The sequence below is a fragment of the Castor canadensis genome, chromosome 13 (assembly GCF_047511655.1).
Source record: "Castor canadensis chromosome 13, mCasCan1.hap1v2, whole genome shotgun sequence".
In the NCBI taxonomy this organism is placed as follows: Eukaryota; Metazoa; Chordata; class Mammalia; order Rodentia; family Castoridae; genus Castor; species Castor canadensis.
The window spans coordinates 85,923,104-86,211,461 of record NC_133398.1 but is presented as its reverse complement, the minus strand read 5'-3'; the positions used below and the strand labels follow the sequence as shown (position 1 = coordinate 86,211,461).

At 37.7% G+C, this 288,358-nt stretch overlaps 3 protein-coding genes and 1 non-coding gene across 12 annotated transcripts; 2 read left to right on the top strand and 2 right to left on the bottom strand.

Annotated features, from left to right (window-relative positions):
* Nucleotides 1-56,838: 56,838 nt before the first annotated feature.
* LOC109677642 (E3 ubiquitin-protein ligase UHRF2-like) lies at nucleotides 56,839-155,088 on the top strand. Its single transcript, XM_074052186.1, is given in 10 exon segments — nucleotides 56,839-56,851; nucleotides 56,894-57,065; nucleotides 94,244-94,462; nucleotides 101,007-101,116; nucleotides 101,922-102,108; nucleotides 104,997-105,120; nucleotides 105,345-105,452; nucleotides 137,461-137,542; nucleotides 152,433-152,504; nucleotides 154,840-155,088. Coding segments are annotated over 10 exon segments (1,119 nt in total). The 3' UTR covers nucleotides 154,872-155,088.
* A 30,989-nt stretch (nucleotides 155,089-186,077) lies between these two features.
* LOC141415465 (queuosine 5'-phosphate N-glycosylase/hydrolase-like) lies at nucleotides 186,078-198,471 on the bottom strand. Its single transcript, XM_074052180.1, is given in 4 exon segments — nucleotides 186,078-187,463; nucleotides 190,007-190,202; nucleotides 196,990-197,249; nucleotides 197,865-198,471. Coding segments are annotated over 4 exon segments (1,026 nt in total). The 5' UTR covers nucleotides 198,202-198,471; the 3' UTR covers nucleotides 186,078-187,230.
* A 4,189-nt stretch (nucleotides 198,472-202,660) lies between these two features.
* LOC109703260 (kinesin-like protein KIF27) lies at nucleotides 202,661-288,000 on the bottom strand. 9 transcript variants are annotated; one of them, XM_074052172.1, is made up of 14 exons: nucleotides 287,877-288,000; nucleotides 283,731-284,115; nucleotides 280,230-280,430; nucleotides 274,407-275,365; nucleotides 266,946-267,089; nucleotides 249,419-249,588; nucleotides 248,862-248,965; nucleotides 246,482-246,637; nucleotides 242,680-242,885; nucleotides 237,879-238,076; nucleotides 229,775-229,888; nucleotides 227,739-227,915; nucleotides 219,480-219,695; nucleotides 202,661-203,677 (listed from the first exon to the last, which is right to left on the bottom strand). In XM_074052172.1, the coding sequence occupies exons 2-14, from the start codon at nucleotides 284,026-284,028 to the stop codon at nucleotides 203,399-203,401; spliced, it is 3,222 nt and encodes a 1,073-aa protein (XP_073908273.1). In that variant the 5' UTR covers nucleotides 284,029-284,115; nucleotides 287,877-288,000; the 3' UTR covers nucleotides 202,661-203,398. The 9 variants fall into 9 exon arrangements, with proteins under 9 accessions (XP_073908273.1, XP_073908274.1, XP_073908275.1 ...); XM_074052173.1 differs by lacking the exon at nucleotides 287,877-288,000 and adding an exon at nucleotides 287,590-287,867; XM_074052174.1 differs by lacking the exon at nucleotides 287,877-288,000 and having other exon boundaries at nucleotides 202,661-203,300; nucleotides 203,480-203,677; nucleotides 283,731-287,866.
* On the top strand, nucleotides 254,862-254,966 carry LOC141415892 (U6 spliceosomal RNA). The gene has a single exon (XR_012440844.1). It is a non-coding gene; the product is annotated as a U6 spliceosomal RNA (small nuclear RNA).
* Nucleotides 288,001-288,358: the final 358 nt, after the last annotated feature.

Sequence of the window (288,358 nt, the reverse complement as noted above, 5' to 3'; positions counted from 1 at the left end):
CAATTTTATACAGTTCACCTGAAATTTAATAGAAAGTTAGTTTTCTTTTCAATGAAAGCTAAAGAAACCCAGTCTTTTGGGTACCTTCTCTCACCACCTTTCCCTCTAGTCTGATTTGTGTGCCTTCCTAGGGTACATTATCCATACTGAGATGGACACTTGTGCTGATCTGATGATCTCACAGCCTTGCAGGCATTGTGGCCCTGTCTTCTTTGTCCTGGCAATGGCTAGACTATTTTGAGGGGAGGATTCCATTTATTATCCCAGCCTGCCCACCATGGCAGTAAGTACAGAGTAGACTCTCAGTGTTTGCAGAATGAATGGATGGCATGGCATAGTTTCTAACCCTGACTGTGTGCTTTCCCAGATTCCTTTCGGTTTTCAGATTATTGCTTTGTTATCTTAGGATTTTACTCAGAATCTTCATCAAGCTCACTGTTTTGAAGTATGCAGAATCTATTTTATTCTCTTCCTTTTTAAGAAAACAATTTTCAGAAGGGAAACCTAGTTTCCCATCCTCAGATCTCCAGTCCGTCACCAGGGTCCACTTTACCATCAGCAAGTTCTTCAAGGGCTGAAGGCTGAGTAGTTGAGTACCTCAGCTATCGGGTTGCAAAGCCTACATCCCAAGTATAAATTGCACCCTTATTACCCACCCCCCTCTTTACATGAAATTTAAACAAATAACGTCACCTGCTTTTCTCAGAACTCTAGAGCCCAGGATCTATGCCTCCCCAGTCTCAGCTCTCCACCACGAATATCCCTGCCCCCCTGACACCACAGCCATTTCTCACTCCTCATCTCTCCTTTTGGTTAAAATTAGACACAAAGCAGCAATTCTACAGGGACATAACAGCTACTCAGAAAAACCCCACATGAAAATGTCTGTGGAGACTCACAGTACAAACCAAAAAGCACTAGTTTCCAAACAAAGGAGCAACTTGTGACAAGACTGTCCAGTTGTCTCTGGCCAACAGGAGATTTGAGTCTGGCCTGGGAGGAACTTCTCCACATCCAGCATCCCTTACTTCATGTGTAGACAAATGGCCACTTGATCTAAGTGAGGACCATCTTAGTGATGAGAGAACCTCAGTCTCTGCCATTTTCCAGCTGGAGAACATGGATGAGTCCCTTCTCCTCTCAGAACACCACTTCTCATCCATAATATCAGGGTGTTGATCTTAAAGGTCTTAGCCACTTGAAAGTTGTAAGATTTTAAGTACGGACTGAAGATTTCTCCAGTGTCTTGACTTAATGTCAAAACAACCCATCAAGGGAACAGAATTAAAATAAAAATTTCTCAGTACGAAGCAAAATGTAAACCTCCTCTTTTTTTTCATGTTTTCTTTTACTTCACATTCATCAAGTTCTCTATACTTCTTTACAATGAGAATCTCTATATTCTGTTTTAAATCTGTTGTTCTATTTCCCCAGTAGGTGGAACCCCATTATAACTTTCAACTGCTTTCTGCCTGCAAACTTATTTCAGAAAGTAGAAAATAATTAGCCAGAAAATAAATACACAGTTAGAGACTGTGGAGGGCATTTGTTTCCCAAAAACATACGAATGAGAGAAGTGTCATATTAAACCTGCACCTAAGATATCCATTTATCTTTTCAAAAATCTGAATAATTAATAAGGTTCTACATACAAACTAGCATTTAAATTACTTTAGAAGTTAAATGTTTCTATATGAGCATGTCAAACTGTTGTATATTAGAATTGAGTTCTAGCCTTCTGAGTGATGGATCTTTGAGATTACAAATGATGCAACTGATGCTGTCATAGCAATATTTTTAAATCATTTAGGTGGCCATGGGCATGGCTCAAATGGTGAGCACCTGCCGACCAAGAGCCATCTGAGTCCAAGCCAAAAACACTACTGCTGCTAAAAAAAGAAAATAAAAAAAATTAAATATTTTCTGGAAAATACTCCCAGAATCATTGTCCAGCCACTATGAGAAAAGCAATCCCAATGTCTCACTTTTCACAATCCCTTCCCAGCAGATCAGCTTCCTTCATTAGTAATTTTCACATTCAAGAGAGATTTCCTACCTTGGGAAACCTAATTTTCAAATATTCCATAGTCAATGAAATTCAGACATCCACTTTTAAGTATTCTGCAAAGAATAAGACTTAGTGACGTCAGCCTCTGTGCTCTGTCTCTCTGCTGACCAATTTTAGTTCAGTGGGTAGAATATGATCTGTACTGTAGGAAGATTTATTCTTCTATGTGGACAAGCAAAGAAGCCAGTGACTAAATGAGATGGGAAAGATGGAAACATGGGCCCTAACAAATTTGAATTCACCTTCTTAGGAATGTAAGAAGATGAGCAAATATCTCACTAGTATTAGGTCATGAAGAAACAGCCTAGCTGTGAGTTAGGAACCACAGTTCTACCCAGAGATGGTGCAGGATTGGTATTGCTGCCCTTAGCTCAGATGTAGAGCTTCTAGGACAAACTACTGATAACCCAGAGCAAGAAAGAATCACTCCAATCCTTACCTGGATGCATTCATATTCCCCTACTAGAGGGAAGCCCTGCCCTGAACCATTTCTGTAATAAATCTATCCCTGGTTCTCTTCCAAAAGAATGAGCAACTATGCCAGTTTGCCTGGGACTGAGGGGCATGTGGAACTTTCAGTGCCAGCTCCAGGAAGGAAATAGGAAAATTGGGATAAGTTAATCATCTTCCAGAGCAACTGTTTCATTTTTAACTACCAGAGATTTTAGGGCTCTACTGTCTCATCTCAAAGCTCACTAGTTGGGTTCGGTGCAAAGGAAAGAAATCCCTACTTCACACAATAGTGATAAAGTTACAGAATTTACTACAATCAAAAATAGAACTGTAAGAAATTAAGTAGTCCCTTATCTGTGGGGGATATATTCCAAGACTCTCCAGTTGATCCCTGCATGACAGATAATGTGAAATTCTAAATATACTGTGTTTTATATATATATATATCTCATAAAGTTTGATTTATAAATCAGGTACAATAAGATATTAGCAACAATAACAATGATTTACAACAATTATGATCATATAGTGTAATTAAATTTCCAACATCTGTACTTTTGCACTTTGGGGCTATTACTAAGAGTTACTTGAAAAAAATTCTTCGTTCTCTTGAAATAAACAGAGAAAGATGGTAAAAAAAAAATTCTTTGTTCTCTTGAAATAAAGAGAGAAAAATGGCAAAAAAAAAAAAAAGTTACTTGAACACAAGTGCTGTGATATGTCAGCACTCAATCTAATGACCAAGGCAAGTACTAAGTGACTAATGGCAAGTGGCATATACAGCACGGATAAACTTGATAAAGGAATGACCCACATCTCATAAAGGACAGAGCAGGATGACTCCATTTCCAGTTTCTCATACTTGAATCCATCTTCTTTCAACTCTTGTCTATTGCTTCTAAATGCTGTGTTTAATCCCTGCCTTTAGCCAAAACAGACATGGGTCTTAAATATGTTCTTCCGTCACCAATATTTCAGCTATAAACTCTGTCTTGGATTGTCCTTTGGGTTCCTGGAGTCCCCTGTGGGCACTGAAAGAAACTCACAGTCCTAGTCTTGACCCCACAAAGCCTAAGCCTCTCCCCAGGTACTTAACTGGAAAATACTGGTCTCCGCTCCAGGGACCAGGCCTGAGATTTAGGAGGTCTAGGATCCAGTACTAACTTTTCAACTCCTTGGGCCTCAGGTTTTCTAGATTAAAATGGGAATAATCTTTGCCCTTGCCCATCTCTTATGGTCTTTGTTCTCCTTGTAACTTCAGAAGCTCATGATGAAAGCTGTTGAGATTGTGAGAACCCCTTTTTACACGCCATTGTCCTGGGCCAATAGTTTCAAACTTAACAACAAGAAAAACAGTCACTACTGATGACTATACATTTGCCTGATTGCTTCATCACAGAGACATTTCAATCAATTAGCCAGATCTGAACCACTAGCATGGATCACAATGCAGAGACTTCTGGCTTTTTGTGACATTGCTTTCTTGGACCTTCTGTTTTTCCTGGGAGCTGCCTCATAGATCCAGGAATAGTGATGTCACTTTTGCAATTACAAACTCCTCAAAGCCCCATCACTCTCCTGCCCTCAGTCCAGCCCAGGTGTCACTGCAGAGCACACTAGCCAGTCCACTCTCCAGCTTCTCAGATAAGCCCTAAAACATAGCTCTCTCCTCTTCCCATCCTAGATGCAGTTCACAGCTCAGAACCGTGACTCCTACAAAGATTTTCTGATAACATGTTAGAGTCTTCGGTGATGATCTTGGAAATAAAGGAAGACTACTTCTGAGGGTTCAGATCCACAGGAATAAGGAGTCAAAAGGACAAGTATTAGCAACTCAGGGAAATAGTTTTCATTTTACTTCCTTTCTCTTTCATGTTCTTTTCTTACTTCTCCCACCTTGTGTCCAATGTCTTCAAACTGCCTCCACAGTCCTGCAGCCCCATGCAATATAATTTGCATCCCTATGAAAAGTCTCTTTCTGTTCTCTTTCCCAAACAACCCTGTCCAGAACATCCAGCAGCAAGAATCATGCATAGAACAGGATATGACCCTCAGCTATAAGAGACAGAAACATAGCCAGACACCAGTAGTTCAAGGTTGCAATCCTAGCTGCCTGGGAGGCTAAGGAGGATCATGATTCCAAGCCAGCCTTGGAAAAAATTTTGTGACACAGCATCTCAACAGAAAAAAAGCTGAGCATGGTGTGCACACCTGTCATCCCAATGACTGCCAGAAGCGCAAAATGGGAAGATCATGGTCCAGGCAGGGCTGGGAAAACAGCAAGACCTTATCTCAAAAATGACCAGAGCAAAAAAGCCTGGAGGTATGCCTCAAGCAAGTTTGAAGTTCTGAATTCAAACCCCAGTACCAGACACACACACACACACACACACACACACACACACACACACACACAAAGCAAATAAATAAATAAATAAAACTCCATAAATAGATGGATCTATGGGTTTTAACAACTGCATAAATCTGCCTTCATTTCTCAGCAATGCAGGGTGGCACAAGCCTGTAATTCCAGCAATCAGGAAGCTGAGGCAGGAAGATCCCAAGTTTAAGACCAACTTGGGCTATATATTGAGACTGTGTCTGAAAAGAAAAAAAATTCTATGAATGCAGAAACCATGAGATATGCCCCTGGGCAGAAAGTTTTGAAAATACAGAAAAGAACATAATTTGTTCTTGATCAGGTTAGCCAGTACACCTGAGTAGTTATAGAAGGAAAAAGTCTGAACCACAAGTATTAATACAAGTTGGAGGGCATAGTGTGTTTTATACAGATTCTGCACAGACCTTTGGTGGTCAGATTTTTTTAATGCTGTTAAAGAAGGAGATACTATAATATTTGCCAGTGATGATGAACAGGACAGAACACTATGGGTTCAAACCATTGTAGGGCCACACCTCAAATCTTGAAAACCAATTCTTACGATCCAAATCCAGAAGCTGAATCCTAAAGGATGAACTCTGCATGCAGAAGCTCAGTTTATGCAAATGTTTCAGAAGCACAGTATGAGTGAGTTTTTCTGCTAATCCTTACAAGCTTGACCATGACTTCCTCTTTAGACTACTCTGGAGACATACTTTGGATGGCAGACTGAATGATTTCTATTGTTGCTTGGATTGGTTTAGCCCTGGCCAGGTCTTGGTGTTAGATGAGTACTGTCACTGCTGCCTTTCAGAACTGAGGGAACATTCAGAAAATGGTGCCTTCACTGGCCCATTGCTGCTCCATGATAACTTTGCATTCTACACCTTCATATGTGCAGCAACAGGAGTGATGGAATTGCACCATTTCAATGGAAGAAAAATATTTGAAGAGAAAAAAGACTCTCCTTCCTTTTTAGAAAATCAGATAAGCCAATTCAGGTGTATGTTTTATTCATCAGCATGCATATTTACTTTTGTACCTTACTCAATTTTTCACTAACCTATAATTGTTTATTATATCTTCTTGCCACTGCTCAAGAATTGTCAGTAGTTCCCCACTGCCTGCAGTGTATGATTGGCATTCTTCAACCCGTGATCTGCTTCTCAGCTGGCATTCAATTTCCACTACTCTTAAGTCAGCAAGTCCTCCTACCATATCCATTCCTCTATAGCTCTTGCTTACCTTTCACATTTTTCATCTGTGCATAGCCTTTTCCCTGGAGCTCTGGAGACTATTTCTTCTTCTCTCTGTATTACAAGGCAAGAAGATTCTCACATCCTACCTCCCCCTCAAACAATGCAGCCTTTCTGTTATTTCAGCAAAGAGTGTTTTTGAAGTCTTAACAGTTGGTATCTGTACTCTTCACTTGTCATTTATAGTTTGATACACAGTCCCTAACTCATTCAAGGAAGTCTCCCTCTGTGATGCTAAGGAGGGTCACTAACAGTTCTGGGTTTACCTCATCCTTACAGCTACCTGTCCCAGTAAGAATGGAACATTCATTTTCCAAATTCCAATAAAAATCAGCATGGTCTCTGATTGGCATAGCTTAATCATGTATCGTCCTGGACCATTTACAATGTCCAGGTGAACTGTGTATTCCAATCAACCTGAATCGTATATCCACCTTAAAGCACTTGTGATGTGCTGCCCAACAGAGATAGGGATTTATTTTCAGAATCAGGTAGGTGAAAAGACGTGCTGAGCAAACACACCATAGTTATGATAACATACACCATCCTGACTTAAATGCCTTGCCCTAGGCAACTATGTCCATAGTGGAGAAATTTCCAGTATTAATAACAAGATAATAGGAACCAGGACCTTTTGGAGACATCTTAATCATATTTTTGTATCTGGCTATTTTTGCTATCATATTTCACTCCCTCAAAATATAAATCTAATTATAATGCATGGAGTATTTGTATTGGAATGGTCCCTTTCCAAGCATCATTCTCTAAAGCAATGGTATTCAAATTTGTTTTTAAGTACCAAGACTTCAAACAAAATCACATTAAAATTCCAAACTATAAAATAGATAAAAGTGGATAGTTTTATTGACTGCTAAGGCTTGAATGTTAATGAAGAATAGGGAGAAAACACAGCTGTAGAGGCTCAGCAACTCTCCCACTTGGCAGTCCCATGGCAGTATATCCATAGAACCCCTGGGGATCTTAGGAAAACAGTTTGACACCAATATATCCTACTATTCTGGGTACCAGGCTCTTGACTATAAACCTCCCTAATTTAGTTTTCTTACTGCAACCAAATGTGAAGGAGCTCATTTAAAGCAATAATAAATGTAGTAAGGCACTGTGTTGAAAGAGCAGTAACCAAAGAAGAAAACCACTCATTTCTCAATCTATCCAAACCAACCATTTATCACCATTGTCTATATGCATATTTAATTTTTAAATACTTACAATTTAGTTATAATTTTATATTCTAAACTTCACTGGCATTACACTATGCGCATTTTGTCATTATCTTCTCTCCTTCCAGCTTCTACTATTAAGTAACCACTATCAACAGCCTGTTTTCTATCATTCTATACCTTGATGCCCATAGAAAATTCTAGAGTCATATATAATATATGTATATATATACATATATAGGGAATGAGGCATTGTTGTTTATAAATATGAAATTATTAAACAGCAGATACTTCTCTACTTCTTACCTTTCTCACTGAAGAGTTATTTGTGGAAATTCTTCCTGCTGAACTAGCTTAGAACTAATAAATAAAGCTAATTTGTTCTTTACTATAGCTATATAATAGTCCATGATATAGATTTGCCAAAATTTATTCAATTATTTCATATCAATATGTATCCAGGTTGCTTCCACTTTTTTGGTGGTGTTGTTTTTAATTTGTCTGTCCATTTTTTGTTTTACTATTACGAACAATACAGCAACAAATATATTTGTGGTTATTTTATTCCCAGATATGAGCTGGCTAAGTCCAAAGATATGCATATTTAAAATTTTGAGGTTGCTAGATTGCTTTTTCAAAACTATTATAACTTGTATTCTTACAAGCAATGATTAAGAGTACCATTTCACCATATGCCCACTACTGCTGAGTATTGTCACTGTTTGTAAGTTTTTACATTGCATTTATTCTTTATAGTGGGTCACAAATTGTCACTATAATTGTCATTTCCTTCACTGTCAGTAAGATTGAATGTTCTTTCATTGGGATAGCAATTTTGATTTCCTCTTCTGTGAACTTCCAATTCATAATCTTTGTCCATTCTTCTTTTGGGTTGTCTTTTTGGTGAGAATTTTATTAAGACCACTATTATAGTATAGATACTTTATTTTATAGGGGATTATTTGACTAAAAATTAGTTTAACATCAAAAGGGATAGCATAGAATAGGCAAAATATAAAGTAAAGTATGGTGGGGGAGAGGGAGGGATCGGGGACAGGGTAGGGGGCTGGGGGGAGAAATGGCCCAAACAATGTATGCACATATGAATAAAGAAAAAAATAAAGTATAAGTATATAGAATTTATATTGCTTATTAAATAATTTCAAAGTCATACATAAATGTAGGGTTAATAATATAAACTAAATGTTTGCATCCTTCTAGAATTCATATGCTAAAACTTAACCCTCAATGGTAGTCAGGACATTTATGATTAGGTTATGAGGTTGTGTCTCTCAAAGTGAGATTAGTGCACTTATAAAAGAGATCCTAGAGAGTTCCCTTAAGCTTCGTCTGCCATGTGATGACACAGAAAGAAGGTGGCTGTCATCTAGTGAAAGGTTCTCCCCAAAATCTGACCATAATGGCACCCTGATCTCAGACTTCCGTGCTCCAGAACTTGGAGAAATAAATCTCTGTTGTCTATAAGTCACCATTTTGTTGCTCTTTGTTTTAACACCCTGAATAAAGACAACAGGTAAACTATTTAGATGTCACTACAGCATGGCTTAGGAGTTAACTATCAGATTGCCCCAGGAAAGATGCTGACTAGTCCTTAGCTGGAAGTACCACTGGGCCATGGGAGGTCACCATCTCAGCACCAGCTCCTGGAGAGTTGGAGTCACATCATGGCTCTGCTCAGGCCTTTCATCCTCTCAGAAATCAGAGAAAACATGAGTGCAAGGCTAAGAGAACTTTTCTGACCCAGAGGTCTATATATTTTTTCAGAGTCAGCTTGAGTGCGGTCTGGGGCACAAGGAAAGGGAAAATGAAAAAAATTCATCCATCATAACATGAAATCAATCTTTCCATGAAAACTTTAAGACATTTTTCTAGTAAGTAGAGAAATGTAGGAGAAACCTATTCTCTAGAAGCTCAGGGAAATTTCTGTAATTTTTCCATAGCTATGACAAGTAAATAAGTAATTGTTCCAACAATACTTACTATTTTCCAGGCCTTGGCTTAAATTTTTAACCATTTATTTCATTAATTCTCCTTACAACCTTATAAGGTAGCAATTATCACATCAACTTAGTCAAGAAACAGGCTCAGAAGGTCAAGTAGCTTTCACACAGTCATAGAACTGAGTATATCAATGGCAAAGCTAGATTATAACCCGGGTCTTCTTATCTCTAGGCCAATCTTTTTACTTCTATCTTATTAGAAACGCAGCACCTAGGATAGAGTATTAATTAAAAACAGCAAGACACAGATTGTGCATATCTAATGATTCAACCTGTTTTAAAATACAAATACATAATTAGAAGATTGAAAGGGATATGCTAAAACATTCATGGATCATCTAGGTTGATGAGATTATAACAGCAATGATAATAATAGCTAAAATTTCCTTATACAAGGTCCCTTAAAGAAATTTCTTTGGAAAGAGAAGAGGGTGGAAACAGAGCAAAACAGGGGAAGAAGAGTGTGAGGATGCAGATTTTTCTCTTGTTTCTCATAGCTGTGCCTGTGTGAATGTTGCTTTGGCACTTTTCATCCCTTCTTCTCAGCAGTCCAGAAGTTGGACGTGGGATGTGACATTGTCTAAAACCCCAATACCACCATTCACCCGGTATTTCATGAAGGGAGGCTTAAGGACTACCCAGGTGCTTTTTAAAATGCAGGCCCATAGGCTTCACCTCAGATCTATTCAATCAGAGCTGGAGTGAGTGAGATGTGAGATTCTGCTTTTTAACAAAGGCCCCAAGCAATTCTTAGTTTCTCTGAGGATTGAGATCCAATGCCTAGATCTCTAGAGCCAGAAAATTTCTACCTGACTGAGAATTTGACTCCTTCTCTTCTCTGGCAAGGGTTATTCCCCTACCTCAATGGTAGAAGTCAACTACATATCCTACTACAGATATGGTGCGTGGACTCCAAGCAAATCTCATCAACACATACAATTAAGATGAGGCCTAAAGATGGGTGGTCGGTTGTTAGAAAAAGCAAGACAGTAATAAATTTAGCTACTTTATTCATAATAAAGTTTCCTCCAAGATATCCTTTTAAGGTGCTGCAGTAAAGGGGGTTGGAGTTGGAGAAATGAAAATCTATGGAGGGGCCAAATAACCAAACTTGGGAAATTCTGACTGAATGAGTCAAGATTTAGGTCAATACTTGGCTGGGTTTTCTCTTGCCCTTTTGTAACTTATTCTGGCTGGCTATTAATATATTACTAGCTTACATTTGCAGAGCAGAACAAATCTGTTAAAGAGATGGAAGTAAGTGGCAGACACAGGTAACTCACTGAGTTTTATGTTAGAAAGAATTGCTTTCCTTCTTTACTCCTCTCCAAAATGCAAGTTACAGCCTAGGTCACTTGGAAAATGCAAGCAGTCTTAAGGATGGTTCCCCCTCATACCCAAAGTACATGTCAGGCTCATGAGGTAGAGAGCTCCTGGCGGAACCTGTACGGACACTGGGATTTGTCATTTGCACTCTGTCTCCAGAGTGCTAAATCTCTTCTCTCACAACATTTGAAACAGCTATCATCTTAAAAAGAAATGGAAATTTTCTGTCATTTGGAAAGTTGAATCTGGTGGAATCCAGCTAACAACAGCTTCAGGATTCTTTCTAGCTCCCCATTCTGTGACAGACCTGAGGATGAAATCGCCAAACAGACTCTGCATCCCAGTTTTCATTACTTTTCAGAAATCCCAGCAGCAGGTCTGGCTTCTCAACCTTAGTGATATCAGTGACCTCAGATTTCCCACCCCTTTCCCCCTCTGTCACATAAAGCATGTGATTAAGAGAGCACACTGTGAAATCAGACAGACCTGGGGTTAGATCCTGCCCTACAGCTCATACCCTGGGCAGATTAGATCACTTTAAAGGAGAGGGTTGACAAACTTGGTAAAACTTGGAGTGCGTCCCCATTTGCATTGGTCATAATATCAGTGGGAGGAGGGGCATGAGTTGAGTACAAAGATTCAAGAAAGTGATGACAAAGTGATTCAACAAAGCTCTGGGCTTTGTACACATTTGGACACTTACCATTGTTTTATTACATGCTACAGACCTCTAAGAATGCACTTCCAAATTCACCTTGAGTTTAAAACCTTTCTGGATAGACAGAACTTGCTGAGTTGAAGAACTAAGAGAGTTTAAGGAATCTACAAAAGGGAAAATGTATGCATTGTACTCACATTTGTGATATAAATTAAGGTAAGACTGGAGTTGAAAGGAGACTGGAGTGCCTTTTACCCTAATTTGTACACAGTTCATGGAAACAAGGGAATTCTAATTTATTCAACTAGAATATGTAACTCAAAGTAAAAGAACAGTACAATCAACCAATTATTATTTGCAGGGAAAAGTGCATTCAGAATTCCAGGATGAAGTGGAAGGAAACACAGGAAAGAACCAGAGAAAGATTCTGGAAAGGTACTCACAATTTCACAGCCGATCATGTTTTTCCTAATTTCTTGGAATCCCCTCCCAACTTTGTCACAGTCTCACTCCCTGCACATTTCCTTCTCCTGCCAAGCTACATTGCCCTGGATTTTGGTTCTGAAAGTTTACAGAGCCTCAGAATCACCTGAAACAGCTGTTAAAACACAGATTTCTGATCCCTAACCACAGTGTTTCCTGTCCAGGAGGTGGAGCAGACCCTGAGAGTTTTTGTTACCCTAAATTCTCAGTGCTACAGCTGCTGCTGCTGCTGCTGCTGCTGGTGGTGGTGGTGCTCTAGGACATCATTTCGAGCATCTCTATTCTAATTCCATCCTCACAAGTTATTTAACTTCTTTGTGCCTCAGAAGTCTCATCTATCATTTGGGGAATAAGAATCCTCTTTTGAGGCTTAAATGGACTAATCCTCATTAAGTGTTTAGAGCAGTTTCTTGAATTTATTAACTCCTTCAGGAATGTGGGCTATAAACACCATAATCCCAGAGAAAGGACTGCAACAAGGATGCACTATGCTATGATACCCTCCATGCTTACTTTATATAACTCATATGGTCTCTCAGTGTTGATTTTCTCCTTTCCACAAACACGTCCTTGTGCTCATCATCACATTCTGTCAAGCATTAAAAATAACAAGTACAATTTTTGAATACCCTCTATGAGGTAGAAGTACTAAACAATTGGCAAGCAGTCTTTCTGTCATCCTCACCACAATCCTATAAGACAGGACAATTAACCCCACCTCCCTTTGCAGAGGAGAAGAAAGAGCCTTCAAGAGTGCCTAAACATCTTAACTCTCTTGTAGCTTGTAGTCCCACAACTTGTAAGTGGCAAATCTTGGATTTGAACCTCCTAAGCCATCTGACTGCAAAGCCTATGCTCTTCACAATCCTAGACATAGCAAATAGATTTCCTCTCTCAATTCTCTCACCTGGTAACAGCTGCCTGGAGCACAGGATTCTGAGGCATATATATTCTAGGTCAGAGGAAAGATTGCTGGCATTGATTGGAAATATCTGGTTGTTATTCATGCTAATTTTAAAACATGGAATGGATATTTGCTACCCCTACAATTTTGTTATAGCAACACAGATGGTGATAAAAGTCTCCTAATTAAATCAAAGACTATATTTAGATACACACAAATCAGGTGTATGCTCCCAGGAGTTACTAATGATTTCAGGTCTATTGTCCTACTTCTTCTCCCATAGTAATTTAATTCACATAGAATTTAGTGCACACAAGTGAAGGTGAAAAGTTATGTGACTAAGCCATTATAGGTGACCCAAAACATTTCTCTTTAATTTTAGAGTTTCAAGAGGACTACAGTGCCTTGAAGTTGTCTCTAGACTATCTGTCATGATTGATAGACATCCTAACAAATTCCTGGACATTATGCATGGATCTAAAAGGGAAAGAGATATTCCTCCTTCAGGTAAAAGTTGAATAAACAAAGCTTCAACTTCCTAGAGCTGACTTCTGATTGTATGAAGGTATTTTCCAATTGCTTTATGCCAATATTTCCAAAATTCAATGCACAGAAAAATTGACAGTAAGAGATTCATTTGAAAAGCAGATCCCAGGTCTCCACCTGAAAGATTCTATTCCAAAAACTCAGAGATCAGTCTGGGCAATCTGCCTTTTAAAAGGATCCACAAGTCTTTAAGACAGCTCCTTGGAAGCCAAGCCTTAAGCAATGCTCCTAGGCTTTTCAATATGAGGAAACATTTTTGCTATAGTTTGGATCCCAGAGTGTGTTGAAGGCCTGTGGTGCTATTGGGAGGTGGTGGGAGGTGAAGTCTGCTGGAAAAAAGTTCAGTCAGTGGAGCTGTGCACTTGAAGTAGATATGGGGAGCCTGATCTCTTTTTGTTTCTCTCTTTACTTCCTAGCCACCATGAGGTGAACACCTCCTCTGTCACATGCTTCCACCATGATGTTCTGTGCTACCACAGGCCCACACAACAAAGCCAAGGGTCAATGGACTGAAAATGAGAATCAAAATAAACCTTTTCTCATTTTAAGTTGATTAGCATAAGTACTTGTCATAGTGACAAAAGCAGGCAAATAGCAGACAAAAAAATCCTCAACTATCACTCTGTCAACCAGGACAAACAAATCGTAGGCATTCTCAAAAAGCAAGATTTATTTAGGAACAACAGAGCTTTGCAGTGGAAATACACATACTGGAGTAAACTAGGGGCAGTTTCAAGGAGGTAGAAGCAAGAGCAAGTTTTTAAAGACAAAAAAGGAGAAGGCTAACATCAGATGCTTTGAAACAATGATCTGTGGCTACAATGATTAATAACAAGTGGTCTTGGCCCAAATTGTTGGGCAGATATCTTGTAGAATACATTTTATATAAGGTTGTGGTTGCCTCTGAGTAAACTGATTCTGGCAGTCTTTTGTGACAGGCAATATACATAAGAATCCTTCATAACCTCTTAGCATTCTTTATTTTTTTTGGTTAAGGTTAACATGACAACTCCATTTAAATTCTAACAACTTCCACATTTCTTCTATAACTTGATAGTAATTCAAGAGATGACGATGCCAAAATAGCAAAAAGCTACAACTAATTCTATAATGATTTAGATAAATTTATATTTTATTTATCACAATAGTGGATATAAAGATATTTGTGAAAGGGTAAGAACTCTGTATAAGAGATAGTGCTTAATTGTCTGTAAGCAATGCCCAGTGTACAAATGAGTTCAAAATGTTTCATAGACAATTCCACAAACTTTTCCTTTATACCTTCTTTCACCTGACAGGGAGAAGCAAAGGAAAGTCACATCCATGAGGCACACACTATGTGACAGAAGTGAACTTGTATCACTGCTTTGTAAACATATTTTCACATAAAATCAAGAATTTAATTCTCTTTTCCATCTTCTGCACCAACAAAATAGAAATTCATATTTGATTAAATTCTCATTTTACTGGGAATTGAGTAATGAGATGAGTAATGTGAATAATGAGATGTCTTATATCTTCATTACAGCTTTTATATTTTATATGGCTGAAGCTCACATAATAATAATATTAATTCAACAATATTGAACCAAAGAAGGTGTTGAGTATCTGCTGTGAGCAAAGTGTTATGCTAAACAGTGTAAAACCCTCACCTCATAAAAATTGGTCAGGTTAAATACAGGGATTCTCACCACTAAAGAGCTCACACTAGGACACTGTTGGCTGGTGTCTATTCTATTTTCTAAGTTCAAAACTTCTCAACCTTAGAAACTAAGAAAGAGGAAGGCAGGATGCCTTCTTTCACACACAACACACACACATACTTTTTGAGTCAGAGTGTCACTATTTTGCTCTGGCTGGCCTCCAAATCTCAATATTTCTGCCTCAACCTCCCTAGTAGTTGGGGTTACCAAAAAGTGCCACCACACCCAGCCTGGGATCACTGTTCTTTAATAAAAAAAAGTTACTGGGTTCTAACAGATGTGGTTAAATATTATTGCTTTTTCTTAAACTCACATTCAAATAAGCTTAAGGTTCCCTCAGAAATTTCTGAGTAGGTGGTAGGAGATAGCCTGGAATTCAAAATTCATAGAGAAAAATCTACAAAGGAAATATAGAAACTTTTTAATGAGTGTGTGTAAAGGATGAAGTAAAAAGACACCAGCCACAATTATGAATAAACAAAGTATTTGCCCAGTGTCTCAGTTCTGTCACTGAAGGACTGGCTTGGCATTACCACAGATTTAAAAGTTTCATAAATAGTAACAAAATACAAACTTGGACTGTAAGAAAAAAACACAACTATCCTGTGTTAACCAGGACAAAAGCACTCAGAAACTGGGTTCATAGACTCGGTTCTGACCATTTCTAGCTACGCTATGCTTGGATTCTAAGCCATCAGGCTTGTAGATGATAGAGTTGTAGTTCATTCAGACATGTTTGGAAGGGAGATGAGAAAGGAAAAGACAAGCTGCTACATTGGAGAAGTTTTTAATGCCATTTATCTTAGTGACATCAAGCTACATTTACTTTGTAATGACCTTTCACCTCTGCTGACCTCTGGCCTGGCTGTTTCAATTACACAGACACAGAAGCTGGACAAGGCAACATTTTAGGAGGCAGCTTTCCTTTGTAGTGCAGTAGGGAGGGAAAGAGATTGAAAATACAATCTCTCCAAGAAGATAAATTTCTCCTGTGCTTTAGCTGACAAAGGGTTAACAGAACTTCAGGTCCAGTTTCCTGCTTGGCTATTTAATTGCTGCTGGCCAGGAAAGCATTTAAGGGAGAGAAAGCTGCTGCCAGGGGCCTCATTTGTAATAGACCTATCAGAAAGCTATTCTACTGAATGGGTTTATACAAAATCAGCAATTGGCTATTTCCCAAATTCAAATGACTAGGGCCCTATTGAGTTGTCTTTCAGCAGAAATTCTTTAGTCTCCATTTCCCTCTTGTCTGTTAATAGATTTTTCCCAATATAATCACTTCACAGGCAAGGAGTACATGGTGTGTGGACTGCGTAAGTGATTTTCAAATGGGTCCCCAGTCTTGAACATGTATCAGATTTACCTGGAAAGATTTTTAAAAGAGAATGCTAACTGCACTGAGTCTGTCTTGGTGGATTGGGGTGGGGCCCAGGAATTTGCATTTCTAACTATTGCCAAGTGATGCTAAGGCTGCTGATCTGAGGCCCAGTTTGTGAGAACCATTTTCCTGATGTTTACTCCATACTGTCTTCTTTGTGCCTTAAAAATACACTCATGCACGTGCACACAGACACACACACACCCCAGCATAATAAATGTTGCATATTAATGCTGTGAAAACACCAAATATGATTAAGTTACTTTGATTACTCACTGTGCACCAGTACTATTAATCTTCTGAGGCAGGCATTATTGCCCCAATTAAGACCTGGACCATCCCAAATCTAACTCCTAAACCCATGCTCTCAAATAATTAACTACTTTCTTGAGTTAAAATTGACCAACCTGCAAGCATCTTTAATCAATGTCTGCTCTCTCTTCTACTTAAATATATATTTGTACTAAGTCTAAGTGGAATAGTCTAAATGTTATTTTTCCTTATGTCACTTGCAGCCAAAAAAAAAATAGTCAAGGAATATTGCAAAATCAGTCAGCCACCAGCAGTATCCTGAGTTCTTGCTGGATGCCTGGGGACCACAGGACAAGCCAGCTCCTTAACATAGTAAACCTGAGACAATCAGGGAAAAGTCTAAGGTTCTAGTGAATGTCAGTATGAGTGCCACAGATTTTTTTTTTGCCTTCACCAATAGGAATAGACACAAAAGGTAACAAGGCACACAAATGACTTAGTGTAGTGGTTCTCAAGCCTGAGAGAGTATCAGAATCACCTAGGGGGCTTGTCAAAATAGACATGGATGCCTCCCAGTTCCTCACTTAGCAGGTGTCCTATGAAGCCCAAGAGTCCATTTCTAACAGTTTCTCAAGTGATGCTAAAGATAAGAGTCCAAGAACCACACTTTAAGCATCATTGTTTTAGAATAGGCCTCCCTGAATTAACTTAGCTTCTTTGATACATCTTTTTCACTAATTCAGCAGACACTTCTTGAATGCCTACTATGTGAAAAGCATCTTTCTAGCTCTGAAGATAAAGCCATAACCCAATCAGACATCATGTTTGCCCTCACAGATCTCAGTATCTAGGAGGGTCAGTAGTAAGAAAGTTTTAAGTACATAATGTAACAAGTGATCCAAAAAAAAAAAAAAAGCGAATCTATTTTAGATGATGTGTTTCCCTCTCTGAGGAGATAATATCCATCAGAGCAGAGACTTATATAAGGAAATGAAGCAAGCCGGTGTATGTATCTGAGTGAAGAGAGTTGCAGAAAGGAATAAGCAAGTGCAAAGTCCTTATGGCAGGAAAAAAAATCACTATTTTCAGGAACAGCAAGAGAAGTGGTGCAGGAGAGGACAGAAGAAGATTGCTAGGAAGTGCAATTCAGATTTAAGAGCAACCTGCATGCATCTCCCTTACCCACCTCGCACTGTGAGTTGAACTTCAGCAGTGCCTCCAGTCCCAATCTACATTTTTAAAAAGCTCCCTGAGAGATTCCAATATACATCCAAGGATGGGAATGAATACTTAGATGTACTTCTTTCTGAAGCTCATGGACTTCTCTCAGTTCTTATTAACACTGTTTGGATGTGGACCTGTGATTAGACACATGCCTGGAGCATCAAACAAAGAATGCATACTAGAGCACAATTTATTAGAAAAGCCCAGGGACTGAGCTTTTTATCCATTCACTAATTTTTTAGATTTTTCAGACAGGATCTTACTGCGTAGCTCAGGCTGGCCTTGAACTTTCAATCCATCTGCCTCAGCCTCCTGAGATTAGAGGGTTGTACTACCACATCAGGTTTACATAGATTTTATTCAAAGAAATTGTTTCTCTCTCTTAAACAAGTCTAAGCCAAGTATTTTCATTGAATGTGGAAATGGAAGAGAATGACTGACTCCAAAAAGAGTTGATAGCTCATATTGACATACAGGACACAGGGCAAAACAAAGGAAAGAAAGACATATGTGACCATAAAAGGGAATTTAAAGACGGAACAGAATTTATGTAACAATGATTTCAGTTTTATACATAAGTCTATGTTGATCAAATGGAATTATGTATTGTGCTCAAGTGTGTGGGTGTGTGTTTGTGTATGCATATGTTAGGGATGGGATGCATGGCCAGACTGGGGTAAAGGTCATGGCTAGAGGCAAACAAGTGACAAATGTAGGTCCCAAATTAAATATGTTCCCTGAAAAAGATGGCGTAGAGGGTAAGAATGGAAGACCAGGACATCCCCGGTGGAGACAGATGAGGAGGGGCAGAAGGACAGAAAAACACCAGTCTGTTACCCCACATGACTGTTTGTGACCCAGCTGTAGCAAACACAAAATGGGCAAAGGTCAGGTCCCCTGTCCTTCAAACATAAGGGTATGTAATCAGCTGGCCTTTGAAAAGGGAACTCCCATTATGGAGAACACTTTATCCCACAAATAAGTCAGACTCAATTATTTTGTATCAAAATAGTATCTTAGCTTTTAACAGCACAACTGCCAATACCCAGACTCACACATTATGAATCACTATTTGCTCCCTCCTACACTTTCTAATTTCCTGCCAAGGAGACAGAGCTAAATGGGGTCATTAACTGAATTAGAAACATTGTAACCTGCTCTATACTTCCCTTGCTAACACTGCCTGGCAGAACTTGGATTGTGGGGTTGGGGGAAAGCTTTGCTTTTCCTGCTGTTCTGAGAAAGAATGGGGTGGGGAAGATGCTAAGCTAGTTTTATTTCTAAACCTTGTTTGATTCCAGTTGCCATTTGGGCATCTCCCACTGGGCTTTGAAATCATTGCTATCATTTCAATGCTTTTACTGGAGCTGCTGTCAAATGACAAGCTTTGCTTAGCCTTTTTGCAGAGCTCTAAAAGACTTACCTATGAAGCCTAAAATAATGTGCCCCCTCCTATTAGAAAAAAAAGGTGTGTTAGGTACCATTAATATAATGAAATACCTGTGATAATTAACTTAGAAAGAGAAAAGGTTTATTTTAGCTCTTAGTTTTGGAGGATCAAGTCCAAGATCAGGTAGACACATTGCTTTTGGCTTCTGATGACAGGGTTGGATGGCAATGGTGGGAGTGTGTGGTGGAACAAACTGCTCACCTCATGGCCAGGAAGCAAAAAAGAGGAAGAACTGAGGTTCCATAAGCTCCTTCAAGAGCACTCTCCAATGACCTAAGGGCCTCCTACTAGACCCCTTCCTAAAGCTTCCACCACTTCCCAAAAGCATTACCCTAGAGACCAAACCTTTAACACATGGGCCTTTGGGGGACATATATCCAAACCACAACAGTGGGACATGTATTTTTCTGGCTGAATTGACATAACTCAATGGATGTTTCACTGGTAACACCATGACTGATGAGAAGACTCTGAATGGAGTCTCTCTTTTACCATAATGGACTGAGAACACAGGAAATAAAATGAGTGGCCCTTGGAAAAAACATAACTGCAAAGCCATCACTTCATATGTGTCGTATATGTATTTAACTTACATTAAGTACTCACTGTGGGCCAGAAAAATTCCAATTTTTGAAATTACCCTCTTGTTTAAGAGGTAAAATTTTGGTGGAATTGTTAGGGCTAATTAGAGTTGGGGATTACCTCTAGAGGTACCCTAGCCTTGCCTCCTGTTCCCTTGAACAGTCATAGATGACAGCAGGCACACAGCTACGTTTGCCAAGGGAGGCCTCTACTGACCTACTTTCCTATGCTTTTGCCCCTGGTGGATCACTACTCTCCCTGTCAACAATGCTCTTAGTAGAAACTGACTAGAGATAACAGTGGATTCTAAAGGGCTGGACACATTCCCAGCAGGCCATTCTGTTAGGGGCTGATGCAGTGCAGCCCCAGCCTTCCAAGGCTGCCATCAAGGAGCACAGCTGTGTTTCCTCAGGTCAGTTCTGAATGTTTCTCCCTGCCTTCAAACACAGAGCTGAAAGGACTACAGGTCTGTGTGGAGGGTCATTCATTTGTCCTATCCACAGGGCTCTGCCACTCCTCTGGGACCTTAAAAAGCTAGGAAGTTGGGAAGCCCCTAGGATAGTCAAATTTTCATTATGACTTGTGCGTGAAAGTGTTTCTCTTTCTTACTGATTTCCTACCTCCCCTCACTCACTCCTGGTCCTGCTTGGTGTGGTACCTTCCACTGCTCCATTTGCAGTTTTGCCCAGAAACTTCCAAGCTGGCCAGGATCTCGGGCCACCCCACATGCCCCACCTCCTCCTACATGACCAGACATGATGTACCCAACATACTTTGGGAGTTCTTTTGCTGCTCTAGGGTTATGGAGAATTCAAATAATTTTCTGCAGCTACAGGCCCCAAGATCCCCAGGCAGTGTAATTATAGGTAAATCACTTCCTTCTGACTCTGATTCCCCTTCCTTTGGGGCTGGTAAAATCATTACCATGGCTTCTTTCTCTCCTCAGTCAGACCTTTGTGGTCATTTTCCTTGTTTTGCACGAATCTTCTCAAGTGCATATCATTTGGGTGAGATTTTGCTTATTTAACTCATAACTGCAGAAGGTCTGTCATCATTTTCCTGCCTTCTGCAGTCTACAGCTACCTTCTGTTTTTCTACACGAGTGTGGGGGCAGACAATCCCCAGAGAAACCTCCCCAAGGCACAGTCAGAGGCTGCTCAACGTGCAGCCATCCACTGCTGGACACCTGTGGTCAGCAATGCCAGAGGAAGCAGCCCTCTCTCTTCTAGAGATGCATTGGGACAGGACCAGGAGAGAGGGTGCTTTCTATGCATGGGGAAATGGAAAGAGCCCTTTCCAAACCTGTCCACGCCTCCCTTGCTATACTAACTAGAAAAAAAGGAAAAATGAAAGATGCCTTCCAGAGTCAGGAAAAGCAGTTCTGCTTACAGGAACTGATTATTTGTGACAGTTAGTTGTTTTGAGACAGAATCAAGAGAGCAATGAACCTCTCCCCAGAATACCCTGTAACTTCCCACCTCTCCCTGCTGCCTCAGTAGCCCCATCCCACAGCCCAGCAGGAAGAGTTCCTATGAAGGCTCTTCATGAGATGGAAGGGGATCCCTCTCATTTGAAACTCTAACCCCACAGCTAAGTTGAGATATAAGCTCCATGTCAGGAGAGCCTGTCTGTGTCTGAGAATTTAAGTCACCCTATGTGACATGCACATGAGGTTCCAAGATACCAGGTTTTATTATCTGAGGGTGCAGCTTTCACATCTGACTTGGAGCCTGATGCAGGGTCCATTTCTGCCCTGTGGCACACACTTTCAAAGCCCTCTGTATTTTTAATTATGTCATTTAGCTTTGGCAGCAACCATTTCTCATGCTCTTTTCTTCAGCATTTTACAATGTAGTAGCAAGTCGCTGAAAAGGATGTCAATAGAGCAGTATAATGTCAGGGGAGAATGTGGTCAGGGTCATTGGGGCCTTCAGTTCAAATCCCAAGTCAGCAATTTACTAGCTGTGAAGCCTGGGGAAGCCATCTAACCTCCCTCAATTTCAGTATCTTCATGAAGAAAATGGAGTCAATAATAGTACCTATCTCCTGTCGTAGTTGTGAGGATTAAAGATCAAAGTGAACAGAAATACCTACCCTGGAACTATCATGTATGAAAATGGAAAATGAGACATGTTGAAACTATTCCAGGAATGGGGGGAGAGGTAAGATAAAGAAGAATGATAGAGAGGGTAGATTTAAATATGGTATATTCTAAGAACTTTTAAATGTCACAATGTACCCCCTGTACAATATGATAATAAAAAATACTTATCCTAGGTCTAAAGTAGCACTGTACAATAGATACATAACATGGGCCATGTTTGTGATTTTAAATTCTCTAGTTGCTACATTTTAAATAAAGGGAAAGAAACAGGTGAAATTAATCTTGATTCCTTTATGTAACCCAATAAATCAAAAGTATCATGTCAACATGACATCAAGGAGAATGGTGGAGGTTGTGAATTCAAGAATGATATTTTTGTAGAAGAAAAAACATAAAAGATAAAAAGGGAAACATGGAGTTTTTACTAGTTCAAGATAAAAATAGCTGCACAGGGAGTTTTGTTGTGTTGCTTCCATGTATGTATGTATTACAACCCCAATCAGTTCATCTCTTCCAGTCCTTTTCACTCCTCACTGGCTACTTGTTTCCTTTTCCAGAAGTAAAAACACTTAACAAATATACTCATGTATTATAGGTATAATTCACTATAATGCAAATAGCTGCTCAAGTTAAAAACTCTTAAGGAAGTCCCTAGAATAGGAAAGTCTGAGAAACATTGCTCATCAGATAACCGTGGTTCTAGCTGTCACTTTTGCTTTATTTAATTATTTATTTTTAGAAATTAAAAACACATTACAGAGAAGAACAAAGATGAAATGATAATAATCTTGATTTTCGTTAGTGAAAAATGAACTATTGTTAATATCCTGACACATTTGCATTTAATCTTCCTATGGTGGCCCCAGCCAGTTTAAGATCTCTAAAGGGGGGCGGAGGCTAGACCACTGAGGGTTGAGTAGAAGGTTCTGAAAAATCAGGATGGTTGCTTGTTTTGCTCAGCAAAGGACCAAAGAGCATCCTCAGAACTTCCTGTGCACAGGCAGATGGGCACCAATCCTTTGGTCATGTTCCTGTAGAAGTGACCATCATAGAAACTTTCAAAACCTTTTGGCACTGGGGCTAAAAGTGATTTTAAAATTTCATTTTCAAATATCTCTAAACTCCAAGGCATGGAAAGATGGTCTGTTAGTGAACAGGGCTTGTCTTTATTTAACACCTGCCATATTAGCTACCCATGGCTACTGAACACTTGCATGCCTAGTCTGTGTTGACATGATTTAAAAAAAAAGACTGATAGAGAACAATCAGTTCACTTAAATATTGACCATTAAACATAAGGAAATTGTAGCTACAGAATAAAACACAATGTTGTAAACTCAAACAACATAAACACAACAATAAATCTTACAAATGTTGGAAGTAAATAAGAAAGAGAAGATACAAAAATATGCAAAATTGCTGTGGTTATTTCATAGCAGTAAGAAATTTAAAATGTTGATAATTAAAGTATACAACTTTAATTTTTTTATTCCAACATCAACGTTTTCTATGTTTCTTAACTTTAAGAAGTCCTTTTATAAAACATCTCTTGAGATGAGAAAATACATATTTGAAATTTCATAGGTCCTTTAATCTTGTGTCTATAAATTGAGCTAAAATCAGATTTAACATTTTATTTAAAAATAATATTTATATTTTAGGAACATAATGGTAATAAGTTAAATTTTGTTTTTTAAAAAAGATTAAATGCAAATGTGTCAGGATATTAACAATGGTTCATTTTCACTAATGAAAATCAAGATTATTATCATTTCATCTTTGTTCTTCTCTGTAATGTGTTTTTAATTTCTAAAAATAAATAATTAAATAAAGCAAAAGTGACAGCTAGAACCAGGGTTATCTGATGAGCAATGTTTCTCAGCCTTTCCTATTCTAGGGACTTCCTTAAGAGTTTTTAACTTGAGCAGCTATTTGCATTATAGTGCATTATACCTATAATACATGAGTATATTTGTGTAAGTGTTTTTACTTCTATGAAAGGAAACAAGTAGCCAGTTCCATTTTTCATCTTCCATCTGCTACTCCAATTCTCTTGAGCATTTCTGTCCCTGGCTCCCTCAGTGCATCCCTTGTCCAGTGGAGGAAGCACAGTGCAGTGTAGATGGAAAGGTCCACTCTCCACCCTTGGGTAGGAGTTTCAGGCTAGTAGGTTTTGCTGTCTCCTATGTAACACATTATCACCTGTTTGATGATAGGACTTCAGTCATACTCTCAAAGAAGCCCCTGGGGCTGGGATGGGGGAGCATGGACAAGAACAGCACTGCAGTGTGGGTGGAGAAGGGTCCATGCCTGAACCAAGAGCAGCCTTATAACAAAGGAGGGCTTTGTTGATTGTTTTTTTCAAATTTTCAGCTTTCTTATCTTTTTCACAGATTTAGGTGAGGTGTTTCTAAGGAAATAGTACAAGAAGCAAGGGAAGAGATTCCACAAGTTCATTAGGATGCAAAGTGAGAGGACAGTAAGCAGCTCTTTCCATAAAGCACCTTCATGGCTCAGTGCTTCCTGTCATTGCCTTCCTTGACCATCAGGAGAGCCCTCAGTTAAGGGAAAAAAGTATCAGTATGATCCCTGTTTTACAGGGGCTCAGATGGTCAGGGACTTCTCCACCGTCACTAGGTTAGTGAGTGGCAGAGTAAGGATTCTAAGCTAGTCTCCTCACCCTAAAAATGATGCTGTTTCTGGTACCCCAGTTATTCATTTAGCAAATAAGCAAAAGAAGCAGAGAACCTGAATACATACATTAAAAGGTTAAATAAAATTAAACCTTCAAATGTCCCAGTGTCAAAAGAGGTAGTGAAATCTTTTATTCCTGTATAAGTTTGTACTTCCTACTCCTCCATGGACAGCATTCAGTCCAAGAGTCTGTGTGCATCTCACAAGGCTCAGCTAAAGTCCTGCACAGGTGAAGTAAAAAAAGGCATGGGGAGAGGGTGTGTGTGTCTCCTGTACACCTGCTCCTGAGTTCCTCATTCCCAAATCCTTGTGTGTCCATATGTGCACATCTTTATTGATCTGCTTTCAGTCTTGTAGGGCTAACAGGTAGGTGTCATATTGTTACCTGCGTATCTCATGAAGGGAATGCAGTAGGTAGGAAACATTGATGTGCTCTGTGCTTCTCAGCCCTGAGAAGACTGCAGTTCTGTCAGTCTCTCCAAGTTTCCCTTATATGCGGGATGCCAATGGCTGACTTCACAATTCACCTTCTGCTAAGCAGAATCATCATTGTAATAATAATAGTTCACATTTCTTATGTACTTACAGGTGCTAAGTGTCTTATTGGCATTATCACACTTTTTGAGGGGTACTAAAGTTTGAACTCAGATCTTTGAGCATGCTAGGCAAGTGCTATAAAAGCTTGAACCATGCCTTCAGCTCTTTTTGCTCTGGTTATTTTGGTGATAGAGTCTCACTTTTTGCCCAGTACAGTTAGGCTTCTCACAGTCTCTGGGATGACATGCGCAAACTATCACACCCAAATGTTCTCCATTGAGATGGAGTCTCACAAATATTTTTGCCAGGGCTGGCGTGGGACCATGATTCTCCCAATCTCAGCCTCCCTGGTAGCTTGGATGACAAGCACATGCCATCACATGGAAAAGTTTTATGGTGACCTGACTAAGCTGGATCTTGGAGACAAGAAACCTGAAGTTTAAATTCCAGTTCTCTTACGTACAGCTTTCAAAATATTGGAGCCTCGCTTCTCTGATGGAACAGGGTAGTGACAGTACCAGCATCATAGTTTTGTAAGATTAAATGAATTTATATTTAAAACATAATTAGTTTGATAGCTGTTGTGTTACAGAAGCTTAGGAATTAAACTATTATTCATATTAATCCTAAATAGGATTAACATTTATTGAGAATATGGCAAACAAGAGTTTAAAATGTTAGAACTATTGGCTGAAATAAACTCAAGACTTTTTTTAGAAAATGCTCACCATCTCTAGCCATAAAGGAAATGCAAATCAAAACCACACTAAGATTCTACTTCAGCCCTGTTAGAATAGCCATTATCAAAAATACCACCAACAATATGTGTTGGCAAGGATGTGGGGAAAAAGGGACCCTCATACACTGCTGGTGGGAATGCAAGCTGGTGAACCACTCTGGAAAAAAATATGGAAGCTTCTTAAAAATCTAAACATAGATCTCCCATATGATGCACCAGTCCCACTCCTGGGGATATACCCAAAGGAATGGGCCACAAGTAACTCCAGAGGCACCTTCACACCCATGTTTATTGCAGCACTATTCACAATAGTCAAGTTATGGAAACACCCAAGATGCCCCACTATTGATGAATGGATCGAGAAAATGTGGTACTTGTACACAATGGAATTTTACTCAGCCATGAAGAAGAATGAAATCTTATCATTTGCAGGTAAATGGATGGAACTGGAGAACATCATTCTGAGCGAGGTTAGCCAGACTCAGAAGACCAAAAATTGTATGTTCTCCCTTATATGCGAACTTTTGATCCAGGGCAAATACAGCAATGTTGTTGGACTTGGATCACATGACAAGGGAGAGCACATATGGGAGGTATCGGGATAAGTAACATGAAAAGTGTTTGATGTCCCTACTGCAGAGGAACTAATACAGAAACCATAAAGCGACAGAGGTCAATATGATATGGGGATCAAGAACTAGTGAAAAGGTCAGTTAGAGATGAATCAACTTGGAATGTAACACATTTGTGCATGGAAACAATGCTAGGAATCTCTCTGTATAGCTATCCTTTTCTCAACTAGCAAAAATGTTTTGTCATTCTTATTATTGCTTATGTCTTCTCTTCAACAAAATTAGTGATAAGGGCAGAATTGGTTCTGCCTGGAAGTGGAGGGAGGGGGTGAGAGAGAGAGGGAGGGGTCAGGGGCAGGGGGAAAAATGGCCCAAACAATGTATGCACATGTGAATAAATGGATAAAAACTTTAAAAAATAAACTTCTAATCAATCTGAAAAAAAGAAAAAGACTTTTTTAGAGTTCCCATCTTTCTAATAAGATATCTTAATGTCTACTCTAAAATGATACTGCAAACAAGGTTGGCTGGCAGATGGAATATGTTCAATCTATGTCCAGTAAGTAAATCAACCAATTTATATGTACAAAGCACATAACATTTTCAAAGCATTTTGAGACACAACAAGAATGAATGTAGGCCCCTACCTTCAAAGAGCTTTTAGGCCTTTTATAAAACAACAGAATGTTATATGACAACAGTAACGGCAAAAAGATAGGAGAATTACCAAAACAATACTTGATAAATCCCATTTGTAGGAGCATAAATATCACTCTTCACTTGACATAAAGTGTTGTGATCCAGAAAACATCTAAAGGTTCAGAGGAAAAATGGAATTTAAGAAAAGGGCAAAGACAATGAAAAAGAAAACAAGGGTAGCAGATGTAAAGGGAGAAGAGAAAAGTGAAAAGGCAATTTGTGTGTAAACAGCTTAATGGGGCATGCATGAGGATGTCTGGGAATAGGATTAGACAATGGGATTCCCATACCCCTTTTTCTGTTTACTCAAGGAGTCAGCAAAAGAGTAGGAATAACCTAAGCTTTACTATTAGGAGAAATTCTTAAAATAATTTTCTTTGGGGAATCTCAGTTGCACTGTCGCTTGGAAGAGTTTTAAGTGATGACTGCTCACTACCCTAAATCCATTCTGAATTTAGAAACCTTTAAGAGATAATATGAGTCAAATAGTCAAAATATAGAATCAACTTATACGGTTGACTAGAAAGTGGGATGAGGGCTATTGCCAAATTATGTAATTAATCTCCCTACATACAAAAACTACATTTATTGGCCCAATTAGGGGTAAAATACTACAATTATAAGCTCTGCCTACCTACTACCTACTACTCCCAACCCTACCATTTAGGGCAGGTCACTGCCCTTTGCAGTGAAGGAAATGGTTCTGAAAATAAGACAGATCAAGGTCTGGTCCTCCTCCCAACACACCAGTCAGATGTGAAGTCAAGAGATGTTTCTTCCCAATATTGGTCTCTCTTGCAGAGTGGAGAGTGTGTTTTATGAGACTGGTAGAAATGTAATGAGGTATAAAAATGAGTCTGTCTCTTTTACACTATCTTTGTCTCAATAAAAGTTTTAGATTATAATAAATAACAACTAAAAGGAAACTTTACCTTCTATATTCCTTTAGGAATTGATTATTTTTTGTTTATATCTACCTCTTAATTACTACATTCTGAAATGTCCCCCTTATAGCTTTAAGGCTGCTATGTCCATTTCTGCTACTTTGAGTAAACATCACAATTCACTTTCTGGCAAAACCAAAGTAAGTAGAATTTCAGGCACCATTTTTATGCTTAATGTTTTGCATGTTTTAATGTGGTAGAATTGGGGATAAAATATAATTCCTATACTTTATAAAGATACAGAAAAAGAACTTATGATATATGTCAATACTAATAGCATTTGAGGATCAGTGCCTAAACTTGAATCGAATTTAAATATCCCTCCCAAGGGCTAAAAGAAATGAAATCTATCCAAGGGAACCAGCATGATAATTGTTTTTGCTTAGATTTTTGCAATGGAGGACCTAAAAATGTGACTGTTTTAAAAGTACATTCATTCTCTCTGCTTTTTCATTCATTCTCCCAACCAGCTTAAAGCTTGTCTTTCATCACCCCAGCTAAGCTCTTATCTAATTAAAGTGAAAAGTTTTACGAGATGCAGTGGCTCGTGCCTGCAATCCTAGCTACTTAGGAGGCTGAGATTGGAAGGATCACAGTTTTAGGCAAGCCTGGGCTAAAGGTTCTGAAGACCCCATTTCACCCAATGAAAGCCAGCCATGGTGGTGTGCACCTGTCCTCCTTTCTATGCCTGCAGCATAGATAAGAGAATCATGGTTCAAGCCAGCCCAGGCATAAAATAAGACTCTATCTCAAAAACAACCAAAGCAAAAAGGCATAAGGAAGTGACTCAAGTGGTAGAGTGGCCTAGCAAGTTCAAGGCCTTGAATTCAACCCTCAATACTGAAAAAAAAATCAAGATGACTGACCATTTGGCCCAAGTAGTCCTAGTCCAATGTGCATTTATGTCACAAACCCTGGCTGAGAGTCCTTTTGCTCTACTCACATGGAAACCATGAATAAGCAGGGAACAGTCTCCTTAGTGTTTTCAGCCCTGAGCTCTTGAACACCAGAGACTTACAGTCACTGCTTTACAAACTCCAAGGTTTAGTGATCAAGACTCCGAGAACTGGAGGCTTATGGCTTCAGGCTTTAAAACCCAGAGGCTTACGATGTTCACCCTGGGAGCTGCAGAGTTCTCTGGGCTTTGAGTGTCAGCAGCCCAGCACCTAGCAGCTAGCATTCTACCTCCTGAGCTTTGGGTGTCATGACCCTCAGTCCTTAACCCTTGGTGACTCCCAGGAACTCTTCAGTCCTTGCAGCTGAAGTATAGTTTCCCCAGAGTGATGTGTTGCCAAGAAGGAGCTGTTTGGCTGACAGCTCCCCACTAAACACAGCCAGGAAGTGTCTGTCAGCTGTAATTCAATGGGCAATACAGGATGCTAGAGTTTTGCTTATTCATAGGGGAAAAAAGTGAAAGGATGTTTACAATAAAGACTCAAGAAATTAACATTCTTAACAGCGTGTAACAAGGCTTAACCCTTAGCCAAATATCTTTAGAGAGAGTTGGATACCTCTGATCTATCTCATCTACATTCCAAAGATGCACTTGTTCACTCAAGTGGTTGGGATGGAATATGGCCTTGGCAAAGTGCCCTCCCACTTGGAACCACAGCGACCCTTTTTGATCCAAATCTTCTAAGAACATTAATTACTGTTTAGTGTTCCAATTGTTCAAGTTGGTGCCAGGGACAACCAAGGAAGAGGTCATGATAGTGTCACTTCAGACACAGAGATAGGAAGATGAGACCCATGTGATCCCATAACTTGGAATGGGGGACAGTAGCAAGAAATTTATGGTCTGGTGTAAGTGAGTTTCAACCCTCTGAATACAATGCCCTTTTGTTTCCAGGAATATAGACATGGGACTAAATTTGTACTTTCATATGTATTAATTGAATTTACTAAGCACTGCTTGTAGGTGTTAGAAGAATACTACAAGATGATGTAACACCCAAGCCCCAAGCTAAAATAACTTGAACATACATCATTCCACACCAATAATCAGGAAGATAAGGCACTTTCTTTTTTTTCTCTTTTTCATTGTACAACTATGCTACATTCCCTCAATTTACCTTAATGCATTTTGTGAAATCTCTGCATTGGTGAGCTGAGTTTGATTGTATGAGAGTACTTGAGCTTCTCAGTACTTCTAGTTTCTTGAAATTCTATTAGCAAATCCTGTTATGATATAAATTTGTAAACTCTTTCCAGCCCCACCAAAAAGCACTATTATTCCCTTATATTAAATGAACTCCATCTTATAATAGATCTTGTATTTTTCTTACCATTAAAATTGAATTGAATAGAAACCCTAAAATATTTCATTTAGACATAAATTTTGAACACTATTAATAGCTAGCATTTGCTCAAAACTTTAAATAATTTACTTGGCCTTCATGTTAACCCAAGTACTTTCATTGTCAATTTGCACATTACAAAACTACAGCATAGAAGGGTTTCTCCAAGAGAGCACGTATAAATTATGATATAGAACAGTGCTTCCTGTGTTATGTCCAGTGGATCTCAGTCATGTAAGAATGTATGCTCTTATCAACTCTAAAAGAACATTATCATATTTAAAGAGTCTGAAAGTCTGTACTTATAAAACCTGTTTAATGTTTTTGACCCAATAGTTCCCAAACTTATTTAGCATTTGAAGGATTATTAACAGTCAGGATTTTTGTTTTTCTGTCTTTTCTATCCTTCCTTCTGTCTTTCCTTCCTTCCTTCCTTCCTTCCTTCCTTCCATCCTTCCCTCCTTCCTTTCTTTTTTTTTTTGGACAGTCTCACTATGTAGCCCCATCTGGTCCTCCTGAGTGTTGAGATTACAGATATGTACCACCACATCCAGCCCAGACTTTATATTTTATAAAGTATTTTAATTAAGCTTATACTTTTCAAAATATCATTTATTGTTCTGTTGAATATACATTGAAAAAATAGCGAGCTAAGAAAATGCCCTCAAAATAGCAATGATGATAAAAAAAAATTAAGTGACTAAAACTTCTCAACTTCCCCATATTTGAAGTAGAAATCCGTATGTAATCTTACTCTATTCTCCAGTTTAAATAGCCTCTTCTCTAAATATCCTGTTATGATACTTGTGTTTTACCTGTGAAAGGTGAATAAAACTAAAACTTTAGTTCCATTAGTGTTTAGTCAAAAAACATTATAAGCATAGATTTGTTTCTAAACATGAAGACAAGCTAAAATTTAGTTACAATTAAGTAAATGGTAGCTACCATCTTGAATATTGGTCTGACAGAACCTGCCCATAAAACCTCACTTCTGAAGCTCCAAGTGTTCTTGGTATTCCTAGAAGGGTCTCTCACATGCAAAGCCTTTGCTTCAAACAGAACCAATGGACAGCTTCTTTTTTCCCTCAGGCACTCAGGCCTGGCACTTTCCCTGCCCGGACAAATGTCCTAAATTACTGCAGCTAATGTTGCTTGAAACAAACAAACAAAAGCAAACAGACTGATAATGTCTTTGGATGATCTCAAGTTGTGCCACTTTCTAAATCAGCAAACTGAAGGGAAAAATGGTAGAGGTACAACAAATGGTACATCCTTTCAAGAGAGTCTCTTGAGGCAAAGTAAGGCAAATAAAGGACAGCAAAGACAGCTGGGAAGCTAGCACAGAATGCTCACACTTAACCCCAGTCCCACCAAAAAAAAAAGACGGCTCATGCTAACAAATAAGAGAAACTAAAAGGGAGTTAACATAGCCACCAAAAAGAGAAGAAGTTTGGTCCTTATCTACTTCATCCCAATTTCAGGCTTTTTTTCACTCATGAGTAGAACTGTATCATGGTAGAAATAAGACTTTAGAATTTACCAGAAATAGTTCATCAGGCCTGTCCTCTAAATCTTGCTTTCAGTTTATGACCATGGCACCTTAGCTTGATTGAGCTTTCCTAACTGAACCATCCTATGCTGGTGTTGAATTTCATGATTTTTAGAAACTTGGGTATGGGGAGGATAAAGGAGAATTATGGAGGAGGTGATTTCAAGTATGATACATTTGATATATTGTAATAACTTTGGCAACTGTCACAATGTACCCCTAACACAACAATAAAAAAGGAAATTTATTCTTTGAGGCCTGATTCAATCCCCAGTTAAAAATCAGTCTTTCACTCATCTTTCTCCCTCCCCTTTCTCCACAAGCTCCATTCTCCCTTAGAGAGCAGAAATTCAGGGCTGGGCCCAGTTCATGATCTGGGCCAGATCATTGCATACAACAATGATATATAAGGATGCCTTTCTCTGGAATAAAATAGCACCATAGTATCCATCCATTACTGAAAAGCATACATATAAATCAATCTTGCTCATCAGAGCTAATGGCGACTTGCACAGAAAAGGAAAAATCCAGGTCAGGTGTGGTATCATGCACCTATAATCCTAGAACTCAGAAAGTCAAGGCAGGAGGATCACAAATTCAAAGTAAGCCTGACTACATAGACAGAATTTGTCCAAAAGGAGGGAAGGAAGAAAAGAAGAGAGGAAGGGAAGGAAGAAGAAAAATAGGAGGAGAGGAGAGAAGACTTGGGGGGAGAGGAGAACTGTGAGGAAGAGAGGAGAGCCTGTTTTTTGAGACCCAACTGTAGGTCATAATTAACAGAAATTAGAAAAGAAAACCAGAAATTTCCTCAATTACACCAAGCTTTTCAACTATTTTAACTCCTTCAGGAAATTTGAAAAAGTCAACAAGCAAATTGAGAGAGACAAACCAGTTGTCTTTGAAAGCATAACTTGTACCTGCGTAAGAGACACGGTTATGTGGGATAAGGAAGTAGAGAGGTGTTATTTAGCAGAGTTGATGAAATGCAGTTTTCTATTCCTCTCAAGTTGATTATTGACTAAATGGTCTCTTTATTTGCTTTACAAGTTTCTAAATCATTACACACACTCACACTCAATGTCAAATACAAATAACTCTATCTACTTTTGAGATTTTGCCACCAAACTCTTTACCTCCATTAATGCAGAGAAATTGAAGACGAATGACCAACACAGTAAATTGGCCTAGAAATAAACTCACCTAGTTCTTTTTTCCTACTCTACTATCTGCTGATACCTCATACCACCACAAGCATATATACACACAAACACAACACACACACACACACACACACACACACATACAAATCACAAGTGAAACAATGCTATGAATAAATCACTTCCACTACCCAGAAAAATTTTTCCCATTGTTAGGAAACCTAAGCAATGAGACATTTTCATTAGACTAAACCAGACTGCCACAACTAAATTCTATCCCAGTTCCATCACTTAATAACCATATGGCCTTTGGCAAGTCACATAACCTCTTTGATATTCTGTTTTTCTTCTAGAAAGATGGAGCTAAGGATGTTCATCTTTCAGCCTTCTTGCAAAGGTTAAGGTGAATGATACAGATAGAATTCCCAGTTTCTCCTGAGAAGTTGAGCCACACCTGATGGATTTCTAAGATCTGCAGTTGTTTATGTGAGCTCAATCCCACCTTAATAGCATCCCCAAGGTCCTTTTGTGAGAAAAAGAACTCCTAGCCCTCAGCCATCTACCCTCACCAAGGACCTCCACTGCATGTAGCCCTACAGGCCCAAACTTGTGAAACGGAGCAGGGCCTCAGCCCTTGGCCAAGCACCTTTGTGCAATCCACAAGCTACATGATTAAACAAAGGAAGCCTGAGTGTTTTGGTACTCTCACTGGGAGCCTTTCCAAACTTTAATCTTCACCTCATCTCTACTAAATTTGGAAGGGTGGTTATTCAAATGCTAGTTGGATGAGAAATTGTTTGGGTATCTGTTATCTTTAACAGGGATGGAGTAACTACTTCCTCAGCTTTTGGCACAAAAGTGGGAGAAAGCTGGACCACAAGGTAACACTTTGACAAGTGGCACAGAGATTATGCTTTTTAGACTTAGTAGCAATTTCCCAGGAAATCTGCAGCAAATTCTCTGGGAGACTGTAAAACTTAGAATTGGGTCTGCAGCCTACACTGAGTGAGTCATGATGCCATGCTAAATCAGGGCTCAAAGTGTAAACAGCAACATCTGTAAATGAAAAGCACTTGCATTCTGTCTCTTCTGCCTCTGCATGTAGTACCAGGGGACCTGGCCACACAGTTAGCTTTCCTGAGTCACAATAGGCTCACCTACAAAATAGAGTTAACACTTGCCCTATTCCTTACATCCTCCCAACTTTCTGTAGTTTAAGTAAGTTGGTATGTATGAACCTTAAATCAAAATCTAGTGGACAGAGGAGATAAAGGAGAATGATGGTGGAAGTGAATTAATAAGGATATATTGTAACCACTTCTGTAAATGCCATAATGTATCCCTATTACAACAATAATATAAAAGGTATTTTTAAAACATGGCAAAAAAGCTAGTAGATAACCTGTTAACAATTTTTACCCCCAAAATTCACCAAAGTCACAGTAATAAAAGAGTGACTTGATTGAAGTAAAAGAAGTAGACAAACGTGTAAAATGACAATTATTAAAACATTTCAGTGCCAGTCCCAAGCTCAGGCATTTCCTTTTCTGTAGGCCTATCCCTGATCCTTCACCCCAATGCCTCTCGTCTTACACAAAGTGCACTTGTCCCTCAGTGTTGCCTCTGCATTTATAGCTACTTCTGTAGTGCACATGCCTCAAGGAATTATAGTTATTTGTCTGTTTGCTTGTCACCTCTGTCAGAAGGGCAGTAACCATGTCTGAAGCCCAACCCTGACAAAGCTCAGTGCCTGGCACATAAATCCTACTCTAGATGTCTCCAGAAGTGAAAGGACTGAAGAACACACTGACCGCATTCTTTTCTACTTCTGCACTACACTGATGCCTTGAACTTGGACAAAGCCCTTTTCTTCTATAAAACAAAGACATCAGATGAAGTAAAGTTTGCAAACTGCTGCCTTACAGGTCCAACATAGCCTCTGGATGTGGTTTTTGGCCTGCAAAGTGTTGACATTCACACTGTTAAAAAAGAGACTTCAGCTGGGTGCAGTGGCTCACACTGGTAACACCATCTACTCTGGAAGGAGATACCCAGAGAATTGCCATTGGCGGCCAACCTGGGCAAAAAGTTAGGGGGGAACCCCATCTCAACAAAAAAGATGGAATTGTTGGAGAAAGCATATAATCCCAGCTATATAGGAGATGCAAGTAGGAGAATCATAGCCCAGGCCTGCCCAGGCAAAAAAATGTGAGACCCTATCTGAAAAAGAAAAATTAAAAAAGAAAGAAACTTTAAAAAGAAAAGAAAAGGAAGGGAGTGAGGGAGGAAGAGGGAGAGAAGAGGAGAGGGAGAAAAGGGAGGGGGAAGAAGGGAGGAAGGAAGGAAGGGCTGGGAGCATGGTGCAAGTGGTAGAGCACCTGCCTAGTAAGCAGAAGGCCCTGAGTTCTAATCCCAGTACCACACAAAAAAAAAAACTTCAAAGAATTATAAACATTTAGGTATTAGAAAACTTCACATGAAGGTAGAATTTTCAGCTTCTCTAAAAATCAGGTATCAGGGCAATGGCTGCCATTTCCTATGCAACAACAGATGGAGCTGACTGGTGCTTCCTCTACACAAAAGGCTGGGAGCTATCCAGTCCACCACAATCCACTTGATCAATTCACTCATTTATGCTACATGCCTAAGTCCTTATGTGCATTTGATTAAAGTTTTCTAAATGCCTTCTAGGTCTAATAACAGCACTCTAGGAATTCTCTCCCAGACACACACACACATACACACACTTCTGACCATGGGAAAGAAGACTCTGAGACCCACTACTACTGTCACATTACACACTATCCTCAGTTTGGTATGAAGTCCCCTGGAAATTAATGAAGGAAGGGAGGGACATCAAACACAGAAAAAATAGGAAGAAAGGGGAAGAGTGGGAGGTTTTAGCTACAAATCATTCTACCAGGCGCTTTACAGTGCCAGATTTTCCATAGAGCAAAGCATTCATTTTGTCTATGATCCTGGAAACACACATAATAGCTGATGTGATAAACCAGAGCTTAATCGTCAGGAATTATTGTGGCTTTGGGTGTCACTCCCACTAGGTTTCTCTCCCTTCTGCTCCTCATGACCCTCTTTCAGAGAGATGCAACTAGCAATTTGAAATTTACACACCTTCGCAGATGGGCTGTCCCCATCTGTGGCACATCCATAACCTCCCAAGGCAAAGCTGCCATTACTTACAGTATAATCAGCAGCACAGCAGGTGCAGAGAGGAGGAAAGACCTAGGTACACATTACTAAGAAGCCTGATGAGTTCAACACACTGCTTGTCTCTAACAAGTACTGCCCTAGGAAATTTAAAGTAGCACATCTCAGTGTGTGTGGCACACATCTGCTACACCCATGTAGAGTTTGATTGGACAAATCAACAGCAGCTCGCCTACATTCTCTCTCCATCTTATATGGCTAGATCAGTGACTCCACACAATCCAGCACAAGTTCTATCTTTGCAACTTTCAGATGACCTCTTATACAGTACCCACATCCCCAAATTTCCAGGTTTAATCTTCCAAAAAAACTTCAAGTTAGCAAATGAAAAAAAAAGTGTATTAAATGTGACACATATTAGCATTTTTGTTCTATGCCAATGTCTTTTGGGACTAGTCCATGAGATAATAAAGAGCAAAAAAACCCTCTTATTATATAAATACTTTTATTAGAATTTATGTTTGGGGGTAAGGGATTTTAGTAAGGAAATTCTACAGCCCCATAAGTTGAATGCTATCCCAGTTTCTTCAAAATAGTCAAAGTAATGTAAGTAAATCTTTCAGTCCCTTATGAATTCCATCTCATGAAAATTGCTCTCAACAGTGATGAGTCTAAAGAGAAAAGATGATTCACTGGCCACATCTGAGAAAGTCTCAGAATATACTAAAAGTGCATACACTATTGGTAATTTATCTACACCTTTTTTCTATATGCAAAATAACAATACATACATTCAGAGTATGGGAAGAGCACAGATTTGGAATTTAAGAAACCTGAATTCTAGTACTGACCTAACTAGGTAGAACTGTGACCATCAATAAATATTCCCATAATATCTCTAAATTTCCTTGACTGCAAAATGAAGCAGATGAAAAAACCTCTAAACAGTGTTTCTCAAATTGTAAGAGGGAACTGAATCACCTGAAGATCTTGTTAAACGCAGATTTTAAGGAAGTAGGTTGAGAATGGGCCTGGCGGTCTGTATTCATAATGAGCATTCAGAGCAATGCTTATTATAACTGAGGGCAAGATGCTGAACACTGGTTTTCAAACTTGGGTGCACATTAGAATCAATTTTTTAAAATACCAACACCTGAGATTATTGCAAGTTAGCTAAACAGAATTACCTGTTACTCATCCCCCTGACACAAAGAGGGACCACAATGAAGAATATAAATGATATTCTGATGGGAGTAACTAAGGAAATACACTGGAGACTAAGAGAGAGGTGGTAAAATTCCTGTGAATTGCAAAAACCCAAGATGACTCCATAAAGAAAAGACCAGAGAATCCTGCCTCTCCCACACTGTCACACTTGTCCAAATTGGATCAGAACAAAGATAGTCTTCTCCTTCTGGGGAAAAGGTAAGCCACAGACCCCCAATGGTACCTATTGTTTCTGCAATCTTTACTATAAATGAAAAGCCTGCCAGCATTCTTAGGCACCAAACAGAGCTTGGAAATTGGCCAAGAGTAAGAGCCAACATTGTATATCCTACTCCCACAACCTAAACTGCTACCCTCGGGCACCATCTTGAAACTAGACCCACTACTAAAGTGTGTGCTGCCCTGAGGACTAGCAGCCAGGGCATATTTCCAGATCTGAGACACCAACATGATTCCACCATGCTCAGTCAGGTGGCAACAGCACCGTGAGTATGATTTTTCAGAGCACAGGCTCAGCAGAAAAGCTTGAGAGTTTAGTGTCCAAATCCATGTGGTACTCCTTCTCCAGGCGAACAGGAAGACTTGCACAGATAGGAATCTGACACACACCCAGTGACCTAACATAGCCTCATGTGCTTATACCAAGTCCAACAGCCAACCAGGCAGCAAACCCCACTCCAGAGCCAATCTCATAGCTGGCAGATCTATAATGCCTGTGTTCCCTAAACCCAGTCTAACAGCCATCCAGGCAACTATCTCTTCCATCCCCCAGTGAGCCCAGTGCACAGCTAGCTAGACTGCAACATCCATGCCTACCTAACCCTGACCCAAAAGTGAGACAGGTGACAGCCCAGCCCCACCAGAGAGACTATGCCTGTGTGCACACAAGCCTAATCTGACAGCCATCCAGGCAGAGTATCACCTCTCCTTTTGTTGATCCTATCACACAGACAGTCTGCCCACAGCATCCACACACACCTGAACCTGGCCCAGTAGCTACCTATGCAGTGGACCCACGTCATCAGAGAGCCAGTCCATAAATCCCAAATAGACCTGAGACTGGACCAACAGTCTATTGAGCAGTGTACCATACTACCATAATCACAAATACTCACAACCTGTACCACAGATGAGGGTTAGAACTGAAGAAACTGCACAGAGAACACACTATTGAGCCCACCCAGTCAACTATTGAGCCAACACACCATAGTCAACTGATATTCTAATACGCATCAATGGAAAAAAGCTCTAAAACATTAGAAAAGGTGACCATGACAATGGATGTGCAGATATCACCATAGTGACACAGGAAACAAAAACAAGAAGTAGTACCATACCCCAAGTGGGCATATTAATTCCCCAGTAACAGACCCCAAGGAAAAGAAACTATATAATGCTTGAAAAGGGATTTCAAATAAGGAAGCCTAGCAAGATTCAAAAGAATACAAAAAAATTCAATGGTATCAGGAAAGTTTAAGAGATAGGTGTTATGATCAAACAGATAACTTACAACTGAAGACTTTAATGAGTGAAATTTTAAAACATAACTAAGAGACACAACAGACCAGATTTACTTGTAAACAGTGTTTTGAATTAACCCTGTGAGAGGAAAAGAAAAAGAAAAAACAATGAAAAAGAGCACAGAAAATTTTATAGGACCTATGGGAGACCATGAAGCAAACATATAATCATTCATGGGAGTTCCAGAAGGAAAAGAAATAGAGAAAGGCACAGAAAGCACATTTAATAAAATAGCTAAAAACTTCTCAGCCTTAGAAAAGATATCAGGGTAACCAAAACTGAGGGAAATCATAACCTTTGGCTGGACTTGTAAGAAAGGATAAATGTAGTCATACATCAAGAATCAAAAACACCATAATTATCATCATGACAATAAAAAATAAAAAACTAGTAAACACACAATGAGAAAAGAAATGAAATCTTAACACTACAGAAAACCACCATACCAGAAAGATGGATTAACAATAAGGGAAAGGAATAAAGAATACACAAAATTACAAGAAAACAATTAACAAAATGACAGTAGGCTATTGTTACCTATCCATAATAATTTTGAATATAAATGGATTAAATTCCAAAGTTAAAAGATATAAGCTGGCTAAATGGATAAAATACAAGAAACTCACTTCATCAATAAAAAACTAAAAATAAACTAAAAGTGAAAGGATCAAAAAAGATATAACCCATAAACAAAAAACAAAATTGAGCAGATGTAGCTGTACTCGTATCAGGTAAAACACATTTTATGTCAAAAGCTATACAAAGAACCAGAGAAGGTGACTATACATTGATAAAAGGATCTACTTGGCAAGAGGATATAACAGTTATAAGTAGATATGCACCCAACACTGGACCAACCAAATATAGTGACTCAATACAATATTAAGAATTTCAACATTTTAACAATGGGCAGATAATCGAAACAGAAAATCAACAAAGAAACACTGCAGTTGAACTAAACTACAAACCAAAATGACCTAACAGATGGTTACAGAACATCATCCTGAAGAAATCAGGATCAACACAAGAATACATTATCTAACAGAGAACACATTTTATGTCTAAAATAAATCTCAATAAATTTTTAAAAATCAAAATCATATCCTGTTTCTTCTCTTGACTATATTGAATAAAATTAAAAATCGATTAACAAGAGAACCTATGGGAACTTGTACAAATGCATGGAAATTAAACATGTTCCTCAATGACCAAGGAGTCCATGAAGAAATTAACAGTGAAATTAAAAAATTTCTTGGGGGGTTGAATTCAAGTATGTCATAGTTGATACATTGTAAGAATTTTTTTGTAAATGCGACAAGGTACCCACACAAAGCACAACAACAAAAAAATTTCTTGAAACCGGGCCAGGCATAGGAGCTCATGCCTATAATCTCCAGTTCTGAGAGAGATGGAGATGGAAGAATTGTGGTAGTGAGATTCTATAACAAACAATCCTGGCATGGTAGCACACCCATGTAATCTTAACTAGGTGGGAAGTAGGAATATTGCAGTTCAAGGCCAACCTCAAGCAGTAGGCCCTATGTAGAAAATAAACTACAGCAAAAAGGGCTGGAGGCATATCTCAAGTGGTACAGTACTTGCCTAGTAAGTGCAAGACTCTGAGTTCAAACTCTAGTACCACTGAAACAAAAAAAATTCTTGAAACAACATAAGTAACTTTGCTACATACCAACAGTAGTACTAAGAAGGTTATTTATAGCAATAAATGCCTAGATCAAAAAAGTAGAAATATTTCAAATAAACAATCTAACAATGCAACTCAATGTACAAGAAAAGCAAGAACCAAATCTAAAATTAGTAGAAGGTATCAAAATAAATATCAAAGCAAACATAACTGAAATTGAGACTAAAAATCAATTTAAAAGATCAACAAAACAAAGTTGATTTTAGAAAAAAATCAAAACCAACAAAACTTTAGCTAAACTAAGTAAGAAAGAAAACCCAAATTAATAAAACCAAAGATAAAAAGGAGACATTACAATGGATATCACAGACATATAAAGGATCATTAAGGACTATTACAAAAAACTATATACAAACAAATAAGTAAACCTAGAACACAGAGATAAATTTCTGGACACAGACAACCTACCTACATTGAAACAGTAAAAATAGGAACCTAAACTGACCAATTACAAGCAGTGAAACTGAATCAATAATAAAGTCTCCTGACAAAGATGAACCCAGTACCAAATGGCTTCACTACCAAACTAACACCAATTCTCTCAATCTATTCAATAAATGGAGAGAGAGTCCCTCCAAATTCATTCTATAAGGCCAGCATTACCCTGATTTAAAAACCAGACAAGGATATAACAAATAAACAAGCAAATTACAAATCAATATGGCCAATAAATGTGGATGCAAAAATTCCCAACAAACTATCTGAATCCAAGAGCACATCAAAAGATTGCATATCATGATCAAATAAGGTTCATCCTAGGCAGTCAAGGATGGTTAAACCCACATAAATCAACAGATATGTTGCAACACAAACAGAATGAAGGACAAAGCCATACAATGATCACAACAAGTACAGAAAAACCATTAGATAAAATTCATCATGGCTTCATAATTAAAACACTCAAAAAATAGATACAGAACATCAGTAAAATCAAAGCCATATATAAGAAATCCACCGCTACCATCACACTCAACAGAAACAGTTGAAACTTTTCTTTTCAGATCTGAAACAAGACAAGGATGCCCACTTTCTGTACTCTTATTCACCATAGTATGAGAAGTCCTAGATAGAGCCAAGAGAAAAAAATTAAAAGGTATATACTAATTATAAAAGTTAAATTAAATTATTTCTACTTGCAGATCACATGATCTCATATAGAAAAACCTAAAGGCTCGACAAAAAACTGTTAAGATTCTGTCTCAAAAGCAAAAGAAAAAATGTTATAACTGATAACAAAATTCAAGAGATTTGCAGGACACAATATTAACGTAGAAAAAAACAATAGTGTTTCTATACAACAATAATGAACTAATTGAAAAGATATCAAGAAAGCAATGACATTAACAACTTTTAAAAATTTAAGAATAAATTTAACCAAGGAGGTAGAAGAACTCTACAATGAAAACTATAAAACACTGACAAGAGAAATTAAAAGCCACACACCCCAAAATGGAAAAACATCTATGTTCATGGATTGAAGAATTTATATTAAAGTGTCCATAATAACCCAAAGCAGTCTTCATGTTCAATGAAATGCTTATAGAAAAAAGCACCCCTAAAATGCATATGGAAGCACAAAAGACCCTGAGTAGCCAAAGGAATCCTGAGCAAAAAGAACAAAGCCAGAAACATCAGATTAGATGTCAAAACATACTACAAAGCTATCATGATCAAAACAGCTTGTTACTGGCATGAAAACAGACATAGAGACCAACAGTACAGAACGGACAACCCAGAAATAATCAGGAAAATACACGGGCAAATAATTGGTGAGTACCCATCTCAACAAATGCATCATAAATAGAGCTGTTGTAAGTATAATAGCTCATTTTAAACCCAGAGTTCCATCTCCAGTCCCACAAACATAAACACACAAACAAGCAGAGAAATAAATGCATAGATACATAAGTGAAAAAAATACATAAATCAATAAGTTAATATATAAATACTTAAACACAAATACATAAATGAAAAGAATGAATACTCCCATAAGTGAATAAATGACTAAAAATAAAAAAAGAACACAAGAACAAAGTAATAAATATATAGATGCATAAATACATAATGAATAATTACATAAAGAAGCACATCAATAAATGAATATATGAATACATTGATACATAAGAGAATAAAAATGAAAATGAATAAATCAATACATAAATTATGTATGTCTATCAACACAATTTACATACATAGAAATGTCAATAAACATACCAATGACAAAATGGTTAAATACATAAACACAAATACATAAATGAACGCTTAAATGAATAATTAAATAAATACGTAAATCCACAAGTTCTTAGATATATAAATAAATGCAAACCGGAATATAAAAATGAATAAACACACCAACAAATACATACATAAATTATTAAATGTAGTACAAATATGAAACAATGAATAAAACTAAATAGCTAACAACACATACATAAAGTCATCGTTGGCTCTTCGGCCCACAAGTGACCATCAGTGGTTTCCTGGTTGACAGCGCAGTGGTGCTTGGCTGGAGGCTCGCATTGCCTCCTGGATGACATCTCCCCAGAGCCACAGAGGCTGCAGAAGCAGATGCTGCGGGACCTGATCTGAGGAGTGCAGCCCCGCCACAGAGACTTCAGAAACAGGTGCGGGACCTGATCTGAGGAGTGCAGCCCTGCGTGTGCCCCATGTGCGTGCCTTAGACGCTCGGTGGCAAGGTCGGCCCAAGCCAGACGCCACTGCAGGGTCTGTGCAGTGCAGTGGGGCTTCACTGAGCTCATCCAGGCACTCCAGGGCTCTCCCCTGCTTTCCCAGAACATCAGGACAGCAAATAGGGGGACTGAGCTGACAGTCAGACACGGGCAAATAATTGGGGAATCCCCGTAACAAAAACAAGGACAGTGGCTCATTTTGAAGCCAAGAGTTCCAACTCCAGTCCCACAAAAACAAAGAGAAATACATACTTAAATGCATAAATATGTAAACATGTACATGAATACATAAATACATACACACGTAAATGAATAAAGGAATACGTAAGTGAACAAATTAGTAAAAAATACACGAACCAAAGAGTAAATACATGGATGCATGAATAAATATGTAAATGAATAAATCAATGAAAGAATTCATGAATAAGCAACTGAATACATGAATGAATAAAAGAGAAAAATGAATGAAAATAAATATATCAAATACATAGATCAACAAACACATAAATACATTAGTGAATCAATAAATGAGTGCATGGATACTTAGCTACATAAATAAATACATAAATACACAAATGAACAAATGAATACATAAATGAATAAATATGTATATCCATAAATACACAGATATATCAATAAATGCATAAAAGAATATATAAATAAATAAATGACAGAATAAATACATCAATAAACCCATAAATGATTAAATGAATGAATGAAGAAACACAAATATGAATCAATAATCAATCTACCTAACTAACCAACCACATGCATACATAAGAAAGTGCATCTTTGGCTCTTTGGCCCAGAAGTGATCCATGGGCAGCTTCCTGACTGCCAGCACAAGGTGGTCGGCTGGAGGCTCCCCGCAAGGCCTCCTGTCTCCTGTCTCTGTGTCTGTGTGACCTTCCTCCACAGACACAGAGACTACAGAAGCAAGCGCTGAGAGTGAGTAGGTAAAATGCAAGAGAAGAGACTCATGGAACTTCACCAGGGGGACTATGAAGAAGATGAGGAACAACAGAGAATGAAAGTTGAAATTAAAATTGCAGGATGTCACTTTATCAGGTTACAGGTGCTCAAATCTCAGAGAACCAGACTATTCACTGAGAACTTGCATCTGTGGTAAAGAGGTTAAACTCCAATGCCCTTGGGCCAGAGCAGGGAATAAAGCCCCTGATGGGGTCAGAAAAGGACCAATAGGAGGAGTGAATAGACTGCCAAACTGGAGAAGGCAGGATTCTTCCAAAGAAATTTAAAAAATACTTCCACAATTTTGTGAGCAAAAGAAACTCTGTCTGTGGTCCAGATATGGCTTCTGGGCTTTAAGTTTGTGACATCTGCTGTCAAAGAACTCTTCAAAAGATAAACTATTCCTATGCTTTCAGGAAGGTAAAGGAACCCTATGGCCATGTGACTATTAAGTGGCAGATTCTGGGACAGGAGTTCAAGTCTGCTGACTGCAGAGCCAGTGTTCTTTTTACTACAACGAATTGCTGTTCTGGGATTTCTGAAACTAACTCTAATGCTGAATCTAAGCATCAAGTTGTCTCTGTTATATGAGTTTTGAGGTGAACAGACGTAGAGAAAATTGTTTTGTGTGTTCCAGAATGTTCTCATTAGTACTTTTATATTACCTTCCCATCCCATCCAATTCTAAAGGGAATGAGAAGCTTTGTGTATTTCTTTATTAGATGTCCCGTATACTGTAATCTGAGGGAAACATCTGCATCCAAAACACAGATGAAGAAGGGTCACAGAGCATCTGAGAGTCTTCGGGCCTTAAGTTGTAACATGGTCTAGGTTAATTCTAGTCCCAGAATGCTGAGCATTATTCTTCTTTTTCCTTTCTGGTTTACCTCTGGATTCAGGCTGCCTGTGTAATAGGTGGTGTTGAGTATTGTCTCCTCGCTGTGCCTCTTGTTTTCCTTTCAGAACCCACAAGGGACAGTGGGGAGCGTGTTGACTCTGAGTCAGCAGGCTGGTGTGTAAAGCCAGGCTCTGCCACTATTGTCTAGGTGATCCTGGGGTAAGCTACACAGCCTTTCTGGACCTTGCTTCTTATTTTAAAATCATTTTTATTATTTTGAGACAGTGTCTTGCTATATAGCCCAGGCTGGCTTGAAATTCTCTAGGTAGCCTCCAACTCATGATCCTCTTGCCTCAGCCTCCCCAGTGCTGGGATTGCAAATGTGTGCCACCATGGCTGACTTAGTTTTTAAATTCTTAAGTAAGAATGAAAATATCATCCTCTATTACTTCTTTAGATGGTTGTGAACCTACAAGAAAGCATTTGCAATTTCTCTTATAAGAGAACGCTTTATTAACTCTGTGAGTGTTAGGGCTTTTATTTTAAGAGTAACCAGAGGGAAAAATGAATGCAGGTGTGGCGAGAAGAAAGGGAAGGCTTTAAAACACTTGGACTGTGAACATGGGAAACACCATTGGATAGTGCTCTTTTAAAAAACTTGAGTCTGATCCTTGCTTAATACTACTGGGTGCAAATTCTCATTGTGGCCTGCCAGCCCATGCAGTTTGACCTCTGCCTATCTTTGTTCTGCCTACCTTTCTTTCTATACCCCAGCCTGTGCTCATTTCCCCTGCACAGAACACCTTCTCACCTCACTACTTCTCACACACCATTTCCTTTGCCTGGAAGAGTCTCTTTGGGACCCACTCTTACTTTTGCCATGTGAATTCCCAGTCTCCTTCGTGTCACAATATAAATGTCTTTTCCTGGGGTAACCTCTAATTCTGATAGAGCCCCCACATAATCTCCCAGAATACTGTATTTCTTTAACATTCATGCTGGGTCACTAATCACATTATATATGTCACACTTGATTAGCATGGCCTTCTACAGATAGATTGTAAGTTGCCTGAGAGCACAATGGTTACCTTTCCATGGTGACTTCAATTGGTGCTTAGTAATATTTTTGCCCCTTGAGAGAATATCCATAACAGGTACTTTCCTAAAGGTATCAGGTATCCTTAAAGTGAGTTCCTTAAGGTCTTCCCTTTTAAAAAATTCAACCTACTGGGAAACAGATCCAGATTGCAGACTGCCATGTTCTGGAAGATGACCGGCTGATTGCTCTGGCTTACAGGCAGCCCTCCTTTCTCACTCTGTACTGCTGCTGCCATGCGATCCAGGCTGTGACTGAAGGTACTTTTTGCAGAAATGCAGGGATGTTCTTTAGGTACTCATGCTTCTTCTCCTCCCCCACCCAGACAAATGGTATCTATTGGATTCTCATGACTCTCTTCCCACATTCTTCTTCTTTCCATAAGGCAATACCTCCCTTGTATGGGATTACATGAAAAATGTAATATATTGAATGGGCACTACATTCACTTGGCTTAAAAGATTATAACACGAGAAGATATCCATTGAGGAGTCTCACTCTAACTCATGTTGTATTAGTTTTTGAGGGTTGTTACAACAAAACCATAGTCTGGGTAGCTTAACAATCAGAAATGTATTGTTTCACTATTCAGGGGGCAAGAATCTGAGATCCAGGTGTTGGCAGAGTTGGTTTCTTCTAAGGGCTGTCTGAATCTCTTCCATGCTTTTCTTCCAGCTTTGGTGGTTTTCTGGGGCTCTTTTGTATTCTTTGGCTTGTGAAGCATCATCCAGATGTCTTCCTTCATCCTCATATCATTATCTCCCTCTGTGTCTATATCTGTATCTAAACATTCCTTCTTTTAAAGGACACTGGTCATCTTGAATTTGGGACCTACAGTACTCCAGCATGACCTCATCTTAAGTAATTACAACTGCAATGACCCTATTTCCAAATAAAGTCACAGGCTGAGGTTAGGACTTAAAAATATGAATTTTGAAGGATCACACTTGCACATGTAGCATATATCTCACATGATATTTACTGTTTAGACTTTCATAAAGGTGAAAAAACAACTCATAAGTGAGCAATGAATTTAAGACTATGTTACACATTTGAAGTATTTTCTGCAGAGTTTTAATATGTTCTGATTTTTTCACAAATGCAACTACAGAATAATTGAAGAAACAGTGTACTTTGACTTTTTTGGAAATTTGCCAAGAATTGTTCATGTCTTTAGAAAGGCATGCCATTTTCAACAAAACTGCATTGTATTCAAATCTCCAAGACAACACACCCAAAGCACTTTTCATTGTAGAAAAAATGTCAGGTCCCTGCTAACTTTAAAAGAATCTGAAAATGAGTTTTTATTTGGTTGCATAATTATTCTTTCTGAGTTTGAAAGAAAGGTATTTCAAAATGTTCTAAGCCAGGTTTATAGATATCATTTCCAAAATTATGGGCTACTTATGTGATATACATATGTAAGATATATGCATAAAGATACAGCATAGGTACAATGATATTGTAAAAGTGAAGATTATACTATTGCCTTTTCAGGTTTCTACTAAGATTGATAATTTTGTTAACCTCACTTCTGTCATTCTCATCCAGTTGCTGGGGACTGTGTCTTCTTTTCCTAATTTTATTCCCAAGTTTTCAGAAGCCCCACATTTTAGTCATGTCTTCTCCTGAGGATTTTTTATGGTGGGGAAAATTCCTTATGGGTTAAATGCAATCAGAATTTAAGTCAGTATGAAGTGAAACTCCTTCTTTGGCCTATGAGCCTATATGCATATTAGTTTGGAAATTTCTGTCTGACAGAATCTGTTGAAAGGAGTTTTGAATATTTGATGAGAGTTTCCTACTTCCATCTGAGTTGACAGATGAACAATTTAAAAGACAGAGGCTGTCTGTTCTTTGTTGACTTTCATGGATCAGTTGGTGTATAAATATTGAATTTTTCTACTATACTAACAAGAAAGTAGCAGTAAACTTATTGTTCAGAATAGCAAAAATATGAAATAATCACTCAAAGATATGTGTGTGTCTGTCTGTGTGTGTGTGTAGAAATCTTTTTTTATCCAGAGAAATACAGCACATAGCAGGGGTTTGTAAGAAATTGAATCAAGAATCACAAATCATTTTTCAGAGCTAGAAGTACCCTTAGCTGTCACCTACCATATTATTGGAACCAAATATCATAGATAATAAGTTTTAAGGCAGATTATTCTTTATAACTATATTATAAGTTGTCTACATTATGAACACTTATGAAATAAATTTCTCAAAAACTCAGATCTGAGGTATGTGCTAGTTGCTCACACCTGTGATCCTAGCTACTTGGGAGGCTGAGATCAGAAGGATTACATTAAAGGCTAGTCCATGCAAGGAGTTCTCAAGACCCTCTCTCAACCATAGCTGGGAATAGTGGCATGTGCCTGTTATCATAGCAATGTGGTGGGGGGTGGGAGGGTGGAATATAAAATAACAGGATCATGGTCAATGTCACCTGGGCAAAACATGAGACCCTATCTACAAAATAACCAGAAAACAAAAGTTCTGGAGGCATGGTTCAAGTGGTAGAGCCCTTGGCTCACAAGTCTGTAGCCCTGAATTCAAATCCCAGTACCACCCAAACAAAGGGAAAAAAAAGATCCCAAACTCGGATGTAGGGATACTTGCCATTTTTTTTTAATTACTCAATTAATTTTATTTTATGGAAAGTATGATTATGCATTCTTCTTCCCCTTGGCTGCTAGGAAATGCCAGAATTAAATTGTTGAAATGAATGGTCATAGCAGGACATAGAATGTTATGACATATTTTGTAAAGCAACCTAACTTTGTCCTGATTTTATTTTTCTACCTTGTTTCTGCCTTTTCTCATGTTGAACAAAAGGTACTTTTTAGTCATATGAGATCCATTTTAATATTATGCCTAATAATCTTCTTTGGATTCCTTATTTATTGAACATCATAGTATACTAGGTTCTAGATAGAACCAACCTCAGAAGTGGTGGTGAGACCAATTGAAATAATAAATAATCCAATTAACAGTATTTTTTCTTCTTTTTAACTGTATTATTGTTATACTGGGGGCACATTGTAATATTTACCAAAGTTCTTACAATGTATAACAGTTGATTTCACCCCCTCCATCATTCTCCTTTATCCTACCTCCCCTGATTCCTGGAATAGCTTCAACAGGTCTTGTTTTTCCATTTCATACATGACTACATAATATTTCCACTACATTCACCCTCCTTCACCCTTTCCTTATATCCTCTCCCTCCCACTGGTACAGCCCCCAAAACCAATTAACTGTATTTTTATTTAGTACTGAAATGAATTCGAGGGCCCTGACCAGGTAAGAAGAATATGAAAAGGATGAGCTTTTTCCTGAATTCTAAGGTCCCTCAAGACAAATGGGAAAATACCTTATCATATTTATGCATTTAAAAAAATAGAGTATAAACTTAAAATATAATATTAAGAATAAAATTAATCTGGAAATTTCTCAAGTGATATAGTAACCCTGAATGAGAGTGACAGGCTCAAATATGACTTAGACATTATGATCATGGCCTGACTCAAGCCCAGAGATGTGTCATGTTTGGTTACCTCCTTCTCTAAGTTTTAAAGTCCTTGTTAAATATATAAATAGGTTTCTGCTTCACTTGTATTTTGAACAGGAGTTCAGTCTGTGTTCCAGCCAATCAGTTGTTAAGGATTTCTTTTTGTTTTGAAAACTGAGAGAAGGCCCCAAAGATTGTGTGGAAAGATAGCTTCAAAATTGGAATAATTTAAATTTCTTTTTATTAGCTAACAGATTTTAACCTTTGGAAGACTCAGAATCGAGACTAGAAATGTTTGTGAGCATCAAATCCATGATATTAATAGTTTGCTTAAAAATCTGTAGATGTTTGTGTTTTCTGTATATCTAATTTTTAAGAGCATTGGCTTATTAGAATAATAGATAATTCTTTTGTTTCTAATTTAAAATGTATAATTAAATTATTTATACCATAAGCCTACATTTGTGTTTGGGCCACTCTGAGTCCTGGTTATCTCCTCTTTCATGCCAGATACTCTAAACAAGTTTACCTGAGGTAAACTGATTACATACTTCATTCCTGGCAGCTTTTTCTTTTTGTGCACCAGCTGTCTCATTCTCCCTTTCTGTGCTGTGTCCTTTCACACCTGTGTGTGTTTCTTCAGCTACTCATCTCTTTCAGGTATTCACAACCAGTCCTATCTCTGCTTGGAAAAACTGAACCCACCCTTTCAGGCACTGTGGACATGTCACCTTAGCCGACATCTCCCCATTCCTCCACAGACAGGCTTTCTTCAATCCCTACAGTTCTCTGCACTCTCTGCCCTGAAATAAGCATGTCTGACTACCATCTGTGGGGTCCCAGGTCTATAAGGGTAGAGATTGTGAATTGCACACAATTGTCTGGTCTGTAACAATTACTTACTGCATGTTAAATGCAGCTAACCTAAGAGGTAAATTGTCATACATTAAATGCACCTATGGACTGGATAACAGACACTCATTACTTCACCAACTCATATGCAGTCTCATAAATCCACAGCAAATATTGAGGAATTTAAAAGAGAATCTAGTTTTGTTTGTTTCATATTTTGATCTATGAAAAATTTAATATGAATAAAAGACTTCTAGAGCATAAAACAGCAGGAAAGGCATTATTCTTGATAAAACCTTTTTTCAGTTGGACACATTGAAAAAATTTTAAAATATAAAAATCTATGTATCTGGTTTCTCTTGAAAAATTAAAGGATTCCACCACACAGATTCCTATTCTTAAAACGTATCAATCTGCTGGAAACATCCATTTTTTTGCCACAACTCTCACAACTCCCTATAGTTTCTCTGATGCAGAAGACAAATATCAAGAGCAGCATTAAAATTCAGAAATGATGACTCTGGCATACATGAAAATTCACCTGACTTTCCCACTTCATTGATGCTATTTACCTGTCACTGAGACAAGTGAACTTGAGGAACCCGCTTTTGTAATCGGTGCATTTCTAAATGTATCATGAGAAAGTATTGTCTACAAATCCATCTGAAAGGAAGCATTAAGTGCAAGTGCAAATTACTGTTTTTTACGTAAAATTAGCACAGTTGCTCATATTTCTATTGCCTTGACAAGAGCGCTATCTTAACCTGGCGTATAATTCTGAGAGCTCAACTTGTTCTATTACAATTCTGCAAAAATGTCTTCCTTTTAAAATTATGATGTTTATTTTTCAGAGGAAGGTTGAACTCAGTGTATTGTTCTTCCTTCACATGTAATCTGTTTATTTGGCTTGCTTTTTCTGCATGAGTAAGATCATATTGGTTGTAATATTTTTATCATGAAAATAACATTATTGCCAGGACAAGCTTAAGACAAGGCAGCATTAAATTAATTTTGCCCAAGGACATGGCAAGCTCATTAGAGCTATAGACTCCAACTTTCTTTCATCCTAGAAAGTTTTCCCTTTTGTTTACAGTTAAAACAGGTTTATTTGTCATATAAATTTCATATAAAATTTACCCTGGATAAATGTATATCTCAATGATTTGGGGTTTCAGAACATTTCCATCGTCCCAAAAAGATCATCTGTGCTCATTGCATTTTTTTCTGGGCTCTCACCTTCAGACCTATGCAAGCTTGAGCCAGGAATCAGTAACCTTGCCCCAGTCATGACCTTAACCTTGAGTTTGTAAATCTCTTGGCCTTCTCTATTCCACTCATCACCAAGATCGCTGCCTCCACAGACAAACCACTGGGTGTGGGTGTCCTGTAGCAACCCATCTTCACAGATGTCCCCTACCCTGGCAGAACCTCTGTGACTACAAACTGCAGGGGAGGAAAGGGCAAAATTAGAGAATTGGAACAGCTGCAGGCAAGAATGTCCCAAGCTCCTACTGTTAGTTCAGCTGTTTTAAAAGCATACATGATTCTCAGATTATTGTTTACAGTTGTTTTAGAAAAGAAGATTTGCTGACTTCCTTACTCAACCATATGTCATACTCTCCCCCCCCTTAATTTGTCTGGTTTCTTTTTCAAGGATGGTGATGGCCAATGATCAGGTGTTTGTGCTGTGTAATCTGTTGCCTTTTCTGTTTACCTTATTGTCTTCACCTCTGTTTTCTCACAAAGCTTTTCTGGTTGGTCTCTGACTTCCCTGATTCTGCAATGAGTCTACTGTTCTACATTGCTTTTGAGATGGACTTTATTTGTTATAGCATTTTTAGTTTCTTTTAACTTCTTTTGTGACCTTGCTACTTAATTTTTTATATTTTCCTTGCACATCATCTATTTACATTGTATTTTTTTCTTAATTTCGTAAAGTTCCTCTGTTTTTTTGAAAATAAAAGTGCTCTCCAAAATTTTCTGCATTTTGAGGAGTAACTTAATTCTTTGATTTTCTAATGCTGCATTTTGATAAATTTAGTTTCCCCAGTTGATCACTCCATGCTGAATAAGGAAGATTGACATTCACCAGCTGATAGGTCCCACATACTCTAGTTGGATTCCCTCACTGTCCAGCAAGGTGCTAGCAGAATTCCTTTCAGGATATAAGCTGGAAGACACCTAGGTAAGACCAGTCCTTGCCGCTAAGATTTTTAACTTTTTAAATTTTGTTTTTAAAAATAGGCTTTCAAAAAATGTTTTTATTATCATATATTAGTTGAACAAAGCAGTTTTATTGTGATATTCCCATATATGCATATAATCTACTTCAATCACATTCACCCCTCTATTACTCTTTCTCATCCTCTTCTTCCAGTTTGAAAATAATTTTAACAGGTTTCATTACTCTGTTTTCATACATGTGTATAAAGTACTTCAAGCATATTCACCTCTCTCCCTTTTGCCTTCTCCTTTTGCTCTTCCACTGGTACCCACCCTCAAACAGTCCCTGTTTTATAATTCTGTTTATTTTTAAGGACTAAATTCCACATATGAGAAAGACTTGTGATACTTGTCTTTCTCAGTCTGGCTTGTTTCACTTAACATGATGATCTCTAGTTCCATCCATTTTCCTATAAGCAAAATAATTTCATTCTTTATGGCTGAATAATTTAAAAATTAATCAAAATGGATCAAAGCTCTTAATGTCAGACTGGAAACTTTGAAACTGCTAGAGGAAAACAGTGGAAACCCTTGAAGATATAGGCATAGGTAACACTTCTATCTCCAGTTGCTCAGGGAAAAAGAACAAGAACTGACAACTGGGATTGCATCAAATTAAAAGCTCTACACAGCAAAGGAAACAATTACCAGAATCAAAAGAAAACCTACAGAATAGGGAAACTTCTTTGCCAGTAATTCATCGGATAAGGATTAATATTCAGAATATATAAATGACTCCTACCTCTAAGTTCTTAATGCTTGAAAGACATTTATTGGGTTCAGCACTACATTAGTGAGACAGGACTACTTTTCTAACTATGGTTTGCTGCATTTGTGACTGCAGACTTTCAATTAGCAAGTAATTCTCAAAGTGCCAGAAGTAGAGCCTGAGTCAGGGCTGGGTCTATAGTTCAGTAGAAGAGGGCTTGCCTAGCATACCTGAGGCCCTGGGTTCAATCCCAAAACAAAACTAAACACTAATTCCCTCTGAATGATTAAAATCATTGTTGATGTCACTGATTCTTAGTTTCTAGTACTCTTGCTTTTTCTACCATGTTGGTATTTTAAAGTGGGAGGGGGAAATTAGCAACCAATAATAATTTTTAACATTTTAGTAAGCACTAAAATATCAAATAATGACTGAACTAATGAAATGTTTTCTTGTTTAGAGGAAAATTTTTTCTATGACTCGAGATTATTCTAGAAAAAATAAATTTCGAAAGATTCATTTCCTGTAGTTTACGTATAAAGAAATATCTTATATCTTAGAAAAGTGTTGCTAGAGCTGTGAATCTCAATTTTTAATGTCCAGAGCATCTCAAACTTGAATGAATCCCTGGTGATCCTCTTAAGATGCACATCTTGCATTTCTAACACACTCCAGGTGATGTGATACTGCTTTTATGAGCAGCAGGGTGCAAGAAGTGCTGGTGCACTGTGCCTATAATTTGAAGTTCAAATCACTCATATTTTGATTACCTTCCAGGTAATTGGAGACAATTCTGCAATGTTTCCAGTTCCAGACCCATTGTGAGTCTTATGTTTTGTGACCCCTGCCTGCAAGGCAGAAACTGTCACCCAGTGATTTCTCTGACAATAATCATGTGTCATTTCATGTTCAAATACCCATGGGTTTTTTTTTAATCTGGGAGGAGACGGTTAGAGTAAGGCTGTGACAGTCATAGATAAGTCTCTTATTTTCATGACACCAATTGTAAATTTTAATAAAAGCTCCCAAAGTTTAGAGTGGGGTCTGTGGTATAGCAGGTGATGTCTTTAAAATTCATAGGCCATCCTTGAGAACTTGGATGGAGCAAGAGGTCAGAATGCTCCTCAAGGGGATTTCTGAAAGGAATGTCTTCTTTCAAATGGAAAAAGAGTCAGTGAGTGTTTGGACCTATGGCAAAATAGAGGGAGTGATCTGCTTGTAAGAAGGTTGGCTCTACTCTGGAAGAGCTGAGTTGTTTACGTTTTAGTACTCAGTAAAACATTTTGGTTTGGAAGATGTGTAAAAGACCTCTCAAAATAGATTCCAGTTATTTGTTTGGTGATTTGGACACATAAAGCCAGTTTGGGCTTTCCTGAGGCATGACTTTGGGTTGATGGTGGCCTTGGCAGACTGCTTATTTTCTGATGAACTGGCTGTGTGTGTGTGTGTGTGTGAGAGAGAGAGAGAGAGAGAGAGAGAGAGAGAGAGAGAGAGAGAGGAGAGAAAAGAAAAAAAAAGTCTGATTAAAACTTTTGTTGAAGAAACTTGTGTAACTGAAAATGCACTGTGTGCTGGGCACCAGTGGCTCATGCCTAACCATAGATACTTGAGGGGCTGAGATCAGGAGGATCTTGCTTCGAGGCCAGCCCAGGCAAATAGTTTCTGGGACTCCCATCTGCAAAATAACTGAAGGAAAATGGACTGGAGGTGTGGCTCAAGCAGTAGAGCTCCTGCTTTGAAAGCGTGGAGCCCTGAGTTCAAACCTGGATCCTACCATAAAACAAAATAAAGAACACAAACAAACAAACAAAAAGAAAACAGGCTGTCTTATAAAGTGAGTTAGTATTGGGCTAAAACTACAGTTGTGCGCACATTTGGGTTCTACTCCCAGTACACCCCAGCATAATTACTTCTTTATCCTAAAATTTTCTTTAAAAACTGTCATTACTAATAATTTCAGTTTATGAGTTATGTTACAGCTAAGGGTTGTAAGGCATTTAGCTGGAAATACCTACAAAGTAAACTTGGGACCTCACATAAAAGAAAGATGAAGGTGGTGATGCACAGATGACATGCGCAGGAATTTCAGATGCTCAGGGTTCTTGAGCCTGCTCTGAGAATGAAAGCACAGGCAGACTCCAAAAGCAGAGTTCAGAAAGATTTTATTTGCAGAGAATTTAGTTGGAGAAAAGAGAAGAGAAAGACTGCATGTTGGAGAATGCCAGGGGACCCGGAAACCCAGTGATCCTGTGGGTCAGGGTGGGGAGTGGGTTTTATAGCCTAGTTTGCATTGCCTGAGGGTGGAGATGCCTTTCAGATGCAAACAGGCATTTCCTAGGGAGGAGAAGTGTCTCCTTGACCATTTATTGCTTTTTGGGACCTCCCTCAGTCTGTCCTTCAGTCCTTCAGTGTCATTTTTAGCAATGGAGCCATCTCAAACTAGCCTACTAGAATTACTTGAATGAATACAGGTAAGAAAAGAACATGCTTAGGAAACTTACAGAAAAAAAACAAATTAATGTAAGTATGATTGACCACTGCTGCCAATTCTGCAGCCTTGGACAAGTCATTGCGGTTGTTATTTAATTCCTTTTACTATATGACATTTGTAAATGAACTAAAAATTTAATTGTGTCTATAATTTAAAATAGATTGGCTCAATATTTTAGGTATTATTTACTAATGTATCTACTATAAGTGTAAGTTTGTTGCCAGCTTACCCTTTAGTCTTCTTTCTTCCTTCCTTTTGCCTTCTCTCCCTCCTGTCTCTTAGCAATTACTATTTTCTATCCATTCCTTTTCAATCACTTTATGTATAAATATCCCTCCTGGCTACTCCCCTGTGCCATACTGAATTTCCAGCCTTATAACTCTGCCTGCCTGGGTAACCTTTTTACATCTTTCCATGTCATCCAGATAAAACAACTTCCAGTGGCTCTGCACCAGCCAATCCAGCTTCTGACTTCAGTCAGCAAGCTTTCCAACAGTTACCTGTATTGCTGTGATTTTCTTATTTCCAGCATGATCCCATGTGTTACTGTCTAGCTGCCTCTGGCTTTTTACCATCTTTCTCAACATTCACCATTTTCCTGTTTTCTGTCTACCAAATGATGTTTCACTATTACAGGAAATCTCACTTTAAGAATGACTTGAGCAGAATTCCAAGATGGCGGCTAGAGGTAGGAAGCAGAAAGCGACCCTCCTAGAGTGAAATCTTGGAGAGACGCTGGAGACACACTTTGCAGGCATAATCACCGAGAAAAGGCATAACTTTGACTCCTCCACATCTCCAGCCGGCGCAGAGAATCTCCACTTCACGTTAAACGGAGAACCGAGGAGGCCCCCGGGCCGCCAGTGGCCGGCGCCCATACGGCTTGGGAAGACGCGGACCAGGTGAGCTTCACGGTACCGCGGTAGCCCCACAGACAAGCCTGGGCCAGAGCAGCATAGCCCCCTGGACAGACTGACGTCCACCCGGGAAAAAAAGAGAAACTGAGTACTAAGCAATAAGAACAGTTAAGACACGCTGGAAAGAGGGTGGGGCGCCCTGAGCGCTGAAGATTGGGGGAAGGGAATCCTTCCCGGGACTGTAAATAAACGAGCCGGGCGGGCCGGAGAGCCTCTGGCGGGAGCGGGGCGCGCCAGCAACCAGGAGCGGGGACGTTGTGAGAGGAGGGAAGACCCACTTCCCACGTGAACTGTAAATAAACACGCAGGCCTGACAACGCGGGGCAGTGTCGCCTTTCCCAGTGCTTGGAAAGGGAAAAGCCTGTAGCAGAGGCCCCCCTCCCCCGCACAGGAGAACTCTGAGCAAACAAAGCCTGTGGGACCAGGTGAGTGCTAAGCTCACCCCAGAGATCTGCATAAATAACGCTGCCAGCTACAGGCTGAGAGCAGCAGGCAGGCAAGCCACAGTTGCAGGTACCACTCTCAGAACTGCCTCCAGACGCTTTTTTTTTTTCTTTTTCTCCCTACCTTTGATGAGAGAACAACCGAATTACACCTGCAAGCCGAAAAACTTACTGAAACTGTATTGCATTTGAACTGGGGACACTTGGTGGGGCTTTTTTTTTTTCTTCTGTGTGTGTGTGAGTGTAGTTTTGTTCTACTTTATGCATCCCCTTTGATGAGACAACTACAGAACAACATCTGAGGCACCAACTCCAGGACTGGAGATTGAGACGGACATCCAAATTATTAAGACTGAAATTGCATTGCATATAAACTTGGAAGTTTTTTGGTTTTTTGTTTTTTTTTTTAATTTTCTATTTGCCATTTTATTTTAATTCATTTTTATAAATAGATATTACTTTCATATACTTATTTTTTATTTTTTTTATCTTTGATTTTCAATCCTCTCTCTGTCACTCTATTGTCTGTTCAGCTTACTGACGATTAGTACACTAACACTCCCTGTTTATACCTTTGAAACTCTCTTGTCTGATACCTTGTTCTGCTTTCTCCCTCTTGTCTGTATATTTGTTTTCCCCTTTTCTTTAACTTCTTGCTTTCCATCTCAGCTCACTCTTCCATTCTCAATATTACCATTGTTATTATTACAAGCTAGAAAATACTTAATTACACACAGTACAGGGACAGTAACAACACCAAGGACAATGACAGGAAGACAGAAAAAACAAGGAAACCAGTTTCCCCACAGCAAAAAATTAGTACAGGAACCAGAGGGGAATGAAGAGAACAGAAACTCAGATCCAGACTCCAACAAAATGAAGATAAACTATGCCAAAGGACCCAATGAAGCCCACAAGAATAATTTAAAAGAAGACATACTACAAGTACTCAATGAGAATTTTATAGAGATGATACTGGATAGGGTCAACCAAAATGTACAGGAGACACTCAAGAAATTCCAAGACAATAAAAATAGAGAATTTGAAAAAGCAAAAGAAGAAATAAAGGAAACCATAGAAGCACTGTATAAACACCAATGTGAAAGAGAGAACACAATGAATAAATGGATAAATGAACTCAGGACAAAAATAGACAACAATAAAGAAGAAAACAGCCAGGATATGGAAAACCTCAGAAAAAAGAACGAAACAGAACTGCAAAACAAAACGGAAGGCCAATCCAGCAGAATAGAACAAACAGAAGACAGAATCTCAGAACTTGAAGATGAAATGGTAATTAAAGGAAAAACCGAAGAACTATTAATTAAACAACTCAAGACCTGTGAAAAGAAAATGCAAGAACTCACCGACTCCATCAAAAGACCAAACTTGAGAATCATGGGCATCGAAGAAGGAGAAGAGGTGCAAGCGAAGGGAATGCGTAATATATTCAACAAAATAATAATGGAAAATTTCCCAAATCTAGAGAAAGATATTCCCATACAAATGCAAGAGGCCTCCAGGACACCAAACAGACCAGATCAAAATAGAACTACTCCACGACATATCATCATTAAAACAACAAGTTCAGAAACTAAGGAAAGAATATTGAAGGCTGCAAGAGAGAAAAAACAAGTAACATACAAAGGTAAACCCATCAAAATCACAGCAGACTTCTCAACAGAAACATTAAAAGCAAGAAGAGCGTGGGGTGAGATCTTCCGGGCACTGAATGAAAATAACTTCAACCCCAGGATACTCTACCCAGCAAAGCTATCATTCAAAATAGATGGAGCAATAAAAGTCTTCCATGATAAGCAGAAACTAAAACAATATGTGACCACAAAGCCACCATTACAAAAGATTCTGCAAGGGATCCTGCACACAGAAAGTGACACCCAACTTAACCATGAAAAGGCAGGCAGCACCAAACCACAGGATAAGAAAAAGCAAGACAGTAGAGAGTAACATCAAGTTAGGTACACACAATCAAAGCTTCAAACAACTAAGATAACTAAATGGCAGGAATCACCACATACCTATCAGTACTAACACTTAATGTTAATGGACTTAATTCACCCATCAAAAGACACCGTTTGACAAAATGGATTAAAAAAGAAGATCCAACAATTTGTTGCTTACAGGAGACTCATCTCACTGACAGAAATAAGCATATGCTTAGGATGAAAGGCTGGAAGAAGATTTACCAAGCCAATGGCCCCCGAAAACAAGCAGGAGTAGCAATACTTATCTCTGACAAAGTAGACTTCAAACCTACATTGATCAAACGAGATAAAGAAGGACATTCCATACTAATAAAAGGGGAAATAGACCAAAAGGAAATAATAATCATCAATCTGTACGCACCCAATGTCAACGCACCCAATTTCATCAAACATACCCTGAAAGACCTAAAAGCATATATAAACGCCAACACAGTGGTTGTGGGAGACTTTAACACTCCATTATCATCAATAGATAGGTCATCCAAACAAAAACTCAATAAAGAAATCCAAGATCTAAAATATGCAATAGATCAAGTGGACCTAGTAGATGTCTACAGAACATTTCATCCAACCTCTACACAATATACATTCTTCTCAGCAGCCCATGGAACCTTCTCCAAAATAGATCATATCCTAGGGCACAAAGCAAGCCTCAGCAAATATAAGAAAATAGAAATAATACCATGCATACTATCTGACCACAATGCAGTAAAAGTAGAACTCAACAACAAAAGTAAAGACAAAAAACATGCAAACAGCTGGAAACTAAATAACTCATTACTTAATGAAGAATGGATCATCGATGCAATAAAAGAGGAAATTAAAAACTTCCTAGAAGTCAATGAAAATGAAAACACAACCTACCGGAACCTATGGGACACAGCTAAGGCAGTCTTGAGAGGAAAGTTTATAGCCATGAGTGCATATATTAAAAAGATTGAAAGATCCCAAATCAATGACCTAATGATACATCTCAAACTCCTAGAAAAACAAGAACAAGCAAATCCCAAAACAAATAGAAGGAGAGAAATAATAAAAATAAGAGCTGAAATCAACGAAATAGAAACCAAAAAAACCATACAAAGAATTAATGAAACAAAAAGTTGGTTCTTTGAAAAAATAAACAAGATTGATAGACCCCTGGCAAACCTGACTAAAATGAGGAGAGAAAAAACCCAAATTAGTAGAATCAGGAATGCAAAAGGGGAGATAACAACAAACACCATGGAAGTCCAGGAAATCATCAGAGACTACTTTGAGAACCTATATTCAAATAAATTTGAAAATCTAAAAGAAATGGACAGATTTCTAGATACATATGATCATCCAAAACTGAACCAAGAGGAAATTAATCACCTGAATAGACCTATAACACAAAATGAAATTGAAGCAGCAATCAAGAGTCTCCCCAAAAAGAAAAGTCCAGGACCTGATGGATTCTCTGCTGAATTCTATCAAACCTTTAAAGAAGAACTGATACCAACCCTCCTTAAACTGTTCCATGAAATAGAAAGGGAAGGAAAACTGCCAAACACATTTTATGAAGCCACTATTACACTTATCCCAAAACCAGGCAAAGACACCTCCAAAAAGGAGAACTATAGGCCAATCTCCTTAATGAACATTGATGCAAAAATCCTCAACAAAATAATGGCAAATCGAATTCAGCAACACATCAAAAAGATTATTCACCACGACCAGGTAGGCTTCATCCCAGGGATGCAGGGGTGGTTCAACATACGAAAATCAATAAACATAATAAACCACATTAACAGAAGCAAAGACAAAAACCACTTGATCATCTCAATAGATGCAGAAAAAGCCTTTGATAAGATCCAACATCATTTCATGATAAAAGCTCTAAGAAAACTAGGAATAGAAGGAAAGTTCCTCAACATTATAAAAGCTATATATGACAAACCTACAGCCAGCATTATACTTAACGGAGAAAAATTAAAACCATTCCCTCTAAAATCAGGAACCAGACAAGGATGCCCACTATCTCCACTCCTATTCAACATAGTACTGGAATTCCTAGCCACAGCAATTAGGCAAGAAGAAGGAATAAAAGGAATACAAATAGGTAAAGAAACTGTCAAAATATCCCTATTTGCAGACGACATGATCCTATACCTTAAAGACCCAAAAAACTCTACTCAGAAGCTTCTAGACATCATCAATAGCTATAGCAAGGTAGCAGGATATAAAATCAACATAGAAAAATCATTAGCATTTCTATACACTAACAAGGAGCAAACGGAAAAAGAATGTATGAAAACAATTCCATTTACAATAGCCTCAAAAAAAATCAAATACCTAGGTGTAAACCTAACAAAAGATGTGAAAGACCTCTACAAGGAAAACTATACACTTCTGAAGAAAGAGATTGAGGAAGACTATAGAAAGTGGAGAGATCTCCCATGCTCATGGATTGGTAGAATCAACATAGTAAAAATGTTTATACTCCCAAAAGTAATCTACATGTTTAATGCAATTCCCATCAAAATTCCAATGACATTCATCAAAGAGATTGAAAAATCTACTGTTAAATTTATATGGAAACACAAGAGGCCACGAATAGCCAAGGCAATACTCAGTCAAAAGAACAATGCAGGAGGTATCACAATACCTGACTTCAAACTATATTACAAAGCAATAATAATACAAACAGCATGGTACTGGCACAAAAACAGACATGAAGACCAGTGGAACAGAATAGAGGATCCAGATATGAAGCCACACAACTATAAGCAACTTATCTTTGACAAAGGAGCTAAAAATATACGATGGAGAAATAGCAGCCTCTTCAACAAAAACTGCTGGGAAAACTGGTTAGCAGTCTGCAAAAAACTGAAACTAGATCCATGTATATCACCCTATACCAAGATTAACTCAAAATGGATCACGGATCTTAATATCAGACCCCAAACTCTTAAGTTGATACAAGAAAGAGTAGGAAATACTCTGGAGTTAGTAGGTATAGGTAAGAACTTTCTCAATGAAACCCCAGCAGCACAGCAACTAAGAGATAGCATAGATAAATGGGACCTCATAAAACTAAAAAGCTTCTGTTCATCAAAAGAAATGGTCTCTAAACTGAAGAGAACACCCACAGAGTGGGAGAAAATATTTGCCAATTATACATCAGACAAAGGACTGATAACCAGAATATACAGGGAACTTAAAAAACTAAATTCTCCCAAAACTAATGAACCAATAAAGAAATGGGCATGTGAACTAAACAGAACTTTCTCAAAAGAAGAAATTCAAATGGCCAGAAAACACATGAAAAAATGCTCACCATCTCTAGCAATAAAGGAAATGCAAATTAAAACCACACTAAGATTCCACCTCACCCCTGTTAGAATAGCCATCATCAGCAACACCACCAACAACAGGTGTTGGCGAGGATGCGGGGAAAAAGGAACCCTCTTACACTGTTGGTGGGAATGTAGACTAGTACAACCACTCTGGAAAAAAATTTGGAGGCTACTTAAAAAGCTGGACATCGATCTACCATTTGATCCAGCAATACCACTCTTGGGGATATACCCAAAAGACTGTTACTCCAGAGGCACCTGCACATCCATGTTTATTGCGGCACTATTCACAATAGCCAAGTTATGGAAACAGCCAAGATGCCCCAGCACTGACGAATGGATTAAGAAAATGTGGTATCTATACACAATGGAATTTTATGCAGCCATGAAGAAGAACGAAATGTTATCATTCGCTGGTAAATGGATGGAATTGGAGAACATCATTCTGAGTGAGGTTAGCCTGGCTCAAAAGACCAAAAATCGTATGTTCTCCCTCATATGTGGACATTAGATCAAGGGCAAACACAACAATGGGATTGGACTATGAGCACATGATAAAAGCAAGAGCACACAAGGGAGGGGTGAGGATAGGTAAGACACCTAAAAAACTAGCTAGCATTTGTTGCCCTTAATGCAGAGAAACTAAAGCAGATACCTTAAAGCAACTGAGGCCAATAGGAAAAGGGGACCAGGAACTAGAGAAAAGGTTAGATTAAAAAGAATTAACCTAGAAGGTAACACCCATGCACAGGAAATCAATGTGAGTCAATGCCCTGTATAGCTATCCTTATCTCAACCAGCAAAACCCCTTGTTCCTTCCTATTATTGCTTATACTCTCTCTACAACAAAATTAGAGATAAGGGCAAAATAGTTTCTGCTGGGTATTGAGGGGGGGAGCGGGAGGGGGTGGAGTGGGTGGTAAGGGAGGGGGTGGGGGCAGGGGGGAGAAATAAACCAAGCCTTGTATGCACATATGAATAATAAAAGAAAAATGAAAAAAAAAAAAAGAAAAAAAAAAAGAAAACTAAGCCTTCTAAACAACAAGAGACGCAACAAAAAAACTCTCAAATGCAGAAATAACAAGTGTCAGGGCACCCTAGTGCCCGTGGCCAACAGGAAGAGGTGACTCGCCCGGTGTTTCACCCACCTGCAGGCTAGGCTCCTGACACGCTGAACCTGAACCTCTAACAATTCCAGGTGACTCCCTATGCCCAGAATGGCCCCAGACGGATAAATCTGGGACCAAGCTAGTGGACAATTAGTGGCTAGCGGAGCCACTCTTTCTCCTGCCCAGCCTAAGGTTCCTCTCCTTACCTAGAGATGACAAGGAGGTCAGGCAGTTCCTTAAAGAGGGCACCCGGCACCACCAGCACCCCATTCCAGGAACACATCCACACACCCATAGGAAAAAGCAGCTCATTCATTCTTCCTTCCCCACTCCACCCTCCAGTAAGGGAGTGTCTAGGGCCCGTGGTCACAACCTCCCAAGCAAACTTTAATAACGACAAGACTCACCCGGGATGACATGCTGGAGAATGAAGAGGCACTGGACGCTTTCCGGGAGGCAGCAGATCTGGTTCTGCATCTCCGGTTCCGCGTGGCGTCCACCTGAGCGGCTTCCTTCCACGCTGGAGGCCGGGACGCAGAGAGATACGCGCACCCCAGCCGAAAGACAGGAGAAAATGGCGGAGTCGGCCCAAGCGGCCCTTTTATAGACTCCGTATTCAAATGAGGCCTACCAGGGGGCTTGTTCTGATTGGACGAGAAGGAACCCTTAGGCCAACTTTGATTGGGCCATTTTCTTCATGGGTACCAACCAATCAGAGTGCAAAAGTTGGGTGGCCCCCTACCAAAAGTTCCTCCACCTGCAAACTGTGTTTTTGTCTAGAGTATTTTGCATGGGTTTGTTGTGTTTTTTTCCCCATCTGAGCTTTCACTCTTTGATCTCTTTGATCTTTGATCTCTTCTTATACAGTGTAAGTGAAATATGAAATTGAAAACATAAAGACAAAATTAAATACTCTAATAAAAGTGTAAAAACTGCCTTTAGGCTGTATACAGCTATGAATCTTTTGGGTTTTTTTAGCAAGCAATTGAGACTATAGCACCTTTTAAGATTTACAACTTTTAAGATCTACAACAATTGTGAACATTCAAGGGTATGCACACTGTCTGAATTTTTTAATATCAGAAATAAATACTGGAACTATTTCTGTTTCTTCTTCATTGTTTCTACTACAAAGTAAGGTAAAGTCCATCTCTATGGAATTATAAATAATTATGAGATTGAGACAATCAGTTAAAAACTAACTTGGATGGTTAACAAAATGCAGTGTCTTTTATCTGGTGGCTTATAAAATGATAAATAACCTAAAAGGTGATATTCATTAAAATAACAAGTAAATTTCTATATCTTACTGAAGTGTGTTGATAACCAAGAGATAAATTCTGATGTCTTTACCTTTGTATGTGTTTTTATTAGTATATGATAGTTAGACAGTTTTGTTGTGATATTTCCACATATATGTATAGTACCCCATTTCGGTTCATGTCCTGGAGTATTCTCTCTTTTCTACCACTCCCCTTCTTAAAATGACTGACAGGTTTCAGTGTTCCATATTCATACACGTATACAAAGTATCTCTGAAATATTCACCCTCCTTTAACCTCTTCATTGACCCTCCCGCTCACACTGTTAGCCTCTCCTTAACATGACCTGTTTTACATTCCTGTTCTTCATTGGTTGTCTGTTCATGGTTCATGGTGATTTTGCCTCGGTATTTTACCTGCAAATGTATGGTACTTTAATCAGTTTAACATCACACTTTCCCCCCTACCCTGTATTGTTCATCTCCCTTTCTCATATGCATATATACAGACATTATTTTATATATATCATATATAATATTTATATGTATATGTATATGATATAAAACATATGACATATATATATATATGCACAATAATGTTTTTATTTATATTGGGGTCTATCTTCCATAAATAAGAAAAAGCATGCAAACTTTGTCTTTCTGAACCCGGTTTGCTTCACTTAACTTCTTGTTCTCTAGGTCCATCCATTTACCCGTGAATAGCCAAATTTCATTCTTCTTTATGGATGAATAAATATTCCATTATATATACATATCACGTTTTTTAATTCAGTTATCAGTTATGTGACAGCTGGGCTTTTTCCTTAAGTTAGCTATTGTGAATAATGCTGCAGAAAACATAAGTGTACAAAAATCTTCACTGTATCCTGACTTACATTCCTTCAGATAGATGCTTAGGAGTGGTAACGTTGGATCATATGGTAGTTCTATTTTTAGTTTTTTGAGGATCTTCCAAACTGCTTTCCATAGTGGTTATACTAGTTTACATTACCACCAATAATGGTTAAGGGTTCCTTTTCCCTCACATCTTTGCCAACATTTATTCTTGTTTGTGTTCTTGATGATAGCTATTCTAATAGAATTAAGGTGGAATCTTAATGTGGTTTTTATGAGCACTTCTTCTAAGACCAGGGATGTTGAATATTTCTTCATGATTTTGGGCCATTTTTACTTCTTCCTTTGAGATATTTCTGTTCAATTCATTTATGCATTTCTTCAGTGGCGCATTAATTGTTTGGGAGATTTTTTTTTAGCTCTCTTTAAATTGTGGCTATTAATCTCTTGTCAGATATATAGCTGTCAAAGATTTCCCCCATTCTGTGAGCTGCTGCCTCTTCAGTCTGATAACTGTTTTCTTTATGGTGAAGAACTCTTTTAGTTTCATTCAATACCATTTGTCAATTTTTTTTTAGTTGCTGTGCCATTGAGGTACTATTTAGGAAGTCCCTTCCTATTCCTGTATGCTCCAGTATTTTTTCTATTCTTTCCTGGAATAGTTTCAAAGTTTCTTTCATTACATTAATGTCTTGAACTACTTTTAATTGATATTAGTACAGGGTGAAAGACGGAGATCTTGTATCAGTCCTCTATAGGCAGATATCTAGTTTTCCCAGCACCATTTGTTAAAGAGGCTATCTTTTCTCCATCCTTCATACTGGGCTCCTTTGTCATAACTCAGGTGACTATAGCTGCATGGAGTTATGTCTAGGTCTTCTGGACAGCCTATGGATGATGGCTTTGTCACTACCTTGTCCCCATTGGCTTCTACAGCTCCTCTGACTGGGTGTCTACTGCCTCTGGCCTCTACCTTGTAAACAGTCTCAATGACAACCCCAGTTTCTTTTGGATCACACTCATTCCAGAGTGCCACTAGGTCACCAGAGCCTTTGATTCCTCTAGGAAGACTTTCACCCCAGCCACGTGCACATCCTCCACACCCATAAATGACTAAAAATAAAAAATGAACACAAGAACAAAGTAATAAATATATAGATGCATAAATGCATAATGGATGATTACATAAAGAAGCATATCAATAAATGAATGTATGAATACATTGATATATAAGAGAATAAAAATATAAATGAATACATAAATTATGTATGTAATTATCATAAGTATTTGAAATTTTATTAGTGATTTTTTTTAAAAATCATTTTGAAGTGATGAGTGATCTCTTAAATATATTTCTAAAATGATTTTCATTAGTGTTTAAAGGAAAATAAATATAATTGTCATCTATCTTGTCCTTATAATTTTAAAATTATATTTAACTTTTTCCCTCTCCATCTCTCTACTTCTGTCTCCCTCTCTCTTCACATGCTTCTTTACATGTGTACATATACATACACATATCTAACAAGTAGATAAAATCTAGAAATTATAATATCATTTTAGCTGTGGAGAGCTTTCCATTTCCTTTGTCACAAATACCTGAAGTTAGATTATTATTTCCATCCTAAAGTACCCATTAAACTCTAGCGGATTCCTTATAAATACTATTGTAAAATGTGCTCATGCTGAGGCTTATTAAATTTGACTTCCCTGTTTTTAAACATAGTGTATTTCAAGGTCATAGTCATTTGCCCTGGGTCAGTACCTATAGTGTTTTAGAAGTGGGTTTGGTAATGTTTAATTTTAAATTGGCTACAACTCAACTCATAATTTCTGTGGAATAATAAGCCATTATCTAATAATTTAACAAATCAAAGTTCAAACTCAAACTTTTCCTTCATGACTTAGGCAAAATATTGTGTAAACTTCTTTCCACAGGAAAGCTCAATAATGGACCTTTGAGGAAAATTTTAGTGTCTCTAGTTTACATACTAAGATGATAAGTTGCTGTTTATCTGTAGAGAAGGGCATTACATGGGATCCAAGAGTCTGGTAGGTTGTTTCTCAGATCACTCTTTCTCTCTTTAGTGTCTAAAATACATTTTGACCCTGTTGAACCATGGAGATGAGAACTAAGCTAGACGGATTTAACAGTGGTAATTTAATGTAATATAAAAAACAGAAATGTATGAAGTGTTTCAATAACTCAAGATAATTATAAAGCAGTCTTTCTTATTATATTTTGTTATATAAGTTAGATGTTTTTTAAATCAATTGATTTTGATGTGATGGCTGCATCCATTTTTTAAATTTTCTCCATGATATATCAAATTTCCCCACATTTTTCATACTCTGTTTCTTGACACTTTATACATATAATCCTTGGCATTTTCTTCTTACAAGCAATCACTGCTACTACCTGGTTTTTAGTGTTTGGTTTTCAGTTTTTTTAAAACCAGGGTCTCACTATACAGCCCAGGCTGGCCTCAAACTCACTATGTAGCCCAGGCTGGCCTTGAAAACATAATCCTCCTGTCTCAGCCTCCCCAGTGTTGGGATTATAGAAGTGTACCACCACACCCAGACTAACACTGTTACTTGTTTAAGCAATATTTGTATTTACTAGCACTTAAGTTTGTATTTCTATTCTGCATGTTTAGCACTGTGATCTACATTGGGGCCCCATGGCTATTGTGACAGAGTTCTCCTAAGGAGTATATTTATTATACTCCTAACTTTAATAAACTTCATCAGCAAACTGGGAATATCTGCTTTACCTGGTTTAATGGGTTTGTTAAATCTATAACATGAAGTGCATGTTGGAAAACTACCATACAAATTAAGGCAATAACATAAACAGGGCAGAGGGGAAAGGAACAGGAAGAACTATGTAGAATGCAGAAGCCTCGGCTTCTCTCACATGGTCAGTCATGGAAGTGCTGTTGACCTTTCTTTCCTTCGTTTTCCTTAGCAAGCTCTTCTAAATGATTTGGGCATTTAGATTATGCCCAAATTCTTAGACTTGGCCTTCAGTTTCTCTCTGCTGTGGACACCAGAAACTCTTACCTGTACTTCATAGACACTGAACTTCACATGTGCCATCCCCTAAATAAGTTTCATACATGTATTCTTTGCACTTCCTTTCTTTCTATTCTTCCTTTGAGATGCCCTTCTTGTCCACACCTGGCCAAGGCTTGCATATATTTGGAGGTTCATTTCATGTACAACATCCTCCTTGCAGCTTCCTCTAATCCACTCAAGTGGATACAATGCAACCTGTTCTGCTTTAAAGCAAATTATTTTGTTTTTCATTTTGGAGGGGAGCAGTCACCATTTTACATGTTTGCAAAACATGTTTACTTTGCAGTAGGTAATACAATTGTTGGAGCAAAACATGAAGAATAAAGCAGATATTAACTACAATTCTGTCCATAGGAGTAAATACTATTAAGGTTGGTTATATTGATCCTGTTATTTTTATGGCCGTAAACATATGTTTTAAAAATTAGGATTATTTACTATATTCTACACTTCATTACTAGTTTTTCTGAGTTAATACATTACAAACATTCACCCATATTTAAGTATTCTTTAATAATATAACTTTAGTACTGGTATTTAATTTCTTGTTTATTATAATGATGATCATTAGTTAATTAATTAGCTCTTACCATATAGCTGATGCAGTGCTTCATGGTGTGCCTAAGTTGTACAATTTTATTCCTTCTGTAAGGAAGATATTATCAAATGAAGAGATAGAAATATTTAATATCTTGCTCAGGATTGCAAAACTAGTCATTAGTTGAGTGGCTTCTGATCCTACCATATTTTCCTCCAAAGTCTTGCACTTAATTCTTAACATTGACTCCATTTTTTAAAATTTTATTTTATTATTCATATGTGCATACAAGACTTGGGTCATTTCTCCCCCCTGCCCCCACCCCCTCCCTTACCACCCACTCTGCCCCCTCCCTCTCCCCCCCACCCCCTCAATACCCAGCAGAAACTATTTTGGCCTTATCTCAGAGTATAAGCAATAATAGGAAGAAACAAGTGTTTTTGCTGGTTGTGATAAGGATAACTATACAGGGAGTTGACTCACATTGATTTCCTGTGCATGTGTGTTACCTTCTAGGTTAATTCTTTTTTATCTACCCTTTTCTCTAGTTCCTGGTCTCCTTTTCCTATTGGCCAATGTTGCTTTTAAGGTATCTGCTTTAGTTTCTTGCATTAAGGGCAACAAATGCTAGCTAATATTTTAAGTGTCTTACCTATCCTCACCTCTCCCTTGTGTGCTCTCACTTTTATCATGTGCTCATAGTCCAATCCCATTGTTGTGTTTGTCCTTCATCTAATGTCCACATATGAGGGAGAACATACAATTTTTGGTCTTTTGGGCCAGGCTAACCTCACTCAGAATGATGTTCTCCAATTCCATCCATTTACCAGCAAATGATAACATTTCGTTCTTCTTCATGGCTGCATAAAATTCCATTGTGTATAGATACCACATTTTCTTAATCCATTCATCAGTGGTGGGGCATCTTGGCTGTTTCCATAACTTGGCTATTGTGAATAGTGCTGCAATAAACATGGGTGTGCAGGTGCCTCTGGTGACTCTATTTATTTTATGTAGTAATTAACTTAGGCAATTTCCTCTTCTTGGACATTTAGATTATAATCAACTTTTTCACTGTTGTTATTAAAAAGAAAACAAAACTGTGATTAATATTCTGATAGAAAAATCTTTGCATACATTTATGATTATTTCATTTGAATAAGTTCCTAGCAGTGAAATTGTGTAGTTATGAATGATGAATATTTTATGACTATTGATAGCTAATTAAAATTTGATTCTCAAGGGTTTTTTCTTCAGAAATCCATTTATCAACTAAGGGCTCACTCCACAACAATAGGAGCTGATGCAACATTTGTGAACTTCACCTATGGTGAGAATTTTAGGGAAAAGGAAATCAGTGGGCTGATGTATCTGACACTTTTCTGATGTCACAGTTAGTCATTCTGGTTATGCAAAGAACATTTCTGCCTGCTTTGTCTCATTGATCAAGCAGATTGAAGCCAGAACCTTAATTCAGTGTAGTTGGTCTTAAAGGAAGTCATTAAATTGGAACAGCGATCACGTTTCTTAACAAATCAATCTTTGAATCGGCAGTGAAATTTTTAGAAAGAACCCACCTGAATCCTTCTACCATTAAATTTTCTGTGTGCTCATGCACACAGGAAACCTACTGGAAAACACAGCAAGTTTACTGAAGTGCAAATTATCAGAATTCAGAAACCTAACTGATGCTCGGATCTCCAGTGGTTGCCTTCTTGGGTCCTCCTAGATTTGGGGCCATTTGTGGCAGCCAATGGCAGTCTCTGCCCAGGGTTGTCATGGAAGGCTGCCAGGACTGCAAGGAAACTTTGGGGTCATCTACTTACATTTAAACTCCCTTTCTCAGTGGTCCTCAATCTGGTGGGTCCTCTGAAATTTAAGAATTCACTTATAATTTTAACTAAAAGTATTTTTTGATTAGTATATTTTAACTAATTCATTTAAGGTTTATTTAATACATTTTTAATAAGAGCAATTTAATAGATCTAAACTTAGCTTGTTCAACAAGTAAGAGATACAACTAAATATACATGAACTAATAATGTTTGGAAAATGTGAGCTTTTGAACAATTAAGATTTTTGGATTGGAAATCATTTCTTTTAGGTTGGGATATGCAATAAACCTTTTGCACATCTCCACCAACCCAGCAGAACTATCCTCATTAGTTAGGTCGGTGACTGAAACAAGCCAGCAGAAAGCCTTGAAAATCTTAAACTCTTAGAAGTCGTAGTTTTTCCAGGTTTAGAAAAGTAATACAATATGAATTACCTACTACCTCCAGGGAAATCTGGAGAGGCCCCTATTATCAACTATGTTGCTATTTCTGCATTGGAAGACAGGAAGAGTTGTAAGAAATAATAAATAATAAGGAAAAGAGCTTGTGGCAGGGAAATTAGAATAAAAATGTAACTCTGCAGGTGAAGTGGGTTGATTCTGAAGCAACTCATTAAAGAAAAAAAGTGAACTGAGAATGAAATTGTCTGAATAGATTAAATAAAGGTGTAAGGGAAGCTCTTGTTCACACTTTATAGGGGCTAATTTACAGCAGTTTAATCATTGAAGGCCCAGGGACTTCATTCCATAATTTTCAGCATCCACTGTCCCTGTCACCTAAAAGGAAAGTTTGCTTTTACTAGAGAGGACACAGTGGTTCTTACTGACCATCAAGTCCAACCAAGAAAATTACCGTCCTGAGTCAGTAAGTCCCTTCACCCACGCAATGTTATTTTTGTGAAAATGTCATTCTTTCTGTCCCACTGGTCTCTTTGTGGCCCTCTCTGTGGAAATTGAGAGACCTACCCTGCAGCATCTGCTCATTAGAAGCAGCCCAAAGAGACAAATGCCTCTTCTGAGCTTTGGTCTCCAAGAGCTTTGAGACATCTGAGAAATCCTTCTGCTTTCACCCAAAGCTGTAACTGAAAGCCAGTGTCATGTCAATCTAAAGCTATAAGCTATGCAGACCCTCGAGAAAAGACTTAACATTCTGTAAAGGATGAAAAGGACACTGTTGTTATCTATTTCCATTAATTGCTACCAGATAGAGTCACAGTTTGAGACCAGTTTCTTGTGAATGTACATATAAGCAGAGGCCATTTAGAAAGAAAATAGGACCATACACCAGAGGAGGTTAAAGTGAAGTACTCTACAAACACTTCTTTTTGAAGCTGTAGATAAAATCAATTAACTCTTTTTCTTACTAGGAAAACATGAGAGTTAAAGAGACAATATCCTGCAGCAGTGTTGGAAGACTACTTTATTGTTTTGAAGAATGAAGTTTTGAGATTATGTGTAAATCAGGTATGTTGATATCAAGACATTGGGGTCATTTTGGAAAACAAGTAGGTGTGGCTGTCTTGAGAAAAGGAAAGAAATAATCTTATTCATTTCACTATGCTTTCATTAGGATCATTATTTTCAGATTCCAGTGGTTTATTGAATATCAGGCTTACAGTTGTGCAGAAATTGAATTTCGTCTCACTGAATTGAAACTGATATAATTGTCATGTATATTATCAATGTGCATAAACCCTAGCTTTACTAAGAATAAAGACTCTACAATGAAAAGAGTGATATTAAAATGGTAAGGTAAAATATGATTGTCATAATCTTAATACATATTTTCATTTGATCTCCTATGTTACTTCACATCTAAAATGCTATAAATAATGTAGCCCCCAACATATTCTAAACGATAGTTACTGATATAGATTGAAGTAACTACACAAAAAAATTTATTTAAATTGTTCTAAAAATGTTGTTAGATGCTCATAGTATAAAAGAAGTGAAATGAGTGAGTTTGACATAGGGAATAGTAAAAAATATTTACAAGTACTTATTTGGGCATGGCTCAAGTGGTAGAGTGCTAGGCCATGAGTTCAAGCCCCAATACCACCAAAAAAAAAAAAAGTTCATTCATGCCATGGATACTTCATTCATTTAATGAATATTTGCATATCTAGCATATATTTGTACTAGGTATAATGAATAGAACAGTACACAAATGATACTGTCTCTGGCTTTGTTGGAATTTTATAAAATGCTAACTTTTTTTAAGCTAAACTGAAAACAGCTTAGAACTTGCTACTTTTGGATTGTTTTGAATTTACTTTAAATTTTGTTTATTGTTGTGCAAGTTTGATTAATATATCAAAATTATGCTTATGTTTTGTCTTTGGTGGTAGTGGTTCTGGGAATTGAACCCCAGGCCTTGCACATGCTAAGCACTTGCTCTATTACTGAGCTATACCCCTATACCACTAGCTCCAGACTTGCATTTTATAAATATAGAGCTTTCTATAATTCTCTAATTGTTGCGAGATTAGTCAGAAGCATTTGGAACACACTGGTGGTGGAAGAGTTTGCTGTAGAATTTGCAACAGCTGCTATGGCTGCAATTCTTGATACTTAACCTTTTTTTGATTGTGAAATCTATAGACAATACAAAAAGAATAGTTTAATGAAATAGTAGGAAGTCAGTGTTTATAAACACCATCCAAATTACAAAACAGAATAGCAGTGTCATAGGAACTTCCTGTGTACCCCTTCCTGATTATAACTTCCTCTTCTCTACCTGTAACTACTACCCAAACTGCTGTGATAATAATGTCTTTTATCCTACTGTTAATCTTTCAGAACCTATTTCTGATATTTAACCTATTTATGCAACCCTGATTTGCCTGTTTCTGAACTCTGTATAAACAGAAATGTACTGTATTTTTTTGATTTGTAACTAAAGAAACAGTATAAGTGAATAAGTCACATTATGTTAGATAAACTGATGTTCTCAGTTCACATATTTTCTAGCTATGTATCTTTTGAAGGTGAGTGTATTTCATGTCTGAACCTTACTGGAAAATAGAAATGGTTTTGTATTATAATTATTAAAGGAGATAATGTATTTAAAGTGTAAACTGTTAATGTTTACCAAGCAATGGGAAAATAAGACTGTGCTGAGTTTTAATGAGATGTTGATATTTGGTGTAAGAAGACAGTTGATGTAGGGCTGGCAAAGTAGCTCAAGTGGTAAGAGTGCCTGCCTAGCAAGTGTGAGGCCCTAAATTTAAACCCCAGTGCCACCAAAAAAAAAAAAAAAGACAGTTGTTTCATTTGTACATATTGTATGCTTCCTAACTAGGTTGGCACATTATATGGATTTTTTTTACCTTACCTCAAATACACTTCAAGGTATGTTCTAACATTGCAAAGTATGAAGCTGGGACAAGTTAGCTTCTTCAAGGTTATGCCTTGTAGGTAATACGTAAAAAAGGACTTGCCCTCAGGTTTATCTGCAGAGCTGTGGAGTGTTTTCCATAGAACAAATGAAGTGTTTAGAAGTATACTCAATCATCTCAGCTACTTGGGAAGCTGAGACAGGTGGACTATGAGTTCAAGGTCATTCTGGACAAACTAGTGAGACTGTGTTTCAAACAAAACTAAACAAACCCAAGAGGAACAAAGAAACATTCTCAAGAAATCCCTCCAGTATTTGGTATTTAGCATTATTTTTAAAATTGTTCTTCCTTGCTTCCTATATTTCAGAGGGTTTTTTGTTTTGTTTTGTTTTGTTTTGTTGTATTTGTGTGTTTTCAAATTGTTGGTTTTTCTTGAATTTCAAATATTTGGACATGGAAGATTTTTCTCAATATATGGCTGTATTTTTTAGTATGGATAAATTCAGCTCATGTGGTTGACTTACTCCCCACATGACTTTTGAGCTCCATATTTATTTTTAACATTCCATGTTTTATGAGGTTTTGATATCTTTGAGGGGCCTTGCTGGCTGGGGAGAGACTGTCCTCCCTAGGACTAGCTAATTCCTTTATATTTTGTTAGTTTGGCATTGGGAATTGAAAGGTCTAGCTAGTTCTTAGAGATAGTTAACAACTTGTCAGTGAGCCTTCCTTTCACATACAAAGCAAACAGTCCTGATTCTGTATCCTGGAACACGTTCCTCATCTAACTTTCACACATCAGTCCAATATTCTTCTACCCTGATCATCCATGGCCAGGTACCAGCCAACTGGAGACTACTGCCCACTGACATTATTCAAGCTAGCTAGTCTTACCCTGTTTGCCCTATCCTGCCTTTCCCATGGAAAATACAGTAAAGGCTCTGGGCTGTGATTTCCCTTAGTGTCTTTTGTCTCTTGACCAAGTCTGCTGTTTCCCTCTGTGTCCTTGTGTGCCTTCCTTGGGAAATGTTAAATAATTCTTCTTCCAGTGACATTAGCTGTTTGCCCTTTACTTATTTTCATAAATTAAAATCCTGTAATACAATCGAAATACTCCCACATTCAATTTTCTTCTTTTGTCTCTATATCTTTCTCTATGTGTCTTTTTCTCTGTCTCTCTGTGTCTGTCTCTCTTTCCCTCTCTCCCTGTTACCTCCCTTCTCCCTTTCTCTCTTCTTTAGATAGGGTCCTGGGGTCTGGCTATGTAGCCCAGGCTGGCCTTGAATTCACTATGTATTCCAGTCTGGCCTTAAACTCAAAATGATCTTTTTTCCTTCCAAGTGCTGGGATTATAGATCTGTACTATGATGCCCAGCTGTCATTTCATTTTTGTTATTTTCTAGCTAATTACTTCAGTTCTTAATTTCTTCTAGATTACTTAGAAAGTCACCATGGCAGTATCCTGTTTTCATGTTAATTATATGGGTTTAAGTAGTTTTCTTCTGAATTGCCATTAAAACTCATGCTCTTTAAAAGAGCTCATCTCTTATGTGCAGTTTGACCCATTTAAATTTGGCTTTAGTATGTCTGTGTGATGTGCAGAAACTTTTGAATGTAAGAGCACCCCCACCTGTTTGTATTCATTATTGTGAATGGTTCACTATGGTTTCTAGGATAATAAAGCTTGTAGTTCATTTTTCCAGTTATATATGTAGGTAGATCTGCCTTCCGGTTCAATATTACATTTTTACTGCTCCATATTAAGCTTTATATTGCTTAATTTTTTTTTTTTTTTGGTTCTGGGATTTGAACTTTAGGGCCTCATGTTTGCTAGGCAGGTGCTGTACCACTTAATCCATTCCACCAGTCTGCCTAATGGGTTTTTGTTTGTTTTTTTTTTTTTGAGATAGGACCTCATTCTATAGCCCAGGCTGGCCTTGAATTTGTGATCCTCCTGCCTCTGCCTTCCTAGTGTTGGGATAACAGTTGTATACCACCATGCCAGATGTTTTCACTGTCATCAGTGTTTTAGCATTGACTATATGCTACATTTGATTCTACAGCAGTATTTGTGTAGTGCTATATGAAATCTTACATTTCAATTTGCAGTGAAAGAGTAGTAACCTCAGTTGATTTTTCCAAGTATCATAAACCTTAACACAGATTATTTTTTTTTTGGTTTTAGCTGTGTTGTCTATAAGAGGCTAAATGCCTTTACATTGTCAGTGACTATTATGGAAGAAATGTGCCTATGTCCATTTAATACATGAATTTATGCAATATGTAACATGTCTCATCTCTGACTCTTAGTCATACCTAACCTGACTGGCTCTTAGATCTTTCTCTTTTCTCCTAAACTTTTCATTCTTATGTTATATTGAACTTTCTTTCAAGTGATTTCATTGCTATTGTGTTCATTATTGCCTTCCATTAACTGTTGTACCTCTCCTGATAGTGAAAGTTAATACTTTTTTGGCTTCTCAGTACCCTCTTCACCTTCTGTGTCAGTGTGGTGATTTGGAATCTTTTTTCATTTTTAATAACTCATTTCTTTATATTTTGCAGTTCTAGAGACTGATCTCAAGGCTTTACACCTGCTAAGCAAGTGCTCTACCATTTGAGCCACACACCCAGTCCTTAACACCTCATTTCTGAGTTCATCACTTACTTTCGAAATTTCTGTTTATCTGTCTTATCAAGCTTCTTGGTGTAATGGCAAAAACACAAGTTTCAAGGTTAAGATGTCTTCAAATACCTAGCTTTCCATTTTTATTATCTTTCACCTATAGCGAGTTAACTTCTGAGAGTCTTTAAATTATTAAGTTTGTTAGGGTTAAACAAACCTAAGTAAAGAAACTTGTATTAAAAAAAAGAAATTGTATAATATATGGCATGAGTATTTAATTTTTAGTATATACATTCTTCTCTAAGGCATACCATCTGTCAGAATTATATTAATATAACATTAAGTGGTCATCTTGATGAGATGATGATCGTGTGTCGGTGATTTCAGTTTTTCTTTTTAAGGACTTAAAGATAGAAAAGGTTTCTCTTTGTTGTTGGCCTGAAAGGGCTTCTTCCTTTTACAATGATGTCCTCAGATGTTTTTGGAGGTGATTTCTTAAAATGTGCTTTCATTTCTTAACTCTTAATTCTCTATTTTATCTTATGTTTTAATATTGAGTTTTCTTTTTGTCAAATTACATGGTTTAATTCTGGATCATCTACTCAACTGTCTGTCCATTTTTGTATATTGTATCCCTGCTCTTACATTTTATCTTTATTCTTCGAGGATTTGCCTTGTGAGTTAATAACTAAATGTTCCCATTTGTAAAGATGAGTTTACTAGACTCTTCCCTTTGTTCTTCTACCTAACTCTTTTATTTTCAAGTTTAATTTTCTATTTAATACTGTTCTCTGGATGAACTGACTATGTAGTTATCTTTAGAATTATGAAGATGTTAATGGAGCAAAGTCTGAAAATCATAGTTTAAAGTGTTTTTTTATTAGCATTCTTATTGGATGACTTTTGCAAGAATGATCCTTAGTTACATAAGAATTATACTTTCAAAGTGTAGTATAGACATGGATACACAGTAGTTAAAATACCTGTTTCAATGAAGGAAATTGGAGGAAGATTAAGTTTCATATTAGTAAATAGCAACTTTAAGATAGTACAATCCAGAAAGAATAGTTTTGATATATCTCTAATCACTTGAAACATGAGTAGCTGCAAATACTGTTTACCATAATAGTTCTTAAATAATGTGAGTTACAGTAAGGTTTTTGAAGCAATAGATGAAATTAAGCTTCATTAACTAATTTTAAACCTTTTTTAGGTAAATGAATTGGTGGATGCCACAGATGTTGGCCTTGGTGCTTGGTTTGAAGCACACATACATAGTGTTACTAGAGCTTCTGCTGGACATTCACGTGGCAAAACTCCACTGAAGAATGGCAATTCTTATAAAAGGACTAATGGAAATGTAAATCATAATTCCAAAGAGAACACAAATAAATTGGACAATGTACCCTCTACGTCTAATTCATACTCAGTTGCTGCTGCTGAAGACGTTATTTATCATATCGAGTATGATGAATAAGTGCTCATGCTGTTGAGGACTTCATTGATATTTTTGTGTATAGAAACAAAACCTTGCATTTCAAGATTATTTTAAATAGTCTTTCTGAAGAAATCATATGCAATCTATTTCTTTGTTTGGTGATTGTTATCTGATAATAAGGACTCTTAACTTTCAGTCATTTCTGACCCATAGGTGGTTGTGGTTTGTTTTCAATATTCTGATACCCGACTTAATTTAGGATGTTCAGGTTTCTGTTTATGTCTTTATTGTATTAGGTTTTTCTTTAATATGTACTTTAACAATGTTTTAGAAAGTATTTTAAAACATGTAATACAATAGCAATTAGAATGAGATAAAATATTTTAAACATCTTTTTATCAAGATAATTTATATATCATTTACCCATTTGAAGGGTATAACTTAATTTTTAAACATGTTCACAGGACTGTACATGACCATAAACTTAAGGTTAGACCTTTTTTTCCACTCCAAAAAACAAATTCCATACCCATTAGCATAGTCACCCCCCAATCTCCTTCCCACAAACAAAAGATTTTCTGAAACATTATGATGGAAATGATGGTAAGAACTTGTCTTCAAGAGCCTAGATTCTAACACTAAATTTTAGTATCCATTTAAAGAAATCGTAGTATAAAAATCATTGCCAGGCACTGACAGCTCATGTCTGTAATCCTAACTGTCTAGGAGGCAAAGATCAGGAGGATTGTGGTTCGAAGCCAGCCCAGGCAAATCGTTCACAAGACTCTATTGTGAAAAACGCTTCACACAAAAGGGCATGGAGTGGCTCGAGATGTAGGTACTGAATTCAAACCCCAGTATTGCCAAAAAAAAAAAAAGACAAAGTTATTGTTGGGACAGATTTAAATATTGCACACTAATGAACCTTAAACACACTAAATGAACTTAAGTCACTGCTCAAATGATACCTTAATATTTATGGAAGTTACTGTGTTATCATATTCTTTTGACATGTAAGAATTCAAAATCTTAAGAATGTTTATGAATTTTTCTAGCCCAACATGGCATAAGACAACTTTGGTAGAAACTTGTATTTCCAGAATAGCTGGGAAGGTGTCAAAAGTAGACCCCTTTAACCTTTCCTTTTCTGATATTTCTTGTGGTTGTGGCTAAACTACCAATACTCTGATAAAAAGCCAGTATATGGCTTTTTATCACAATATGTGATAATAGAATCAACAATGAGAATGAGGATAAAGATACTCATTGACCAGGGATTGACCAGGCTGGCAATATTGGTGAGTTGGGGCTGGTGTAGAAAGGGGTTGGAGTCAATGTGTTGATAATAAGCTGTACCTCAGTTTATAAATGCCATGGCACAGAGGCAAGTTACTGTAATGATAGGAGATTTCAGCCATCTGTATTATCTGCTGCCAACAAATAGTGTTTAATTTCTTCATTGAGTTTTGTATCTTGGTGAGCTGGAGAAATAAGTAAGAAATTTGCTACTTGGGGGACCTCATTCTGGCTAATCAAAGAGCTATTATTTGGCCAAAAATAAACACTGAGTGAACCAAAGCTAATTAAATTTTATACTTTTAGAGACTCTTAAAGATGGTTTGGGAGTAAGACTTTTTAAGGAATAGGTCCAATGCTTGAGTTTGGTGTAATGTTAGACCACAAAACACAGCATTAACATTTATTTGGCTAAAGATGCCCCAGCACTGACGAATGGATTAAGAAAATGTGGTATCTATACACAATGGAATTTTATGCAGCCATGAAGAAGAACGAAATGTTATCATTCGCTGGTAAATGGATGGAATTGGAGAACATCATTCTGAGTGAGGTTAGCCTGGCTCAAAAGACCAAAAATCGTATGTTCTCCCTCATATGTGGACATTAGATCAAGGGCAAACACAACAAGGGGATTGGACTATGAGCACATGATAAAAGCGAGAGCACACAAGGGAGGGGTGAGGATAGGTAAGACACCTAAAAAACTAGCTAGCATTTGTTGCCCTTAATGCAGAGAAACTAAAGCAGATACCTTAAAGCAAGGGAGGCCAATAGGAAAAGGGGACAAGGAACTAGAGAAAAGGTTAGATTAAAAAGAATTAACCTAGAAGGTAACACCCACGCACAGGAAATCAATGTGAGTCAATGCCCTGTATAGCTATCCTTATCTCAACCAGCAAAACCCCTTGTTCCTTCCTATTATTGCTTATACTCTCTCTACAACAAAATTAGAGATAAGGGCAAAATAGTTTCTGCTGGGTATTGAGGGAGGGAGCGGGAGGGGGTGGAGTGGGTGGTAAGGGAGGGGGTGGGGTCAGGGGGGAGAAATAAACCAAGCCTTGTATGCACATATGAATAATAAAAGAAAAATGAAAAAAAAAAACATTTATTTGGCTATTTTTTATTGGAGAAAATTTTCTTTTTTGGGGGAGTTGGAAGGGGTAGTACTGGGGTTTGAACTCAGGGCCTTGAGCTTAGAGAAACTTTTCTTGATTAGAATGAGTGTTAATAAAATGGAGCCTAAATCCAACATGCATATGAAGTCTAAAATACTCTTATATGACAAATGTTTCAGTGCTGGCAACCTAAAGATATAATAGCAGAACTTTCTTTGCAAAATAAAAGATAACAGAAGCTTACTGGTAAGTAAATGTTATTCACATGTCAAAAGATAAAAGAATTGGGCTGGAGATGTTGCTCAAGTGGTAGAGTGCCAGCCTAGCAAGCACAAGGCTCTGAGTTCAAACTCCAGTACCTCCAAAAAAGAAAAAAGAAACTTAAAAAAACAAGATAAAAGAACTGCATAAAATACTGTATATAAACTAATTGAGCTCCTGAATAACAAAAGGCTAGCATAACATAAGCACCTAGAAAGAATCTTTATGACCTGATATGGATGTGATAATAAGTTTGTTTCATTCTCCATGGTCATTAGAAAAATGAATTTAAAAGTATGATAAACTACCTATTGATTTTAATCATTAAACATGTCTTTGAATGAAAGATGCATTGAAGAGAGAGAGGGGAGCTATCTCTTTTTTATTTTTTTTTGCAGTACTGGGGGGTTGAACTCAAGTTCTTGCGCTCGCTAGGCAGCCACTCTACCACTTGAGCCACTCTGCCAGCCCTTTTCATGTTGGTTATTTTTGAGATAGGGTCTCACTTTATGCCCACAGTAACCTGGACTGCCATCCTCCTATTTGTGCATCCCCACATAGCTGGGATAACAGGCATTCCACCACACCCAGCTGTTGGTTGACATGGGGTCTGTCATACTTTTTGCCCAACCTGGCCTTAAACTTGACCCTCCTTCTAAGTAAGTTGTAAGCAATTTGCCTGTTTGTCACATCTGTGTATAATCAGATCTACAGATCTCTTTGAGTGTAGCAATGTCGCCTGAACAAGCTGTAATTTAGCAAAGATGAGGCAAGTATCATGGGCAGGATCAAGAACCTGCCTCTGGAACACTTGGAGGACATGCGGTGCTTGTCAATTTAAAATGGAGCTGTTCGTTGTTAATTATTTGAGATGCTCTCTTGCTGTGTGGCCTAGGCTGGTCTTAAACTTCTATGCTCAAGTGACCCTCCTGCCTCACCTTCCCAAATGCTGGGATTATAGGAGCAATTATAGGGATTTTAAGAGCAATTTTTACAGTATACAATAGATAATTATTACCAAGCCATATGACTTCTTAGGCTTTGAAACGAGCCTCCATTAAAACAAAATTGCTTTCAGAATCAGATCAAGATAAATAAGTATTCTTTTTCATCTTCAATTCCCACTCTATTCAGATCAGAGTTAAAAACAATTTTTAGTCTGTGGGGAATGATAGGCATTTCAGGCTTAGTGATGTTTATTAGGTAGAGGAGTTTCAAAAAACAAACTAAGAAATTTTAAGATACAGTAGTGGACATTGTTCTAAAATATAAATGAAATAATTTCCTTAGTCTATCTTCGTTTTCCTCTCAAAATTATAGATACTGCACTGACTTTAGGAAAAGGAGGCTATTATAAAAGGTTTGAGATGTTTTTAATTTTTGCTGTTAGTAAATTCTCTTTTCTATCAGTTCCTTCATGAACATTAGCTGAATTGTTGAAGGCTTCTTGTGAAAAAATATAGTTTGTTTATCTTATGAATATATATTTTCTCTATCTAGGTTGTCAACTCTATGATTTGCATCTTACTGCCGAAAATATCAAGCAAATATGAAGTTAACATCAAATATCTGGTCCAGTGTAGATTTGGGGGGGATTTTTTTTATTGCTATTATATCACTCATCTATTATTGCCCTTGTTTTATTAGAACTCAGCCAACATGGTTAGTATTTGAAGAGAAATTACTGCTCCAGAGATCTAGATTCCAAGAGATTTTTTTTTTGGTGGTACTGGGGTTTGAACTAAGGGCCTCATGCTTGCAAGGCAGGTGCTTTAACACTGGAGCCACTCTACCAGCCCTGTTTTGTGCCTGGGGCTGGCTTTGAGCTGCTGTCTTCCTGATCTCTGCCTTCTGAGTAGCTAGAATTACAGGCATGAGCCACTGGTACCTGGGTTCAAAGAAATATTTAAATAGGTTTTAAAAGCACACTCAAGTGGGCATACATAATTTTTGGCTGTGAGGAGTGCTACTTCTCTTCCCAACTCTACAAAGCCCTGATTACTAGGAACAGACTAAACCTGAATGAAAACTTTTAATGGTATTTTGTGATTTAAAAAAGGAGTATGATTAAATAAGCAAATGACAGGACAGGGGCATGGCTCAAGTGGTAGAATACCTGCCTAGCAAGCATGAGGCTCTGAGTTCAAGCTCTAGTACCGCCAAAAAAATGTAAGCAAATGTTAAAGTACTATAAGCTATTATAAATCATTAAGTATAAGGGAGAAAACACAAAATTTTCCCTTATTTCATTTTGGTAAGCTTATACTTGTTTACTTTTATAGCTTCCTTGAATGTTCCTGTTTTTCTTTTTTTGGTAATGGTACTGGGGTTTGAACTATGGACTTTACACTTACTAGGCAGACACTCTACCACTTGAGCCATACCTCCTGTCCTTAATTAATTTTTATTTCTATTTTGTTTCCATATAGACAAAATTATTAGAACTCAAAGGCTTTTCTAAAGGAGATATTTTGTTCAAGCTAAATGGTGGAGATGAATGGTAGAGATGACTTTATATGAGGGACGATTTCTCTGTTATGCAGTATTTACCCATATTAAGTTTGCATAGAAAGTAATGTTCATAATGTGCTTATGGGAAATTTATTAAATTCTTGAGTAGGGAAAATGGTAGTTGAATATTCTGAGGTCTAGTTATGGTTTTCCTTTTTAAGTTGGGCTCTTAAATATAGCAGTCAGTCCTTTTAACTTTCTGAAGTTAAACTAGGGTTGAACTATGTCTCAAATTCTCCTGATTGTAAAATGCTTCTCTTTGAAATGGTGTCATTAGCTGAAGCAGCTCAGTCTCTGTTCAAGCCTGGAACTCTCCAATCTTCCTACCTCAGCCTCCCAAGTGCTAAAATTAAAGATGTGTACCACTGTGCCCTGCCCTCTAGAGAAATATTGACAGAAGGTTCTCAGTCATATGGTCCATGTTTAATTCTTAGGGCACAGTTACCATATTACTCACTACACATTGTGTTTAACTTCTTCTACCAAGGATTTAACGTGTGTACCTTTAGTCAGTCCTGTAGGCCAATTAAAGAGGTAAATTTAAGAAAACTATTTTATTATTGGCCTGCTTTTTTTTATTGCTTTAAATTTAGTGTCTAATATAGAGGTCTTAATTTATAAATTTTATCTGATTTCTAAGAGGAAAACTAGAAAACATCTGATAATTTGAACAAGGTAGTATGTATGTAAAAGAGGAAAATTCTCATGAGAGTTAATATATTTCTGTATTATATCTGAAGAATGCATAATTGTAAGTAGGCAAAGTTGCCTTTTTTAAATGTGGGAAAATGACTGCTAAGTCTTTTCATAGTGATGCCCAAATTATAGTAGCTTAATCTAGTAATTCTGTTAAAATAACCCATGTGTCTAATAGTGCACAAATGCTTTACTGGATTTTCTCATGTAATTCTTACTTTAAAACTCAGTGAAGTACTGTTTTATGTGTGAAGTGGGAATAACTGAGGTTTAGAGAGGTTAAGCATCCTGCCCAGTATTAGTAGGTGGTAGATTTGGATTCAGAAAAAGCACGTTTGCAACCAGAACTGCCTCTCGTTTTGGGAGAAGCATGCTTATAAAGAGGTATTATCTATACCTGTTTATAATACCTTATATTAACAGTGTCTGTTGTATATAGGGTTGTTCACATAACTTTAAATTTTTTTCTGTGTTAATCTCTAGTTAGGATGTTTTTGCAGAACAAATACCATAAACCAGAGGTTCTTTACTTATGCATTTTTCTGTAGGGAAGACCAACAATTTATTAGTATTTGAAAAGTTTTTTTTTAACTAAATGTGTTAAACTGTTGCTTTTATTACAGTGTCAAAGTTTTACTGTAGGATTGAGATAAAATGGAAATGTCAAAGTAATGGTTACTTTGGGGATAACTTACACTGGGATGTAATTAAGAGCTCATACAGCAAATGTTATAGAGAAGCTTGGGCTTCTCCTGTTTTGTTTTCCTTGATGGTGGGATGGCTTGAGTGAAGCCAGTTGATTAGGATATTTACCTGTTAACTAAATTTTCATAGAATAAAACCCCATCAGTTTGTAAGGATTTAGCTTAATTGAGGTGTTTTATAATAATAGCTATCATTAGATTTGTACTCAGTAGATGTAACATAGTTTTGCAGTCCTTAGTTCAGAAATTAAATATAAGCACTTGCTTAGTTGAAGACCCTTGGTCTTCCTAACCTAAATTCCAAGTCCATTGTTCATATTATGGAGTCTAGGGGAGCAAAAAGGTCAATAATACTATTAGTGATGATATGCAGAATATTTGTTTTATGCTTTCAAGTGGTCACTTTTTATGTTGTTAGTAGATGAGAATACTGTTAGTGGATGTAGAGTAAATGTTATTTTCTGTTGTTTCTTAAATAATAATCATTTAGGTAGATAGCCTGTGATTGATTGGTGGTAGGCCTCCTAGGGATAAGAGTGATAAGAATTATGGAGATTATTATTAGTTTTTTATATCATGTATGAAGCAGTCATAATGTTGTGTTAGAATTTAAGTTAAATATTGTAACTATAATATGGATTAATAGATTCAGAGTTATTACTGATGGATTGTACATGATGATAGCTATTCATCCTGTATGGGCAATTGATGAATAGGCTAAACTCCATCATAAGTGAGTCTAGTTAAGTCCTCTTATACCACTTTCTAGGATAGATTACACTTAGGTTGATTGGTGTTGAGATTTAAAATAGAATTGATGTGCATTAAATTCTATCATGTAATGGGATTATTCCTGATGTAAGTGGGATTCCTTGTATTCTGGTATTCAAAAGTGGAATGGGGCTTGTTGTAACTTTATAAGCACTGCTAGGGTTATTATAAGTGATACTTAAGAGTAATGGTTATTAATAGTCCATTATCCTGAATGAAGCATATTTGTGATAATAGCAATTATTAGAATTACTGATGCTGTTGTTTGTATTGAAAAATATTTAATGACAACTTCTGTAGAGTGGGGGTTTTCTTTGTAATTAGGATGGGAGTAGTATGCTTATTTCTAAATCTCCTCAAATTAATAATCATTGTGAACTAAGTATTATGAATATAGTACCTGAGAGGAGATTCGCTAGGTTAATGGTGGTTAGTTAGTAAGGAAAGGATATCAAACAGTATTTTCAGGGTATGGGCCCTCCACCCTATTTAGCTGACCTTGTGGAATATGGCATCTTAAGTAGCATGAATTTTTTTTTTCTTTTTGTGGTACTGGGGTTTGAACTCAGGGCCTCACACTTGCTAGGCAGGTGCTCTACCACTTGAGCCACTCCGCTAGTCCTTTATTATGATGGTTTTTTTGAGATAGGAACTCATGAACTATTTGCCTGGGCTGACTTTTGACCTTGATCCTCCTGATCTTTGCCTCCCAAGAGCTAGGATTGTAGGGGTGAGCCACTGTCACTCTATAGCATGAAGATTCCTATAATTCTAGAAATAAGAGGGGTTGTGTATGTCATACCTCGATTACATTAAAACTATGAAAGTAACTTTTTATCAGACATAATTATTATGTTTGAGGAGGGATACTTGATATAATAATGGGTATAGAGATGTGTCATATGCATAGGACTTGTGTTTAGGATATAGTTTTTATAATAAATGTATAAATTGGCCATACTGAAATCAGGGGTAGGAAACTTGGAGTTCATAGGAATGAAGCAGTCAAACAGAGGGTTTTGATAGTAAAATTAGTTGTATGGCATGTGGGGATTATGAAATGCTCTTAAAAGGATTATTGTTAAAGCATTTATCATATGAATTATGAAGAACAGAATGAATGGGCCTGAGGTATATTTGACACTAAAGTCTGAGACACATCTGATTCTTCTTCTATAAAGTATTAGTCAGTTTCTGCTAGTATTGAAATAAGTCATATCATTCATTGCTAGTGATTATGATGGTCTTACATAATCATATGTGTGCTGAAGTGGAAATAAGTGCTGATGGAGTAAAAGATCCATTTGTTAATAAAAGTAGAATAATAGCTAGGATTACTTTATATGTTATTGTTTGTATTGTGGCCCAAAGTATTCTTATCAATGCCTATTTTGAATTTGATGCTTATCTTTTTTTTCTCTCTCTCTTTTCTTTTTTTTGGTGGGACTGAGGTTCAAACTCAGGACTCCACACTTGCAAAGCAGGTGCTCTACCACTTGAGCCACACCTCTAGTCCTGATGCTTATCTTTAGCAGGGAATAAGCAGCAAGTTTAGATTTAACCAGGATGAATAGAATTCTCATGTTTATATTGATTAGGGGTTGAGGTACTGGTAGTGGAATCATATAGCAAGTGTGGGGGATAATGCAGGTGCAACAGTTAACTAAAAGAATGAAGGGGTCCTGGGATGCTGCTTAAGGGGTAGAATGCCTGCCTAGAAAGCAGCAGGCCCTGAATTCAAGCCCCAGTGCCACCAAAAAAAAAAAAGTTTAAAAAAAGCAGTGGATGATGGTGGTGGTCATAGCAATTCTTTGATGAATAATTTTATTGCATTAGGATTGGGTTATAACAGGCAAAGTATAAAAATATTGTTAAGGAGGAATTGAATGAGGGTTTACCCATTGCTCCCAGTGTTCTGTAGATTTTGTTTTTGTTGTTTGTTTGGTTTGGTTTGGTGGTGGTTTGTTTTGTTTTTGGAGTGTGGGGATTGAACCCAGGGTCTCTCCCTTGCTAATCAGGTGCTCTCAAGTGGAGCTCAGGCTCCACTTGAGCTATGCCTCCAGCCCTTTTGTCTCTTTTTTTTTTCTCTTTTCTATTTTGTGTTTATTTGTTTTGTGGTATTAGGGTTTGAACTTAAGGCCTTCAGCTGGCTAGGCAAGTGCTTTGCCACTTAGGCCATGACTCAGCTCTTTTGTTTTGTTTTGCTTTTTTGATAAGGTCTCACTAACATTGCTGGGGTTGGCCTCCAAGTCCCAATCCTTTTGCTTCTGCCTCCTGAGTAGCTGGGATTACAGGCATGTACCACCACTTTTTAAAGATTTTTGAGTCTATTCTCCTGTAGTATAGGCTGAGTAGTCTTAATTATGGCTATTACAAATAGAAGTCAGTGAGCCAATTGTGAATAAAATCAAGTGGTATTTTTAGATGGAAGTAACTTTTCTATAAAGTAATAAAACTGATTGTCTTGAGTGTATTGATGTCGTGATCTATTTCCAAAGAAATCCCAAAAGTGTTCTGAGTGATATTAAATGAAATGATTTCTGGATTTTGATGGGAGAGTAGAATTTTCTTGATGTTGATGTCATGTTGATTTTGAGTGTTGGGAGCTAGAACGAAGAGTTTAATCTCAGAAACCTGGTGCAGTGACCAGTGTACCATGTTGCTTTTTGTTTGTTACCGATGTGCTTACTAAAGACTTCAAATATTTCCTTTAACCTTCTATGACTTGCAGGGTTCCAAATAGATGATAATCAAAAGGAGAATGGAAGAAGTTAGACATACACGTGACCTTACCATTGCTCTTACGTGTGTTATAAGATCACTTAGTACTTAGAAGAATGACTTTGCAGATATCAATTGATTTTGACTTTTCAAATTGATGCATCATCCTTTTACATTAGTGTTTCTCAGTGATGGTCAGAAACACTGCAGATTTACCCAGGTAAGGTGTTTAGGATGCAGATTCCTGAGGGGATCCCTCCCTGCCACTACCTTAGGTGGGCCTTGGGTAGGGCCCAGGAATCTGTTTTTCAAATAGGTATACCAGGGGCCTAATAAGTATATAGAGCAGTGATTCGCTTACAGGCTATATAGTTTAGGTACTAGATTGAGAATTTGGTTTGAATTTTAGGTCTTCATTGCTAAGGTTTTCGTTATTAAAGAATCTTTCAACCTTAATTTCCTCCTGTAAATATCTACTTGGTATTTGTTTTTTATAACTTTGAAAAATACCTAGCAATAAAATCAAACTGCTGATTTTACTTAATAATTAATGTTATTTTGATAAGTATTCTTAGGTAATACTTGGGAGTATCCTATTTTTTGACATTGGTGTTTTTAACCTAATTTTATTGTATCCATTATTATCAAAACAGATATTCACCATTTTTCTATGTTCAAAAATGAGATTTATTTCCATGTAATATGTAACACCTCAGAGCAAGCAGTTTTAAGTAAGTTATTCACAATTGTATGTAAGATCTAAATTCAAGGTGTGAAACTTCATAATGTTATCTTTTTGAGTAAGAAATGCTTTCTTTTTTGCATATGGTATGACATTAAATATTTTGTGAACTGGAACTTGCCTGCAGATGAATGGTGTCCTTATTTACCTTAAGCCCTGTTTTAGAAGTTGTTCAAGTTTCCACTCTCCCAAAATGTTTCATACAGTCAGTACAGTCAGTTCTCCTCAGTGCAAATGCTGGAAAACATCAGCTACTTGGACTAATTTGAGGTAGCTTCACCTTTACATTAAATTGCATGGGAAAGAGAATGTTTTGTTAGTAGCTGTCTATACTTGAATAATCTTTCTCTTGAGTACAGCTGCTTACAGGTTTTCGTTCTTGATTTTAAGAACACCAGAAACTTAATAAAACATTTTTCTTACTAGCTTTGCATGGAATTCTGTGTTCCCACCTTCTGTGGTTTAAATATGGTTTGTGTGTATCATGGAAAGGTTTCATGTGTTGGAACCCTTGTCTTCAATGTACATGGAATACAAAACTCTGAAGGAAATTAATTAAAGTGTTCTCACTACTTAGCTATGAATATTGTCTAGTCACTATGTTTTAAAAACATTACATGATATAGTTTATATAATATGCTAAAGAGCAAGAAAGTTTGTAAACCCTTTTTAAAATTATGGAGCCTAGAGTCAGATGGTCAGTTTGAAATATGTCTAAGTTTTTTAACTTCAGTGCTTTATCTGCAATATTAGGATAAAATGGCTCCTACTTCTGTTATAAGGGTTGTTGTAATTTTCTTTTAAGTGTTAGTAATCATAAGGAAGAAGATTTGGAGGCAAGTGAACTGGATATGGGATACGGGTAGAGTAGCAGTTAAAAAATACAGTATAAGCATGTTATTTAAAAATACAGATTTAATTAAGAAATAGCAAGGAATTGAAAGTGGTTGTCTCTGGGGAGCAGAAGTAAGGGGCACAGTGGACTTGGAGCAGGAGGCTGCTCATCTTTATTATGAGCCTTGGGTACTAACCTTTCGAATTTTGTATTGATAATGGGACAAAAAGAATTTGGAGCAATCCTTTGGTGTTTAGCTAGTTTTTGGATTTTAACTTGCAGCATTTTTATTTTGTTTTTATTATAGAAAGTTTTAGACACATGCAGAAGTTGAGAAAACAATATAATGAATCCATCACTTAACTTCAACCATTATCAACTCATGGCCAATTTTGTATTATTTGTACCAGCATCTCTGACCATCACTGGATTATGCTGAAGAGAATCTCAGACCTTACATCATTTGTCATAAATGGCCTTATATATATATATATATAAAAAATGTGACTATAGTGACCTTGGTGGGTATGCTGCTTGACTCTCCCTTCAAAAAATTATTTGACCAGCTGTAAGGAGTTGACTTAGCTAATAACATTAAAAAATAGCACTTTTGAGATCTGAAGTATTTGAGCCATGGTTTATATTCTTTCCTGGTGTCTCTCATACAGACTAAGTGTGACAAGACTTATAGGGCCTGGCAATTTCTGCCCCATTGTGGGACTCTGTGGTTAATCTCCACAACTGAGCTCAATATTGGGTTGGCCAAAACTTGTACCACAGAGGTGTACCACATTCTGGGACACTTTTTGCCAGACACTCCTTCCTTTCTGTTCAACACAACTGACCAGAATCATGGTCTAAGGGCCCTATTGCGTAGTTCTGGTTCTTCTCCTATCTTTCATAGGTGTTACCTTCATCTTAACTTCTGCTTCCCCATCCAACTGACAAAATAGGTAAAAGGATTCTTTTTAAAGAATTTGCAGAAAAGAGTTGACATTAGATCTGAGGATATTATTCTTCAAAAGGTCTGCTTAGTTAGTTGGCCTTTGATTGATGTTTGGGAACTTAGATTTTAGGACTGTTTTCATGATGGTTTATGTGAACATCTGCTTTTGGGAGCTGGACTTTTGGTATATGCTAGGCATATGTGAGTACCTATGTGACTAGCCCCTAATAACTGAGAATTTTGCTGAGCTATCCTGGTAACCATATTTTGTATGTTATCACAAGTTGTGATTGGAGGAAATGTCTTAGTGGGACAGGACTTTAGAGCTTGTGTTTAGTTTCCTCTAGTCACTTTTGATTTTGGTCCTTTGCCTTTGATTTTTGATTTTCCCTTTGGCTATAGTAAACGGTAGCAATAGTTATAGCTATCTGCCATGGTGTAAGAAGTCCTGTGAGTTCTAATGAATCATTTTACCTGGGGATGGTTTTAGGAACCCGGATACATAAAGCATAATAACAAATCCTATAAAGTCCCATGATTCTTATTATCAAGTAAGTAGTCAATGTTCAGAGTTCCTTGATTGTCTCTTTAAAAATACACCTAGAGGAGCTGGTGCATGCCTGTAATTCCAGCACTTGAGAGGCAGAGGCAGAAGGTCAGTCTGGGCTACATAGCGAGTTCACCCGCAGGGAATCCCTGTCTTAAACAAAAACACATACACCCAATATAAATAAAGGAACCATAAAACTTTGTTCATGTTCTCTATTTCCATTCTGAGTATCTAATTTTTGACAAATTTTGGAAAATGGAGACATTTTTGCTATTGAAGCATGCTTTTTAACTATGTCATTTTAAAACTGTACAGAATAATTACAATGTCACGATGTCAAAACGTAACTTTCACATTACAGCTGAAAAAGAATTACATCTAAAATAGTTTTCTGTCTCACATGGCCTTAAGAATATTGAGGCTGAAGTTGAATTCACAACTTTATCATTAGAAAAGGTTTAAAATCTGTTTTAACCTCTTCATTTTGTAGGTTGAGAAAAATGTTGGCTGCTTTTTTGACCAAGTCATGAAACAATAATTGTCTATAAATTGGTTTTTAAACACCAAATGTTGGCCTGGAGACTTCTAGGTTTGACCATTAAAGTAGGATTGAAATAGAGGAAGAAGAGTAGAACCATGAACACGACTTTATATTTGTCAACTAGAATTATTTCTATTTAATAGTGACAAAATACTAATAACTGATACTTACTTTACCCGGTACTGTTTTAAGCACTTCAAAACTCTTCCAGTTTTAGCTCTTAATACCACTATATGAGGGCTAGTTACCATTAGGTAAGAATTACAGATGAGAAATAGTCGCAGAGGTTTAATAACTTTTCCAAGGATACACAGTAAATCAGGAATCTAAACCTAGGCAGGCTGAAAACAGGATGTATTTTGTGTGAAGACACAAGGATAATAAAGAGGTTCAAAATCTGGTCGTGTGAGATGAAGGAACTTCACTAAAAACAATGTTTTGATTAGAGAAGATGTTTGAAGGTGTCAGGGACATTTAGATTGCCAAATATTAGGTCTGTCGTAGAGCACATATATAGATACCTTCATGGATGGAACTCAATAAATTCTTAAAGTTTATCTTTGATCCACTATTGGGTATCTTCTCTTCCCTATATCAGAACTGTATGAAGACAGAATGGCTTTCCTTAAGGTTAAAAATGTCCCCAGTGCTTACTGTTTGAGCAGAGGCTGATTGTTTGGAAGCTTTGTTAAAGGAAATTAAGACACTGATGGGTTAAGTGGATCAAATAGTCTCTGAGGCCCTCTGCCTGTCTTGAAATTTCCCCCTTCCCAAATTAACAAAAACTTAGCTACTTGATTAAATTGGGTAATTTAAAATCCCATACAGGATTCATATCTATTTATTCTAAATGAGTTAAGTGTATTGTGAGAGTTCTAGGGTTGCATAGTCCTCATTTGATTTGGAAGAACCAAAACTAGCTACTGGTGCGGCTTTCCAGCTTCAAGCCCATTTTCATTTTGAGCAGTGCACTCTCGTTGATCAAGAGTTTTCTCCCCTTGGTTCTTGTCTTGTTAAATGCTATCATACTAGGGTATAATATTTAACTATTCTCATGTTCCTGTTGAACGGGAGGTTTTCAAACTTGAACATACGTTTGAATCACTGACAGCATTTGTAAAAGTAGATTACTGGACTTCATTTCTAGAGTTTCTGACTCAGGCCCAAAGTGGAGCCTTCGAATGTACATTTCTAGTACATCTCCAGATGGTGCTGGTATGTGCCCTGGCTTCAAACTCACAGTCCTCCTCCTGCCTCCACCTCCTGAGTAGCTAGGATTACAGGTATGTGTCATCATAGCCAGCCGGTGGTTGGTCTTTGAACACAGAATGTACACTTTTCCTGCCATTCTGTAAACCACAAAGAGAGTCACATCTCCAAGGTCTAGTGGGGGTGGGGAGAGGGTTCATGTTCACACTTACAGTAACCAACCCGTTACTATCATGGTACAGGTAAGAATCCAACATGATCCACATCTCTATTTAAGGACCTTGAAATCTCTTTTACTTTTTCTCCCAAATTACCAGCTCTGAAAATTAGATTTTTCTATATGTTGCATATAATTTTAGTCATCTTTGGCATTGATTATAAGCTGTGTTGTGTCATCCTTTCTCTTTCCTCAGATACCCAGAAAGTGGTACACTAGAAATGAATGTGAAGGATCTTCGACCACGAGCTAGAACTATTTTGAAATGGAATGAACTAAATGTCAGTGATACACTAATGGTTAATTTCAATGAAGAAAATCCAGGAAAAAGAGGATTTTCGTATGATGCAGAAATTACCACATTGAAGACAATCTCAAGGACCAAAAAAGAACTTCGTGTGAAAATTTTCCTGGGGTAGGATTCTCTTCACTGACTTTAGTTATTGAATTCAGGAATAAAATTTTTAGATATAAAACACATGTTTCTGATTTAAAAAGATGGAGTTTATGAAAGAAGGAAAGTTTCATATTCTGGAAGAATATTTTTACAAATTTTATTAAGAATGGCTTAAATCTTTGTTTTCTGTAGGGTTAGAAATGTTTGGGAGAATCTTGGTAATATCTGAGTATCTTAGAGAAATCCTTACATTTATCACAGGAATGTTAAAGATGAAACAAAGTAATACACAAATCTTCATTCTCCTTCTCACTCTAGAGATGATCTGCTCTCACTCTTTTGAAAGAATGTTCCTTTCCTAATAAACTTCACTAGCATTTTCACTAATATGTATACATAATAATATAAATAATGGTATATATTGCATATAATATATATGATAACATATATATACACACACAGAAAATCATTTTAGTAGCTATGTTGATATAAGAGCAGCAGCAATAGCAATAGCTATCTGTAACTTAATGAAGAGAATTCAAAATGCAAAAAGTCATCTGAAATACCAAATCACTCACATGTTTATCTTGCTAGTTCTTTAAGAAATTCTCTTAGGTGATAAAAGCACTAGACATTGTTTCACAGTTAGCTCTTATACCTGGCAAATTATTACCACCTGTCTGCTTCTTCTGAATAGTTTATTGGCTGAATAATCACTAATTTACAATTTTTAAAAGATAATCTCTTAAACTTTCTCTTTATTATAAATAATGTTTAAATGATCTTCTATATGCATTTCATGCATTTCTGTAGCTCAATTACAGACTTCAAACAACTTAAAATTCTGATATGGATACAAACCATGAAGTAAAAGAGAAAGCAACTAAATAAATTGACTGTAGAGAGCCTTGTAATGTGCTTGAGTGCAGGAAACATAAAACAGCACGTGCATGCAATAGGACCTAACAATACTCACTGTGCTAGAAAGTTTTCCCAAGTGATCATGAGGTAGAGTGGAGTACTGTGACTTTGGAGATTAGAACTAAGACTGGGTGGATATAATGGATAGGCAAATACTGGCTCATTATGTGGTAGCTATCCTAATAGTAAAACACTATCCTGCAAATTTTTGTGTTCCCCATCATTTGAGTTTTTACTAGAAGTATTAGGAACACAAGAGCCAAAAAAGAAGCTAGTGTGGTTTGAGGATGGAAAGTTTTTTCATGATTAACAATTTTTCCCTAAAACAAAAGCACTGAAAGCTGTAGAATAGTAAGGAGTAGCAGGAGAAAGGGTAAGGAAGAGTAATAGAGGGGTTAGACTGATTAAGGTACAATATATTTACTGGTGAAATACCATAGTGAAACTCATCCTTTGAACAATGAATATACACCCAAATAATGAAGGACAGGAATGTAAAACAGGTCCTGTTAGAGGGTAGGTAATGGTGGTAGTGAGAAATGGAAAGGATAAAGGAAGGTGAATATAGTCGATATATTTTATATACTTCTATGAAGAGCAAACATTGAAACCTGTTGAAGTCATTTTAAGTAGGGTGGAGTGGGGTGAAGGAGAATAATGGTGGGGTTGAACTTAACCTAGGTACAATGTAAGCATATATGAAAATGTCACAATGAAACCCCCTGTACAAATAATACATGCTAAATAAAAAGTGTTTAAAAATAATCCCTTTTCAAGGGGACCAGGTACTAGAGAAAAGGTTAGATCAAAAAGAATTAACCTAGAAGGTAACACCCATGCACAGGAAATCAATGTGAGTCAATGCCCTGTATAGCTATCTTTATCTCAACCAGCAAAACCCCTTGTTCCTTCCTATTATTGCTTATACTCTCTCTACAACAAAATTAGAAATAAGGGCAAAATAGTTTCTGCTGGGTATTGAGGGGGGGAGCAGGAGGGGGTGGAGTGGGTGGTAAGATAGGGGGTGGGGGCAGGGGGGAGAAATAAACCAAGCCTTGTATGCACATATGAATAATAAAAGAAAAATGAAAAAATAAAAATAATCCCTTTTCAATGGCTAAAGTTAAAATTAAAAAAAAGTCCTGTCACAATAAAGAATGGATATATAATTAGGGCTAAGGTGTAAGCGCATTCTGTTGCTGGTAGTTTAGGGTTGTTATGAAAAGTGCTGCCATGACATTCTTGTAGCTGTGCCCTGTCACATTTGTGCATTAGTTATTCCAGGATTCATCATGTCTAGAGTGAAATTTCTAGTTACAAAACCTGTGCATCTATAGCTTTAGTCAATAGGACCAAACATTTAAGTGATTGTACCAGGTTAAACTTCTGCAACAGTGCAAGAGTTCCCATTGTGCTGCACTCACATTCACACTTAATTTGTCAGATGTGGGTTTCTGCTAATCAAGTGAGTCTGTAATAAAATCGTATCTGTTTTTGTCCTTGATTTGCATTTCCCTAACTAGAGGAGTTGAGAAAATTTTTGTGTTTAATTGACAAGTTGTGAGAACCAAGTTCCAAACTTTGGTGCCTTTTTGTTGCTGTTATTTTTTGTTGTTATTTGGGTAGTCTATCTTGGTTTTTAGGAATTCTAATTATGGAGACTAGCATTTCAGTCATCTGTGGCAAAAGTATCTTTTCTATCTCTGGCCTATCTTTTCTCTGTAGGATGTTTGTATAGTAGTTTTCTTTATATTAATGTAGATAAGGTTTGGAAAGTTGAAGTAACTTTTTGTCCTTTCATGTGTACTTTCTCTGTCTGGCTTAAGAAATTTCCAGAGATCATAAACATACTCTTACTATCTAGGCCATTCTATTTTATTCTGTAGGTGGGTCTTACATGTTCTTAGTGTCTTGTGTGTACTGACATATAGGAATATAAGTAATCTTTAATCTTAGATGGGGTAGCTTTAGAAGGTTTATTTTAATTTACATGTAGATTGTTTTGAAATATGTACTATTATATCATCCTTCAATTAATTTTGTTTTGTCTGTTTTGATTTCTTCCTCTTCTCCCTATTTACCAGCTGAGTTCTTTAGTGCATTGTTGAAAAGAGGTAGTGATAGGTATATTATTTCTTTTCCTGCTGTAAGAGAATTTTCAAAATTTCATTAGTAACTGCAGTGTTTGATACAGACGTTTTGTATATTTGCTTTCCTAGATTTGGTTTGTCAGTATTTTCTATAGCATTGTGTTAGTAAAACTTGAGTATAACTTTTCCTATCTACTTGTCCTGAATGACATATTCTTTTCCTATTTTATGGTAGTGTTTTATGTTTGGTAAACTCCTTGGCAAAGTCCTATAGGGCTGTTTTCTTTATGGGATAGTTTTGTGATGATTGATTCAGTTTCTATAATGATCATATGACTTCATTTTTTCCCCCCATTTCTTGACCTAGAGTTAAATTTTCTGGTAATTTGTCTGCTATATCTATATTTTAAGGTATTTGTTAGCCACATCTTTTTTAATGCATACAATGTCTATTGTGCTATTTCTTTTTCTTTCTGAATTTAGTTTGTGACTTTTTGGTCATTCTCACCAGAGGTTTATTAGTTTTGTTAGACTTTTGGAAAGAATTAATCTTCAGCTAAATTTAATCTTTTCCTGTATTGAAGGTGCAGAGGAAGAAACAAATAGAGGACATGAGATTTAATCTGTCCTGGAGCGTTAATAAGGGAACTTGAAATTTCTTCCTGCTTGTTTCTAATTCTTTTTTCTTTTTGAGCGGGATGGTAGTATTGGGGTTTGAACTTGGAGCCTTGTACTTGGTAGGCAAGCACTCTGCCACTCCATCCACACCCCCAGCCCTTTGGCTTTAGATTATTTATTACCATCTGCCATGGAGTTAAAAATTGAGAAGAAACTAATAAGTAGAATCCAAATTGAGTAGGACAAAGAAAATAGAGACAAGGAAAACAGGGTTCACTTACAGCAGGGTAAGAGAGTAGACTTCAGAAAATAAATTTCCATAGCTTCTTTTTTTTTAAGAGACAGGGTCTTACTTTGTATCCCAGGCCATCCTGGAACTCATGATCCTTCTGCCTCAATCTCGAGAGTGCTGGGATTTCAGGCACGTACTGCCATGCCCAGCTTAAAAATCACTTTTGAGGTATAGCTTGCATACAGTAACATACTCCACCCTTTGTGTGCAGGGATTACCACACCCACAGATTTAGCCAACCTCAGATCAAAAATATTAAAAAATAGTTCATCTGTACTGATAAGTAGACCATTTTTCTTGTCATTGTTCCCTAATCAGTGCAGATAACAACTATTCACTTAACATGTAAATGATATTAAACATTGTAAGTCATCTAAAGAAGATATATAGGAGAATGTTTCATAGGTTGTATGCAAATAAAAACTTCAAAGTTTTTTATTTTATATAGGATATCTGCGCATCTGTGGATTCTGCTATTAGAGGGGATATCCTAGGACCAATCCTCTGTAGATACTAAACTATGACTATATTTATTTTAAGTGTATATTTCTGTGAACATGAAGAAATAGATGTATCAGTGCCACCATTGTGTTCAAGAACATTTTCATCATCCCAGAGTTCCCATGGGCTCCATTATAGTCATTACCACAATCCTCATTGGCTCCACTGACCCTACTTTCTATCTCTTATAAGCCAGAGTTTTGAATTCTTCACCAAAAAAAAAAAAAAGAAGAAGAAGAAATAGGGTTAGGTACTCCAGATCAGGAACAGAAAATTTACAAGATGAACCTGAGACATCTTGTCATATAAATAACAAGGAAATCTGCAAATACTGCTAAATTTTTTCAGAAGGATTTGGGAGTAAACTAGAAGCTCCCATTAGCCACAAATGAGACAGTTTGAATATTGAGAAGGAAAATAGCTATAGTAGATTGAAACAAAAGAAGTTCTTTAAATCTACAAGTTCATAGCAATACAAAAATGTACTAGTCACTTATAGAAGATGTTGGAAAACTATTCTTTTAAAAAATGCCAAAGAAGCATTTTACCTACCTGTGATAAAAGCTATACCACTGGGTCACCAAGTAATTGAAAGATGTTTTACTTTAAAGCATCTCATAGTTTTTTCCCCAGCAAATGCTAGAACTAGAATTACCAGTGTTTTCTAGGATCCAGTGCATTAAGAAATCCAAGCATTGAGCATTAGTGGCTACTGTCATGACAGGAAAATAAATAATTAAATAGATGCTCCCTGATGGAAATAGACCTATGAAATAGTCTTGGAAGAAATTGAACCTAAATGTAATTAAGTGCCTTCAATGCAAGGGTTACAGTCCTCTCACCTTCCCTGTGAAGAGCCAGAGAGTAAATAGTTTGGCTTTTGGGGGCCATAATAGCATTAAACCAGCCACAGATAATATACAATCAAGTTGCCCACAGCTAGATTCCAGTAAAAGTTTATTTACAAAAACAGGCAGTGAACCAAGATTTCTCTGCTTTTACTTCAGCTCCAATTGTCAATTTATAGGAAGTACAAAAACAGTTTAAATTATACTTTGGGAATGCAAGTAGCAAAATCCAGACTGTGAGAAAATCTATTGGACAAATGGTTATGGCACTTTAAGAAACTGCAAGGAAGTAAAGATGGTGTGAGAATTTATAGATTGTAGGCTTTTAAAAATACAGACATAATTATACCATATGTTTAGGGAGGTAGACAGGTGATGAGGCTCAAGAAAATTAAGATAACTAATAACTCTTGAGAGGTTATAAAGAAATTGTCAGTTGGGAAGGAGGCATGGTCAAGGACTTCTAGGTAATTGACAGTTCTATCTTCTGTCACGGCTAGTGATTTACAGGGAGATATACACCTTCAAACTGGTTAAGATATACATTTGTCTATGTACAAATGTCCATTCTACGTTTGTTACATTTGACATTAAAAATTTTAAAAGAAAGGGTAAAGGGTAGAAAATGTCTTCCAAGCAAAGAATGCTAACCAAAAAGAAGTAGCCTTGATGTTGATGTAGAATGCATTATTAAGATAAAAAGCAGTACTTCATAAAATGATTTAGGATTCTTAAATTTGTTTATACCTAATAATATATCTTCAGAAATACAAAACAAAAGTTAACAAATTAAAAAGAAAAATGTACAACCCCACCATCATAATAGGAAACTTTGAAGAAACATGCAAATAAGCATAAATTAAAATCCTGACAAATATGGCTTCCTATTTGGAAGACTTTTTAAAAAAAGAGGCCATCTTTTTGCTCAGAAATTCACTGTGTTTATTGTAAATAAGTCTTTCATTTTAATGGACAGGATAGCATAGTTTTTAAATTTGCAAGACAGATTCTCTAAGAGAATTAGAGATTCCAGTTTCTCTAAGTAATGAAGTCCTGAATTTCTTTTTCCTTGATACTACCCTAAAGTTACACCTAACTTTAAGTGCTAACTAATCATAATTGTACTTTTCCTACTATTAGAAACAATAGTTCAGAATAATTGGCATTGCTATAATCTCAATTTGTAAATGGGCAAAATACAATGAGTTTCCAAACTGACTTCTAATCATTATTATTTGTACAAGGTTTAGATTTTCTTGGTAGAAGTTAACCTTTCTTCCTATTTTAAACAGGGGTTCTGAAGGAACATTAAATGACTGCAGGGTAATATTTGTAGATGAAATCTTCAAGGTCGAGAAGCCTGGAGCCCATCCTATTTCATTTGCAGATGGAAAGTTTTTAAGTATGGATTTTTCTTTTGAGCATAGACTGCATGTGTTGTATGTGAGGGAAATTGTTTTTACTGATATCTGAATAACTTGGGAGGAGTATAAAATTGTACACCATACAAATTTGTTTTAAAGGTACCAGAGTAGGAAGAGGGAATACCTTCTAATAGGTTTTTCTGAGTATTGTCAAGTGGCCTTTCAAATGTTTATTAATTGGCATCTTCACCAACAATGGCTAGTTTCTCTATATCTTTATCAATACGGAACATATATCTAATCTAAGAATTAATGCCCAGAGTATTAGCTTGAATCTCTTTAGATAGAATTAAGGATCTATCTAAGTTCTTGTTCTGAGTTTCTCATACTTTTTATGGTTCGTCAAGCCATTGATATTTCAGTAATTTTTTTCAAAGGCACATATAAGCTACAAGAAATACTGAACTAGCCCACTTATTAACTGTTCAAGAAATTATGTTTCCCTTGAAATTCTAAGGTATTCTATGATGCTCCAGTGAGTTCTCTACACTGCCCTTGAGTATGCACCATTTAGGAAATTATGTGAGATAATGTTTGCTGGTTATTCCATTTTTCACTGGCATATGCCTTGGCCCTATTCCTAAAACTCTGATTTAGTAAGTCTAGGGTGGGACTCAGCAATTATTCTTTAAGTCTCATACTTAATTATTCCTTTTAGTTCCTTTTTGTTGTTGTTTAAAAAAAAAAGCTATATGGTGTTTCCAAAAATTTTTTTTGTAAGAAAAGATTTAAGATGCAAGATTTATTTTAACATAAGACTTGCTGTAATTTTGTTCTTAATAGGAAAAAATGACCCTGAATGTGACCTGTGTGGTGGAGATCCAGATAAGAAATGCCATACATGCTCTTGTCATAAATACGGTGAGAAACAGGAACCCAACATGCAGCTTCTGTGTGATGAGTGTAATATGGCTTATCATATTTACTGCCTGAATCCACCTTTGGATGAAGTTCCAGAAGAAGAATACTGGTAGGGTCACCCAAATTTTGTTGTAGTTGTTGTTATTTTATAAAGAATCAAATGTGACATATGTATTTGAACTACCAAAAGTAGATTTCTAAAGATACATAGTGTACGGTTGCATGCTTAAATGTTATAGCCAATGGTTTCTTGGCATTAATATCTTTATTCAATTACATAAAAAATTCTTAGTGACTTCTGGATTCTAGCTTCATCTTTTAAGGCCTATAGTCCCTTCTCCAATATAGAGCCTGAATTCTGAATGTTACTCCTTTGCTTCACAGGCTTTATGTTGCCTTAAAGAACCCTGCATAATACTATTTAATTGCTTCTCTAGCTATTGCTCTCTTTTTTTGGTGGTGGTGGGGAATGGTACTGGGATTTGAACTCATGGCCTCACTTGCCAGTCAGGTACTCGACCACTTGAACCACACCTCTAGCCCTTTTTGCTTTTTTGAATAAGGTCTCATGCTTTTTGTGCAGGGTCAGCCTGGACCGCCATCCTCCTATTTATACATCTCACGGAGCTGGGGGAGCTGGGGGAGCTGGGGGAGCTGGGGTCACAGACACGTACCACGTGCTCAGCTTGTTGGTTGAGATGGCAGTATTCCTAACTTTTTGCCTTAAATAACTCTTACTCTTTCTTTTCTGGATTTTCACACCTGACTCATTTTCTTCTTAGAAGCATTTTCCTCTTATGCATAGGTTGAAAATGACATTCACCCTTCAGCTTTTCACTTAAATATCATTTCTTCCGATAAGCCTTTATGATGGCCCTTCTCTCCCAACCAACTATGTGTTAGATGCTCCTCTTATGTTCTAAAATAGTGCTTAATAATTACTAAGTATTTAATACATACTAGACTCTGACAAAATGCTTTATATGGAATATTGTATCTAGTTCTATGAAGTTGATAAGTAGAACAAAGCTCCAAGGTCAAGTGTACTTGCCAAGATCTAAACTTCCACATGTAGTGATTGCTACAGAGGACAAAAAAAAAGTGGTTACAAAAGAAACTGGGCAAATGTGCCCGAAGTTATAGTGAACTTTTAATACCATATTAAGGGTTTTTAAAACTATGGGCACATTATACTACCATTAAAGGTTTTTAATTACAAGGTATGATAGTCAAAAATACTGATGGCACAAATGGGTAGCTGGTACCAATGTGAAACACCTCTGTCTTACAAAGATAGAAGAGGAAGGAGGAAGGGATATAGTTTCTTCCTGTCACTTCCTACCACTAACTTGCATGAATTTTGCCACCACTGGGTAACTACCTTTCCTCTGAAGTCTCATAGTTTTCTTCTCGCTTGTTTTAGGGGAGGTTATATTCCTGTTTCTCTAAAAGGCAATGTTGTCCACTTAATGGAAGGGATTTTAATTTATTGTATTTAGTGCTTTCTCAAACATAATTTTCTCAGCCTCACGAAGTGATTTATGTGTGTGTTTTCTCTTCTATATTGCCAAATAAGATATCTCATAATTAGTCAAGATTGACTGACAGATACGTGTCTTCTTTGCTCTAAAGCCCATCTGGAATAGATAATTATGAAATGGAAAATATAGACAAATATAAGACTAATTGAGCAGTGGCCTTTAGATCTTTGTTAGAATACTCTCTTAAGTTCCCAGTTCTCTGTGACACAAGTAGCCGCATCTCATTCTATAGACATATACCTTGGTTTCTGAAAAAGATTTAAGGAACTAGTCAGAGTGGCTTGTGCCTGTAATTCCAGCTGTTCGGGAGGCAGAGTCCAGGAGAATAGCTGTTTGAGGCCAGCCTGGGCACAAAGTTAGCCACACCACATTTCAACAAATAAGCTGGATGTGGTGATGCACTCCTGTGATCCAAACTACGTAGGAGGCTGTAGGTAGGAGGATGACCCGTAGCAGGCAAAAAAACTCCATGAGGCCTATCTGAAAAGTAAAGCATAAAAGAGCTGGTTTTATGGCTCAAGTGGCAGAGCACCAGCCTAGCAAGCTTGAAATCCTGAGCTCAAAATCCAGTAGTGCACCCTCATCCTCCAGAAAAAATTAAGACAACTTACGAGAAAGAACAGACAAGTACAGGAAATGAGCTACAGGTAAGGTTCCTATAAACAAACATCCTTGGTATTCTATATACTTGTTATAATAGTCTTTATTTTTGTTTGTTTATTATTAATTACTGTACTGGGGGTACACTGTGACATTTATAGAATTTCTTACATCATAGTTAAATTCATTCCCTCCATCACTCTCTTTTATATCCCCTCCCCTCATTCCTGGAATAGTTTTAATAGGTCTTATTTTTCCATTTTCATACATGAGTACATAATATTTTTACCATATCCACTCTTCTGCACTCTTTCCTTAAAACCTCCTCCCTCCCACTGGTATTCCCCCACCACAGGACCTGTTTTGCCTTCCTGTTCTCTATTTTTTTGGGGGAAAAAAAAGACAATTTTGTTTGTGTAAGATATCTATACGTAGTTTCATTGTGACATGTGTATTTCTTGAGAATTCTAAAAACCAACATCAGATGTGAAGATGTATCTATTGTACAGTTAAATATTTGATCTGGAAGCATCAATTCTTTCTGCTTTAGTTTTAATGATAAGAATTTCAAGTGAATAATTTCTATTCTCTTATCTCAGATAAGATAAGAGTTTGTGGTTCCATTTGAATCTCATAGTTTTGTCTGGCTTTTGAACTGAACATGAGGATTTATACTAAAATCTTTAAATTCTCTAAAGGAATGACAATTTTTTTTACAGCTGGCCTAATCATGCAAATGTTTTGAAAAGTTTAATCCTTCAGTGTCAACTTAAGATCTGTAAATAACCTAATCTAGACAGGCCATTATTCTATTACTGTTACAGGCTTTAATGTATTGTCAAATTTGCTTTTAAAGGTATTTTCTTTGCTGTAAAACTGATTCCAGTGAGGTTGTAAAGGCTGGTGAAAAACTCAAGATGAGCAAAAAGAAAGCAAAGATGCCATCATCTAGTACTGAAAGCCCAAGAGACTGGGGCAGGGTAAAGAAGCAGCTTCTGTTTTTTCCTTAGTAGAATTTATAGTATAGAATATTTCCATACTGTAGTAATGGTGTAAAAGATTAAACAATGTTTGTTGATAACAGTGATGCTTAAATTATATCATTAGCTGGGTTTCTACTTCATTTACATCTTATAGGAATTAAAGTTTTTCATTAAGATTTAACATAAATGATTTCTCAAACACCTTATTTTATGATTTACAGGGAATGGCTTGTGTTGGTTGAACGAAAGAATGTACTATTGTTCCTTCTAAGCATTATGGACCTATTCCTGGTATTCCTGTTGGATCGACTTGGAGATTTAGAGTTCAAGTAAGTTTTTATTTACTTATTTAAGAACTTTTGTTTGTTGGATTTTTCAGACACGGTCTCATTACAGAGCCCAAAATGGCCTTGAACTCAATCCTCCTGCCTCAGCCTGTTGAGTGCTTAGATTATAGGTGTGTACTTCCACACCTAGCTCTCAGGCATGTTTTTAAATTGGCTTAGTTGAAAGGGTAAAATTTGGTATAATTAAAATTGAAGCAATGTTAACATCTATTGGTTATAAATCAACTTTCCTAATAGCACGTGGCTTTCAGTTATTAGAATGAAAGTGTTTCTTTGGGGTAAGTATATTTTTCCCCAGAGGTAAACACACAGGAAACATACATCACAAAATTAGGCATCAGCTGTCCTTATTATCACTCTGTTTAACTGTTCTGTTACAGTTACAGTGTTAACATTATTGTTGAGCTTTGTAAACAATTTTTCTTTAGAAAAATTAATATTTAAATATTAAATTTTTTTCTTTAATTCATGTGGTAAATTCTCATTTAATGTCATTGGGTTCTAGACTTCGTCATGTGCTTTCTTTGAGGCTGATTCTGAATGCTGATGTACTGGGCAGAAGGAAGTGCCAGCTAATTGAGGAATAAAATATTTTACTTTTTCCCCTTGAAGACTGCTTTGTTGTATATATTCCTAATTTCTTCTTTAGAAAGTTAATTTTATCATGGAAAACTTAATACAAAAGGAAAATAATCTCTTGAGTAGAGCATTTTCTAATTAGAGATATCTAGGATTATGGACTTTAAGAGAGGCTTTAATTTTTATACTGATGGCCCTGGTACATACACTTGATAGAATATTAAAATAATGTAGCACATGTATATAACTTCAAAAATTAAGTAGTATTTGATTTGTATTTTTAAAACCCACCCTACTTTTCATCCCCTTTTTCTGTTTTGCAGAGATAAAATTTTAATTATTTCATCTAGATTTACTTTCTTAATTCTAAATAACATGTTTATATGGCCTCCTTTCCTTTGTATTTCACTTTTTTTTTTTTTTTTTTTTTTGCAGTACCATGGCTTGAATTCAGGGCCTACATCTTGAGCCACTCCACCAGCCCTTTTTGTTTTAGGTATTTTCGAGATAGGGTCTTTTGAACTTTTTTGCCCGGGCTGGCTTCAAACCGTGATCCTCCTGATCTCTACGTCCTTAGTAGCCAGGATTGCAGGCGTGACCCACTGGCATCCTGGCTAATACTTTACTTTTTTTAACTTCCTTCTATGGAATATGAACATTTAGTACTTTATGTCCTCTCATCTTTGCAATAGTTGTGTCATATTTTGGCTAAATTGGTATTCAATGTTTACATTTCTATGACTTTGGATCTAAATGTATAATAAAACACTGCAAATATTTTCATTTACTAAATACTTTTGCATGCTTATTGCCTCGTTCCGAGACTTTAAAAACCCCTTCAATGTGGACTAAAATGACTGTGAGGTTGTTAACCTGAGCAGCTTATAGGATGAGTTTACCACTTAAGAAATGGAAAAGAGATGAAAGATAAGATTTATTTTTACTAGGGTTGGTGAGGTGAGGAAATCAGGTGATCACGTCTGTTGCTCGTATTTTCAAGGCCTAGTCTTTTCTGGGTTCTGTTTTCCTTCCGGTTTCTTGTTGACTTCTAAAGTGCCTTCTACTCCCAACGTCACTGTATAAGTTTGAATTTCACCTTCTTTTACTGTAACAATTATGTGGCAAACTGAATTATAATATCTTTCTGAGGGAGTTTGAAGTACACAAAGAAGGAACATTTGTTTCAGTGAGGCACAATTGAAGACGAGGAAAAGCATTAGGCCCCTGAAGGTGGACTAGCAGTTTAGAAATGGATAACATGTTCGTGTGACATTGAGTTGTTTTGGCTCAAGCACAGAGGCTCCATGAAAGAGGAGCTGGAGACAAAGCTTGGAAAATAGATAGGACCCAAATTGAGACAGGTAATTTGGCCTTGTTACTATGGTACCATTTAGCATATTTTTTAAAGCAGTTGAAAGTCAAACACGATTATTCCTTTCTTTTTATTTTTCCTTTCAATACTTTGGCTTGAACTCAGGGCTTGTGCTTACTAGGCAGGCACTCTACCAGCCATCTCCCCATCCCAGTTTTGCTTTACTTATTTTGGAACTAGGGTCTCATGTTTTTATGCTAGGGTCAATCTGGACCACAATCCTCCTGTTTACACTTTCCTTGTAGCTGGGCTAACAGGCATTTGCCACCACACCAGCTTTTTTTTTTTTTTTTTTTAATTGGTTGAGATTGGAGTCTCACCAACTTTTTCTCCCAGCTGACTTCGAACTTCAATTCTCCCAAGTCACTAGGATTATAGGCCTGAACCACCACACCTGGCAAACACAGAATTACTCTTGAAATGTTGGAGATTGATCCCAAAGTCTCATGGGTGATAGGTAAGTGCTCTATCACTGACCTGTATCTTCAGATCCTGGACTAGTGCCTCCACATAGTTTTAGCTATTTCAAGAGAAATAAGCTAGTCTTACTGTGTTTAATTTACAAGTTAATCTTTACCATATTTATGTATGGATAGGAAAAACAATATAAATAGAATTCAGTATTATCCATATGTTGCAGGTCAGTGTCGAGATTTCTTGCCTTCAGAGACTACACAGTCACTAGGTGATGTCACCCTGACCTCTAAGAGAGAACATATACACATAGTCCTTAGGGGTTATCACAATGACTATGTATGTGTTTCCATATGTGTCACAGATAATCAGTAGGGGATGTCACAGTAACTTACACAGTCACAAATACAGTCACTAAATGATGTCATAATGACCTCTCACAAAGAAGACACACAGTCACTGGGTGATGTCATATGACCTCACAGAGAATCCAAATATTCACTAGTGGATATCAGAGTGATATCTCACAGAGACCACACACACTGTCACAATGGATGTCACAGTGATCTCCCGCAGAGACCAAACAGGCACTTGGAGATAGCACATTTGTCTTCCACAGGGACCACACAGAGTCACTAGAGGATATCACAGTGACCTCCCAGAGACACCACACACACACTCATTAGAGGATGTCAAGGTTAATCTCCTCACAGACTACCACCAGTCATTAAAGGGTGTAAAATGATCATCTACAAAGACTATACATACTGTCACTAGGGATAGTCACACAGAGAGCAAACAGTCACAAAGGGATGGCACAGTGACCATCCACAAAGACCAGACACACAGCCACTGCTTGATTACACAGTGACCTCACACAGAGACCATACACCCAGTAACTACTGAAAGACACATTGACCTTCCACAGAGACCACAAACCCAGTGACTAGAGGATGTCACAGTGACCTCTCACAAAGACCACAGTAGTTCCTAGGGGAAGTCACAGTGACCTGCCACAAAGACCACCCAGTCATTAGGGGATGTCATGTGACTGCTCAGAGACACCGCACACCTAGTCACAAGAGGATGGGAGAGGGATTTCCTACAGAGAAATCACCTAGTCACCTGGCTATACCACAGTTTCCTCCAACAGAGACCATACACACACAGTCACTAGGGGATATCACAAGGACATCCAACAGAGGGACCACACACAGTGCATAGGGGATTTCACAATGACCTCCCACACAATCACTAGGTGATATCACAGGGACCTCTCACATACTCCACACAAAAGTATCTAAGGGATGTTACAGTGACCTTGAACAGAGACCACACACAGTCATTAGGGAATGTTATAACAAACTCCCACAGGGACCACACCACCACTAGTGGATGTCACAGTGATATCCAAAGAGATCATACAAAGTCACTAGGAGATGCCACAATCACCTCCCACAGAGAACACACACATAATCACTCTGGGATGGCAAAGTGATTTCCCACAAGGAACACAGATACTACTGACCTCACACAGATACCACAGCCACTAAGAGTAGTCACTAAGAGTAGACACCACAGTCACTAAGGGATGTCACATTGACCTCTCACAGAGACCACACACAGTTACTAGAAGAAGATACAGTGACTTCGCACAGGGACCTTACCAAGTTACTAGGGGGTATCACAGTGTCTGTGTGTATGTGTGTTTGTGTGAATCACAGACATTCACTAAGGGATGTCAGAAGACCACACACACAGTCACTAAAGTATGCAGGAGTGACCTCCCACAGATACCACACATAGTCAATGGGTGGTTTCATAATGTCCTTTTACACAAACTACAGATAGCAACTAAGGGATGTCACAGTAACCTCCCACAGACCCACACAGATTATAGTAGGAGATGTAAGAGTGACCTCTTACATGACTACACATAGTCACTAAGGGATGCACAGTCATCTACCACAGAGAAGACACATGCAGTCTCTGGAAGATATCACAGTTATCCCCATAGAAACCACACAGTCCCTAGGTATGTCACAATTTTGTCCCACGGAAGACACACACAGTTACTAGGAGATGTCACTGTGATGTCTCAGAGAGAACAAACTCAGTCACTAGGGGATATTACAGTGACTATGTGTATGCGTTTCTGTGCGTATCACAGACATTCACTAGTGGATGTCACACTAACCTCTCACAAAGACCACTAAGGGATGTCACAGTAACTTCCCACACCCACAGAGACCACACAAAGTCATGGGATGGCACAGTGACCCACCACAGAGAGTACACACACAGTCACTTGAGGATGTCACAGTGACCTCCCACAGAGACCAAAGACAGTCACTAGAGGATGTCACTGTGACTTCCCATAGAGACCATACAAATAGTTACTAGTGGATATCACAATCACTTCCCACAGAGAACACACAGTTACTAGAGGATGTACAATGATCTCCAGAGTCCACATATGACACTAGGGATGTTATAGTGACCAGCCACAGGGACTGCACACAGTCAGCTGGGGTTGGTACAGTGACCTCTCACAGGGACTACAGCCAGTCACTAAGAAATGGCAATGTGACCTTCCACAGAGACCACATTCAGGTACTGAGTGATGGCACAATGTCCTCCAATGGAGAACACAGAGTAAAAAGAAGATGTCATTGTGTCCTCTGATAGAGACCACAAACACAGTCACTAAGGGATATCATAATGAACTTCCACAAGGACCAAACACAGTCAGTAGTGGATGTCACAGTGACCTCCCACAGAGACGATAAACAAAGTCACTAGAGGGTACCACACTGGTTTTCCATAAGACCACACACAGACAGTAGGGGAAGTCACATTTAATTCCCACAGAGAGCAAACACGGTCACTAGAGGATGTCACAGTGACCTTGACAGAGACCATTTGCATAGTAATTAAGGGATATTAAGGTGACCTCACAAAGAGATCCCACACAGTCACCTGAGGATGTCTCAGTGACCTCTGATAGAGACCACAGACAATCACTTAGGGATTAACATCGACCTCTGACAGATACCTAACTCTGTCATTAGGGGATGTCACAGTGACCTCACACAGTCCCTGTGGGATATCACAATGACCTCCCACAGAGCCAACACACATAGTCACTAGAAGATGTCACAGTGGCCTCCCATAGATGCCACACACAGTAACTAAGGGATGATACAGTGACCTCCCACAGACACCATAAGGAGTCACTAGGGTTTGCCACTGAGCCCTTCTACAGAGACCACACACTTAGGCAGTAGGGAATGGCAGACTGACCTTCACACTGACCACAGTTACTATGTGATGGCAATTACCTCCCACAATGACCACACACAGTCCCTAGAGAATGTCACAGTGCTCTCCCACAGAGACTACATAGACTGTCACTATGGATGCCATAATGACCTCCTACAGAGACAACACAGGAGATGTCCTTCCACAGGTATTACACACAGATGCTAGCATATGTCACAGTGACCTCCCAAAGAGGTCATGCACAGTCACTAGGGGATATCAAAGTAACTTCCCAAAGAGATCACACACAGTCTCTAGGGTATGTAACAGTGAACTTTTACAGAGACCACACACAGAATCACTATAGGATGTCACAGTTAATTCCCTCAGAGACCACACATACTGTCACTAGGGGATGTCAGAGTGACCTCCCAAGGGACCACACATAGTCACTAAGTGATAAAACATTGACATGTCACAGAGGCAACACACATACTTATTGCACAGAGACCACAATCACTAGGGGATGTCACTGTGACCTGCCACAGAGACCACAACCAGTCACTAGGGCATTGCAGAGTGATCTACCACAGAGACCACACATAGTAACTATGGCATTTCACAGTGACTTTGCAGAGAGACAACTTACACAGTGATTAGAGGATGGCACAGTGACCTCCCACAGACACCATAAAAACAGTCACTAGGGGATGTCATTGTGATCTCACACAGAAGCCACACTCATAGTTACTAGGGGGTAGCACAGTGGCTGGCCACAGAAACTGCACACAGTCACTAGGGGATGTAAATGACTTCCCACAGAGACCACAGACAGTCACTAGGGTTTGTCATAGTGCCCTCTCATAGAAATCACCGGCATTCATTAAGGGATGTCACAGTAACCTACCACAGAGACCACACACAGTCATTAAGTGATGCCAGAATGACCTTCCATGGGAACCACACACAAGACTAGGAGATGACACAGTGACCTCCCACTGAGATCACAAAGTCACTGGGGTTTTTCAAGGTGACCTCCCAAAGAGAACACACAGAGTCACTAGATGATGTGACAGTGACCTCCCAGAGAGACTACACACACAGTCAGTAGATGATAGCACAGTGACCTTATGGACCAATAAACACAGTCACTAGGGTATGTCATAATGACCTCTCACATAGACTACACACAGTCACTAAGGGATGGCACATTGACCTAACACAGGGACCACACATAGTTACTGGAGGATGTCAGAGTGACCTCATGCAAAGACCACACACAGTCATTAGGAGATGGCACAGGGGCTTCCCACAAAGAACACACACAGTCACAAGGGGATGGCAGAGTGTACTCCCTCAGAGACAATGCACAGTCACTATGAGATGTCACAGTGCCCTCTCACTGAGAATGCACACAGTTACTAGGGGTGTCACAATGACCTCGCATAGAGAATGGACAGTCACTAGAGGATGGCACAGTGGTCTCCCAAGAGAACACACACATACACTTCGGATGTCACAATTACCTTCCACAGAATCTACACAGGCCCTATGTGATGACACAGTGTCCTCCCACAGAGACCTCACAGTCACTAGAGGATGTCTAAGTGCCCTCCCAAAGAGACTACACGTACTGACATTACCGATGTGTCACAATGATCCCCCACAGAGACCATTCACTAGGGGATGTCAAGTTGACTTCGCACAGAGAGCACACACAGTTACAAGGAGATGTCACTGTGACCTCTCACAGTGACTACACACATACAGTTATTAGAGCTGTCACAATGACCTACAGAGACCACCATAAAGTCACTAGGGTTGGCACAGGGATCCCCAACATAGCCCACACACGCACTCACTATGTGTGATACAGTGACCTCCCACAGACACCATATACACAGTCACGAGAGTATGTCATAGTGACTCCCCACAGAGACCACACAGTCACTAGGGGATGACAGAGTGAATTCCCACAGAGACCATATGCACAGTCACTTGGGAATGTCATAATGACCTTCCATAGAGACTACACATAGTTCACAGTGATCTTATACTGAGACTTTACACACAAAACTGCCATGTGAGTTCACATTTCCCCACAGTAGCTTCCCAAAGATGTAGAAGTTTTCCATAGAGTTCATACACAATTCACCCCAAGACAATATACAGAGACTTGCCCTTGCCCTTGCCTTGCCATTTCCTGACAGGAGATCTCCTACAGAGACCTCCCACAGCACCACCTAGACTTACACAATCTCACAGTCTTCACAGAGACCTCCTCTTACAGAGACCATAGAGTCATTCAAAAGCCCACGCTGACATCAAACTCATAATCCTCCTGGCTCAGCCTTCTGAGTGCCAGGATTCCAGCCAGCTTCAATTTGATTTTTTATTATGATTCAATTAAGTGATTATTCTTCAGTCTTTTGAAGTAAAGTTGTTTGGGGAGGTTATAAAGTCTGAAACAAACATCAATAATAAATTGTTTGTTACTAAAATTTGCTAAATAGGTTTTTCTTCCGTGGCATTATTCAAAAAGCTGTGCAAGTAGGCTGAAGGTATGGCTCCAGTGGTAGAGTACCTGCCTAGCAAGCTGGAGGCCTGAGGTCAAACACCTGTGCCAACCTCCAATAAACAATGTTCATTAAAGTCACATTCCCATCAGTCAGTGCACACACATCTGTCAAATGCTGCTTAAATGATTTGTGTCCAATTTTTATGTCAAAAACTTGTGTCTTCACCCTAGAAGAAATGGTCAAGGGGTTCAATCTGTTACAAAGATAATGTCCATATTTCCAGATTTGCTTACCACCACTAGTTTGTCTTAGTAAGATTCATGTACTTTAAATTATATAAACATTTGGCATTTTATACATACCAAGAAGAAATGGATGTTAAAATGAGATAATGGAGAAAATAACAAAAATACATTTCTTGTTTTCAGATTTTTTACCTCAAAATATTTCACTGCTAATAAAATTTTTTTTTCCTGTAGTTGTGGTGATCAAACCCAGGGCCTTAGACATGCTAAGCAAGTATTCTACTATCCCTGGTCCCTGAAGTGATTCTTAATATGTCCAGATATGTATTTCTAAATACATTCAAGATGTATTACTCATTTGGTCTTGAGATAGTTTTTATTTAACATAGGTCTCAAGTCTCACACTGACTTCAGTAGATCAGACACTCGAGAACACAGGGTGGAATGCTGCAACTGAAGATGCTTTATTAGTGCACCAAGGAACAAAGGTCTTTTCCAAATAATAACAAAAGATGCATTCACATTGTTATTCCCAGGAGCCACTTCCTTTATGACTGCCATACTGACAGTTTCACCTATTTTATTTTCAAAAGGGATTCCTACAAGAAGAAATTTCTGCAGGCTTTCCCAGAAACCCACAGCTCCCCTTTCTGTCTTGCTCACATTATCAAAGCACAATGCATCCAGATCCAGATAGTCAAGGGCTCCCTAATGGCTTCCCCAATAGGTTCTCTAATGTTGGTCAAACTCATAACCACTCTTGGAGCACAATCCTTTGTTGTACTTGTACCCATGGCCAATGTGGATGTTGCATTTCCAAACAAGAAATGAGCCTGCTGTTCCAAACAGGCTCAGTTTCCATGGTTACTCAGAGGTTTGCTGAAGAACCACTACTCCTTAGGTCACACTGCCATAAGACTAGCCAATTGCATCACAGACATGTGCTTTGTGCTCCTCATATCCACAATGCCACAGTTTCACAAATGACCCAGAAACTAAAAGAGTACTTTTCCAACCAAAGTAGATGAGCACTGAAAAAGGCTATCATCCTGTCTAGGAAGGGAGGGTGGCACAGGTCTTCAGTTCTGAGAGTGTGTGTGTGTTAACCAGTCTCACCTTCATTCACTGTGACAGTGCCTACCACTCTTGCTTCTCTTTTGTCCAGAACCTGGAATCACCAACAACTGCCTCTGATGCTTTCACTGTGTCTATCATTCCTTACCCATGACTACTTAACCCAGGGACTTCACTCAGCTTAGGGATCATCCTGAAACTTCAGAAGAAAGACCGTCCCTCCACCCTTTCTTTTTATTCCTGACATAATTTAGTGCTAGGAATATGTTACACACTTATTTCCAGTGGCCACTAAATCTTTGTATGATATCTAAATTTATTTTTCCCCCTATGGTCCCTGGAATTATATATCCTTGTCACTACCATGTCCATGATTTGGGCAAGTCACTCAATGTCTCCAAATTCAACTTCTTGACCTAGAATGAAGCAATGTAATTTTATAGCACAAAACTAGAGCTTTGTATGTATTTGAAACTTAGTGTCTTCTAAGAAAAAACAAACTGAATCTTCTTTCAAGTAATTTTTCAAATCACTTTTTTGCACATGATATTTAGCTGGTTTCTACTAATTGACTTTGATGTTAAAGGACCCTTCTGCAATCCCAGCCTTGACTTTGAACAATTTATACTCATGGGGTTGTACAAAACCAACTCTTGTTTTCTCCACATTCCCTGCTAACACCTGTGCCCTAGTGCTGGGTCCCTAGAGTTTTAGTTGAAATCTGGGATCCCCATGGCTTAGCTGTTCATATTCAGATAAGGAAAAATCAGTTGGTTGTACCCAGGAATAAGAGGTCTCCTCCAGTCTCCTTGCACTGAAAGGAAAGCATTTCACCAGGTACAGCTGCTCTTCAAGGGAAGCCTGAACAAGGCTGATAAACAGCAGGGTTGCCTTCTCCCTCTGCTGTGCCTTGGTGCTTCTTCCTCTTCCAACAGCCATTGGCCTTGACTCCTGACTTCTCCAATTCCAGCAGGGGAAGGTGGGAGTAAATGAGCATGAAAGGATCACATGATGGGCAACTCACTTTCCTGAGTATGCAAATGTGCTGTCTGAACTAGGCAGGGGTTTAAAGAGGGCTCCTTCATGGGAGCCATTGCCAGGGCCTTTCTTCTGTACGTCCTTTCAGCAAAGTGACTCCTCTAACTGGTCCCCACAGATGCAAAAGAGAAGGGAGAGAAGCAGAGCTTAAGAACTGTCCTTGTCCTCTCTGCCTAAGCCACCTGAAGATCCCCAACCTACTCTTCACACCCTGAGAGTGCTGGTGGCAGAGTCAGCAGAAAGAAGCCTGGTGGTCATCTTTGCCTCCATCTGTTGCAAGCCCGCTTTCCTGCTGGAGATCCTGGGTCTGTGAAGGATTGAGGCTCTGGTGGGGGATCCCATTTGACACAACTGCACCAGGCAGGTGTCTGGGAGGCCAAGCATGGCAGCTCTGAGCCAGGCCAATTCACTAGCATGTAGGCCACAGGCAGCACCACTTGTTCATGGTGTCCCTGCTGCCTGCTCTGAGCACTTACTTACAAAGTGGGACAGAAACACAGTTGTAGTCTACACTTCTGCCATGAAGGCAAGGCTTGAGAAAAGTTCCTTCCCCACTACAGGCTGAAGTGGAGGGGTCCCCTCACCCCACTCCTACCTCAAACACCTGTGTAAGGGCCACAGGACAGAGGTGGCTCCCTCACCCTGTAGATGGAGCAGGAGGTGCTAGACTGAGGACAGGGTGGCTCTGAGGAGCCTCTACTTCCTCCCAGGCTTCTCTCAGTCCTCCCACTTTGAACTGAGCCCCTGGAAAGGAGGCCTGGCTGTTTATAGGGATTGTACCTTTCTCTGGATGATGGTTCACTTTTCCATTTCTTTTCCAACCAGGGATTGTTTTAAAAAGGTTTTAAGATGGGTTTCTATAGTACAATTCTGCCATTAAGTTGCACTCCAAAACCTAGGGCCCCATTCCTGTGTTCTCTTCTTCATTCTGTAGATGACAAGGAGAGACACAGCAAAGTGCTGCCTGCATGTGACAAGGCTCATGAGGGACATTGACTGCTCTGTATCTTTCTCTTCTTATACTTTCTTAGGTTAGGGATCAGAGTGACCATAACCTCAAAGGTAAAAATGGGACATGTTCCCTCCTGCCCTGTTTTTCTGGAAGAGACAAAGTGCAATTGACATTATTTCTTTTCATGTTCCAGGATTAGAATTTCTTTTCCTTAACTGAAAATTCAACTTCATTCATAATTACAAAATTATTCAAGGTCTCACTTTCATCATGGAGAGTTCTTAAGTTTGGTTTTGGGGAGGAACAGGTCCATTTCACTAAGTTGTTCATTTTATGTATATGGAAACGTTTATAGTGCTCCTGCCTTATCTGTTTGAGGGCTCCCTGGCTTATGATGACACCCGTTATTTCAGGATATTGGTGAATTGTGAATTCTTTGTGTTATTCTTTGCCTGTATTCCTAGAAATACTTTTATATTTAATGAAATACCTTTTGGTCCCACTGAATTCTGCTTTTTGTTTTTCAATTTTACTGGCATCTATTCTTATCTTTATTGTTTTCTTCCATGTATCTGCATTTATTTTTTGGTCTTTATCTGTTTTTCTGAAGGGGAAACTTAATTGATGTGAGACTTTTCTTTTTTAAAAATTACATCATTTAAGGTTATAGATTTCCCTCTAAGTACTGGCTTATGTGCCTCCCATAAATCTTAAAGTGTTTAATTCATATAATTTTCTAATTTCGTAGGAGACTTCCTCTTTGACACATAAAGAATTTAGAAGTGAATTGGTTAATATTTAAGCAGTTAGAAAGTTTATATCATCTTTTTCTTAGCGGTTTCTTGTTAATATCATTATGCATTCTAATATACTTTATGTGATTTCTATTCTTTTAAGTCTGCAAAGACCTTAGATATCATCTATTTGGGTGAATGTTTATGTGCATTTGAAAAGAGTATGTATCTATTTGATGCAGTTGGGGGATAGTGTTGTCTTGTCCTGTGTTGTTGGTGATTTTCTCTCTCTGAGTCTTATTGATTACCAAGAGAAGAGTGTTGAAATATCCAGTTCTCAATGTGGATTTGTCAAATTCTCCTTCAAGTTTGGTTAGTTTTCCCTTGTGTGATTTTCAAGTCCTAACATTAAGTGAAAACATATTTAAGATAATTTTGTGTTCTTATGACACTATGGAATGTCCCTCCTAACCCTGGAAATGTCCACTCTTCTAAAGTCAGCTTCATCCACTATGAATGCACACATTTCAGTTAGCTTTTCATTCGTGTTTGCTTGGGATAAATTCTTGCATCCATTTACTATTCCCTGTATCATCATATTGGAAATAAGTTTCTTGGAAAGGTTCGAAAATTGTTTTGGTTTTGGTTTTTTGCAGTATTGAAAGAAGGGCCACTACAACTTGAACTTTACTTTTTGTTTTTGAACTACACTTGTTTTGTTTTTGAGATAGACTCTCACTAACTTTACCTAGGTTATTTCAAATTCATGATCATTATGTGTTCACCTCATTAGCAGCTGGGATTTCAGGTATGCACCATAACACTTGGCTCTCCATTATTTTTTAAACTTAGTTCTGGCACTCTCTGCATATAGAGATTCTCCATGTATAGAGATAATGTATTATCATCACTATTATAAAGCAGGGGTATAGAGTTTTAAAGAGCATTTGGCCATCTGTGCTTGATTAATGGCCAAGACAATTTTATTGGATGTATTTATTGATGATTTGTGTTTAGCTCTATGTGTTATTAATTATTTGTTAACTGTGCCTTTGATTCTCATTTCTCTGTTCTTCCTTTATTTCAGTTATATGGATAGATTTTATTGTTCCATTTCGCTTGCATTTCAAATAATATCTTGTTGCAGGAGGGCTCAGACAGAGATATAGTATAGTATAGAATGATATTTCATTCTATTTTATAGAGTTCTGTGACATCTTTTTCATTATATGTCAGTGGTACTCACCCAGAGATGAGTGAGTATCTCCCCAGGCATCAGGAGACATTTTTGGTTGTCTGAACTTGGAGATACTGCTGACATCTAGTTGAGGAATCAGGGATGCTGGCAAACACTGTCCAGTGCACAGAGCAGCCCATTATAGCCATGGCTTATCCATCCCAAATGTCCATGATAAAACTGGGAAGCCATAACTTACGTTTCTTGCAGTTGTCCCTGTTGTACTTAATAACATAGTCCACTGTATGACAGCATTATACTTTGTTATTTTTTTGCCCTTGCAAATGATACTACCATGTACACTCCTGGCCTTATGAACATGTAAAAAAGTGTCTCTAGAGATGAGGAGACTGGTGTGCAACTGCTTATAACTGGGAATATGCATTTCCAAAGCAAGAGTGATGCCAGTCACAGCACCCTGGCTCTGCCGCCTGACTTTCACAGGTGTCTCTAACAGTACATTTTCTTTTCTATATTTATATTTTTTTGTCTCTGACAGTACCTTTTCTTACACACAGTAGGTATGACAGCTTCGCCCTGTAACACTGATTGGTATAAATTGGCATCTCACTGGGAGCTAATGCTATGTTTCCTCCAAATACCATGAATCCACTGTCTTTTAATTTTTATTAGCCACATGTATTTCCTTTTCTGGGAAAACTTTTTACTTTGGAAAACAAAAAATTGTTCTTCATTCATCAATACTAGTTCAATATTAAAAAAACAAACAAACAAAAAAAACCATGTGGCAGACACTGGATATGATGCACCAAACAAGAGACAAAGGTCCCTTGCTCACTTGGAGCTTGTATTCCCAGGGTCACAAAAAACAAGGAAAATCAGTGTGTGTGCACAATACCCAGCCCATTGGATGCTGAAGAGGTGCTTTGGAGAAGGGAAACAGGCAGAGATTTGTGGACACCTAGAGGAGGGATGCATCTTAAAGAAAGATATCATGGAAACAAACCCACACTAAAGTAATATCTGAATTCTGCATTCTATCTTACTAATTCTTTGTGAGTTGTATCTGTTGCAAGTGTTACATTCCACATTTTTTTTTTTGCATACTAGGGTTTTACCACCTGAGCCATATTCCCAGACCTTTCTTTGCTTTTGTTACTTTTTGAATAGGATCTTGTGTTTTTGCCCATTGCTGTCCTTAGGCAATGATCCTCCTACAGATGTCTCCAGTGGCTGGGATTCTATAATTGTGCACCTCCATGCTTGGCTTATTGTTGGAGATGGCGTCTTACTAACGTTTTGCCTGGGCTGACCTAGAAATGTGATGCTACCAGTCTTAGCATCCTGAGTAACTGGGATTACAGCTATGAGCCACCATGCCCACCTACATTTTGGCTCTTTTTTGGTTGAAAATCTATCTGTCACTCTCTGACTGGTCTTTTCATTTTCAAATATATAATCTCTCTCTTTATCGTCAGGAACACTTTCTCCCCTGTGTCTTAGAGATGTCCTCCATACAAGTTTCTTTTTTTTTTTTTTTTTTTTTCATTTTTCTTTTATTATTCATATGTGCATACAAGGCTTGGTTCATTTCTCCCCCCTGCCCCCACCCCCTCCCTTACCACCCACTCTGCCCCCTCCCGCTCCCCCCCTCAATACCCAGCAGAAACTATTTTGCCCTTATCTCTAATTTTGTTGTAGAGAGAGTATAAGCAATAATAGGAAGGAACAAGGGGTTTTGCTGGTTGAGATAAGGATAGCTATACAGGGCATTGACTCACATTGATTTCCTGTGTGTGGGTGTTACCTTCTAGGTTAATTCTTTTTGATCTAACCTTTTCTCTAGTTCCTGGTCCCCTTTTCCTATTGGCCTCAGTTGCTTTTAAGGTATCTGCTTTAGTTTCTCTGTGTTAAGGGCAACAAATGCTAGCTAGTTTTTTAGGTGTCTTACCTATCCTCACCCCTCCCTTGTGTGCTCTCGCTTTTATCATGTGCTCATAGTCCAATCCCCTTGTTGTGTTTGCCCTTGATCTAATGTCCACATATGAGGGAGAACATACGATTTTTGGTCTTTTGAGCCAGGCTAACCTCACTCAGAATGATGTTCTCCAATTCCATCCATTTACCTGCGAATGATAACATTTCGTTCTTCTTCATGGCTGCATAAAATTCCATTGTGTATAGATACCACATTTTCTTAATCCATTCGTCAGTGCTGGGACATCTTGGCTGTTTCCATAACTTGGCTATTGTGAATAGTGCCGCAATAAACATGGATGTGCAGGTGCCTCTGGAGTAACAGTCTTTTGGGTATATCCCCAAGAGTGGTATTGCTGGATCAAATGGTAGATCGATGTCCATCTTTTTAAGTAGCCTCCAAATTTTTTTCCAGAGTGGTTGTACTAGTCTACATTCCCACCAACAGTGTAAAAGGGTTCCTTTTTCCCCGCATCCTCGCCAACACCTGTTGTTGGTGGTGTTGCTGATGATGGCTATTCTAACAGGGGTGAGGTGGAATCTTAGTGTGGTTTTAATTTGCATTTCCTTTATTGCTAGAGATGGTGAGCATTTTTTCATGTGTTTTCTGGCCATTTGAATTTCTTCTTTTGAGAAAGTTCTGTTTAGTTCACATGCCCATTTCTTTATTGGTTCATTAGTTTTGGGAGAATTTAGTTTTTTAAGTTCCCTGTATATTCTGGTTATCAGTCCTTTGTCTGATGTATAATTGGCAAATATTTTCTCCCACTCTGTGGGTGTTCTCTTCAGTTTAGAGACCATTTCTTTTGATGAACAGAAGCTTTTTAGTTTTATGAGGTCCCATTTATCTATGCTATCTCTTAGTTGCTGTGCTGCTGGGGTTTCATTGAGAAAGTTTTTACCTATACCTACTAACTCCAGAGTATTTCCTACTCTTTCTTGTATCAACTTAAGAGTTTGGGGTCTGATATTAAGATCCTTGATCCATTTTGAGTTAATCTTGGTATAGGGTGATATACATGGATCTAGTTTCAGTTTTTTGCAGACTGCTAACCAGTTTTCCCAACAGTTTTTGTTGAAGAGGCTGCTATTTCTCCATCGTATATTTTTAGCTCCTTTGTCAAAGATAAGTTGCTCAAAGTTGTGTGGCTTCATATCTGGATCCTCTATTCTGTTCCACTGGTCTTCATGTCTGTTTTTGTGCCAGTACCATGCTGTTTTTATTGTTATTGCTTTGTAATATAGTTTGAAGTCAGGTATTGTGATACCTCCTGCATTGTTCTTTTGACTGAGTATTGCCTTGGCTATTCGTGGCCTCTTGTGTTTCCATATAAATTTCACAGTAGATTTTTCAATCTCTTTAATGAATGTCATTGGAATTTTGATGGGAATTGCATTAAACATGTAGATTACTTTGGGGAGTATCGACATTTTTACTATGTTGATTCTACCAATCCATGAGCATGGGAGATCTCTCCAGTTTCTATAGTCTTCCTCAATCTCTTTCTTCAGAAGTGTATAGTTTTCCTTGTAGAGGTCTTTCACATCTTTTGTTAGGTTTACACCTAGGTATTTGATTTTTTTTGAGGCTATTGTAAATGGAATTGTTTTCATACATTCTTTTTCCGTTTGCTCATTGTTAGTGTATAGAAATGCTAATGATTTTTCTATGTTGATTTTATATCCTGCTACTTTGCTATAGCTATTGATGATGTCTAGAAGCTTCTGAGTAGAGTTTTTTGGGTCTTTAAGGTATAGGATCATGTCGTCTGCAAATAGGGATATTTTGACAGTTTCTTTACCTATTTGTATTCCTTTTATTCCTTCTTCTTGCCTAATTGCTCTGGCTAGGAATTCCAGTACTATGTTGAATAGGAGTGGAGATAGTGGGCATCCTTGTCTGGTTCCTGATTTTAGAGGGAACGGTTTTAATTTTTCTCCGTTAAGTATAATGCTGGCTGTAGGTTTGTCATATATAGCTTTTATAATGTTGAGGAACTTTCCTTCTATTCCTAGTTTTCTTAGAGCTTTTATCATGAAATGATGTTGGATCTTATCAAAGGCTTTTTCTGCGTCTATTGAGATGATCAAGTGGTTTTTGTCTTTGCTTCTGTTAATGTGGTTTATTACGTTTATTGATTTTCGTATGTTGAACCACCCCTGCATCCCTGGGATGAAGCCTACCTGGTCGTGGTGGATAATCTTTTTGATGTGTTGCTGAATTCGGTTTGCCATTATTTTGTTGAGGATTTTTGCATCAATGTTCATTAAGGAGATTGGCCTATAGTTCTCCTTTTTGGAGGTGTCTTTGCCTGGTTTTGGGATAAGTGTAATAGTGGCTTCATAAAATGTGTTTGGCAGTTTTCCTTCCCTCTCTATTTCATGGAACAGTTTAAGGAGGGTTGGTATCAGTTCTTCTTTAAAGGTCTGATAGAATTCAGCAGAGAATCCATCAGGTCCTGGACTTTTCTTTTTGGGGAGACTCTTGATTGCTGCTTCAATTTCATTTTGTGTTATAGGTCTATTCAGGTGATTAATTTCCTCTTGGTTCAGTTTTGGATGATCATATGTATCTAGAAATCTGTCCATTTCTTTTAGATTTTCAAATTTATTTGAATATAGGTTCTCAAAGTAGTCTCTGATGATTTCCTGGATTTCCATGGTGTTTGTTGTTATCTCCCCTTTTGCATTCCTGATTCTACTAATTTGGGTTTTTTCTCTCCTCATTTTAGTCAGGTTTGCCAGGGGTCTATCGATCTTGTTTATTTTTTCAAAGAACCAACTTTTTGTTTCATTAATTCTTTGTATGGTTTTTTTGGTTTCTATTTCGTTGATTTCAGCTCTTATTTTTATTATTTCTCTCCTTCTATTTGTTTTGGGATTTGCTTGTTCTTGTTTTTCTAGGAGTTTGAGATGTATCATTAGGTCATTCATTTGGGATCTTTCAATCTTTTTAATATATGCACTCATGGCTATAAACTTTCCTCTCAAGACTGCCTTAGCTGTGTCCCATAGGTTCCGGTAGGTTGTGTTTTCATTTTCATTGACTTCTAGGAACTTTTTAATTTCCTCTTTTATTGCATCGATGATCCATTCTTCATTAAGTAATGAGTTATTTAGTTTCCAGCTGTTTGCATGTTTTTTGTCTTTACTTTTGTTGTTGAGTTCTACTTTTACTGCATTGTGGTCAGATAGTATGCACGGTATTATTTCTATTTTCTTATATTTGCTGAGGCTTGCTTTGTGCCCTAGGATATGATCTATTTTGGAGAAGGTTCCATGGGCTGCTGAGAAGAATGTATATTGTGTAGAGGTTGGATGAAATGTTCTATAGACATCTACTAGGTCCACTTGATCTATTGCATATTTTAGATCTTGGATTTTTTTATTGAGTTTTTGTTTGGATGACCTATCTATTGATGATAATGGAGTGTTAAAGTCTCCCACAACCACTGTGTTGGCGTTTATATATGCTTTTAGGTCTTTTAGGGTATGTTTGATGAAATTGGGTGCGTTGACATTGGGTGCGTACAGATTGATGATTATTATTTCCTTTTGGTCTATTTCCCCTTTTATTAGTATGGAATGTCCTTCTTTGTCTCGTTTGATCAATGTAGGTTTGAAGTCTACTTTGTCAGAGATAAGTATTGCTACTCCTGCTTGTTTTCGGGGGCCATTAGCTTGGTAAATCTTCTTCCAGCCTTTCATCCTAAGCATATGCTTATTTCTGTTGGTGAGATGAGTCTCCTGTAAGCAACAAATTGTTGGATCTTCTTTTTTAATCCATTTTGTCAAACGGTGTCTTTTGATGGGTGAATTAAGTCCATTGACATTAAGTGTTAGTACTGATAGGTATGTGGTGATTCCTGCCATTTAGTTATCTTAGTTGTTTGAAGGTTTGATTGTGTGTACCTAACTTGATGTTACTCTCTACTGTCTTGCTTTTTCTTATCCTGTGGTTTGGTGCTGCCTGCCTTTTCATGGTTAAGTTGGGTGTCACTTTCTGTGTGCAGGATCCCTTGCAGAATCTTTTGTAATGGTGGCTTTGTGGTCACATATTGTTTTAGTTTCTGCTTCTCATGGAAGACTTTTATTGCTCCATCTATTTTGAATGATAGCTTTGCTGGGTAGAGTATCCTGGGGTTGAAGTTATTTTCATTCAGTGCCCGGAAGATCTCACCCCACGCTCTTCTTGCCTTTAATGTTTCTGTTGAGAAGTCTGCTGTGATTTTGATGGGTTTACCTTTGTCCATACAAGTTTCTAAAGTAATTCTTTCGCCTTGATGATCAGGTTTTCAGCCCATTGCAAAGTGATTCAGGGCATGGTGTGAGACAAGGGAGACTATTTGACCCTTACAGACAAGCAGAGGATCCCTTCCTGTTCTGCAGTGCCACCTGCAGGTCAACATGTGTAAAGTGCATGTTTATTCTTGGGTTTTTGAATTGCTTAATTCCTAATTGCTTAATTCAATTGCTCAGTTGCTTAACTGTTTAAATATCCCAAACTAACACATAACATATTGTTTTACTAACAGAGATTCATAAAAAGTTCTCTCCCTGCTAGAGCAGTGTTTCTCAGCCCTAGGCAATAATGACACTTTAGACAGGATAAGTCTTTTGGTAGGGGTTAGGGAGCAATCCTGTGAACTGTAGGCTGTTAAGAATCATCAATGACCTCTGTTCATTAGATGAGGTAGCAAACCCCACTCCCCAAGGTGTGACAACCAAATCTTTCTCCACACATGAAAATCTCTGTGTGCAGCAAGCCCTTCCATACAAGAGTGGGATTATTTTCAGGAAACCATTAAATCTATATGTATGCTTGTGTAAACTGAAAGCTTTAAAATAAAAATATTGAGACCTGTGATTCACATGCATACCCAGTAAACATTCCATTTCCTGGTTTAGTTTTCATCCATTTGTCTTGTTTCAGCTGTCTCAATAAAGTTTCATAATGTACCACATGTATTTATATTTCTCTGCACATGTTACCCATTTCCCCTGATATTTATACTTGAATAGTATTCTGGTGTATTGATGGGTAGGTGCATACTTATAATTGGATGATACAGAAATAGGCAGAAAATCCAAAACGTGAAAGCGTTTGATGTCCCCACTCCAGAGGAGCTAATACAGAAACCTTAAAGCAACAGAGATTATCATGAGAAGGGGATCAGTAACCAGGGTAAAGATCAATTAGACATGAATCAACATAGGTCATAACATGTGTACATGAAAGCAATGCTAGGAATATTTCTGTATAGCTATCCTCAACTCAACTAGCAAAAACGCATTGTCTTCCTTATTAGGCTTGTCACTTTTCTTCAACAAAACTAGTGATAAAGGCAGAACAGGACCCACCTGGAACTGAGGGGGCAAGAGGGGAGAGGGTGGGGGAGGGGCCGGGGGAGAAATGACCCAAACAATGCATGCATATGTGAATAAAAATAAAATAAAATAAAGAAAAAAAAAGTTCGTATGTGTGTGCTGTCATCCTTTTACCTTGGTTAGATTACCTAAAATTTATCCATTTTTTTCCATTGTCAGAAACATTTCTTGGGATTTTTTATTTTGGAAGGGGGATTCGTCCCATTTTCAAAAGTATACTTAATTTAATTTATTTCTTCTAGTTTTTATGTTCTTATTTTGTCATTGTTCTTTTATATTCTTTTTTATGAAGGTTAGCTATTATTTTCTCGTGATCATTTTAGCCATATCCTACAGTTATTATACATACAGCATTAATTTTCCTATTTTATAGCATTTCTGCAGCTTGGATTCTGATTTCCTTTTCATAGAAGTTGCTTAAGAGAGGTAATTTTTCATTATCCTCATGAAGAGAGTTTTTTTGCTTCTCAGTTTTCGATGCCTTACTAGATTTTTCACATGTTCTTACCATCGTTTAACATTGTGCTCTACAGTTTATTAAAGTTCCTTTTTTATTTACTGATTGTATTCTTTAATTTTAACTCTTACTCATGCTTAGATCACAAACCCTAAACCATATTTTTTGTCATCAACTTTGCCACCATTTGCTTCAAACTTTCAACCTCAACTATTTGTTTATTTGGCATAATACACATGGGAATATATGTTGGAATTTTTAAAATCTAATGTATCTAAGATAGTAGTTTGCACTTACTGATTGGCAGGCTGTTTTTTTCTTTTTCAATTTGGATATATTCATTGTACAGGACTGATTCATTGCAATAATTACGAATAGCCTTGTACATTGGTTGAATCACCCCCTCCATTCCCCCTCCCCAAAAACCCTCCCTGCCCCATTTAAAGTAATTGCAAGAGGTTTCATTGTTGTATGTTGTGTATGTATATGAAACCCATCAACCATAGTCCCTCTCCTTCATCTCCTCCATTCACCCACTCTCTCCCACAAGTACCCCCCACAACAATGTACCTATTTTACAGTACGGTCTTTCATTATTGATTTCTAAGTCAATGTTCAAAGAGTTTCTTGATGTATCCACACTGTGAGTATACTTTACTTTCATCAGTTCAACTTCCTCTGTTACTCTCCCTTTTCCCTTCCTTCCTATCCCCCATTATTCAACAGCTTTCAATACACGTCATTATATCTTACCTGTCAGACTGTTTTGTCTGAATTTCATCTTATGGTATTTATTTTTCAGTTGGGTTTATTTAAAAAAATACTCTCAGTAAGTGTATTTTCCTTTTAAATATATCTTTGCCATACTGGGGGGAATGAACCCAAGGTCTCTTGCTTGCTAGGCAAGTACTCTATCACTGAGTTACATCCCTGGCCCTTTGTTTCTTGACCCAGTTTCCCATATTGCCCAGGCTGACCTAGAACTGGTGAGGCCTGCTTTGTCTTCCTCAGTAGCTGTGGTTACAGGTGTGCCCCACCCCATGCCCTGCTTTGTATTTTCCTTTTAATAAATGAAATAGATTTCATTTCTGGTTTTTTGTTACATTCCCTTAACCACTTATTTGTTTAGACAAAATCTAGTGATCCCTTATTATAAACAATAGTAAAGGTTGTGTGCTTCTATTCTGCTTTTACCCTACTCTATGCCCAATTTTAGTAGATTTTATAACCTTTGTCAGTTTTATTATAGTGCTACTATATTTACTTATAATCCAATTTCTTTATTTGCTGGCTTTTAAGAAAGAAAACTGCCATTCTCTAGTCTGTTTGGTCATCTCCTTTTAGTTTTATGGGCTCTATCCTTTTTTACACACTATTGCAACTGGACCCCTGAAGAGCCTTTCATTTTCATGGATCCTTTGGCCATCATCCATGTGGCTGTGATAACCAGGGCTCTTCTCCTTGTTCTAACTTGTAAATGGCCTCTGGTTTGATGATGTGATGCTTCCAGATAGCCCCAGGCAGGTACTCACTGGGATCTTGCATTGAAGAAGTGAGAGACCAACATTATTTCTGATGTTTGTAGATGCTGGAATCTAACAGCTAAATTGTATTACACACTAAAAAGGGTCCATATTGTATTGCAAGTAAAAAGGAAAGGCACTGGGGGTCCTAGGGTAAGACCCGGTCACCCACAGAGGCAAGTGCCTTCAGCATTGTGTCTCTGTACAGGTCCTGTGAGTAGGCCCAGGTGCCACACTCCTGCCTGAGCTCCACATCCATGTTCTTAATGACATTGAAGCTTATGATACCATATTTCTGATCAATCTGAGGGCTGGGAAACTGTGACATGGAAAATGCATTTGGGAGACAATTCTCATAGTATTTACTACAGCAAATCAGAACAACTAATTACAAAGTGATACAAGAATAACTGTATACCACTGTGGGTTAAGTTTGTCAGATACTTGTCCAAGATCAGTCAAAGAATGACAAGCCTGGAAAACAGGTGAGCAGAAAGCAAGACAAAGTTTATTAGGTACAGGAAGACAGAGGACCTTTAGTGCCTGGGTGGAACTCAGAAATACTGAGCCATACACCTGAGAACTAGAGGTTTTAATCTGGCTCTGAGGGTAGCATTTGCAAGCTCCTAAAAAACTGTTTTCTGATAGACTGGTCTGATAGTTTTGCTACAAAGTCTGTACTCACATTTTTCCTCCCTCATTCCCCCTCCTTGAGGTTGTTTGTCAAATTTCAATTGCTCTTATCCACTTTTCACACCTTGACCAGCATCCTGCTGTGTTTGCTCTCTTGCCCTACTTCTATTTTCTGGTGACTTTAGCCAGTTGCCTCTTTCTAGCACCCAGCCCTGACTGCCTAAGCTCAAGCTAGCTCAAGCTAGCACCTAACAAAAGCATGCCTACTTTGGATCTAATTTTGACTTACTTTAGGGGTAACTCAAGCAGCAAAACTATTTTAACATAATGATTTATTTCTGTATGTGTATGCAAATATAAACAGCATATAAGCTGTAGTAAGAGAGTTTCCTTAATTTCTATCATTTATATAAATGTAAATATAGGCCCCAACATTTTATTCACCAATCTTAATCTCTTGTCCTGGACATGCTAAAATATGCATGCCCTCTTGGAAAAGAGCTGCTGTGGGTAATGTGAAGCCCAAAATACTACCCACTTCAGGTCTGGGTGTGTTAACACCAGACATGTTTAGAAACAATGTGACAGAAGAGACATAGCAGCAGCTAAAATGGAAAATTAAAACCAGACCTGAGAAAGGAATAGTCACCTTCACTAAGGTAATAACACTGGGGAAAGATTGGGAACCATACCTCCAACAGATGCAGTAACATTTTGTCATCAATTTCTTGAGCTGCTTCATGGAATGAGTATCTGGGTCACTGTCCTATGTCAGTATTTGCAAACAGGAGGAAACTGGCCAGGGCAGAGACTACAGAAGATGAACTGAGGGCAGCTCCAGACCTAGTAGGCTCATAGGCTCATGGTAAAAACCACAAATACAGACAGGTTTCAATGATCTGTGACATGCAGTGGGCAGGGGCAGCATAGTGGGTATAAGACTCAGAAGAGGAAGGATGGGCAGAAAGAGGAGAGAGCTTTGCCAATGAGATGATTCTCTCTGACCTGTTACAGATCAAGAGGAATGGAGAAGGCAATGGAACATGATACAGAATGGAGGCAGCAACTGCAGGATGTGTTCAGGAAACACATTAGCTCTAGCTCACTTTAGAATATAGGAACCGGCTGAATTTTTCATCACTTTCCCAGTGCACTTTGACTCCCACTCAGGACCAATGTCTGCCTTGTTCAGGCTACCATGTCAGGACTGTAACACTGTTCAGCACACCTGTTACAGGTGGTGGTCTTCACTACCCAGCTCTGATACACATTACTCTCAGCAATGCTAGGACAATTGCTTTCATATGAAAGGAAACACAGACAAATTTCCCAGCATCAAACTCATAAGACTAGTCAAACAACATCAGTCCCCCAACTACCAAGCTCAAGCATCAGACTCCATTCTTACCAACAGTGTGAACTTCACACTGTGCTTCAGCCAGCAGATCTGTTCAGAAGTAACACGTGCACCTCAGAATCAGAGACCAGCCAAGTCACTTCTTTCAAAATGTGATGATGACTGGTCAGTGTGTGTCAGACACTCCATTCATGGAGATAGAAAATCAGGAAATTGCATTGCTTCCTATTTTCTCAGTAATAAATCTACATGACAGTTACCAAAATTAGCAATGAAAAGAGGGAACTGGTCAGCAGAGGTAAACATACAGGAAAAAAAAGAGTATTGTTCTGCAAGTGAAATTTGGGTGAAATGTACATAGAGGTGTTAAAGCTGATCATGGAAGACAGACACTCCACTGTCCAGGACTCCAGATGTGCAGCCAGGGAAACCTGGTGAGGAGAATGTAGCAATGAATGAGGAGAATGTCTAGGACCAAGAAGAAGGGCATGCTGCAAACCTCTGAGGTCACAGAATCTCCCAGGGATACTTCATGACACTGAAACCACCAATGATGAAAGAGCAGGAGCTGGTCCTACCTAAAAATCAATGTGACAATTCACCAAGGCATGGGAAAGATGCTTTAAGAGCATAGGAAGGCAAGCGCTGCTGAAGCCACTCTTGATCATTTTATAAATAATAAATCAATTTGATTCTCCATGTTTCTAATGCTTTTCGATTATACATTAATTTTAATAAAATGTTAGATATTTTAATTAAACATTATTTTTTCTTTATATATGAATATACAACAGTGATGGAGATCTTAAGGTTTGCACAAAAAACTTTAAAGGGGACAAAACAACTTTTTATTTTTCCCGTGGATTATTAAGATCCCCTTGTAGTTTTAGTGTCATGTTACTTTTTATGGTTGTATACAGCTGTGCAGACAGGACTGCTGTGTATCAATAAACAGTTGTTAAATAAAGCATGGTAGGAATTTTAGAAGGAGTCATGGGAAGAGATAACAAAGAGAGAAGAGAAAACAAAATTTGAAATAAGTTTATGAATGTGAATAAAACTATGATGACTTGATACCTAACTAGATGTGGAAGGGGCTGAGGGGGAGGGAGGGTCCCTTGGGTGTAGAGTTGAATTAGAGTGACATCAGTCACAGGGGCAGGGGGGATGGGTTTGGAAGGGACTGAAAGTATGAAGTTTCATTTGGGTCAGTTGAGCTCTAGGACTTGTTAGATATCATCATAGAAACACTGAGTACACATGATGGCCCAAAGAAAATTTTCTGTGGAGCAACAGAGTAAAGATATTTCATGTTCTGTGGTACATACTGCCTGCCATAACCATTCAGTCCTATAGCTGTAGTGTTAAAGCTGCCATGGTCAATACGTATGCACATGACTGTGTTCCAGTAAAACTTTATCAAAACAGAACTGAACATATTTAGCCTGAGAGTTGGGGAGAAGTCCAGGCTGGAGAGATGAGGATGAGAAAAATAGCAGTTGAGTCATTTTCAAAGTGAGAGAAGGGTGGCATCAGTCAGAGTACATAGAGTGAGGAGGAGAGCCTGCTAAGGACAGCAAGATGGCAATATGACTTCCTGAGGGTACTTCACCAAGAAGGGCACAGAGAAGCAGAGGTCACATAAGGAAGGGTAGGGTACAGTGACAGGTGACATGGCAAGGCAAGGGAAAGAGGCCGGAACAAGATAAGAGGCACCACACTTTTTTGATTGTACTTTAGGGTCACTCCAGTATGGTATGTCCAAGAGCGAAAAAGACAGCTGCCATTAACAAGACTACTTGACATTCCTGGTTCCCAAAAGGAAGGGGACACATCATTCAAGTAAGGCCACTTTGGAAGCATTGGGTCCATTGGAACACGTAGGACATGAGAGGAAAACATGGCAAAAGCCTTGATTGTGATTTCTGTGGGAAAGAACAGGTGAGGCAGAGTAAGTAAGTTAGTTTGAATCATTTCAGCATGCTATGCAGTGGAGAAGCCTTCTCAAGTTTTCCTATGCCTGGTCCTGGGGAGACCAGTACAGGGGAATATTGGTCTGGGATATGCAAAAGACATGAAAGAGGCAATTGGGGGAGATGATTTGTACAGGTTAATTTGCATGGGAAGGCATATTGAGCCTCTCTAAGAATTGACTATCCTTGGGAGGGGTAATCTCTCCCCAGGCATCAGTTTTCTTGAGTCTAGAGTAAAACTATTACATTTGACTATAGTCATTCTAGTGTCCTGTTGTTTCCATTTGAAACACTGGAGTGTCTACAACAGAAAACATGGCATCACACAGTGATGTAAAGCATGGCCAGTAAGTGCGGGGAGGACAGTTGGTGAAGAACAACTGTAAATTCTTCTGAGATACCCACAGACCACAGGTACTGATATTTTAATAGATATATAGCCATCCAGTCTCCTTCCAGATTTTATCCCTACAAGAGGCAGGAGCATCAAAAGGACACCTTCCACCACTGCAAACCAGTGCAGATGCTTCTTGCCTCATTATTTCCCAAAGCCCCAGTCTGATCATGAAAAAACATTGGGCAAACCCAAACTGACCTTTATTTTAGAAGTCACCTGACCAATACTCTTCAAATGTTACATCAGTTACAAAAATAGAGATTGATAAAATTTTAGCCAGTTGAAAATTAGTGAGACCAGATTACTAAAAGTGGTTCACTATCCTACATTGTGTCCTGGAACAACAGCACACAAAGCCATCTGTGGAATAAACTGAGTAATTTGAATAGGCTGTAGTTTTGTTACCATAAATGCATATGTGTACATTGTTTTGTATTGACAACAGTAGCATGATTATGTAAGGTGATATTACTTGACTCTAGTTAAATGATATGCGGGACTTCTCTGTGCCAACTTTGTGGTTCTGCAAATCTAAGTTCATTTTTAAAATGTTGTTAAAAATGAAAACCTTCCAAGTAGTATAAGAATATTAATGAGACTTTTGCATAACATTTTCGTGTGGGAGGTATTTTTTAACTTTTATTTTATTTTTTATTATTGTTGTGCTGGGTGAAGGTGCATTGGAGTATTTACAAAGGTTCTTACAATGTATCAAATATATCATACTTGAATTTCCCCCTCTGCTGCTCTCTTTCACCCCCTCCCCCAATTATTGCAACAGTTTCAACAGGTGCCATTTTTGTGTTACATGTGTATACATTATTTGTGCCATCTCCTCTCTCCACCACCCACCCCCATCCCCGCTGCCTCCGGGCAGAACCGCTTTCTCCCTCCTGTTCTCTAATTTTGTAGAAGAAAAAACATAAAAGATGATAAGAAAAACATGACGTTTTTGCTAGTTTAAGGTAAAGGTAGCTATACAGGGAGATTCCTTGTGTTGTTTCCATGCATGTGTGCATATCTACCAGTCCTCGTCACTACTCCCTAGTCCCCTTCCCATAGTGGCCTCTGCCAGTTTAAGAATACTATATTCGCTCCCATACAGGGAGCACATCAACAACATTCAAGTTTTTGGTTTCCTTCCCTTGCCCTATCCCCTCCCATGCACAGTATCTCCTTAGTGCGACCCATGTGCCATAATATTGCTGCAGTTGTTTTAGGTCCATAACCTGCATATGAAGGAGAAAATACAATTTTTTGGCTTTCTGAGCCTGACTAACTTTGCTTAAGGTGATGTTCTTCAGTTCCATCCATATACCTGGGAATGACAAAAGTTTATTCTTCTTTGTGGCTGAATAAAATTCCATTGTGTATTTATACACAATTGTCTTTATCCATTTGTCAGTAGTGGGACATTTGGCTGTTTCCATAGCTTGTCTATTGTGAATAATGCTGCAATAAACATGGGTATGCAGGTGCTTTTGTAGTAATGTGACTAGCATTCCTTTGTGTATATATATATCCCTAGGAGTGGGATTGCTGGATCATATGGCAGATCTATGTTTATTTTTTTAAGAAGCCTCCATATTGTTTTCCAAAGTGTTTGTACTAGCTTACATTCCCCCCCAGCAGCATATGGGTTCCTTTTTCCCCACATCCTCACCAACATTTGTTGTTGCTTGTGTTCTTGATGCTAGCTATTTTAAAAGGAGTGAAGTGGAATCTTAGTGTGGTTTTGATTTGCATTTCCTTTATGGCCAGGGATTGTGAGTATTTTTTCATGTGTTTCTTAGCTATTTGGACTTCTTCATTTGAAAAAGTTCTGTTTAGTACAGTTTCCCATTTCTTTATTGGGTCATTGATTTTGGGGGGAGGTGTTTAGATTTTGATCTTCCTGTATATTCTGGTTATCAGTCCCTTGTCCGATGTATACCTAGCAAAGATTTCTCCCATTCTGTGGCTGGCATCTTCAATGTAGAGACCATTTATTTGTGCAGAAGCTTTTCAATTTGCCCCATTTGTCAATCCTTTCTCTTAGTTGCTGAGTTACTTGAGTTCTTCTGAGGAAGTCTTATGCCTATTGCTTCCAATGTATTCCATGCACTTTCCTGTACTAGCTTCAAGGTTTCAGGTCTGATATTAAGGTTTATTAATACGTTTTGAGTTGATACTACTACAGGTTGATACTAGTACTAGTTGATACTAGGACAGGGTGTCACGTATGTATCTAGTTTCAGTTTTCTACAGGTAGGTTACCAGTTTTTACAGCAATATTTGTTGAAGAGGCTGTCTTTTCTCCATCATATATTTTTGACACCTTTGTTAAAAAATAAGATGGGCATAGCTGTGTGGATTCATATCTGGGTCCTCTATTCTGTTCCACTGGTCTTCATATCTGTTTTTGTGCCAGTACCATGCTGTTTTTATTGCTATGGCTCTGTGTTATAGCTTGAAGTTGGATATTGAGATACCTCCAGCATTGCTGTTTTTGCTAAGTATTGACTTGGCTATTAGCAGTCTTTTGTGCTTCCAAATGAACGTTATGGTTGAATTTTCAGTCTCTGTGATGAATGTCATTGGGATTTTTATGGGAATTTTGTTGAACATGTAGATTGCTTTTGGTAGTGTAATCATTTTTATTATGTTGATTCTGCCAGTCCATGAGCATGGGAGATCTTTCCACTTTCTGTAGTCTGCTTCAGTTTCTTTCTTCATTGGTTTATAGTTCTCCTTGTAGAGGTCATTTACATCCTTTGTTAAGTTTATTCCTAAATGTGTGATTTTTTTGAGGCTATTATAAATGGAATTATTTTCCTATATTCTTTCACAATCTGTTCATTGCTGTTGTATAGAAAGGCTACCGATTTCTATGAATTGATTTTGTATCTTGTTACATTGCGGAAGCTGTTTACAGTGTCTAGGAGTTTTGGGTGGAGTTTTTCGGGTCTTTAATGTGTAAGAGCATGTCATCTGCAAATAGGGATAGTTTGACTACTTCTTTACCTATTTGTATTCCTAGTAGTTCTTCTTCTTGCCTTATTGCTCTGGTTAGGAATTTTAAGACTATGTTGACTAGGAGTGGGGAGAGTAGGCACCCTTGTCTCATTCCTGACTTTAGGGGAAATGGCTTCAGTTTTTTCCCATTAAGTATGATGTTGTCTATAGGTTTGTCATTATAATGTTGAAATAAATTCTTTATATTCCTTGTTTCATCAGAGCTTTTACATGAAATGGTGTTGAATCCTTTTGAAAGCCTTTTCTGCATCTGTTGAGATGGTCAAGTGGTTTTGTCTTTGTTTTTGTTAATGTGTTGTATTTCATTCAATGATTTGCATATGCTGAACCATCCCTGAGTCCCTGGGTCATGGTGTGTGAGCTTTACTGTATGTTGTTGAATTCAGTTTGCGATTATTTTATTAAGGAGTTTTTCATTAATGTTCTTTAAGGAGATTGGGCTGTACTTTTTGGAAGTGTCCTTGTCTAGTTTTGGAATGTGTATAATACTGTTGTCATAGAATGAGTTAGGCAGTGTTCTTTCCCTTTCTATTCCATGGAAAAGTTTAAGAAATGTTGGTATTAGTTCTTCTTTAAAGGTCTGATAGCATTCAGAGGCGAATCCATCAGAGGGTAGAACTTTTCTTTTTCTGGTGACTCTTTATTGCTGCTTCAATTTCATTGTGTGGTGGAGATTTGTTTAGGTGATTACTACCTTCTTTGTTAGTTTTGGATTGTCATATGTATCTAGAAATTTCTTAATTTCTTCAAGATTTTCAAATTAATTTGAATATAGGTTCTCAAGGTAGTCCCTGATGGTTTCCTAGATTTCCTTTGTGTTCATTGTTTTCTCCCCTTTTTTAAATTTTTTTTTTAATTTCAAAGTATTTATTCTGAGTAGAAATTGGCTATATACAGGAAAACAACCATGGGTAAGATAGTTACATCAGAAACCTTAAGGGATACACTGATTTGATCATCAAAATGTAAAAAAACTCAAAATAACTTGCATCAGATATTTCAATTAAAAATGGTGTTATTCCATTCTAGTAATGAGCAGTCCACCAACTAAGAAGACCTAACCCTCGGTAACTGCACACTCACACACAGCCCTGGACAATTATCACATACATTTTTCTCCAGAATTACCCCTTAGAAATCCATATCTTCTTATTTGTTACTTTAATGGAAATTTCTCAGCATTTTGATTTTTTTTTCATAAGTAAAAAAAAATTCTGGGATGGCTCTAAGCAACCACATCAACAATGGGTTAAAACTAGAATTTAACATCTAACTTATTTTTACAAAAGCGAAAATAGCAAGGTAGTGAGCCTGAGGTTAAAGGAGAATCAGGGGTGGGTGACTAATGTATGTAGGCATAATTTGTGATCTGATCAGCAGAGTGGCAAAGCTGATGGCAGCCTGTGTTGACACAAGCCTCTGTCTCGGTACTCTTTCTCAAAGATATGCATGAGCACACTGAAAGGAATCACCAAGGGAAGAAAAAGTAAAAGCTTAGTTGTTACCCTGAACAGGTTCTGGGCACAGGCAGGGCAAGCAGCCTGCCCCTCTGAGTCCAGCTGGGCTGTCCCCAGGACATGGGTGGGGGTCACAGAGTGGGCCCAGGATGAAGCAGACCCTCACTTGGATGAGGAGTACCCACTGCCCCCTGGAGAGTCACCGTGAGGGAGCTGTCCCTTACCACATAGGCCACCCCATCCTCTGGATGCGTTTATCAGATGGGCTCTGTCCTGTCCTCCAGGGCTGGTTTCCTCGGGGCCTTCCGCCTCCTGGCACTGAGGGTGGAAGGGCTGGGTGAGGTGGAAGGGCTGGGTGGGGTGGAAGGGCTGGCCGTCTTTGCTTTGTTCGTCCTCCTCAGAAACTGACTCAGACTCATTATTGTAGAAGTGGATCGTGGCTTGCACTGGGAAGCTGGCCAGCACTTTTTCCCCGGAACTCTGCAGGTATTCATGCCGCTTTGAAATGGGTAAGTAAAGTCTTACAGGATGCTGAAACCCAAAGGCTCCCTTGGATCCCAAAGCTCGTTGGTCCCCCCCCAGACTCACACGGGTTTCCAGTTCTGGTCAGCTCAGCATCTCTGGGAGTCAGCATCCAAGGTCTCCACCACGGTGGTGGGCTGGAACTTTCGGGCCCGCGCGGCAGCAGCGGCCTCCGGGGATCGTTCCAGTTCTACAAGTCTACTCGCTTCAAACCCACTCGGATCATCTATTACCACGGAGGGGTGTCTGAGGGACACATGAAACAGGTAGCTTGGCCAGAACTAATAGCAATTTGAAAGGCATGTATAAGCTTGGAAGAAGATTACTGGCCAGGAATAACATATATTGTTGTGCAGAAGAGACATCACACTCGACTCTTCTGTGCAGATAAAACAGAAAGGGTGGGAAAAAGTGGCAATGTCCCAGCAGGGACTACAGTGGACAGTACCATCACACATCCATCTGAGTTTGACTTTTACCTCTGTAGTCATGCAGGAATTCAGGGAACCAGCCGTCCTTCACATTACCAGGTCTTATGGGATGACAACTGATTCACTGCAGATGAACTCCAGCTACTGACTTAGCAGCTGTGCCACACCTATGTGAGGTGCACACGCTCTGTCTCTATTCCAGCTCCAGCATACTATGCCTGGCTTGTCGCATTTAGGACAAGGTATCATCTGCTGGATAAAGATCATGACAGTGCGGAAGGCAGTCATGTGTCAGGACAGAGCAACGGCTGGGATCCTCAAGCCTTGGCTAAGGCTGTGCAAATCCACCATGATGCCCAGCACACAATGTATTTTGCCTGAGAGTCTCAGAAAAAGAACTCAACTGGTCTGGCACCCCACACAGCCTCAAAATGTTTCGAATGCCTACCACCTCTAGCTAGAGGCAAGTTGACTTTGGGTGGTCTTCTACCAGCAGCTCGTAATAGTTGCACTGAAAATATACTCTGCAGCACTGTCTGATGCACCAACAAAATTGAGCCATTTTTCTAAAATAATAGATACTCATAGATTATCTTTTCTGATGATCCACTGGACAGAATTTTTACCTCAATGTGCAAAGGCTGATCAGCCTGAACTTTCTAAAGGACTTTACAAGAAAGGTTTCTATGGAATATTTTGCTAGCTGTGGTGTTCACCGCATCCCTCTAGTCTTATAAGAGAAGAATATTCCTTTTTTCTGTGTTCATTGAGTGGGGTGTATGCATAAAGTGGGAAAGAAAAGAAACCAAACAACCTTCTTCAGTTCAATGTAACTATTTAATTGGGTGGGCCCATAGACTTTTTAATGGAGATTTCTGACTTTGTCACTGTAAATGCCTTTAATGAGCATTAATTTTTTGAAAGTTTTACAGAGTTTTATTAGTTTTACTACTTTTATCTTATTGATCTCTGCAGACTTGTGCTGGTGCAAGTACAGGCTGCCAGGCAATTGCACTATGTTTGGCTGCAGATTCAAACAGGCAGTTCTCCTATTTGGTTGACTTTTGTGAATGTGTGACATAAACAGATGTAATGCATGTCACAGTGACAGATAGCACTGCCATGGTAAAAGTACTCTTGTTTTTCCCTATTTGAAAAAAAAATAGCTTTTAGTATTTTTCCAAGTTTTCAAAAGTGCCCATTTTATGCTGCTGTGTAGTTTGTTAGATCTAAATGATTTTTAAACTTTTCTCATAGAAAGTTAACCTTGGTAATAAGCATTTTTTTAAGGTTCCTCCTCTTCCTTCCCTTGGTGATGTAGTTTTTCTAGATGAGATTTTGGTATGATTTTATCAACTATTTCTTAAATATCATAATCTGGCAATTTCTGAAACCAGTCAAAAAAAGCACATATTTCCATGCCTTTTTAAAGAATTGTTTTTAACCTATTTTATAGTCACAGTTGGTGTCCTATCACTTTGTTTTAATAAGCTAGAACCAGGATGTTTCCTTATTGGATAGGTTTGCCAGTCCATAAGGCACATTGAGTGATGCTGCATTTGCAAAAATATACCAGCATTTAAATTTATCCCCCCTGGGAATCAAGGTTACTCACACAATTACTTACAGTGCAATTTCTTGTTTGTTTGTTTGTTTCTCTTTCAACCTGAAATGTACTTGGTGGGTTTTTCTTCATTTTATTTAACTAAAACTGTGTAGAAAATGTTGATTTTTTTGGACTAGATTCTGGATTCCACTCACAAGGAGAGAGGATTCCTTTCTTATCCAAACAAAGAGAGTTAATCAAAAGCAAGCAAGCAAGCAAGCATCAGTTAAAATGTATAGGAAAATGTATACTGTATTTAGTGTAGATAATGCTTTGTAATGGACAACAGTTACATAGTCTAGGTAGTTCCAGCCAGTGTTTCCCAGCCCACATATTACTTACTGGCTTGCTATTCTCTATCCTGGAATGGCAAGAGTGAGAGAAAGGACCCTGAGGCCATGCTCTATATGGCTGAGAAAGGTGCTGGGGAAAGAGACAGACATGATGTGGCCTCTGTCTGGAAACTGCTGGTGGGAAACACTGGATCAGATGGTGAAGGATGTTTGCTTGAACTCATTAGTTGGTCCAAATCTCTTAAACTAGCCGTCTCAAAAATCCCAGCAACATAAAGCATAGTTTTTCTTCAGTCTTTAAACAAGTTTGTAAATACATTGAAGTTTACATTTCCATGTGCTGTTGCTCGGCGGCACCACCAGTGTTTGCTGAGACTGGTCTCGAAGAGAGTTTTATACTGTCTATCAAGTCCTATAGCGCACTGCAACAAGGGCAGATGTCTTTAATCTCTGCAGGTAGTGGAAAATAAGCAAGTCCTGTGACTGGAGCACATAGCAGGAGTAAAGAGATGGCAGATGTTAATTTCTTAAGATTTTTTTCCTTTTTTGCAAATACCTCACTTGGATTATATAAATCAGGACATGTTGGTGAGGGGCTGGCTACACTTTTATTCATATTTGTTCAGGGAGAGCACAGAAAATATCCTTCAGCATGGCTACTCTGGACCCAAGAGGAGAAAAAACAGAAGATTTTTAGGAGAAGGGGGACTCTCTCTGGAGTCCAAAATGTGAAGAACTCTTGGTGGCTGACTGGCTGGCCAGCAGGCACCACACCTGCACTTGAGTGCCTCGGGCTTGCTTGTTAATAACGCACAGAAGAAGCTCTCACCATCTCCTGGCACTGATGGAGCAGGGAGCAAGGCCAAGTGCCGGGAAGCACTGATCCGCTTGCCTGAAGCTGGGCTCTACACTTGACCTTGAACTATATAGTTTGTATGACCTCTGTCAGTCATAGTATGCTAGGGCCAGTATGGTGGTGGAGGAAAAGCCGGGAGGCCTATAGTTATAGGAAAACAGTACCATTAAGGGTGCAATGCTGACATTGTGGACAAAAGGAAAACAATGTGGAAGAAGTAGGATTATTAGCAAAAACTCGCTAAGGGGTGAATCTTTAAGAGGAAATCACTGCAGAATCAGAGTTGCAGCAATACTATTGCAAGCAAGTCTGAATGCATAGTTTTAACTTAATTCTGTTTGACATTCATTCGAATAGGTAACCCCCTCGAGACTGTCTGAATCATTATGCATGTGTCAATCAGTGGGAGGTGTGCATTCTCTAGAAGTAGTGTTGGGCTGTTTGGTTTTTAAAATCAGCCTATCTAGGCACTGTTATGTGGTGTGAAAGATTTAAATGTAACAATTCTAAAGAGTTACAATTTGGGGATAAGGAGCGGGGCAGTAAGAGTGGTGAAAACCCAAATGTTGAATCAATTATGTTCTGTTCTTGTTGTTAGCTGTTGACTCCTGAGCAGTTTCTAAAGTGAAACAGCTGGCTTACTGCAGCCAGCATTCTGGGCAGGTAGAACATATTCCTTCTTACTGTAAATTCTATTTGCTGCTTCCAAAGGTGATGATTTATAAGCAGACATGTTCTATATGGTCTGCATTTTAGGATCTGGTGCCCAGCCTATATCAGAGCTTACCTGCCTGGCTCAGCTACCTACCTCTTCCCAAGGGAAAGGGTAACCTGCTGATTAACAAAGCTCATTCTCTCCACCCTACCCTGGCAACCTTTGTGGATATGCTGTAGATTTTCTTGCTCAATAGCAAGGTGGTAGCTCTGCTTTCCTTTTAAGAAAGTGGAGGCTGAGGACATTGTATCAGTACTGCTTCAACGCCAAGAATTTTTCCTTGTAAGACTAAAGGGAAGATCTTGTTATTGATTAACCATTTTCTTATCCCTTGCTATTGACATATTCATGCTCTTTCTATGTCTAAGTGGCTGAAAATGTTTGCATTTGTTCATTTGACTAATGGTGTGATTTTTGTTTCTATGCTGTTAGACTTGTAATGTTTTAAAAATGTATTTTTATTAAATTTAGACTGGATGTATGTCTCTAGCAATACGAGGTACTTTCTAAGCTATTAATGAAGGGGTGTATCCCCATGTTGAGATAAGATAATGGTTGTTTAAATTTTGCAATTTTTTTGGCCTGCAGGGATATTTTGTGTTCATGTGTCCAAAAAAAAGAGAATAAATCGGCATTCTTGTGCCAAAAGTTAAAAAAAAGAAAACACTCGGGGTTCCTGGATACACTTACAGACAGGTGCTTCACACAATTTTCCTTCAAAGTCTGTTGTGAGCCTCTCTGTGTCTGTGTGCTGCTCTTAGGTGCCAATGGGTGAGGTGCATGTCAGAGTCCCTCCAGTTATTATCCAAGTCTTGCCTTGAGTCTAGATTCCAAAAGAGCAATTATGAAAAATACACCACCTACAAGTTAACATATGAAACTTTGGAGTTCTCTGTTCTCTCAGTCCCTTGTCTTTTGGATTGGTCACTTCCATTTTTAGTAGCTGTGGTGCTATGGTTTAAATATTACTCTGCCCCTCCAACATTTACCTATGGAGCCCCAATTTCTCAATGAGTTCTGTTAGGAAATTGGGGCCTTTAGGAGTTAACTTGGTCATGAGAGTAGGACATTCAAGAATGAGATTAGTCCTCATGAAACAGGGAGCTTTGTTCTATCTCTCCACCATATGAGTATACATAAAAAGGCATCCTCTGCAAACCAGGATAAGAGTCCTTATCATAGCCCAGCCATGCTTTTGCATCCTGATCTTGGACTTCCAGCCTCCAATGTGGCCAACATATTTCTGTTGCTTAAGTCCCTCAAGCTATATATTATTTTATGTTAGCCTGGGCTAAGACTTGGAAAAATAAGAGCAAGTTAAATAATTATTTGAGGAGAAAGTTCTGAGATAACCCACCCAAATCCCACCTAGTTCCAAAAACATGGCAGTTTTCTGAAAGGAAGTGGGGTGGGGGACCAGGTAGGTGCTGCTCCCATGAGTTATGTGGTACACTCCATTGTCCCCACGAGCCCTGCCCTGCATAGGACTTATCAAGCCTACTTTAGGGGGCTAATATGGACAAAGCATTTGAGATTGCACAGAGGTAATGACGAGCAGACAAGCAGTTTCCATGAGGCCCTAGTTGATTCTGCCTTTTGGTGGTGAAACTCAGAACGTTGCAGAAATGTTTGCCATTGAGCTCTTCTTCAGTCCCTGGAATCAGTGGCCACTGCAAGGTAGTTTCTCCTATGTTCTCAGTCTCTAAAATTTTTGGTTTACTTCAGGTAATTTCAGTGCTGAACCCATTTCCTGTAAATTCTTCTTTATCAATTACATTTCTCACTTCACAGTCCACTGTGCATCCTGCCATGTCCTTCCCATGAACTTCCCATGATCTTGGGACTGTGAACCTCTGTAGTCTGTCCTAAAGCATGGCTAAAGCAGATGTGATTTTTTTTTATATGACTGCTGGGCTTCTTCCTGGTTCCTGCTCTCTAGCACTGCTCATCATCTCTCAGTCCTTCAAATGCCTCAGTGTGTGAATCTTGCTGTCCTGCCCACAGCTCTAACCCTCTTCCCAAGTGCATAGCCTCTGTGTAGGCTTGGGGCACAATCACCCAAGGACTGACAGTTGGGCACAGGAGGCCACAATTATTTCAAATCTCTATGCACTATTCAGTTATCCTTTTTGATCACTTCTGAAGAGAGCTGAGGAAGGATTCTCTAAGGGTCATTGTCCAGAGCAGTTTGAGATTCCTTTGCCTGGACCAACACATTACTCCCATTGAATCTTGTCAGTTACAGATCACCTTCAATAAAATAAAGTGTTGGAATGTGGAGGCCACCAGGGAAGTTCAAGTGCCAACAGTATGAGCTGTGCAATGGACATGTGTCTAGAAAGCCCATGGGGGAATTTGAGGAGTAGAATGTTGGGGGTTTGAGGGTGGCAAACATCTAGATAACGTCTAAGTTTTAGAAAGCTTTTATGAGAAAAATAATATCATGGATTTTCTTCTATGTGAGCTGAAATGTATTATGTAAGGGGAATGTTACCAGAGAACTTCTAGAACAAAGGTAGGACAAAAAGCACAGTGAGATACAAGGAATTCTGTACCAGACTTATGTAGAGGGTGACACATCTATTTAAGTATACAAAAGAAAACTTTAAGGACTGCTTTGGTTTGGATCTTAAATGTCCCTCAAAATGCCCATCTGTTACAGAATTGGTACTCAGGCTGCTGGGATTGGAAAATGGTGGAGCCTGTAAGAGGTGGGAACTAGTGGAAGTTCCTTAGGTCATTGAGGACCTATCCCAGAGAGGATTGTGGAACCCAGTCCCTTCCTTGCTCTCTCTTTTGCTTCTTAGCCATGAGAAGAGCAGCTTCCTTTACCACCTTTATTTGCATGCTGTGCTGCCTCTCCATAGGCTCAATAAGCAATGAAACCAATTGATACATTGTGTATACACAATGGAATTTTATGCAGCCATGAAGAAGAACGAAATGTTATCATTCGCTGGTAAATGGATGGAATTGGAGAACATCATTCTGAGTGAGGTTAGCCTGGCTCAAAAGACCAAAAATCGTATGTTCTCCCTCATATGTGGACATTAGATCAAGGGCAAACACAACAAGGGGATTGGACTATGAGCACATGATAAAAGCGAGAGCACACAAGGGAGGGGTGAGGATAGGTAAGACACCTAAAAAACTAGCTAGCATTTGTTGCCCTTAATGCAGAGAAACTAAAGCAGATACCTTAAAGCAAGGGAGGCCAATAGGAAAAGGGGACAAGGAACTAGAGAAAAGGTTAGATTAAAAAGAATTAACCTAGAAGGTAACACCCATGCACAGGAAATCAATGTGAGTCAATGCCCTGTATAGCTATCCTTATCTCAACCAGCAAAACCCCTTGTTCCTTCCTATTATTGCTTGTACTCTCTCTACAACAAAATTAGAGATAAGGGCAAAATAGTTTCTGCTGGGTATTGAGGGAGGGAGCGGGAGGGGGTGGAGTGGGTGGTAAGGGAGGGGGTGGGGGCAGGGGGGAGAAATAAACCAAGCCTTGTATGCACATATGAATAATAAAAGAAAAATGAAAAAAAAAAAAAAGAAACCAATTGATACAGATCTTAACCTATAAAACTGTAAGCCAAAACAAACCTTTAATCATCAAAAGATGATTTTCTCAGTTATTCATTTTAGCATCAGAAAGCAAACACTGATGGTGTGTGGAGAAAGGGGTCTACCTTTCTCCATCAACCTTTTCTTTTTTCTCCACATATTTCCCACATTAGAGATGCTCAACTGATGCCCTCAGCACTGGGATCATTGAAGTTTACTCTGGGGATGAAGTGTGGGCATTCAAGAAATGGCCTGTTTTGATCTGTTCAGCCAGATAATCCTCACATTCATTTCCTTTTATATTTTTTAGTTTTGCTGAATTCCATGCTAAAATAAACAAACAAACAAATAAGCCCTTGTTGACTCTAGCACCCAAGTGAGTTGATACTTAAGAGTCAAAAATTCTTATTTGTGTTGGAGAGAAAGATTTCTAATTTTTCTCTCTACACTTAGAATGATATGTGGAATTTAAATGACTAAGATGGGCATGAGATGTGTGTTTAAACCTGGAGCCAAAGGATAAAAAAAAATGGGTCCTGGAGTCTTTCCTAGGGCTATAATTCACTGTTGGTTTCATACTGAGTTGCTTTACTTTTGCCCAAGTGCCTCTTTTGCTTCTTCACTGAGGAGTCCAAGACAGAATGTATTCAATGGAGCCAGGTGGTGTGACTTCTGTTTTCTGTGGGAAACACTGTATCACTGTCCAACATCAATCTTGATATTTTCTCACTTAGTAGAATCAATTTTGAAAAATCAATTCTCAAGTTCACATTTAAGATGAAAGTCTACATCATGGGTTCTCTTTAAAATAAAAAATAAAATGTAAATCCATCTACATATCTGACCATATAAAGTGCACACTTATGAAACCATATAAAAGGCATGTCTGCTATTTCAAAAAGAAAAAAACATTTGATGTGGAGGCAAAACATTTTCAGCACCTGATGGAGCTCAAGTTTACTTGCCAAAAATCATCCTGTTATAATTGAACATATGTTCAATATTTGTATGAAATTCTTTGAATCAATGTAGAATACACTAAGTAACCTGTTGTAATGACATTAACAATAAGAGTTTACACTTACTGAGCAATTTTTATGTGCCAGGTGCTGTTCTACGTACATACACTCAGCACAGAAATGCTATTAATGAGGTATAACTGTGTTTGCTATTTTGCATACAAGATGGCTGCTAAATGTACATACTATATTATGCAAGGGCCTCATGAAGGGAAATCTATAGGTAGTATTATAAGTCAATTCATTTTTGCTTTTTTTAATGTTGAACAAGTAGAGTTTGTTTTATGAGTAATTCATGACCTTAGAAAGGAATTACGGTAAGACTCAAGAGAAGTGGAAAAGTTTGATAAGTTCTTATTACTTACCAGGGACTAGAAATGTCTTGAACCTATTCACCATCATTTGACTGAGTCAAATACAAATGCAATCTTTATAAATTTACTTTTCAATTAGGTAAAATGTGATGATTACTGCTACTATTACTATTATTTTTTGAAATCATTCATCTTTTATTTTGTTGGTTAAATTCATCATTACGTTAAAAGGTCCAACAGCAAGAACAGAAAAGGTGAAGAGTTATGATATAAGAACATAAGAAATGTAATTGGAAGGCTGCATTTGGAAACTGAATTCAATAGGCAGATTGTTTTGACTTGCTAGTGTTGGAATGTTTTCATTTCCTATTTTTAGTTTTTCATTATCATATTATATTTGTATGGGGTACATTGTGAAATTTACAAAAGTGCTCAAAATATATATTAAATAGGTTTGCCACCTCAATCTTTCCCTGTTATCCCCCCCGTCTTTCTTAGAACAGTTTCAACAGGTTTCATTGTTCCATTTTCATACATGAATGCATAGTACTTCTTCTATATTCACGCTCTTTCACCTTTCTTTATTCCCTCCCCTCTCCCAAAACTATAAATTAAGCCAAGTGTGACCAGGACATGCCTCCAGCCCACACTCACACTCAGTTAATGATTGTGTGTCTATCCCTAGGTGCCTTTTCTACCCTTTATGAAGGAGAATTCCACCTCTACATTTTTTCCAGGACAGTCATTATGTGAGTGTGAGTGAATTTCATGACACCCTCTTGTTGTTCTCTCTCCCTGGCTTCTAGAACTGTTGGCTCTTTCTCCTTGGTAGGGAAAACACATTTGGTGAAGTCTCTTTTTCCCTTCCTCACTTTCCCACAGAAATTTCTGGTGGCCACAAGATTCTCTCAAGGACGCAGCATTAAATAAACTCCCTATCAGTTTTATTTTGTGATTTAGCAAAATCTGTCAACCCCTTGGTTTGTATATCCAGTTGTTTTCATAATTGCCCCAAGGTGGAAACAGTCCAGATGTCTGTCATCACTAAATGAGTTAACAAACTGTGTATATCCACACAATGAAATAATTATTAATGAAAAGAATAAGCCATCAATTCATGCAATAACATGGATGATTCTTAAATGCCTTGCACTATGTGACCTAAATCGAGATCCAAGATGGGATCCATTGTATGATTCCACATGTACACATTCAGAAAGTGCAAAATCTAAAGGGGTGGGAAACAACTCAGTTTTTACCAGTACTTGGGATATCGGGAGGGACTGATGACAGAAGAAAAGCAGCATGGAAATTCATATGATGGAATTATCACTTTGGTAGTAAATATATGATCCTACCTCATGGTCCAAGTCCAGATGGTGCACCATCCACTCACAGTTAGTTATTGTTAACACTTAAATGATCTGTGATGGTTTTATGAAAGCATTTACTCTGATTCAGGGCTGACCATAAAGGAATAAAAACTTTATAAAATGAATCAAACATTATTATTATAGATGAACAAGATATATACACTGACAAGTAATGAAGAAAGTGATTCATTAACTTCACTTAAAAAAGCAATGTTTTGCCTTGATATAGTAAGGCTAAATACACAGCAGTGTAGAAATACTAGAAATACTACATTTTAGTCACTATATTGGCCACCGTCTTGATTCTGAAATTATAAGAGAACTAATATTGACAAATAGAATAGGCAAAAATGTGATTCGTTTCAGGGTATGGTTTTTAAGAACAAGTCAAATCAAGTGATGACTGTGACCTTTTCCTGAGGTTGAAGATCATGAGACCATATGCCTCCAACCCACTTTAAGTCTTGGCAGGGGTAAAAAAATGCAAATATTTCAAATGTTCTTGCTGCTATCACAATCCTATATTACACTTTCCTTATTGACAGTTAACTGAAGGAATCACATATTTCCACACCTCTGTCTTCTCTCCTGGTATTTCACAAAAGCATGCCAGCCCCATTTAAACTTTGCATTAAAATCCTTCCATGTTTGGCTGGAGGTGTGATGACATGGAGTCCCTGAAATATAGAATATGGACTAAAGGATTTGTATTCTGTGTTGCGTATGGAAATCTCAAAGGGATAAATATGTCAAAGGGATGAAGTATAGCACAACTGACATATCATGGAGGACAGGATTATAAAACACATTGAGTTAAATGATAAACCTTCAAAACTGCCTCAAGCACACTGAGCTGGATTATTTACTGCTGTTGTATTCTTTCCTTCATGATGTTTCTCATTTCTTTTCTGTTCAGTGTACCTCTGGCCCCTAGATTTGCTCAATGACATAAAAGAATGGTAAGTGTTGCTTCCAAGCAGAAGCTTCAACAGCATGTGGTTCTCCATCCTTGTTGTTCTTCAGCCTCTGGGGTCCTACAAGCAGGTGCTAAGGTTGAACATCTGCTGGGCTGACTCTCTGAGGACCTAGGATGATCAGACCTCTGTCTCTCAAAAGCCCATCTTTATTACGGGATGATAGAGAAGCTAGTTCGTCACAACAGAAAAACCTAACTTATTCTGACAAGTACACAAAGCTTTTACAATTTATATTTTCTGATCATTCACTTGTTGAAGCCCAAATGCCCAATGTGATTTTTGGAAGTGGGGCATTTGGGAATTACCAGGTGTCAGTCTTGATAGTTGGAGCCCCCATGATGGGATTAGTATTGTTATAAGAAGAGTCAGCAATGAGCTTTCTCTTTCTCTTTCTACCATATCAGAACACAGTGAGGAAGTAGCCACAGTGTGACTCAGCAGGAGAGCTGTCACCAGAATCTAACCATCCAAGCACCTGCAAAGCTGGGAGAAAACAAATTTCTGCTTCTTAAGTCAGGTAGTCTGTGGCAATTTGTCAGGTAACTCTGAACTAACAATAGCATAGGCCACTTCTTCAACACATATGCAATTTTAAATCTGATTTCAAATTTCAGGCCTAAACCGTGCTTGCTTATATGGGGATAATAAACTCATCACAGAGGGTAATAAGGGTGGAAGGCAAAGGGAGTTGGAGGAGCTATGGTCTGATATCCTATTCTATAAAATTAAAGGTAATGAACAGAGGCCAATAAATGCAATCACAGTTCACCATAATAAATGGGGTTGTGAATTTTACTGATTTCTAAAATACACCCCAAACTGCATGCAATATATCAGGAATCCTTCTATAATAAACAGTTAATCAACCTAAAAGACAATACCGTGGTACTAAAGATGAGAAATTATGGTACAAACATAACGAAGTATGTACAGAATCTGTGTGCAGAAAACTACTAAGTCAGAAGAAAAATATCAATCAAAATCACTGCATAGAGAAACACAGTGAAGTTGTGTGTTGGAAGACTAAATCAAGGTGTGACTTAATTTATTCCCAAGTTGATAAATAGATTTAATGCAATTGCAATCAAAATAAGAATCAATGAAATTAATTCACAATATTGACAAGCTGACCCACATTTATATGGAAATTTAAAACAAGGGACATGAATATTGCCCCCCAATAAAATGTATGAGATCCTACTTGAAAAATAACTAAAGCAAAAAAAAAAAAAAACAAGGTTGGGGTGTGTGTGGCTTACATGGTACAGCACTTGTCTGGCAAGTGAGAGGACCTGAATTCAAACCTCAGTACTGGAAGAAGAAGGGAGGAGGAGGAGGAAGAGGAAGAGGAAGAAAAGAAGAAGAGATTGAGAACCATACATATAAAGTGAATTCCCAAGTTCACCCAGTTAACTGATGGCTCTGCTTCAGTATTTCTTCTAGAACTATGGATCACAACAGTGGACTGACCACACACACCATCTCCTCTGCCTCCCAAAGTCCCTTCGAATTTTTGGAAGAGTTTTAAAAGTAGGAGAAAGAGCAGGAAGAAGATGAAAAGAGGGAAAGGCACCAGAATTGAAGCATAAAGTTTGAAGCAAATCCTAGAAGGAAGAAAACACATTGATTGGATTAGCAGAGAGAACATTTCAAAACCAAAAACTTTAAAATGAACTTCAGTTAAACAGGGTCATCATCAATAAAAACATTTTGAGTGTATTATTGATATTTATTATGTGTTTAAATAGGATAAAGAGTATTTCATTTTAATATTACATTTACTAAGCAAATAATTTAATATATGATATATTTAAGCTCATATATATTATCTGCAGCCTTTGGAATACATAACAGTAGGAAAGGTCTTTATATACTGGCCTGATGTCGATCACATGGTGAGATATAAAAAAGACCAGCATCAACATTCTGTGAACACTGCAAATGTATTTATGTATGCATGTTTGTATATTAAAATTTAAGCAAAAAATGTAAGCTATGAAAATGCTTCCACTACCATTAGCACCATTTTATTCCCAAGGAAACTGAGGCAAGGAGAGGTAAAACAATTTGTCCAAGATCACAGAGTGAAGGGAGTGAGACACAAATCAAGATATCCAGCTACTGGGTGGTCCTGCCCAACAGCATGGAGCATGATGAAAGGACATACACTAGGACAGACCCCAGAGAGATCAGGCATGAAAACTTCCCATTTACTTTTACATTTTCCTGTTGTTTACTACTCTTCCATAAGTTTTTTCCATTTTTAATAATCACGGCATAAAATTGGCCTTTTTGTTTGGGGATACACAGTTTAGGAATTTTAACCCAAGTGGATTCATGCCACCAGCAGCATAATCAGGATACAGGAGAACTTCCTCCCTTTTACTGTCGCTTGAGAGTCCCATGCAATCTCCCTTCGAGGTCCTTGGCAAACAATACAGTTTTGGGGGTTTGAGATCATCATACAGCATAAAGATTTTGAGACTTGCTTATTTCACTCAGCATAAAGCCCTTGAGATTTATCCAAGTAGCTGCATACATCACTAGTCTGCTCCTTTTAGTGCTGTGTAGTATTCCATCCTGTGGACATACACCATTTTGCTTACCCAGTTACCCACTGAAGGATATTTTGGCTGTTTCTCATTTTGGATTTTCCACGAGCAGAACCCACACATTTGTGTACAGGTTTTTGTAGGAACACAAATTTTCATTTCCCCTAGGAAAATACCTAGAAGTGTTCTTGCTGGGTGTATAGTTAACCTTACATGAAACTGGTGCACTGTCTCCCATGACTGCTGAACAATTTTGCATTTTCACCAACAATGTACAAGAGTTCCAGCTGATCTACATCTTCATTAGTATTTGATATGATTGTTGCTTTTTTCAATTTAGCCATTTTCATAGGTGTGCGGTAAGAATGTGTTACCTTTTAAATTTAGAAAATGGAAAAGAACTGAATACAATTGGCAATTGTAAGGCAAATAGGTTATTTCCTAAGCTGCTGGTAGGTAAGAATATAAATAAGAACAAGCTTTGAATTTTCTATTCATGCATTAAATATTTCTTGCACATCTAACATACCTGCTGTGCTCCTCACTTTCATATTGAAACCCTTAGGAATGTTCATGCACTTTGTGATTTTTCTTTTCATTTTTCTCAACCAGAAGGCTTTAACCAGCACTTGCAGAGAGGATAGATGTCTTATTCTAGGTGCTCTACGCCTTAAATATGGCTAATAACATGAACATTGGGTAGGATTTTAAGTATTCATAAATGAACTTAACTATATCTTCAAATAGACAAGAAATGAAGTCTTTGGAAATAGAAAACCCATTACCTACTTTTGCTTCCAGAAATCTCATCCATTTTCTTGGATATTTTTTATTCTCATTCACCTTGAGTTCAAGTGCACATTAGTAGTTAGCTCCTGGATAAATAGTTATAGTCACACTAGTGTGGATGGATTTCATTCTTTAAAAATTGATTGAAGAAATGAAATTAATTTGCAGTGTTATTATGTATTTCACTCTATGACAGAAATACTAAAATACAATTAAGATATGGAAAAATTGAAGAATATTTAAGATCCATTGGAGCTCATTAAGAGAGTCTATTATTACAAACAACTTTCATTAAAAAGTGGTTTTTTTTCAATCACTTTGCAGTAGGTTTAACCATGTATTTTGAGTGTTTTTTCCCTCTCCTTGACTTGTATTTATTCTTCCCTAGCAGCTGAAAGTAGAACTCAAAAGAAATGGAAAATAGATGAGAAGAGGTCTTCACCCAAGAGAGCTTTCATCAGTAAGTACCAAAGTAATTACTGCACCTGACAAATTCCTACTCCTTGTTTTAGCCTAGTTGTAATAAAAGAAAGATTCAACAGTGGTTTATATTACCCGGCATTGCCTTTAATTTCATCAAGCTCCATCTGAAGAGTTGCCACATTTACACTAAAAGTGCTTTTTCTCTTGAAGTTCATTTGTGAAGGCAGCTGCTGGGGCTTTAATCATCTTTTCTTCAGTCTTTCATTTCTAACACACTGTGATTGATAATGGCTTTCCTAGGTCCCCTTGCAAACCATGTGATTTCTTCACCATATCAGTTCCAGGTAGTCAGTTGTAGAAAAAGCATTCACTAATTAAGAATGAAAGGCCATTTCAAATACTCATACTACAAAGACTCAGCATTTCACATTCATGGTGGGCCACACTCAAAGTTGAGATCCTTCTAGCTGCTGGGTCAGGCTATATTTCACCAGCATTGGGAATGGAAGGCTCTCATGTTTGAGAGCTGACAGTATTAAGCAGCTCACAGGAGTTCAAATCTCACCTAGGGACCATTGTCTCAAGGAGCACTTAGGAAAACCTTGGAAATGCGGTGTGCTTTCAGGATCACACTTTAGCACTGATGCTACTTAAAAAGTTCATTTCCTATGACTTTCTCTAAAAATCTGTGGGCAGCAAGAGAGTCTAAAAATTTGATGAGAGTCTGAAAATTGAGTGTAATTATGGGCAAGACATTCCAAGACTTATATTGCAGAAATCTGAGTCAGTAATTGAAATGTGACTTCTACGATGTCTATGCAATGAAAGTACTCCAAACGCTTGGGCATGTTAGAACTGGGTTATGGTCAACTTAAGCTTTCGAAGTAGAAAAGCTGGCCAGATTCTTTGATCTGCCTCAGATATTTATGATCAAAGTATTGAGTTCAAAACATTGCACACTAAGGAAAAGAATGATGCCACTAAATGCTGAGCCCCAACTGGGCTAAAATAAATATCCCTATTTCTGAGGTCCAGTCACACATGTTCTGTGGAATACCAAAAAATGGAGTTGGAATCAAACATCATCCTCAAAACTTCCTGTGCCAGCAAGGAGATCAGGAACATAGGATGGCAGTAAACTGGGGAATTTACCAAAGCAAAGAATTGTAAGGATGGTAAGACAGAGCAGGAGTGGTAAAGAGTTGCTTTCACTGAACTCATGACCATTCTTCAATATAGTCATCAGAGAACTAATTGGATGAGGCCAAGAAATTCAACAGTTGGTATTTAGCATATCTACCTCTGGGCAACCTGAATTGCCTTGGGTTTCACCTGTTTTTAGGCACAAAGTTCTAAAGCTATCAGTAAGTAAAAATTTGCTGATTTATAATTGTCCTTCTGTAGCACTCTAGTCAACCTATGCACACACCTACTCAGAATCTCCTAATATTTTCTGTGCATCCACAGAGATGTTTCAGGCAGGTCCCAAAATTATGCTCCAGTTGTTCTTCCACTCTGGCAGTCACTGGAATGTTGGGTATCAGTCACACTATCTGCAAGGGTATCAGTCACACTATCTGCAAGGGTTCTGCCACATTGATGTGCTTGAGGCTCCTCCACAAGTGAACTGTCTTCTCTAGGGTCTAGTCTCCCAGGAAACTAACTGTGGTTTATACCCCAAAGATGGCATGACATCCCTGTGTGCTTTTTGTGCCAAGTTCCATACAGAAATGCAGAGATGTTCTTTCTTGTCTTAGGCCACAAACCCAGTGCAAGGGGCTGGGCTGAAGAACTGAGTCTTCTTTGTCATCTTTATCTCTCCATCTCTGTATCTTGCTATTTGAATAAAAGTCATTCCAGAATCCAAAAGCATTTGTGAAATGCTGACATGCAATGTGGGATTTGAAATTATTCAAGCAGATTAAAGCCTTTCTCAGAGATTAGATTTTGAAATAGATCATCAGAATGGAAACAAATCTATACTCCATGGCCAGACCATGTTTCCAAGGTTTGCTGAACACTGTGTAGACTGCCCATAAAAATATTCCTCTTCATACAATGAAAAAAATAAAATTATTGAGTATTGTGGACAAGGTGTACAGTAAAGCTTAGCAGGCCTATATGTATGACTCAACAGGAGGGACCTAGAAACTTTTTAAAGCCCTTTTTCTTTTCCTTCCCTTCATAATATATAGAAAAACTTGCTAAAATGTGAATTTATAAGTATTCCATGAAGAAAAAGAACTAGATATTCACATATTTGAATGAAGTGCTGGATGCATCTCATACTTAAGTTCTCTTCTAGAGCTGAACACGTATTTATGCAGAATAAAAGTTGAGGGTAGCTCTCCTTAAATATATATGTGCTCCAGATAGTGACAAGACCAGGCTTCACTTGGAGTAGCAGTGATATGCTGACTGGCCAGAAATCTAAGAAAAGGGAGTGGAAGATCCTGGAGGAGGAGGTGGTAGCTCTACGTTCTTCCCACAATGGTGAAGGCTCCCTGAGATGTGGGTGAGTCTACAATAAAGAGAGTTGCATATTTTCTAACAAAAAAAATCTTCTAAGCATTTCTTCTGACCTAATTATTTTTATCCCTAATCAAATTCCCCCAAATAAGCAAGATCCTCTGAACCCCTGAGCATATTTTGTGATCTTCATTTGAAGTGAATTCTGTATTAATGGCTCCTTTTTAATTTTTTTGCAATAGTGAACTCAGGGCCTCTTACTTGCCAGGGAAGACCCTATCATTTGAGCCATGGCCCCAGTTCTTTTGTTTAAAATTTCTTTTACAGACAGGATCTTGTGTTAACTTTGCCTAGGATTGACCTGGAACCTCAATCTTCTTGTGTCCACCTCCCAAGTAGTTGGAAGTACAGGTATGGGCCTCCATGCCTAGCATGGTTTCAAATTTATTGCTGTGCTGAGAATTTGAGAGTAAAAAGACTACTATACCTATAAACAAGTTAAAGTTTATAGTTTATGCTTCTCAGTTATAAGGACCATGAGATTTACATGAAGATCTTGCAGGCTTATACACTTAGCCTGTGATAACTCAAATCGTATTTGCCATTATTACACATAATATAATTCTATTCATTCATGTCTTTTGCTGTGTGACTTAGAAAAACATTCCTTCTCTGCTGCAGTTGCTTGAACTTGGCTGTACTACTTGCTTGTTGTGGGAGTGCTTGGGGCTGAAGGCCCTGGTCGTGTTACTTGCTTCCATTTGTTTTCTTGCACTCCTGCTACTCTCCTTCATCCCAAGTGGCAGAATTCATGGAGTTCAACTCAAATGTACTGATGATCTACCTAAAATAGTCTAGAAGCATCTTTCTAAATTTATGCTGCAGTGGCAACACCTGGCCACTTTAATTCTGTAACACAAAGTTGCTACAGAAATTTACTACATGATTGTCTACTTATTTCCACTTTTTGCCAGTATATAAATTCTCTTTCATTTCTCCATTGCTAGTTCTTCATGAAATTATGAGATCACTTAACACATCAGTTCTTCAAAGGGGATAATTTCAATTACATGAAAGCCTCCCAACATTGTCATTAAGGAAGAAATATGGTAGGCAGCAGAGTCCCAGCTTAGATGCACATAAGGAAGAACTAGTGATTACCTCCAAAGTCCACATTTCCCTAAGTACAGCATCATGTTCAGAAAAGTTAAGGCTTTGTCAGTTGGCTGCTAGAATCTGAGATTGAAAGGTTTATGTGTTGATGAGAGAAGGGAATCTGTATCATTCAAAAGTTGTGATCCAAGATGGTGACTAGAGGGAGGAAGCAGATAGCATTCACTCTGTAAATCAAAAATTTTGCTGAAACACTGGAAACACACTGGGCAGAAAAAAAAAACACCAAGAATAAGCAAAACTTTGACACCCTGAACCCCCAACCCACACAAAGCTTCTCCCCACCACATTACACTGAGAAAACAGGACTCCCATGCTGCCAGACGCCAGCTCCAAACCCGCTTGGGAGATGCAGAACAGCAGGTGAGCAAATAAGCCGCACGTGGTATTCCCACAGCTACCCCTAGAATAAACCAGCATAGCCTCCTGGACAGACTGACCCCTGCCCCGCAAAAATAAATAAATAAATAAATAACAAAGAACTGAAAAGGAACACACAGCAGAGGGGGCAGGGTGCACTGAGTGCACCAGAGAAGAGGGGGAAGAGCAAGAAGCTGATCTCCACGTGAGCTTTCAGTAAACAAAGCCTGGAAAGGCAGACAGGCTGACATTGGGCAGGTGATGAGCCGCTGCCTGAAATAGGACAGATAGTGGTTCACAAAGCTCATCCCCTGAACCAGTGAGCTACATCCAAAGTCAAATGAAGTTGCAAAACTGAAAAACAGTCAACAAACCAGCATAACATGCTGACAGCAGATAGCTGGCTAACAGATCTCTGACCTTGCCCCAGAGAAAGGGCATGAGGCAAAGTAACAGGCCCCCAATAAACCAACACAGCAAGAACCTAATGCCATAGCAGGATGGCTAGTGGCCACAGAGCTGTTCCCCAGAACCTGAGGAGAATCCACACCTCACTGAGGAAGGAGCTGACTAAGCAGCTGCTGCTGAAAGACAAGAAAAAGAAAAAACTGGCTAGTCTCCACAACAACCTGGTGAGACTCAAACAGAGATTCTGCTTAAATACCACCATCAAGACTGGACACTGAAGGAGTGACACCAGAGCTACTAAGACTGAAATTCTTTTGTTCTTGAACCTGGAGTTTTAAAAAAAAAGTCTCTAAGGGTTTTTTTTTGTCTTCTTCACTGTTTGTCCACCATCTATCCCTCTTGATAGCTTTGGTTCTCTATTTTTTTTCTTTTTCTTTTTTTCATTTTCTTTCTTGGTTTCATTAGCTAGCTAATACTAAATTACACACAAACCAGGGACAGAAACAGCACCAAGTGGAACAATACAAGATTCAGAGGGAAATGAAGAAAATGGATACCCAGTTCCAGACTCCCATAAAACAATGATAAACTATCCCAAGGAACACAATGAAGCCCACAGGAACACCCTGAAAGAAGAAATCACTGAGAATTTCATGGTGATGTTACTAGACAAGGTCAACCAAAGTGTACAGGAGGCATTCAAGAAATTCCAAGACAACAAAAACAAATAAATGAACTCATAGGAGCCTTAAATATATACCAAATTGAAACAGAGAACACCATAAGTAGAGAGAGAAATGAATTAAGGACAAAAATTAACAATATTAATGAGGAAGTGACCTGGAAGACCTCAGAAAAAAGAATGAAACAGAAACACAAAACACAATGGAAGGCCACTCCAGCAGACTGGAACAAGAAGACAGAATCTCAGAACTTGAAGATGAAATGGAAATTAAAGGAAAAACTGAAGAGCTATTACTCAAACAACACAAGACCTTTGAAAGGAATATGTAAGAACTCACCTACTCCATCAAAAGACCAAACCTGAGAATCATGGGCATTAAAGGAGAAGAGGTGCAAGCATAATATATTCAACAAAATAATAACATAAATTTTCCCAAATCTAGAGAAAACTACACCCATTCAGGTACAGGAAGCCTACAGGACACCAAACAGACTTGACCAAAATGAAACTACCCCACAACATATTATCATTAAAACAACAGGTACAGAGAACAAATATTGAGGGCTATAAGAGAGAAAAAAACAAATGACATACAAAGGTAAACCCATCAAAATCACAGCAGACTTCTCAACAGAAACATTAAAAGCAAGAAGAGCTTAGGGTGAGGTCTTCTGGCCACTGAGTGAACATAACTTCAAACCTAGGATACTCTACCCAGGAAAACTGTCATTCAAAATAGATGGAGCAATAAGGTCTTCCACAATAAGCAGAAACTAAAACAATATATGACCACCAAGCCACCACTACAAAAGATTCTTCAAGGAATTCTGCACACAGAAAGTGAAAGCAAATAAAACCATGAAAGGAAAGGCAGTACCAAACCACAGGAGAAGAAAAGGCAAGAGAATAGAGAGTAACATTGATTCAGCTACACATAATCAAACCCTCCAACAACTAAGACAACTAAATGACAGGAATCACCACATACCTATCAATACTAACACTGAATGTTAATGGACTTAATTCCCCCATCAAAAGACACCATTTGGCAAAGTGGATTAAAAAGGAAGATCCAACAATCTGTTGCTTACAGGAGCCTCATTCATTGACAGAAACAAACACTGGCTTAAGGTGAAAGGCTGGAAGAAGATTTACCAAGTCAATGGTCCCTGAAAGCAGGCAGGAGTAGCAATGCTTATCTTGGACAAGGGAGACTTCAAACCTACATTGATCAAATGAGAAGGACACTCCATATTAATAAAAGGGGACATACACCAAAAGGAAATAACAATTATCAACCTATATGCACCCAATGTCAGTGAACCCAATTTCATCAAACATAGTCTGAAGGATCTAAAAGCTTATATAGACTCCCATACATGGTAGTGGGAGACTTAAATACCCCCCTATCACCAATAGCAAGGTCATCCAAACAAAAAATCAATAAAGAAATCCTAGATCTAAATCACACCATAGATCAAATGGACCTAGCTGATGTCTACAGAATATTTCATCCAACTTCTGTACAATGTACATTCTTCTCAGCAGCCCATGGAACCTTCTCCAAGAGTGATCATATCTTAGGGCACAAAGCAAGCCTCAGTAAATATAAGAAAATACAAATAATCCCAAGCATTCTATCTGGTCACAATGCATTAAAACTAGAACTCAGCAACCAAAAAAACAGTAAAAATCATGCAAACAGTTGGAAGCTGAACAACACATTGCTCAATGATCAATGTGTCATTAATGAAATAAAAGAGGAAATTAAAAGTTTTCTGGAAGTCAATGAAAATGAAAACATGACCTACCAGGACCTAGGGGACACAGCAAAGGCAGTCTTGAGAGTTTATAGCCCTGAGTGCATGCATTAAAAGGTCAGAAAGATCTCAAATCAATGACCTAATGCTTCATCTCAGACTCCTAGAAAAACAAGAACAAGCAAATCCCAAAACAACCAGAAGGGGAGAAATAATAAAAATAAGTGGTGAAGTCAATAAAATAGAAACAACAAACAAAAAAGCAAAGAATCAATGAAAAAAATGTTGGTTCTTTGAAAAAATAAATAAGATCGACAGACCCCTTTCAAACCTGACTAAAATGAGGAGAGAAAAAACCCAAATCAGTAAAATCAGAAATGCAAAAGGGGAGATAATAATAAACACCACGGAAATCCAGGAAATCATCAGAGACTACTTTGACAACCTATATTCTAATAAATTTGAAAATCTTTAAGAAATGGACAGATTTTTAGATACTTATGACCATTCAAAATTGAACCAAGAGGACATTAATCACCTGAATAGATCTATAACACAAAATGAAATTGAAGCAGCAACAAAGCATTGCCCAAAAAAGAAAAGTCTAAGTCCTGATGGATTCTCTGCTGAATTCTATCAGACCTTTAAAGAAGAACAAATACCAGCCCTCCTTAAACTATTCCATGAAATAGAAAGGGAAGGAACACTGCCTAACTCATTTTATGAAGCCAGTATAATTCTCATCAACAAACCAGACAAAGATAACTCCAAAAAGGAGAACTATAGGCCAATCTCCTTAATGAACATTCATGTAAAAATCCTCAATAAAATAATGGCAAACTGAATCCAATATCACATCAGAAAGATCATTCACCAGGACCAAGTAGGCTTCATCCCAGGGATGCAGGCATGGTTCAACATATGGGAATCTATAAATGTAATACAGCACATTAATAGAAGCAAAGGCAAAAAACCTCTTGATCATCTCAGTGGATGAGAAAAAGCCTTTGACATGATCTAACACCACTTCATGATAAAAGCTCTAAGAAAACTAGGAATAGAAGGAAAGTACCTCAACATTATAAGGCTATATATGACAAACGTACAGCCAATATCATACTTAATGGTGAAAAACTGAAACAGTTTCCCCTAAAATCAGGAACAAGACAAGGGTGCCCACTATCCCCACTCCTATTCAACATAGTACTGGAATTCCTAGCCAGAGCAATTAGGCAAGAAGAAGAATTAAAAGGAATACAAATAGGTAAAGAAACTGTCAAAATATCCTGATTTGCAGACGATATGATCGTATACTTTAAAGACCCAAAAAATTCTACCCAAAAACTCCTAGACACCATGAACAGCTTCAGCAAAGTGGCAGGATACAAAATCAACTTACAAAAATCCTTAGCTTTTCTATACACCAATAATGAACAAACTGAGAAAGAATATCTGGAAACAATTCCATTTACAATAGCCTCAAAAAAAATGAAATACCTATGAGTAAACTTAACAAAGGATGTGAATGACCTCTACAAAGAGAACTATAAACCTCTGAAGAAAGAGATTGAGGAAGACTACAGAAGGTGGGGAGATCTCCCATGCTCATGGATTGATAGAATCAACATAGTAAAAATGGCTATACTCTCAAAAGCAATCTACTTGTTTAATGCAATTCCCATCAAAATCCCAATGACATTAATCACAGAGATTGAAAAATCTACCCTAAAGTTCATTTGGAAACACAAGAGACCACGAATATCCAAGGCTATACTCAGCAAAAAGAACAATGCTGGAGGTATCACGATACCCAACTTCAAATATATGACAAAGCAATAGCAATAAAAACAGCATGGTACTGGCACAAGAACAGACATGAAGACTAGTGGAACAGAATAGAGGATCCAGATACGAATCCACACAGCTATGCCCACCTTGTTTTTGACAAAGGCACCAAAAATGTATGGTGGGGAAAAGACAGCCTGTTCAACAAATGTTGTTGGGAAAAATGGTTATCCATCTGCAAAATCCTGAAACTAGACCTATGTTCATCACCCTGTACTAGTATCAACTCAAAATGGATCAAGGACCTAATATGAGACCCAAAACTCTGAAGTTAATACAGGAAAGAGCAGGAAACACTCTGGAAGTAATAGGTATAGGCAAAGACTTCCTCAACAGAACCCCAGCAGCTCAGCAACTAAGAGAAATGATGGGCAAATGGGACCTCATAAAACTAAAAAGCTTCTGCACAACAAAGGAAGTGATCTCTAAACTGAAGAGGCCACCCACAGAATGGGAGAAAATATTTGCCAGCTATACATCAGTCAAATGACTGATAACCAGAATATACAGGGAACTTAAAAAAACAACTCTCTCAAAATCAATGAAGCAATAAAGAACTTTCTGTTTAAAAAGTTCTAAACGGAACTTTCACAAAAGAAGAAATTCAAATGGCCAAAAAACACATGATAAAAATGCTCACCATCTCCTTCCTTTATCACAGCCAGAAAGGGAATGCAAATCAGAGCCAGATGAAGATTCCACTTCACTCCTGTTAGAGTAGCCATCATCAAAAACACCACTAACAACAGGTGTTGGGGAGGATGTGGGGGAAAAGGAACCCTCATACACTGCTGGAGGGAATGCAAGCTAGTGCAACCAATCTGGAAAAAAAAATTGGAGGCTTCTTAAAATTCTAAACATAGATCTGCCATATAATCCATCAATCCCACTCCTGGGGATATACCCAAAGGAATGTGACACAGGTTACTCCAGAGGCACCTGCACACCCATGTTCATTGCAGCACTAATCACAATAGCCAAGTTATGGAAACAGCCAAGATGCCCCACTACTGACGAATGGATTAAGAAAATGTATTTATAAACAATGGAATTTTAGTCAGCCAAGAACAAGAATAAAATCTTATCATTCACAAGTAAATGGATGGAGCTGAAGAACATCCATTCTGAGGGAGGTTAGCCAGGCTCAAAAGACCAAAAATCGTATGTTCTCCCTCATATGTGGACTTTAGATTTAAGGCAAAAACAGCAATGTGGTTGTACTTGGGTCACATGATAAGGGGAGAGCACTTACGGGAGGTATGGGGATAGGTAGGAAACCCAAAATATGAAGATGTTTGATATCCCCACTGTAGAGGAGCTAATACAGCAACCTTAAAGTGACAGAGGGCATCACGAGAAGGGGATCAGGAACCAGTCTAAAGATCAGTTAGAGATGAATCAACTTGGGTCATAACACATTTGTAAATGGAAGCAATGCTAGGAGTCTCTCTGTATAGCTATCCTTATCTCAACTATCAAAAATGCTTTGTCTTTCTTATTATTGCTTGTATTTTCTCTTTAACAAAATTAGAGATAAGGCCAGAACAGGTTCTGCCTAGAAGTGAGAGGGGGTGTGGGGACACAAGGAGGAGGCAGGGGGCAGGGGGAAGAAATGGCCCAAACAATGTATGCACTTGTGAATAAATGAATTTTAAAAAAACATTGTACAAGGGAAGGCTACCACAAAAAATAGGATAAAATAGATTGCACTACAGTCTTCCTTTTTAAATAACAAATTCTCTTGAAATAGAGAAATTAAATAGAAGTGCAAATCATCTCTGTTATACCATATTTCTAAATCTTGCATTCTTACAATACCCAAAAAGTGTTCATTCTACAGTGTGTACACTCAGACATGAACAACTTGATTGCTAGACCTGACAATTGCATAAATGACAACCCTCCACCACAAAAAAAGCAAACTCAATGATGTTTTAAAACAATGTCTAATTTTTTTGCAGAACCCAGATAAGATATATAAATAATTTCTGCTAGTGCTTCTTGATCTAGATGTGACAAGCTGTGCCTTAAATGCAAAGAAATATTGTCTGTGATTATATTTTTCTTTGAAGGATAAAATTATTCTAGACCTTTTACAATGTACAGTATTAAGCTAGGCTCAGTAGTACTCTGTAAACTGAAAAGGTTGATGCTCAAGTGTAAGAATGGGAATGAACAGGAAAGAAAGAAAATACATCCTACTGATAATGATGGGGATGGAGAAATTATTCAAAACCTGTTCCTGTTAGTACCAAGTGACCCTGTCTTTCAAGTGATCTATATTTTCCTTCTGTGTTTGTGAAAAGAGTGAGAAAGCATGGAAATTATTTGTTGGGGAAAAGATTCTGGCTAAAGCAATACTAGGCAGTTCATGTCAATGAGAAATCTTATCAACATGGGGTTTAGGGTCCTTGGTTCTCATCTGGCTTCAGCATTCATTTTCCCCATAGCTTTGGAAATACTAGAGTCATTTTGGGTCTCCATGGTGTCAGTTGCAAAACTGATAACTCCTCAACTGCCTACTTCCAGTGAGCATAGGCAACAGTGTTTAAAAGAACTGGGGACAGTGTTAAGCAAACAATCATATCCTATCTAATTGATGCTCACCCAAAGAAAACATGTCCACCCTCCATTATTAGCTATGATTTCATCACATGTTTTCCTTAATAATGTGGGAGGAGCAAATGGCAAATAAGACAATCTAATAGGTTAGCCACTCTAAATTCCAACAAAATGGCAAACAAGTCACTCTACTGGTACTACCTAATACCTGTTAGAATCTATTTGTCAAGAGCAGGCACCAAAGGAGTTTTACAAAGTCTGTCTACCTTTTAGAGTCATTCTTCCAAGCTGCTAGGAAGGGACCATCTTTCTACTCCCTTCCACCCAATGTCATGGCACAACTGCACGATGTTACTTCATGTTAGTGTCTCTTTCTGGACCCTTGGAAAGCACTGACAAAAGTCCCTGATAGAAAGCACTGACAAAAGGTTTTTGGAGATTCCCTCTGCTCCACTCTTCATCCTATGTCTAAGTTGCCCCTCATTCCCCATATCCTTTCCTAGCTTACCCTGCAGCATCCTCCTTCAGCCTTCCTTATGGATATCATCAATACTCCTTCAGGACATGACAAAAGAACCCCTACCCTACCACCCATTCACAGAATGTCAGAAGTTCTGACTAGCTCCTTCCATGTCCTTTTTTTTTTTCTTTTTCTTTATGCATACCTGCATACAATGTTTGGGTCATTTTTCACCCCCTCCCTTACCCTTCCCCCACCCTCCCATCCCCTCACTACCAGGCAGAAACTATTTTGCCCTTATCTCTAATTTTGTTGAAGAGAGAGTATAGCAATAATAGGAAGGAACAATGGTTTTTGCTAGTTGAGATAAGGATAGCTATACAGAGAGTTGACTCACATTGCTTTCCTGTACATGTGTATTACCTTCTCAATTAATTCTACTTGAATTAACCTTTTCTCTAGTTCTTGGTCCCCTTCTCTTATTGTCCTCTGTCGCTTTAAAGTATCTGCATTGCAGGCAACAAATGCATCTAGTTTTTTGGGTGTCTTACCTATCCTCACACCTCCCTTGTGTGCTCTTGCTTTATCCTGTGATCAAACTCCAATCCCTTTGTGTGTTTGCCTTGATCTAATGTCTGCATATGAGGGAGAACATATGATTTTTGGTCTTTTGGGCCAGGCTAACCTCACTCGGAATGATGTCCTCCAGTTCTATCCATTTACTTGCAAATGATAAGATTTCATTCCACTTCATGGCTGCATAAAATTCCACTGTGTATAAATACCACATTTTCTTAATCCATTTGTCAGTAGTGGGGCATCTTGGCTGTTTCCATATCTTGGCTATTGTGAATAGTGCTGGCTGCAATAAACATGGGTGTGCAAGTGCCTCTGGAGTAACCTGTGTCACATTCTTTTGGGTATATCCGCAGGAGTTGTATTGCTGGATCATATGGTAGATCTATGTTTAGATTTTTAAGAAGCCTCCAATTTTTTTTTCCAGAGCGGTTGTACTAGTTTGCATTCCCACCAGCAGTGTAAAAGGGTTCCTTTTTCCCCACATCCTCCCCAACACCTGTTGTTAGTGGTGATGCTAATGATGGCTATTCTAACAGGGGTGAGGTGGAATCTTTTGTGGTTTTAATTTGCATTTCCTTTATGGCTAGAGATGGTGAGCATTTTTTCATGTGTTTTTTGGCCATTTGAATTTCTTCTTTTGAGAAAGTTCTGTTTAGTTCACTTGCCCATTTCTTTATTGGTTCATTAATTTTGGGAGAATTTAGTTTTTTGAGTTCCCTATATATTCTGGTTATCAGTCCTTTGTCTGATGTGTAGCTGGCAAATATTTTCTCCCACTCTGTGGGTGGTCTCTTCACTTGAAAGACCTTTTCTTTTGTTGAGGAGAAGCTTTTTAGTTTTATGAAGTACCATTTATCTATGCTATCTCTTAGTTGCTGAGCTGCTGGGGTTCCATTGAGAAAGTCCTTTCCTATACCTATTAGTTCCAAAGTATTTCCTACTCTTTCCTGTACCAACTTTAGAGTTTGATATTAAGACCCTTGATCCATTTTGAGTTAATATTGGTATAGGGTGATAAACATGGATCAAGTTTCAGTTTTTTGCAGACTGCTAACCAGTTTTCCCAGCAATTTTTGTTGAAGAGGCTGTCTTTCCTCCATCATATATTTTTAGCACCTTTGTCAAAAATAAGTTGGTTATAGTTGTGTGGCTTCATATCCGGATCCTCTATTCTGTTCCACTGGTCTTCATGTCTGCTTTTGTGCCAGTACCATGCTGTTTTGATTGCTATTGCTTTGTAATATAGTTTGAAGTCAGGTATTGTGATACCTCTAGCATTGTTCTTTTTACTGAGTATTGCCTTGACTATTTGTGGCCTCTTGTGTTTCCATATAAATTTCACAGTAGATTTCTCAATCTCTTTAATGAATGTCATGGGATTTTGATGGGAATTGCATTAAACATATAGATTGCTTTTGGGAGTACAGACATTTTTACTATGTTGATTCTACCAATCCATGAGCATGGGAGATCTCTCCACTTTCTATAGTCTTCCTCAATCTCTTTCCTCAGAAGTTTATAGCTTTTCTTGTAGAGGTCATTCACAGCCTTTGTTAAGTTTACACCTAGGTGTTTGATTTTTTTTGAGGCTATTGTAAATGGGGTTGTTTTCATATATTCTTTCTCCGTTTGTTCATTATTAGTGTATAGAAATACAAATGATTTTTCTATGTTGATTTTATATCCTGCTACCTTGCTATAGCTATTGATGATGTCTAGAAGCTTCTGAGTAGAGTTTTTTTGGGTCTTTAAGGTATAGGATCATGTCATCTGCAAATAGGGATATTTTGACAGTTTCTTTACCTATTTGTATTCCTTTTATTCCTTCTTCTTGCCTAATTGCTCTGGCTAGAAATTCCAGTACTATGTTGAATAGGAGTGGAGATAGTGAGCATCCTTGTCTCATTCCTGATTTTAGAGGGAATGGATTCAGTTTTTCACCATTATGTATAATGCTGGCTGTAGGTTTGTCATATATAGCTTTTATAATGTTGAGGTACTTTCCTTCTATTCCTAGTTTTCTTAGAGCTTTTATCATGAAATGGTGTTGGATCTTATCAAAGGCTTTTTCTGCAGCTATTGAGATGATCGAGTGGTTTTTGTCTTTGCTTCTGTTAATGTAGTTTATTACATTTATTGATTTTTGTATTTTGAACCATCTTTGCATCCCTGGGATAAGCCTACTTGGTCATGGTCAATGATCTTTTTGATGTGATGTGGGATTCAGTTTGCCATTATTTTGTTGAGGATTTTTGCATCAATGTTCATTAAGGAGATTGGCCTATAGTTCTCCTTTTTGGAGGTGTCATTGCCTGGTTTGAGGATAAGTGTTATACTGGCTTCATAAAATGAGTTAGGCAGGGTTCCTTGCCTTTCTATGTCATGGAACAGTTTAAGGAGAGCTGGTATTAGTTCTTCTTTAAAGGTCTGATAGAATTCAGCAGAGAATCCATCATGACTTAGACTTTTCTTTTTTGGGAGATGCTTTTTGCTGCTTCAATTTCATTTTGTGTTATAGATATATTCATGTGATTAATGTCCTCTTGATTCAGTTTTGGATGTTCATAAGTATCTAGAAATCTGTCCATTTCTTAAAGATTTTCAAATTTACTTGAATATAGGATGTCAAAGTAGTCTCTGATGATTTCTTGGACTTCCATGGTGTTTGGTGTTATCTCCCCTTTTGCATTCCTGATTTTACTAATTTGCGTATTTTTGCTCCTTATTTTAGTCAGGTTTCCAGGGGTCTATCGATCTTGTTTATTGTTTTCAAAGAACCACCTTTTTGTTTAATTAATTCTTTGTATGGTTTTTTTGGTTCTATTTCATTGATTTCAGCTCTTATTTTTATTATTTCTCTCCTATTTGCTTGTTCTTGTTTTTCTAGGAGTTTGAGATGTATCATTAGGTCATTGATTTGAGATCTTTTAGTCTTTTTAATATATGCATTCATGGCTATAAACTTTCCTGTCAGGACTGCCTTTTCTGGGTCAATAGGTTGTGGTAAGTTGTGTTTTAATTTTCATTGACTTCCAGCAGCCTTTTAATTTCCTCTTTTATTTCATCAATGACCCATTGATCATTAAGCACTGAGTTATTCAGTATCCAGCTGTTTGCATGTTTTTTGTCTTTATTTTTGTTGTTGAGCTCTAGTTTTAGTGCATTGTGATCAGATAGAATGCATGGTATAACTTCTGTTTTCTTATGTTTGCTGAGGCTTGCTTTGTGCCCTAGGATATGATGTATTTTGGAAAAGGTTCTGTGGGCTGCTGAGAAGAATGTATATTGTGCAGAAGTTGAATGAAATGTTCTGTAGACATCAAATATGTCCATTTGATTTATGGTATGTTTCAGATCTAGGATTTCTTTATTGATTTTTTGTTTGGATGACCTATCTATTGATGATAGTGGGGTGTTAAAGTCTCCCACGACCACTGTGTTGGAATTAATATATGCTTTTAGGTTCTTCAGGGTATGTTTGATGAAATTGGGTGCATTGATATTGGGTGCATATAGGTTGATAATTGTTATTTCCTTTTGGTCTATTTCCCCTTTTATTAGTATAGAATGTCCTTCTTTATTTTGTTTAATCAATGTAGGCTTGAAGTCTACTATGTCAGAGATAAGTATTGCTACTCCTGCCTGTTTTCAGGGCCATTGGCTTGGTAAATCTTCCAGCCTCTCATCCTAAGCCTATGCTTATTTCTATCAATGAGATGGGTCTACTGTAAGCAACACATTGTTGGATCTTCCTTTTTAATTCAGTTTGCCAAACGTTGCCTTTTGATGGGGGAATTAAGTCCATTAACATTGTGTTAGTATTGATATGTACATGTTGATTCCTGTCATTTAGTTGTCTTAGTTGTTTGAGAGTTTGATTGTGTATAGCTAAATCAATGTTACTCTCCACTTTCTTGCTTTTTCTTTTCCTGTAGTTTGGTATTGCCTGCCCTTTCGTGGTTATGTTGTGTTTCACTTTCTGCATACAGAATCCCTTGAAGTATCTTTTGTAGTGGGGGCTTAGTGGTCATATATTGTTTTAGTTTCTGCTTATCATGGAAGACTTTTGTTGCTCCATCTATTTTGAATACAGTTTTGCTGGGTAGAGTATCCTAGGGTTGAAGTTATTTTCATTCAATGGTTGGAAGACCTCACCCCAAGCTGTTCTTGCTCTTAATATTTCTGTTGAGAAATCTGCTGTAATTTTGATGGGTTTACCATTGTATGTTATTTGTTTTTTCTCTTACAGCCTTCAATATTCTTTCTCTATTCTCTGTACCTGTTTTTTTAATGATAACATGTCGTGGGATAGTTCTATTTTTGTCAGTTCTGTTTGGAGTTCTGGAGGCTTCCTGTACCTATGTGGGCATATTTTTCCAGAATTTGGAATTTTTCTGTTATTATTTTTTTGAATATATTATGCATTCCTTCTTCTTGTACCTCTTCTCCTTCTTCAATGCCCATGATTTTCCTGTTTGGTCTTTTGATGGAGTCAGTAAGTTCTTGCATTTTCTTTTGACATGTGTTGAGTTGTTTAACTAATAGTTGTTTGGTTTTACCTGTAATTACCATTTCATCTTTGAGTTCTGAGATTCTGTCTTCTGCTTGTTCTAGTCTGCTTGATTGGCCTTCCATTTTGTTTTGCATTTCTGTTTCATTCTTTTTTCTGAGGCTTTCCATATCCTGAGTCACTTCCTCTTTAATATTGTCTGTTTTCACCCTGAGTTCATTTATCTTTTTATTTATCATGTTCTTTGTTTCACTTTGGTGTTTATACAGTGCTACTATAGTTTATTTGTTCTTGTTCTTTCTCAATTTCTCTATTTTTGTTGTCTTGGAATTTCTTGAGTGTTTCCTGTACATTTTGGTTGACTATATCCAGTATGATCTCTATAAAATTCTCATTGATTACTTTCAGGATTTCTTCTTTCTGGTTGTTCTTGTGGGCTTCATTGGGTCTTTGGCATAGTTTATCTTCATTTTGTTACAGTCTGGATCTAAGAATCTGTTTTCTTCATTTCCCTCTGGTTCCTGTACTAATTTATTATTGGGGGAAAAATGGCTTCCCTTTTTTTCCATCTTCCCATCATTTCCCTTGCTATTGTTACTGTCCCTGTACTGTGTGTAATTCAGTATTGTGCAGCTTGCAATAATAACAATGGTGATACCTGGAGTGGAAGGTTGAGAGAAGAGGGAAAGCAAAGAAGGTAAAGAAAAAGGGAAAAAAACCAAACCAAATAAACAAACACACACACACACACACACACACACACACACACACACACACACACAAAACCAAGACAAAGAAATAAACAGGGAGAGATAGTGTACTAATCAACAGTAAGCTAAACAGGCATTAGAGAGACAAAGAGAATTAAAAAAAAATCCCAAGTTCAAATGGAATAAAGTTTCAGTTAATAATTTTGGTGTTTGTCCTTCAGCCTCTAGTTCTGGTATTGGTGCCTGTGAAGTAGTTCTGTCATTGTCTCATCAAAGGGGAAAAAACAAGAACAAACAAACAAAAAATATCCCAAGTTCAAATGCAATACAGTTTCACTTAGTCCTTCATAATCCTGTCCTAGTTCTGTCATTGTCTCATCAAAGGAAGTGGGAAAAAACAAAGAGTCTGGAGACAGCTTTGTGAATGTCTATCTGAGGCTGTGGCTCACCTGCCACCTACTTTCAGCCATCTGCTGCTGCAGGCTTTATTTATTGCAGAACTCAGGAATGAGATTTACACTCACCTAGCCCCACAGGCTTTATTTATTTAGAGTTCTCCAGTATACAGCCCTACCCGCCTTTTGCAATTGCATTCTTTTTATTTAGAGTTCATGAGGGGATGTGCCCCTCCCCCACTCTGTGGTGGAGTGTGCCACACTTCAGCCGCCATTGGAAACCTTCCCCTCTCCGAGCACACAAGGGGAGGTGGCGCTACCACCTCCTCCTCTGGCCGGCTTGTTTATTTACCATTCCATGAGGCCCTCTTTGCTACGTGTCTTTTTTTTTTTCAGCTGCCTGTTATTCAGTTTGGTTTTTTCTCTTTTTTCCCTGGGTGGGGGTCAGTCTGTCCAGGGGGCTATGCTGATCTGGCCCCGGGTTGTTTGTGGGAGTACTGCATACTGCTTAGCTCACCTTGTGGTCTGCTTCTCCCAGTCTAGGAGCTGGCATCTGGAGGCACAGGAGCCCTTCTGGTTTCTCTGTTTAATGTAGAGTGGGGATGCTATGTGTGGGCTGGGGGTGTGGAGGTGTCAGAGTTTTGCCTCTTCTTGGTGGTTTTTCCTGCAAGGTGTATCTCCAGTGTCTCTCTAAGATTTTACTTTAGGAAACACACTTTCTGCTTCCTCCCTCTAGTCACCACCTTGGAATCTCTCCTTCCATGTCCTTTGCATGCAACTGCCTTTGGCTTCAATTTGTACCAACAGAGGTTTTTGCAGACAGTGGAAGGAAGAGTGGGTAGCCTTGGAGGAATAAAGGATAACTTAACTCTGTACACCTCACTCCACTATTATAACTAGGCATGAGTTTTTCCTAAAGAACCCAGAGGCAAACACAACTAGTCTTGTGTATAAGTCACCTTCTAAAGGCATCTAGTCAGTTGTGTCCAAGACCTGCCTTCTCTACTTACACCCAACCTAGGAAGTGGCTCATAGGAATATCTTACAAGCCAACCTTGAGCCAACACCTGAATAAATAGCTCCCCCTGTCCCAAAGGGGCACATTCTGATTTCCTGAGTTAATTTTCATCCTGGAAACAACTGTGATGGTGACATGCACAATACACATCATAATCTGATCACCAACTTTGTGCCCTGATAGAGAGAGTGGGAATTTTAGGTCCTCCCATCAAGGAATACAATTTTAAGTATGAATGTTTGTGTTTCATAGGGAAGCACACGGCCAATGTTTATTGCATTAATAAAGTCTCCCAAAACCCATCAAGAGGAGAAAAAACAAAAACCCAAAGGCCTGCCTTGTGAATTCCCACAAGTGCTCTTGAAGCACTGAGAATCCCTGAAGGTTCATGGAGAGTATGAGTGTCCCCCTCTCCCCCAGGAGAGTGGAAGGATGTGATTCACCTTATCTGAATCTTCACATTGAATTAATGGAGGATTTAGCTTAGATTTTGAACACATAATTGAAGTATTCTTGTGCATGAAGTGATTGAATAAAAACAAATTCATTGATACATCAACCAAGTCTGAAATAGGCAACCCTGAAACCTATCTATGAATCTTGTGCATGTTCCTAGGAACAGAGCAGAGAGCATTTCTGTACCTTTCTCATAGAATGGAAGTAGCTGGTTTATGCATGACATATGAGCACTACATTCTTCACAGATGGGAAATCTAGGTCCAGTGGTCAGAGATTAATTTTCCTGTTCATATGTCTATTATGTTTCCCTAACTTGTGATTTTGTCTCTCTTTTCTATCACACAAGTCAAATCATTGGAATCCCCAGTCCCCAAATACCAAAATCTATGAGGTAACTGGCCCAGACATTTAGGACTGGATTTCAGTGTAGATGATATTTGGTGTCTGTGATAAAACTCTCCATTACAAACTTGATTGTTAACAACGTTGACACTGACCTGATGTGTGACCCTGGCCACATTACTTGCCCTCTTGGTGCCATGTTCCTTCATGTGGAAAATGAAGGTACGTAATAAGGGTTTGCTGCCTCACGGGGTTGCAAGGAAGGGTCAGGAGCAATTCATTTCCCACACTCAAAACCAGAACTGTATTGCACACTAACAAAATATAAGCACAGAAGACACAGATGTTTTAGAATTCTTAAGTGAATGAGCTAAAGCATTATTTAGTTTTCAAATGCAATGACAGACATATTTTAAAGCTTGGTACTATAACTTTACCCTGAAAGGCAGATCCTGGAGGACAGTGCTGGGGACAACTGAGTTGCCTTGGCCTTGCTTCTATCAGCATTATGTCATGAACTGCTGCCAGAGCTGCCAGAGACCTTAACCCTGTCAGTCCTTCACTTTCCCCATCTTCAGAATGGTTGGATTTGCCATAGTGAGTATCCCTGCAAAGCCAGAAGTTCAAGGATTTCTATCATGATGAAGGTCTATTCCTTTCTTCCATAAACAACAACAAAATTTGCTTCCTTTTGCCTTATAGCTCACTTTTTTGGTGGTAGACTAGAATTATTTCTGTATACACAAAGTTGGGAAGCTTTATGAAAGAAAACATTTAGTTTGGTATTCTTAGCATAAAGTTAAATTTCAAAATAAAGTTATTTGGAAATGTTTTTAGAAAGAGATAGTCACCTGTTATCTTACTTCACTTGTAACAATAATTTGGTACAATTTCTTCCACAATTTTATAAAAATACAAGTTAAAACATCATTTATACTATTTATATTTTAATAAAATTGGGTTTACATCAAATATAACTATTATGAAACTACCTTTGTTTGTAGATCTATGCTGGCAAGTCAGTATAGGGCTTTTTCATTCTTTTTTTTTAGCAATTGTACTATATTTCACTATAAGTCCATAAATAACATGGACATCTCTTTTTGCAATTCTTGTATAACTTAATCCAATTAAAAATTATTCAAAATATTCATATAGCTACATCTTTGTACATGTGAATGACTGTTGTAAAATAATTAACCCAAGAAAGCTTGCAATCATATTTTAGGGTGTGTTTTGATTTACAAATACACCAATCTATTAGTATGCATGGCTTATTCAAATATGGCACAGCACACTGTCCTGTAAGGCAAAGGAGGGGTGTGCAGGATATAAGTTACTATGTATGATAAAAAATTAATTAGCCATTTGCCTCAAAATGATTATACCTTTTTTAAAATATCTGCTCCTTTGCTTGCTATAAGTATTCATTTAGATACATAAAATATACTAAGCAGCATTTTGTCTGAATCCCATCAAACAAGTTCACTGAGGCATGAGGGTTTTGTGCATAGTGGAGCAGAAGGCCATGCTATTACATGGATAAACCCTCCAGAGTCACTGAGCGAAGACAAAAACAATCACAGGAACATACATTTCAGAATGTGCTGAAGCAACCAAGTTTCGGGGCTGGGAAAAATGAAGGGGCTTGCTCACAAATGGGAAAAGCAGAAATCCCATGATATTCCATAAAATCAGGCCTAAATGTTTAGTTTGATTCAAAAATTGTTATTGTTATGTTATCTGCCTTTCAGATATTTTAAATTAATCAGGAAGCCATGGTCATTTAACAGATGTATGTAATGGAATGTTTTATAAAATGATTTTCTTTTAATTACCCAAAGGTCTGATAGGGTGGTTGACTTGCTTCTCTAATAAAATTTAAATAGCTTTTGCCTCAGGTCAAAGTGAAATCGTCTGTCCTAAGAGGAGTTCATCTGTGACATGAATACTAGCTGCCTAGTCTCAAGAGGTGATTTGAGATTACTGCTTCTGTCAGGAAAATAAATAAATTATCACACATACACCGGGAGGGGGGCATCGGCAAGCAGTAATTCACTAACCAAAACAAATGTCTGCTTGTTTACTATGTTTTGGTCTTATGAATTCCTGAAATGGCAGCCAAACCTTCTTCCATGTCCTTCTGTCTTGGCACTGCTCAATTAACCTTGTAATTAAGCTTCTTTTATTTATTCTTAATACATTTTTATTAGCATATGTTACTTGTACAGGGGTTTCCTTGTGACATTTCCATATATGCTTACAATGTACCTTGGTTAGATCCCCTCCCATTTAAAACCATTTTGACAGGTTTCAATATTCTTTTTTTGTACAAGCATATAAAGTACATAGACCATATTCACTTTCCTTTAACCTCTGCATTTCCCTTCTCCTTCCACTAGTGCTCTCCCCCAACAAGACCTGTTTTACACTCCTGCCCTTCATTATTTATGTGTACATTCAATGCTCAAAAGGTTTTAGCCATGGTATTTCACCTGTGAATATATTGTACTTTAATCAGTCTAAACTCTTCCTTACCCTTTTCCTCCCTCCTAATATATGTGTGTATATATATATATATGTATGTATATATGTACATAAGGATTATCATGTTTGTATTTGTATCTGTTTTCCACATATGAGAAAAAATGTACAGCCTTCTTTTTCTTTCTGAGTATGTCTTACTTTATTAAACATGATGTTCCCCAGTTCCATCCATTTATCTGCAAATGTCAAAATTTTATTCTATTCTTTTTGTGGCTGAATAACTCCACTGTTATTCATTATATATATATATATATATATATATATATATAATGTATCATCAGTTGTAGGGCATCTTATTTCCATAGTTTGGCCATCATGGATAGTGCTGCAATAAACATGAGTGTGCAAGTGTCTTTCTTGTGTTCTGACTTACATTCCTTCAGATATATGCCCAGGAGGGGTATCACTAGATCATATGATAGTTCTGTTTTTACTTTGTTGAAGACCCTCCATATTGTTTCCCATAGTGGTTGTACTAATGTACATTCCTGCCAGCAGTTTATGAAGCTTCCTTTTTACCTGTGTCCTTACCAATATTTGTTGTTGTTTCTGTTCTTCTTGATGACAGCCATTCTAACTAGTGTGAGGGTTTTTTTTTTTAAATTATTGTTGTGTTGGGTGGGGGGGTACATTGTGGTATTTATAATTGTTCTTACAGTATATCAAATATATCATACTTGAATTCACCCTTCCACAATTCTTGATTTGCATATCCTTTATGGCCAGGGATACTGAGCATTTCTTCATGTACTCATTGGCCATTTGTACTTCTTTCTTTGAAAAGTATCCATTGAGTTCATTTGCCCATTTCTTCAATGGATTGTTCCTTCTTTGGGAATTTAGTTTTTTGAACTCCCTGTAAATTCTGATTATTAATTCCTTGTCAGTGCTATATCCTTGCCACATATCTTGACTCCTTTCTCACCTACTGCAGAGCCAGAGTTGCCCTGTGAAAGAAACTGGCCAGACTGCAGCAGCTCAGGGACTCTCTGCAAATCCCGTTCCTATCCGGGAACCCCTCAGGCTGTGTTCCTAACTCTCTAGTGTGATTCGCTGGCTTCTCTCCATTTCCTACCTCTCAGCTACATTTATGCCTCAGTTGTATTTGTGATGGGATTCAGTAGTGGCTTCACCTTGAATCCTGACTTGAGAATTATCCCTCACATCTATTCTACAAGCTCACCCTAGATCCGAAGACCCAAAGAGATTAGCCCTGCAGAGTTGGTAAGTTTTAAACTGGTTCATCACACATGGGAAGTGTACACACACACATGCACATGTGCATATGAGTTAATGTATCTAACCATGGATGCTTGTTTCTGGCCAGTTTCTTTTATAAATGAAGCCAAAAGATTTCCTCAGGACTTGTCTTCTGTCCCTCCATGTCTTGGACCCACTCTCTTGATGGGTAACTTACCATTTCATGATGACAAGGAGAGATAATTGTGTTATCTCTACTTCTTTTGAGGTCAAGTCCACCTGAAAAAAGCCTCTGTTTCTGTTCCCGAATTCAGGAACACAATAGATTGTATTTTACTGGCTTTAAATTTCTCTTATAACATTCCCAGAACCAGTTAATGTGGCCAGAAAATTTTAAAGACTGATCTCTCCCAGGGTTGGAGAGAATGTCCAGGAAAACTCTCGATTGGATGTTGGAAGAGAGAAAATGAGTGTTGGAGTGAGTGATCAAGTAACTGTGCATTCAGATAATCAAATCAATTGCTTCCTATTTTTGTGATGACTATTTAAATTAAGAAGCAGTTTAATTCAAGAGTTTCTAAATATTCACAAAATTAGAAGGTTGGAAGCCTTAGCAATACCCAGTTCCTGGCTATTCAAAATGGTCTCCATGGACCAGCAAGAGCATCTCCAGGAAGCTTGTTAGAACCACACAGCTCAGGCCCTCAGGACCTGTTGGATCAGCATCTGCAGTTTTATGAGATTTTCAATATGTAAACTTGGAAATTAATAATCAAGTCTTCACTCTGACTTTGTGCATGTGGAAACTGGGATGAGTTAAATGACGGTTCTTATCCCAAAGCATGTGATTTGCACCAGAAACAGAATCCAGGACTCTCATCATTCAGAGGAGGGCTCACTCCAAGTCAACACTACTTTGAATGGTAAATTTTTCTTTTAATCACTTTTATTTTCAATTGTGTTTTTTATCAAAATGTGCAAATCGGAATATTGGGCTCTACAACATAATGTTTCTGATGTACAACTCTGTATTCAAGGAAGTCTGGATTCAAATCTCAGCCCTAGCATCTTCCATCTCTGTGAAATGAAGTCTCCTCATCTACTTACTTCATAGAATCATTATAAGAATTTAAAAAGACAACACATTTCTGTATATTAAAACTTAAATAGTATTATGCACATAGAACTCAAAATAACATTTTATTTATATTTTCTATAGAATAATTTTCTATCTTTTCATTTTCCCATTCATATCTTTTTAGACACCAGCAATAAATACAAGATGTACAAAAAATAAGCCTACTATCAAGGAGAGTATACTCTATCAGAGGAGGGATAATAGCAATAAATTGGGCTGTGACAAATGCACAGCTATCAGCATGAAGGAACTTACTCCAAGGTAAAGACAAGAAGTAATTAATTTCACTCAGAAAAAGAGAATAAGGCTTCACAGAAAAAGTACCACAGCTACATGTGGATGGGAGCCTGGGAGTTCATCAAGGTATTCCATTAAATTTAATTTTTGAGGAATTAACATGCATTTGGTGTTGACAATAAATAAGATCACTGCTCAACAGAATCACAGAATGCAGACCTAAATGTGACTTAAGATGGAGGCTGTGACACTTGCCAGTATTTCTCCACTTCTGTACAGAGTAATGTGGAATTGAAACTAGCTATGAGCGGTACATAGAAGGCAGAATTCATGAGTCTCAGCTCCAGCAAAGAGCACGGGAAGAGAGCCACAAGTACACATATTCCAGATGCAGTTAAACATGGCAGAGAGATAAGGTGAAGCAGTTTCCCATAGCCCTGGTTTGACCTGTCCTAGGTGTGAGAATACATTTTGGTGATATTTAACCACTGAGAATTGGGGATCATTTGTTATCACAGCATACCTTATATAGTCTTGACTTAACGTCCATGTGCTAATGTTCAATGGGGATACTGACTCCTGGTTGCCAGTAGAGGAAAAAAAGTGTGGCCTCAGAAGAGGGGGGAATTGGCCTCTGATAAAGTGGGAAGAGGGGGTTACTGCTAAACCCATCTAAATTAATCATTAATTGTATGATAAATCAGGAAATTTTAAATATTTTTTAAAAAATAAAATAGAAGGCTTTGGTGTGTGATAAAAGTCCATCCAAGTGTGTTGACAGACTTCAGTCTTTTGTCCTACAATATGACTTGAATTAAAGGAAAATTCAGGGAAGAAAATATAGGTAGTTATTTTCTTCCTTGGCAGTCCTAACTTTAAGCAAACAAGGAGATAAAGTAAAGCCTCTTCCAGTGTCTGCTGCTCTCTAAATTCCTTTAATACAAAATAATCAGCATGCCAGGGGGCCATATTTTGGGGTGACAGTTCCCGGACTCAAACATTCACAATGTTGCACAACCATTATCTTTGTGTTTAGTTCCAAAACAGTTTTATCACCTCCAAAAGAAAATTCTTCCAGATCCCATCTCCCTGCCAACTACTAATCTACTTTCTTTATCATGGATGTACCTATTCTGGGCATCTCATATTCATGGAATCTATAGTATAAGACATTTTGGTCTTGCTTTCTTTTTCCCCATGTACTGAGGATTGAAACAGAGCCTCACACATGCTAGGCAAGTGCCCTACCACTTGAACCATGCCCTTAGCCCTTTCATGTGTAGTTTGTTTTTGAGATAGGGTGTCTCACTAACTTTGCCCTGGTTGACCTCAAACTCCAGGATCCCTCTGCCTCTGCCTCTTGAGTAGCTTGGATTACAGTTGAGAACTACCATGTCAGGCTTGTATCTGGCTTCTTTTGGTTAACAATCATTCAAGATTCACTCATAGCATCCATCAGCACTTTTTATTCCATTTTTAAGGCTGAATAATATTCCATCACATAGATGTACTCCATTTTGTTTATCCATTCATTAGTTGATGGAAATGAGTTATTTCCATTTTTTGGCCAGTACAAATAATGCTCCTATAAACATTTATATACAAGTATTTCTTTGAATGTCTGTTTTCAGTTCTTTTAGGTTTAGACCTGGAAGTAGAATTGCTAGGTCATGTGATAATTTTTTCTTTTGTTTGTTTGTTTTTGTTGATGCCAGAGAAGGAACCCAGGTCTCATGCATGCTAAACAAATGCTCCACCACTGAGATATATTCCCCCAACCCATTTGGTAATTCTAATTCTTTTCTAATTTAGTTTTAAATGGCTATTACATCTCATTTTTAGTAGCACAAACCAAGCATCTTTTTTTTTTTTTGGCAGTACTGGGAGTTGAACTTAAGTCTCACTCTAAGAGTATCTGGCAGGCACTCTACCACTTAAGTCATGCCCCCAGTCCTTTTTTGCTTTGGTTATTTTTGGAATAGGGTCCCGAGTTCATGCCCTCACCAGCCTGCATCTTGATCCTTCTATTTATGCTTCCCATGTAGCTGGGATGACAGGCATGTACCACCACACCCAGCTTTTGGTTGAGATGGGGTCTTACTTACTTTTTGCCCAGGCTGGCCTCAAACCTCAATCCTCCCAGTAGCTGGGATTAAAGACAGGAGCCACCATGCCTGATTCACTATATTGTATTTTTACAACTCATTAAAACACAAACACAGCCAGGCATGGTGGCACATGCATGTAATCCTAACACTTGGGAAGCTAAGGCAGTAGAATCATAAGTTCAAGGCCATAAACAAAACCTTCTCTCCAAAAAAACAAGAAAACATGTTGTACATAGTGACTATGAATTGACAGGAGAGACCACTGGCCTGCTGACAAAGTCTCAATAAATAATAGCAATAATTTAGGTTTGAGAATATCCAGAAGACCATGCAGAAGTTCTCAAGAGACCATAGGCTGTCCTCCATAGTGGAGAAGTCCTATAATCCTAGCACTCAGGAAGCTGAGGCAGAGGATCGTGAAATCGAGGCTAGCCTGTGTTACATAGCAAGACCCTGTTTTAAAAATGAAAACAGAAAAGCCTGCAGAGAAAGAATCAGCAAATGCTAACAGCATTGTAACGAAACATTTTCCCCTGCCTCAAAATTGGTATCATGAGTCCAGAGATAAAAAGAAGAGGTTAAGTTCCCCACATTGTAAGTGAATGCCAGCCATTGCCATCCCTTCCTCCCTAGGATTTATAGCAGAACAAAGCTAATTCTATTATAGCTCTAATCATATTTCCTCTAAATATCATTATCAGAGGGACACGAGGTGATAAGGGAAACAGACAAGGTGTCTTGGGTGCATAGCAATTATAACGGGTACTTAAACTGCTTTTGTGTGGGGCCCATGAATTAACTAAAAACAAAAGAAAAGCTTGCCCACCTTGCCTCCATTTTCATGTCTTTGCCCTGAGCTATTCACCTTGCATCTATCTTGGAATCCAGGAAGGACAGAACTGATCAAATAACAGTTTTAGCCAGGCACTAGTGGCTCACGCCTGTAATCCTAACTCAGGAGGCAGAGATCAGGAGGATGGAGTTCAAAGCCAACCCAGACAAATAGTTCGCAAGACCCTATCTCAAAAAAAAAAAATTACAATAAAGGGTTGGCAGACTGGCTCAAGGTGCAGGCCCTGGTTTCAAACCCCAGTACTGAAAAAAATAAATATCTTTACAAGGAGGGATGGAGAAAACTGCCCCCCCCCGAAAGGAACAGCAGAGCCTCCTTCAGACGCACCATCCACCAGGCATCGATGACTTGCTTATCCTAACCAGATTGCTCTCCTCAAGTGATGACAGAGATAACTTCTCCAGAGCACCCCTCAAAACCAAGACTAAAATAATGGTCCACAGGAATATGGCTGTGACCGAGACTAATTAATAATTATGCATTCCTTTCTCTCCTTGCCCCTAATCCTTTTTCTATTTAAACCTAAAGCTCATGTCTATACCCTGAAGATGGGCTAAAGCACTTTCTCCCATGGTGTATCTGTGCCATAGAATCAATCTCCTTTCTCTGTCCTTCACCATTATCATCTCTTTATAGAGATGAAGGGGCAAGTGGCTAACTTGTGGAACCCTGTGAGTTTGGGCCTGTGACCTAAAATTCCAGTTTCAGGAAGGGAAGTAAGAGGTGAGATGCATCCCTTCTACCTCAAAGGGGGCTAAGAGATTTCTGAAGACCCTATAAGAGCTGCAAGAAAGCAAACTGGCCTTCTGGCTTGGTGCAGGTCATGAAGAGGAGGCTGATATGTTGCTATTCTCTTGGGACTGGAGCCAAGCATGAATAGCAGTGTGGGGAGAGGGTGCTGGAAATGGATCAACCTGTGCTCCTGGCAATTAGCAGGGTGAGAACCTGAAGACTGTCTTGAGAGCTGTCTTCTGGGCTGGGGTCCTCAGCTTCCAGAGGAGGTGGGAGTAGCTGGCCTTGGCACTAAAAGAAAAATTGCTGACCTCTCCTTTGAGAGAACTGTGTCTTTTAGAGTTAAAACACTCACAGTCATACTATCTCATTCTCCTACTGGACATAATCTCACAAGATACTACTAAAACTTCTGAGATGGAAGTGTCTCTGAAATAAAATGATTTATTGAGTGACAGAACATCCAGGAAAAGGACCTGGTGCTGGTGTTACCAGAGATGAATGACAGGTTCTTTTTTTTTTTTTTAACTCTTTTTTTTAATTCTCTTATTCACACGTGCATACATTGTTTGGGTTATTTCTTCCCCCGGCCTCTCTCCCCTTCCCCTCTCAGTTCCAGGCAGGTCCTGTTCTGCCTTTATCACTAGTTTTGTTGATGAAAAGAGACAAACATAATAAGGAAGACAACATGTTTTTGCTAGTTGAGTTGAGGATAGCTATACAGAAATATTCCTAGCATTGCTTTCATGTACACGTGTTATGACCCATGTTGATTCATCTCCAATTGATCTTTACCCTGGTTACTGATCCCCTTCTCATGATAACCTCTGTTGCTTTAAGGTTTCTGTATTAGCTCCTCTGGAGTGGGGACATCAAATGCTTTCATGTTTTGGGTTTTCTGCCTATTTTTACATCACCCAAATGTGCTCTCCCCTTATCATATGACCCATGTCTAACCACAATGCTGCATTTTCCCTAGATCTAAAGTCCACATATGAGGGAGAATATACAATTTTTGGTCTTCTGAGCTTGGCTGACCTCACTCAGAATGATGTTCTCCAGTTCCATCCATTTACCTGCAAATGGTAAGATGTCATTTTTCTTCATGGCTAAGTAAAATTCCACTGTGTACAAGTACATTTTCTTGATCCATTCATCAATAGTGGGGCATCTTGGCTGTTTCCATAACTTGGCTATTGTGAATAGTGCTGCAATAAACATGGGTGTGCAGGTGCCTCTGGAGTAACCTGTATTGTATTTGTTTGGGTATATCCCTGGGAGTGGGATTGCTGGATCATATGGCAGGTCTATGTTTAGATTTTTAAGGAGTCTCCAAATTTTTTTCCAGAGTGGGTATACCAGCTTGCATTCCCACCAGCAGTGGATTAGGGTTCCTTTTTCCCCACATCCTCACCAACACATGTTGTTGGTGGTGTTTTTGATGATGGCTATTCTAACAGGGGTAAGGTGGAATCTTAGCGTGATTTTGATTTGCATTTCCTTTATGGCTAGAGATGGTGAGCAATTTTTAATGTGTTTTTTGCCATTTGAATTTCTTCTTTTGAGAAAGTTTTATTAAATTCAGTTGCCCATTTTTTAATTGGTTCATTAATTTTAGGAGAGTTTAGTTTAAGTTCCCTGTACTTTCTGGTTATCAGTCCCTTGTCTGATGTATAGATGGCAAATATTTTCTCCCACTCTGTGGGTGGTCTCTTCAGTTGACAGACCATTTCTTTTGTTGTGCAGAAGCTTTTTAATTTTATGAAGTCCCATTTGTTCATCCTTTCTCTTAGTTGCTGGGCTGCTGGGGTTCTATTGAGGAAGTCCTTGCCTATACCTATTAGCTCCAGAGTGTTTCCTGCTCCTTCCTTTAGTAACTTCAGAGTTTCAGGTCTGATATTTAGGTTCTTGATCCATTTTGAGTTGATACTAGTACAGGGTGATAAACATGGATCCAGTTTCAGTTTTTTGCAGATGGATAACCACTTTTCTCAGCAACATTTGTTGAAGAGACTGGAATGACAGTTTCTTCATCTAGCTGAAGAAAGGGTTCGGGAGTAGACTCAAAGAGGAGTTTTAAAAGAGCAAGATTTACTGAAGCAAAATGAAAGAGCCTCATTAAAGGAGATTAGATGGAGGCAAACTGAGCCTCATTAAAGGAGATTAGATGGAGGCAGTTGGACTGAGAAACTGAGTGCCTCTAGCCCCCAGGTCTTAGGTACTTTTATGGATATGCTTTAATAATTAGACTGAGGACATTGATTATGGAGCTTTCCAAGAAATGGGCAGGCTTTTCCAAGAATTGGAGGACAGCGAATGGTTATCTAATAAGGTGTCCTCAGAACCAACATGATGATTTGAGGGGAGGTGTATGCATAAAGCCATAACTATGAGATGTAGATGAGGCTTCTAGATAACCTTTAGCATTGGTAAAGTCCCCAACAGAGGACTGTTGGGCACTGTACCAAGTAGTCTCAGCTGTGGTCAGTCATTACTCCAGGGTAATAGTGGAGCAGGATGTTTGACAAACTGCTAGGTAGGTGCTCCACAATTTGAGCCACTCCACAAGCCCAGTGTTTGGCAAACTGTATCAGAATACAGTGCTGCACCTGATCTCTGGCTCCTTTTAAAACACTGTTCCCATTCTGCCTGACAGTCCCCATCTCATTAGGGTAAGTTTCTGCAACTACCAGCAGTAAGGCTAAATAGAAGTTGGAAAAATGCTTGCTAGACCTGGAGCTTAGAGTATTTTTACAACAAAACTGGGGTAAGCATAAGTTGTTTACACTGAACCTACATTAGTTGTATTTAAGATGGGTGGGATAAGGAAAAGCAAGGACAGCTTTGGAATAGGAGGCAGGTCTGTAAGAAGTAACTGTTGTTTCTGTCTTAGTTAGGGTTAACAGGCCAGAAGATAGATAGATAGATAGATAGATAGACAGATAGATAGACAGACAAACAGATAGATATCATAGTTTTGGCTATCATGTTTAGACAGAACATCACTCAGAGGAAGAGGGATCTTCTCCTACGTCTCCTTCCTAAATGCAAAGAATCCTTTTCCAAAAGCCTCCTGGTAGACTTATCTATTTATCACTGGCCAGAACTAGATTACCCATTACAAAAGCAACCATAGGCAAGGGAACAGGATTACCATGAACAGTAAATAATTCATACTATACCAGACCTAACTATGAAACTGGGCCTAGGTGTCCCTTCCCCTGAATCACACAGGGAAGAAAAGTCTCCAAATATTTATGGTTGTGCAAACTGCATTGCCCTACACCAGGAGGCCTCATTCACATTCATTGTCATCTGCATGGTGACAAATTTCCAGCAGATGGCAGTAAAGTGCTTAGGGAAAGGGCACCTTATTTGATTTACAGTTACAGCAAGAAGACAAGGCAACTGCATGCAAGGTAGGGGCTCACGCCTGGAGTCTGAGATAAGTAGGATGGCAGTTCCAAGCAAGGCTGAGCAAATAGTTCGAGAAACACAATCAGACCAAAATGGAGTGGCTCAAGCAGTAGAATGGTTGCTTTGCAAGCCCGAAGCCGTAAGTTCAAACCCCATCCTACCCCCACAACACATATCCACACAAAAAGACAAGTAAGTCTTCCTCATCTGTGGGTTCTGTGTGACTAGAGTCAACCAACCACAGATCAAAAATACACTAATCTTATCATCGTTCCCTAGCTAATTACAACTACTAGTTATCAATTACTTACACAGCATTTAAACTGTATTAGGTATTACAAGTACTCTAGAGATCATTGAACATATGTGGAAAGACATGTGTAGGTGATAGGCAAACCAATGCTGTTTTTTATAAGGTACTTGAGCATCTGTGAATTTTGGTATGGGACAGGGGACAGGTCCTGAAACCAATCCCTGACCCAGCACAAGAAAAAAAGTACTGTAGATGCCTCTCTTAGAAGGAAAGTGGGGGTAGAGGTGGGAAGTGAGTGCTTAGTTGGTCCTACATTCTGCAACAGAAAGTAAATAATCAAATCTACTGTAAACCTTTAAAAATTGTATGTGGGAAATTCTATTTTTGTTTGTTTTGAGATATGATCTTGCCATGGAGCCTAAGCTCCTAATCCTCCTGTTTTAGCCTCCATAAGTGCTAGGATTACACTTATGTGCTACTATACACAGCTTGCCGAATTTTAATTTCTTTCACTTTTCAAGATTTTTTTTTTTCTCTCGGTAGTACTGGGGTTTAAACTTAAGAGCCTCATGCTTGCTAGGCAAGCACTCTACTGCTTGAGTCACTCTGCCAGTCCACTTTTTAAGATTTTAATACAGTTCAAATCAGTGTGACTGGTTCATTTTAACGACTTCACTGCCAAATCTGGGGGGCAGGGATTGCTTCAGTTTCTCTACTTCCTCCTTGTCAGTGATGACTTAAATATAAAAGTATCTGCTGCAGCAACCTTTGTTTATTTTTTTAGGTGGTACTTGGCTTAAACTCAGTGCCTCATCCTTGCTAGCCCATGCTCTACCACTTGAACCACTTCACCACCCAATTTGTGCTCCATATTTTCAAGATATGGTCTTGGGAACTATTTGCCCAGGATGGCTTTGAACTGAGATTTTCCTGATCTCTGCCTCCTGAGTAGCTGGTGCCTGGCTGCAGTAACCTTAAAAACTTATATTTCTTGACCTTGACAGATTTAGCATACTTTTGCTTGGCAATAAGTAGCAAATTCTTGATTTCCTCAGTAGTTCAAGGCATGGTGACACAGCATGCGGGGCAGACCAACACAACCTTATTTTATTTCGCAATTTTTTTTCTTTTTTTTGGTGGGACTAGGGATTTAATTCAAGGCCTTGTGCTTGTTAGGCAAGCACTCTACCACTTGAGTCAGCCATTTTTGCTTTGGGCTTTTTTGTTTTTATTTTTGCTTTTTGCAGTACTGGCGCTTGAACTCAGGGCCTCACACTTGCTAGGCAGGTGCTTTACCACTTGAGACACTACCCAGTCCTGTAGTTTGTTTTGCCATAATCCCCCTATTTTTGCCTCCTGCATAGCTGGGATTACAGACATGTACCATGGCTTGGGTAAATTTTATTTTAATTAAATAATCCATTCCAGGTTTAAAAAGTTTTGAAATGTTTTGCTTTTTTTTGTTTTTGATGTTGTTAATGTTTCTGTGGTCTGGGGATTAAACTCAGGGTTTTGTGCTTTCTAAGCAAGTAAGTACTTGTCTACATGAGCCACAACTCCAGCCCTTGAATATCTTCAATTCCATATAGTTAGTTTGAAAATAAATACTAGGCAAACATACCCAGGACCAGAAACCAGTGTTTATATGCCCACTACTGTTATCAATAAAAAGTTTAAAATAAGTTGTCATCACTGATTTTTAGGACTTTAGGGCTGGGTGTGTGGCTCAGGTGGTAGAGTACCTGCTTAGCAAGCACCAGGCTGTGAGTTTAAACTCCAGACCACCCAAAAAAAAAAACACAGATTGTTATAAAAGTAATAGCTTATATGTCCAAAATTCTACCTTCTTTCTCTCTTCTGTATTAAATGATTAAGGCATATAGAAAATTACTGGGTAGTGCATATGGCTTGCCCAGCATGTCAAGGCCCTGGGTTCAATCTCCAGCACTACAAAAAAAGAAAAAAAAAATTACTACAAGATGAGAAGAGCTATCAACTGAATAGACACAATATTATCATTGAAGACTATGCAGCACAATTAATTTTTTTAAATCTGGGAATTTAAAGAAAGTATTAAAAAGTCAACTATGTGTCCAAAGCAGGGGAAAATATAGTCAAAATTAAATAAGCAAATAAAGTTGGGAATACACAATGAAATATCAAGGAAAAAACTTCTTTTTCTTTTTCTTTTTTTTTTTTTTGCAGTACCAGGGTTTAAACTCAGGGCCTATACTTTGAACCACTCCACCAGCCCTTTTTTTTTTTGTTTTTCCACCAGCCCTTTTTTGTAAGGGGTTTTTTCAACATAGGGTCTCACGGACGTATTTGCCTCGGTTGACTTCAAACCTCAATCCTCCTAATCTCTGCCTCCTGAGTAGCTAGGATTTCAGGCATGAGCCACTAGCCAGAAAAAATTTTAATAGCGACTTAATAATCAGTTTTCTTATGTAAATTATACCACCTTAAAATCAAACCAAAATTGTACAAATGATTATATGATATAGAAATGTAGACGTTTTCTTTGGATCAGTTTATACCTGGGGTCAATAATATATGCAACGTGTGCGATGAAAGGGAATTCTTTTCATATCTTCCCTATGGTCACGGGCATAGTCCCATAAGTAATAATCCAAAAGAACAGAATTGATCTCTTCATTAGGTTTTTCACCATTTTTTTCAATAAGCTCTAGAAGACAATCCCGGATCAGCTCGACACACCAAAGCGTACAACCTCTGATTTCCACTTCTTACTTATCCCCATAGGAAAGCATTTCTCCTGTAAGGGTTAAAAATGGAGCAAAAAAAAAAAAATCATTTCTAAACTTAGGCATTAATGCAAAATTAAAAATAAATTCCACAACAATAGGGGCCATGTCTGGCTTTTTTGTCTCAGTACTTCCAGGACCTAGCATAGCATCTTGCATATACTAGCTTCCCAAATAGACATCTGTTAAATGAAGATATACCAACCCCAAATTTAAAAATATTATTAAATTTATTTAATATTAAATTTATTATTCAAAAGTTTGTTATTAAAAAGAAAAGATGTGTGTGTGTGTGTGTGTGTGTGTGTGTGTATAATTGAAAATTGTGGAGGCTGAATGTTGTCTTGGGAACATCCTAGGTCCATAAGGAAAACCATAGACCATCACAGTTGTTACCCTGAGCAAGGAAAACCATGATTGTGCTCTGGATTCAGGATCCTTTTGGCCAGCTCTGGCTGAATATGGAGCTCATAGTTCACATAAGACCTCATCTATTTAGTATCCATCTCCAGGGAATACCCCATCTTGCAGGGTGGGCCTTGGTGTCGTGCCACTGAGACTGCAAGTAGAACTCATCAATTCAAATACCCATAAGAATCAAGCAGATGGAGTAAATGAACACAGCAGTCAGATGCAGACTGTGGTAAGCTACAGAGTATGTGCTGCCTTGTCTAAAGGTAGCATGTTTCTGTATTTCTCTACTTTTACAAATGCAGTCAAATAGTCTGTTTTATTTGTTTGTGGGACTGGAGTTTGAAGTCAGAGCTTTGTGCTTGCAAAGCACATACTTGAGCCATACCTTCAGTCCATTTTGCTCTGGTTATTTTGGAGATTGGGTCTTATAAACTATTTGCCTGGGCTGGCCTCGCACCTTTATTTTCCCAATCTCAGCCTCCCAAGTAGTTAGGATTTCAGGTGTGAGCCACCAGTGTCTGGAGAGAACATCTGTTTTTAAAGCCAGTCATAGTGGCCCATGCCTGTTGGAGGCTGAGGCAGGTGGACTGAGAGTTCAAGACCAGCCTGAACTACAAAGACCCTGTCTCAAAAACAACAACAACAAAACAAACAGTTGAATACAGCTGTATGATTAAAAAACAAAACAAAAAATATGCATAAAGAAAAATATGAGAGAAAATAAAATACAAAGAAAATGGCTTGATCAAGGGCAAACACAACAAGGGGATTGGACTTTGATCACATGATAAAGCGAGAGCACACGAGGGAGGTATGAGGATAGGTAAGACACCCAAAAAACTAGATAACATTTGTTGCCCTCAATGCAGAGAAACTAAAGCAGATACTTTAAAGCAACTGAGGCCAATAGGAGAAGGGGACCAGGAACTAGGGAAAAGGTTAGTTCAATAAGAATTAACTTAGAAGGTAACACACATGTACAGGAAATCAATGCAAGTCAACTCCCTGTATAGCTATCCTTATCTCAACTAGCAAAAACCCTTGTTCCTTCCTATTATTGCTTATACTCTCTCTTCAACAAAATTAGAGATAAGGGCAAAATAGTTTCTGCTGGGTAGTGAGAGGTAAGGACGGGTAAGGGGGGATAAGGGAGAGGGTGGGGGGAAGGGGGGAGAAATGACCCAAACATTGTATGCACATATGAATAAAACAAAAATTTAAAAAGAAAAAAGAAAATGGCTTTTTTAACATGTCCCTTTTAAACAATCATCAAGAACATAAGCATTATGACATAATATAGTATATCATTTTTCAAATAAGAACAAAATGATTGCCCAAAGCCAGCACAATAACCTGTTAAAACTAACCTTAGGAATAACGGTACCTTTATAGTCTATGTTATTCTGATTTGGAAAGACTTAAATCTATTTCACAAGACAAAATTATTCACTCATAAAACTGCCTCCTGAGAAGCTAGGATTACAGACATAAGCCACTGGCGCCCAGCAACTATTTTTCTTTTAGAAAGAAATGTTTATTTTTTAAAAAAAAATATTCGCACCAACTTATCAACCCAAATTCCCTATTCTTATATTTACTAAGGTACCCAGTCTTGATGTCAATAATCATACCCAATAATGAATGACTAGTAAAAGGAATGACACATGAAGACAAATCAGTCTTTATATCACAATGTAGTATACTTCTCAGATTAATTAATACTCCTCAAATACTACACCTGTACCATACACATCCATGGAACATAAATTTAGGTTTCATTTTATTAAATTCTGAAATTACAATATCCAAATAGCACAATTTTCAACAATCTCCATATTTCACAATGTAAACAAGAAAAGCCATTTTATTTTATTTTCCTATGTATTTTTCTTTACATATACTTAAAAAAATTTTTTTAGATAGGGTCCCCCTTGTATAGCCCAGGCTAGCCTTTAATCCTCTTGCCTTTGCCTCCTTATCCTGAGATTACAGATGTGCACTACCATGCCAAGCATATATATTTTTAACAATAGTGCCTTTTTTTAAAGCAAATGAGAGGCCTTTTTTTGTGTGAAAGAAACTAAACGAGAGATTCAAAAACAATTCATAATATAACAAATGATGACTTAAGGTTGCAAACCTTTGAGAAGCTTCTCCAGTAGTCTATCAGAATATTTCAGGGCTCCAAGGTAAGTAAGAATCTAAGGCAATCTATAATCAGCAAACATGGTGATACTGGAGATATCCTTAAAGCAGCCATCTCCCTTTCCTTCTAATACACTCCACGTGTCTGCCACAAGAATTTGGGCTCGTTTGTAAAAAGAAACTCTTTTCCCCTAACAAATGGAGAGAATATAAATGTTAGCAGGCTATCTGAAAGCTTTAGCTTGCTATTTGTTTAAAAGGCATACGTTTAATACATTTTTTTAAGGGCTGAATAATGTTACTCTTTTGGTAAGAATTTACAGACCTTTACAGAAAACAAAAGGATCTCATTAACATAATCACTCCAAATGTATTTTCTAGTTTTTTTTCAAGACATATAAAATATGTTATGTAATTTTGGTATGACTTAGTATTCTTTTTCAATGGTATTGCTTAATATACATATTTCAATGTCATGATAATCCAAGTAGTTATTGTTTTAACATGTAAATAGTATTCTTTTTGTTTTGGTGGGGCTGGGACTTGAACTCAGGTCTTTACACTTACAAAGAAGGTGCTTTACCACTTGAGCCACAACTCCTATATAGTATTATTTTTGAAACACTCTTCAATTTAAAAATAGGTTTATCTGACCTGGGGATTTAGCTCGGTGGTAGAGCACTTGCCTGGAATGAACATAAGCCCTGGGTTTAATCCCCAGTACCACCAAAAAAAAAAAAGTGTTTATCTGGTTTTGTTTGCTCACTTGTTCTTTTTTGGAGTCAGGGTCTCACTGTATTGCCTAAGTTGCCCTCAAACTTAAAATCCTCATGCCTCAGCCTTCCAAGTACTGAGATTACAAGCATGTACCATCATACCCAGCTCACAACATTCATTTAACTGTTTCCTTTCAGAAATGTGATTAACTTATTTTAGAAATGAAGACATAATTGAACAACAGCCAAAATTTATCAAGTCTACAATTTTTGAGGAAAGTCAAAGCCAATGTTTAAGACTATACAACAAAATTAATTAGCCAATCGTATTTGTACATAGAAACAAATTTAATCAAACATTTTAAGATAATGGGTTATAGGCTAGCAGAGTGGCTCAAGTGTACAGTGTGCCTGCCTAGCAAGTGTGAGGCCCTGAATTCAAACCCCAGTACCACCAAACAAACAAACAAAAAAAAAATTCAGGATCTTTCTGGGCTCTGGTGGCTTATACGTACAACTACTTGGGAGGCTGAGATCAGGAGGATTGCGGTTTGAGGCCAGCTCCAGCAAATAGTTTCAGAGACCCATCTCCAAAATAACCAGAGCAAAATGGACTGGAGGTATGGCTTAAGAGGTAGCACACTGCTTTGTAAGCATGAAGCCCTGAGTTCAAAACACCAGTTCCACAAGAAAGAACAAGAGAGAGAAAGAAGGAGAGAGGCAGGGAGGAAGGGAGGAAGGAAAGGAAAGGAAGAAAGGAAGGAGAAATTCAGGATCTTGATTTTCAGGACAAACATACATGCTCAATTTTTTGACATGATATACAGTCTGTAAATTATATTGAAGGACTGGGGGGACAAATCATCATTAACAAATATTTGTATATTATTCTATGAACCTAAATTCCCAAACCTACCCAAATATGACAACTTGACAATTCTTCTTCTATATAGATTTATATATGGTAGGTAACTTTGTTTCTAGTTCAAGTTTCCTTTACAAAACAACATGATATAAAACTCAACTTCAAAATAAACTATATTAAACACAATTATACTATAAAGTTTACCGTAATAGTAGTTACTTTTATTTTTAACCTGATTCATATTATCTTCTAATTTTAACAGTATTCATAGAAAATAGAAAAAAAAAAAAACTAGGAATCAAACTTATACAACAAAATATACTAGCATATAAGAAAACATATAAATTATCATATAATGACCATTGCTTCTATGATAAATTACTATATCACAAAGATTAGATTATATTACCTCTTAAAATGAAAAAGATAAAGATTCAAATAAGGAATCAAACAATAAATTCAATTAATACATACTCAACCTCTAAAGCATTTTCTTAGTAAACTAATTATGGTTTAAGTAATCAAATTCTAGGTCTCAGGGGGCTGGTAGAATGGCTCAAATAGTAGAGTGCCCGCCTAGCAAGTGTGAGGCCCTGAGTTCAAACCCCAGTACAACCAAAACAAAAATATTCTGGATCTCAGAACTGGATAGGTAGTTTAGTAGTAGAGCTCCTGCCTATTATATTTAAGACCCTGGATTCCACTGTAAGCACTGGGTCAAGATGGGGGAAAGGGTGGCACAGGGATCTGGATCTCCAAATATTCACTGGTAGTACTAAAAATACCAGTAAGCCCCCAAATAGCAACTCCCTATTTGTTCCATCATAGTGCTTTGTGAATAAGGTATTTTCAAAATCATGTTTATAAAATAATTGTCAATGAAAAATTCTATCATCATAAGTTAATTTTTTAAAAAAAGTTCTATTCTTATTTAAAAAGTTTTCAGACACACAAAAACAGACATTCTACATACTAATAGGATACCATTTAATACATGTATATGTTGCGTATTTAAATCAGGTTAAACATATTTATCTCCTCAAACACTTACTATTTCTTTGTGGTGAAAACTAAAAATTCTTTCTTGTAGCTTTTTGAAATGCACATTGTATTGTCACCATCCTGTACTAGGAGCTTCTTGCTCCTAGCTAGCTGTAACTTAATACCTACTGGTCAACATTCCCCCATCTCTCCCAATGAGTTAATTTTCTTAAACAAGGTCTTCAATACATTTTTATGAACACACAGAAAGATTAAAGATTACAAATGCTTAAGAGTATCATAAAGTGGGCTGGGGGTGTGGCTCAAGTGGCAGAGAGCCTGCCTATCAGGGGCAAAGCCCTGAGATCAAACCATATTATCACCAAAAAAAATGGTAACATAAAGTATTATCTGTTGACATATTAAAAGGCCCATGTTTAATTTTTTTTTGAGGCAGTGTTCCCAGGGTAGTCCAGGCTGGCCTTAAACTCAAGGTCTTTCTGTCTCAGACTCTTGAGTGCTGAAGTTACAGTGTGCCACCAATGGCCCTCATCTGTATTTTTTAAAAGATAATGGCCCAAGGAAGCTTATTTATTAAGTAGGGCTTAGTGACTATATACTCTAAACTAAAGTCATTTCATGGGCTTAAAAAAACAGCTCTTCGTATAGCACCTGCTTAGCAAGCATGAGGCCCTGAGTTCAAACCCGTGTCCCACCAAAAGAAAAAAAAAGGCTGGCACTTTGCAAATACTATCTGAATTTTAACCTTCCTAAGTGATAAGGTATATGGAATCATGTTGGGAAATCAGTTATCTAAATCTGTCTGAATTAAAATTTGTCAACTTTATTTATTTGTTCATAAAGTCTAAAATTCAATGATAATAAATAAGTATTCATCAAAACTTTTACCAAAGCCTAGTACAACCAAAAAACAAGAAAACTTTTAAAAAGAATAAAAAATAATTATGACTGTTTTGTGCAAACTGTTAAAGATTAAAAGACATAGCAATTAGACCAGGTATAATATCAGTACTCCCAGCTACTCAGGAGAAGGAGAGAAGAGAATCAAGGTCCAACACCAGTCTAAGTAACAGCACAAGATCTATTTGAAAAACAAACGAAAAGCACAAGGACTGGGTTGTAGCTCAAGCGGTAGGTCAACTGCTAGCAAATGTAAGGTCCTAAACTGAATTCCCAATATCACCAAAAAAGTTATGAAGCATTGGGGCTTTATCATTTTTCTAGAGAACAGTTTGCATTTTTATATATATGAAGCCTGAAAATTCTGCCCTGCTCTGACTTAGCAATTCTATACAATACTCTATTGTAGGAAGTAATTATAGATGTGTGCAAAGATTTAATTAAATTATTGTGTAGCATTGTTTATGATTGTGTAAAGCTGAAAACAAAACATAAAACTCAATTTACAAAATAAAACTGTGCACTAAACACAATTATTGAGGTAAAAATAGTTTGGGCAAATAATTATGGGACTGAATATTTACATATGCAAATATAACTGTAAATTGTCTACCCAACCCTAAATTGTTTAGCATTAAGTGAGCACCATATGTTCAGTATTATGTTAGAATATGTAGTTACAAAAATATAATGCTTTGGGGTAACTAATGATAATTTTATAGCAATTAATGATAACCTGCTGGAACAAATAAATGAGAAAAACATGGTGCGCATGTAAGAAACTATTGATTCCTAAGTGTGGCTTTTTGTTGCATTTTGGGGATTCTTATGTAAAAACATATGAGAACTCATAGGAAATGGTTCATGTGCCAATTTTCATTTTAAAATGTGGAAAAGCGTTGGTGGTATAGTGGTGAGCATAGCTGCCTTCCATTTTAAAATGTGTTACCCTTGGCAGGGAGCCAGCTGGTTCATGCCTGTAATCCTAGCTATTTAGGAGGCAGAGATCAGGAGGATCGTAGTTCAAAGACACTCTGGGAAAACAGCTCATGAGACCCTATCTCGAAAATACTCACCACAAAACAGGATTGGTGGAGTAACTCAAGTGGTAGAGCACTTGGTAGCAAGTATGAGGCCCTGACTTCAAAGCTTAGTACCACCAAAAAAAAGTGTTAGCCTTACAATTAATCTACATCTAGGTACATTTTTTTTAAAAATTGAATTTTTCAGCAAAACAAATCAAAAGCACTATACTATAAATGGAAGTGACTGTACAAAGAAAAAAAACCAAAACAATACTCCTTTCACCCACAAAAACAAAAACTCAGAGTCTTTCCTCCCATTTCTTGCATGGGGAACAGAAAAGGCTTCTCTCTCTTTTCTCCCCATTGTTCCTCTCATAGTAAATGTTACTGTTACTTTTTACTAAAAAAAAAAAAAAAAAAAAAAAAAACTCAAGACAACTTGAAAGAAAACAAACTACATGGTGTCCTGAATTTATTCCATTCTGCAGTCACATAAAGTTTTATCTCAGTCCTTCCTGTACTACAACCATGTCTATTCTGGAATACATGGATTATTAGCCATATGACTGGCAGACTGATTTCTTACTATTACGTTAGATGGACTAAATGATAAGACCAAGGAACTTGATCCATAATTCCCTGAAAAACAAGGATGAAAGGACATACTTTGAAGACAAAGATAAATCTCAAAGAAACTTTTGCATTAGCAAAACAGAACAGAATGAAATTCAACAGTGGCCTAAGGACTCTTTTTGAGTAACTACCTCTTTTGTCACATCCATACCCAGTGACGATAATTATGACTGACCATAATCCATGTCAGTTCATTTAGTCCTTGCCCTGGAGTTTTATAACTGGTACTGAAAGTGTGTCCCTCCCTCTCTCTCCAGTGACAAAAGCAACCAAAGCAATAACATGCAAAACTCATGCACAGTAATCCTTTCTACTTTATGGAGAAAGTCTGTGGTAAGAGAAAAAAATAGTGCCATCAGAAACAAAGATGAGAGGCTGAATCCTGATGGTACTTGAGTCCCAAAACTAGGATGTCCCTGTCACAAATTTCCATTTAAAATTCTTTTTTTGTTTTTTGCTTAAGCTTTTTCTAGTTATGTGTTTGTCACTTGCAATTTAAAAAATCTTTACTAACCAAACATAATCAGACATCTTTCATTTTGTAACAGAACCAAAAAGCTAACTATTTCTGACTACATGACCTAAGGTTAACCATCTAACCTTTTAGATTTTGGTTCCTGGTACAAAGAGAGGACAGTTATACCCCCTGCCCTTGGTCCACACTGCTATTCTATGGATCAAACGAGACTGTATATGTGAATACCTTCTAAGTCATGAAGTATGATTTAAGCAATATTATTGGTAATTTTAATTGTTGAATTGTGATTACAAAAGGAATAGTTTCAAAATTTCAATATTACATAAGCATTCACTTAATTATTCAATATATTTATATCTTTTTTTTTTTTTTTCAGTATTGGGGCTTGAACTCAGGGCCTACACCTTGTGCCACTCCACCAGCCCCTTTTAGTGAAGGGTTTTTTTTTTTTTTTTTTTTTTTTTTTTATTTCATTTCAAGACAGGGTCTAACTATTGCCCAGCCTGGCTTCAAACCACAGTCCTCCTGACCTCTGCCTCCTTAGTAACTAGGATTACAGGCATGTGCCATCAGCACCCAGCTTCACATTCTTCTGAAGTTGCTTCATTTCTTTGTCACAGATAAAATACACAGCAATGAAGGATTAAACAAACCAGACATGGTGCACTCCTGTAATTCCAGCACTTGGGAGGCTGACACAGTAGGATGAAGCCCTGAATTCAAACCCCAGATCTACCAATAAACTCAACAGAAAACATAAAAAATGTAATGGCTTTATTTTTTTTGGTGGGACTGGGTTTGAACTCAGGGCTTTTTGCTTGCAAAGCAAGTGCTCTATCGCTTGAACCACTTCTCCAATACATTTTGCTCTGGTTATTTTGGACATGGGATCTCAAGAACTATTTGCCCTGGCTGGCCTCAAACCATGATCCTCCCAATCTCAGCCTCTTAAGTAGCTAGAATTACAGGCATAAACTACCAGCACCTGGCAAAAAAATGTAATGGCTTTGAAACACTAATTTTGTTACTGTTTTTTGTCCTCAGTGAACAAACTTCAAAAAAAATTTATTCTTTTTTCTTTTGGTGGTACTGGGGTTTGAACTCAGGGATTCACACTTCCAAGGTAGGTGCTATACTGCTTGAGTCACTCTGCCAGCCCCAATTTTTTTTTTTTTTTTTTTTGTCTTTTCTTTTTTGGTGACGGGGAGTGGAACCCAGGGCACCTGCTAGGCAAGTGCTCTAACAATGAGCTACATCCCAGCCCAAATTCGTGTTTCTTATTCATGAGTTCTAAAAGTAAAAGAGTAAACTCTAAGAGAATTACTAAGACTTCTAAAATTCCCAAGAGAAGCAACTCACCTCAAACTGAGTCACATCTCTGAAAGAAGGAAAACTTTCAACAACCAGGTGCATTAACTTCTGTGCACTCTTTTCACTTTTTCTGACACAATTAAGAAAAGAGCCTCCAAACTTCTCCAGCAGAATTTTCCCGGTTTCATTGAGAACCCTATGCCTCTCTTCTATTAATGGCATGGAAACGTCTGTGTCAGAACGAAATATGTGCCGAATCTGATCAAGAGTCACTCTGGCATAGTAGGAGGCACTAGTTATTGGTATCCCTTTAGACAGAAAGATAATTTAGAAGAACTATGTCATACTCTGATAATTCATTACACCCTTGGTTTTATAAGATGCAATTAATATGAAACTATAAATGAACGCTACAGAAAAATATCAAAGGTGGGCAACTATTAGAAGCACACCCCTCATTTTCTACTTGCTCATCTGCTCACATTTCTAACTATTGCAATATTACATAGCATATATTTTCCCTCTTACGTGTAACCCTAGAGCATGCATTCTAACTGCATAAAATGTTTTATCAAATCTGCCCTTTGTTCTTCAGGTGTCATTTAAAAATGTGGCATTCTTACCGGGTGCAGGTGTAATCCTAGTTCTTGTCCAGGCCAACCCGGACAATAGAGACCACCAAAACAACCAAAATAAAATGGACTGGAGGTGTGGCTGAGGCAGTAGAGTGCCTGCTTTGCGCTTGCAAACCCCAGTCCCACCAAAAAAATAAAGCGGCATACTTTAGGAAGCTTTCGTAGTTGCACTGCCACTGAATGTGGCCTTGCCCTGCTTTTCTTACAAGCAAGGGGCTAACCTGGAGGACTCCCAGTTTTACTCACTACACCTCCCGCCCCGCTACGGTCCCGGCCAGGAGCACCGACCTTGGTCCAGGGCTCGGTTCACCGCCGCACACAGGGACCAGTACCCGGTGTAGGGCTTCCCCCGGTACCGCACCACGCACTGGTGCCCAGCCCGCTCGGACCAAAAGGAGAAGTTGAGCGTGTCCACCACGAACACCCAGTTGACTGCGGCCTCGTCGGCCGCCCTGGGGTTCAGCTCGTGTATGGCCTTCCACCCGTCCACGCGCAACTGCGGTCCCGACGCCTGGGCCCGCAGCAGCTCCGCCACCCGCCGCACGCCGCAGAAGTCGATGGACACATCCAGACTGCGCTCTGCAATAAACCGGGCGGACTCCCGGGGAGACAAAGGCCCGTCCATTCCGCCGGCTCCTGTCCCGCGGGGAAATGACACTCTGGACTTGAAGCGAGTCAAACTCTCTTCCCCCTCGGGATCCCGCGCTCCCAGAGAGTGGCTCTGAAAACTAACCCGGAGCAGGGTCCCCCAGCCGAGCTGACGCAGCAGGAGTCTGAGAAGACCGCCTACCACGACTCGTACGCCGAGCTGAGGCCACAGGCACTTCCGGGAAGGCGGCCACACCCACTCTCACTGGGGCGCGCGCCCGGGCCAGTTTCCGGTTCTGGAGATCCGGAAATCGCCTCGAAGGGTCTGACCTGCGCTAGCCAAATTGCCCACCGTGGGGCGGCCGGCTCCGCCATTTTTTTTGTCTCCTCCCACACCACCTTTCGGGAAAATCACAGAAAGTGCGGGTTGCCACCCACCCGGGTCGCGACGACTGTAGTGATACGCGGCTCCCGCCTCTCTCTCCCAGAGGGCGAAGTGCGAGTGAGACGCTCTCGGGAAGGGATGTTTGGCTAGCGTTAGGGCGGACGGTCTCCACGAGTCTGACACCAAACTGCCCTCTTCCCCAGCCCTACCCCTGGGCCGATCGCTCCCTTCTGAGGACTAATTGGGAAATTTGGAGAAATAGATGAGGAAACAAGAATATTGAATTGCTAAAGTGGCACTTTGTGTCTGGTCCTGTGCGTAGTTACTAAATTTTAACTAAAAAAAAAATGACAAAAACGGCTGTTGTAATCCCCGTCTTGTAGATGAAGCCGAATAATCCAGTGATTGACTCCGGCACGGCGATGGTCTGAGCTAATGGATCTTCCCAAGTCAGGGCACTATAGGAGCCAGTCACCAATGCCAATCATTCTGGTGGCCAAGTAGTGACTTACCGGCGGCCCTACTGAGGAAATTGAGGGAAAAAATACCCTAAAACTTCAAACTTTTAAACATACTTTATTACTTAGAGAGGTTGTCACTACTTTATTAATTAGAGAGGTTGCTACCAATCCATTAATACCACTGTTGGGTAAATACAAAACTGATGGTTTGATTTTTTTTTTTTTTTCGGTGGTACTGGGATTTTAACTCCGGGCTTCGTGATTAGGTAGGCAGATTAGCTAGGTAGATTAGCTCTAGAGCTTAAACCACACCTTCAGTGCAAATTTTTTTTTATTTTAAGAACTTCTTGGTGATGCTGGGGATCAAACCCAGGGCTTCCCAGTGCTAGGCTGGCACTCCATTTCCAAGCTACATTCCCAGACCTGAGATTCTACCCTAGCAACTAAGTGTTGGGAGTCAAATTGTAAGAACATCTGACAATCTACAAAAGAATCCAGGAGAGTTGAATAATTTAGGCTTTTTCTGTCACTGACGCTTGTTGACAGAAAAGAAGAATCAACAACTTGTCTTATCTACCTATATCCAGGGTATTGAGTTAAACACTAGTAGTAATATAAACAAGAATAAAATACGCTTCTTTCTTTCCAGGATGAGATACACCATAAACTTAGTGCCTGAATTTTTTATTCTGTTTTGTTTAAAGTATGTCTACTAGATACAGAGAATATGAAAAGTGACTTCTTTAAACTCACTCAACGTCTTTTCTCTCCCTCTTCCTTTTCAACAGATGGTATTCAGGAATCCCTCTTTCTTAACCACTATCTGTTCATCTGTCTCCCATTGACGACACTTGCTAAGGTCATACTCTAGTTTTGCTGTGGCAGCAGCTACAAATACCGACCCCACAGCATCCATGGTTATGAGCCAGGTTCTCTGGGGCTTCCATGCAGATCCTGTCTGAGAGGGAGAGGTGAACATTGTTCCTGGGACTCAGCAGTTCTCACCACTGGCGGTGACTGAGGCCAGGGCAGAGGAGGAGAAGCTGTATTCAGTCAGGGCTGCTGGGAAGGTGACAGTGCTGGCTTTTCCCAGACTCCCAGATGCAAGTTGCAATCCCTGGCTCCACGGCTGGCAGAGGCTACCAGTCCCATGGTAATTGCAGATCTCCAGAGCAAGGATATTGCCCTTGTCCCTGCAGAGCCCAGTCCCCAGGCAGCAACATCCTGGGTATCTCCAGACAAACTTGAGCCCCAGTACTACTGGCTTTCAGTTGTGAGAAGCAGGTGGTGGAAACACAGCTAGACCAAAAAGGGAAGAGCAGTACAATTTTCCAAAAGGCTAGCCAGGTATGCTAGCTAGAGCCTCCAGATCAGAGAAGGCCACTTAGAACACCAGTGTGCCCCCAGAGGATAGCTTGATCAGAAGCATTTCTGACTCCCAGAAATGGCCCAATTCTTTCATGGTTCCTGAAAGGCCATGCTGGCTTGAGTAGTTGGGGGTGAACATCCCAGGCTATCTGGGGCCTTGAGATGGGAACCTGTGTCCAAGGCTTCCTCTTCACCAGGACTCCTCTGGCTTCTCTTCAGTAGTCAAGCTTTCTGGTTCTGAAACTAGACCTGGATTTGCGGCTCTGGATGTGGGTCAGCCTGGCTAGTTCTTTTTTGATGCTGAAACTAGGATACTGGTTGGAGTCAATAAGGTTTACCTTGGTCCTTCTGCATTTCTGGCCTCACTGGGGGTGCTGGGAGAGGTATATGGTCCTTGTGACCTAAATTCCTCCAAGGTCAGGGTTCAGCTTGAACTCTTGAACTTCTTTGTTAAGCCTCCCATTTCTACTCTCAACATTGAAGATCACAGCAGAAACCACATCAGATGTGATCTTCTGTTCACAATCCACAAGACATCACCAAAGATAGAAGTCCTCAGGTCCCGAGCTCCTCCAGCTAACAACAGAAGGCCCATGACCCTAACAAAGAACTCACTGTCTGAGACATGCCCAACAGTGTTTCTTGTATTCTCACTGACCAAGTTTGCATTTTAAAGGTTAGCAAAGAAAAGAGGTATGATCAATGATGTATCTTTACAACCTCCTCCTCCTGAATGGTATCCAAGTTATCCAGTCATCAAGAAAGCCATCATAAGTGTTACAGTCCTGGGAAAACAGCAGCTAATAGCTGCCTGACATTCTGGGCCTGGTTTTTGCCAACTCTGTTGTCAACTATACCAGGATGTCAGCATAGTTGAAGAAAAGAAAAAAAAAAAAAAAAAAAAGCAAGCCATCATTCTGATGAGCTAAATTAAATGTCAAGCTCTTGGCAGCAATTACTGCTATAGGTTTTATTTTCTGTCATGATAGCTATGGGCCTATATAAAGAAACAGAGGGTTTGAGATATATTATTGAGGAAAAGTTGCAAAAGTTGGCTAGAGCAACGAATAGGCGATAAATATCACTTGAGACTAGTTTCTCATAAATGCAGGAGTTGTGCAAAGAAGTAAAATGGATTTTGAAAGTAGACACTTTCACAAAGTTACTTTCCTTCTCAATATCACCAAAGTGATTCATAGACTAAAACCCCAGGCTTAGCAGAAAAGAGGTGAAAAAAAGAAGGCTTAGCAGAAAAGAGGTGAAAACAAAACTGAGGCAGAAATTTTTTTCCTCGAATGAAACATTTACTTATGATCATTATTGATCAAATAGCTTTAAACAAATCCAGAACAGGTTTTCACATTTCAAGCTTTTAGTACAAAGGAATGAAGTGCTTTTAATTGATTTTAGTTTTGCAGTGCTGGGGATTGAACCTAGGGGCTTTTGCATGCTGCTAAGTACTATACCCCTGAGCTACATCCCAAGTAGTGCTAATGTTTTATCAATGAGGGACATCATTGTAGAGGGGATGGAGTAGTGTCCTAGTCTTTGCTTCATTGTGAACTTCAAAGACACAGCAAGTCAGTTGGCACAATCATTGGTGAAGTCTCCTGACAAATTATGTGTAGAAACTGTCTTAGGACAACTATGGGAGGGGAATGAGGAAAGAAATTTTCTTTACTCTTTATTATCCATTGGTCAGGGAATTGAGTTCTCCATAATTCCAGGTTGCATCATTCCATCTCTTTGGTGGCTGCTTTGGAAGTCTTATCTCTTACCCATGAGATCTGACATTTTATTGAATTCTGAAAGTATAAGGAAGATCCAATAACTCCAGGCATGTTGCTCAGTGCACTATTTAGCAGCAGTCTTATGGTAGAGTCTGGCACTTCCCAGAAAATGACTGGTCAGCCCCAACCTGGCATAACTATGAAGGCTTGAATGATATTCTTTGGCAGCAGGGCAGCTGGTATACAGTAAGAGCTGTGACCCACATTTTGTTGCTCCCTTCTCTGAAATTAGCAATGCTGCCTATACAAGATAAATTTCTTTGACTAAGGGCTGTATGTCATAACAACTGATTCTGTCTCTTTCTCTTTTTTTGGTGGTACTGGGGTTCAAACTCAGGACTTCACGCTTGCTAGGTGGGTACTGTACCACCTGAGCCACTCCACCAGCCCTTAATAACAACTGATTCTGGATACTTTTGAGCAAAAGAATATTTTGAAAGATCATGAAAAACTCTCAGGGTAGAAAGGAAGGCACGAGTCAAACAGACAACAGACAGTTTTATTTCTTTATTTTACTTATTTCTGACACAGGGTCTTGCTGTATAGCCTAGGTTGGCTTCAAACTGGTGATCCTCCTGCCTCGGCCTTCTAAGTACTGGGATCATAGGCATGCACCATCATGCCCAGAAACCAGGCAGTACTGAAAGCAGAAATTGCCTAAAGTTCTTTTCTATTACTGATGCTCAAAAAAACTAACTACAATCATTACAATTCACTTGCACCATTCTGCTCAAGATCAAAAATTCCAGGAGAAAGCCTGGTAGGACAAGCTTAAGTCAAATGCTTACTCACTTATGTTGTGGACCAGAATTTCTATTCCATCAAGCCAATGTGCAAGAAAACCCCCACAAAAAAAATGTTATTAGAAACAGAAATTGATGCTGTGTTAACAGAATGTCTTATATAATTCATCCCTTTGGCTGTTCAGCAATTTTCTTTCCATACATAAACTTTCAAATCAGTCTTTCCTAACATAATGCAGTTATTCCTCATAAAACAGAAATTTCTCACCCATTCCAGAGAGAGAGCGATAACTCAAAGCCTTGGTTTTTATTGCATCACTTGAAGTCCAGGATATATAGGTGATGTATGTTTCTGGTCCAACTCCAGCTCAAATGTCTTAGATCAAGTCCTAGAAGCAGAGACCAAGCCTGGGATTCTTTTTTTTTTTTTTAAATACATATAATATGAACACTTTAAGAGTTTCAGGTCATCCCATGGGCCAAGTGGTCAATATCCAGGACCCAAGAGCAAGTTTAGTGCAACCTCCAAGCCTCTCACTCCAACCCCAGCCCAGAGTGACGTGCTCACCTTTGTGCATGGGCCTTTCACATTGTAGATGATGGAGTAGCTCCCACCGTCCATAAATTCCACATGCACCTGTGTGCACTGTCCCTGGGAGCTTGTCCTGCCCAGCTCTTTGGTGACCCTAGCCAGCTTAATGGGCTGCACACAACTAGTGTCCATGATGGCATGTGGCAGCCATTGAGTCAAGAGAAGCCTGGGATTCTGAGGAAGAGGGAAGTAGGAGAGGGGAGGGGAAATTAGGCCATGATACAGTCTCAACAGGGGTTGGTGTCAGTCTGATCCGACAAAGAATTCTGGTGTCAGTTTGAAATTCAGGTGTGACTAAATGATCTACAAAGGCTACCTGATGTATCACAACCTGGACAAGTACATCTGCCTAAAAAGTATGGCTTGATAGTATTAGACTTGCTTACCTCTCTCGTTTCTATAGGGAATTTCAGGACCCTCAAATTCCTATATACCCTCTTTGACTCAGTTGAACTTTCTTAAAAGTTCCCATTCCCACTGATGGCCCAAAAAAAAAATACATGAATTTTATTACTTTAATAAAGCTGGTCTCTTCCAGTTTTAAACTGTCTCACTTCAGGGAAAGTTTTGTTATATGTCAGCCCTTTATAAGGGCTGGTTGTTTTCTCTCCAAGGTCTTAAAGTCTTTATCTCCACCTTTCCAAGATGTATTCTGGTGTGCAGGCTGCTGTTCTGATTATGGGAGTATTTGTCAGCAAACTGCCTCTGATCTCTAGTTGAGATGTAGTCTGGTGTCTCAATTTTGGCTTTTGCTCTCCCCATAGCTACCACTGAATGGCCAATGTGATGATGTGGTTTCTCAGCACTCAGCCCAGTGGTGGTCTTTGACTTTTTCCATTTAACAGTACTGGGGGTACAGGTATACACTACCAAGCATTGACTAACCTGATCCCACTGTGGCTTTCACTGGTGTTGAAAATCCTTTACAATTCTGCCATGTCTCCATCCAGCCCCCGGTTGGGCTACTTTGTAGCTCCTGCTATGTAGTAATTACACCTCTTACCATGGTGATCCTGTGGCAAACCTATTAGCTCTAACTGACCCTCCCCCTATTTTTGTTGTTGTTGTGGTACTGGGGTTTGAACTCAGTGCCTACTCCTTGAGCTACTCCACCAGCCCTTTTTTTGTGATGGGTTTTTTCAAGATAGGGTCTCACAAACTATTTGCCCGGGCTGGCTTCAAACCATGTCCTCCTGATTGCTGCCTCCTGAGTAGCTAGACAGGCATGAGCCACTGGTGCCCAGTTCTTCTGTATTTTGTATCCCATGTGATCATAGGGACACTCTTAAGTTCTAAATTAGAAGTGAGGGTTGTGCCTTGCTTCTTGGCTCTATCTGGGGTCCGTTCTCTCACTAATCATCCCTGGTCCTGCCATAGTCTGAATTCTAGGAGAGATCTCTCAGGGAACTAGCTGGTACCTTCTACCCTATTCTATCAAAAAGACTTCTCCCAGGTCTGGAGATAGAATGCCATGAAGCCCTGAGTTCAACCCCAGTGCCATGAAAAAAAAAAAAAAAAAAGGGGGTGGGGGGGTTTGAGGATATAGCACAGTGGTAGAGTGTTTGCCTACCATGCAAAAGGCCCTGAGTTCAATCCTCAAGAACCAAACACTGAAAAAAAAAAAAAGATTTGGGCTGGTGGAGTGGCTCAAGTGGTAAGAGTGTCTGCATAACTCAAATGGTTAAAAGCACCAGGAAGGTGTCAGGACAAAGGTACACCCCCAATCGATCTACTTCCTCCAGTTGGGCCCCACCTTCCACAGTACCACCACTTTCTACATCTATTCAAAATTTCAGTGGACTATAGAGCCAGGGAGCTCTTCTGGACTGAGCCCACTCCACCAGCCCTTTTTTGATGGGTTTTACCAAGATAGGGTCTTGAGAACTATTTGCCTGGGGCTGGCTTTGAACCTCAATTCTCCTGATCTGTCTTCTGAGTAGCTAGGATAACAGACATGACCAACTAGCACCATTGTGCTTTTTTCAAGGTGGTCCGAGGGATACAATTTGAAAAGCACTGCAAAATTGTTTTCCAAGACCAAGCTTGATGGCACATGACTACAATCCAGCAATCAGGGGGCTAAGGCAGGATGATTGTGAGCCTAGGATATAAAGAGAGCATCTTTAAAAAAATGACAAAAAAATCCCAGAATAACTGTAAAGGGCTGTAAACCATGTTTATGTGGTTATTTTTTTGTCTTCCCTCCTTCAGGTTAGCACAGGGTCTTGCTATCTAGTCCTGGCTGGCCTCAAAACTGATCCTCCTTCCTCAGAGGAGAGATTACAGGCATGAGCCCCTATGCGGTTTAAAACAGGCCTTATTTGTGGAACAATGACTTTTGAGCATTAGACACAGGATATTAAAATTTTTCCTGCGGAGCTGGAGATTGAATCCAACCCAAGGCATTGTATGCATGCTAGAGAATTGTCTCCTGGAGCTATCCTAATTCCTTTTTTTTGGTGGAGGAGGGGAAGTTGTTAGTGGGGTTTGAACTCAGGGCACGGGTGCTCTACCACCCCCTATTTTGTGTTGGGTATTTTCCATAGTCTTGTCCAGGGTTGGCTTCAAACCATGATCCTCCTGGTCTCTGCCTCTTTTGTGAGCTACTGGTGACCAGACAAATCCTTGTTTTTTTGACAGGTTCTTGCTTTATAGTTCAGGCTGGTTTTAAATTAAGCCCCTCCTGCCTTCACTTTTTGTTAAGGAAAGGCTTTGCTTTTGAACTTTAGTACAATCTTATTTGCATCTCTGTTGACATTTTTGTACTAAGACTTAAGACTTTCAAAGTTATGCTAAAAGCACTTTTGATGCCTTATGTATAGATCCTTGAAGTTTGAGTAGTATGCACTACTTCTACACATTGATCTAGTGCCCCATTTAATGCATTTTAAGAATTTATGTTCACTTCTCTCCATTCGAGACTTCCCTCTATTCCAATAACCCTACTTAACATCATTTACCAATCAAAAATAATGGCAAGGAAAAAGGTCTCCTTTTCCCAAACTGTATACTTTTAATTATCCATACCGTATTATTTTTTGATCAAGGTCTGAATTATGCTGAGGCAAACATTAAAACATTTTTAACAGTCTACTTATTTACATTACTCAATTCTCAACGACTTGATGAAAGCCTCTCCAGGGATGCTTTCTCCAGTAGGACTAACAATTTGACTCAGTTGTTACTAGTGGTAATTATTCTCTAGGGAGGACTCATTTTACCCTAAGCAACCCCAACCTACCTATGCTTAAAGTACCCCAGGGAAAGGTTAATTAACATTCATATGCCAATGAAGCCTACTCCCAACCTTTGGGGAAACCAGATCATAGATAGCAGTCATCTTAGGGGTTTTGATACTTAATTCACATGTACTACTAACCAGTAACTCTAATGCCTCTCTACAAACTAGAGTGTCACTTTAACTCCCTTATAATGCTTTATTTGCATGCACTACTTAATGTGTACTCAAAATACTGCCTAGATCACATTATATGCTTCTTTCCCAAATTGCAAAATTATACTTGAAGGCAACAGATAATAAATTTAAGAGCTGTTCATACCAGGAACAATGCTTTGGAGTTATTCTACATTAATTTCAATATTCTCAAACATCAAACTAGTAACTTAATTAGAAACTCATTCAAAACCACTTTATGGCCAGGCGTGCTGGTACATGCTTGGGTAAGTGAGACCACCCCCCCCCTCCCCAACACCCAATCTCAACCAGTAACATCAACAGCCTGTTGCATGCCACCACAGAGGCATCTCTGTGGTCTAAGGTTGACCCCAGGGAAAAAAAATCCAAGACCCTGCCAGAAAAAGTAAAGCAGAAAATAAAAACCCAAACAAAAAAACTTCACTCAGGTATGAGAGGTAGACTTTAAGTGCTATAAAGATACTTCATACAAAAAAATGTAACTTGAGACTACTGTATTTTCTTACATGAGGAATGATTTCAGTTATCAATGAACCCCTTTTAAATTGGGCACACATCAAATCTAGCATCATGGGAGTTTTATTTGGAAGTGAATTTTAAACTATTGATACAAATGCCAAAATACTACACAAAACATCCACAGGAACTTTTTGAATTGTTCACAAACATTTCCTACATAATCCAACATACAACAGAAAAATGGTACATCTTTTTCTTTTGATTTGCATACAATGGAAAAACAAGTATATATATATTTTTACAAAGTTAGACACTAGGTTGACAGTTTAAATCTATAGGTGAGAAATTATTTAATAAAAAATAACCAGAATTTATTCAGCATCAGCCACTTCCACAACCAAATGTTAAATATGACCAATAAAATTTGCTGCCAATCAGACTTCTGGAATATAATTTCTATTATTACTTGTAATACCGCTCCCCACCTTGGTTCTTTATAACTAACAGAAAACTTGAGAAGTAGGGGCAAGCACTTGCAAAAACAAAAAATCCCTAGCTTATTGTAAGCATGAATATGTGTATGATGGAATTTCTTCCCAAACAATGGATTTTCAAACCATCAAGAAATCACCCGAACTGAATTTGTCAATATACTTTGCTTATATCCAAGAGGTGCATTTATATCCAACAGAGGAGCTGAAAATCAAACTTAGTATTTAGGGACGGACTGGAAAATTCAGCCACCATTTGAAAACTGTCTTAAAAAAAAAAATGACCACCAAAAATAGGTTCACTAAATTTATTTTAAAAATCATAAAACGTTTCTTACAAAAGAGCATTACATTCTGCACACTGCTCTGAACAAATGCCAGGGACATGTGAACTATTGTTACTTTCCTCCCTGCCCCCCCCCAAATGTTTACAGTGACCACAAAGCAAGGTGTTCACAATAATTACATGGGGGGATTTTTTTTTTAAAACCACCAACAATGAACAAAAAATAAAATCCACTCACTCTGCTGCTGTTTCAAAATTTCAATGTTAGTTTTTGCACACCCTCCCCCCCCAACCCCGTTTGTAAGGAACTAAAACATTACATCTGGTGAACAGCAGATTGGGAGAATTTAGTTTTTTAAGTTCCCTGTATATTCTGGTTATCAGTCCTTTGTGTGATGTATAGTTGGCAAATATTTTCTCCCACTCTGTGGGTGTTCTCTTCAGTTTAGAGACCATTTCTTTTGATGAACAGAAGCTTTTTAGTTTTATGAGGTCCCATTTATCTATGCTATCTCTTAGTTGCTGTGCTGCAGGGGTTCCATTGAGAAAGTTCTTACCTATACCTACTATCTCCAGAGTATTTCCTACTCTTTCTTGTATCAACTTAAGAGTTTGGGGTCTGATATTAAGATCCTTGATCCATTTTGAGTTAATCTTGGTATAGGGTGATATACATGGATCTAGTTTCAGTTTTTTGCAGACTGCTAACCAGTTTTCCCAGCAGTTTTTGTTGAAGAGGCTGCTATTTCTCCATTGTATATTTTTAGCTCCTTTGTCAAAGATAAGTTGCTCATAGTTGTGTGGCTTCATATCTGAATCCTCTATTCTGTTCCACTGGTCTTCATGTCTGTTTTTGTGCCAGTACCATGCTGTTTTTATTGTTATTGCTTTGTAATATAGTTTGAAGTCAGGTATTGTGATACCTCCTGCATTGTTCTTTTGACTGAGTATTGCCTTGGCTATTCGTGGCCTCTTGTGTTTCCATATAAATTTAACAGTAGATTTTTCAATCCCTTTAATGAATGTCATTGGAATTTTGATGGGAATTGCATTAAACATGTAGATTACTTTGGGGAGTATCAACATTTTTACTATGTTGATTCTACCAATCCATGAGCATGGGAGATCTCTCCACTTTCTATAGTCTTCCTCAATCTCTTTCTTCAGAAGTGTATAGTTTTCCTTGTAGAGGTCATTCACATCTTTTGTTAGGTTTACACCTAGGTATTTGATTTTGTTTGAGGTTACTGTAAAAAGAATTGTTTTCATACATTCTTTTTCCGTTTGCTCATTGTTAGTGTATAGAAATGCTAATGATTTTTCTATATTGATTTTATATCCTGCTACCTTGCTATAGCTATTGATGATGTCTAGAAGCTTCTGAGTAGAGTTTTTTGGGTCTTTAAGGTATAGGATCATGTCATCTGCAAATAGGGATATTTTGACAGTTTCTTTACCTATTTGTATTCCTTTGATTCCTTCTTCTTGCCTAATTGCTCTGGCTAGGAATTCCAGTACTATGTTGAATAGGAGAGGAGATAGTGGGCATCCTTGTCTGGTTCCTGATTTTAGAGGGAATGGTTTTAATTTTTCTCCATTAAGTATAATGCTGGCTGTAGGTTTGTCATATATAGCTTTTATAATGTTGAGGAACTTTCCTTCTATTCCTAGTTTTCTTAGAGCTTTTATCATGAAATGGTGTTGGAGCTTATCAAAGGCTTTTTCTGCATCTATTGAGATGATCAAGTGGTTTTTGTCTTTGCTTCTGTTAATGTGGTTTATTACGTTTATTGATTTTCCTATGTTGAACCACCCCTGCATCCCTGGGATGAAGCCTACTTGGTCGTGGTGAATAATCTTTTTGATGTGTTGCTGAATTCGGTTTGCCATTATTTTGTTGAGGATTTTTGCATCAATGTTCATTAAGGAGATTGGCCTATACTTCTCCTTTTTGGAGGTGTCTTTGCCTGGTTTTGGGATAAGTGTAATACTGGCTTCATAAAATGTGTTTGGCAGTTTTCCTTCCCTTTCTATTTCGTGGAACAGTTTAAGGAGGGTTGGTATCAGTTTTTCTTTAAAGGTCTGATAGAATTCAGCAGAGAATCCATCAGGTCCTGGACTTTTCTTTTTGGGGAGACTCTTGATTGCTGCTTCAATTTCATTTTGTGTTATAGGTCTATTCAGGTGATTAATTTCCTCTTGGTTCAGTTTTGGATGATCATATGTATCTAGAAATCTGTCCATTTCTTTTAGATTTTCAAATTTATTTGAATATAGGTTCTCAAAGTAGTCTCTGATGATTTCCTGGACTTCCAATGTGTTTGTTGTTATCTCCCCTTTTGCATTCCTAATTCTACTAATTTGGGTTTTTTCTCTCCTCATTTTAGTCAGGTTTGCCAGGGGTCTATCGATCTTGTTTATTTTTTCAAAGAACCAACTTTTTGTTTCATTAATTCTTTGTATGGTTTTTTTGGTTTCTATTTTGCTGATTTCAGCTCTTATTTTTATTATTTCTCTCCTTCTATTTGTTTTGGGATTTGCTTGTTCTTGTTTTTCTAGGAGTTTGAGATGTATCATTAGGTCATTGATTTGGGATCTTTCAATCTTTTTAATATATGCACTCATGGTTGTAAACTTTCCTCTCAAGACTGCCTTAGCTGTGTCACATGGGTTCCGGTAGGTTGTGTTTTCATTTTCATTGACTTCCAGGAACTTTTTAATTTCCTCTTTTATTTCATCGATGATCCATTCTTCATTAAGTAATGAGTTATTTAGTTTCCAGCTGTTTGCATGTTTTTTGTCTTTACTTTTGTTGTTGAGTTCTACTTTTACTGCATTGTGGTCAGATAGTATGCACGGTATTATTTCTATTTTCTTATATTTGCTGAGGCTTGCTTTGTGCCCTAGGATATGATCTATTTTGGAGAAGGTTCCATGGGCTGCTGAGAAGAATGTATATTGTGTAGAGGTTGGATGAAATGTTCTGTAGACATCTACTAGGTCCACTTGATCTATTGCATATTTTAGATCTTGGATTTCTTTATTGAGTTTTTGTTTGGATGACCTATCTATTGATGATAATGGAGTGTTAAAGTCTCCCACAACCACTGTGTTGGTGTTTATATATGCTTTTAGGTCTTTCAGGGTATGTTTGATGAAATTGGGTGCATTGACATTGGGTGCATACAGATTCATGATTATTATTTCCTTTTGGTCAATTTCCCCTTTTATTAGTATGGAATGTCCTTCTTTATCTCATTTGATCAATGTAGGTTTGAAGTCTACTTTGTCAGAGATAAGTATTGCTACTCCTGCTTGTTTTCGGGGGCCATTGGCTTGGTAAATCTTCTTCCAGCCTTTCATCCTAAACATATGCTTATTTCTGTCGGTGAGATGAGTCTCCTGTAAGCAACAAATTGTTGGATCTTCTTTTTTAATCCATTTTGTCAAACGGTGTCTTTTGATGGGTGAATTAAGTCCGTTAACATTAAGCATTAGTACTGATAGGTATGTGGTGATTCCTGCCATTTAGTTATCTTAGTTGTTTGAAGGTTTGATTATGTGTACCTAACTTGATGTTACTCTCTACTGTCTTGCTTTTTCTTATCCTGTGGTTTGGTGCTGCCTGCCTTTTCATGGTTAAGTTGGGTGTCACTTTCTGTGTGCAGGATCCCTTGCAGAATCTTTTGTAATGGTGGCTTTGTGGTCACATATTGTTTTAGTTTCTGCTTATCATGGAAGACTTTTATTGCTCCATCTGTTTTGAATGATAGCTTTACTGGGTAGAGTATCCTGGGGTTGAAGTTATTTTCATTCAGTGCCCGGAAGATCTCACCCCACGCTCTTCTTGCTTTTAATGTTTCTGTTGAGAAGTCTGCTGTGATTTTGATGGGTTTACCTTTGTATGTTACTTGTTTTTTCTCTCTTACAGCCTTCAATATTCTTTCCTTAGTTTCTGAACTTGTTGTTTTAATGATGATATGTCGTGGAGTAGTTCTATTTTGATCTGGTCTGTTTGGTGTCCTGGAGGCCTCTTGCATTTGTATGGGAATATCTTTCTCTAGATTTGGGAAATTTTCCGTTATTATTTTGTTGAATATATTACACATTCCCTTCGCTTGCACCTCTTCTCCTTCTTCGATGCCCATGATTCTCAAGTTTGGTCTTTTGATGGAGTCGGTGAGTTCTTGCATTTTCTTTTCACAGGTCTTGAGTTGTTTAATTAATAGTTCTTCGGTTTTTCCTTTAATTACCATTTCATCTTCAAGTTCTGAGATTCTGTCTTCTGTTTGTTCTATTCTGCTGGATTGGCCTTCCATTTTGTTTTGCAGTTCTGTTTCATTCTTTTTTCTGAGGTTTTCCATATCCTGGCAGTTTTCTTCTTTATTGTTGTCTATTTTTGTCCTGAGTTCATTTATCCATTTATTCATTGTGTTCTCTCTTTCACTTTGGTGTTTATACAGTGCTTCTATGGTTTCCTTTATTTCTTCTTTTGCTTTTTCAAATTCTCTATTTTTATTGTCTTGGAATTTCTTGAGTGTCTCCTGTACATTTTGGTTGACCCTATCCAGTATCATCTCTATAAAATTCTCATTGAGTACTTGTAGTATGTCTTCTTTTAAATTATTCTTGTGGGCTTCATTGGGTCCTTTGGCATAGTTTATCTTCATTTTGTTGGAGTCTGGATCTGAGTTTCTGTTCTCTTCATTCCCCTCTGGTTCCTGTACTAATTTTTTGCTGTGGGGAAACTGGTTGCCCTGTTTTTTCTGTCTTCCCGTCATTGTCCTTGGTGTTGTTACTGTCCCTGTACTGTGTGTAATTAAGTATTTTCTAGCTTATAATAATAACAATGGTAATATTTAGAATGGAAAAGTGAACTGAGATGGAAAGCAAGAAGTTAAAGAAAAGGGGAAAACAAATATACAGACAAGAGGGAGAAAGCAGAACAAGGTATCAGACAAGAGAGTTTCAAAGGTATAAACAGGGAGTGTTAGTGTACTAATCGACAGTAAGCTGAACAGACATTAGAGAGACAGAGAGAGGATTGAAAATCAAAGATTAAAAAAATAAAAAATAAGTAAATGAAAGTAATATCTATATATAAAAATGAATTAAAATAAAATGGAAAATAGAAAATTAAAAAAAAAAAAAACCAAAAAACTTCCAAGTTTATATGCAATGCAATTTCAGTCTTAATAATTTGGGTGTCCGTCTCAATCTCCAGTCCTGGAGTTGGTGCCTCAGATGTTGTTCTATAGTTGTCTCATCAAAGGGGATGCATAAAGTAGAACAAAACTACACACTCACACACACACACACACACACACACACACACACACACACACACACACAAAGCCCCACCAAGTGTCCCCAGTTCAAATGCAATGCAGTTTCAGTAAGTTTTTCGGCTTGCATGTGTAATTCGGTTGTTCTCTCATCAAAGGTAGGGAGAAAAAGAAAAAAAAGCATCTGGAGGCAGTTCTGAGAGTGGTATCTGCAACTGTGGCTTGCCTGCCTGCTGCTCTCAGCCTGTAGCTGGCGGCATTATTTATGCAGATCTCTGGGGTGAGCTAGCACTCACCTGGTCCCACAGGCTTTGTTTGCTCAGAGTTCTCCTGTGCGGGGGCCTCTGCTACAGGCTTTCCCCTTTCCAAGCACTGGGAAAGGTGACACTGCCCCGCGTTGTCAGGCCTGCGTGTTTATTTACAGTTCACGTGGGAAGTGGGTCTTCCCTCCTCTCACAAGCGTCCCCGCTCCTGGTTGCTGGGCGCGCCCCGCTCCCGCCAGAGCCTCTCCGGCCCACCCGGCTTGTTTATTTACAGTCCCGGGAAGGAGTCCCTTCCCCCAATCTTCAGCGCTCAGGGCGCCCCACCCTCTTTCCAGCGTGTCTTAACTGTTCTTATTGCTTAGTACTCAGTTTCTCTTTTTTTCCCGGGTGGAGGTCAGTCTGTCCAGGGGGCTATGCTGCTCTGGCCCAGGCTTGTCTGTGGGGCTACCGCGGTACCGCGAAGCTCACCTGGTCCGCGTCTTCTCAAGTCGTATGGGCGCCGGCCACTGGCCGCCCCGGGGGCCCTCCTCGTTTCTCCGTTTAACGTGAAGTGGAGATTCTCTGCACCGGCTGGAGATGTGGAGGAGTCAAAGTTATGCCTTTTCTCGGTGATTATGCCTGCAAAGTGTGTCTCCAGCGTCTCTCCAAGATTTCACTCTAGGAGGGTCGCTTTCTGCTTCCTACCTCTAGCCGCCATCTTGGAAAATCACTGACATACTTATTTTTAAAAGCCATTTTAAAAAATCTTCTGAAAGAGCCATTTGGGGAAAAAATGTTCAATAATCATTCTATTTCTCCATGTAATCGCTAACCATCATTCAATTATTTGATAATTGCTCCATAAGAAATAATATTCACCTCTTTGAGAAAAATAGAAACCACAAATACTGAGAAGTACTTAGGTGAGTGAATAAAATGAATCATGAAATAAGTGAATTATCCAAAGAATATATTTGAATTTTGAATTCACACCGTGATTATGTTTCGCCAAACACAAATATGAAGAGTTTATTTCCCTTTATACCTAGTTGAAGATAATATAAATTTAGTCTATACAGTTTTGGATCTAAGTTAAGGAAGAGCCAAGATAATATGAGGTAGTATGACTATATAACTCTAAGGACAACCCACCCAGTGAGGCTGCACCACATAAGTGTTTGTGATTCCCTCTAACTTAGCAATAGTTATAGGCTGGTAAGGTAAGTGACCATGCAAAACTGTCCTGGGATGAAAAACAGCTATAACACAAACTGTAAATTATTAAGAGTTAACTATCATAGCTTTTCAAATTTTAATGTATACTAAGGAGCTTATTAAAATTCAGATTATGACTGAGTAGGTCTGAGTGGGGCCTGAGAAACTGCATTTCTAACAGACTCCCCACAGGTGATTCTGTTGCTGCAGGTACAGAGAACATACTGTGAGCAACAAGGACCTAAATTAGTGGTCTCCATATGTTTTGGGGGAAAAAAAAAACAACAAAAAGTTAACAAGCCAGGCACAGTGGCTCATGCCTGTAATCCTAGGTACTTGAGAGGTGGAAATAGGAAAGATTACAGTTCAAGGCCAGCTCATGTAAAAAGTCAGTGACACTCCCATTCTCAACCAATAAAACTGGATGTGGTAGTGAATACCAGGCTACATGGGAAGCATAAATAGGAGGCTCCAGGTCACCCCAGCAGAAACATGAGAATCTATTTGAAAAAAAACTAAAGAGCAGAGTGTGGCTTAAGTGGTAGAGTACCTGCCTAACAAGCACAAAACCCTGAACCTTAGTATCTCAAAAAAAAAAAAGTAAAAACTTTTGAGCAAACACTGTGTATGTGGTATTTATCTATAAATGAAATAAATGTTCTAATAATAAAACATGGAATTGAAAGTTTATGAAATAAAAAATAGTTCTTATATTTTCTCCTTGCATCCCACTTGCTAGGCAAGAACTTTTGTCATCTGCAGCAACAGAGATGGGACTGGAAGACATTATATTATGTGAAATAAGCCTAGCACAAAAATGAATATAGCATGCTCTCATTTATTTATAGAATCTTAAAAAGTTGTTCACATATAAGTAGAGTAGAATAGCAGTCATTAGATGCTACAAGAATAGAAAGGTTAGCTAGTAAGTACCAAAATACATTTAGCTAGGGAGAAATTACTTCTTATGTTCCATAGTACAATAAGCTAACTACAGCCTACAACTATTATCCATTTCAAAATAGATAGAAGAGTCCAAAGGTTCCTACCACATAGAAAAGAAAATATTTGAGGAGACAGAAATGCTAATTACTGTTTTGAGCATTACACATTTTATACATATACATATGCATTAAATTGTAATACTGTTCCCTATAAAGAAGTACAACTATATCAATTGAAAAAAGAAAGGTAGAGGCTAGGCATGGTGGCTCACACCTGTCATTCCAGCTACACAGGAAGCATAAATAACAGGATCGCAGTCCATGCCAGCCAGGACAAAAATATGAGACCATGTTCAAAAAATGACCAAACCAAACAGAAAAAAAAGTGACTAAACCAAAAAGGACTAGAGGTATGGCTCAAATGGTAGAGCACTTGCCTACCAAGTGCAAATCTCTGACTTCAAAACCTCAGTCCCACCATCAGGTTCACTAGACTAGCACAATGATCTAAAGTCTGTCATTCCTACAAAGTAATACAGTTGGGAAAAATAATTTATTATGAAAAGAGAAAATAATTTTAAATAAGTTTAAAGAATCAAGATCGCAAACTATTCTACCTAGATTTTTCTTATGTCTTCTGTCAGGTTAGAGTCACATGTTTTCAATCATCTGCTATTGGAAGATCTATTTGGGAAGATTAATCTTGGCTTTACTATAGTGGTAAGAGCAGAGCCAGCTTCACAGCCACACTAAGAAAAAGAAGCTCACAAGACTTAATGGAACCCCAACAACTGGAAGGTTCATCATTACCTCAAGTTAGCACAGTGCTACATTTTCACCATAAATCCATAAATAATATTTTTATCTAGAACTCTACATGAACTAGAAGCCTCAATGATTCTTAATAATGGAAACATAATTCTGCAAACAATTTCCTCACTCTCCTCTCTATACCTTAACATTGTTCTATCTAAAATGGCCTTCTTATAATCTGCCAGCGCATGCCATGTTTTTCAGAATCCAACTCACAATTCTAATCGACCAAGGCAGCCTTGATACATCTTCCCTTACCACTGCACTGCTTTGCATAAATAATGTAATAACGTTAATATATTACCCATAACTTGCTTTTTTTTTTTTGAGATTCTATTTAATGTATTATTTATAATCTTTATACATACTACAAGGAGAATGTTTTTCTTTTTTTTTTCTTTTATTATTCATATGTGCATACAAGGCTTGGTTCATTTCTCCCCCCTGCCCCCACCCCCTCCCTTACCACCCACTCCAGCCCCCTCCCTCTCCCCCCCACCCCCTCAATACCCAGCAGAAACTATTTTGCCCTTATCTCTAATTTTGTTGTAGAGAGAGTATAAGCAATAATAGGAAGGAACAAGGGGTTTTGCTGGTTGAGATAAGGATAGCTATACAGGGCATTGACTCACATTGATTTCCTGTGCGTGGGTGTTACCTTCTAGGTTAATTCTTTTTGATCTAACCTTTTCTCTAGTTCCTGGTCCCCTTTTCCTATTGGCCTCAGTTGCTTTAAGGTATCTGCTTTAGTTTCTCTGCATTAAGGGCAACAAATGCTAGCTAGTTTTTTAAGTGTCTTACCTATCCTCACCCCTCCCTTGCGTGCTCTCGCTTTTATCATGTGCTCATAGTCCAATCCCCTTGTTGTGTTTGCCCTTGATCTAATGTCCACATATGAGGGAGAACATACGATTTTTGGTCTTTTGGGCCAGGCTAACCTCACTCAGAATAATGTTCTCCAATTCCATCCATTTACCAGCGAATGATAACATTTCGCTCTTCTTCATGGCTGCATAAAATTCCATTGTGTATAGATACCACATTTTCTTAATCCATTCGTCAGTGCTGGGGCATCTTGGCTGTTTCCATAACTTGGCTATTGTGAATAGTGCCGCAATAAACATGGGTGTGCAGGTGCCTCTGGAGTAACCTGTGTCACAGTCTTTTGGGTATATCCCCAAGAGTGGTATTGCTGGATCAAATGGTAGATCGATGTCCACCTTTTTAAGTAGCCTCCAAATTTTTTTCCAGAGTGGTTGTACTAGTCTACATTCCCACCAACAGTGTAAGAGGGTTCCTTTTTCCCCGCATCCTCGCCAACACCTGTTGTTGGTGGTGTTGCTGATGATGGCTATTCTAACAGGGGTAAGGTGGAATCTTAGTGTGGTTTTAATTTGCATTTCCTTTATTGCTAGAGATGGTGAGCATTTTTTCATGTGTTTTCTGGCCATTTGAATTTCTTCTTTTGAGAAAGTTCTGTTTAGTTCACGTGCCCATTTCTTTATTGGTTCATTAGTTTTGGGAGAATCATAACTTGCTTTTTTATATTCTTTGAGGTTTAGGGTTTTTATTTTAATGTTTCTATCTCTTTTTGTAGATAGAATATCAGTTTCTCAAGGGAAGCATAATACTTTCTACTTTTTTGTTTCTTCCACAAAGCCTAGAAAACTCCTGGGTAGACAGAATTCCTTAAATGCACACATTTTACTGTATCTTAGGCTCTTATACTTCCAAATCTAAAAGCTTGGGGTTACAATTTAATACCTTAGGAAGATAACCTGAGTCTGTGAGCCTCTGCACAGCTATCCAAGTTAAGTTATGAAATAAGGTCAGTAAAGGCGTATAATGTTCCTTCAGCTGAGAGTCTTCAATTCCTTTCAACAATTCAATGAGCAATAATCTAAATTTCATGCTATCCTTTCTCCTGTTTCTTCTAAACTAGTCCACTTAACTTTCTTGCCCCAATCTGAAATACACTACAAAGATTCAGCAAGCACATAATTCCCAACAATTCACCTTCTTTTAGCAATTTTCCCTTGATTTGGAAATGATAGGATATCAACAATAAATATTTGCAGAGAAAATTCAAGCTCAAAAGTTCATCTTTGTCTAATAAAGTCAGGTAGAGGGACCAATACCAACTGAAATAAAAATTTTCTAAAAGACAAGTCTAGGGCAATTAGATAGCCAATGAATGAACTGTCTTTTACACAGTTTTGTTTTTTTTAATAGAGATGAGTGGAGCCATATGCTCTTTAAAAACTGTAACTGAAAGGTATTTTACTGGGATTTGATTTTGTGTGTCTATTTGTTTGGACCTAGTGGGAATATGCTCCCAAACATCAGCCCCTTTCCAAACATGTTTCCACAGAAAGAATTAACCCTAGGCATTTGTGGTACATAGTGAACCACCTAGTATCTTCAAGACAGATATATAAAAGAGAAGTTGGGTGCCCTCCTTGGAAGAACTGAGAAAAGAGTCCTTCAAATTATTTTCTGTGTTCTGTGATTTGGGATGAGAAAACCCAGCTCAGAAGGCCATACTCAAGGAAGTATTAGTTTCCTAATGCCTAACAGTGCCAGGAAGAGGCCACATCTCTGAACCACTCTGTGAGGACATCTGTCTCTACCCAATCATGGTTTAAAATAGTGCCAAAGAGATGCTAAGTAAACTCATTACAGCTGACAAAATCTCAAGGAAAACAAAGTTTACCAGATTTATCATTTTTATGATTATGTGATAAGAAATTACTCAAGTTATCCATCATCATACAGCAACTTCAGTTCCAAAGAATACTGACTTACTTCGGGCGACAGCACTCTACCATTTTTAAGTTTTTCATCCACACTGTTTCTTTGTCTCTGGAGCTGATCCTTTTCTTTCTGGAGGGCTTGAGTTTGTTCTGAAATCTTTATTTTCTCCTCAGTTGTGCTGCTGTCAAGCTGCACACTCTTTTCAGACAACTCTTGTTCCAACAAGTTCAGGCGAGTTGATATTTTCAAACTGTCTGTGTTTAAGGCCTAAAAAGACACAACCCAACAGATAAATAACAATTCAGACTGCTTATAAATTAGGAAAAACAGACAAAATATACACTCTTACTGTTTTCTCCCATGGATTTTTTGGGGGTTCCTTATCAGAAACTTAAGTTAAATGCCTCTTTTAAAATAGATAGACAGATCGATTGATTGATTCAAACTATGAATTTACCATCAAGAATGCCTAGGTTAGGTTTTAAGAGGTACTATTTTTCTTTTTTCATTATTTTCCAAAATTGGCTTTTCTTCCTTGGCTTGTTACATGGTAGAATTGTTACAGTTTCTTAGAGGTTGATATTTGGTGTGTTTAAACATGTAATTTGCTTTTATTCTTATGGAGTTATCTATCAGATTTATAAAGTGTTTATTATAGCTTAATTTGAGGATAGTAATATGTATGTTATATATAGTAATTATATGTATACATTGCCATAATTTATAATATATATATAATGCTATCATAAAGTTTATCATTTAAAAAAAAAGCAGTTCCTTCCCTAACCTTTCACCTGAGTCCCACTCCCTAGGGCCAGCCTCCTTCCTCCTTTTTAGCTGTTTCTTCTGGTTTTTATGTCTTTTATGAATTTTAGGTATTGTCTACTGTGTATGTATCATAGGAGTAAGAGTTTATCACCTCCTCTTCTCTACTTATACTTCCCCCTCCATTCTCCCAATGTAAGTTACATTACAGCTTTTAGTTAAATCAATGTTCATTTATCTCATTATGATTTTATGGTATTATTCATACCTGAACTACCTAATATAAAATGACCATACTTCCATTTCATCCAACTTTTTGTGAATTATAACTAATTCTTCTCCAATAAAACTATAAAATTCCTCTCCACTCCTTTCATTCTTTTCTGGCAATGCTTTGCCTAGAACCTCCATCCTCCTAGTGAACTAGTGAACTAGTTTTCCTGGAACTTTTGATATTTCCTAGCAATGTCCATGATGGGTCACATTTTCAGATTATGGAGTCTTCCTTTTTTCAAAGTTTATGCTTTTATTTTTGGGGAGGACATCCTCCAGTAGTTTCCTGAGACAGGTTTAATGCGAGATAATTTTTTACTTGAAAATGTCCACATGCAATCTTCACATATGATTAAGAATTTGGCTAAAAGAATTACTGACCCCGGGAATCATTTTCCTTATTAGTCTAAAGATTGTTTCAGGTCTTTTAACTTCTAATGAAGAAAGCTGAGAAGCTCAGCGCCATTTTGATTCTTTGATTGACAAGTGGATAGTCTTTTCTATTTGGAGGCTTCAGGGTCTGTTTTTCTTTTTGTTGCTCAGTGCACCACAAACCTTTACAGTGCTTTGCTTTGGGTACTCATTTTGCTAGGCACTTTTTAAAAATCTGTTTTTCTTACATCTTTTCTTAGTATACATTAATAGTAAGAGGGGATTTCATTGTGATAATTCCTTAGATGCATATACAGTGTACCTTGAAGAAGTTCACCCCCTGTTCCCTTAACCTCCCCTTTTCAAACAGTGCTTTGTGGACTTCATCATACTATCTTCATATTTATATTTATATACATATATATGTAATGTACTTTGATCCTCTTCACTCTTTTGTACCCTCTCCTTTCCCACTCTTCCCTCCCACTGATCCCCTTCTCAGTCTCCCTTTTACAATCAAGTCAAAATCATCATCATTTTAGGTCTAGGTTTCACATATAAGCAAAACCATATATGCTGTATTTGGCTTTTTGAGCTTGGCTTATCTCATTCAACATGATTATCTTCAGTTGATTTTCTGCAAATGACATAATTTTATTATTATGGCTGAATAATACTACATGGTGTATACATATATGTATATATGTATATATTACATTTTCTTTATGCATTCATCAGCTGTTGGGTACCTAGCCTGATTCCATGGCCTGACTTAACGTGAACAGTACTTGTATAAACATGGGTGTACAGGAATCTCTCTTGTATGTTAACATATACTCCAGAAGTATGCCCAAGAGTGGTATACCAGGTCTATTTTTAATTTTTTGATGAATCCCCCCTACTGATTTCCATATTAGTTGCTCTAGTTTACATTCCTACCAATAGTGTCTGAGGGCTCCTTTTTCCCACACCTGCCCAGCATTTGTTGCTGATGATTGCCATTCTGACTGGGATGAGATGGAATCTCAGTACCATTTTGATTTGCATTTCCTTTATGGTAAAGGATGTTGAACATTTCTTCATGTATTTATTAGCCATTTATAATTATTCTGGGATGAGATGGAATCTCAGTACCATTTTGATTTGCATTTCCTTTATGGTAAAGGATGTTGAACATTTCTTCATGTATTTATTAGCCATTTATAATTATTCTGAAATCTATTCATTTATTAATTGGATTATTCTTTTGCTATTTAATTTTTTGAGCTCTTTTATATTCTGGACATTAATCCTTTATCCACTGAATAGCTGGCAAAGATTTTCTCCCATTCTGTGCAATGTCTCTTGATTCATTTGATTCCAATTGTTTCCTTCGATGGGCAGAAGCTTTTTTAATTTGAGATATCTATTCTTCTCTTATTTCCTGGGTAACTGGAGTACTACTCAGGAAATAATTACAAATGTCTGTATTTTCCAGTGTTTTCCCATGGTAGTTTTGGATCTTACATTAAAATCTTTGAACCATTTTGAATTGATTTTTATACAGAGTGAGAGATAAGGGCCTAATTTCACCATACTGCATGTAGATAACCAGTTTTCCCAGCACAATTCATTGAAGAGGCTGTCTTGTCTCCAGTGTATGTTTTTGGCTTCTTTATCAAAATCAGATGGCTGTAGCTGTGTGAATTTATTTCTGGGTCTTCTATTCTGTTCCACTGCTCTTTGTGTCTGATTTCGTGCCAGTACCATGCTGGTTTTGTTACTCTAGCTCTGTAAAATTGTGATACCTTTAGGGTTGCTCTTTTTGCTCAGGACTGCTTTTGCTATTCAGGGTCTTTTATGTTTTCATATGAATTTTAGGATTGATTTTTCTACTTTTGCAAAGAAAGACACTGGAATTTTGATGGGAACAGCATTGAATCTGTAGGTTGCTTTCAGTAGTATAGCCATTTCCAAAATATTCTGTCAATCCATGAACATGGGGGATCTTTCCATCTTCTAGCATCTTCAATTTCTTTTTTCAAGTTTTATAGTTTTCATTGTAGAGGGCTTTTTTTACCTCCTTAGTTAAGTTTACCCTTATTTTTTGAGGCTATTATGAATGGAATTTTTTTTCCGATTCTTAGTATATAAAAGATGTATTGATCTTTATATATTAATGTAGCAAGACACAAAATTAATGTTTATCAGATCTAGAAGTTTTTTGGTGGAATATTTAGGGTCTTTTAAGTATAGAATCATATCATCTGCAAATAAGGATAATTTGACTTCTTCCTTCCCTATTTGAATCCTTTTTTCTTTCTTCTCTTGTCCTACTACTCTAGCTAGGAATTCCAGTAATATACTGAACAAAAGTGGGGAGAGTGGATACCCTTGTCTCATTACTGACTTTGTATTCTTTCAGTTTTTCCTCATTGAATATGATGTTTTGCTAGGCTCTTGATGGGTTATTTCAATCTAGAATCTCACATCATTAGTGTTCAGAATTTTTTTATATTGTATGTTTCATAATCTCCTCGTTTTCTTTGTTCTCTCTTTGTGGAATTACTATTACTTGAATGTTGGTCTTCCTAGATTTATCTGCCAATTAAATTCTTATTTCTAGTGATTTATTTTTTAATTCACTCTGAGATTTTTCAGCTTTATTCTTTTACCCTTTTCATTCCCAAGAATTTTTTTCATGTTTTCAATAACCCACAGTTCTTGTTTTATGGACAGAGTATCATCTTTTATCACAACGAATATACCAAAGTCTTTTTTGTAGTTTTTTCAGCTTCTTGCTCTGTCTCTAATTTCTGAGTTCCTTTTTTCCTAGTATCTATCTTTCATGGGGGTGCCATTCCTTTAATGTTGGTAGCATTTAAGAGTTAGGTATTAAAAAACTGATTAGATAGCTGGGCATGGTGGTGCATATCTATAATCCCAGCACTTGGGAGGCTGAGGCAGGAGGATCTTGAGTTTGAGGCCTCCTATTTTAGGATCCTATATTAATACAAACAAAATCCAAACAAGCAGAAAATGAGTAGGATGTGTGGTAATAAGATATATGTGAGATCCCAAATCTAAGTATTTTTAGGCATTTTTTTTTCAGGAAGTATTACAGAAAATCTGCTGGTTTCCTGCTGGGAATATAAATCCAGCTTCTGGCATCTTGGGATCTAAATTGGAGTTAGGAAACAGATATCTAAGAATTCATATGTAGACTTGCATTCATTCCGTTTGGAGTATTCTGACTAATCCCGACTTTCTGGTGTGCCTGGTTCAATCTTCAGAAAATAAATCATCTTGTCCTAGAAAGAGAGAAGAATATGCCCTGCTTTCATCTTATGCCTTACTTTTGCCTTCGGAAAATCCTAGCCCTTTTATTTCTGTGTCTTTTTGATGTTCTACGTGAGTTATATCTCACTAAGGTCATTTTTTCCTTAAGAAGAGAAAGAGCTAAAGCCAAAAGCCTTGGTCCTCATCTGTATTAAACCTGTATTGCAGCTTCTTCTGATCTGCTAATTGCTTTGCATATCTCACAAACATTTTTTTTGGTAATCTATCTCCCTTGCTATTTTTATAGCTTTTTAAAAACAACAGCTTTAATAAGATATAATTCATATACCACACAATTCAACTATTTCAAGTATAGAAATGGATTTGAGTATCTTCAGATTTATACAATCATAATCAATTTTAGGGCATTTTCATGACTCCCCAGTGACCATTCCTAGTCATTCCATTTCCTCCCTAATCCGTGCTAGCCCAGGCAATGACTATTCTACTTTTTGTCTCTATGGAATTGCCTAGTCTGTCTGTTTGGGTCTTTTGTGGTACTAGGGATTAAACCCAGAGCCTTGCCCTTCCTAGGGAAGGGCTCTACCACTTGAGCTACACCCCCTGCTCTGGAATTGCCTATTCTGGACATTTGATATAAATCATATTATACAAAGGTAGTCTATTGTGATGGCTTATTTCATTTAGCATATGTTTTCCAGGATCATCCACGTTGTAGCATGTATCAATGCTTCATTACTTTTATTACCAAATAATATTCAATTGTATGAATAGATCACAGTTTAGCCATTCATCATCTGATGAACATTTGTGTTTTCACTTTTTAGTTATTATGTTATGAACATTTATGTTCAAATTTTTGTATAGACATATGCTTTCACTTCTCTTGGACAAATACCTAAGGAAGTGCTGGGTTATATAGTACCTCTTTATTTAACCTTTTGAGGAACTCCAAAATGGTTATCCAAAGCAACTGCACATTTTATAATCCTATTGGCAGTGGATGAGGTTCCAATTTTTCTACCTCCTCACCAACACTTGTTTTTTTGGGGAGGTGGGGATGGGGTAGAGGATTGTTTTGGTATTTTTGAGACAGAGTTTCACTATATAGCCAAGGCCAACCTTGAATGCACAGTCCTCCTGCTCAGCTTCCCAAGTACTGGAATTAGAGGCTGGTTATCTTTTTATTATTGACTTGTAAGAATTCTTTATATATTCTTTTTTCTGTGGTACTAGGGTTTGAAATCAGGGCCTTGTGCTTGATAGGCAGGCACTCTACCACTTGAGCCACACCCCCAGACCCCCGATACATGATTTGCAAATACTTTCCCCATTCTGTAAGTTATCTTTTTTACTTTATTCCTAAGAGTCCTTTGTACCACAAATATTTTTAATATTAGATGAAGTCCAGTTTATTTGGGTTTTTGTTGTTATTGCTGCTTGTGTTTTAGGTATAATATCCAAGAAACTATTACTTAACGTAAGATCACAAAGATTTATGCCTATGTACTCTTCTAAGTTATACAATTTTAGCTCTTACATGTAGTCTATGATCCAGTTTGAATTTTGTTTTGTTTTGTTTTCTAAGACGGGGACTCACTATGTAGCCCCAGCTGGCCTCTGCCACAGCCTCCCAAGTGCTGGGATTACAGATATATGCCACCATCTTATCTTGAGTTGAATTTGTGTACAATGTGAATATATTCCTTTTCTGTCGTTTTATTGATATAATGATACACGTTTTAAGTCTATCTATCAAATGCATATAATTAAATCTTCTAAATAATTTCTCAAACACTAGAAAAGATGAAGTCTTTTTGTCTTTTATTCCAAAAAGAAATTAGTCTCAAGTTTCTCTTCTGTTTCATTAAAAAATTTTTCAAAGAATCAATTTTGCTTTGCTTTGCCTTATTGTGACCTTCATTTATTTCTACTCCCTACTTATCTCCGAATGTTCTTGCTTCCTAAAAATTATAGAAAAACTGTTTTCACCTATTTTCTTTTTCTGTATCATGAAGTAATCTTATTTCAGAGAAACTATTTTCCTCCTAATGCTTCTTTTACTTCACTCTTTCTTCTCTTTTGTGATACAGAACATATCATAAAGGTCCAGGTAATTTTCTTCTATTTCAATTTGTTAATCTTTTGCTGTTATTTACATATTTTGAGGGATAGCTTTTACCTGGACATGGCACCAGCAATTTGGCTTGCTGAAGGCACCACCCCAACCCTCTATTCAGTGGTCTTCTAGATTAGGAAAAAGGACAAAGCAGAGGTAAGTATAGGTTCCTATCACCATCGCCACAGGTGATATATAACTATTACCTGTTGTATCGATGTGGAGAGGCTAAAAACACACCACCATCAACTCAGACCCTACAGGTCTATATGCTAACTAAAAGGCAAGTCTAATAGAGGGGCAGGTCACTGATCCTCTCTTCCATGACACAATGTATGGATTGATCCAGGATGCAAGGTTGGCTAGAGGTGAAGGTATCTTCTTCAAGTTGGAGCAAGACAGCTTCATTTTTAGATGCTGTTGTTGAAAATATGTATAGATAGGTTCACCCCCCCAAAAAATATTTCCTAGTCCTTCTACTTATGCCACAATCATTTCTTTTTCAAAAGTTGAAATTGAGGCAAAGTTGTCCATAAAACTACTTTAACTGGCTCACAAAATACAACACCTCCAGGAAAAATATTTGTAAAGTTTCTCAAATCTTTGTAATTAAAAAATAAATCTTCATTGTGCAAAATCTTCTAAACTCTAACATTAGGTGACAGCTAGAGAGATTTCATATCTATTTTTCCAAATTACCAGTATTCACTATAAAGCACAAAATGATATAATTTATTTAAAATGCCACTAAGATTACTAATAAAGATTGCCAGGGGCTGGAAGGGAAGGGAAATGGGGAGTTATTGCTTAATGTTTACAGTTTCTATTTGGGGAAGTAAAAATAGTTTTGGAAATTGATATTCCTAGTGGCTGTATAACACTATAGATATAATTAATACCAGTGAATTGTGTTTGGGTTTTTTTGGAGGGGATTTTTTTGTTTTGTTTTGTTTTGTTTTGGTGAGCCTTGGGGCTTGAATTCAGGGCTTTGCACTTGCAGATTCTCTACTGCTTGGACCAACCTCGAATCCTGAATTGTATACTTTAAAAGGGTTAAAATGGTCAGTTTTAGGCTAGGTGTGGTGGCACATGCCTACAATCCTAGCACTCAGGAGGCTGAGACAGGAGGGTCTCAAGTTCAAGGCTAGTCTGGGTTATATAACCAGACCCTGTCTCAAAAAAGAGGTACATTTTATGTTTTCTATATTTTATTACAATAAAAAAGTCAACAATATATCATACTTTGAAGAACATTGAACATTTTACTTCAAAACTGAAAATATTTTGGTGATGATCATTAAGTAGTAATAAGCAAAATACACTGAGAATAAAAATAGTTTTCTTTTGTCTGACAGTACTAGGTATTGAACTCGGGGCCTACCACTTAAGCCATGCACCCATGGAATAGTTTTCTTTTGGTTTCTAACTTTACAATTACATAATTTACCTCTTAATGAAAATAATTCTAGAACCAGAACCAAATAGCAAATTAAACAGAATACCTGACTAGATCTCAACTTCTTATTTTCCAGGTGGTTCTTCTCCTGTAGCAGGGCTTCCTTCTTAGCAACTATGGCCTCCCGTTTCTTTAAGTCTTCTTCTAGTTCCTCTAATTCTTGGCGTTGGCTCAGAACTTTCTCTACTTCTTCATCTAACCATTTCTTTTGCTCATCCAATTTCTACATTAAAATTCAAAAGAAATAACATAATTTTTGTTTTTCGTTCTGCCATAAAAATTATATGGTAATAATATAAATTCAGATGGGCTGAATCCTCTAAAATGAACATTAAAACTACCAGTGAGAACACATGCTCCTGTCTGAAACCAAAAAAGTGGTTCTAGTTAACATGTTGTGCTGTGTTGTTTTATGAGAAATTAAAATTTATACTCCAAATACGTTCAAGAGCGTAAGTACATGAAAAAGAAAGGACTGACAATTTTATCTTTAATAAGAACACACTGGGAATCTTTCTCTGTTGTAGAGGTGCATACCTCTATCATAATACTTAACACGGGAGGGGGTGCTCTACTAGTCTGTCTTTCCTTTTGAGTTAATTAGTTGACTGTAGGAGCTGTGCTTTTTACTTCTCCATCTATAATACTTGCTGGAATGTCTAGCATACAGTTGGCATTCAGTAAATGTCAACTGAGTAAGTGAATGTCTGATTCAATCAATGGAATGAAAAAATGAATATGGAGTGGAAAACATAAATGGAGTATGGAAGGAAACCTAATATACACTGTAGTTTGATAACTTCAAATATTATAAAGAAGTTGGAATACTACCCAATACCTTAGCATTTTATTACGGATACTCAGAAACAAGTACAAATATAAATAGAATAAGGCTAAGATGTACTCTATCAATTGGACAGAGTAATGAAATAAACACACCAAAATAACAAACAAATAGAAAAATCAATATGGTGTTATTTTTAGTCCTTCATGAACCCGATTTAAAAAAATCTCCTAGAAATTTATGTTAAGACAATAAGGTAGTAAATATGCATGAGAAAAAAAGTGGCCAAAGCAACAAAGCTACTCAGTCCTACATCCAGATGTATACAGTATGTGGTTTATAATACTGAAACCTAAAATAGCAGCTCAACAACCATAGTTTTGTTACAGCCTTAGATAGTCCAATAGGAGACCCTATAAAGTCTGCAATTAGCTTAAACATAGTCAAAAGCATTCCTCAATTGTGAGGGGGGTTTGAATGATGAGTAAAAAATCCTTTTTAAGTTCTGTTCCAATAAAGAGAAAACCCCAAAAAAAGTACGATTCAGTCATACATTTCTGGGAGGAAAGGGTATATGGAGGAATACATCCATGCACTAAATTTCACTAATAATATTTATAAAAGTTAAGAAGAAATAACACATTTTTTCATAGTTAAGATGGATACATTTGTATTTTGAGTATAATTATGATTTTTTCTTTGGCAGTACTGGGGGTTTGAACTCAGAGCTTTGTGCTTGCTAGACAGGTACTCTACCATTTCAGCCAGTCTGCCAGCCCTGTAATTACAATTTTAAGTACACTGTTTTTCTTTCTTTTTTAAAAGTACATTAACTTTCTTATAATATTTTCAGTTTCCTTGAACTCTGAAATTAGTTTATGGGTTATAACTTTTTATTTTTAAAATGTGGAACTGAAGTATTAGTTCTTGAATATATTATGTAGCATTTATGCAATTTGACTCTGTTTGAATGTAGAACTCTGATTTTTAGAAATATCCTGTCTCCATGGGAATAAGCCAGACCATAATGGGAATAAATATAATCTAGTGAACATGGATTCCATGTTTACATTCCACAATCTTCAAATGCACCCATTTCTGCTGAAATAAGAATATAGAACATTTCTGGGCCAGAAAATTTTAATAACAAGTTTTAAAAGAAATATTAGAAATTTTATACATAAGTAGCAAAAAGTTTAGTATTTGAAGATTTTATTCAGATTCACCTCTTTTTACCTCTATTTAGACAATCACCAAAACTGAAGTAAAACCAGACACACTAAACAGAATTGACAAACCTGGAGTTGGTCTACATTTCTAAAAGGACTTTTTCTCCTTTTCAAGTTAAATGCATGAAGGTCCTCAGCTTTCAGTTTTAGACCTTCTTCCTGTTCTGTTTTTAACTGTAGTTCCTATAAAAAAAGAAATTAAAACACTTTATTATTTTTATTACCTGGCTATCATTAAATACATAAATAATAGCTTTCTTTTCTTTTTCTGTTCTTTTCATTGCAGTGCTGGAGCTTAAACCCAGAGCCTCTAGCACTGACCTATACCTACAGCCTGGGAGTAAGTTTCTTAACATTTCTTAGTTGCAAAAAGAAAGAAAATGAGTAGATGAAAGTTGAATTTGGGAAAAAAATAGTAATTTTTAGGCTGGGTTGTATAAGCTCAGTGGTAGAGCACTTGCCTAACATACTAGAGCCTTAGGTTTAATCCCCAGCATGGCAAATTAGTTAAGTAAATAAAGCCATTAATGGTTAGCTGGTCTTTAAAAAATAATAATTTTACCTTTTGCTGAGGCAATAAAAATCTAACTGCAAAAGTCAAGGTTCACTAACGTAACAGAGCAATTTTTTTCATTCTTTGTGTTTACAAATTAGCATAACAGAGTAAGAGTCTGACCAATTACAAATGTGATTTTTCCTTTCTGCCCTTCTGGGCTCACGAATTTCATAGTTACTCCACCCAAGACAGCCTTCTACTATGGGTATATTTGAATTTATTATAGTACAAATTCAAAAAGAAAAGTAACACTCAAGTTTTCAATGCTCATGAATAGAAGTCTGCAGCATAAAAAAAAAATAGCCTTGCAAGAGAGATCATGGTCCTGTGAAGAGTATTTTCCAAATTTCATTAGTTCCCATCCACATCTTAAGAGTCAAAAGTCCCAGTGCTCCCTTGGGGCTTAAAAGAAGATGCTGTTGTTCACCACTAATGCTTGGCAGGAATCAGGAAAGAGGCCACGGAAAAGTAGCCCATTTCACACACTATTTGTTACTGGTCCATGATGGATAAGTATAGAAATTCAAAGTCTGTGGTTAGATACTTTTATATCAATTTGACAGGATAATTCTATGTGTACTGACTCCTATAATTTAAAAAATGGACTTCAGCTGGGCACAGTAGCACACCTATAATTTCACCTACTCAGGAGGCTAAGACAGGAGGATAATGAGTTTGGGGCCAGCCTGGGTACTACAGTGAGACCCTGTCTCAAAAAAAAATGGATTTTATTTGTATATTTAATTTTATTTTTCTACTAATTCACATTTCACAAAGATTGGGCTGTGACACATACAGTTAGGAAAGAGGAACTTATTAGATTCCTTGGTCTGATGTGTCACAGATGGCCAAATTGCAGTCCAGTCATTGTGGGGACTAGGCCCCAATACTGAGAGGAAGGAGAGGCCACTGGGCTAGCTGCTAGATAGCCCTAGTAGTAGTCTCAACACGGGTTTACATTGCCATTGGAGACAAGATGAAGCCAAAGCATTCCCATGCTCTAAACAGGAAGCCAGACCACCCTATGAGTTATTCCAGCTATGGGCTATATCATCAGGAGCAGGGGAAGGTAGACAAGGAAGAACAAATTCTAGCCAATCAATTCTATGCAGAAAAAGAAAGCCACGCACTCAACTACCACATACACTACACTGGATGCCATCTTGGGAAAAGAAGTATAGGGAGGAAGAGGCTAAGGGACTGAGCACTGTTATTCAAGAGACCTAAGAATTATGTAAAGGAAATATTTACATTTTCAGAGTAAGATTTGGACAGGACATCTGGTTAGTTCCTACCCTATTTCTCACAAGGATCACAGGTCTGCTATAGACTAATGAAATTTTCTGTGTCCATCTGAGTTATATTATGAGTGAGTTTGGACCCCATTTTTATTTTGCTAACTCTAGTTCATACTTACAATTTAGCCCATCTCAAGGTGCTAGCAACTATGAGATGAGAAAGAATGCCACCTTAAATAAAGGCACCTTATACTTGAAGTTGAATCACTACTACTTCTATCTGTCTGTATACATTTTTAAAATATGCTGCAGTAGGTCTAATTCCTTCTCATACATGTTGCTCCAGGCATTATTACCTTTTTCCTTATTACTATATCAAAGTCACTGTGTAATAGACACTGCTAGATTTTTTTTAAAAAATCTGTACTATTTAACCCCCATCACAATAATACTGCAAGAAAGTGACTATTATAAACTCCACTTAATACAAGGAAATGGGTGCTTAAGGAAGTCAAACAACACCCAAGATCATGCCACCACCCATAATTTCAGGAGTTCTTAGTTCTATGCATAAGTCATACTATTTTCTGGAAATGGTTTAGGCAAGTAGAAAATGAGTAAGTAGGAGTGTCATGGAAAGATGTCCTTTAGGACTGTGAGCAGGTTTTCTGTTTTTGCATGCAGTAGTGGAACTGTCAATGTACACTTGGAGCAATCTATTCCTTTTTATGGTACCAATATTCCCCATAAATGGGTCATTTTGCTAGAATTAGAAATGTGATTAGAAGGAACAAAACTGCCATAAAGTTCTCTTTGAACAAGAGAGTTGTTTTTCTTTTCCCAAGCATGGATTTAGAGAATGTTATATCTTGCTGGTTCAAGTTATGGCCTGTGAGACATGAGAAGGTAAAACTCAAAGACAAAACTGACAGGCAGGCCTGATTCTTACACTGGAGGAGGGACTTTGATGAAGAGCCAAGGTTGTAAACAACAGAAGTAGAAATGGGACAGATTTAAGATATCTGGAAGATATACTATAAAGAGGAAGTCAATGATGACTCCTAAATTTCTAGTTTACCCAACTGACTGAGTGTATGTACGTATAAATACATATATAATATATATATGCATATAATGAAAAAATATATAAATAACGTAAGCCACATTGGAGAACTATAGTCTCTTCCCCGCGAAGGGAGCTAAGCAAGGAAGATTGTGAATTCTATGACAACTTAACAAAAATGTTGTTGATTGGATTTATAAATCTGGAGATCAAAGGACAGAACTGGGATTAAGGATTAAGTCTAGGAGCTGTCAGAGTTTAATGTTAGCCATGGGGGGAAAAAAAAGAGAGACCACTTAAGATAGAGTATAGAAGACAAGAGCAATAGGCAAAATCTTTGAGGAACTCCATTATTAAAGGACTGATAGAATAGAATAAGCTAGAAAAAGATTTAAAAAAGAAATAAGAAAGAAGCAAAAGTAAGGAGTAAAATGTTATGAAGGTAAAGAAGAAACTATTTCAAGATGGAGTGATGAACTATGCTGGATGCATCTGAATGTTAAGATAAGGGCTTTATGCTGAAATATCACACCACACCCAACAAATGTGTTCAATTATCATAGATCAAGTAAAATTTTAATTTTAAAAAATAATAACTTTAGTGACATAGAGAACACTAGTGAACTCAAGAGCCTTGAAGTGGTGGAAGAGCCAGAAACCAGAATGAAGAGGATAAGAGAATGAATGGGAACAGAAGAAACAAATGCAGTCAACTTTTCTAAGAAGTCTGCTTATGAAGGGAAGATGAAAGAAGTCATAGTTATATGGAAAAATAAAGTTGAAGGATAATTTTAGGATGATAAAAATCTAAGATACTTAAAGACAGAATACAAGAGAAAAGGAAAAGTTGAAGATATAGAACAAAAAAGGATTAAATAAAACACATGTGTGCTTAGCATATTATCATCTGAATATACTCAATAAGTATTTACTCCTATAATAATTACCATTTTGAAGGATGAGTAACCCAAGGAAATTAAGAAAACAATTCTATTTATAATATCTAAAAGAATAAAATATCTAGGAATAAATTTATAAGACATTGATGAAATTTTTAAAGACTAAATAAACAAAGACATCCCACGTGCATGCATAAGACTTAAATGCTGTCCATGTCAACAGTATGCTTGCAACCCAGCACTTAGGAGACAAAGACAGAAGGATCCCAAACTCAAGGCCAGCCTGAGTTACATAATGACTTCCAGAGCAGTCTAGGTTACATAGCAAAAAAAAAAAAAAATTGTTTCGAGTCAGGGTCTTACTATGTTTGAAAGGCTAGCATGAAACTCACTATGTAGCCCATGCTGGCCTGGAACAAATGAACTGACTGATTATAACTAACTATCCCTCTTTAAAAAATAGATGTCAATATCAGCCAACAAAGTCTATAGATTCAATGCAATCCCTATCAAAAATGCAATCCTTATCAAAATTTCAGTGGAGGGTGGGGGATATAGTTCAGTGGTAGAACACTTGCCTAACATATACAAGTCCTAGATTCCATACCCAGCACCACAAGAATTTTTTCCAATGGCTTTTGCAGAAATGTAAAAGCTAATCCTCAGATTCATACAGAATTGCAGATGACTTGAAGGCAACCTTGAGAAAGAAGACCAAAGTTGGAGAACTTCTCAATTTCAAAACTTACTACCAGGCTTCCCTAATCAAAACAATGTGGTCCTGGCATGAGGACAGAAATCTACACCAGTGGAATAGAGCCGAGAGTTTAAAAACCACACATGTATGGTCAACTGACTTTTATTTTTTGCAGTACTGGAGTTTGAACTCCTGACCCTGAACTTGTGAGCCAAGTACCTATCACTTGAGCCATGCCTACAACCCATTTTGCTTTTAGTTTGTTTTTCAGACATGGTCTTGTGCTTTTGGCCAGCTTCATACCACAATCCTCCTACCTCTACATCCCAAGTAGCTGGAATTACAGGTGTGTGCCCAGCCCCCTAGCTGACTTTTTAAAATAAAAACTATACATATGTAAGGTATACAACATAGTGTTTTAATATAAGTGAAATGATACTATAGCCAAGGTAATTAATATAACTATCTACTCACATAATTGCCATTTTTGTGAGAAAGAGTAGCTAAAATCTGCTATTTTAGCAAATTCTTAATGTTCTTTTTTTTTCCCTTTCCTTTTGTTTGGTTTTTTTGTTTTGGTTTGTTTTGAGGCAGTCTCACTTATGTAGCCCAGGCTAGCCCTAAACTCAAGGTCCTCCTGCCTCAGCCTCCTGAATGCTGGTGTTGCAGAAAGTATTTATTACTTTACCCAACTTACAATACAGTATTCATAACTACAGTCATAAAGCTACATATTAGATATCTAGACTTACTCATCCTGTGTAACAGCAACTTTTTTCTCTTTGGTCAACATTTGCCCCACCATAGCATCTCTCCACTGCCCTAGCAAACTGATTTTGACAGGGGTGTCAGGTCCATTCAAAGGAGAAAGAACAGTTTCTTCAGCAGATAGTACTGGTACACCTGGAGTTCTATATGCAAAAGAATGAAGTTGGACCCCTACTTTACTTCATACACGAAAACTGAGCCAAAATAGATTAACCACCTAAATATAAGATCTAAAACCATAAAACTCCTGTCAGAAAACCTAGGGCTAAGTCTTCATGACCTTGGATTTGGCAATGGGTTCTAGATTTGACAACAAAAGCATGAGCAACAAAGAAAAAAATAGATAAATTGGACTTCAAAATTAAAAACTTTTGTGCATGAAAGAATATGTAAATGTGTAAGTTGTTTACAGTGGTGTACATCTGTAGTCTCAACTACTCAGGAGGCCAAAGTGGGAGGATCACTTGAGTTCATGAGTTTGAGATCAACCTGGGCAACATCTTGAGAACCAGTCTCGAAAGAAATAAAATAACGAGTTTAAAGACAACCTAAGTAATGGGAAAACATATCTGGAAATCATGTATCTGACAAGGCTTAATGTCCAGAATATGTAAAGAATTCCTACAACTTAACAAGGTAAACAGCCCAATTAAAAAGTGAACATGGCTGGGTGTGGTGGTGCCTACTGTAATCCCAGCACTCAGGAGGCTAAGGTAGGAGGACTGAGAGTTCAAGGCCAGCCTAATCTACACAGTGAGTTCAAGGACAACCTGTGAAACATAGTGAGATCCTGTCTCAAAAAACAGGGTTGGCACAGTGGTTCAAGTGATAGAACACCTACCTAGCAAGCTCAAAGCCCTGAATTCAACCCCCAGTACCACCAGAAATAAATAAATGAACAAAGTGAACAAAGGATATGAACGACATTTCTCAAAAAGATACTCGAATAAGCACATGAAAAACGCTCAACATTATTAGTGACTAGAGAAATGCAAATCAAAACCACAATAAGATACTACTTCAGCCAGGTGCTGGTGACTCACACCTTAGTCCTAGCTACTCAGGAGGCAGAGATCAGGAGGATTGTAGTTTGAAGCTAGCTCAGGCAAAAAACTCACGAGACCCTATCTTGGAAAAACCTAACACAAATAGGACTGATGCAGTGGTTCAAGCAGTAAGAGCATCTGCCTAGCAAGTATGAGGCCCTGAGTTCAAACCCTAATGTTGCCCACCACCCCCACCCCAAAAAAAGATACTACTTCACACCTACTTTGCTGGCTACAATAAAATAGAAAATAATAATGAGATAGGGAGGAATTAGAACATTCATACATAGCTGGTGAGAATGCAAAATGATGCTGGAAACCACTGGCATTTCCTCAAAGGGCTACACACAGTTACCATATGACCCAGAAATTTTACTCTTAGGTACATACCCAAAAGGTACTGAAAGCAGGAACACTTATTCATATGCCAATGTTCTTATCATTATTCACAATAGCCAAAAGGTAAAAACAACTCACTGTCCATCAATGGATGAATGGATAAATAAAATGTGGTATTATCCATATAAAGGTGGTTTCTACTGTTGGGTTTTTTTAAAATGGGTTCTTGCTATGTTGCCCAGGCTAGCCTCAAACTTCTGGACTCAAGAGATCATCCCACCTAATCCTCCCAAGTAGCTAGGACTAAAGGTGCATGCCACTGCACCTAGCTTTGCAATGGAGTATTATTTGGCCATAAAAAAGAATAAAGTTCTGATACATGCTACAACATTATGCTAACTGGAGTAAGTCAGACATAAAAGGACAGATGTTGCAGGATTCCATTTACATGAAGTATCTAGAAAAATCACATTCATAGAGACAGACAGTAGATTAGAGGTTATTAGAAGCTGAAAGAAGACAAAAATGGGGCATTATTGCTCAATGATAGAGTTTGTCTTTGGGATGATGAAATGGTTTTGGAAACAGGGATGATGGCTATGCAACATTGTATTATTAGTGCCACTGAATTATATACTAAAGTTGTTAAAATTATAAATTTTATGTTTTATATATATATTACCACAGCTTATAAAAATTAAAATGATACACCAAAATCCATTGTACAGTATGTGAATTATATACCAATAAAGTGGCTATTAAAAAATGAGCAAATATGGGCCGGAGGAGTAGGTCAAGCAGTAGATCACCTGCCTCACAAGCACAAGGCTCTGAGTTTAATCCCCAGTCCCAGAAAAAAAAAAAAAAAGAAAACAGAAGTTAAAAAATGAGCAACAATTCTTAAGTTCCCTCTGTAACTAGATTCTGTGATTTTGGACTACAGGTATGGCTCAAGCAGTAGAGTGCCTGCTTTGTGAGTACTTCCTTTGCTAGTGTGAAGCCCTGAGTTCAAACCCCAGTTCCACCAAGATAATAATATTCTGTGATTTTTTTATGGCCTGAAAGTAGATTGTATCCAACATCAAAAATCCAATGATGTTGATAATGGGGAAAGCTATGCCTGTATGTATGGGACTAGATCTTCCTCTCAAATTTGCTGAGAACCTAAAACTGCTGTAAAAAAAAATAAAGTCTTGCTGGGCATGGTGGTTCAAGTCTGTAATCCTAGTTCCTCAGAAAGCAAGAGACTGGGAGGATTGTGGTTTGAGGCCAATGAAGGAGAAAGGAACTACTGGGAAGGGGGCTAGAGCCTCAATTAAAGATCCTACAAAGAAAAATCACCATACCTATGCTTTTGTGAAGTCAAAGCCTTCAAAAACGGTATTTGGAATTCAATAAATAGGTTTTACTATGTAGATGAACAAGTTTTAAAGTGAGTAGGACTGTAGTGAAAGGAAGATCAAGGATAGATATTTCACAAGCCAACTAAATCAAGACCTTGACTTCTTTAGCTCTGAGCCATTTAACATTTCATATTATACTTAGAAGGAATGTATGACAATATTACTTTGATTTTTTGTTGATCTCGCTTAATTTCTGCATCCAGTTCCTTCTTTTTTTCATTTTCTTCTTGAAGTCTTTTTTGCAGCTGTACCTTCTGATGTTTCATGCGATTTACATTCTGCTCTAGTTCACTGGCACGTTTCTCATATTGTATCGACAGTGATGCCAATTTCTTACTATTTTGTTGTTTCTTCTGTAAGACCTAAGATCATATGGAATATTTCAAGATGAAAAAGTGTACCTCTCTCTACTAAACAATCTTTTCATTCAGTGGTAAAGGCAGCCATTTTCCCTATATTTCCATTCATTTTTGATAGGTTCACACTTGTTTGTTCTACATTTCTAATTTTGCAACTGGGAAAAATCATAATTTTCACCAGATATGCAAACAATTAAAAATTATGAGCATTCCTAATGCTGACAACCACAGCAGAATGGCCCTCTTTACTTTTTTATTAAGAATTTTCATTTAAAAAATAACTGCACATGAAAAAATTATACAATATCAAAACTGAACATATATTTTTAAAGATTCTCTCTTATCCCAGACCCCTAATCTACCTATCCTACTCTCTGACACAAAATTACTAATTGATTCTTCTAAAAATAATTTATGCATGTTGCATCTTACAGGTCTAAGATTTGTTCTATGTGACTGCATAGTATTCTACTGTACTCTTTTTATATCCAGCTGTAACCTAAATCATTAACTCCTTGAATTAAGATGATCTGATACAACATTTTCCCTGACAGTGTCCATTATTTTAACACCTAAAATTATTTATAGATAGCATTAAACATTTGTTACATTTTCAAAGTATTTTAACTACCAATATAAAACAACAGAGTGTTAAAATTTAATCCTGGTTAAATAAACGTATATTACACTTGTACCATTTAGTACCTTTTAGATGGCATAAAAAAGTTAAGGGGAGGTCATCCGTAAATTATTCAGACCACAATTAATTAATAGGTTGTTAACCTAAGCACATTTTCTTTTAATTAAATGTAAGGACTCATGGAGATGTTGCAGCTTACGGTGTGGTCTGTGGACCAGCACTAGATTAGACTGTTGATAAAACACTAAACACACAATTAGATTTAGTTGAGTTGCTATTATTTTCATGGATAAAGACTTTTTTTTTTTTTTTTTTGAGACAGGGTCTCACTGTGTAACCCAGGCTGGCCAGAAATTCTTGATCCTCCTGCCTTGGTCTCCTGACTCCTGGGTTTACAGGTGTGCATCACCATGTCTGGTTCATGCAAGACTTTTTGATGAAGGAAGCTCCAAACTGATTGACCTTATATCATTGGAGACCAAAAACTAACAATCTGTACATGGCCACTAGCTTGGAGGCCACAGGCCTTTGTGGTTTCCATTATCTGGAATTGGATGCTAGTTTTGCCACATAACATAATATCAGCATATCAGTTTCTTTTTCATGTAATATTGAAAATATCAGGCAAGTGTTGGTGGCCTGTACTCCTGGCTACTTGGGAGACTGAGTCTGGAAGGACTGTGGCTTGAGGCCAGCCTGGCCAAATAGTTCATGAGACTCCCCATCTCCAAAATAACCAGAACAAAATGGACTGGAGGTATGGCTCAAGCAGTAGAAAGCCTGCTTTGCAAGTGCAAAGCCCATTCCCACCAAAAATAAATAAATAGATAAAAAATATCAATAGATAGCCTGATAAACTTACTTAAAAGTCAGACAAGCTGCCAAAAAAGGACACCTTTTGTTAGCATTAAACTATCAATGTCAAATGTAACTCTACATATATCTAAAGACATAAACATACAGATTTTTAGATTGTTTTTGGCAGTACTGGGGTTTGAACTCAGGATCTCACATGTACTAAGGCAGATATTCTACTGCTTGAGCCAGTCTGCCAGCCCGTGTGTGTGTGGTGTAGGGTGTGTGTGTGTGTGTGTGCGTGCGCGTGTGTGTGTGTGTGTGTGCGTGCGCGCGTGTGTGTGTGTGTGTGTGTGTGTATGTGTGTGTGTGTGTTGGGTGTTTTTGCGCTAAGGTCTCTCAAACTATTTGCCCGGGCTGGCCTCAAACTTCAATCCTCCTGATCTGTGTATGTGTGTGTGTGTATGTATTTATGTGTGTATGTTGGGTGTTTCTGAGATAAGGTCACTCAAACTATTTGCCCGGGCTGGCCTCAAACTTCAGTCCTCCTGATCTCTGCCTCTCAAGTAGCTAGACTTACAGGCATGAGCCACTAGTGTCCAGCTTCAAATTTTAGATTTTTTTGAATTTAAAACATTTTTGTTTATTTTTTTTGGCAATACTGGGGTTTGAACTCAGAGCCTCACGCATGCTACGCATGTGCCCCACCACTTGAGCCACTCCACCAGCACGAGTTTTTAGTTTTAAAAATGAAAATAATTGGCTGAACACAGCAGCTCATACCTATAATCTCAGCAATGAGGGAAGTGTAGATTGAGAGGATTGGAGTTCAAGGCCAGCCCAGACAGAAAGTAAAAGAGACCCCTTTCAACACATAAGCAAAGCATAGTTGTGTATACTTGTGGTCCCAGCTACATGAGAGGCCGTAGGTTAAGAAATCCTATGTAAAAAATAATCTAAAGCAAAAGGGCTAGAGGCATGCCTCCAGTGGCAGAGTACTTGCCTAACAAGCACAATGCCCTGAGTTTAAAATTGCAGTACCACCAAAGGAAAAAAAAAAAGGAAATAACTAAATAACTGCATTATATTAATGAGAATGCTAGTATTTCAATATTCTAAAATGGCATATTAAATTACTGAAAACTGGTATTGTCATCATCACTATGTGATTCTGAATGAGTTATTTAACCTTTCTAAAACTTAAGTTTGCTCACTTGTAAGATAAAAACATACACTTCAAAGGATTCAAAGGATCATTACTTAATGATTAAATAATACACACTGGTACATATTTGGCACCTTGTAGACACACAACAAATGCAACTATTGTACTCATCTTCATCTAGCCCCATCCTTGTCTAGTTAAACCCTATTAGTAATTTTAATTTACTCTTTTAATCGCAACCATTTTAATTGTGTGAGATTAGAAAATATAAAAATAATCTTTGTAAAATCCTTAACAATGCTTAAATTGTGTATGTGTATGATATTAATGTTACTCATGAGTGTAAGAATTGTATCAGGAATGAAGCTAGGATATAAACCTATGAAGTTATAAATAAAATTTTACAATAAACACAAAGGAAAAATCTTACTTGGTTTAGTCTACTAAAGTCTTGTTAAAATGAGTACTTTGTTAAGACATCATGTCTCTAACTTAAAGGATCAAGAAATGAAAAAAATTGGTTACAAAACTCTGGGAGGTGAATTCTAAGTTGAAATAATTATTCTGAAGGAAAAATGACAGGTGTTACATGTACAACCACCATTCCTCCTTGAAGCAGTTCAAACATTCAAGTCATTATTTTAACTTGGTAGTAACTTGACAGGCTGTACAGCCAACAACTGTTAGTGAATTCAGATGTTTGATGCATGGAAACTGTAGGAGGGGCTGACTTTCATCTCTACCTGTGATAGGTCTTGGAATAACAAAGATGCATAGTAAATATTTACCTTGTTGAAAAAAAGTAACAGTGACATAGTTACTTTCTCAAAATAATAATAATGCTCTGAACAAGTTAATTACAACTCAGCTCTAGCTACAATGGAAACAGCAGGAATATGTTCATTATGATCTGATTAACAAAGCACTGTGACTATCCCCAAAGCATCTAGAAATGGCTTCCTTACACAAAATCTCTCTGTAATGGAATATTCTCATAGCATAGGATTTTTAAAAAATATTTTTACAGTGGTAGGAACTGAACCGAGGGCTTTACACATACTAGGCAAGCACTCTTACTACTGAGCTACCTCTCCAGCCCTAGAACAGGGTTTTTGATTTTTTTTTTTTTTCCAGTACTGGAGTTTGAACTAAGGGCCTCACACTTGGCTAGGCTGGCAATTTACCACTTGAGCCAAGCCTCCAGCCCTTTTTGCTTTAGTTACTTTTCCAATAGGATCTCACATTTTTGCTCAGGGAAGCTGGACCATGATCCTCTTAATTTGCACCTCCTGTGTAGTTGGGCTGACAGGTGCATGCCATCACACCCAGCTTATTGGTTGAATGGATTCTTGCTAACTTTTTGCCCAGGCTGGCATGGAACACTATGCTCACAATTTCTGCTTCCCCAGTAGCTGATTAACAGGCCAGTGAGCCACTGCTCCCAGCAAGAATTTTTAATTGTAGCTATTTCTGAAGTTGTAGCTAAATTCAAGCATTAGAAAATTACAGTTGAATCATGTTACTCAAGGTTATTAACCTTTCTTAAACCAATCAGTTACAGTTTTAGAAAACTATATGAAATAGTTCCCATTTGTTGAGTGTTTACAAAGTGCCACACAGATACCTGATGTTTTATGTATATTTTTAACCATTATTTAATCCTCTGTCCTTCATAAAAGGATGCTATTTCTAACCATGTGGTTTTTTACATCAATATTAAAATAATACACTTATTGATAAAGAAATATACTACCCAGATCGTAAGATATGTAAACCAACCATAACCCGGGGGGGTGGGGGGGAGGGATACCATCCAGTTTCTACTACTCTGAATCTCACTTCTTTCCTAACTTGGTACAGGAATCCTCAAAAGTAGCATTCTTTTTTCTTACAGTGATGGGGATCAAACCATGGGCCTCATCAACACTAGGCTGCATTCCCAGCCCAGCAGGATTCTTAAGGGAGGAAGGAAAAAAACGTTTTCTCAATTATAGTTTTTAAGTTACCTGGATTCTCAGCTTTGCAGCATCCACCTTCTTACGGAATTCTTTCTGTAATTTTACCTTCAAAGCAATGTCAGAAAGATCTTTGTTTTCCAGTTCCTGCAGCTGCTTTTCTGTTTCAGTCAGTTCCACTTTTGCCTGTTCTGCTTCATGCTCTAGTTTTGTTACTTTCAGAGAATACTGTCTGCTTATAGATTTGGCATCATTACCTTCACCATAATAACAATAATAACAATTATAAATTGTGTTAAATAAAACATTAAAACAAAAATGCTCTACTCTAAAATTCCACCTGGACATTTAAGGTATAACACCATTTAAGGTATAACATAAAAACCCAGCTGTCCCTACCCACCCCCAAACATAGCTTGCCACTAGGCCTCTTAATAATTAGTTCCTTAATGACTGTTCCCATTTGGTACCAGATGATCTTCTCCCTGGTTCACTGTTTGTGTTTTAGTGTGAAATTTTTGACCCTCTGAATTTGCAAGTGAGTTTTACTGACATCAAACTCCAGGTAAGAAGGCTATTAGAAATGCCTCTGTCTCTTGGCTTTCAGCTACCCATGATCTGTCTTTTTGAAATTTTAAAAAATTACTATGGAAAAAACATAAACATATCAAAAGTAAAGAAGTGAAGAAATGAAAACCCATCACTCAGATTCAATAGTTATCAATATTTTTTCACAGTTGCTTCAACTAAGCTTCCTTTTGTTTTACTTTGCTTAAATATTCTGAAGCAATCCCAGATGTTATATCATCTGATTTATACATACTTCAATAAACATCTATACAAAATATAGACATTACCAAAGTCATCACATCTAACATTAACATTAACTCATTAGTCCATATTCAGACTTCCTCAATTGCCTCAACATGTCTTTTATAAACTGGCTTATTTTAATTAGGATCTATAAAAGGTCCACAATATATCTGATTGCTAAGAATCTTTTATCTTAAGAAAAGATTTGCTTAAGAATCTTTTAATCTACAGCTGATTCCTTTTTTCATTACATTAAATTTGTTAAAGATTCTTTTAAAATGCTTTACTTAAAAGTATTTAGAACATACAGAAAAACAGGACATAGAAATCTCTACATTTGTTTTCATTCTAAGGCCAGATACTGACTCTAAAAGTTTGCTTTTGATTTATTCTGATAGGAAACTATCTCTCAACTAGACTGGCAACTCGTGACAGCAGGAAACAGGAGTCTAGAGCTCAGAGGATGAATAGTATATGACACTGTTATACAGTTTGTTACACTGTATAACATTATACAGAAAATCTTATAATTTTTAATAAAAAGTTATTGAACTATTAAAGACAGTAAACTATCTTCTCACTCTAAAACTATATTTGACTAACTTTTTTATTATATTTTTGTTGTATGACTAACTTTAAATACAAATAACTAGGGGGTTGGGGGCATACTTCAGTGGTAGAATGCATGCCTAGATGTCTAACATGTATGACTCTGGGATCAACCCCACACCCCCAAAATAAATACAATAAAACATAAAACTATTATGTATTTTAACAAATGTTGAATTATTCATCAGTTGTTCAACAGACCAATATTTTATGAAACACTAAGAGAAAAATAAACAGGGCCAATTATGTCATGATAAAATGCTAAACTGCCATTGCCATTGATTGTAAGATACATCCTGATTTCAGAGATATTAAGATATAAAAAAAGCTTATTAGATTGATTATATATATTCGTTCTGTTATTACTGCTGACTAAATTAGCTCCTATCTGGGAGAAGTTTTCAGTGAGAGAACTGGAAAGTAATCATGCATTGATCCTTTTGCTAGTCACTACCTCTGAGGATCTTTAGGTAAGTTCCAAACTGTCCTTGGTCCTAAGGAGAAGACTGACTCTATGTCAGCTCAGATATTTTAAAGAACCAGGATGGGTATATCAGGCTACAAAAGTATTTTTGGTGAGATAACCTCTATGAAAGATAATTTATTCTAGGGAGTAAATATCCTCAAATTCCACAGGCACTATCCTGAAATTGTAAGTATAAAGAAATCATTTAAATTTCTAGATCAGCTACAAGATACTCCTAAGAGGAGTCAACTGGCATTTAATCTTGCCAGTGATAAAGAAGCATAGTCAAAGTCAATTAAATATCTGGGATAACTGGAGTTAGAACTGCATGGCAAGTATAGAACTAGAAATGAGGAAGGAAAATGCTTTGAGAAAGCAGAAGAGGTTGGGAAAGGAGGGGAACAATAGTTAGAAACCAAAGTTGCAGGAAAGCAGGGAAATGGGAAAGCCACTTTCTTCTTGCTGTCAGCATATTAGCATTCACCACAATTTAAGTCATTGTCATTATAGCCTTGGGTTTGAAGAAAAGTTCCCCAAAAAACTGACAATTGTTTCTTTCATGGAGTTGGAAAAAGAAATGCTAGTATCCTTTACTGAATTTCAAAGTAGTCAAGGCTGGTCATTTGGGTAAAAAACAAAAAACCTGAGTTATCCTTTCTAAGGCAAGTCTAGTACAGATAAGGAGATCTGGCACATATCCCCAACCTGACAAAGATATGAGACAAAGGAGAAGAGCTAAAAGCTTGGCTCACCTAGAAGAACAGCTCACAAAAACAAATCCTCACATCCTTAGGGAAATAAAAACTATCTCTACACCTGAGGGAACTATGGGGAGATAGAAAAGGAAGAGAATGATAGAAAGTGAATAATATTGAAACATAGTACAATCTGTGTATGAAGAAAGTATAACGAAATGCACTGAAAGCTGCTGAATAATAGGGCAATAGAGAAAGAGTAAGTAATAATGTGGGTTAATCTGATTAAAGGACAATATATACAAGTGTGAAATACCAAGGTGAATGCCCCCTTGAATAATCAATATAATTAAATATGAAGGAGCAGAAGATAAAACAGGTCCTATCCAGGAGGAGGTACCAGTGGGAGGAGGAAAGGTGTTAACAGAGAGGTGAAGGAGGGTAAATATGGTAGATGTATTTTGTATTACAACAGTAAAACTTGTGGAAATAGTTCTAAGAAGGTGGGGGGGGGGTGAGAGAGAATGATGGAGGGGATGAATCTAATTAAGATATACTATAAGCAAATATATAAATGTCACAATGACTCCCCCCAACTACTATTATATGCTAGTAAAAATAAAGAAAAATTAAAAACAAAGCAAAAAAATAAGAATATTTAAAATTAATGTTAAAAATGAACCATCAGCCGGGCACCAGCGCTCACACTTGTAACCTTAGCAACTCAGGAGACTGCAATTTGAAGCCAGCCCAGGCAAATAGTTTGTGAGACCCTATCTCGAAAAAACCCATCATAAAAAGGGCTGGTGGAGTGACTCAAGGCAATAGGCCCTGAATTCAAGCCCCAGTACCACAAAAAAAAAAAAAAAGAGCCATCTGACTGGGATGTACCTCAGTGATAAAACACACACAAGACCCTAGGTTTAATCCCCAGCACCTCAAGGGAAAAATGAATTAGAAAAATGTCTCAGACATATTCCTAGATGCCTGGTATAATATTTTTAAATTGGGGAAAAATTAAGAGCCATAGATTTCTGTACAACACAGAGTTCCCATGCTCCAAACAATTCAAAGATGAAATATCAACATAACAAACTTCTATTGATAACTAATGTCCACATATTGGCTCTAAAACATATCTTGTTATACAAGCTACAGTGGATAGTTCTAAGTTGCAAAAACAAAAGTAAATGATACCACATTAGAAGCAATCTTAGAAGTTTTTTTTTTCTTCATGTAAGTTCATTTAAATACAGGACACTACTATTACCTGTTTTTATTAACTCTTTAATCAAATCTTCTTTCATCTTGATGTTAATTTTAAGTTCTCTCATTTTTTGTTTAGCTTCATTAAGTATAAGTTCTGAATTCCTTAATTTTTGCAAATTTGACTCTTGACCCTCCCGGAGACATTCAATCTTTAAATCTTTAAAACAGAAGAAACAAAATTCAGAAACAAAAATACCTGTTCATAAAAATATTCAATTGAAGTATAGTTCAAAAAGAAAAACAAAACAAAAGGAAATGAGAGGTAGCAGAGGAAGGGACAAACAGGAAGGGGAGGAAAAAAATGCATAGCAACTGAGACCTTACCTTTCTAGGTTACAGTCAGGATTTTCATTTACTTAAAAACTTTTAATTAAATGTGCGTGTGTATTATATATACATATATATGTGTGTGTGTGTGTGTATATATATATATATATATACATTTTTTTAATCATATCCCATAGGTTTGTATACACAGCTTGTCATTGCCTTTAACTGGAATTATCTGAGATGGATGTGAAATCTCCAGTTAGGTAAAGGGGTAAATTTTTGGCTTATTAACTTCTAGTTGTATGGTGATCAGAGAATGCAGTTTACTCAGAATATGGCCCTTTACTCTTTGTTACTGTCCTGCACCAGCATGTAAATCAACTTTTTTTCATAGCAAGGTTTTTCTCAATGAAGGAACTAGTGCACTCATTTCATGGTTGCGGACTAGAAATAAATAATTCAAGGATAGCTAGTTGAATAACACCTTTACTATTTCTACGTTTTGAAATTATTTTGGTTTATTTACAGTTAACTTTTGGTAAATATTCATGCATTTACTCTTAAAAAGAAGCTCTTTTTTTTATGCTGGAGCACTTTTCATTTTAAATTCTCTTTAACCATACTTTTCGTGTACTGACGCACTTACAGGCCGAAAGTAATGAAGTAATGAAAGGTATAAAGCATATTAGCTCAGGTATGAATATAAAAACCTGTATTCTGAGAGAGTTGGTCTGCATCTTTAGCCAAAATCTATTGGTAGAAACCCCTTTGCATTAAGGAATAAAAAGAGTGAAAAACTGAGGTAGAACTGAGAATGTAAAAGAAGTTCTGCCAGCTTGGAAAACATTCCTACCACGTTCTGGTTTTGAAAATTCCTAGATGCTTCTTAAATTATCGACTAAAAAGGGGGAGGGAGGAGAAGCTATTCATCTGATGGGACTAATATCCAGAATCTACAGGGAGCTCAAAACACTCAACCCCCAATGAAGAAATAGGCACATGAATTGAACAGGGAATTTTCAAAGGAAGAGGTACAAATGGCTAATAAATACAACTCCCCTGGCCATAAAAGAAATACAAATAAAAACTACACTAAAATTTCATGTCACCCAGATGGAATGGCTATCATCAAGAACATATACAACAACAAATGTTGGCAAGGATGCAGCAAAACAGAATTCCTACTGTTGGTAGGAATGTAAATTAATACAACCAATATGGAAAGCAGTATGGAGATTCCTTAAAAAACTAAAAGTAGCATTGCTATATGACGCATGATACCACTCATGGGCATATACCCAAAGGAATATAAGTCAGGATACAATAGAGACACTTGTATACTGGTATTTAATGCAGCTCTGTTCATAATAGCCAAGCTACAGAAACAACTCAGATGTCCTACAACTGATGAAGGAAAACAAAGGCCACATGTTTTCTCTAGTATGTGGAAGATAAATCCAAAAGATAAACATATACATAAAAACAAACATGACCATATACAAACTTATATGTAGAACATGTCAGTAATGGGGAACTACTCTATGGAATCTGGGGGAGGAGGAAAAGAAAAGAAATGACAGTGTCAATAATATCGAAATACATTACATCTGTGCAGGCAGAGGAATTAGCAATATGTATTAAAAGGTGTTGAATAATGGGGGTGTGGGAGGGAAGGGGTAAGGGAGAGTAATGGAAGGGGTTGAACTTGCCAATGTAAAGTATACTCACAGCAGAGATACTTCGAGAAACCCATTTGAACATTGACTTTGCAATTAATAATGAATAACAGGACTGTAAAATAGGTACAGTGCGAGGAAAGTGAATGGGATAGATGAAAGTGAGGGAATATGGCTGATGAACTTCATATACATATACAAAATAGAACAATGAAACCTCTTGCAATTGCTTTAAGTGGAAAAGAGAGGGGGTTGGGGGGAGATGTACAATGTAAGGCTATTTGGAATTGTCAAAATGAATCCCCCTGTAAATGAATAAAGAAAAAAATAAATCCCCGCCCCCGTACAACAAATACATTCTAATAAAAATGGGGGAAAGTGGGGGAGTGTCTTACAACGTTTAGATCTAAAATTATTTGAGAAAGTTTGAAATACCTTCATTCCCCAAACTTGACTTTTGTGATCCATCCTGGGTATCATTCAACTCAACAAGAGAACAAACAGAGCCTGGCTTTTTAATCCATGAGCAACTTGTACAGCTTTAAAAAAAAGATCAGGATAAAAGATAATTCTTGCCTTTCTAATCTGCTCTTAAATTAGTTTCTCCAAAAAAGTAACAGTAATGTTAAAAATTAATTAAAATAAGCATAATTTTACTAATAGTCCTCAAAAGTATGCTCTCCATGTTGGATTCAATGGAAAAGTCATGTTTGCTTCTAGTGTAGCAGTAAAATCAGGAAATACAAAAAATTCCCTCTGAAAATTCGAATAACTACAAATGCTCTGAAAGCAAAATTATTTTTCAATTATAAGACTGATGACTTCTGTTCAAACACTAAATTCATAGCACATTAGATGACAGTAGATTAACGAAAACTATTTGCTCTTTGATAAAATGGAAAAGATACACTTTAATAGAAAAAACTACATCTTCTGTTATGTATTCCATTATAAAATTATAATATTTATTAAATGGGTATACAGGTACATACCTAATTCTAGATTTTTCCTGGCCTTCTGATTCTTCATCATCACTGTTATCAGAAAACTGGCAGTGGAGGACTTCATCTTCTTCTTCTATGTGACCCAACAGCATCTGACTTCGTGTTCGAAATCCAGCAAGTACTTTATCCAGAGAGTACATAGGAGGACTTGAGTAGACCTTGCAAAGTGATTCCCCCACCCAATGACAAAAGAAGTGATTTGTTAAATGTCTGATTTTGTCCTATTCGATTTTTTTTTTTTTTGGTGGGACTGGGGTTTGAACTCAGGGCTTTGTGCTTACAAGCAGGCACTGTACTACTTAAGCCATGCTCCCAGTCCATTTTACCCTGTTTATTTTTTGGAAATTGGGTGTCGCAAACAATTTGCCCAGGGTGGCCTCAAACCATGATCCTCCTTATCTCAGCCTCCTAAGTAGTTAAGATTATTACAGGCATGAGCCACAGGTGCCTGGCTCTACTATTCAAATTTTTAAAGAGAAGATTAGATAGGTACTCTTAAGATAGTCGATCACTGAAAATATGCCCCCCCAAAAAGATCAAAATTAATTTCACAATACTATTGTGCACTGTGGACACATACTTCTTTCAGAATCTACACAGTTCTTTCTCTTCTGGAAAGCTCTCCTATCTTCAATGATAGATTCATGTAAAAATAATATTAAAAAGTAAAACCAAGGCATCATGGAAAACATACCAGTTCTTCAACAAAGCACAGGCATTCCCCCAATAAAAGTGCCCACCACCCAATCTTTCCATTTCAGAACACATGGAGAATTTTGGGATTGCTGCTGAATGTCTATGAACCCCTCCAATCCAAATCTCAACACAGAAAGAAATCCAGCACCATGATCAGCCACTCCCCCTGCCATGACAACACTCCTAACTTGGAATGCAGAACGCATTTACTCATACTTGACATGTAGTGGTTAGATACAGCTGAATTAATGTTTCAAGTGCTATATTTAATATATGCATATATATCATAGAATAAATTTTACGGGATAGTTTAGGATCAGTCTATATTAATAACATGTTATTAATGCACATGTTATTAGAAATGCACTTTAAGTACTCAAACATGACCTTGGAAATAGTTAACAATGAGGAGTTAGAAATTGTTTTTTATACTTTTTTCTTAAGTATAAAATTACTGTATGTTTTCTTTTTTATCTCACCTCTCTGTAACCAAACATTAGGATGATTTCTCAAAATAAGTAAATAATGAAATCTCAGGACATTCAGTTTATTAATATAAATCACTATATAAGGAGCCAGGCACTAGTGGCTCATGCCTATAATCCTAGCTACTGGGGAGACTGAGATCAGGAGGATCACAGTTCAAGGCCAACCTGGGCAAACAGTTCACAAGACCCCATCTCCAAAATAGACTGGAGGTATGGGTCAAGCAGTAGAGAACCTGCTTTGTAAGCACAAAGCCCTGAATTCAAACCCCAGTCTCTCTCTCTCTCTCTCTCTCTCTCTCTCTCTCTCACACACACACACACACACACACACACACCCACACCATTATATATGATGTTAAAATTATAACATATAGTGAAATATGTATATCATATGGTGTTCAGCATTCAATCAGTTAACAGTAGGTCCCTCACTTATCCCTCATTAAGAGAAAAAAGTCTACCAAGTACAGAAGATTCTCTTAAATCTGATTTTTATGCCTCCTCTATTGATCACCTTCTAAGACCATCTATCACATCAATAGTAAGATGGATAGGGGTTTTGAGGTGGCCTCCCAGTTCTGGGAAATGACATATGAGGGATAGGGATTCTTCACAGAATAATCGATTCAGGAATTATTTACCTGATAAGTACAATGTGCCCAGCATAGCCATTTCACCCTATAACTGAAAGGTATTATAGTTTCTCTCGTCAGGGTTTGGATATTTTTTTAGGAGCAAATGAAACTTTTTATTAGGAGTCAAACTTTATTTTCTGGTGTTGTCATTTGCTTTTAAATTTTATTTTTACAAAAAAAAAAGTCAAATGGCTCAGCTTAATAATGAAAAGCAAGTAAGACCTGCCACAATGAGTAATATCTAGCAAATTAGTAAATGCTTATTCCAACACAACACATAATGGTTCTTGCCCCTCAAAAGTTCCTAAAACCTTCCATAATCCAGCCTCATTCTACCCTCCCCTCATTTGCTTCTATATTCCATAGGTACCGCTAGGGATATTTTAGCAAATTAACTATACCCCAAATAGTACTGATTGTAACATAGAACTAAAATAAGCTGACTGTGCAAAAAACTGAAACTAGATCCATGTATATCACCCTATACCAAGATTAACTCAAAATGGATCAAGGATCTTAATATCAGACCCCAAACTCTAAAGTTGATACAAGAAAGAGTAGGAAATACTCTGGAGTTAGTAGGTATAGGTAAGAACTTTCTCAATGAAACCCCAGCAGCACAGCAACTAAGAGATAGCATAGATAAATGGGACCTCATAAAGCTAAAAAGCTTCTGTTCATCAAAAGAAATGGTCTCTAAACTGAAGAGAACACCCACAGAGTGGGAGAAAATATTTGCCAGCTATACATCAGACAAAGGACTGATAACCAGAATATATAGGGAACTTAAAAAACTAAATTCTCCCAAAACTAATGAACCAATAAAGAAATAGGCATGTGAACTAAACAGAACTTTCTCAAAAGAAATTCAAATGGCCAAAAAACACATGAAAAAATGCTCACCATCTCTAGCAATAAAGGAAATGCAAATTAAAGCCATGCTAAGATTCCACCTCACCCCTGTTAGAATAGCCATCATCAGCAACACCACCAACAACAGGTGTTGGCGAGGATGTGGGGAAAAAGGAACCCTCTTACACTGTTGGTGGGGATGTAGACTAGTACAACCACTCTGGAAAAAAATTTGGAGGCTACTTAAAAAGCTAAACATTGATCTACCATTTGATCCAGCAATACCACTCTTGGGGATATACCCAAAAGAATGTGACACAGGTTACTCCAGAGGCACCTGCACACCCATGTTTATTGCGGCACTATTCACAATAGCCAAGTTATGGAAACAGCCAAGATGCCCCACCACTGATGAATGGATTAAGAAAATGTGGTATCTATACACAATGGAATTTTATGCAGCCATGAAGAAGAACGAAATGTTATCATTCACTGGTAAATGGATGGAATTGGAGAGCATCATTCTGAGTGAGGTTAGCCTGGCCCAAAAGACCAAAAATCGTATGTATGTTCTCCCTCATATGTGGACATTAGATCAAGGGCAAACACAACAATGGGATTAGACTATGAGCACATGATAAAAGCGAGAGCACACAAGGGAGGGGTGAGGATAGGTAAGACACCTAAAAAACTAGCTAGCATTTGTTGCCCTTAACACAGAGAAACTAAAGCAGATACCTTAAAAGCAACTGAGGCCAACAGGTAAAGGGGACCAGGAACTAGAAAAAAAGGTTAGATCAAAAAGAATTAACCTAGAAGGTAACACCCACGCATAGGAAATCAATGTGAGTCAATGCCCTGTATAGCTATCCTTATCTCAACCAGCAAAAACACTTGTTCCTTCCTATTATAGCTTATACTCTCTCTACAACAAAATTAGAAATAAGGGCAAAATAGTTTCTGCTGGGTATTGAGGGGGTTGGGGGCGAAGGAGGGGGCGGAGTGGGTGGTAAGGGAGGGGGTGGGGGCAGGGGGGAGAAATGACCCAAGCCTTGTATGCACATATGAATAATAAAAGAAAAAAAAATACCCAACACAAAACAGGGCTAGTATAGCACCTAACTAGCAAGCATGAAGCCCTAAGTTCAAACCCCAGTACCACCAAAACAAAACAAAATACATGCCATCTGGGTGTTGTGGCACACAGGATGGAGGAAGATCATTAAGTTTAAGGCCAGCCTCGGCTACATAATGAGAACCTGTCTCAAAGGTAAACAGGTCATGTTAAGGGGAGGATACTTGTGGGAGGGGAAGGGTAAATGAAAAGGTTAAAGGAGAGTGAATATGGTTAATGTACTTTCTATGCATATATGAATATGGAACCTGTTATCATTTTAAGAAGGGGGTGGGGAAAGAAAATAATGGAGGGGACGAACCAAACCAGGTTCGTATATATGGAATGTAACAGTGAAACCCCCGTCTAACTATCATATACTGATAAAAATGTTTAACAAAACAAGAGCCTGTCTCAAAAAAAAACAAAACACACACACCTAGAAAGACAAATATTATGTGTTTTCTCTCATGTGTGGAATCTAGACCTAAAAACAAACAAAAAGACATGAATGTAAAGGAGAGACTATTATGGGGGCAGGACCAGAGGAAGGCACACAAGAGAAAGAGATGGGGATGAATACAATTAAAACACATTGTATGCATTATGAAAATGTCATAATAAATCCTGTTATCTTGTAAATAAAAATTTATCATCTTAGTACTTCGTGTGTATGATCAATGTTTAAAAAGAAAAAAATAAAACCTAATTTTGACTGTTAATACATAACAATAAAAATGCAATCTTATTTAAAATTCATGTGTTCAGATAATTAAAATATACAATACCAATGACATATAAGTTGGGAAGTGTTAAATGGAGTCCTTACATCACCCGAGAAAAGAGTAAATTACTGATTAAAATCAGACTTTAAGTCCAGGGTGTATGGTACACTCTAGGATAACCACTAAAAAACAGAATGGCTCAAGTGGTACACTACCTTCCTAGCAAGCATGAGGCCCTGAGTTCAAAGCCCATATCACCAAAAGCAAACAAAAAAAAGGGCTGGAGGTATAAACAGTAAAGTGCCTGCTTTGCAAATGCGCAGCCCTGAGTTCGAGCCCCAGTACTACCAAAAAAATAAATAAATAAAAGTTAGAGTAATGACAATTAAGGAATAAAACACCAATAGAAGGTAAGGAAAGAAAAAGGAACACTGAGGGAAGGATAAACAAAGAGTACAATGACTTTAACCAAAATGTAAGAGTAATTACGCTAAATTCATAAATGAACTAAATAATCCTGTTTGTTACAAGACCATCAAGAGAGGATTGTAAAATTAGCCATATGCTGCTTACTTTAAATAAAAACAATTAAAATAGACACAGAAAGATTAAAACTATGATGGACAAAGAAACACCAGAAAATGCCAATTCAAAAAAAGCTAGTGTAGTTATAGCAATAGCAAAGAAGACTTTAACACAAGAACCATTAGAAGAGATAAAGAGGTAAAAAAAAAATTATTAAAAGGTCAATTCACCAGGACGAAGTAACAATTTTCCATTTTTATGTACTTAATATACAGAAAACAAAACATTTAAAATCATTGTGGGGAGATTTTAACATCACTCCCTAAATTAATGACATAGAGCAAAAAAGTGAATAAAAATACAGATTTGAATAACATGATTAACTTCACCAAATGAGTGCTCGCTTCAGCAGCACATATACTAAAATTGGAACAATACAGAGAAGATTAGCATGGCCTGCGCAAGGATGACATGCAAATTCGTGAAGCGTTCCATATTAAAAAAAAAAAAAACTTCACCAAATGAATATAGAAACACACATGCTTTTGAAACACATCTAACAAGTACAAAAATTGACCTTATGCTTAGCCAAAAAGCAAGTTTCCATATGTTCAAAGGATTAAAATCATACCAGACCAGAAGGCAATTAAGATAAAAATGAACAAAATAAAAAGAAATGCCCAATGTATAGGAAATAAAATTATTATAACTCACAGGTAAAAGGAAAAAGTCACAATAAAAATTTTAAAATATGTAAAGCTAAATGTAAAATGCAGATAAGGATAAGGTTTGGAGGGCATATATTATATTAAATGCACATATTATAAAAGAAGACATGCTAGTATCAATGAACTAAGCATCCATCTGAAGAAGCTAGAAAGAGAGCAGATGGTTATCAGCCCTCCAAAATAGAAAAATTAAATAATAAAGGACACAAATTAGTGAAATAACAAACAAGTAAACAGTAGTGAAGACACTAAAAAAAATTGTGAGTGTATGTACGTGTGCTGCTATCAATCAAATCCAGGGCCTAAGCATGCTAAGCAAACCCTCTACCCCTGAGCTACATCCTCAGTCTAAAGATACTGATAAAATTAATAATCCCCTAATAAAGGTGCTTAAGAGAAAAAATGAGAATAGACACAAATAACCAGGAAGGAAAAAGAAGATATGAGTTAGGTATGGTGGTGCATACATACTTGGGAGTACTTGGGAGGCTAAGGAAGAAGGATCACAAGTTTGAAGCCAGACTAAGCTACATACAAGTCCAAGGCCAGCCTGAGCTATACAGCAAGATTCTACATAAAACACACACACACACACACACACACACACACACACACACACACAATAGAAGGGAGGTTAAAGATGTACTCAGTGGTAGAGTGCTTGCCTAGTGTGTGCAGACACTGGGTTCAATCCCCAGCACTGAAAAAAGAAAAAAGGGATATATGACTGCATATCAGAAGGCATTAAAGAGACAAGAGATGCACATATGAATATAATAATAAATAAAAAAAGACAAGAAACTATCACAAACATGAAAGTAAATTTGAAAATTTAGAATGTAATACTCAATCTCACTTGTGAATATAAATACAAAAATCCTAAACAACATATTAGCAAACCAAATCTAGGACAACTGTGCAGAAAAAGTTAACAGAGTAGACCTGACAGCTGTCCTTTCAAAGACAAGCTATAAGGTTATCAGTTGTCTACTACCTGAGAATTTCAATTTGGGGAGGATTCCCAAATTCATTATGCTCAAATTGTTTGCACAATGTGTTTTATACTGAAAACCTGCTTTCCTTCTAACAGTCTGGCAATATACTCCAGGCAGAAGGTATCTTCAGATCCAGCCCTTGATAAAAATCATAGGAACTGAGGCTCTACTGAGTTTCCCTGGTAGGCAACATTTCACATGTTGTTACAGTCAGTGCTAGGGAATTAAGCACATCTTGTGTGGTTCCACTGAAAGATGACTCTTGGAAGCCTGCAACTTGTTTTCTCCAAAGTTTGCTCTATACCCTTTCCCTTTGCTGACTGCTCTGTATCCTTTTGCTGTAATAAATCTTAGCCCAATAAGAACAACTATTTCCTGAGTCCTCCTGTTACAACATCCAACCTGAGGGTGATCTTGGGAACCCCCAATACAACATAACTTTACAACCAAAAGGGATTCATTCCAGGGATATAAGCTTTGTTTCAAAGTAGAACCAAGTAATTCACATCAGCAGAATAAAATGGAAAAATTGTATGATTAAAAAATCCAGCCGGGTGCTGGTGACTCATGGATATAATCCTAGCTACCTGGAAGGCTGAGATTGGGAGGATCAAACGCTGAAGCCAGTCCAGGCAAAATAGTTCACAAGACGTCATCTGATCAATAGCTGGGCATAGTGGCGAGTGCCTGTCATCTCAGTGGCATCAGGAAGCATAAATTAAGAGGATTGCAGTCCAGCTTAGGAAAAAGTGAGATACCCATCTCCAAAGTAACCACAGCAAAAAAGGTTAGAGGCATGGCTCGAGCAGTAGAGCACATGCCTAGCAAGTGTGAAGCCCTGACCTCAGTATCACAAAATAAACAAACAGAGAAATAAAATCATGTGTCTGGTGTAAGACCCTGGGTTTGATCCCCAGCATCATAAAAAAAAATCAATTAGTTAGAACTGGGATTGGGGATATAGCCAGTGGTAGAGAGTTTGCCTAGTATGTACACGGCATTAGGTTTGATCCCTAGGAACACACATACACACACACACACACAGAGTAGGTAAAACTCAAAATCCAGTCAAAATAAAAATTCTCAGCAAAAAAAAAAATTCCTTAATTTGACAAAGGGTAAATAAATAATACCCATAATCATATGGTTCTTCATAGAAAGAAGAAAACTTTCATGCTGAAAACTTTTCCTCTATGACTACAAACAAGACAAGGATACTTACTACCACTGCTTGTATTCAGCACTGTATTTGATGGAAATCCCAATAAATACGGAAAGGTAAGAAAAAGAAATAGTCTAAAAGATTGCAAAGCAAAGCTAGGCATGGCAGCATATGCCTGTAATCCCAGCACTCAGGAGGCTGAGGCAGGAGGACCAAGAGTTCAAGTCCAGGCTGGGCTACACAGTGAGACTGTCTCAAAAAGAGAGAAAAGACTGCAAAGCAAGAAATAAAACTCATTATTTGCTGATAACACAATTATAAATGACAAAAGCATCAGAATTAAAGGGCTGGGGATGTAGCCCAGAGGTACAGCGTTTGTCTAACGTGTAAGACCCTGTGTTAGGTTGCTATGCGTACAAACACACACAAAATCAACACAGTTCCAGATACCAACAAATAATTAGGAAAATAAAATTTTAAGACTGTATTTATAGCCACATAAAAACTCAAATATTTATAAATAAATCTAACAAAATATGTGCAACTCTTCTATATACACAAAAATAAGTCATTATTGAGAAAAACCAAAGGAAATATAAGTAAATGGATGAATATACTGTGTTCATAAATTAGAAAACTCATAATCAGAGGTTTATTCTTTCCAGACTGTGGATTTAATGCTAAGCCAAAATCAAGTTTTTTGTGGCCCTGACAAGCTGATTCTGGACATTTATATGGAACAACCAACACATTTAAGGTGGGAGGGACAGAGAACAGAGTAGAAGACATTGCTCTCAGACTATCTAGACTTACTATGAACCTATGATAAATAAGAAATGTGATACTGGCTCAAGAATATACAAAAAAATAGGCCTCAATAAAAGGCCCAGAAATAGATTCATGGACCTTTAGTTACAAAAAAGATAGCATTTGGAAGAATAATGAAAGGATAATGCTTTCAATAAATGATGCTGGCACAAATGGATATCCACATGGGAAAAAACTGAAACTTAACCTTTACCTTAGCCCATACACAAAAAACAATTACAGGAGGAAGGCAAAACTAAATGTGAATGGCAAAACAACAAAATTCCTGAAATATACAAAGTATCCTAAGGAAAGACTTGGAAACTGGAAAAACTTATTAAACTGAGAACAGACATCATTAGCTTAAAGAAAAAAATTGTTGAATTTGATTATAATACAAAATCTTTAAATCAAAAGTCACCATTGAGAGAAAAAGCTACAGAAAAAGAAAAAATATTTATAAAAACTCATACCCAGAAAACACCACCACACACATATATACATATATATATATATATGTATGCATATGTATATATATTTCTACAAATTAATTTAAAAGACAGACAATTCAGCAGAAAAACAAGCTAGAGACTTGAAGGAGCACTTCACAAAAGAAGATTTCCAAATACTCAAAAATGTGCTTAAAAATGTTCAATCTCAATAATCATCAGGGAAATTCAAATTAAAACCACAATTAAAATAATACTTATATGCCTACCAGATTGGCTAGGATTTAAAAATTAATAGTAACATATGCTGGCAAGCATTTGAAGCACTGTGAACATTCATGTAACACTGTGGAGACTATAATTTGGAAAACACTCTGGCATCTACTACAGCTAAAGATATATCTACCCAGCAATTCAACTCCTAGGTTCAAATCTTAAAAACATGCATGTTACCAAGATACATGCATTTTAAATTTCATAGGAAAAAAACTCTACAAATTTCTATTAACAGTAGTTCAGAAAATAAATTGTGGTACAATGAAATCCTATATTATCTATCAAACTAAACAAGGTAATTGTACACACAAAACGTTCAACAAAAGCAGTTCCATACTGAAAGATACACACTGAACACATGTATTCAAAGTCTAAAAACTAAACTGTAGTATTTAAGGATAAATACTTAAATAGTAAAACCATAGGAATAGCAAGAAAAGTATTACCACACAAGTCAGGAGAGCAGCACTTTGAAGAAGAGGAAGGGACAGTGATTGAAGGAGGCACTGAAGACTTCTGAAGAGCTGGCAGTTTAAAAATTCTTAATCTGGTGATTGTTACCCAGCTGTTCTCTTTGTTACAAATCACTGAACAATGCAACTTGTGTATCTATGTTTTAGTTCATGTTTTAAAACAGATAACTGAAAAGTAATTACTAGAAGCTAGGCAGGGGAAGTGAGAGGGGAAAGAGAGTGAGTTTGTATGACTGGTATTAAAATATACTTCAAAATATTGTTTTATTAAACCCAGGGTCATAAACATGCCAGGCGAGCACTCCTCCCTAAGTTACATCCCCAGATGTAACTTTTTAACATTTTGAAACAGGGTCTCACTAAATTGCCCAAGCTAGCCTCAAACTGCAATCCTCCTGCCTCAGCCTCCTAAGAAGATAGGATTTCAGGCATGTGTCACTATACATGGCTGAAATATATTTAAATATTAGGAATAAAATCTAACAAATGGGACATCTGCCCAGGAAGCATGAGGCCCTGAGTTCAAACCTCAGTACTGCCAAAAAGAAAAAAATCTTGAAGCTAAAGAAATCAAAGTGAAAATAAAATGCAGTTGAGGGCATCAATAGCAGAACAGATCAAGTAGAATTTCTGAGCTTGAAGACAGACCTTTTGAAATAACCCAGTCAGATAAAAAAAGAAAAAGGAAAAAAATTAAAAAGAATAAAGAAACTCTTCAAGACTTATGGGACACCATAAAGCATAAGAGAAGGGAAAAAGTATAAAAAAACCTATTCAATGAAGTACTTGCTGAAACTTTCCAACTCTTTGGGAAAATACAGACATCCAGGTCTAGAAAGTTCAAAGTATAACAAGGCTCCACCTTCAGCCCCACTCCCGTAGAAACAGAATGATGACTTGACAGCAGAGATTTGAAAGAGGGCCCAGTCACTGATCTAGCTAAGTCCACTTTGTTTCTGATTCTCTCCTTTTCCTGAGCCTTTCTCCTTACAGTTACCTTGGATCCCAAGAACAACAAGCCTGACTGATGACCATCTTAAGACAAAGGACTGACACCATCCCTAAGCAATAGGGACCTTCTTGGAACCAATGGTTAACCCTGAGATAGTGGATGGATTTAATGATGAACTATGCCAGGACCATGCCAAGATGACCTGAACTACTACCATGGAAACCCCAAATCCTTGCCTTTGTTTCTCTTTCCTATGTAATACTGAGACTGCTCTAAGCACTTTGAAGACACTTTAGTTCATTAGACTTCTGTTCTTTCTGGTGTGTTCAGACTGTTAATTAGTGCTCATCTCATTAATTGGCTTTCCAGAATGGGTAGCCAACCCTGGTCCACTGAGACTCCTTGTAGTAACTTTTGCCATAATTCTGCTATCAAAAGGACCACTAATAGATTGAACCAAAAAAGATCCACTCTGAAGCATATTATAGTCAAACTGTCAAAGTACAACACAAAAGAGTTCTAACAATATTAACAGAAAGGCATCAAGTAAAAAAACCAGAATCTTGTTTAGACTAACAGCAAACCTTTCAGCAGAAGCCTTACAGCCCCAAGAGAGAATGGATGATATATTCAAAGTCTTAAAGAAAAAAATTGCCCACCAAAAATACTATACCCAACAAAGCTATCCTTCAGAAATGAAGGATATTTTCTAAGACAAGCAAAAACGGAGAGAATTTACCATCACCAGCAAAAAATGCTTAAGGGAATCAAACCTACACTAGAAGCAAAGGAATAATAACTACCATAATTAAAACATGTGAAAGTATAAAACTCAATGGTAGATCAGATACACAAAAGAGAAATAGAGGAGAATCAAACCCTATCAATACAAAAAAAAAAAAACCATCAAACCACAAAGACAGGAAGAAAGGAACAAAGGGTATATAAAACAAGCAGAAAAAAAATTAATAAATGCTAGAAAAAATCTTTATTTATGAGAGTACGTCTTTTTTTTATCAGTGGTAATAACTTTGAATGTAAACAGATTAAATTCCCCAACTGAAAGATATAGATTAGCCAGGTATGGTGGTACATGCTATAATCCCAACACTTAGGGGGCTGAGGCAGGAGGATCAAAAATTAAGACCATATATGTATTTTAAAAACGGGGATATTGAAAGTTCAAAGCCAGCCTGAGTTACACCCTGAGACCCTATCTCAAAAACAAACCAAAAAGATATATACTGGTTGAATGAACAGCAACCAAAAAAAAAAAAGAAAGAAAAGAAATAGATCCAACAATATGATATACTGCCTACAAAACACTCATTTCACCAGTAAAGACAAACACAGACAAAAAAATGATGGTATGGGAAAAGAAATATCATACAAACTGAACCAAAAGTGAGCCTAAGTAGATACAATTAGATAAAATAGACTTTAAATCAAAAGCTAAAAGGTGAGAAAGATACATATACATACATGTATATATCTATATCTATATATAAAAAACAGGATCAATGCAACAGAAGGAAATAATACTTGTAAATTTATTAAGCACCCAATAATATAAAACAAACATTATTAGATCAAAAGGGAGAGACAGATTCTAATACAAGGATAGTTGGGAATTTCAATATCCCACCTTCATCAACAGACAGAATATCCAAGCCCTCCAAAAAATCAACAAAGAAACATCAGAGTTGAACTATACCATAGACCAAATGGACCTAACAGACATTTACAGAATTCTTCATCCAAATGCTTTAGCATACTCATCAGCACATTCTTCAGGATAGACTATATGTTACATCATAAAATGTCTCAACAAATTCAAACAAGTTAAAATCATATCATGCATCTTCTCTGACCACGATGGAATAAAACTAGAAACCAACACATGGAACTCTAGAAATTGTACAAATACAACAAACTAAACATTTTCTTTTTCTTTTTTTTTTGCGGTACTGGAGTTTGAACTCAGGGCCTACACCTTGAGTCACTCCACCAGCCCTTTTTTGTGCAGGGTTCTTTCAAGATAAGGTCTGGCAAACTATTTTCCTGGGCTGGCTTCAAACCAAGATCCTCCTGATCTCTGCCTCTTGAGTAGCTAGGATTAGAGGTGCGAGTCACCCGCACTGGCTTAAACAACATTTTCTTGAACAATCGATGGATCAATAAAGAAATTAAAATGGAAATATAAAAATTTCTGCAAATTAAAATGAAAAAGGAAGGGCTGAGCACAGTGGTACACACCTGTAATCCTAGCTATTTGGGAAGTAGAGATCAGAAGGATTGCAGTTTGAGGCCTGCCCAGGCAAAAAGTTAAAAAGACCCCCATCTCAACAAACTGAGTATAGTGGTTTGCTTCTAGAATCCCAACTACAAAGGAGGTAGAGGTAGGAGGACAGCGATCCCAGACCAGCCTAGGAGGAAAAGCAAGACTTTATCTAAAAAATATCCTAAAGCAAAAAGGAATAAAGACCTGGCTCAAGTGACAGAGCCCTTGCCTAGCAAGCACAAGACCTTGAGTTCAAACTCCAGTACTTAAAAAAAAAGACCTTGAGTTCAAATCCCAGTACTTCCAAAAAAACAGAAAGAAAAAGGAAAAAGAAAAAAAGGTTGGATTTCAGTGCACACAAACTATATGCATTTATGAAAATACCACACTGAGCCTCATTAATGTGTACAATTAGCATGTTCAATTTAAAAGACAAAAAAGAAAATACGACATACCCAACAACTGTGGGACATAGCAAAAGCAGTTCCTTAGAGGAAAGTTTATAGTAATAAGTTTACTTTAAAAAAGTAAAAAGAAAAAAAATCTCAAATAAACAATATAATGATGTAACCCAAGGAACCAGAATGGTATAAACAAACCAAGCCCCAAATTAATAGAAGGAAATAAATAACAAAAGTCAGAGCAGAGATAAACAAAGTATTGACTAAAAAAATTCAAATGATGAATGAAATGACTCAGTCTTTTAAAAATATAAACAAAATTAACAAACCTTCAGCTCAACTAACTGAGAAGAAAAAAAGGGAAAAGAACCAAAAAAATTAGATGAAAGAGGAGATATTACAAAAGATTATTAAGAACTACATGAGAAAAATTTAAAAACCTACATGCCAAAATTTAAAAAACCTAAAAGAAATAGAAGTGTCTAGAAACATAATCTACCAAAACTGAACCATAAGGAGGACACAGAAAACCTAAACAGAGACCAATAAAAAAATAACAAGATTGGGGGGGAAAGGGTGGGAGCGGGGGGAGAAATGACCCAAATAATGTTTGCACATGTGAATAAATGAATATAAATAAATAAATAAAACAAGACTGATCATTAACACAACAAAGATGCCCAGAACCTGATGGCTTCACTGCTGAACTTTACCAAACTTTTAAAAAACTAAAGCCAATTCTTCTGAAACTATTTCAAATTATTAAAAGTGAAGAAACCTTTTCAAATTATTCTACAAGGCCAGCATTATCCTAATACCAAAACCAAACAAAGACACAAGAAGAAAGTTGCACACCAATATCCCTAATTGCTGAAAAAATTCTTGACAAAAAGTAAATTGAATCAAACAGCAAGTACATCAAAAAGATTACACACCACAATCAAGTCAGATTTATCCCAGGGATGCAAGGGTGGTTCAGGATATGCAAATCGATAAATTTAATGCATCAACTCAACAGAATGAAGGATAAAATCCACAGGATCCACCTGAGATTAGAGCTCAGTGGTGAGAGCTTGCATAGTATGTGTCAGGTTCTGGATTCAATCCCAGCACCACACACACACACCCCTTACTAGATGCAGAAAAAGTATTGAATAAAATTGAATAACCCAGGCATGATGGTGCACACCTGTAATCTCAGAACTTGGATGGCAGAAACAGGAAGATCATAAGTTCCAGGCCAGCGTGGGCTGCATAGCAAGACCCTATTAATAACAGTAATATATCTGAGGATGGGAATGTAGCTCAGTGGTAGAGCACTTACCTAGCTTATGTGAGGACCTAAATCTGATCCCAAGGACCACAAGTTAATTAACTCTACATATATATCTTCATGACAAAAACCCTTAAGAAAGAGATATAGTAAGAAGGTACCTCAACACTGTAAGACAAGACAATAATACAAACCCACAGTCTATATCATACTGAATGGTAAAAAGCTAAAATTATTTCCTCTGTGAAAAGGAACAAAACAAGAATGTCCACTTCTACCAGTCTTATTCAATACGATACTGGAAATTTTAGTCACTGCAATAAAACAAGAGGTAAGAAAAGCATTTCAAAATGACCAAATAAAAGGCATTTCAGAAGGGGATTGGACTTTGAGCACATGATAAAAGCGAGAACACACAAGGGAGGGGGTGAGGATAGGTAAGACACCTAAAAAATTAGCTAGCATTTGTTGCCCTTAACGCAGAGAAACTAAAGCAGATACCTTAAAAGCAACTGAGGCCAATAGGAAAAGGGGACCAGGAACTAGAGAAAAGGTTAGATCAAAAAGAATTAACCTAGAAGGTAACCCACACACACAGGAAATTAATGTGAGTCAATGCCCTGTATAGCTATCCTTATCTCAACCAGCAAAAACCCTTGTTCCTTCCTATTATTGCTTATACTCTCTCTTCAACAACATTAGAGATAAGGGCAAAATAGTTTCTGCCAGGTATTGAGGGGAAGGAGGGGAGAGGGAGGGGGCAGAGTGGGTGGGAAGGGAGGGGGTGGGGGTAGGGGCAGGGGAGAGAAATGACCCAAGCCTTGTATGCACATATGAATAATTAAACAATAAAAAAGAGGCATTTGAGAAATAATAGAGGAAAGGGGAGGTCAAGTTATCCCTGTTTATAGACAACATGATTCTATAGACTCCCCAAAAAATCTGTTAGAACTGATAAGGCAGGATACAAAAATCAATATTCAAAAATCAGTAGCTTTTTCATACTCTAATAACAAAACTGCTGAGAAAGAAACCAAGAAACCAATCTCATTCACAAAGATGTAAATAACCTCTACAATGAAAACTACAAAACCCCAATAAAAGAAATTGAAGAGAACACACACAAAGATGAAATTACTTTCTAAGTTCATGGACTGGAAGAATCAATATTGTTAAAATGTCCATTACTACCCAAGGCAATCTACAACTTCAATGCAATGCTTATGAAAATACCAGTACATTGTTCACAGAAATAAAAAAACTCCCCAAATTTGTGTGGAATTACAAAAGACTTCAAATAATTAAAGCAATACTGAGGAAAAGAACAAAGCTGAAGACATTATAAAATCTGACTTCAAAACCTATGATAAAGTGAAAACCAGAACAGCATAGTACTGGTATAAAAACAAACAGAGACCAATGCAGCAGAACACAGGACCCAGAAGTAAATCCATGTACTTATAGCCAACCGGTTTTTGACAAAGGTAGCAAAGACATACATTGGGGAAAGTCTCTTCAGTAAATGGTGCTAAAAATTAAATATTCACATGGAAAAAGAAAAAAACTGGACCTCCATCTCTTACTACATAAAAAATTAATTCAAAATGGGTCAAAGACTTATGACTTAAAACTACCAGGAAAAAAAAAAAACAAAGGGAAAAATTTTCAGGATAATGGCCTTAGCAAAAATTTTTCAGATATGACCTCCAAAGCACAGCAAACACAGCCAGGTGTGGTGGTACATGCCAGTTAATCCCAGCACACAGGAGGCTGAGGCTGGAGGATAGGAAGTTTAAGGCCAGCCTAGGTCACATAATAAGACCCTGTCTCCAAATAAACAAATATTAAAAATAATTTATAATCAGAAAGGTTAAAAAAAAGAATAAAATGTCTAAATCAAAATCTAATTTGCACTAGATCAAATTATTTCTCTGGGCATTAGTTACTATCTGATATGAAGCTAAAGGCTTTGAATGATATTAACCATTTGCGGGGTAAAGAGTCACTATCAAGGAGTGTAATATTTAGGAACATACTAAATATTATAATGCAGGCTATCTATATTAACCATAGAAATGGTTAGAGAATTTTTTGTAAGATTTAAGCAAAGTTAATGAACAAATCACTCATGGGATGTAAGAGAATAATTTAATTTAAAAGTTTAAATTTTAAAAGTTTAAATTATATGTTTGCCTTCCAACTCTTTTGAGTTTTTTTGATTGTGTGTGTGTGTGTGTGTGTGTGTGTGTATGTGTGTGTGTGTGTGTGTGTGTGTGTGTGTGTGTTGATGCTAAAGATGGATCCTAGGGTCTAGCACATGCTAGGGAAGTACTCTCCCACCGGGCTACCAGCCCTACCTTCCAACTCTTAAAATCACACTGCCTAGTAACTTAGCAAACAACTAAAGGCAAAAAAGTATGGAGAAAAAAATAACCATTATCTAATGTATAAATTAAGTTCCTGGATATTATCTTTATATTTGTGAAATAGAATCAGGCTAACAATAAACATATTTTCCCCTTAGGCTGATTCAGAGGGAATATTATAATTCTTTTCAAGTGCCTATGTCCAGAACTCTTCAACTGAAATACACTTTTGTAAATGTACCCATTTATCATTTAAAATGTTGTTCTGTTTGGTTAGGTACTACATCTACAGAGCTAGATACACTAAGAAACCCTACCTGCAATCTATTCACTTTTTGTGCTTCTTTCAAAGATACAATATGTTGTTTGTTTTCCCGTACCATCACTTGCACTTGATTCTTTAGTTCCTTCACCTCCAATTCCTTCTTATTAAATACTACTTCATCAGCAGCAAGAGCACACTGGGAGGGAGAGAAGGCACAAATGATATTTACCAGGGAAATTCTCAAGAAAACCTACGTAACATCACAAAACTCATATAAAGACAGCTTGACAATGTCTTAGAATTTTTTTACCCTTTTCGTTTCAACTTTTTTTCTGGTTTATTTGTAAGAAAGACAAAAACAGTTGAGGACCTGTCACTGCTAAACCCTAGGAATTAATTACCATGAAGACAAGAACATTTGCCTTATCTTTATTTCCTGCATATGAAAACTAGTTATCTAGGTTCTAGCATACATACAACAAAACTTTTTCAAGTTTGCTAGAATTATCATGTGATTTTAATCAAAAAGATCATATTTTCTAAACTGATCTATAGTAAGTAATAATATTTGAATTTGGACATTTAAATAAAGTATACTTGGGAATTTTGTATACTTTCACTATGCAAAATACAGTTAAATAGTTTTATTTCTTGGTTTCTGATGAAATAGTCCATTTTTAAGTAAACTTAGGATATACAAATAATTTTTTAAATTAAGTTGAATAAACGCAATTATTTAAGTGTCTACTTCATGCCAGATACCAACTTGGTATTTTGAAAATTTCAGTGAATAAACATGATTCCCTTCGATGAAGAAACTAAGGCTCAGTGAAATTAAAACCTCTTCCTAAAATGATACAGTGGCTAAACCAAATTTATAAGATTCAATCCCAGGGCCTATCTGTATCAAAAGTTTTCTACAAAGCAAAAGCCAGAATGAGTAGCTCATTTACAAAAACACTATTCACTTTACAAATAAAATTTAATCCATAAAATGTAGTCTGTGCATGACTCTTCTGGAGATGGCAAGGTAGAGGATGGGTCCCTACACTGGCAACCTTTCTGAGCCCAGCCTTGATTTTACCACAGATTCACACTTGCTTTGGGCAAGTCCCTTCTATTCTCTGTTTGGGATTATTAAGTTACCAAAGGAGGAGGGGATATATAATTCTCAAGGTCTAGATAATGCTATATGGTTGTATCACTTATGTGACTACTCTCTTCTAAAAGTAAGATATAACTATAATTCTCATGAATTGATTATCCTGTTTCTATATGCAACTAATTGTCTATTTCGGAAGTTCAAAATGTAACTTCTCTCCTGTTTCTGCATATTTAAGTATTTTCACAAATGTTTTATAACTTAGTTTTATTTAGTTTACTATTTATTTAACAGTGCTTAATATACTCATCTTCATATACTACTCTTGTGCTCAAAATCTGGAATTAAAAAAAAGCAACAAAGAAGCTGGATGCAGTAGCTCACACCTGTAATCACAGCTACTTGGCAAGTGGAGATCAGGAGAATTGCAGTTTCAGGCCATTTCCAGGCAAAAAGTTAGCTAGACTCCCATCTCAAACAATAAGCTGGGTACGGTGGTACACACTTGTGATTTTAGCTAAGAGGATCAATGTTTGAGGATAAAAACTCCAGACCCTAACCTAAAAATTAAAGCAACAACAGGCTGGGGGCACGGCTCAAGTGGTAGAGTGCCTGCCTAGCAAGCACCTGAGTTCAAACTCCAGTTCTTGCGGGGGAGAAAAGAAAAAAAGGAAAAAAAAAAAAAAAAGCAACAAAGTCCCTTAAGAAGTATGAGGGGATGGAGTGCTTCAATAATTGACTAATGGTGAAAAACTGAGGTTATAAAAATGGTCAGATCCTAAAAGGGAAGAGAATGGTAACTTCAAAATAAACACTAACTTCAAAATAAACAGTTACTTCCTAAGCATTTATAATCTGGCCAATTGTCATCTGTGAATTGGCCACAATCTCATATTAGCCAAGAATTTTTTTAATAAGTATTTACCTGCTTGCCTAATAGACTCAAGAAGCAGGGCTGAGAAAGAAAATATTCTTGCTTCTCCTCACTCAGACTGCCATCCTGTCACCTTGCCTAGCAATCTCCCTAAGCATCCCAGTTTACCAAGCTACCTTCACAGTAACCCCTGGATGTGTCCTTCCCTATGACTACTAAATCTGATTGCTTAGCTGCCACTAATATACACCATAGGCAAGGGAGGGAAAAAATAATGGAAGGAAACAATAACTAACAATCATTGAGCCTTACTATGGCAGGCAGCCTTCTCTTTGCTTTTTGGATACTAATGTTTTAATCTTCACCACAGCTATATAAAGTAAGTATTATTGTTTCCATTTTACAGATGAGGAAATTGAAACACAGAAAGGTCAAGTATAAACCAAAGGTTATGGAGCTGGTAAGCAGAGGAGAGAGCTGTAGATTCAAATCTAGAGTTTGGCACTCATCTTCTTAACCAGTTTTTTGGCATCTCACAGAAAAGGAAGGGTAAAAAACAAATTTTTAGAAAGGATACACAAATATCAGGGTACAGAATGACCCAAACAATGTATGCACATGTGAATAAAAGATACACAAAGTGAGAAATAACACCAGTCATTTCACCATTTGCTATTCAGTAATACCCAAAGATTATTAATCATGCAAGATCCTAGACAAAAAAGTGGGGGGAGCTGTATCCCTCACTTTGAGATTTATAATACTTACTAGCATTTTCAAAGTTCTGAGACGTTTTGCCATTAAGACTACTTTCTGCTGGTGGAATGGTTCAAGTGGTAAAGTATCTGTCTAGCAAGTGTGATGCCCTGAGTTCAAACCCCAGCACTGCCAAAAAAAAAAATTAACAAAGACTGCATTCTGCAATCTAGCATTCCCCCAAATAATCTGATGACATTACCCTTTTTCAGCAAGACTGTTAATATCTTTAGGAAGTCATAATCTAGAGCAACTTTAAATGTAGAGATTCCAGCAGATGGAGTAAGAAAGTAACCACCTTCCCACCCCCAAGCAGTGCCTTATATGGGCTTTCAATTTCAGCCACCTAAAAGCAAGAAGGAAAGAAAAGTGGTTGATTACCAACTCCTATACTGTCTCAAAGTTCAAGCTTCCAATTACCTGTACTTCCTGCTCTACCAGTCTCTTATACTAAAGAGAAGGGCTGCTCTATGTAGGAATGAGCATGGTTACTACCAAAAAAAAAAAAAGGAAGAAAAAAAGAAACCCTAATTTTAAAACAATATTACCTTAAATGCTTATGTTTACATATTTAATATGCATTAAATAAAATACTGAAAGCTTTGTAGTAGAGCAGCAGTTCTCACAGTGTGTTCTACAAAGACCCTTTTCAGGGCATCCATGAGGTCAGAATCATTTTCTCAATTAATATTAAGACAGTATTTGCCTTTTTCCCCATGCTGCCATTTGTGCTGATGGTGCAAAAGCAATGGTGAATAAATATGCTGGCTTCTTAATACAAATAAAGGAATGATACCAAATGCAATAATAATCATTGCATCTGCAATTGTATGCACTCACAATACAAATGAATGTTAGACTTTTTGTGTTTTTTGGGCAAGATGGAAGTTTGAACTCAGGACTTCATGCTTGCACAGCAGGTGCCCTACCACTAGAGCCACACCTCAACCACCTTTACTTCAGAATGTCTTGGTGAAGCAATAAAAATTCTTTAACCCTCAACTCTGGAGCTTTTGTTTTATCTTTCGGTACTCAGTATGACAAAGTGAAAGGTATGTGTAAAGTATTTTTGCTGCATACTGAAGGAAAACAGTTGTATGTAGGAACTTGTGCAGCTGAATCCTAAGCAGAAATCACCACTTCAGAATAACAAATTAAGCCTGGCGCAGTGGCTCATACCTATAATCCCAGCTACTTGGGAGGGGAGATCAGGAGGATCATGGTTTGAGGCCAGCCTGGGCAAAATTTTGAGAGATTACATCTCAACCAATAGCTGGGCATCGTGGTCCATATCTGTTATTCCAGCAACACAGGAAGCATAAATAGGAGGATCCTAGGCCAGCCCAGATAAAAATGGGAGACTCTATCCCTAAAATAAGTAAAGCAAAAAGGGCTGGGGGTGAGGCTCAAGTGGTAGAACATCTGCCTATCAAGTTCAAGATTCTGAGTTCAACCACCAATACCACCAAAAAAAAAAAGATAACAAATGATGGTATAGTTGTGCATGCCTACAATCCAAGCACTCAGGAGGATGAGGATGGAGACTCAAGAGTTAGAAGCCAGCCTGGACTCCATAGCAAGACCCTGCATCAAAACAGCAACCAAAAAGAAATGACAAACCATAGTTATTCACACTTGGGTATGTAGCAGATATTTTCTCAAAAATGAGAAGCTATCATTTCAAGGAAAACAACTGTTACTAATGATAAAGTTTCACAAAAAAGTTAGAATTCTGGAAAACATTTCTGCTAGTATTAGCTTGATGGCTTCCAATAAATACTTAAGGACTTTATTAGTGAGATCACTGGTGACATTAACAATAATGGCTGGGTGTGGTGGTGAACATCTGTAATCCCAAGTACTCTGGAGATGGAGGCAGAAGGATTGAGAGTTCATCTAGCCCTAGGAAAGTTAACAAGAGCCAATTCCTCCCAAAACAAAATATAAACAATAGAGCTAGAGGCACAGCTCAAGTGGTAGAGCACTTGTCTAGCACATTCAACCCCCAGTATCACAAAAAAAGGTAATCTTTTGGTAATATAACAATGAAATTGAGTATCTGTATAACTTAGTACAGAAATATTTTGCAAATGACCAGTTTATGATACTCAAAATCATCTGTGGGTAAAAGATCCACTTAAGGTAAGACAGGGCTGGTGGCATGGCTCAAGTTATAGAGTGCATGCCTAGCAAGCACAAGGCCCTGAGTTCAAACCCCAGTACTTCCAAAAGAAAAGAAAAGGGCTGGAGGAGTGGCTCAAGTGGTAAAGTACCTGTCTAGCCATTGTGAAGCCTGAGTTCAAACCCCACTACTGCCAAAAAAAAAAAAAAAAACCAAATAAACAAAAAAACCTTTCAAATCATACATTACAAGTAAAGACTTGTTAAGTTCTGCTCTGATATCAAAGAAGAATTTCCAAGCCAGGAGTGGTGGTATATGACTATAATCCCAGCTACTCAGGAGGCACAGAGGATCTCCAGTTTGAGGCCAGCTTGGGCAAAATTAACAAAACAAAACAAAAAGGCTAGGGGCATAGATCAAGTGACAGAGCACTTTCTTAGCATGCAGGAGACCCTGGGTTCAATTACCATTATGGAGGGGGAAAAAAAAAAAGCAAAGAATTTCTACAATTATCTGACAAAGTTATTAAAATACTCCTCCCTTCCAACTACAAATCTACATGAGACTGGCTCTTCTTTAGAACTTCAACACCATATGGTAACAATCTGATGAAGCACATAATGAAAATCCAATTGTCTTCTATTAAGCCAGATGTTAAAGATTCCTGCAAAAATGTAAACAGCTCTACTCTTACTCTTTTTTTTTTTTTTTTTTACAATGCTGGGGATAAACCCAGAGCCTCACAAATACTAGGCAAACCCTCTACCACTGAGCTACATCCCCAGCCCATGTCTTGGAAAAGTCATTTTTCATGAAAAAATGTTCTTTATACTAACAAGTTAGTAACTGGGTTATTACTGTTAGACTTACTAAATGATTAAGTAGTTTGATTTTTTTTTCAGTTTCTTTTTTTTTTTTAAATAACACTTTTTTTGAGATAGGACTTCACTACACAGCCCAGCCTGGCCTTGAACTCATGATCCTCCCACCTCCCAGTATTGGACCACTCCAGCCCTCAGTTTAACTCTAATGTGGTAAATCTCAAAGATATATAATCCACATAAACAATAGGTCTTTGGGAGCATCTTGATTTTATAAGTGCAAAGAAGACGGGAATGGTGTTTCAGGGATATAATCCCAGCAACTGGGAAGCAGAGACAGGAGTTCAAGACCAGCCTGTACATAATGACCTGGTCTCAAAAAAGAAAAAAAAAAGCAGGGGCCAGGTGCAGTGTCTCATACCTATAATTCTAGCTACTTAGGAGGTAAAGATAAAAAAAACTCACGATTTGAGACCAGCACAGGCAAAAAAATTAAAAATTAGGAAGACCCCATCTCAACAACAACAAAAAAAACCCTCAGGTGTGGCAATCAGCACCTGTGAGTCCAGCTATGAGGGAGGCCACAGGTTAGGAGGTAGGAGGATCTCAACTGAGGCTGGCCCCAGACTAAAAGGGCTTGTGTGTAGCTTAAGTGATAGGGCACTTGCCTGGACTCAAATACCAGTACTGGAAAAAAAAGTGCAAAGAAGCTCTACAATCAAAAAATTTGAGAAATGCAGTAATACAGAATAATACAAATGGCTTCCAATACATATGAAGGTATATAGAAACTATTTCTAAATAGAAAGCTATGCTTTTATCTATGTCTTCCTATATTTCAAAACAACACAATGGAAGTTGGACACCATGGTACTTAAAGGAACTGAAGGCCCATCCATCTGCTCACTGGCTTCTGCTTACAAACTCTCAAAAGCAGAACCAGATTTATCTCATTCTCCACTATCTCACCCATGACAAACAATCTTCATGCAAAAAAATGGAGAGGATAATTCTGAACTCAAAATATGTACATACAATATGAATGCATCTTCATACCTACATTGTTTAAATATTATTAAACATGTCAATTTGTATTTTTTTTTATCTTTACTCTGAATTCAAAGGAAAGTACTGTCTTTTACTTTTTTTTTTTTTTTTGGTTATACCAGGGCTTGAACTCAGAGACTCAAACTTGCTAAGCAGGTACTCTACCACTTGTGCCACACCTGCAGTCCATTTTGCTTTGGTAATTTTGGAGATGGGGGTCTCAAAAATTGCCTGGGCTGGCTTCAAAATGCAATCCTCCCGATCTCAGCCTCCCAAGTAGCTAAGATTGCAGCTTTTATGAACCATCGACCTGCTGGAGGTGTGGCCCAAATGGTAGAGTGCTTGCCTACCAAGTACGAGCACTGAGTTCAAACCCTAGTACCATCAAAAAAAAAAAAAATCCAGAAAAGCAAAACAAAACCAAAAAACCCTATAGACCCATAGACAGAGAGAAACTGAATGAGGTACAAATTAATTTTGTTTCTGAAAACATTTCTTCTCATCTTCTAAACTGATAGCAAGGTCCACAAGGTTCTACTTAATAAAATATAACACATTAAGATATATTTTAATCATAAGAGAAGGAAGATGAACCAGTAAAGGTAAAATGTTGATGAAGAAGCAACAGGAAAAGAAAGAGTAGAAAGAAACAAAGCAAGTGAAAGGCAAATGAGATTTTACAGGTAACTCATTTTAAAAACTTCTGAAGTTCCAAAGTGACTTTTAGAATTTACTTGCCCAAATAAACATAGTCCATAAGAAAGTTACTCATAAAAATAATGTCTAGGTACCTGGTATTTCTTAAGCTTTCTCTTCAGCTGGAGAACTGTAATATGCTGTGGTCCCTCTTCCAGATTTTCAATGCCTTGGATCCCTCGGAATGAAGTGAGGACAGCCTTCCTGACCTTTTGGGTCATGTTAAACCACTCCTGCAGTTTGTGCTGCTGCTTTTGGTTTAGTCTGACAGAATCTTTTAAATCCACGAGGAAGGTAAAGGCCTCCTCTACACAATTTTGGTAGCCCTGACACTCCTCTTGTAGCTGAGCTACTTGCTCCTCAAGAGAATGAATCCTGTTTTTACCAGGAGCGCCCTCTTGATGGATCTGGCTAGTTCGGCTGATACTTGCCTGCTGGCTTTGCAAAGCTTGTCGCAGCAACTTAATTTCAAATTCCATTTCATCCATTCGGTCTGATTCTGGGCTAAAGTTTAAAGTGTGTTTGTTTCTAATGTTCCGTGCTCTGTTGGCATATTTGAGAGAATTTAAGGACTCATCAAAGTCCGAGGAAGATGGGCTAACACAGGTGATCATGACAGTCTTGGCCCTGCCTCCCAGGGAATCTTTCAGAAGCCGAGTAATTTTAGCATCCCTGTATGGGATATGTGAACTCTTCCTGCGTGGGTGTCCAAGAGCACTTATTACATTTCCCAAAGCCAGCAAGCCACTGTTGATTTGAATGGATTCTTTGAACCATTCACTGGTATTCCCGGTTTTGGTCACTCTCTCTGATCCAGCCAAATCTACAAAATGGAACTTGGAGACAGTTTGCCGATGTGAATACCATAATTCATCTTCAGCTGCTTCTGAATTTTTCTCAATTTGACAAATGCTGATTGTAAAAATTGCATGTGATCTACTGGAGTGTTCATTCATCTGGGTGGTACCTGTATGTCTGGCCGCATTCCCCACCTCCAGAAGACTCATCACCTCATCCACACTCTCCACATGGCATTCCTTGGCCCCAACAAGCACTTAAAATAGCAACAGCAAGTTTTAAAACAAAGTTTTCATAAAAATCTAGCACAGTTAATTTAACCACATAACAGTTATCATTTTCTAAACAGCCCAGTCAAGATAGCTCCTTTTAAAAAAATAGCATTTCAAATAACAGTAACATCTGCAACATCATTAAATGATTTCAGAAAATCTCCCAAAGGAACCATTTTAATAGACACTACACATTTTGATGTTTAAACTCTAAAAGATCTAATATATTTTTTTAAACCTAGGTTTTTTTTTTTTTTGTCAAACATCACATTTGATTCTTTAAAATGACTGACAAAAAAATCTTGAGCTAGGAGTATAGCTAGGGGTGTAATACATGAGGCCTTGGGTTAAATCCCGACACCCAAAAGAAAACCCCAAAACAAAAAAGTACATACACACATATACAATGCAAAAAAACAAACAAACCTTTGTTTCAATATTCTGTTTTGTCTTACTTAGGTAGTTCAATATAGTTTATCTCTTCTGGATAGACTGGTGGTTTGAGTTTCTTGTATCTTATGGAATGTAATTATTGAATCTTATATCAAAAATGACAAAAATAATATATGCAAGTTGTAAAACATTAAAGAATACTGAAGTATACACTATACTACTATTCCTAATAAATGTGATGATTAATTAAAAGAGATTAAAGATACTACTCAAAATAATCAGAAGTAATTAAAAGAAAAAAATTAGTTTCTTTTCAATTTTGTTAATATTCAATCCATCCTTATCTTAAGGGTGTTTTTGTATTATGGACTCATAATCAATGATGAATGAAATACAAATACAAATAAAGTTGATAATTCATTTAAAAAATAGGTATGTCCTACGTAGTATCAGATTGCAAGGTAAACAGATAGCAATTCAAAAAAAGCTTCTATTTTTTTTAACAACAGTGTAAGAACCAAATGCAACTTAAGCTTACTACCTGCATTAATTGTTTATATCCAAAAATACTTCAAAAAGGAATAGGTACATTTGAGATTTGAATCAGAAGTAAAGCTCCTGATCCTCACTCGAAGTACAGTGCCATGTTTCCTCTTCAATCAGATCCTGTTGTGTCACTGTTTCTTTAAAAAATAATCATTTCACTTATATTATTTCTATCATGACACTTTTGAAGTAACTAGTTCATTTAAAGTTCTAAACCAGTTGAGGTGGTTCATGCCTGTAATCCCAGGTACTTGGGAGGCAGAGTTGGGAAGACTGAACTTTGAGGCCAGCCTTCTGGTCAAAAAAAAATTGAGAACCTATCTCAAAGAACAAGCCAGGCGTGATAATGTACACATGTAATCTGAGCTGTGCTGGAGGAATAGGTAGGAGGATAGTGGTCCAACGGTAGCTGGACAAGAAGCTTGAGACCCTATCTGAAAATAACTACAGCTAAAAGGGATGGAGGCATGGCTCAAGTGGTAAGAGCTTGTCTAGCAAGCATTATTCCCTGAGTTCAAACCCCAGTCCTGCTAGGTGTCAGTGGCTCATGCCTGTAATCCTACCTACTTAGGAGGCTGGGATGAGGAGGCTCGAGGTTTCAGGTCAGCCTGGGCATCTGTGAGACCACAGCTTCAAAATAACCAGAGCAAAATGGACTAGAGGTGTGGCTCAAGTGGCAGAGCACCAGTTTTGCAAGCATGAAGCCCTGAATTCAAAACCCAGTCAGACCAAAAACAAACAAACAAAAATCTGCCAAAATAAATAAATAAATAAGGTTCTGAAGTACCTGTACTACAAAAAGTCAGTGTTAAAATATCAAGGTTTATATAATATGGCAATGAAAACGCAAATCATCATAAGATTTTCATGAAATTTTTCTGTTGGACTATAACTTAGCACCATGGTTTTAAAACCCACTTGCATATCACCTGGTAGCTTTATAACCTATGTCCAGATCCTATCTCAGGTCAATTACATCAGAATCTCTGAGAGGCAGAGATGAGAAATCATTTTTTTAAGTTATCCTAGGTAATGCAAATCATGTAGCAGCCAAGGTGGACAAATACTGCTTCAGAGAGGTGCTAAAGAAATTTGTCAAACAAACACATTCTGGTTGTGAGACATTACATAAGATACATGGCAGCTGTAATTTGCTTTTGTTTGTTTTTTGTTTCTTGGTGGTGGTACTAGGGTTTAAACTCACGGCACTTGCTAGGCAGGGGCTCTACCATTTGAGCCCCATCACCAGCTCTTTTTTTGCCTCATTTTTGCCTGAGCTGGCCTCAGAGTGAGATCCTTCCAAGTTCTGCCCCCTGAATAGCAGACCCACGGGGGTGACTCGTAACACCTGGCCCCAGCTATGAAATATTTTGATCATCACATTTATTAGGAATAGTACTATAGTGTATACTTCCATGTTCTTTAATGTTTTACAACTTGCATATATTATTTTTGTCATTTTTGATGTAAGACAGAAACATTCAATAATTACATTCCATAAGATACAAGAAACTCAAACCACCAGTCTATCCAGAAGAGATAAACTATACTGAACTACCTAAGTAAGACAATAGACTTTCTAAAATATAAAACAAAAACTACTTTGTTCAAACATCTGGATTGCCACAACTGCCAACACAGGGCTATAAGAAGGCAAGATTTACTGTCCCCTGTAAGTTGCTATTTGAATGATGACACTCATTTTACTGTCCTCAGTGCTACAAATTCCCACAAGGAGTCAACTCTTCTGGCAGGATCTCCAGGAAAGTTTTACTAAATGTGTTTTCTAAGAGAAGAGGACACCAAGAACAGTTATTGCAATGTCATTAGTAAGAAAACCAGAAAACAGTCTTAATATTCCAACAAAGGAATACTTACTAAATAAATTATTATACAACATTGACGAGACAAATTACTATAGGACATTAGTTATAACTATGAAAAAATAGGGCTGGCAGACTGGTTCAAATGGTAAGAATGCCTACTTAGCAAGTGTGAATTCAAACCCCAGTGCCACCAAAGAAAAGTTAAACATGAAAATACCTAGAGGGCCAGGCAATGGTGAAGCACATCTGCCTATGATTTCAGTTACTTGGGAGGCTATAAGGAGGATCATAGTCTGAAGCCAGCCCCTGGCTAAAACACAAGACCCTATCAGAAAAATAATTAGAAAGCAAAAAAGGCATGGGGATGTGGCTCAATTGGTAGGGTGCCTGCCTAGCAAGTACAAGGCCCTGAGGACAAAACCTACTACCAGCCCCACCAAAAACAAAACAAAAAAACTTAGTGACATGAAAGTGCTCACAAAGTAGAAAATAAAAATGCAAAATTAAATTTGAGCTTGCAAGTACATATTTTTTTAAATTATATGTACACAGAAAAACAAATTTGGAAGGAAATACAAAGAGAAGTTGTGGACTGGCAGTAGTGGTAAAGCACTACTTGCCTACCATGTATAAAGCCGTAGGATCAATCCCTATCGGCACACACAAAAAAAAAAAAGTTGCATGCTGGGCACTGGTGGCTCATGCCTGTAATCCTGAGACTCAGGAGGCAGAGATAAGGAAGATCGAGGTTCGAAGCCAGCCTGGTCAAATAGTTCCAGAGACCCTATCTCAAAAGCACCCATCACAAAAAAGGGGCTGGTGGAGTGGCACAAGGCATAGACCCTGAGCTCAAGCCCCAGTACCGCTAAAAAAAGGTTGCCATTTGTAGGTTCTGAGGTCAAAGATTAACTTTAACTTCCTAACCCGTAGTTCTCTATGTTTTCAATATGTTCTACAGTAAAAATACTAGCTTTTAAATCAGAAATTGCCAGACATGGTGGTGCACATCTATAATCCCAGCTACCCTAGAGGCAGAGACAGGATGGAGGTTTGAGGTCAGCCCAGACAAGTGCTGGAGATCCTATCTCAAAAACAAGCTGAGCATGGTGGGGCACACCCGTGGGCCCAGCTACTCAGGAAGTGAAAGTGGAAGATCAAGGTCCTAGGACAGCCCAGGGAAAGTTAGCATAAGACGCTATCTAAAACACAAACTAAAACCAAAAGAGTTGGGGGAATGGCTCAAGTGGTAGGCCACCTGCCTAGCAAGAGCAAGGCCCTAAATTCAATCCTCCATACCTCACAAACACACAAAAATTGTCATTCCTTAAAGCACTTGCATTTTCACCTTCCCTTTGCAACCCTCTCCCATTTCCAAACAATGGGTGTTAATTAATGAGGTTAACAGGTGCAAGCAAAGAAAGTTAGACCTCAGAGAAGCCTAACAAAGGATGGTAAATATCAATATGGACAAACAAAAACAAAAACACTAAACTTCTTTAACCAAAAAAAAAAAAAAAAAAGAAGAAGGAAGAAATAGGTGTTTGGGGAACAAAAATCAAAGAGGGAAAAAGGAGAATTTCAGATCAATTGGATGAACAGCTGAAGGAAAACCATCCTTAATTTCAGAGTATCTCTGAGAGTAAAAAACATACAAAAACAAACTTAGCCCATATCACAGTTTCAATAGAGGTCAGTCCAGAGGGGGCTGACCTCAATTATAGGAAATCAGTACCTTCAATTACAAATTAGTAAATTTACCTTACCAATCAGTCTGAAGAACTACATTTTCACCTGAGTGATTTAAATAAGACTGATAATCAATAAGCTATTTAAAATATTGGTTTTGCCAAAGTAAAAAATGAAAATAAGAGGTTGGGGTGTAGCTGGATAGTAAAGTGCTTACCTAGCATGCACAAGGCCCTGAGTTCAATTTCCAATGCCACAAAAATAAATAAATAAAAAGCAAAAACAGATTAATTTTGCTTATATATCTGTTTTTAAGAACTCCTTGGATTATATCCAGAAGCCGAATTAAGTGTATCTGTTTGCTAATGAAGGCAATCAATTAAGTAGGCTACTTTACCTGTGTTTCCTTTTTCATCTTCTCGGATGTGAAGATCTTTCATGGATGTCTCCAACTCAAGAAGATCTCTTAGGTCTTCCTTGTATACTTCTATATAGGATACTTTTATATTAAAGTCAATACTAGGATTTTCAGTGATGCTTTGAAATATTTCTTGGATAGCTCGAGGAATGATACCCTTTTGACCCTCTGCAACTGAAGCTAAAAATTAGGACAGGAAAGCACATCTGGAACTTGAAATGTAAGAAAAACCACACAATCCAAAACATACTTAATAAATGTATTTTCTTATATTTTTCTGCTATAAAAAATGTTAAGCCCTAAAACTCATGGACAAAATAAGCCAAGTGCCAGTGACTCATACCTGTAATCCTAGCTACTTGGGAGGCTGAGACGGAGAGGAACACTGTTCAAGGCCAGCCTAGACAAAAAGTTCTCAAGACCCCTTCTCAACCATTAAAAAGCTGGGTGTGGTGGCATGCACTTGTCATCCCAGCTGTGGTGGAAAGCATAAAATAGGCTCACAGTCCAGGCTGGCCTGAACAAAAAGCAAGACCCTATCTTCAAAACAACCAAAGCAAAAAAAATGGCTGGAGGTGTGACTCAAGTAGTAGAGCCCCTGCCTAGCAATCACAAGGCCCTGAGTTCAAACCTTAGTATTGCCAAATACATTTATAGAATTAATACAATCTTCACTATTTCAAAAAAAATTTTATCACCCTAAACAGAAGCTCTGCATCCATTAAGCACTAACTACCTCCAACCTCTAATATACTTCTTTCTCTATACTTTCTTTTTTCTGTACTGGGGTTTGAACTTGGGGCCTCATGTTTGCTGGGCAGGTGCTCTATCACTTAAGCCACTACACCAGCCCTCTCTGACTATTCTAGATATTTCATGCAAGTAGGCTCATATAATATTTGCCTTTCTGTGTCTGGCTTCTCCTATTATATATCAGAACTTCTTTTCTTTTTTTCTTTACAGTAGTACTGAAGTCCTAAGTTCAAATCCCAGTATACCAAAGGAAAAAAAAGTTTTTAAAAAGCTTACAAGGTAAATTTTAAAATGAAGGAATAAATTGAGACAAGGTTAAGTAAGTTTTTATAAACCAGGTTAGAAAATCTGCACAGTATTTTTAGCATTGTTCCACAGAAAATATATGCCAAGCAATAAAAGATTCACTAGCAAATGAACCTTAAAAACAACATGCTTCGAAAAAAAAGATCATTGAAATTCAGATTTTTGGCAACAATCATCCTAAAATCTGAACCTCTATTAACTTGAATGGACTGCCATCCTGTGGCAAGAAAAGGAAGCTGTTTGTTTTGAAGTTTGTTTTTCCAAAACAAGGGAAAATTCCTTTTTAAGAGTTTCCAGACTGGGTCTAGTGGCACTGTAAATCAAGCATTTGAGAAGCTAAGGCCAAAGAACCTTGAGCCCAGAGGCCAGTCTGGGTTCCACAGAGAGTTTGAGCTCAGCCTGGATTACCACTTCAACAAATAACAAGGCACAACAATTTAAAATATTTAAAAATTTGAATTTCAAATATTTATAATACAGATTAAATATGTATTTTGGTAACCTAAATATCACATTCCACATATGCAATGTTGGTCTTACATTCCTGAAACAGACTATTTCAGAGAGTAAACTTGTGAAGTTTAATATTCAACAGTCATTACTTTGCTATTTTATGCTACTTAAAGGATATACAAGAGTCTGTACTCACAGTCTCTAATATAAATCAATATAACTAAGTCACAAACCTCTGAATATTTTATAGCTCCTATTGGTATAAAGCATATACTACATCTTTAAGATCATAAGCCATCTGCCAATTTTTAAAAAAAGCTACAATTCTCAAGAAAAAATGCAACTTTTTACTAGAAATATTGAATTCTGCAGAATGGTCATTTTTAAAAATTGGCATATGGGCAAGGGAACATAGCTCAAGTGGTAGAGCACCTGCATAGCAAGCATGAGACGCCTGGGTTCAAACTTTGGTACCATCAAAAATACATTTAAAAAATAAAACAAAATAAAATAAAAATTGGAACATATTGGGCTCTTCAGGCCTCTCCTTTTAATCTTTGGAATGAGGACTTCCTCATACTATACAGCTACTCTCCAAACTCTTCCCAATCTATGCATGTAATAAGACATTATTATATGAAAGTCACACATTTCTGAAAGTCACATATTCTATATTTGAGAAGTATAAAAACAGAAAAAATTGAGAGCTACTATATAAAGAGAAAATACTAAAATTTAGACAATGATGCATATATACAATATTCAAAAGTTTATTTTTAAATCAAAATGAGACAACAGTTTTCCAGGTGCTCTGAGAGTCATAGGTAGGATTCTCTACAAGCAGATATGAAATGGTGTGTGAGTGTAGATGTTTATTAGGGGCAAAGCCTTTGAAAGGAAGGAAGAGGAAGCAGAATTGTGCAGAAGTCACTCTGGCAAGCAGGTTCATCAAAGATGGTTCATGTGTTGTTTCCTCAGAAAATAACACATTGGAAATGCTTTGGAGACTGTGTTCCATCTTTTTCAGCTTTCCATAAATAATGTTCATAAAAAAGTTTCTTGGTTAAAAACTCTTCATGCTATGTGAAAATGAACCATGACTATAAATGATTCTTTACTTTATTCCAGCTCCTGAAACTTCCGCAGAACTTTTTTTTTTTTTTTGGTAAAAACCAATTTTAGCAAGAATCCTACACAGTGTAACAAGAATCCTCCAACCTCAATATCTCATCAATTACTCATCGTCCACCATCTCCCAGATGATGTCTGATCACCCTGGCCTGTCTTCTACAAGAATTCTATTAGTGCAGTTTGGTTAGAATCCTCCTAACTCTGATGTTAGTAATTTTCTATCCACCAGCCTCACCTTGTCCTCTGGCTATAAATTCCTACTTGTCCATGGAATTGACCCCAATCTGTCTCCCTCACTGCAAAGTCTCATTGCAGTGGTACCTACACCTATCAAAATAGTCTTGAATAAAGACTTCCTTACTATGAAAGAAAAAATTTGTTTCTGGCATAAAAATATAAATACAGGAGAAAAGTCTAAACCCAGAGCATCATGCTTGCTGGGAAAGTACTCTACCACTTGAGCCATGTCACCAGTTCTTTTGGGGTTTTTTTGCTTTATTTTTGAGATAGGGTCTCCATAAATATGCTCAGGCTGGCCTAGAACTCCTGATATTCCTGTCTCCATCTCCAGAGTAGCTGGGATCACATGCAACCACTATACATGGCACTGTTTTAAACTTCTTTCCAAGAAAAAATAAAATCATAAATTAGATTATTCAATGAAATCTCAATATTTAAAAATAAATCCTTCAAAAATAATGATTGTATGCCCACATTTTATTATCCTATTCATTCCTTCATTATTCAGTCTACATACTAAATATCTACTGTATTGGTTATTGTCTTATTTTAGTTTCTTTCTAGTGTCTCAAATAAAACTCAGTATGAGAATCTTACCAATATGGCCTCCTCCAATGGTGTATGTCTTCCCAGATCCAGTCTGTCCATAGGCAAAAACAGTTGCGTTATAGCCGTCAATGAGTGATAACACTAAGGGCTTTATACACGTATTATAAACTTCATCTTGAGTGGAATTTTTACCAAAAACAAAATCAAAAGTAAAAACTCTATCTCTCCCAATGATAATTTGCTGGGTGTTTGGAATAACTCTCACACAAACTTGATGATTATGAAGAACTTCTTTACAAAGCAGAGGTCTAATTCTTACGGCAACTTTTACTGGTATTTCTTCCATGGCAGCTTAGATTTTATTAAATAGATTCTCTACTTAAATGTTCAGTATACAGTGTGAAAACATCCATTTTATGTAAGATCTGGACTCCTGTGTATCAAAATAAAAGACAAATTTTAATTACTGACTCCTAGTAAAAGAAAAGCAAAGTCATTTGGAGCAGGTTTTTCTTTTGTTTTGTTTTCTTCCCCAGAAAGAAAACAAAGAGGGCTGGGGATGTGGTTTAAACAGTAGTGCCTACTTTACAAGCAAAAAGCCCTGAGTTCAAACCCCAAGCCTCAGACCCCAGTCCCACCAAAAAAAAAAAAAAAAGTTACAAAAGAATAAATCTGTTTTGTAAAGTGGGTCAATAGTTTACTTATAAAGTGACATGATGTCTGTATTTGCTTCAAAACAGTTGAGACATGGAGGGCTGTGAATTAGTAAATTACAAAACCAAATGATAACCACATGGAATTCTGCTGTGTCTTTATTTCTACAGTGGTAATATTGACCAGTCCATTATTCTAAATACTGACTAATTAAAGAGTTGCAAAGTTCAGGCAAAGCTGGCTGAGTGGCTCAAGTGGTAAGAATGCCTATCTAGCAAGCAGGAGACCCTGAACTCCTGTGCCACCAAAAAAAAAACCTCAGGCAAACATTTGTATTAGATCTTAGAGCTATTTATTTAAAAAACAGCATCTCCTCTTTACCACAAATGTTAGATGTAAATCTTATGAAAAGTTTCTCTGTCAATATAGATTTAAAAATAAGTAAATATAAAAATACTAAACTTTTTATTTAAAATAACTAAAATTAACAAAAACTACTTTTTCCAGTCATAAATATTATGTTGCACTTATTTCTGAAACTCTCTGGTGAAATTAATACACTAAAAATTAAACTGGAGGGCTGGCAGAGTGGCTCAAGACGTTAAGAGCGCCTGCCTAGCAAGCATAACACCCTGAGTTCAAACCCCAGTGCTGCCAGAAAAAAAAAAAAATTAAACTGGAAACTACATTTACAATGAACAACCTGAAAATGAGGAAAACAATTCCATTTATATTAGCATCAAAAAGAATAAAACAGTTGGAGGCACGGCTCAAGTAGTAGAGCTCCTGCCTAGGAAGGCCCCGAGTTCAAGCCCCATTGAAAAAAAAAAGATGAAAATACCTAAAAAAACAAAATTAACAAAAGGTTTATAAAACTTACACTTTGAAAACTACAAAATATTGTTAAAAGGAAGTAAAATAAGTTCTAAAACAATGAAAAATATCTTATGTTCATGGATTGGAAACGCTGACCTAGGATTTGGCAATTGCTTCTGAGATACACCAACAAAAGCAAAAGCATAAAATAGACCAACTGGACTTCACCAATATTTAAAACTTTGTGCCTTAAAGGACACCATCAAGGAAAGAGAAAAGACAACTCACTGGATGAAAGAAAATATCTGTAAGTCATGTTGCTAGGCAGGTGCTCTCACCTCTGAGCCACTCCACCAGCAGTAAGTCATGTCTCTAATAAAGGATTTCTATCTAGAATATATAAAGAATTTTTGCAATACAATAACTTTTTAAAAAGCACTCTGAATCTAGGTGGTTCCATGGAGAAAGAAAAAAGAAATAAAAAATAAAAAGCAATCTGAAATGGGCAAAAGACCTGAAAAGGCAATTCTTTGGAGAAAAAGGTCAATAAGCACATGAGCTGGGCGACATTGGCTCATGTTTTAATGCTGGCTGCTCAGGAGGCAGAGATCAGGAGGACTGCAGTTTGAAGCCAGCTCAAATAATTGGAGACCCTATCTCAAAAATACCCAACATATTAAAAAGGGCTGATGGAGTGGCTCAAATGGTAGAGTACCTGCCTAGCAAGCATGAGGCCCTGAGTTCAAACCCCAGTACAGTCGGAAAAAACCAAAAGTACATGAAAAGATATTCCAACATCATTAGCTATCAGCGAAATATAATCGAAACCACAATAAGATAATTCCACACCCACCAGCATGGCTAGTGATCAAAAAGGTAGATTAAAGAAGTGTTGGTAAGAGCTAGAGAAAATTGGAGCCCTCATCTACTACTAGTAGAAATGTACAATGCCACAGTTACTTTATAAAAACAGACTGGTGGTTCCTAAAAAAGCTAAACATAGAACTATCATCCGATCCAGCAATTCTACTCAAAGAAAACATGTTGCATAAAAACATACATCAATTTTTAGTCTTGGTAGGATAAAGCTTACACTATATAAAGCTTTTTAAAAGCTAGCAAACATGTGATCTATGTGCACATTTGAAAAGTAATCAGTTTGGGGTGAGGCTAGACTCACAGGGCAGAAAGTAGTATTTTATGAACTACTTGCTATGGAAATGTTTATGACATATTTAATATTCACTTAGAAAAACTCTGAGCAGACTACCTTGCACTTATAATTTGGAGTGCAGAGTCAGCCTGGAGATTACAACAACAAAAGCCATTTACATCACTCTATTAGAATACCATTGAGAGTAAAAATATATGGGGTTCCTTAGGATGCAAAATCCCAAAACAGTCAACAAACTACCTTTAATGAACAAAACAGAGATATACCTAGCCTTGGCAGTTTTAATCATTTTAATCAAATTCAGCACTGAAAAACTAAACGCTCATGTGTATGGTGAATCCTTTTTTCGATCATAAAGGACTACAATTATTTGGTACTGGAAACTTCCAAACTGCAGGGATGCTATCTTCTTTCTTCCAAATTGCTCTGAACACCTACAATTGAAATTTTCATCATACAGATCAATTTGCTTTTTAATGACATAGCACTAAAGCAAAAGTAAAGGTCTGTGTTAAGCTAACCCTAACTGCTTTTAAAGAAATTACTATTAAAAAATGTCAAGTGTAATTAAGATATTTTCACTTTCTTGGTTATGATGGTGGGAATATAGCTATCGAAGCTCACCTATTTGTAATCATTCAGAAACACTAATGACCCATACAAAATCAAATTCTTTTTAATCTGTCTATAACAATTATACTACTTCAGATTAACTATAGTTACTAGGAACAAGTATTGTCACCAACAGATGTTAACAACAAAGGTAAACTCTGATTGCCTGGCAATATTTCTGCATACTCAATAGGTTTTTGAAATGTGACCAAATGCGAGGCAACTGGTCCTTGATACCAGGTCATTGATCAGGAGGAATGGATGTCTCCAAGTACCTATGCCATCCTGTGCTCTTGGTTTCTTAGAAAGTAGTTGTCTAAAACTTGGGGTTTGCTAATTAATATTATCATAAGAAACTTCCTAGCAGAGAGTGAACTGCACAAGGATCTCACTACAGGCCACAAATGCATAAAGACGGTAGCTGAGTGAAGAGAGGAAAACGAGATATGTTTTAAAAACTGGAAAGGACGGCGTTGAGAAGTGTTTCAAAGGCAGAATGCGGAAGCCCTTCCTCTTTCTCCATGGTCGCCTGGCCCGGAGGACGCGGCTCGCGGGCTTCGCGGACGTTCGAACGCAAGCCTGGGTGGGAAGGGGCCCTGTCCCTCAGTCCCCTCACGGCCGACAGTGGGAGTACAAACAAGAGACACGCACGGGATGCGATTCCGCGACGTTCCCGGGATCCACCTCTACCTCAGTGGAGACCCAACTTGCCCCTGGAAGCGACGCTCGGCCTCGGGCCTACCCCAGACCTCTCGGGTGCCCAGCTCAGCCTCCCCGGCCCGCGAGCCCCCCCCGCGGCGTCCGCAACTCGGGGCAGCGCCGCTCCTTCCAACGGCGGGCACAAGCGGGATGAAGGGCCGACGCAAGGGCACCGCGGGCAGAGCCGTGTCCAGCTTCCTCGTCTCATCTGGCCGGCCGGCCGGCCGCCGAGCACTAACCAGTTCGGAAAGCCCAGGCCGGCGCAGAATTCCTCGACTTCGCTCAGCTACGCCGCCGCCTCCGCCGCCCACGCCTTTTGTTGTCACAGGTTCTCACAGCAACCGGCGCCGCCCGACGCCCGTCGCACCTCCTCCGAGTCGCAGCGTCTCGGCCCCGCCCCCTTATTGGCCCCGCCCCTTGTAGGCCCCGCCCACGAGCCCGCCCTGCAGTGGAGTTGCCGGGCGCCTTTGCCCAGCTAGCCGCCAACCTCTGAGTGTGCCTGCAAAGGCTCGCTGTATCCCACCAGCCACCTGTTCGCCTAGGCTGAGCGCCAAATATCTATCCACAGGCTCCCAAAATGAAACATTGCGTTTAAATATCTTAGCTGCCAATTCAGGTTGTTGGGGATGGGGGGAGAGTTTCTTGAGGTAAAATTTGCAAAATATAAAATAAGCCACTTTTTAAAGTTTTTTTTTTTTCCAGTGCTGTTTACTATTTAGGA

Coding starts and splice junctions, on each gene's coding strand:
- LOC109703260 (XM_074052172.1), bottom strand. CDS start 284,028: ATGGAAGAAATACCAGTAAAAGTTGCCGTAAGAATTAGACCTCTGCTT. Junction 275,366..280,229: donor AGATGAAAAAGGAAACACAG/GTAAAGTAGCCT, acceptor TGCTATTTTAAG/TGCTTGTTGGGGCCAAGGAA. Junction 248,966..249,418: donor CAGGAAAAATCTAGAATTAG/GTATGTACCTGT, acceptor TTTTTTTTAAAG/CTGTACAAGTTGCTCATGGA.